At 43.1% G+C, this 288,358-nt stretch overlaps 3 protein-coding genes and 1 pseudogene across 7 annotated transcripts; all 4 read right to left on the minus strand.

The window, feature by feature from the left end:
- Positions 1-25,960: 25,960 nt before the first annotated feature.
- Positions 25,961-217,449, minus strand: LHFPL6 (LHFPL tetraspan subfamily member 6). Of its 2 annotated transcripts, none has more exons than XM_084768646.1 (4): positions 217,318-217,449; positions 213,534-214,103; positions 52,424-52,522; positions 25,961-27,117 (listed from the first exon to the last, which is right to left on the minus strand). In XM_084768646.1, the coding sequence occupies exons 2-4, from the start codon at positions 213,916-213,918 to the stop codon at positions 26,999-27,001; spliced, it is 603 nt and encodes a 200-aa protein (XP_084624772.1). In that variant the 5' UTR covers positions 213,919-214,103; positions 217,318-217,449; the 3' UTR covers positions 25,961-26,998. The 2 variants fall into 2 exon arrangements, with proteins under 2 accessions (XP_084624772.1, XP_084624771.1); XM_084768645.1 differs by lacking the exon at positions 217,318-217,449 and adding an exon at positions 215,394-215,797.
- A 14,277-nt stretch (positions 217,450-231,726) lies between these two features.
- On the minus strand, positions 231,727-273,638 carry LOC311590411 (rho GTPase-activating protein 20-like). Of its 3 annotated transcripts, XM_084769355.1 has the most exons (16): positions 273,497-273,638; positions 270,633-270,765; positions 267,688-267,764; positions 255,152-255,331; positions 251,359-251,511; positions 249,641-249,682; positions 248,976-249,057; positions 246,183-246,260; positions 242,187-242,250; positions 239,135-239,317; positions 237,302-237,480; positions 236,665-236,826; positions 234,405-234,514; positions 233,832-234,021; positions 232,459-232,585; positions 231,727-231,975 (listed from the first exon to the last, which is right to left on the minus strand). In XM_084769355.1, the coding sequence occupies exons 4-16, from the start codon at positions 255,292-255,294 to the stop codon at positions 231,896-231,898; spliced, it is 1,593 nt and encodes a 530-aa protein (XP_084625481.1). In that variant the 5' UTR covers positions 255,295-255,331; positions 267,688-267,764; positions 270,633-270,765; positions 273,497-273,638; the 3' UTR covers positions 231,727-231,895. The 3 variants fall into 3 exon arrangements, with proteins under 3 accessions (XP_084625481.1, XP_084625480.1, XP_084625482.1); XM_084769354.1 differs by lacking the exon at positions 270,633-270,765; XM_084769356.1 differs by lacking the exons at positions 267,688-267,764; positions 270,633-270,765; positions 273,497-273,638 and adding an exon at positions 258,193-258,286.
- LOC311590301 (putative ribosomal protein uL13-like) lies at positions 266,071-273,522 on the minus strand (annotated as a pseudogene). Its single transcript has 2 exons — positions 273,497-273,522; positions 266,071-266,841 (listed from the first exon to the last, which is right to left on the minus strand). The product of its transcript is annotated as a putative ribosomal protein uL13-like (transcript).
- Positions 273,639-278,689: 5,051 nt separating the features above from the next.
- On the minus strand, positions 278,690-279,835 carry LOC311590415 (LHFPL tetraspan subfamily member 6 protein-like). The gene has a single exon (XM_084769360.1). It carries the CDS (start codon positions 279,265-279,267, stop codon positions 278,875-278,877), a length of 393 nt encoding a protein of 130 aa, XP_084625486.1. The 5' UTR covers positions 279,268-279,835; the 3' UTR covers positions 278,690-278,874.
- Positions 279,836-288,358: the final 8,523 nt, after the last annotated feature.

A 288,358-nucleotide genomic window follows, 5' to 3' on the forward strand; every position in this document is an offset into this window, starting at 1 on the left:
TAGTTCTTGGGGTTATGCCTCACTGAGGCACACTCATTGTGGGTTTGCTAACTGGTGGGCCACATTCCATGAGTTCTAGAGCTGTTTTGCTGTTCCTCTTGACCACATCCCAACAGACTTCTTTTTAAATTTGTATCTCCTCGATCTCCTTCAGTTGTCCCATTGCCCTAGCTAAGACTTCAAGAACTATATTGAATAAGTTCAATGGGCAACCTTGTCTTACCCTGATTATAATGGAATTCCTTTGAGTTTCTCTCCATTTAATTTGATGTTGTAGAGCACTTATTGTTATGTCAGTCAACTATGTTCGTTTGTTTATTTGTTTCATGGAAGATTAATCCTGTAGTTTCTTTTATGTATACTTTCATATAAGAGTACTGCACCAGTCATCTGAGGTGTCTAATTAGTGAAGCCATCACCATGGACCCACACTGCTGGGCTCACAGATGAACATATTTCTTTCTGCTCTATAGGAAAGCTAATCTCCTTTGTCTAGCACTAAATGCTAGCACTCCAGGGATGGCACTGTGGCTTAGACTCCAAATACCAAGTGACAAATCATACTTAAAGACATCGATTTCCTTTACTGGAAAGTTTTATGACCTTCTGCGTGTGCTTCATCTTTACTGTGTGTTTGCTTATTGAATTATGCCCATGATTATTTTTCTTGCTGAATTATCTCATTAAAAAAATCCTCAACAAGGTACCACTTCATTCCCAATCTTGTGTATTCCTATGCAGAGCACATGGGTACCAAGCTTTCAGCAATAAGGGTGGGGGAGGGGGAGCTACTGAGAATAGAACTGTAGATTTTAAAAGTGCAGATGGACCATTGACTCTATCCTGTGGGAAGAAGAAGGATGCTAATCTTCAGGGTTTAATCTGAGGTTCTGGACCGCTCCAGATCTTCCACCCTTTTGTTAGACCTGAGATTTTTCCTCTGGTACCTAGTGCTTGAGTTGATCTCCACATTAGCTGAGTGTCCACTTAGCAAATGCTAAGGGACAGAGATGTTATCAAAGGGGAGGAGCTGTGAGGAGAGTCTAGTGGAAATTTGAGGACTGGGGACCCCAGGGAGTTTACATCAGTGGAGACTGGAGCAGCAAGCTCTGACATGTCCAGCAGAAGCTATGAGGTTTCCTGGTAGTTTCCAAGGCCTTGGTGAGAATGCCCAGCACCTATGCCCAGGAACACTGGCATTGCTGTGATTATATAGGCAGATGGGACTCTGGCTGCCTAGAGAGACCAAGCATGATTAACCTCGGAGAAATGGGGCTCTGATGTGATGCATGCTTTTGGGTATCCTTGCTTTGCTCTTCCTCCATCTACACCTCCCCATGGGGGAAATTCCAAGGCACCCAGGTATACTATGGTTCTCTACCACATCCCCAGCTATCTGGGAATATAGAAATCCCCACTGGGAATTCTAAAGGCACATGTCACTCTCAGACCAGCAAAAGGAAAGCTCACCGTTAGTCTTCAGTTGTCACGCAGTGGCTATTTGAAGGGCTGGAGGAGGGTGGTTTGGAGGAAGCTTGGAAATGGGGGCTGAGGTGCGTCACACTGGCCATGTCATGTTGCCATAATGGATAGCACTGAGGGTGGGAAGACCTCAGCTCTAATCCTGTGTACTATGGAAAACTGTCCATCTGTTGACATCTGTCTTCTCAGACGTCATGGCACACTGGATAGGAGATAACTCCACAGACTTCCAAAACGGCTTTATGTGTTAGTGGGTACAGAGAAAAAAAAGGAAAAGAAAGAAAGAAGGAAAATCATTATTATAAAACCCACTAGCCTTTAATGAGTGCCAATCTTTGTGTTAAGACTTTTTGCATAGTTTATTTCATTTACTTAACGGATATATAAGAAATAGGATTGTTGCAGTTTTACAGATAAAGAAATCAAGACTGAGAAGAAAGAGTTAAGTAACATGTCCTGTTAATACAGATCGTAAGGGGAGACTGGGGATTTTGATCTAAAGTCAGTGCACTCTACCACCATGTTGTCTCCCCATCCTTGCAGATGCAAATTTTGGTCCTCGGAAATGGAAATGAAAATATCTGAATCCCTAAAAAGAGGAAAAGAAATAAGCAGGAGCTATTAAAAGAAAAAAAAAATAGCTTAGAAATGGGAGGGACAAAACAGAAGTCAGGTCTTTTATGTGGCTCAGAAATGAAGCATTCAGCTGCTTGTACAGCTACCTCACAAACAACTACACCACGGAGTTGAAAGAGGGTCAATATTTAAGACACCCATGAGCTGTTAGCTGTGAATGACTTAGTTCCAATGAGGTGTTATCACTTTCTTTTCTCTTTATAACCTAAATATAGTTTATCTGTGAGCCGCCCTAGTGATAGCTCCTCTACATAGCCTTGATAGCTGGGCTTGATCCTTCTATGTCATCTCCAGCTCCTGCAGATGCTGCCGCCGAGCATCTGAATTATAGCAATCCGATAAATCAAGGCATCCAGGCACAAAAGTCTGGCTGAGAGTTTCTGAAGAAAACCAGTTTAAGCAGAGATGATTCTAATATCTGTTATCTACAGAGCTATATTTAAAAACGAATGAGGTGTTTTGTTCTCTTGGAGCTGCTAGTTTGATGACAAGAGACAGACTGAAAAATAAAACTCCTCTTTCCAGCCACCGCCAAGCAATGGGCATCTTTCAGGACAGCTGGCGCAAACACCACAAGACTAGGGGTAAGAGGACGCCCTAACACCTGAAGTGGAAGTCTGAGTTGGGATGGCCTGCTGTCAGCACTGAGACTGGCCTCCACCATATACACACAGCAATAAGAAGTCATACACCCTGAGATGGGATGTGGGGAACTTTTCCTAGGGTTCTGAGTGTTGTACTCATGAAACAAGGGTCATTGATGCAGCCAACAACGCATCTAATAACGAGCTGGTCCACACCAATGCCCTGGTGAAGAACCACATTGTGCTTGCTGACAGCACACCACACTCACTACGGAAATAGTCCCACTACGCATTGCCCCTGGCCTGCAAGAAGGGGGCTACGCTGACTCCTGAGGAGGAAGAGGTCTTAAACAAACAAAAAAAATGATCAAAGAAAATTCAAAAGAAATATGATGAAAGGAAAAAGAATGCCCAAATTAGCAATCTTCTGGGGGAGCAGTTCCAGTAGCTTCTTGCCTATATTGCCTCCAGACCAGGCCAGTGTGACAGAGTAGGTGGCCATGTGCTAGAAGGCAAAGACCTAGAGTTCCATCTGAGGACGATCAAAGCCTTAGAAAGGCAAATAGGCCATCAATCACAGCTCATGTAATAAAGGTGTTTACCATTCTATATTAGAAGGCAAGCAAGCAAAGAAGGAAGGAAGGAAGGAAAAATTAAATTAAATTAAAAAAATAAAGCCATGCCTGTCTCCTTCCAGAGACAAAGGACAAAGGTGCTGGGCTGCCAGAGCCTTGCACCCACAGTCAGATTTCTAGGCAAAAACTTTATTCTTCCCTCATGGACCAGGTTGACCAGCACTCCCTTTCCTAGTTGTTGCCAAAAGATAAAATCATAGACTGTCATTAAAGGAAAACATTTTATCTTTCAGAATAAGAAATAGAAAGCACAGACATCCTGTAGATCTAAACAAAGTGGGCTGGCTGTTGGCACCGCCCTACTCACAATCAAGATGGCTGTTGTGTCTCCCCATGCCACTTGATCCTTCTTAGTAGAGACACTATAGAAGCATCTTGCTATCACTACTGTTTCCATGTTGGCTGTGCTAATTCCAACCTTGACCAGCACTTTTTTCTACATCCTTGCCAACCTTATGACTTGTCTCTTTTATCAAAACACTCTTAGCATGGGGAAGGTGGGATCTCATGGTAATTTCCTTCTTTGTGGCAGTTCTATTTGTAGTTTGTCTTTCGAGAGATACTTTTTCAGGTCATTTTCTGTATTTAAATCAAGCAGTTTGCTTCATTTTATTAAGTTGTTTGAGCTTCTTTTGTATTTTGCATACTAGCCCCTTGTCAGATGAATGGCTCATAGATATTTTCTCTCATTTTGTAGGTTTTTGTTTGCTCTACATAAGATTTTGTTTTGACTTGGAGTTTATTTGTTCTTTTGTTTTGTTTTGTTTTGTTTTTTTTCACTTGTACCTTTACTGCTTGTGTTTGGAGTCAGATCCAAAAATATTTTCACCTAGACCAATGCCAGGAATCTTTTTCCCTATGCCTTTTAATGACAATTTTTTAAAAAAAATTTACATTATTTTGCTTTATGTGAGTGTTTTTGCCTTAATGTACTTAAGTGCACCTCATGCTTGCCTGGGTACACAAAGGCTAGAAGAAGGTCTCAGATCACCTGGACGTGGAATTTCAGATGGTTGTGAGCCATCAGCCACAGATCCCATGTCCTCTGCAAGAGTAGTAAGTACTCTTAAGTATGGAGCCATCTCTCCTGTCCAGCCCTGTAATGACAATATAGTCTTGATGGAACTCAGAGAATCAGAAAGAGATTAGCACAAACCCTTTATCAAATGGAACACTGGACATGACATGTCATAAACAGCAAGAGTTGCATGATGAATGCCGATGCCGAGGACATAAACTTCACAAGCAGATGGAATCGCAGGCTATTTGGCTTTTATTCTAGGCTACACTTGCTTTTCCTATTCATGGTTTTTGTTTTCGAATAAAGTGACTCATAGAGGCTTCTAGATAGCTCAGGATGGTGGCTAGCCATGTTAGAAAGGCCAGCTCTGGGAACACAGAATGGTAGAGCTTTGAACCACGTAACCCCCTAGAAGGAGATGCGCAAGCGGAAACTGAATTCATTTGACCAACGACTCAGTCAATATGTCCAGTGATGGAATCCCAGCAAGAACTCACCCTGAGGCTCGGCTGAACCTGGAGAACACACAAATGCTGAAGGGGAGAGATGTGGGCCAGCTTCGTGAGGAGGGAGTAGGAGCTGGGCATTCCACACTGGCTGCCCTAGATCTTGCCTTCTGTGCCTCTTATTTTAGATGGCTCTGATTTATATTTCTTATAACAAAATATGGTGTAAACTGTAACACATGGTGTTTTTCTGATTTCTGTGTGTTGTTCTAGTTATTTACCAATGTCCAGGACTCATATCACAAGAGCATCTCAGTATTAGGCTAGTCAGTCAGAGGTGCAGATGGCCATGGGTCATAGCTATGATCAGAAGTAAATGAAATCCTTTTTTTTTTTTTTGTAAAAAAAAGATGTTTTCATTTTCTTAGATATTTATATGGGTGTTTTGCTTACTTGTACATCTGTGCACCACATATGTATAGTGCTGAGACAGCCAGAAGAAGGCGTTAGATCCCCTGGGCCTGGAGTTATAGACAGTTGTGAACTGTCATGTGGATGCTGGGAACCAAACCCAGCTCTTCTAGCTGAGCCGCCAATACTTTTAACCTCTGAGCCATCTCTCCAGCCCTGTAAATGCAATCTTGTTGGGCTCCATGCTTCCAACCTGCATGACTAACTGGGGTTGGTCAGTGTCAGAACTGAACTGTAGAATTACCACACAGACTAATCTTGATACTTGTATATTATGTGCACTGAGATAAAGGGCTTTGGTGACACTTGGATGTATTCAGCGTAGAAATTTTAATTTGGAAAAAAAGAAATAATAGCAGATGTGGCTCAGTCAGTAAAGCTCTCAGAGGAAGGATAGCATGCAAGCAAGAGGACCTGAATTCAGATTTCTAGAAGTCATTTAAAAAAAAAAAACAAACAGGCAGATATGGTAATCCTAACATTGGGAAGGCAGAAATAAAAATGCACTAGAGTTTACTTTCAGACAGCATAGCTGAATTGACAGTCATATATAGACAGACAGACAGCAATAGAGGCACAAACAGTGGAAGATACCTCCACACACACATGAACAAGTACATGTGCATAACCACACACAGACACGCATGTGCACGTGACACATGCATGCACGCACACACACTCACACATACACATACACACATGGCAAAATTTGAGTTTGAGGATGATGTTGTCTTGCAATAGACTGGAAAATCAGTGTTGACGTTATCAGCAATGAAGTGTGAGCTGAGGGCCCCAGGAGTAAAGCTCACTGTCCAGCCCAGCAAGCACTTATCTCAAGGGCAGCAGTTGGCATCAGTAAATGATGGCTCATCTTAATCTGCTGGTGATGGTGATGTCTGCAAACAGGCCAAAAGCACAAATCCATTCAAAGCTAAAATTATCAAACTAGATTAGCATGGCATGTTCAACCACTGATTACATGACACTTGTCCAAGTGCGGTGGCTCAGCACTGTGCAAAGGTGCTGATGGACTAAGTTTTCAGAATTTAACTATCTCCCAGAAGTATATAAAAGGCTTCCCTTTACAGAGAAATTAGTAAAAGTTCTGAGTTGGATATATTTTAAAATTACCTCCACAGGGTACAGTGGAAATGGAAAAATAAAAGGCTTCTAGAATAGTCTGTGATAAGAAACCTCAAGCTATTCTATCAAAGGCTCATGCCCTGGTGACCCTCTACTTAGATTTGACAGATCCCCCAGAGGCATCTTCTATGGGGACTCACCGCAATAATGCCACAGCCTGGCTTTGTCCTTTGAGTTAGTGATAATTACCTATGGCATACATCTCCTCAGCTTCTGGTTTCTAGTTTACTAAAAATCACGAGTAAGAGGTGAAACATAGTGGCCGCTAAGGCTGACCTGTGGCTAATGGTGTTCCCGTCAAGCTGGTTATAATAACTTGTAAAATACTGTATTTAACTGATTTGTATTTATTGCTTTAAAATCATCCAGAATTTGTTTGTTGCCAGTAGCAATGGTCTTCCTTTTGTATTTACAAAAACTGACAGTCTGTTTGCTGGATGCCAATTAACTTAGCTTCAAATGTCAAAATTGTAATTCTTCGTTGCCTAAGACTTGGCCAAGGGCAACATAAGGCCAAGTGGATGATCTCCAGAAAAAGTTAATTGGTATGAATTATAAAAACAAAATAAAAATAACCATTTTATATTCCTGGACACTTCTTCAAGAGTAAATAGTGAGTGGAAAATATTTAATCTAATTACTAAATGTTGATATGAAACCTTCAGCATTTGAGTCATGAGTCTCTCCATCACTCAACTCCTATTTTAGTTCTAGTTGACCAGACTCAGGTGGACATGGGAAAAAGATGGTATCTCTTGCTCCCTTTAGCCTCTGGACTAAGGCTATAATTTCACCTCTCCCAGAACAGGCCACTAGCACCATCTGTCCTTCACAGAATCATATTGTTAAAAAAACTCTGTTCTGAGTAGATGTGGCAGTTGGAGCCACTGTGCCTTTCCCCAGCTTCCTCTAACAGGATGAGAGCTCAGGTCTGAGTGCTGTAAGCTAAGGACTGATGGTCTCCACTAGGGCCTGCTCAGAGGGAACAATTTCTATACCATGAGGCTAGCCAGCAAAGCAAGAACATACCGTCTTGCTGGCTGTACTAACAGAGCAGTTGTAAGGCCTGGTGAGCAATGGAGTGTTGCCCCATTCCTCACTCTGGTACAGAAGCTCTGAGGTCCCTTTTCATAGCAAAATATGCTTGATAAGAATGAGGAACTCCATGGTCTGTCTGAACATGAAGTAGTTCCTAGCTACAGGTATTGCCAAAAGCAATGACGATGTCGTGGACCAGTAACTGAGAAGGCATTGGTAGCTCCGTGCTTGCAGAGCAGACAATCCAACAGATGAACAGAAACAATCAATGCCAGGGTCAGCCAAGAACAGCCCTGATGTAATGAAAAGAAAAGTTACCCCCGGAGGTCTGCAAGGCTGTGTGTGAGTACTCCTGGCCGTACCCACTCAGGAGCAATTAAGGCAGGTTTGCGAAGAGTCAGTCTATCAGCAAAGGCATCTAAGCCTTATGGAGCAAAAGGCTTAACATGACTTCTGATAAAACTCTACTTTAAAGGTAACTTCAAGTAGGTTGTCTCAGTGTACCCGGAGTGTGTATGAGTAAGCAACAGTGTGGCACATCAAGAGCTGCTAGAAAGAGCTAAGATCTAGGTCTAGATGAGTGTTGAATGCATCTGCAAGTTCCCATAAATTTGAGACTGCTCTACACACACTCAAGGAGTTGGTGCAAGATCAGGTTGAGGGGTGGCTGGGAAAGGCTTCCTTGTGGGCTTTGACAAAGAGCAGCTTTGGGAATACCCAGAGGTGATCCCTAGGAGGCAGAGCAGCAGGTGTAAAGGAAAGAAAATGTGAGCAAGACATCAGAGGCAGTATGCCCCACAGACTTAGAAGTGTCACAAGATCAATACTGCGATACTATGTTAGCTAAGATGTCCAGTATTTAATAAAAGTGAGCAGACAGGCAAGAAATAAAAATATGTAACTCATGTATAGGGAAAACAGCAAAAAATATTTCTGAATAGAACAAAATATGTCAAAGCAGCTACCAAATATGGTCCAAGGACTGAAGGGAATCATATTGAAAGAATTAAAAGGAGGTCTAATAATGAGGGTTCAATAAAGAATCTTATACAGATATGCTAGTGGTCAGTTTATGTGCTGACATGACTAGGCTATGTCACCCAGACAGCTTAAAGTAGCATCAACCCTGATGTCTTTTGAAGAAAATCACTACTTGGAACAGGACAGTGAAGAAGGCCTCCCTCCTAGTATGGATGAGCATCACCCTTCCCGTGGAGAACTGACAGAATGGAGAGGCAGAGGAAGCCCCCTTGCCTTTTCCTCCTCCAGACATTGGCACCCGTGGCTCCCAAGCCTTTGGTCTAAGACCAGAAGTCTCCTAGCTCTCCTGGACCGCCTGTCATAGGGCTTCTCAGCTCCTGTGATCCAAGTCTTTCCATATGTATAGATCCATATACATTTGGTTTTTCCAGGGTTCCTGAACACACACACACACACACACACACACAGACATACACACACACACACACACACACACACACACACACACACACACCGGTACATGCACATGGTACATGCACACACTCCAGAGCAGCCATTTGTTCAGAAAGAATGAAATGGAAATTCTAATACTGAAAAGCACAAAGCTGGAGAAACTGTTCAGTGGTTAAGAGCATTTCTTGCTCTTGCAGAATACCTGGGTTTGGCTCCTAGCACTTACATGGCAGCTCACAACTATTTATAAATCCAGTCCCAGGGGATTCAATGTTCTCTTGTGGCATCTGGCATCTGGCAGCAGCAGGCATGCACATATTATATATGTGTGTGTGTGTGTGTGTGTGTGTGTGTGTGTGTGTGTGTGTGTGTGTGTACATGTATAGGCAAAATATTTATACACATAAAGACAAATCTTTTTTTTTAAAGTACAGGTTTAGGGATCTGAGATTCATTCGTGAAGTTTTGCCTGGTACACACGAGGCTCTTGATTCTATTTCTAGTACCATATTCTGACATGGCTATACATACATATACACAAAGAGACAGCAAAATGAAATATTTACTTTAAGAGTTCAATAATATATATGAGTTGGGAGAATGAGCCATCAAATTTGGAGAGAAAGCAACAGAAGTAATCGACTCAGAAGAAAAGCAAGGCCAGGAGGAGGAGGAGGATGGGGAGGGGGAGGAGGAGGAGGAGGAGGGGAACAATGGCGATCAGGAGAAGAAAAAAACAGCTTCACTGATAATGTGGGTTACTGTTAAACACACTAACACAAGAATGGTGATGATTCCAGGAGAGGAGAAAACAAGAGGAGGAGGGGCTGGATAAGGCCCTCGCTGGAGAGGAATGCACAGACTCACTCCTAGGCATGGCAGCGCTGCTGGCCAGCTCACTCCATCCTGCTCCACCCCTGCCATGGGCGGCTCCCCTGTCCTGGCACAGGATCTTTGCTCTTTGCCTTTGCACTCCCCCTGCATTGCTTTTGGGTGTCCCCTCTCTCTCTTCACATCCATCCCGAAATATCTTTCCATTTTTATTACTGAGAAAGAGATTTTTCAAGTAATATCAATATATGTTAACAATGTAGGACCTCATCTTAAGTGACATTTCACTTAGGTTTTTTGGAGGGAAAAGGCATCACAACTGACTAACCAGTTCTGTGTTTAACAGAGTTAAAGTTGGGCAGTAAGTGTGCTGATGTAACTTGAGACTCAAGTGTCCCGCCCTAGCTCAATTCAGCCTTGGGTCTTGGGAAACTCTTTCCTATGGTTCCTAAAAATCACATTCTAAGATCTTTGGCCTACTTCTGTGTGTGTGCCCCTGCACACATGTATGATTGTAAAAAAGTCTGTCAAGCGTTTGATTCAATAACTTTTTTCTTTAACAAGAACAAATATCAAAACATTGCTCTACAGAGCTTTCCATCAGAGTCACAACAGAAGAGTTGCTCCCTCTACTTCTCAGACACTGAATAGGCATCTGTGGTGAGAGCCCATCTTGTGGACATGGCTATATCCACACCAGGACTTGGCCAGAGATCTCTTGTTTGTGGTGTAGTGTGTCTGCTTAGTAGCATGGTTAGTTGGATCTCTCCTTTGTTCTGCAGTGTGTCTGTCCAGACAGCATGGTTGGTTGGCTCTTGTCATTTCAAAAGAAGATGCTAAAGAAGAGGAAAAAAGAGGGAAAGGAGCAGGGATAGAACTGTTGGGAAGGGGACGGGGGTGAAGGAGAAAGGGGAGGGAAGTTGAGTGTAGCATGTTTCAAAAGGCATAGCAGGATCAAGCCTGGCAATAGCCATCTTTGCTTTGAGCCCAGAAACAATGAGGACTCCTAGGTTATGCTGAATGTGGGTTTTCCACATTCTAGAACATTCTATTAGTGTGACTACAGTGGGGGCATCTGGTATACATGGTTACTGGACAGTGTGAAGGGGTTCTCTTCCTATTTCCTGTACATCTGGTCCTGTTGCTGCTCATGTGGGCAGGCTCCGTCCTTCCAGCCCTTGACTGGACACCCTTAAGTCGAGTCTATTGCATGTACACCTGGAAGATGCAATTTAAAGAAAAAATGATACAGAAGGAAGATGGGTGTTACACAGTCATTCATTAGATGACAGTATAAGATGTAGAGACTTTCAGTACCTGTGACAGCACAGGTCCAGAATTCCCTAGGCCTTAGAATGTTCTCCACAGAAGCCAGGCACATCAGAAGAAGAATGCACAACAGCAGGGACAACCAAGTCAGACTCAGATGAAGCCTCTTAAGGTAAAGTGGTTCTTATGATTGGGATCTATTTCAGTGTAACAGCACATACTTGTTCCTGAAGTTCTGCATCTAGTCCCCCTGTGCTGACCACTCTCCTCCTTGCCAAGAAAGGTGTTCTTGTAGAAACCTCAAGTCATAACAGAACATTAGAACCATTGTTAAACCATTGAGTGAGAATAATATTATCTGCCTGTTGGCAGTGAGGAAAGAAAAACCTTGGTGGTGGTGGTGTTCTTATATCAGTCAGGGGTAGAGCATATGGCAGTCCTTTGCTCATCCTAGCTTGATGCCTAGCTTGATGGCCAAAGTGGTCTTATGCCTAGGATTTATAAAAATCAAATAAAATCAAATCCAGGCAGCACAGAAAGAAGACAGAGACCTGTGGACTGCCATGCCACCCACGGACCTGCCCTCCAGTGCAAAGCACAGGTGGCTCATAGATAGCTGCTCGCTGATGTGCCACACAGAGTGGATGGAGGACATCACCCCAGGGGGCCTGCCAGCCATGTGGCCAGCCTGCAGATGGAACCACAGCAACGTGCAAGTATGTGGGGGTCAGTAGGAAAAGAAAGCGAAGTGGACCAGCTTGAGCATCATGAAGAAAGATGGAGCTGGAGGGTGGAGAGGAATAGCCTGTTGTGAGTGGCCAGCCTTGCCACCCGAGGCCATGACAGGGTGCCAGCCTGAGCCACCACCGAGGGCCATGTAGGAGTCCATCGCTACCCAGTGGCGGGGGTTGGCTTCGATGTTGGTGGCTCCTATTACCACTATAGAACATAGGGATGTCCATGGGCAGGGCAGCTGCTGGGGATCACCAGGATGTCCAGGGACTGCGCAGAACTGATCCTGCCCCTCACTGGATGCAGAACACTGGAGAGCTGGCCCCATCTCTCACTGCTGGCAGCACTTGGGAGAGTCGGCCCTGTACCTCCCCCGGGCAGAACAGTGGAGCTGGCCCTGATGGCAGGGGTATGATTGAGCCATGCCTAAGGGTATATGTATGAGAAAGCTGACCCCATCACTCATCTGACATGACATGGGGCGGCACAGGCGCAGAGGTGATGCCTGCCACACACACACATACACACTGCCCTTTTACCACCTTCAGTATTATAGAAAGCTGTTCACAGGGTCGTGAGCTTGGAAGAGCTGTCCCTCCCTGCCCCTCACCAGCTGTAGTACTTGGGAGAGAGGGCCCTGCACCTCTCCTGAGTAGCACAGTAGAGCTATCCCTGGAAGAGGGGCCACAGGTGAGCCAGCTCCAAGGACAAGAGTATGGGAGAGTTGCTTTTCTACTTGTCTGTCTTGAGGTGATGTAGATATGAGGGTGATTCCTTCCTTTTCTCCCCTCACCACCTGCAATAGACTGGAGAGCTGGCCCTGGGGTCATGAGAGCAAGAGAGCTAACCCTGCTCCCTCACTGGCTAGCACTCAGAAGAGTGGGTCCTGTATTTTGCCTGGGCAACACACTAAGGTTGGCCCTGATGGTGAAGGCACAGGTGAGCTATCACCAAGGATATGAGAGCAGGAGAGCTGTCCCAGCCCCTCATGGGCTGTAGCACTTGGGAGAGTGCGCCCTGTCTGTGCCTTCACTGGGCAGCACAGTGGATCTGGTTCTGGAGGTGTGGGTGCTGGTAAGCCAGCTCCTAGAGCATGAGAGCAGGAGAGCTGGCCCTGCCTCCTGCTGATGGTAGCATTGGGTGGCCTACTCAGAGCGGTGCTGGAGATGTGGATCTACCCTGGTGGTGTGGATAAGGAAGAGATAGTGGGCTGACCATCTCTGCTACCATGCATGCTCAGATCCAGGCCTCTGAGATGGCCTGCCTCAACATCTATACCAGCTATGAATGGTTGGGATGTGTGAAAGGGCCAGTCCTGCTGTTCCAAAGCTGGAGAATCTTCATGACAGAGTGCAACAACAGAATAACCAGGAGGAGTCACAAAGAAGTTTCCATATTTATGGCATTACAGAAGCCAGAGTTCTTGAACTAGAACAATGACTCATTGCAATAAACATTTCAAGTGAAGGTGTGTAGACAGAGGCATATACTCTGGGCCACGCTGTGGTATACTGCAGCTTCAAGGATGAGATTACTTTTTTTTAGGTGGGGAGTGGTGGCACATGCCTTTAATACCAGCACGCGGGAGGCAGAGGCAGGTGAATTGCTGTGAATTAGAGGCTAGCTTGGTCTACAAAGTGAGTCCAGGACAGCCAAGGCTACCCAGAGAAACCTTGTCTCGAAAAACAAAAAACAAAAAAGACAGAGAGAGAGAGAGAGAGAGAGGAGAGAGAGAAGAGAGAGGAGAGAGAGAGAGGAGAGAGAGAGAGAGAGAGAGAGAGAGAGAGAGAGAGAGAGAGAGAGAGAGAGAGAGAGAGAGAGAGAGAGAGAGGGTTTTTTTTTTTTTAATTCTTTGTCTTGTTAGTTTGCTTGTGTGTTTTATATTTTGGAGGGGTTGCCAGGGCAAAGGGTGGATGTGAGGGGGTGGAGAGATAAGTGGGACTGGGATGCATCGTGTGAAACTCTCAAAGATTCAATAATAAAAAGAATCTTATCATTCAATGAACATTCGGTCTGTGCCATGTATTGTGTAGAGGGAGTCCTTTGGGTAAGGGCTGTCATTTCCTAATAGATGGAGATGAGTTACCAGGGGGCAGGCTTTGTCCAGGCAGGTGTGGGTCTCCACCCCAAGCCTGCGTTTCACTGGCAAATGCAGTTACTACTCAGCAGCTTTAAACACCAAGCTAAAATAGAGTTTCAAGCCAAACAAGAACAAAAGAACGATTTCAGCTAAAAAGAACCCAAACAAGCCAAACGACAGAAACAGAAGAGGTCAAAGCTGTCTTGTACAGTTCACTGAGAGACCAAGTAGGGTCAGAGAGGAGCAGTCTACAGAGATGGCACGCAGAGCCAGCCCTAACCTGGCACCATGTCCCAAACCACAAAGGAACAGACAGACCAGACATATTTGCAGGCCCTGCCCAACATGTAGGAGGCAGATCAGGCACGCGGTTTTGTATTATTATTTTGCATATGTGATTCAAACTATCTACTAAAACCATCATTTTATTCTCAGATCCTCTGGCTTGCTCCAAGAAAATCCAAATGGAGAGAGTGGAGATTTGTGTCAGGAATTCCCGGGAACTCCTGGCCTCGGCCCTCAGCCCCACAGTGCTTGTCATCAACCGTGTACATGAGCTATCATTGCCACTCCGTTAACCTCTGAAGCTTGGCCCACATCTCCTGTATATTTTATCACCATCTTCGTACGAATCATATACTTAGAACGAACACTTCTCTGCCATTCTTTCCTGCCACAGCTGCATTGCAAAGCTGGGGAAAATGCTCAAATACTGAAAGATGCTGACTTCAACTCTCTCATAGTCATCACTGACTTGCTACCCTCTCTGAAAATACATTTAGCTAATTGGTTTTTAGGTAAAATTTTGGAAATTTTCAATTTCTTTTTTTTTTTTAATTATATGAAAGCAGAACTCATTTGAATCCTTAAGGACTCTGAGCAGCCTCACTCAATTTGCTCTCATAAGTTCTGTTCCTCTGAGAATCCTTAATTCTCCTAAGAATATGAGATCCTGCAGAAAACTGGAGAGTAAATAGGTCTGAACTACTTCCCAGAAGCCTCCAGAATATACCTGATAAGGTGGATATCAAGTGTGTGTGTGTGTGTGTGTGTGTGTGTGTGTGTGTGTGTGTGTGTGATGCTCATTTCTGCTCCTAATCCAAGCTCTTCTCACCCTACATCTCCACCATGAAGAAAACTGACCTTTTACATTTCATGCCATAGCTCCATACTAACATTGTGAGCAACACCCGCAAAATAGTATTAATTTTCCAGAGTTGCCAACTGAGTAATGTTTCATTCTTTTCATTTGAAAATAGATTTATAAGAAAAGCTATCTTGTAAATCTGAGATTTCCTAGAGAAGTTTTGTGTCAGAACACTGCAGGAATATTTGCATATTAAATGTCTTGGAGGAGCATGGCCTTTGAATTACTGCCCTGGAAGGCAAGAACAGGATCTTCTTTAAAGTTGTTCTCTGATCTTTATACATGTGTCTTTTTGTGTGCACATGTGCTCAGATACACGCAGCACACACGCCATGCACACGTGTGCATGTGCGCGCGCGCGCACACACACACAGAGACAGAGACAGAGAGACAGAGACAGATGGTAAATTTGTTCGTGAATAGAGATGAAAGAGGGAAATTGAGTTCTGTATGCTCCTTAAAGAAATAAAAAGGAAATAACTGCCTGTTTATTTTTAAAGCTATATTTGTATTTTACTTTATGTGTTTATATGTGTGTCTGAATGTATGCCACATGCATTCAGTGCCCAGGGAAGCTAGAAGGACACACTGAATCGCATGAAGCTGGTATTATAGATGGTTGTGAGGCTTCATGTGGGTGCTGGGAACTGAGTGCAGGCCCTCTGCAAGAGTGCTTTCAACACCTTAGTGACGTCTGCAACCTCAACTACCTGCCTTCTATTCTGTCCCTTGCAAATGACAGTCCACCGATAAGTAAATTGCCTCTTCCATTGCCTCTAAGACACTGGAATACAATTATAAAGGGCAACCAATCCTTGCGATTTACGCAAACCTATTTATAGTTTGGGTTTGCTGGAACAGAGAGGGTAAAGACACATAGCACTTTGTAGCATATCCCACACGAAATTGGTTTGCAGTACTGTTTTCCAATTTGGCTTTGTGGGCAGCATCCTCTTGTTGCTGTTTGAAAGGCTTTCCCATGCCACCTTGACCCCTGCTACACTATCCTTAGAAGACTGAAAAGGGGGCCAAAGGAAGGCTTTCTAGACAGGATGTGCAGTTTTCTGTCTTTGTTCTTGTCCCACACGTTGTTTTTACTATACAAAGGCTATTAGGAGCCATCAGATAAGGGGGATTTAGGATTTAAGGTTCAAAGGAGATGAAGCATATATCTTCTCTGTGTATCTGATTTGAGTAATCGGGATGCTGTGTCATTGGCTAAAGAATAACATTCCAGTGTCTAACCCAGCTGAGAAGACTAGCAGCCTGTGTTGCAATAGGAAACAACATGCATGCACGAGGCTGAAGTCCTTCAGCTATAAAACAGACAATAATTCACTCAGGAACGTAGCACATGCTGAGCATTGAGACATGGGCAGCACAAAATAAAGGAGACGGGACCCAAGACCCAAGAATGGAAATAGAGATTTGACATTTTAGCACTCGTGGTGACTTGGTTCAAGGCAGAACACATCAGGAAGCCACAACAGCTGAGGTGAGGAGGCAGGCATGTTTCTAAGCACTGGGCCTTAGTTCAAAGGCTGAGATGTGATCTATGTTTTTAAGGTCTTTAAGCTGTGACCTCAATCACACATGGAGTCTAGTAGGACCCACAGGGTAGAGAAAGATGGCCCAGTCAGGAAGAAGGGGGGCGGTGCATGTGTACAAAGAACAAAAGGTCATGGCAACTAAAGGAAGATAAAAGAGGATGGCCAAGAGCTAAGACGTGTACAGACCAGCCAGGAGAGACAGCCATGTCACTGATGATGACAATACTGATGCAGCCACTTTTCAGCAATGTAGGGCAAGAGGAGAAGAAAATAGGCAGGAAGATGAGTCTGGACCATGTAGAGAAGGAATATAGCTTCAAGGGATACAAAAGGTGATGTGTAAATACATATAGGTATGGATACATTCTGGTGTTGTATACACAGCTACATGCAAACACAGGCCAGTCTGTGTCATCTTCACTTTAGAGGTGGAAATGTCACGTTCAATATGTGCTCATCAGATGAAACTGCTCCAACAAATGACTTTGAATACCAACAACAAATCTTTGCTGGTTGGTTGACTGACAATAAAAAAACCGTCAGCAAGAGTATTTCGTTGGTAACGTAAGTGACTTTCAAGATTAATGAGTTGACTCTGGTCCATCATGCAGACACTTCTGGGACCGTGTGAATGGAGTTCTGAGAGTCTGCTAAGCCAGGGGCCTCTCACGTCTAGGAGTCATAGTCAAGCCTAGACTCATCGGCTTTGCATTCTACTTCACAGAGAAGTTGAATTCCCATGAGCTGAATGCTACTGGGTTTTTTTTTCATCCTGACCACAGTTTCCCCTCCCTCCTGTCTTCCCAATCCTTCCCCTCGCCTGCCTCCACCTCTCCTCTGCTCAACCCATCCATCCACTCCATCTCTATTTCTCTTCAGAAAAGAACAAGGTCTCCCATGGATATCAATCAAGTATGGCATATCAAGTTGTAGTAAGACTAGGCACCTCCCCTGGTATTGCCTAGGCTGGACAAGGCAACCCAGTATGAGGAAAAGGGTCCCCAAAGCAGGCAACACAGACAGGCCCCTGCACCCATTGTTAGGAGTCCTGCAGGAAGACCAAGCTACACCACTGTAACATATATGCAGAGAGTCTGGGTCAGTCTCGTGCAGGCTCCCTTGTTGTCAATTCAGTCTCTATGAGCCTAGGTTAATTGATTCTGTAGGGTTTTGTTTTGTTTTGTTTTTGTGGTATCTTGTCCTCTCTTTCTCCTACTTCCTCCCCTTCTTCAGAATTCCCTGCACTCTGCCTAATGTTTAGCAGAAGAATTGGGTCTGTGCATCTGTTTCCATCAGGTGCTGCATCAAGCCTCTCTGATGACAACTGAGCTAGTCTATGAGTATAGCAGGATGTCATTAGAAATCATTTCATTGACCTCCTCCCTCCCCGGAGTTGAATTTGGCTCCATCCTAGGTCTATCTGAGTCAAGTACTACTGCTCTTCAGCACTGCTTTCACTTTGAATGCCTTCCAAAGGCCTAAGCTCACAGAAATGGAACTGACCATGGGGCAGCCATTATAGCTACTTGCAAATAATTGACTGTGCACAGGGCAGAATCAGGTTCAAGACTTCCTTTTATTGTAACATCCCATGCAGTGGTGCATTTGCGAAGTGGGGGGATGCTTGCGACTTTTACCTTATCTCAACATCCTAGAAGCAGGCGGCAGCAGGTCCAACAGGAACCTGAAGCTAAGATTGGTCCAAGTTCAGATCAGTTATAAGTAATTGCATTAAAGTAGTGCAAGAATATGAGAGGCAGAGCAGTGCCAAGGACGACAGATTTCCAGCATTAGTAACTTCTTCCACAGAACAGGCAGAGAGAAATTGGAGACACCTGGTTTAGGCAGAATACTATAGATTGGGTTTGAGTGAAGCTGTATGTGAGTTTATGAAGTCTAGATACTACGTTTGTGCTGTGGGAGGCTACTGGGGTAATCTTTCGTACACTGTGTGGAGGGTGTCTCTGTATATTTAGTTGTTGACTGGGAAAACCAGCAGAGAGCTGAGTACTGTCCGGACTTTGGTGTTGTTATTCTTATGGGTCAGCACCTACATCATGTTTTCTAAACACTCTTCCTCCCTCATCTTTTGATTGGCTTAATGTGTAGGAAGGAAAGGAAAGGTGGAACTTCCAGCTGAGAGTGGGTTTCTGGGAGAAAAAAATGAGCTGTGGGAGAATTCTCCAGTGTGGCACAGGAAGGAAGAGTTGCCAGGACTGAGTGAGACAGAGAGACAATGGGCCATGTGGCAGGACATAGGCCAGGATTAGTCAGGTTATGGTAGCTGAGAGACTGCCTATCTATAGTGCCTAAGCTTTTATAAATAAGACGACATGTGTTATTTTAAGAGCTGGTGGATCCAGAAAGTCCCATTAAAAAGGTTTTGGTAAATGAGGTCATTAAGCCATGGATTTAATTTGTGAGATTACCTAGGTAGCCAGTGATGTAGAAAGGCCCTAAAAATATGTGACACTTAAGTGCTGGGTACTGGAGCTCACAGGTCAATGATGAGTTTGCTAGCAGGCCTCAGCCTTAGACAAAGGACTACAGGCAAGTAAAAAGTAGCCTTTCCCAGGGAAGAGCACATTCATTGGTTACCAAGTGGTCTGCTCTGAAAGTATATATGCAAGTAATGTTATAGAGACCAAGCAGGTTATGTATTTTGGAATACACATATTCATACATATATATAACAACAAAAGAAAAAAATGCAGTGAAGATTTTACATAATTTAAGGTCTAACAGCAAAGTTCCTTTTCAGGTAAGAAGCTGCCTTTATTGGGGACACTTGATGTGCAAACTGAGGTGGAGAACCTCTGAGCTGTGCTTCAGGGAATCCCTGAGTGGTTAAATGGGGGTCATAGGACCACTGTGCATGAGATAGGAGTAATGGTGCTCAGTAATCCAAGCAAAGAGGACAGAGTAGTTAACTCAATGTCACAGTAAGGGGGCAGGAAGGGATTTAGTCTGTTCATTTATGCTTGTTCAGGGTGTTACATCATAACAGAAGTAGCTGAGGGAGTCACTGAAAAAAAAAATTCCCCCAAGAATTTACATAAAATTTACATAAAATGGCAGGCTGGCTTTGAACTCAAGTTGTGTTTATTTTTATAGATGTGGCAGAATAAGCATAATTATCACATTTAACCAAGTTAGACGTTTTAAATTATCCTATTGCATAATTTTAGAATAATAAGAGTAAATGTTTTTATTAATAAATTTTATTTTTAATTTCACACATGTATATAATGCATTCCATTACCTCAACTCTTCCACCCTCTTTCACCTTCCTCCCACCCTTGTCAACTCTTTTCTCCTCCCTACAAGTCCCCTGTATGTTTCATGTTTGTTTTGTTTTGGCCACTGAGTTTAACCAATGTAGTCCCTATAACCATGGATGCGGAACTATCTACTGGGGGTTGGTGGACTCACCAATGGGCTCATAATTGAAGACAGTGACTCCCACACCCTAACATCCATTAATCCCCAATAGTTCCCCAAGGAGGGTAACTCACAAGCACTGGCCCCATCTGTGACTAACTGTTGTCCAGGCTTGTGCAAGCCCAGTATGGATAACTGTGGCTATGACTTCATGATTATGATGCTATAGGATGCCCCAAGGATAGCGTTGTACAGCGTGTCTCCCTGTCATCTGGCTCTTATGTTCTTTCTCCACCTCTGCTGTCTAAGAAACAAGAAACAACGTTCCTTATTTCATAGAGGTGGTGGTGTGGTCCTGTTCAGTGCTGAGCACTCAGTTATCACTCTCAGAACCTTGAACAACTACAAATTTATTGCAAAGAGAAGCTTCAGTAACGAAGGCTGAAAGTAGCCGTTGTCTATGGCTATAAACATAACTATTTAGAAAGCAATTTGGTACCATATCAAATTAGCAAAACCACATTAGCTCCATCCCACCCACAGATCTGTAATCTTGTTTGCTGATGAGAACTACACAGCAAGACTCTATTGCTGAAGATAATACACACTTAGTTGTAGGACATAAGGAATGAAGCTGGGACTGACCTGGAAACTTCTTCCCTGCTGGTCAATGTACATAGTGCCAAAAAGTGATATGCAGGCTGCTGAGGGAAAAGGGCATTAATGGCCTTATATGTCTGTGAGCTATGAGCACTGTGATGATGACCTGCTAGGCATGATGTGCCCATGTGAACAATGGGGTTTTCACCAGGCTTGTTATCGTTATTAGTTATGAATGTCCTCTGTGGAGTAGAGCACAAATCCAATTAGAGAGCAGCTGGTTACTTCCATAACAGTGGTGCCACCACTGCACACGTGGGTGCAGATTGCCTAGCATGCCATCATTGCAGTTCTCAAAGTTTTCAGTTGTGTAAGATTGCCAATGCCTTTCCCTCTCGGCAGCAGCACCTGTTTGCATTGTGTATGATAGTCAGGAGGCAGGAAGCTTCCAGGCCATTTCCAGCTTTCTTTCTTATGTCCTACAACCAAGTGTATGGTTTCTTCAGCAATAGAGTCTTACTGCAGAATTCTGTTGGCCAACCAAGAGGGATAATCACAGCCTGTGTTGGTTTGGGGGCCTATGGGAACTTTCTGGCCAATAACTCAAAGGCAAGTTATTTCACAGGCCTATATTATACTTGGAGCCATGTACCCTTCTTTACTGTTCGTCAAAGTAGGTCAAAGAAACAATAAAATATTGGCAGTAATAAAAATCAATGTGTAGATTGTGCTTATCATGTGCTAAGAGCCACAAAGAGTTCTCTTTAGAGTGTTTTATATTGCCTTTTCTTAAAACTTTATTAGGAAAATAAGACTAGACCCTGACCTGGTGGCCTGGGCCTGTAATTCTAGGTAATAAAAAGGGTTGAGGGAGGAGAATTGCCAGTTCAAAGCTACCCTAAGCAACTTAGTGAGACTCCGTTTTAAAAAATAAATGTGAAGGCTAGCACATAGCTCTGTGGTAGAGTGCTTTCTTAGTATGTGTAATCTTTAGTACTAGAAAAGAAAGAAGAGTATGGGGAACAAGGAAGGAAGGAAGGAAGGAAGGAAGGAGGGAGGGAAGGAAGGAATTACTATTCCAAATCTTCAAATGAAGAAATCATTATTAAGAAACATATCCAAGCTTGCAGGCTGGTAAACAAGGCAGTGGAGACTCAGATTCAACCGTCCTGAGGCTGAAGCCCTCACCAGTATGAGTTCATGGCTGGTTATCGCCCTAACATACTCTACCGATGTCTTTATTTTGACATTGGCCTCAATATAGTGTTTGTTAGTAGATCAGCTTGGAAGCTAATCACTTAATAACTTGCCTCAAGCAAATTAGTATAACTCACTTCAGATAAACAGAGAAAAACAGTCTGTTATAAAAATCCATCCCAGTAAAGCTTATGTCTACACGTACTACAAGATAAACATGTATTACAAATATTATTAGTACTAATTATTATTATTGACATCCTGGTCTAATGCATTCTCTTTTTTAAAAATCTATTTTTATTTATGTTTAGTAGTATTTTGCATGTATGTATGTATGTATGTATGTATGTATGTATGTATGTATGTATATATGTATGTATACCATGAGCATGAAGTGGCCCATGGAAGCTAGAAGAAGGTGTTGGATCCCTTGGAGTTAGCGCTAGAGGGGGTTGTGAGCTGCCATGTGGGTACTGGGAACCAAACCTGGGCAACAAGTGACCTTGAAAGGTACTGCTTAAACAGTCTCTTTAGCTTTCACTCACTCCTATCCCCCACATCAATGTCCATAATTCCATAATTATTCTGTAATGGACGGCCAACTCATTGCTGTCCTGTCACTTTCCTAAGGACTCTTCTGACGCAATCGCTTGCTTTCTCTTTAGCAAATAAAGTAATGCAACATAACTCCCCAACACTCTCTCCACGATAACTTCTTCGGTGTTTCTGTCCCATAAAATCCTCTTCCCTGTCACTAGTGTGTGATCACACCTTCTTTCAGAAGTCCTCTACAGTCCCCATTGGTCCTTCGTGGCTTTTGTTATGTGCTGCTGTCCCTTAAGGCTTCCCAGTCACAGGAATCCCGCGCGTCTCCCCAGCTTCAGGCCTTGGCCTCTAGCTGCTCCCCAGGCCTCTGCACCCGCTACCTAGCAGGTGTCACACCAAGTCCTTGAGCACCTGCTCCCATCCTCTCTTGCTCTTTCCCCTGCCCCTTGTCCCCAGCCATCTATTGAAAACACGCAGGTTGTTCACACCTCTTCCCCCTCCACTTCACACCATTCTGCTGCTCCCAAGGATCAGTCTTGAACTTTATTTCCCACAGCAGAGGGCATAGAGTATTTCCAGCTCTTCTTCCTCCTCCTCCTCTTTCCGCTCCCCTAATGCACCATTACTGCAGCCATTCTAGAGAGTTCTTAGGCCTTGTAAACTTTAAGCAGCCTCCACCTCTCTTCCTCATTAGGGTTCAACTAACACACAATGAAGGGCATATTTCACGAGAACAAATTCATAGACTTTGGCAAGCACGTGTACCCTCCCAAGCGATGTATACGGGGTATTTCTGTCATCACAGGGAATTTCCCACGTCCTTAGTGCTTGATGCCCTATCCTCACTCCCAGAGAGGGTAGTAACAGTTGTCATCTTTTGTGTTTGCTTGTTTTATTTTTTTTATTTTTATTTATGTGTGTGTGTGTGTGTGTGTGTGTGTGTGTGTGTGTGTGTGTGTGTATCTGTTTGTCTGTCTGTCTGTCTGTCATTACCTGCGGAGGCCAGAAAAAGGTCAGATCACATGACATTAGAGTTATAGGCAATGCTGGGTCCTGGAACTCCAGTCCTCTGCAAGATTAACACGCGCTCTTAACCACTAAGCCATCTCACTGGCTCCTGCTTGCTTATCATTTTATGACAAGAGCTCATCTGTCTCAGGTTGGTCTTGAACTTGCTATGGAGCTGAAGTGAGCCTTAAGTTCTTGTTCTCCTGCAACTATGTTCCGAAAGCTGAGATTATAAGGTGTCACTATACTTATTCCTTTACCACTGTTGTCATTGCTTATCTTTCCAAAAATGTTTCGCAGTTTTGCAGTTTTATTTTGATCATTTTTCACAGTATCACCCCCGCCCCACACCCACCTCAGATCACATCCACCTCCCCCTACCCTCCCCCATTCCTGATGAGCCCTTCTTCCTCCTTCCTCCCAGCTAGCCTCCTCTTGCTTTCCTGTTCTGTTTGAACATGGGACCCAGTTAGTTTAATTTGGGTTGTTTGAATGACTGAGGGTCTCCCCCTCCCCCAGCTGCTGTTGTAATTTCTGTCAACATATGACTTTGTGTGTCCGCTGTCTGGTTCCATCATAATGTCTGTGAGATGGGAAGAGATTGATCTATATTTGTATATAGTCATTTTGTGGTCATTGGGCTTTCTAGTTTAGTTTTGTTTCATTTTAAGAGTACCAATACCCAGAAGGGTATATGTTGCTATGGTTAACAGAGTAGAAATTTGCCTATTGTCTTTTAGCTATGAATCCACATGGCCCACAATAGTTAGACTTGTCAATATTTTTTATGTTAATTATTTTTTATTAATTTATTCTTGTTACATCTCAATGGTTATCCCATCCCTTGTATCCTCCCATTCTTCCCTCCCTCCCATATTCCCCTTATTCCCCTCCCCTATGACTGTTCCTGAGGGGGATTTCCTCCCCCTGTCAATATTTTTACTTGTTACTCACCTAGTATGATGTGATTTTATTGTGGTACTCTGAGTCCATTTTCTTGTCATCCAATTTTGCTGAATATTTTTTGAATCTTTAGAAATAACTTATTCAAATTTTTGCTCATCTTAAAATATTGAATTTAAGAATCTTTCATCTGCAATAGTTTTAAATGTATTCTGTGTAAAAGGTTTTGTCAAACATGTAGCTTTCCCTGTTTTTGCTTCAGTCTCTCATTTTCTTTACGCTGGTTTATGAAGATGAGAATATATATATATATATATATATATATATATATATATATATATATATATGATGTTTGTGTGCTAGAGAGTGAGAAAGATACTGGTGACTGAACTTTCAGGATAGTGTGTGTTAGAGTTTGAAATACAGGTTGTGCAGGCACACTAGGCAAGTACTGCACTACTGAGCTAGCATGTCACAGCCTGTGAATTCTTTTTTGTTAGGTTTATTTTATTCATTATTACGATTGTGAATGTGAGTGCAGGCATGCATGCGCCACAGCAAGTATATAGAGGCCTGAGGGCAACTTCCTGGAGCTGATTCTCTTTCATGGCTTCTAGGAATCAAACTCAAATTGCCTGGCTTGTGTGGCAATTGCTTTACCTGCTGGGCCATCTCACTAGTATTTTAGATGGGCTGTGACACTGCCTAAATGGCCCCTCCGTTGGAGGGGTGGTTATTGTGGATAAAGAGAAAATATCCAGAGGCATCTGGAAGAGTCCCAAGCAGAGAGAGAGAGAGAGATAAAGAAAAAACAGAGTGGACATGGCCACGCCTAGAGAAGGGTGTGGAAAGATCATATGGTTTATAAGAAGGAGGAGCAGCTAGGAGCTGCGGAAGGGCCAGGGCAGGGTGGACTTTGAACTATATTACACTATGCAGGTTAAGTTGACAAATGTATGTGTACTGCAGAAAATAGTTCCATGCATATATAGCAAGAATGTTCAATCTCTAAGTATGATGTGTATGTAATTTTAAAACTGAATGGATTTTTTTCCCCCTGAAAATCAAGCCAAGCTAAAGTTTATTCAGAGAGGACCATTTAATTAAAGTTTAAGGGAAAAACCCCTGGGTGGCAAGCTGTAAACTTTGGCAGCTGTCTGGAGGAGAGAAGCAGAAAAGCACGCCGTTTGAGTTAAGGCTGCATGGAGGTCAGCCACGTGGTGGACCAGCATCCCATGGGGCGGGCAGTTGTTAAGGAGATGCCGCAATATCTAATGCTCAACTCAGGGGTTCATCCATTATCTGGCACACAGCGTTTGCTCTTGAAAGAGCTGGTTCTGTTAGGGAGACACTGAGGGATTGAAATCTTTCTCTCAGATCAAGGCTTACTGCTGGAGGCCAGAGGAGGTGCCAGCTGCTGCTCAAGTGGCAAAGATCCTTGGGTGAAGAGTAGGGTGAACTGCCCCAGCAGTCAAGTGCAGAAGACACCCAACACCCCGTGGAAAAGGGGACGGCAGCATGCTTGTGGTGGTCCATCTTGAAGTTGTAGGTCATGTCTCTATTCCCAAGTTCATGCCTAACAGTCCTGAAACTCTCCTAAGAGTCTGTTATGATTGAAGTAAAAATGAGCAAAGAATCTAAGCTAAAAGGAGACCTTTCTGTGCACGCTGTGTTCTTAAGGCTTGGCTTGATAATTAGCGAAGGGACTAATGAGAGGCCTTAGAGGGAAAAAAAATCAGATTAATGGAGCTGCCCACCATGGTAGACAAGCTTAAGAAGTTAAACAAATCTGGTAAAGTGAATTAAAACTCGATGACTCGGTGAGCTATTGATCAAAGAGAATTTATTCACAGAGCTTTTCAAATACAAACAAAATAGTACTTTTTTTTTTCCCTTTACAAAATGAATATTGAAATTATTGTGGTATAGCACAGTAGAATAATGTGAACAAAGAAAACAAGATCCAGGAAATGGAGAGAGACCTCTTTCCCCCCCTCAATATTTGCAACTGAATTCTCACCTACAGTGGACAAAAGCTGTCCTGTCTCTTCATAAGGGTATTATAGCAGAAGCTACTCAGATCGCTACAGCGTGTCTTTGAATAACATTGAAATATGAAGGCTTACCCCTGAAGATCTGCATAAACACTAAAGATACGCTGCGGGCATAAAGAGTTTATGTGGCATATCAAAAATACTGATGATAGAGTGGCATATTGGTCCATGGACTAGGCTTAATGTATGCTTTTATAAAGTGATGATGCTGTACTGGTGAATATTAAAAAAAAAAAAAAAGAAACAGGAGCAACAGTACACAGCTGACCCCCTGTGCAGTGGCGTGATGAGGTGTGCGGGGTGGTGTGTGCGTATGACATGTGCATATGACCTGTGCATGTGTGTGCACGTGCTTATGTGCTTTCAGGCTCAGTCCTCATCTACAGGGAATGTCTGCAGGGTACCTAACCTGCTTCCTAAGATAAGACTGTTTTTACTAGCCCTTTTGACTCCCGTAGTCTCCACCTTTTTGAAGGGGGACAAAATGAGACCCTCGTTTGCATATATAGGTTGCTGAGTATATGATATACATTAACATACTCTGTGGAATAGGAACAGCAATGTCCAGCAATGTTTTTAGCCTTTGGTCCACTTTCCTCCTTCATCCCATATTCTCCATGCTTTGGACAATTTCCCCACCACCCTCCCTTCCTACAGAATGTTCCAGATTCAATCGAATTCCATTCTATTAACATTGTTCTGGGGGAGAACCACTATTCCACCTTTGCGAAGGTAGCTGGATGCTTTGGCCCCCTTTCAGTCCTCCTCCGCCGTCCGTCCTCTCCTCCGCTTGCTCCCGATGGCCTGGTCTCAGTAGGGGTAGTGCTTTTGCTTCTTGCCCGAGAAGCAAGCCAGCCACGTGCACAGCAGCATGGCGACTGCCGCCCCCGCCCCGGTGCAGTAGTAGGCCCAGCCGATCTCACACTTTCCTAAGGGCAGAGGGAGGAGAGAAAAGCAGACAAGGGTGAGGATGGCTTTGAGGGGGGTTGTTTATGTCTTCCACGGGGTGCGCTTTGAAATACCCACGTGAAACAACACGGAGGCCTCCCTCACAGAGAACGATACTGGGAGAATGAAGGATGACGTGAGGATTTCCACAGGTCTGTGGGTCTGAGCCTCTGAAGACTCTTTATTCCCTGCCGGGCATGCCCACACCCATGACTGCAGCAAAGGAGGAGTAACAACGGCAAGGGCAGGAGATGAGATGGTGTCGGGTCTCTCGTGGCCCCTTTAACCCAGACTTGCATGCGTACTAAGGTGTGGCAGGCAACATTCCCACTACAGGAACCGTCCTCCTGAGAAGGGGACCCATTTGAAGGATAACACGGAAGTGGTCATGGTGACATATGTGGGATGTGTCAAATGACCTGCACACTGTCATCTAAACTGGAGAACAAGACTTCCCACATGTCCTGGGGCTGAAACCCACTTTCAACTCAATGTCCATTTAAACGTGAACACTGCGACCAGGGCCCAAACAGGTCCTAATTACCCAGAGTCGTAATGACATACTTGAAACTCATTATTCTTTTTTCCCACATGCCCACTGGGTTGGTTCTTCTAACAGTACTGGGAGGTGGGATGATGTTGACAAGGAGACTGGAAATTCATGAACTTGACAGCATCCTTCAAGCTCATGTAATTATTCAGAAATGGAGGCAGGGTGCAGGCCAGCACAAGAAAAACAAAAAGTCTCTAACCCTAAATAGCCTATCTGCTTTGGTGGAGTGGGTCTCCATGTTTGTGAACTCTGGTAAGGGTGTCCTCTGTTTGGAAACAGTCTCTGTACATAGCCCAGGCTGTTACTCAACTCACAACCTTTCTGCCTCAGTCTCCATGGTGTGGGCTTAGAGACATGAATTACCATGGGTGGCCATTTTGTTTTGTGGTGACATGTGAGTTTTTCCTTCAGTATGGACAGGACATGGGCCCTCTGTCTCTTCCATTGATGGTTGTCCTTTCTGTGCTTAATTCTAGTTAGTCTTGTTTATACCTTTTTTCCCTTTCTGGGTTTTTTTTTGGGGGGGGTATAGGGTGGGGAGTGGAGGGCATTGGACCCCAGAGCATGTTTGGCAAGTACCTTTCACTGAGTTGCATATTTGAACCTAACCTTTTTCTCATCTCCCAACAACAGGCAGTTTCCTCCTACTTATTTATGTATTTATGTATTTATTATGTATACATTGTTTTGCCTGCATGTACCCCTGCATGCCAGAAGAGGGCACCAGATCTCACTATAGATGCTTGTGAGCCACCATGTGGTTGCTGGGAATTGAATTCAGGACCTCAGGAAGAGCAGGTGGTGCCCTTAACCTTTGAGCCATCTCTCCAGCCCTCTTCCTCTTTTTTATTCTTGCTTACATATTACATTAGGCACCAACACACTTGGATCTAGTGGGATTGAACATGCATCCACGGAGAACACCACGCCCCTTTTTTCCAAGTTAGTCATTTTGCCTTATTCATTTGTAAATGATGATGATGATGATGATGATAAAGATGATAAATCTCACTACTAAAAATACAAAGACTATTAAAACTGTCAGGCCACCCAATTGTCTCAACTAGACATTTACAATTGGTGTCTAACTTGCCCCATGTACAGACCCAGTTGTGTGAGGTTCTGGCTTACGTTAGCACTGCTGGTAGAGGTATGGTAAAGAACCAGGCCAAAGAGCTCTCTCTAGAATGGAACTTTCCAGAAGTGGGAGTGATCTTTGTTCCCTCCCGAACCTCTACCCACAGTTCTTGACCCACCACAGACACCCAGGAAATCACTGCTATGTGAGGAGCAAGGTGAAAGGAAAACAGGAAGGAAGGAAGCAAAGCAGGCAGCCAGGCAGCCAGGCTTCAGAAGAGAGAGAGTGAGTCTGGGATTTTATTTTAAGAGTAACTCTAGTCCTGTTTTGGCACTGAACTTTAAAGGGATTTTTTTTTTCCAACCCAAGCATGCACTTCTGCCTCCCACAGGCTGTGCCGCATTTAACAGGATAATAGATTCAGAAGGATCACATCTCCCGCTTGGGGCAGGTCCCCAGGCACAGTGACCTCCCTTAATAATGGTCAACTGGATAAACGTTTTTCAAGGGTGACAGAATCCCTGCTTCATGACCGCATTTGCTGACAACCACGGGCTGTGAGTCTTGGGAACCATTGCCACTGTGAAGTATTCGTTAGCCCTATTAAATAACTCTAGGGGGGAGAATTAAGAGGCAGCTAAGAGTATCCAGTGGCTTAGAACATTTCAAAGAGTCAGCAAAAAGTGTGTGGCCTCTCTGCTCCACACAGGACTCATAATGTGGAAGGCAACCCATCGCTCATTATTAGCAGGTATTGACCTACGCGCAGTCCTGTGACCTCATGAGGAAGGTTGAGTCTATTAATTATCACACACGTTCTCAAGAAGGAGTAGCTGGCCGGGCTCGTTATTTGAGAATGTGCCTGTGGCTGTAGGAACCTCTATTAAGGATGATAAAAGTAACAACCAAAGGGCGACTATCACAGAGCCAGGGTGAGAGGGTATCACTCTGTTTCCTGTAGAGGAGTCAGTGAGTTTCAACTCCAGGAGCCTTTAACTGGTGGGGAGCTACAGCTGATGGCATCTTGCTTCCCTCAGTCCTTTGGGCCCCCTTTCTGGCTCTGGGCACTAGTCACCAGCATCTGTTTGTATTTGACCCCTAACAGTCTAACAGACCTCTAACACTCCAACTCTCCTCCCTCCAAGGGTCCATGAGAGACAAGACGACCTCCCTCCGCTCTGACAGCTGCAGTTGCCTTTGGCATGGTAGTAATCAATGGGGAGCTCAGGACTGGTTGCCAAGGGCCACCCTGGTGACTTCTTACCCCTACAGGGACAATTCTGCAGTGTGAGGAATCATCTAGAGCACCTGAGAGTTCAGGCTGGGCCTTACATCAATCTGTACCCCTGTTCTTTGTTTAGTCCTTCATCACCTTAATGTCTTCCTTCCTCCCTGCCTTCTCCTCGGCACATTTCCTGTGTGTGTTCATGTGTACGGGTCTATGCATATGCGTGTGCATATGAGAGCCAGAGGTCAACTTTTGGTGGGTATTTTTCAGGAGCTGTCCATCTTGCTTGTTGAGGCAGGTTCTCACGGTGGCATGGCGCTCACTGAGTAGGCATGGCAGGTTAGTCAGCAAGCGCCAGGGATCTGCATGGTTCCACCAGAGCAGGCCCTTCAGGTGGGTTCTGGTCCTGTTGTGCACACTGTGATCGCTCGTGTGAGCATGAGCAATGCTGCCTCAGTCCTTTTCCAAGCCCACTTGGGCACATTTCCTTCACTTTCATCGGAAGGTCTGCTCTGATGAACTAGATCCAAGACAACAGTGGTCAAACCAGGCTTTTCTTGCCTGACTTTATGAGAGAGCCTGTGGTGCGTCTTCAGTTGTCAAAGGCTTACCCACCCTACTCACCGTGCACCTGCTCATGCAAGCCTTGCTAGCTCTGACAGACTAAAGATAGAGGAAAGACAGAGATAACCAGGGTCAGGATGGAGGTGAATGCAGTATCTACATCACATCAGCCCTCCTGAGGCAAACCCCATGTTCTATTTTGGCCCTGTGTACTTATAGCTTAACCATCGCTGTGTCTTAAAACACAAGTCAACGCAGGAGACCAGGTACATGAAAGCTGGGTGGAAACTAAATAAAGGTTCTCGACATGTTTGAGGAAGTAAGAAAATATGTTCCCTGACTAATTACACCTGCCATGCAAGCTTTGTAATTAAAATTCAGCAATTGGTTAGGAGCCAGTATGAAAAACTGAGGTTTAGTCTGCTTTAAAAGAAAAATATCCCATTATTTCAGACACAAAGAATTTCACTTACTACCTCACAAAATAGGTAACCACTGACTCAAAGGTGGTTTAATGATCTTTTTTTTTTTTGTAGAATTTTTATTAAATAAAAATACAGGCAGCCCATGAAACTAGCCTCAAATACACACATATGTACACACTCAGGCATATACACATACATGTTTATATGCAAATACATGCACACGTTTGTGAATACTATATGGACACGTCTGCACATATATATGTGCATGAAAGCATATGTTCTTAAACACAGTTTGAAAAGCAAAGGATAGCTCTATCACTCTGGTAATAAGTCCTTTAGAAATGCTTACTTGATCCCCTGATTCATATTTTAAAAAAAGGTGTGTGTGTGTGTGTGTGTGTGTGTGTGTGTGTATGTACAGCTCACTCACATGCATGTAGTACTAAGGAGGCCAGAAGAGGGTGGCTGATGCCCTGGAGTGAAAGTTATAGGCAGTTGTGAGCTGCAAGTGCTCTTAACCACTGCACTCCATTCCAGGCGGGGGTTCTTGAGCCCTTCCTCTGTAGCACTTGTCTCTCCCTCTCCCCCCTCCTTTTTTTCATGTTTCTTCCCTTCTTACTTTCATCAATCCATTCATTGATCTAGCAAATATTTATTCAATGATGACTGTTTCCAGTTGGGTGCTGGGGACTTGGTTGACTGAGGTGAATCCAATCTCTGCTCCTAAAGAGATGGTTGGCTGGTCACGAGGAGAGGCATTAACTAGTACTCACATGCTTGTAAGCATCATATGTGCTTTGAAAAGCACCCCAGGATGCTGAGGCAGCAAATCTGGAGAGACCTTCAGAGCATGGCCAAAGAGTTGAAGGAATGGCTTGATTCAGAAGTGATATCGAGTCAGGACCCTGGCAGATGAGGAAAGGCACAGCAAGCACAGTTGCGGGAGGCCAGAGACAGTATTTGATGAAGGAAGCTGTCGCAGAGAAACAGAGATAGAGCTGGATCTTGCACACACCTTGCTCAGCATGAGCTATGAATGCTCAATTTTGACTGTACCGCTGGGGGTGAGTAAGAGGGATGCCTCTCACAGGTGGAGAGCTTGGCTCTGAGAGCCCTCCTCTGAAGTTTACTTCTGCTGTGAGAGAGACATATTAGGAATTCTACACTCACAAATAATCCTGATTCACCAGTGCTCTTTTGGAAACTGTTCCAGGGGCTGGAAATAACATGGTGTATGCCACTATGTGTTCTCCTGAAGCCTGTTTTTCTCTCACTGTTCACATCAGTTATGTTGTTTTAAAATATTCCTTACATAGGAAATATGGTCAGCTTGTCAAAGTAGCCTCAAAAGTATACAAAAGTACACATAAGTATGCACATGCAGGTATATACAGACACAAATGCATACACACACACACACACACATATGCAAGCATACACCTCTATTTGGAGAGGCAGGAAACAGTCCGTATCACCCTCAGGTGTCAAGACTTAGGCCAACCTGAGAATCAGTCACGAATTTCCTCAGTAGTCTTCACTTCTCGACTCTTTCTCATGCTCACAGGCTAGACATAAAAGGGCTTTTTCTCAGTTTTTGGTTTTCGGGTTTTGTTGTCATCTCCTCATAAAAAGATGAGTGCACTCGTGCACAATCCCGAGCTGTGAGGAAGTAGATCTGCTGGTCATAGACTTGACAAGGAAGCCCAGACTTCTTCAGAGGAAAAGGAAATCTACTCTGGACACGATTTCACATTTAAAACCCAACTCACAGTACTAGTAACACAGAACTTATAGCCAGATTTTACAGTTGCAGAGGACTGTCTTCCGGGATACATTAGACCATTAGCAAACAGGACGTCTTTAAATTTCTATGTTTTAAATAGCAGGATATGCTATGGGTTGTAATGGAACTAAATTAAGCCAGGAAATAGGGGCCATTCTCTCTTGGCCTCCGCACCCTCCCCATGTCAGGGCAATAAATGCTTGTTATTATAACACAAACAGAAAGCATTTTACCAGAGGGCAGGTTTGGTCTGTGATCTTTCAGGAAATTAGAGAAGCAAATCTGTTTAAACTTTCCCTTTTGCTCTCTGTGATGCTCCATCAAACAGGACTCAGGGCCTGCCTGCTTGGCAAATTGCTGCTTTCAACAATGGGGAATACTATTCTTGACAGATAAAATAGAGGTTAATGGGACAGAAAGCAGCACACCACAGCCACCTGCCAAGTCCACAGACAAAGGCTCCCTGGCAGCATTCCAGGGCAGCTCCAGCCGGGGACAGAGTGAAGCGAGGTGTGGCTAGCTTCTGAGCGTGGTGCTTCAGTTTAGTTTTATTGTGCAGCTTTTGGAAGTAATAAGAGCCAGGAGAGCTAAGAGGAGCCTGGTTCAGATCCACCTCACTGGAGCTCTCCTGATCTCCTCGTCTTCGACCTTGTAATATAATCTCCACCATTTCATGGATCAGCTCAGTTCATGTTTCATACTCTAGATGAGATTGCCTTGGCCTGTTTCCTTCTGTATTCTGGTGCTCAATACAATGCCTGGACCCCGAAGGCAATCGATACCCATTTGTGCCACGAGGGGCTATCAGACACTAGGCCAGGGCTGCAAGTAGAACGTCCACATTTATAATTGTGTAATAGCTGTCAGCGCAAGACTGCAAACCCGGAGCTGAACAGGGAAACCACTTCATTTACTTCTTTTTATCTGAGATTCTTTGAGACAATTAGAGGCGCAAACCCATTTGTACTTTCTCAACATGACTCTCACCTCTCAGATGAGGATTTCCAGTTCCCGAGAAGATGAGTCTCTTATTCTGTATCTTTAGTAAGTGTCAAACTTGATCAGGAACTTGGGTCAAACTAATCATGGAACTGTCTCTTGTGCCCAGACACTGTCTCAGGAAGGCCCAGATGACTCTACTCCTCTTGTGAAATGCTCCTGTTTTGTTAGAACTTATATGCCATAGGGAAAAATGTTACATTTTCTCTTACCTATTGATTCCTTTCCAGTTGTTGTAGAAGAGTCTCCCCTTGCCCACTTTGAATGTTTTGGTGATTTAGCACCTGATCACTGAGCCAGTCACACCACAATGGGCACTCTCTTGGCAACCTGACATAGAGAGGTACTGTACTAGTTTTTCTGGGGGAAACACAGGCAAATATCTCTTCACCCCAAGTAGAGCACCAGTGATGGACCTTACCCAAGTCTGGGTTGGGGGAACCAACACGTTTAATTAGGCTGATTTTCAGGAGCAGGATCACATGTGAGGGATTGCAGGAACATGAGTGACTCCCCCAAAGTTTCACTGGAGCAAGAGTGACCTCCTGAAAGCTCGTAGACTGTGCCCTTCCCTTTGAGTTAATTTTCCGTCTCTTCTCAAGAAGAGAAGAATCCAGGATAGAAACCACAACTATGTTAAAGATTCCACAAAGTAGACTGCCTGATTCACGTTTCAGGCTTGCGGAGGGCTGAGAAGGATTGATGCTGGTGGGGGTTGGGATGTTCCGCGAACATTATCTTGAGCTATCTTTAGCTCACTCAACAGCCACCCATGATCGACCTCTGTGTCCGACCTAAATCCTTGTGACAGTCGACTGAAGCATTACATTAACAGACTGCTAGCTTCCAACAACCCAAAAGCTAAGACCTTGGTCAGACAGCTTCTGAGGCTGGTCCAAGAGACCACCCTGTTGCTCTAACCAGTTTGATTATGTGTCCCCAAGTTTTTGAAAAGTGCCTTGATTTATAACTATTTCTCTGACAGCTTCATGAAAATGTTACCAGGTTGGGGTATGGTATCTGCGTTGAGCTAAATCCTTATTTCTAGGTCACACAGCTGGAGGGCACATGGGCACAGGTGGCAGGAGTCTCAGAGGAGGGTCAAATGGCCCTTCCCATCCCCTCCTGTGAAGGACTGTCAGTATGGCCCTGGCTTGCTGGGGAATTTATCCGGTAATAGCTCTGGTTAAGATGGCAATCCTGTGTGGTGCACGTTCCCCAAGAGCATGCCAGGTCTAACGCTGGTTTGCTGGGGGAACTCAGAAAGCTAATGTTCCTTGCATGAAAGCAAGGACATACTCCAAACTCACTGCCCTTAGCCCATCCTGACTTGGATCCCGATTTGATGAAGTCATGGGGAGTGTCCCAATTCCACACCAGGGCTGCCACTTGCTATGGAAGCACAAGAGTATCCTACTCTTACCTTGAGACATGGTGCAGGGCTGGCATCAGGGCCAGCAGGGTTTGTTAAACACAGAACAAAGCAGGAAAACTCAGGTCACCCTGGACGACCTGCCATCTATCTGCTATGGCTCATGCTCCCTTTGCTTACTCTTGTGTCCCCGTTGGTTACTGTTAATGAAGGCCTCAGGGTGGCAGCATGGAGAAGTAGTGGAATCTTAGCAGCAAAAGTTCTTATGGGAGGTCCCTAGGTTATTGGAGAACCTAGAAGGGACACGGTGGCCCAGTCTCTTGTTCTATGTTCTACTTTAAGATGTGATTATTCTGCACTGTACATGCTCTCTCCAAACCAGCGGGGTCACCCAGACTTGCACTCCCAAAGAGGTGACCTGCTTAAACCTTTTTTTCTTTTTCTTTTCTCCTCTTCCCCCTCCTGTTTTGTTTTGTTTTGGTGTGTGTGTGTGTGTGTGTGTAAAGCTAGCTCTTCCGGTATTTTGTTTTCCCAATGAAAACTTGACTGACATACTGCTCTAGACCCCCCCCCCCCCCCCGCCACCTCTCCATCCTTGCTGTGCCATCTTGCACTCTGTAGTGGGAACATGAGCTCCAGGCATCCTTGCTTGTTTCTCTGTCCTTACAGGGTCGCTGCCAACCGTCCGGCATGTCAGGACTTTATGAGATGGCCGTGCCAAAGCACAGCATCTTTTCACTGTGATAATTTGAAAGTCAGCATACTAATATATAAAGGTAAAGTTTGGGTAGAGAAGAAGCAGGCATTTCTCGCTTTATTCTTTTTTTGCTGTACGAAGAACAAAGGCGAGAAAGTAAAGGATCAATGAAAAGAGAAAAAAAAAAAACTATGGAGTTACATACCACACACAGACAGGTCTTTCTCTCCTTCAGTAAAGGTCTTTATGCTGCTTCATAGCAGATGACGCCCTCATTGTTGGCAAGTGTGTTAAGACCACTTATGTGCACTGCTTATAGAATAATCTCAAAATCAGAATTAAGCAAATTTCAATAAGAAAATGAGCTATAGATGTATATAGACATATATACACAAAATAGGGAGGGTCATGCTTGCAGGTCTATGGAGAAAGAAATTAGCAAATGATGTCGCTGGGGTCAGCCCCTCACTGAAGTCCTGCCACACAATGTCAGACTTGAGCTCGGCTCCCTGGACACATGTAAAAGCAGAGCATAGCACTGTGTGTTTGTAACCCCAGGCTTGGTTGGTGTCAGAGAGTAGACAGATCACTATAGCTCACTGCCCAGCATATATATGTGCACGTGTGTGCGCACACACATGTGCACACATGCACACATGTGCATGCACAACACATTAATAAACAAGAATGTTATGCAAAATGAAAAACCGACATAATAACCGCTCCCTCTCCAAAGCAGGGTGTGAAATTCAGGGACTTGTGCCTGCTGCCAAACTATTCTACAATTAAGCAACAACTATAGTCCACAGAGCATTTCTTTATCAATATCTGAATCAAATATTGAACTTCCCTTATATCCCACTTGCATGTGCGGCCAGCGTTGGAGAGTGACCACGGGGCAGCCCTGTTGTTCAGGCACTCTGACTGGACTCTAAGGGAGTCACCACTAACTACAGCCATCTGAGCAAACAGCCTACAAATTCAACCACTGAAGACAAAGAAGACATTCTAGCCTTGGTCCTGCACTCTGGTTATAAAGTGACAGGTAAATCAGACCTGTATGCAGGCTCACAGAGCCCAGGGAGGAGGGAACAGAGTGTCAATACAGCCCCTGGGGGTTCAGGTGGCCCATTTTCCTCACGAAATGCCTCTAGTCAGGCAAGATGAAGTAGGCTTATACCCCATGTGGGAAACGGCTTTCTGTAAAATGAAAGGAGTTTTTCCTAGCTGATATATTTGAAAGACAAGGAACCCATGAGCCCCACAGAGAATGACTAGAGGGCTTTTATGTGCAACCAAAGTGGTCCCCAGGCAGCGGCAGCAAATGCTTCAGGCAAGGCAGGAAGGCAGGAGGGATGAAGGTGGGTGTTGGGAAAGGATTAAACCTGAATATAACAGAGCCTCCTTTAAATTCAAGATCTACCCAGAACCAGGGCAACTGTCCTCTGTCTGTCTGACCTTTGACCTACCCAGAACCAGGGTAACCCTCCTCTGCTTGTCTGACCTTTGTCTTTCTTCTCTTACCTTGGCCACCGAGGGAGCATAGCCAAGCCACCGACGTTAGCACTGAAAGGGTTTTTGTAAAGGAAGACACAGGTCAAGATTGATAATCTTATCCTGAAAAGGGCCAGACTGTAAAATTTTTAGTTTAAAGGCAACCACAGGTACCAGATAAGTCAGGGTGCATTGCTGCCTGCCCTTGAGATCTCAATTACAGAAGCACGTGGAATACATTGCCAGCCCTGGCTCTAGGCCACCTCCTGTGTTTTCATGAAGGGGTGGTTGTCCGGGACACTAGTGACTTACCCAGATCACTTGAAACTGTTCTCCTCAGCATGTCCCTAGTCTGCTGGATTTGTTTGTAACATATACTACCCTAGTGTCACTGCCAACCGCACCCAAACATTTAATCTTGACTATTATTTTACCTATACAGTATATTCAGCCTGTACCTACATGCTGTATCAGACTACTGCTTCTTGTCTATAAGAAACTATCCCACAGAGGCAATCTAAGGGAGGGAGGGATTCACCTGGGCTCCAGGGTTCAGGAGCTTTCAGCCCATTGGGTAGGGAAGGTGTGGCCAAGCAGTTCCTTGGCATACTGAGCCTATGGCAGAGGCCTCAAGGGGGACAGAACAGCAAGGTAAGAGGGCTAAACTAGAACGGGGGGTGGGGGGGGCTGTACTTTCAAAGGTTGCCTTCAGCAAAACTTCCCATGGTAGCCTGGCAGGTTGCACCCCCAAAATGTCCCTTACCCCTCTCAAAAGAGCACACCATCTAAGAATGTGTATGTCCCCAACCCATGAGCATACGCGGGGGCGGGGGGCGGGACATTTAACAGAACCATAACACCGACCTCCATTTAAAAAGGATTTATTTTTATTTTTATTTTGTGTGTGTGTGTGGGTGTTTTGCCTGATGTATATTTGTGCATTATGTGCAGTGACTGTGGAGGACAGATGAGGACTTTGGATCCCCCGGAATTCGACTTACAGATGTATGTAAGCCACCACATGGGTGCTGAGAACTGAACCTGGGTCCTCTGCAAGAGCAGTAGGTGTTCTTAACATCTCAGTCATCTCATTAGCCCTGGGTGCTTTCATTCTTTAAAGTAATTTGACGTGGGCAAAGCAAATAAGTATAAAATTATGGGGGGAATAAGCCAGCATTATCTTTTATCGTCAAACTAGGACATCTGGGCATAGCGTCAGACTTTGGTAGTTACTGATTTTTTTGAAACACGGATTTGACTTAACTGAAAATCAAGGTGCTCTTTGCCCGCAATGAACATGTATGCTCACCGTTCCTGGTCTTTATGCCCCGGAGAGTGTACTAGCAGGGTTATGTACATAGGAGCTGTGGTTTCTCCTCTTCTCTGAGGGGCGCTTGGCCACCAGCCCACCGAGGCAAGAGGAACAGAAGACGAGGTGCGGGCTTGGAAGGCTGTAAGTATTACAGAGACGGAACACTCTGGGAATCACTTCGGGAGCTAGTTCAACTTTAATCAGGAAAACAAAACAAAAAAAAAACAAAAAAAACCCCCAAAAAACAAAAAAACCCCAAACAAACCAAAGGCTATATAGCCTTTGGGGAGTGGGAAAGGAGCTTCCAGAATAGATGTACATAATTGGTTGAAACTAGGCACTTTAAAGATGTTTGTTTTGCATTTGGCAGCATGCTTCTATCATATGAATGGAAACACAGTACCTAATTATCCTATAGGTGCGGGGAGGGGAGAGCTCGCAGGGAGCTGTGTCAAGGCCCATACAACAAATGTGGTTAGAGGCATCTCTGTCTGAAGACACTATCCAGATGGAGTCAGGCAGAGAGCCAGAGGCCCTGCTGGGGAGAGGGAGCTCAGAATGGTTATCTGGACTAGAAGGACTTCAACCTCAAACAGCAGGGTCCTTCCAACAGGAGCAGGTATTTATAAGTCATCTGGAGATGGAATAGAATATACAGAAAAAATATAGGGAATATATGAAAAAGCTACACCATTTTCAATAAGGCATTTGAACATTCTCTGAGACTGGTGTCTGCAAGGAGTCTTGTGACCCCTTTGAATGCTCAAGAGGACTATGTGTACTTCATGGCAACATAAGTTGCTTCTTAAGCTTACTTACAGATTAATGGGTGTGGTGGTGAGGGCCACAGGCAGGAGTGCAGCTGCTCTTAAAGAAGCCACGCTGAAAGGTTGGCACCCAGTATGGACGCTAACTCCTCCTTAGTTGAGTGAATGCAAGTTCCTGGAACAAAAGCTGTTGCTGCGAAGACTGATTGATGAACTAATTAGAACTGTAGTGCTGTGGAAAGGTTGGAGTGTCACAGGACCATAGGCTAATTATCTTATCTTGGGCTATCTTCAGTTCCCTCAATAGCCGTTCCTTGCTACCTCTGTGTTGGAACCAACGTCCATTGACTAGCAGACAAAACCCTTTTGGAATCTATTAATTTAGCAGATGACTAACTTCTACCAACTCAAAAGAATGTTATCAGATAGCATCTGAGGTCTGGAGGAGAGCTTCCCCCATCTTGCTTTCACTACTGCTCTGATGTACCCATGACTATATTTTAAAATTTCCTTATAATGTTTTATAGCTATTTAAACAAACAAACAAAACTCCATGAAACTGCTTCCATGTGGGTGTGTTGAACCTGGGGTGACTTATCTGTGTATTTTCCAGGCCTTGGTCACTCAAATTTAGCTCTACAATGAACTCATTTCCTTTGACATGACAGCTGTGTTTTTCTGTTGACAGCTGCACAATTGGAATCCCCCTCCTGGGCCTTCCCAGCTGACATACTTCTAGCTGCCGGCCCTGAGGCCACGTGCACTTAGGGAAGAACTTCATACAGCTGGTTTGGAGGAGGAATTCAGGCTCTGAGTAAAGGTGCTATGACTGTCCCCACCCTTCCTTCTGGGAAGCAATATCAGCAGTCACCACGCCCAGCTGTGGTGCCATGTATGCTCTGGCTCAGCTAATTTATGAAAACCTGGGCTCTTGGCTAAGGAGATAGTCACGTATGTATGACAGGTAAACCAAGAAACAAAAGGAACCGGGTATGGTGGCGCACACCTTTAATCCCAGCACTTGGGAGGCAGAGGCAGGCAGATCACTGTGAGTTCAAGGCCAGTTTGGTCTACAAAGTGAGTCCTAGACAGGCAAGGCTACACAGAGAAACCCTGTCTCAAAAAACCAAACCAAACCAACAAACCAAACCACCACCACCAACAACAACAAGAAACAAAAGGAGCAGGGAAGACAGAATAGAATGGACCCAGGAACTGGGGGACTAGGTGATGCTGTAGGCATGGCTGCGTAGAACAATGCAACTCATCTCATCCAATGTCGCGGTCTCCCCAGATTTCCTCTTTACAACACCCCTAGTTGTCTTTCTTTGTGTCAGATTGATCCAGAGTCCTTCCTTCCACATGTTACATTGAATAGGGGTTCTACATCCCTCCATTCCGCCATACCTGTAAAGCATTCAGAACCACCAGAGAGGAATTAAAGATGCTTTGCCTACCCAACACTCTCTCGTACACGTGTCAAAGAGCCCCAAACACCCCCAGTTCCTTTAAAAATACACTGAAGCCAGCATGAGTGGAATGGCTCCCACAGTGCTCTGCGGGACACATCAGACACATCTATTAATACACATCCTTTCGCTATTCGGATGAACTGCAGCTTTGCCTTTGTCAGTGGCTAGCTGGGTACCTGCCAGCACATGCACTATTAATCTTTGCCCCTTAACGCTGAAGCCAACCTTAAAAAAGCTTTACCAGAGATAGCTGCCGTTCAGGTGTCACTGGTTGTGGGAACAGAGGTGGCCTTTGTGTTCACACTGTGAACAGACACAGAAGCCCATCTGCAAGTGAGAATGGCTAAAACAAGTAAGGATTCCTTCAGTTTACTGCCACAATGACCCTAAAGATGGTCCTTTAGTCTTTGTCCTGGGCTGCTGTTTATAAAGGCAGAAGCTTCCCGGGGAATGCTGCTCTTTGATTTCCGGATCGCCCCAAAGAAAGAGGAGAAACCCCAAGTCTGTCTCCCAGTGCTGTTGCTTGGTGAGCTCCACAGCAGTTTTGCAACAAGTCTGAGTGTAGAGAGGCAGCATTCAACTGTGATGGTCTCCTACTCAGTTTGTCACTGTCACATTTCCGCTGAACACCCAGCCGAGTCTGCATGTCTCTGTAGGCACTGAGCTATGGGAGCCTAGTGGCTGCAGGCTGGGATTTGATGCTGGCTGGCTGCCCCAGTCTAGGAGTCTTTCCTCTTTCCTAGACAATCTCACCATGCTTGGGAGGCGAATCAAGGGAATATAGTTAAACCAAATTCAGTCAGGCCCAAACCTTGTGATTCCTTTTGGTAAATTCCAATAACCACTGTAAAATATGACAGATGGTGAGTGGTTAGCCGCTCTTTTACAAAAACTTATTTCCAAGATATAAATAAAGCAAGCCTCAGACCAAATCCCACTGCAGATACACTTATTTAACAAATAGTCATCAGAAGGCAGGTGTGACGCAAATCATCAAGGCATGGTGGCATATGACTGTAATACCAGTTTTTGGAAGGCAGGAAGATAACATGTTCAAAGCCAGCCTGAGCTATGCAGTGAGACCTTGAATCAAAGCAAACTGAAGGCAACAAAGATACAACAAGTGGCTCATCCACTGCTCAAGATGGCTCTTTGTGTTCAGATCACCAATGTGAGTGAAAGAACAGCCACTGGCAAGCACCGCAGGGGTCAAGCAGAAATGTGTTCCCCTCGGCAACATACACTCATACATCCTTCAAGACAAGGACTAAAACAGACCCTTTAAGAACGATCAAGTGGTGCCAGGTGGTGGTGGTGGTGCGCATCTTTAATACCGGGACTCGGGAGGTATAGGCAAGAGGATCTCTGCAAATTCGTGGCCAACCTAGTCTACAGAGTAAATTCCATTGATCTGAAGCTTAGGAGATGGCGGCAGAGCCAGGCAAGATAATGCACGCCTTTAATCTCAACACTCGGGAGGCAGAGGCTGAAATATGTGGCCACATGAGGGACATTTATCATTCAAAACACCACAGCAGACATCTTTGAGACAGTAGTCTAGAGTAAAGGACCTCAACTCGCAAATCAGGAGAAACATGGAAACATGGCGATACACATGGGGCTACGTCCAAGCAGGGCAAATACAATTTGATCAGATCTTAGGAGACATCACTGGGAAAACAGGTTACATTTTCCATAGATGTGACTTAAAAATCAGAACTATACATGAGACATATTTGCACAATGCATATTGTAAATAAGGGCGTTTTCCTCAGATGATTCCTTGCAATCACTTTCACAGATAATGAACCAGGTCAAAGGGTCTTTATAGCTTCCAGTCTACTGGGGAGTCTACTGGGGAGACCTGAGGCTCCTGGGGAGTCTAAGTCTAGAGCTCAGGTCATGACAATTTCCAAGGTCAGATAGCCAATGTTGTCTGCCAGAAGTGCTAAATCTTCAGGTATCAAAAATGTCTTTGAACAAACTGTGATGTTATGAATACCCTCTGGAAAATAAATGCATGAATAAATACATCGTAACATGTAAGAAGCACATGAAACTTCAGTAGTTCTCCGAAACCTATGTAAACAGACAACTCAAGGGGCCACAGTTTAGAGACCTCAAGCTGAACTCCATCAAACCTTCCTGTAGCACTGAACTCATTTGCAGTGCCATGGATTCAAATATCTAATTCACCCAAATGAGTGCATTCATACACAATGAATAAATAAATGTAAAATATAACATTTTTAAAGATATGGAGCACACAGGAACAGAAAACCAGGTGTTATTGCCATAAAACATGATTCTAAAATCACTATGAAGATATGATTAGAAATGACAGAATAAGGGCACAATAAACAGCAATAAATAAAGATGACATTTTGGCATAGCACAGCCACAACAAAGCCAGAAAGAAGGGTGAAGTTCCTTTAAGCCTTTGATATTTCGTTTCAACGGTCCATTCTTTCTTGCTACTTGAAAAGGCTCAAGTTCTCAGAAATACCCCTCTCCTCAAGACCAGTTCAATTTAAGTGCTTTCTGGACAAACTAATATCCAAGCAAAGACAGGTGGCACTGACCAGTTCCCTCCATTTTTGGAAGTGCTTTCTACGGCGTCTAAAAGCGGCACACCACTAACAGGCACGGTAACAAATAAATCTTCTAGAGTCAGCAGAGTCCCAGCACCTGGTTGGCAACTGGGCCTCAAGAAAATCTTACTTCACAGAGGTTTAGTGATGGCACATCTCTGTGGGTTTGAAGATAGCCTGGTTTACAAAAGATAGCCAGGGCTACACAGAGAAACCCTGTCTCAAAAAAAAAAAAAAAAAAAAAACAAGCAACAACACTTTTTTCTGCATTGGCTGATTTCATTGCCAGAAATTGCTGTAAGGAACTGAATGCGGCTTTGAAAGGGTGGCAGCCTTCCATCCCAGGAAGTCTGCAGGAGTAAAAGAATTTAACCTTTCAGAACCTATTGTCTGGGTCTTTAAACTAGACTCTGACTTTGGCTGCTTTCTGAGTAGTGACTAAGCCTGAGTTCCTCAGGGAGCCATGCCTTTATTCCTACCTGGGTGTAAGGTCCCAAAATCTATAGAAACAGGGTGCAAGCCGTTTTTCCATAGTTGTCAAAAATCAGCACTCAGGTGTCCCCACCTTCCGGTTCCCTCGCTGCTTTTTCTTCCCGGTTCTCTTTCCTTCTCTGAGCAGACACAGGGCACATAGGTGAGGATCATGTCTGCCTGTGTGTGGCACAGTGTGCTGCCTTGAATGCATGTGCATGTCTGCAGTTCCAGGTGAGACAAGCTTGCAAAGGTATGTTTAGGGAACCAGACAGAACTACACATATAACTGCACAGAATGTAACAACTTTTCTTTCTAGAGGAACTAGGTGAATTTTTCTAGCTGTTAGCTTGAAGTGCAAATACCCATTCTGTAATAACCATAGGAACCACTGGAATAGGCAGGTTGAACGAATGTTCCAGAAATGGATCTGTTGTTTTTCCTTTTTCTGGGGTATATGCATAAATGTGGGATACATGCAGACAGTATAAACAACTAGAGAGCTGGTGGGAGGTTTTATTTGTTTGTTTGTTTTGCCTTGGCAGTGCCTGAGTGCTTTTTCCAGTCAGGTATCACCGGCCGAATTGGGCTTCCATGTCCAGTAGAAGTTTCTCTGTATCATTTAGACCTAGGTTCCTGAATTCTCCAAGGTTCCTTGGCGTACACAGTTCAGGGGTCAGCTCAGCTCCCAGTAGCTGCCTGACTCGCTCTAACATCCGCCGCTACTGGGGTCTTGGGTGAGAGAACCCAGGCCCATAGAGAAACTCCTAGATCACATCCAGTAACTTGGTCGTAAGTTTCAAAAGTTTGGAACAGGTCAGCTGACTAGCCAAGCACACATGAATGACAGTACCTACAGAGGCCAGAAGGGGGCACCAGATGGCGCAGAGCTAGAGTTGCAGGCAGGTGCTGACAATCAAACTCCAATAGTCTGCAAGAGCATCACACGCCTTTAGCCACTGGCCCATCTCTCCAGCCTTCCTGGCTGGAATCCTGATGTGTATTCACATCTTATAGCCTCATTCAGTAGCGTCACAGATAGCTGTCTCATTAACGGGACCATGCATTCACTTTAAGCATTGGGTATAAGGAGTCTCCTGCTAAACCAAGGGATGGAAAACGAATTCTGCCAGAGACAAGAAAAACCAACAACACAACAAAACAAAACAAAAAAGAAAAGAAAAGAACAACCAGTACCCAACTCCAGCATGACAGTCAGAGGCAAGATCTGCCTGCACACTGAGCAGCCAGGACATACACACAAGACACAGGAGACTTGTAAAAATAGCCAAAATGATACGTGTCATATTAAATATCACACAGGCCAAGCAGAGGTGTTTCTATCATTGTCTCTACTAATGGAGGCTTCTGTGTGTCAGCCGTAAGACAGGTCATCGGCTTGAAAAGCACCATGAGTGCCAGGCTTGGAAAAAAACCCCAAACTGTAAAAAAGTAAGAGAGGATTAGGGGAGAGGAGGAGGAGGAACAGTTTTCCTCCTCATCTTTACCCAACTGTCCTTCATATAACTTACAAATCAAGCGTGCTTAGATCTAAAGATGGGATGGATGACTCAGGGGCCGACAGCTAAAGGAGAGAGATTTAGAGTTACGTGGTCATCCTTTAAATGGCAGCAGGAGGGATTTTTTTTTTTTTTAATTTCTTGGTTTGGAAAGGCAAAGAAAGATTCTCATCTTTTCAGCCTGGGATGCCTGAGTTTAGTCTATGGTGCTGTTCGAAAGAAACCAGCAGCACAATCTCCAGGAGAGAGAACACGGTGGCCTCTTAATCAAATTAAATAGCAAAATGAAAGCAGTAATTACTCAAATGTACTTGGCAAATTAGCAAGACAAATTAATTGAAACGCTACTTTTGATCGTAGGGATATAATTAGAAAAATCTTCGATGGGTGAAGATATCTCTGAGGCATGAATTAAATCAATTGGACAACCCGATTATGGAGACCACATGTTTAATATGTGAAAGGGGGAACACTGAAGATTGACTGACAAATATACATTAAAAATGGCTTCAAGCATGGCAAATCTCTGGCAGGTTTTCCTTCTATGCCAGGGGGCTCTGTTGGGCTCTGTTGGGCTCCAGACAATCCCTATCACCCATCACCTACACTCTTATTCTTTCAACAGATAGTGGAGACAATCACCACACAGCACAAACCACCACTGTCACAAACACGGGCTCTACACAGATGGAATAAAAGCTGCTGCCCCACAGAGGAAGACAACGGTGACTTTTCTCCTCTTAGTGTCGTTGGCAACTTACAAATCTCCATGAGAAGACGATTCAGACAAACTACCCCCAGTAGTAGTTCAAGGCCGGCCCAACTTGATAGGGAGCGGGCAGGAAGGAGGGGGAGGGGCAGGGAGAATTATCGTGTTACTGGAGAGCAGCTTGTCCTTATTGTTTGCCATAAACTAGGATGCTCAGAGCTACAGGTGCCAAAACACATCTGCCATGAGGAGGATGAGCCTCAGGACAAAGCCAACCGATAGATGGTGTTCTAGTCAGGGTTTCTACTACTGTGATGAACTACCAGGACCAAAAAGCAAGGTGGAGAGGAAAGGGTTTATTCTGCTTACACTTCTGGATCACGGTCTATCACTGCAGGAAGCCATGACAGGAACTCAAGCAGGGGCTGGAGCCTGGAGGCAGGAGCTGATGTAGAGGCCATTGGAAGGGTGCTGTTTACTGGCTTGCTTCATATGTCTTGCTCAGCCTGCTTTCTTATAGAACTCAAAACCACCAGCCCAGGGATGGCTCCACCCACCATGGGCTGGGTTCTCCCAATAGATGGTTAATTGAGAAAATGCCTTACAGCTGGATCTCACAGAGGTATTTCCTCAAGTGAGGCTCCTTCCTCTCTGATGACTTGAGCTTGTGTCAAGCTGACACACAAAACCAGCCAGTACAGATGGCAAATGGTGGCAGGCGTTCTGCAGGTAGTTCTTTTCAAATGTGGACCCCATACTACATGTCTGAGACTGGGTCTAATTAAGTTTGCACCTTAGCTCTAGCCTTGTCCTAAATCATCTGAAATGTCCTCTTTGTTTTAGTCCATTTCAATCAGACTTTTGTTATCCAAACATAAAAGCATCCTAACTCACAAACATGTATGATCAGTATTTAAAATACCAGTGAGAGGGGGATGGAGAAATGTCCAAGCAGTTAAGTTCTTGCAGAAGAGCTGGATTTAGTTCCCAGCACCCACAAGGCTCCTAGGGGCTCTAACTCTGGTTCTAGGTCATGAGGTCTATATGGGCATGTATACATGCAATTAAAACATGTATATACGTTAAAATATGTATAAAAACACCTCTGAAAAAGTAGTAAAATTTCTGAGACATGGGAACCAAGCATCTATTTTTTCAACAAGCCCAGTTTGGATTCGTACGTCAAAGACTGATAACTACTGTCAAGGCAGAGGCAAGACTGATGAAGATGCAGACACTCCTTGTTCAGCCTGTTGGGACTCTTAATTCTGTTCTTAAATGAGTAAAACCATAAATACACCCTTCTTCCTCATGAAGCAGTGTCATTCAAAGGTCAGCATTGTTACACTGTCTTGTTTGTCCAAGCAGCTACTATTGTAAAACTGGTTCAAAGCTCTGTACTTAATATGAAAATACTTGACGAGTAAGTGATAGGGGAAAAAAAATGGCATGCAAAGAACAAAACACCACTGACATCAACAAACAACCTTCTTCTTTGTTTCTAAGAAACGGAGACATGTCCACGTAGATCCCTCCCACAGTGCATTGCGGCCACAAAAGTAAACTCAGGGAAACCCTTCCTGCCTGTTAAAATGTTTCCTCTGGGAGGTTCTTGCTAATCTCTCATCTAATGAGGTCACTTTGTATCTTGCACCCATGGCTTATATTTGAGAATAAACCTTGCACAACCAGAAAAGATAAAGATAAAGAAGGCGCCTTTCTGGCCCAATCTACTCACCTCCCTGCAGCCCATCCTTCCGTACACCCTCACACCCACCCACACGCTATCTGTACCCACTGGGAACTTAGGCAGCCTTGAGGGTTGAGCTATGATACCCTCAGGGAAGGTCTTGAGGTTTTATTGGTAGGTCACGACATCAGGCTGCTTACAGCAACAAGTAAGAAAAGGAAAGCACACAGTGCCCAGTAGGGAAATGAGCGACTGTGTGAGTGATGTCTGAAGGCCCAAGGGAAGGCGGGCTTCACAGGCGATGTTGCCTGCCTCTGCTCCTCTCTGTTGCTTACTCTGGATAGGGCAGGGGTGGGGGTGGGGCTAGGGCGGCACCAATGGAAGGGCAGCATGGTTTTGGTTCTTCTCTTAAAGGCCTATGACCCTTTCTTCAAATGTCTCTCGGAACATCTCCAGCATCACTAGCTCCACAATGGACATGCCAGTGTGAGGGATGGTGTGAGCCACGATGGATCTGCAGTGCTTGCCACCTGGTTTTCCTCCACTGCCCAACACGGCATTTACACAACACAGTAGGGAAACCAAATAGGGCTCTGCAGTTGAGTGTCTTCTACTGTCCCAAGAACAGGATGAGCTGCCGGGAGGCTGTAAGGATCAGTGAGTGAGTACACCTTTCTGAAAGGAACAATTTTCTACCATGTTACAGGTCCGTTGTATGAGATCAGACATCATCTTCCTATAGCCCACCTGTCTGCTCTTGTAAATGAATTCTAACTAGATTATAGCTGATTGTCTACATTCTTTCATGTTCCACTGGCGGAGTTGAGTAGTTGTGACATATAATTTCCATGTTGAGAACATTACTATCCGGCTCTGACAGAAATGCTTGCCAACCTCTCGCTTAATTTACCAGCTGGAGAAGAGCAGGTTCAGCAAGCCAGCCACCACGCCCACTGTAATGCCACGCTCTTCCTGGCTAACGTGCTTCAGATGGCTTCATTTTATCACACCTGTTGGCGTGGTAAACGGATTGCTCACAGTCTGATTACAGTCTATCATAGGAAAGCGGTCAGAGCGCAGGAGCCCGAGGACGTTGGTCACATGTCATGCATAGTCAGGAAAGAGAGCAATGAATGCATGCATGCCGATATCCACCTTCCTTTCTCTAATCTCACAGAGTTTAGAGTACCCTGACCAGGAAGCAGTGCCACACCCAAGTTGGCAGGTCTTCCCACCTCAACTGATGTAATCAAGATAACCCAGCACTTGTCCAGAGGCCAACCTAACCTAGGCAACCACTCGCTCAGACTCTCTTGCCAGGTGATTCTGATTCTGGTATGTGTTGAACTGACAATTAAAACTGTCATATATATATATATATATATATATATATATATATATATATATATATACACATACATACATACAGTCTCTGAAGTAAGTCATGACCTTGTTTATTCCATTCTGATGCCATCTCCCCAGCTCCCTGTGAAGGGCCAGGTGAATCTCAAGCTCCACTATCCTTTGGGAGAAAGCCGTGACCATTGTCTCCACCAGTAGGAGTAGACATAAACTCAGCTCAGGTTCTCCTCAGTGGCAGGAGCAGGGGGTGACTATGGCATTCAGCATGTCCTGCTGAATGTAGGCCCCAGAGTGTTCTCTGTGGACAGTGTCACCCCTGAACTCATACTGGGTGCACCTGCCTTGTCCTAGGGGCCTTGTCAAGTTAGCTCCATGGCTTGGGACTTCACTAAAGCACCAAAGCCCAGCCTGATCGGTGTTCAGAGTGAGGCTGACAGTTTCCTAAGGGACGTAAGCATGGGCAGTTATGTGCGACAGGTCTAATAATGGTTCTCTACTTCTCTTCTTAGGTCTTTAGAAAGAAAAAAATGAGAGACCTCAAAATAGAACCTGAAAAACAACCCAAAAAGCAAAAATCATTTACTCAGGGCATTCCATTTTAATCTTTAAGCAATGTCAATTTCTTTGCCCCTCATCATCCATTCTAAGTGAAACATAAAAACGAGTGGGCAGAAATGAAATCATACTAGTCTCTTGAACTGCTAATGTGGTTTTAGTAGCATAAAATAAATAAATAAGGGCTGGAGAGATGGCTCAGAGCTTGAGAGCACTGGCTGCTCTTCCAGAGGAGCTGGGTTCTGTTTCCAGCACACACATGGCAGCTCACAGCCACCTGCAACTCCAGCTCCAGAGGATCTGATGCCCTCTTCTGGCCTCTGAGAGCACTGTAGGCCCACTGGCACAGACATGCATGGAGGCAACACACACACACACACACACACACACAGAGAGAGAGAGAGAGAGAGAGAGAGAGAGAGAGAGAGAGAGAGAGAGAGAGAGAGAGAGAGAGAGAGAGTAAATATTGAAAATATATGGCAAATAAAAAAGAAAGCATAAAGAGGCATGTCCTAATTCAACATTCAATTTTTTTGATGGGCAGTGCTGAAAAAACAGAGACTACTGGGGTCCAGCAAGTCTCGTTACACTCTGCTAATTAACAATGTACCACAGCAACAGGTCAGTGGACACCAGGATTCTGGTCAAGTTGGGACGTGTGTTAAACAGCTAGGAATGCTTCAAACTCCAGAGAAAGGAAAAGCTAAACATATTAAAATATTTCCCCTGGATACGGGATGCACTTAAAACAAAGAGTAAAGAAGCTGTGGAGTCCCCTTTGTGCCATTTTTTCCCCTACTTTTTCTACGTGGATGGTAATTACAAAAGTCATCCAAACTCAGGCAAGCTTGTACTGGAAGCAGAGAGAGGAGATCATAGGGAGCTGCCTGCCTTATTCATGCACATTAGGAGCACACTGCTGTCGCTGTCTACTGAGAGAGCCAGTGTTCTCCTGAGGACAACAAGGTGATTGGCATCCAGAAAGCCAAATAAAAACCACTTCATTTTTCAGGCTTTCACTTCTCTTTACTTTTTCCTCACTATTCTTTTATTTTCCTTAAATGGTGTTTGGCTATGTAGCTCATTATGTCAACAGGAAAAGATAGTCATCAACACTGTAACATAAAACAATTCAAAAATAGTGATTTAGAATACAATAAAAAAGCCATGAAGCCAATTTTTTCTTCTTGGAACCGAATGCCTTAAGTGAGCGGCAGATGTTTAAGACAGTAGATTGCATATGGCAAGGATGACCCGACCTGCAGAAGCTCAGCCTCCGGTGCGCATGGAAGAGGAAGCAGGCTGGCTGCCCTTGGCACAGTCACAGCTGCCCAGCTGCCCCAAATAAGGCACCTTGGGCTTTGGGAGAACAGCAGATGCAGGAAAGACACTCTGATCTGCATGAGCCCTTCTGCCAGAAGCAGGCCATGAAACCTAAGAAGACTGTGGACTCCCTCTAAGCAGGGCAGAAGAGCCACAGTGTCTGTACCTGAAGGGTATCTCTGCCTCTTCAGCACAGGGACCACTGAGGGAGGCAAACATACAGCCTTGCTATTACTATTGGCTCCCACCCCACACCGACCTGTCCAATCCCAGCTGTCCATGACTACCTAGGTACTCATTAAACCTGGAAAGGAAGCCATGGGCTTAGCATCTACACAATGTCTTTATCTTCTTACAAAGATCTGCATGTCCTGTAACACTTAGTTTAATCTACCGTTTGCTATAGGGGCCTGAGTGGGGTGAGGAGACCATTCATATTCATCAAACACTTCATTAGAACATACCTTAAAGCAGTAGAAAGTGAAATGAACTTAGTTATTTTCCCAACTGAAGAGAAACCAGGGGTTGTTAAATCAGCGTGAGTTCACTGACAAGAGTAAAACAGTCCCATTTACCACAAACTAAAATCGTGTGGACTATGTAGGATGCGCGCCATAAGAAATCACGGAGGCTGCAGGGCACGTAGCATGCACTCAGCTACAGGTAGGAAGCTTCTGAACTTTTTCATTAAGCACGCAGACAAGCAAAGCCACGGAGGGCCCTGAATCCGCACACAGGATCCCACATGTTCCATCGTACCTGAGGAGTGACTTCCTGCCGCTCCTGCTTCTGGAGTCTCTGATGACCTTTCCTCCCCTCTCTTCCCCTCTGCTCTGCTGTACCTCTTGCCTCCTGGGAGCTTGCACCTACTGCTGGTAACTCACACATGTTATGGTGCCCAGGACCCTGCTGCCGCTCTGGTCCCCCCCTTTCACGAAGCGCTCCACATCCCGGAGAGAAACTGCTTTGCCTTCCTTATCATTTCCTTGATTGTTTTGTTTGCCTGCGAAGTCCCTGGAGATGTTTTCAGCATGTATAATGAGTGATAAATATGTAATTTTGAACAAACAGAGGATATAAAAGCTCTGGCAATCTGGGCAATTTCTTTGATTCGGCAATACAAATCATAGCATAGGGTATCAATGACTCTTCATTAAGCAAATAGGTCAGTGTATGAATGTAAGTGTGTGTGTGCGCGCGCGCGCGCGCGTGTGTGTGTGTGTGTGTGTGTGTGTGTGTGTGTATGCCAAACACAGCCCCAGATGGCCCAGGGCGCCTTCCTTCCAGATAAGGCCTTTTTCTAAGGATAACAAGAACTCACCCAAGTCAAACTGGCCAGAGATGTAGCCACAAGTCTGCCGGACTTCCTCGCTGTCCCAGCCCAAGGGGTAGAGGGCACAGCCAGCACCAACCAACAAGCCTAGGAAGAGGAAAAACAAACAAACAAACAAAGCCTTTACAAATCAAAGTTTACAACGTGACAAGGCCACAGCACCTGCCCCTCGAGAATACCGCATCACATTTCTTTAAACAACTCAAGTCACTTCAATTCCAAGAACAATATTGGGTCTGCTTAAAATAAGAACAAAACCAGTAACAAACAGTTTGTTTACAACTTTGCCATAGTAAGAGCACCAAAAGCCTCAGGAGTCCTGTCAGGAAGTAAAATCAGAGGTTCTTTTCATGACATTTGCAAAAAGCCAACCAATCCCATTAATCCCATGGAGAACTGACTCAAGAGCAGCAATGTTACCCCATTATCCATTGGAGTTTCTGACTTTAAAAAAAAAAAAAAAAGAATCAACACAGAACGTGGCAGTGTTGTGAATTGCCAGGGGTAGAAGAAACAGAGACTTTTTCAGAATCATGTCAGCTCAGCTCTTCTTGAGCATGTGACCTGTCTGTCCTTGCTCTGCTGAGGCTCACCCAACATCCACACAGCTCGGGAATATCCTACGAGGTGGACACACGGAAGTCTAGCGCTTCACAGACACGTAACACCGAAATGTTGGAGAAAGTGGCTTTGTTTTAAAGGAAGCCAAGTTATAAAACAGCAGGCTGTGCTAACTGCTTTCCGAGAGTCTTTCATTTTGGGTATGGGTTTGCAAGAGCCTGAAAGAGATGTAAATTCTCACCACTGGACTTTGTAAGCTAATCTGACAGTGAAATCTGGCCACACTGGTCAGTAGGCATTATCACCAGGCACAACACAGATATGCTGAGACGGTAGCGCCAATGCACAGTTGTGTGATGGGCAAAAATGAGAGTTATGGGATACTACGTGAGCAGCCCCACCTGGGAACACCCTTTTATACAGTAACGTGGATGAGACATGTCGTAACACTGACACACTGAACCCTTTCTGTCTCTCTGACCATGCTCTGCTCTGCTCTGCATCCCAGTGAATAAATCATCTGTTTCTCTAGTCTCCATCCAGGGCAGAACTGTTTGTGCCTGTCCCCTCCCCCACCACCTCCCACCTACCACCAATACTGTGCTAAGCCATGAAGACAGACACCCCCCACAATGTAACATGGAGCATCACCCACAACACAGTAAGGCAAGGTTTTGCCCTACTGGTCAGCTTCCTTCCGCCTTTTCCCATTGGGGAAATATTTCCCAAGCTAGCTTTCTCCACCATTAGGTAAAAAGATAATTAATGAGGATGTCAAAGTTTGTACAAATTGAATCCACTCATATTTAATAAGCAATATGAGAGCATGATATGAAACTTAGTTTTAATAAGTAATGCCCATTTTTTTGAGATTTTTGTAAATTTTAAAGGATAACAATACAGAAATGTTTGGGTTAGAATTTGTTCTAGTGTCAAATTAAAAAATAAAAAATGTTACCACGTAAGCCATCTGTAGCTCCTTGCCTAATTTGGAAAGAAATATTCTAATATACTAATGGTGGAGTCTTGGTCCTGTGGTTTGCTAGCTGGACTTGGGCCCTGAACAAAGAGGAGCTGATGCGCGCTTAGCTATGTATGTGTATCATCCTGCATATGTGGGAGGGAGACCAGCCATTTTCCCAAAGAACAAAGCACTTGGGAATCAGTTTCTTTGCAAAATCCTGGCGTGCCTTTGTGAACCACGAACCGCAGACTTGTGTAAATCAGCCATCACTTGTACACGGGAAACTCACACTGCTTTTGTGTGTGAATTTTAAGCAAACTTCCCTTCACTGGGCCACATCCCAGCCCTATGCATGAACTTCAGAAAACAACTCCAAGCATATGCTCCCATTTAGAAAGCAGTTGTTCTACGGAGTTCACTAGCTCATGTGGATGTTTATGGTAATATTCATGCAGGCTGTGCTTTGTCATCTGTTACTACAGTCTGCCTAAGGGAAGGATAATGTAGACTGTAAAGGTCTGGAGGAATGTTTCTAGAAGACTGGGTAAGCTGGTGGCACAAGTGTTAGGATCTGGAGGTGAGCACTGATGGTCAGTAAATGTCTGCACTGGCCGGGGAGAACCAAGAACCGTCAAGAACGCAACTCTGCCTCACAGCAAAGGACCCTGGCAAGTCCATCAAGCACTCAGCTTTATTTGGATTTCAAAACATGGCAGCAGTATCAGACTGAAGACTCAGAAAACTTTAGGTCATATCAGGCTATACTTCTCTCCCATTCAGTGGAAACATTATTGAATTTGGGGTCATAACCTTTGTCCCAAGTCAGATCTACTCATCCATTCCCAATGAGTAAAAGGCCAAATTAGGGCCAGGCGTGGTGGCGCACGCCTTTAATATCAGCACTCTGGAGGCAGAGGCAGGTGGATTTCTGTGAGTTTGAGGCCAGCCTGGTCTAACAAACTGAGTCCAGGGCAGCCAGGGCTGCTACACAGAGAGACCCTGTCTCAGAAAAAAAAATTAATTAATTAAGTTTTTAAAAATAAAAAAATAAATAGAAGGCCAAATAGTGGAAAGCAGAGAAACGAGATTTATTCAATGTGCTCACACCGGAACAGGGAGAAAGAGATCCCTCCAGTCTTAGAGGTCCTAAGGAGAGGCTGAAGTTTAAATAGAGTGCTAAGGAATATGCCTATCTAAGCAGACCCAGTCAAGGTGTGGTCCTGCCTACAGTTGACTCACCCTTTCTGTCTCGTCCTGTAAGGTGGGCCTGACAAGTTGTGAGAACTCTGTGGAATCTCTTTCTGAGAGACAAGTTCCCACTCTGGTGGGGCCTTTCCCACCATCAGATTCCTGGAGAAATTCCCATTTCTTTGCGGTCTGCCGTTCCTATAATCTGATAAACTGAGAGCCTCTTTAGAATGGTGCTGCAGACTTCTGCTCTAGAGGGAAGAACAAACTTCAGAAGGGTATGGGGCTCCCTGGACTTGCAAGCAGGGTCTGGTGTTGCTCTGAAATAAAGTCACCCCAACTCTTCTGCCTCCTTTCAGGTAAGGCCAGTGGGTAGGAACTCTAAAATCTGTTCTTTAAACTGTCCTGTTGGCAAGAGCTCCATGTCACAGTGCCTCAGTGAGACGCCTTCCTGTGGGGACCTAGAAGGTGAGAAGATAAGGATAACCGCGTGCTTACCCCTGGCAGGTGTGGACAGATGCAAGCCTTTTCTGCAGGCGGCTACGGACTTGAGATTTGGGGGAAGGGCTTCTAAGCCTTGGCTTTACATCAAGGCACTACCACATCAGGTTTGTTTGATCCCCGACCCTTTGGTTTCTGGAATTCTTCAAATCTTCTTCTCTGACCTTTACTTTCCTAGACCTTCCAACGGGCCTGCAAACCTTCAAGTCCGTGGGCTTCCTTCTAAAGTTCCCTAGTATGGTCGAGTCCCGTGGCTGCTCCTCACTCACTCACAGGAGATACGTGATACAAATGTTTTATAGTCTCTCATACTGCTCAAACATTATGCATATGTTCAACTAAGCATCACCTTGAGTAAGGTTTGGGCTCATTTTTAAAGCTCTGGGGAAGGGCAGACAGTGATAGATAGCTCTGTGGGGAGCTCTTAGGTCAGGGTTATTTAAAGTGCTGATTGACCTCTCTCGGAGGATGGGTTTCTGAGCAGATGCTTCAAATGTCAACCAGCTGCCCTTAAGGTGTGGACTGCAGTTAAGCAGCATTTAATGGTCTCTGCAGAATGTACCACATTGTAAAATAAAAGTGGCTAAATGGGACAGTGAGAGCGTCTTGTAATGAGAGAGACCTGCCACCACCCAGCTCTACTGCAGGAACCTCAGAATGTTCAGTCAAAGCACAGCTTGAGAGCCCCGACTCTTGTCCCTGTGGACAGTAGACACTACCTAATGCTGAAATGGGGGCCGCAGTTGAAGCATTTGCTCAAGTGCTACCTCAGCGACTCCACAGGTTTTGAAAGTTCTGGCTGCTTAATTTGGACACCCGGAAAACAGCTCCATAGCACCCCTTGCTTACAAAACTTAATATTACTTATAGAGATTTTTCACTACTATATTTATAGACCTTGTTACCATCCGGGATTGATTTTAAATAAGTTCCTTTGCCACCACATCAAAAAAAGAAATCATGAAAAGAAAAAAAGCTTCATTATCACATGTTCGGGGCGGAGGGGGGGGGGTGGGAAACTGTGTAGTCAGGAGGGAAAGTGAGAAGGGGCAAGGTGAGAGAGGGCAGCTGCCTTTGGGAAGTGCTAAGGGAGGTGAGATGCTGGGAAAGATGGGAGGCAGGCCCACTTGGGCTTAAGGAGGAATCTATTTTTGCAGTCCCAGAGGACTCTGCGACTTTTAAGAGGTCACAAGCAAGTCACAAATTATAAAATTAGATGAATCTTTTCTTTTCACCTATCCTCCTCGCTGCACTCAGCTGAGGCAAGGGGGCAACACAGCGAGAATAGGGTCATTTTGTAGATTGCAGAGAGATGCCGCCTCCCAAAAAAAGGAATAAAAAACAAGAAAAAAAAAAAAAACCTAGGTGACTCAATAATTCTTTACTTTAACAAATTCATCTGAATAATATGTTGGCTATTAGGCTATTCCACCCTGAGTATCTAGGGCTTGAGGTGCACTCTGTTCAAGGACAATTAAAATATTTTAAGAGCCACGTTGGTGGACTGACCTTTCAAAGGAAGCCAATGCTAATGGAAAAAAAGACCTTTGATAAATGCAAAGATGCAGACACTCGAGAGTGGTGCTGGCTAAAGTTAAAAGGAAGTCTACTTTCGGGACTGGAGAGGTGGTGCAGTGGTTAATGCTTTTGTTGCTCTAGCAGAGGACCCGGGTTTGGTTCCCAGCACCTACATGGTAGCTCACAATCATCTGCAAATCCAGTTCTGGACTCTAATACTCTCCCCTGGCCTCTATGGGCATTATAGACATATGTATGCAAAGCAGTCATTCATGTGCAATAAAAAAATAACTTAAAATAATGAAAATTTTACGAGTCTACCCTTTGGCTCAGTGAGCTCTTCAGGGTGGACACTTCATCTGTCCACAAACTCCCACTGTAGAGTTTCTGGTACTTGGTTTAGTGTCCACAAAAGTCTAGCACTGTCTGCCATACACTAATTATTTCATAGAATTTGATTCTGAAGTCTGAACTCAGTGAAGAGTTCAGCGGTTCAAGAGCGAACCTGGGGCTGGGAATTTTCCCTGCTGCAGAATTCTTTTATTCAGACTCAGCACTGAGCACTTGGCCGGGGGTATTAACATAACAATCCAGCTCCTGCCAAGAAGGCAAAACAAACCTCTAGTCAGCCACTGCCAATTACTCTCCCCAGGTGGGAAGAACTAGTCCTCAAGTTAAACTCATAAAGCCTTTATTATTTTTTTTTCCAGGCTACTCCTGAAAGTTTTTATGTGCTCTCATTTCTTTTCCATGACTATTGAGCCATTCTTTTTTTTTTCCAGCATTTTTTTTTAATAGTGTGACTTTTCCCACCCATCGCCCCTTCAGTGGTCACACCCGCCTTTCCCATCAATTCATCTTTTATGTTTTTTGGATACTTTCATCTGTTTTCCAGCCCCTTTATCTCCCTTTCTGTGGCAAGCGCTGAGGGAAAGTGGTTTCTTTACTGTTCTCATAAAGGCTGCTCAAGCTTGTAGCCAGCTATCTGGACTATCCTTTGGAAGGGGTTGGCAAACTTCCATCTCTTAAGTCTCCACATGCTAATGTGTGTAGGAGATGCTCTCTGATTCCACACCAGATAAGGACCCCTTTACAAAACGTAACAGAATAAAAGGCGCAGAGAGGGAGCGCTGGCAAGCTCTAGTGTTCTCACTCTTCAGACGCCAAACGTGCAGCGAAAGGCAAACTGTATAGGAAGTGGGGGGTGTTGGTTAGGCTCCTGTGAGCCATGGCCTCAGAGTGCTTAGCAGACGCTGAGGCACAAGCATGTAAGAAGCTTGCGCAAGAAGAGAGAACTCAGGTTACCCGCAGGGCTCTGAGGTCACAGTCCAGGGCTCTTCCCTCTTCTCAATGCTTGGACATAAGTCCACTCACACAGCATGAAGTCAAACCAGGGACATGTTGCCTTGGGTCTATCATCTTCTACCCTGAGTCGCTCTAACTCCCAATGTCTCACCTACTGCTGACTAGCCTTGGAGTCCTGGAGACCCGTGACTATTGCATTATTGCATCGACCACTGGGGTCTTTACGCCTTGAGATTTGCATTTTTCTGAAAGACGGATTCTTTCTGACAGAGCTACTTTTGTTATTGAATTTGGGGGGGGGGGGAGTCACACTCCATGACCTTAGCCAAGTTTGGTTACCACTGGGCCTTAATAAGCCAATCAAAAGACCCAACTTAATAGTGGAAAGAAGAAAAAGGAGACTTAGTCAATGTGGCCACATTGGGAAGAGAGGAAGAGAGATCCTGGGATACCCCCGAAGTCCATTTTTGGGGTCCTGAGGTGAGACTAAGGTTTAAATAGAGGGCTAAGCATATGCATATCTAAGAGGTCAAGGCATGGTCCCATCCACCACTGACCCACCACTATCTGGGCTTCAGTCTCATCCTTAAGGTGGTCTGACAAATTGTTAGAACCCCATGGAATCTCTTTCTGAGAGAAAAATTCCTCCTCTCCCTTTCGCTTCTCCCAGCATCAGATTCCTGGAGAAATTCCCATTTCTTTGGGGTCTGTGGTTTCAATAGTCTGATGGTAAGGACTAAGAGACCCAAGTGTCATCTCAGCCAGGCTGGTCACCCTTGCACTCCTTAGGGTGTTGCTCAGACTCCATCATGAAGTTGTTTAGGTCTAGAACTGGCAGCATTCAGCCTCCCCATGCTGCCCTGCCCAGCAGGGAGCTTCGGGTTTCACTTGTCCCAGGAGCTCCTGCATACACTAAGGTTTATTTAAGGTTGTATATTGCATTACAGTTATTTCTGCTTTATAACTCATGTGTTTGTGATTACTTCCATTCAAAGCACTCATTTATATTATTTGTTAAATATCAAGTCATTGCAGCTTTATTATTTGGCACTTCCAGAAGCCTTTGGAAATTATGTAACAATTCATAATTAATAAATAATAAGAGACATATGGTTGCCTGCATTTAATACAAAAGCTTATCAAAGTAGACCTGGACTTCTAAATGTGCTGCTGTGTTTCCAGGAGACACATCTAATGTTCTGAGTATTGAGCCAGTGCTCCAAACCTCAATCTCCTCGAGGCCCCAAAGAGCCGAGTGTTCTCTGTCCCACCCTTTGAATCTACATGCAATAGCCCATGTCCCTTAGCCAGCAAGTGGCCGGCAATCAAAGAAAAGCAACAGGCCCCTTGAAACCTGTCAACTCCTGCTTTGTTGGGTCGCAATGACCCCAGTGTAATGAGCTCTAGGACACAGAGAGTCTCTGTCCAGAAAGTGTACCTGCAGGCATTGCAGTGAGCAGCAGGCTTTGTCACCACAAGCAACACTTGGGCACTGTAATAGAAAGTAAAATGTGGTCATTTCTGCACTGACACCAATGTTGCATCAAATCACAGACAGACTTTTTTGTTTACTCATCTTGCAGATGACTTTGCGTTTTCTTGATTAACATGTTTTTCAAAATCGTCCATCAACCCTCATTTCTCCCTTTCCCAGCTCATGTGACAGAAGACACAAAAGACAGATACAGTGTGCTAGGCACCAGGATGCCTTCTTAGCTCACAGAGAGAACTCACAAGCTAACTTCAGCCATGAGTGGCTTGTCATTTTTTTTTCTCTTTCCAGATTCCCAGGCAATCACTGGTACAAAGCATAATAATAATAATAATGGTTGTTTCTGATGATGAAGTTTGGGTGGGGACAGTTGTCAGGTGAGTGAAGGCTTCATCTTCCCAGCCCCAGGCTCCAAGCGCCTCAGCTCCATCAGCCACTTCTCCGGGATCTGCAAAATGAGCAAAGAGCTTCTCCCTGGACCTCTGACCTCTGCAAGGATTGACAGAGATGGCGTTTGTAAAGAAGGGGCATAGTCTTCGATCTCAAGAGTCAGTGAATGGTCTTAATGGGAAGCCTTAACTTTGCATGCAGAAGAGGATGGGGGCGTGTCTTCATACCCACTGGCGGGGTGTTGATCATGTCCTTGTCTGTCAACAAACATTCTCTTCTTAGAAGGAAAAACAGGGAGGTCCCTAGCAGGAGTGTTTCTACAACTTGAGCACTCAGCATTTGCTCTCAAAGTCACATCAGCCACACATGCCTCAGTGCAAATGAGGCACCTGGGGCATGACAGCCCTTCTGTGGGGGGGGGGCAGAAGATGAAACTCTGATGCTTCTGCCTTCTGCTTATTTCCTATTTTTCTTGCGATTGTTTTACTTCTATATGAGTCAAGTAAAGCCAGAACTGATGCGGCAGAGCAGATGGAGCCACCTAAGCACCGCCTACCACAGAGATGAATGACCAGAAGGTTTACAGGGATGTGCAGGTGGGGCACAGCTGTTTCTTGACACATCTGGTTCATGGCCGTCACTGTAAGGCTCCTGGACAATGCTCACCATGCTCAATGCTGCACCTGCACCTCTGAGACAAGGGAGACAGTGTTTCCACTGACCCAGTGGTGTCCCACAACTGTGTTGGGAGTCAAAGCAAAGTCACAGTAGTTTCCAATTTCCTGTATAGAATAGTATTATACATGAGATCAGTATTTGGGGACTGAGGATGCTTGGTAAGATGCAGCTTCTGGTTTGCTGCTCTGGAATAGCTCCTGATGAGGCTGAAATTGATGGCTAGGACCCACATGGAGCAGCAGTGGCCTTTTAAGGTACTCTTTGCCAGGTTTGAATCTGATGCCACCCTAGTTAGCTATGCGGCCTCCCTGAGCTCAGCTCTTCAGGCACAATTAGACCTAATAATCTCTCTTTCAGTATGGTACCTAAATCTGCAGCATTGCTGTTAGAAATAAACTAAAGGCTTAAAACTGTCTTGCTTGGAGCTAGGCATGCAATAGTGGCTCAGTATGAACAGTGTATTGTAGGTAATTATGTCAATGGTGCTAACAACTATGCTGCCACTGGAGAAGCACGAGTGCTTCAGCCACTACCTGTCCATTTCAGATTTTTCATCAGTGCCTACTGGTGCTTGTGAGTTTAGAGTGAACACACAAGCAAAAATATAATCCCATCAAAAGCAGAAATATTTTATTGCCTGTTCATGTCTTCGTGATTAATACAATTTCTAGAGCCAATCACACATCTATGGCTAGGAATTATTACATCCCCACCTAACATGGTATTATAATGCGCCAACCCATAGAAGAGTTGAAAGAAATACACAGCAAATATCTGCTCACCTACCACAGTGGATCTAAGATTGATAGGTTTTCAGAATTTGTTTATCATCTACCTACCAACTTCCCATTTCTCTATGGATCTGGAAATCTGTCCTTTTGGGGGTCGGGTGGGGTAAGAGTATTTGTTATGGTAGGCATCAAGCCTCAACTAATAGAATTCTTGTCATGTCTCATACACACCCATCTGGCATCATGCAAGAAGTTTGTCATTACCCATATACTGCCATCTGTCCTTTGGCCCAGAAGGCACTGAAACTGGGACCCATCAACTTTGGGAAATGATTTATGCACAAACCTCAAGAAAGGACAACTTCTCACCCTTTTTCATTTCCCAAATGACTATCCTGCATACTAAAATAGAAACATCTTGCTTTGGCTTTCTGACCCAGAAATACCAACGGGAGTTCACGAGACACTTCAGAAAGCCCAGAATGACAGCAGAGCTGGCTTTTAAGTACATGTATTCTCCCTTAAAGGTCCCTGTGTGGCTTTGTGCAAAATGAACTGTTCTTAAAATGATTGTAAAAAAACTCAACCATCATAATTGGGCATGCAAATTAAAAAAAAAAAAAAAACAGGGCTAGGCTCCAACAATTCCCTTTCAGAAATTAAACAAAAACAAAATCTGAACTCTTAAGGGCACTGCAGACTCTGGGCTCATTCTCCCTTTGCTTGGAAAATGCACTGCTGATTCCAACAGTGCTCCAGTCAGTGTGTGCCCAGCCACAGAAAAATTTTCCAGTGTAAAACTGTTAGGACAGGGGCTTTGGAGCCTGACAACCTCGTATTCAAATTATTTGGCCTGGTGCTTACTAGATACTGGCAAACATTAACTTGAGCTCCAGATTTTTCTTCATAAAATGGATGTACCAATGCCTCCTATAGTTATTGTAAGGGCTAGATAAAAACATGTCTAAGGCCCCAGCACAGTGTAAGGCATACATCTCCCATCTCATGAAATTCTGACAAAGTGAGGGTGATGCTAAGAACATTTATTTTTATTTGTAGGATGGTGGTTATATGAAAGGGATGTGTGTGTATTACGTTCACGGTATATCATTTTATAAGACGGGTTTGCAAAATGCTGAGATTCAAGGGCAGATAACACCATGTGTCTTGTCTAGCAGGCAGCATCACTCAGCATTGGGAAGCAGAACGCCCTCCCCGGCCTCCCAGACATCCAGATCTTTGCTTTGATTCCTGATGAACAACCACTTCGGTTTCCTTCACCCGGCCCCCCCTCCCCCACTCTGAGCGTGGGAGCAGCCTCAGTCAGGTCTGATGCACTGATCACAAATCTTCCCAGGATCTCTGGGCTAACTGACACCAGGGACCTCAGTGGTGAGATCAAGGGCCAATCAGTTCCTGGACTGTCTCTGGAGAACAGGTCTTGTGACATTGCCTCTTTCAAGAATGGGTGCAAATCTAGGAGTTAGTTGTGTCTCGTTTAAATGGAGATGGGCATAAGAGCCAGAAGCTCTGATTCCAAACAGACCGCACAAAGTACCTTCCTTGTCTTGACAATACAGAGGACCCAGTGGGATTGAAGCAACTAAGTTACATGGGAAGAAAATAGAGAAGAATGCCTGCATTGGGCCTTATGAGGCCGCAATAAGCATTACTTCATTAATTATTACTCAGGATAAATGAAGAAGGGGCCTGGCCAGATTTTACTTCAGCTTTGGGGCCTGAGGGTGAGGGGTGTGGCCAAGATCTGGATTAGATCTATCAATCCCTTAAACCTCAAGATTACTCTCAAGGCCATTGTGACTGTGGCTACCTGGACAACTTGCTGCTGGTGTGACACTGGAGAGATGTATACAATTGCATAGCACATAATAGATGCCTCATGGCTGGTGGCCCATTATGTTTGCACAGGGCACGGGAGATAGAGCATCTCTCAGAACAGGCCCATGGGGAGAGGACCAACCAGTGGAGGAAAACATGTCCCTTCCCAGGATTGTTTATTTTCAGTGATAGTGACTGAACCCTGGGCCTGGTACGTGCCACACAGTGTTTTACCAATGTCCCCTCTCCAGTCTTGATATCCTAACAGCATGAATAGAGACAGCAGAGAGCTGAGCAGAGGAATCCACTAAAGGAATGCCATGTTCCAGAGATAATCACTCGAGTTTTCTGGTGGATTCCACTGTAGGAGCTTATTTCAGTTTTGATTGTTTCATTACATTGTGGAGCCCCAAAAACAAAACTCACACCTCACTAACAACTTGAACTCACACATCAAGTGCTAAAATCTTATTATTTAGCTTTCAGGTTTTGATCAGGTTCATTTTGTCCACCAAGAATTAAAAGGCAGGAGGAAAAATAAACACCAAAAAACCTCAGACGCAGCAGGTGGAAACAGCAAACAGACTTTATTACATTAATATCCATTACTTTGTAGGATATGTAAGACATTTATAACAGGTTTCACTTTTTTTGTTTTTGTTTGTTTGTTTTTCAAGACAGGGTTTCTCTGTGTAACCCTGGCTGTCCTTGAACTCACTGGCCTTGAATTCACAGAGATTGCCTGTCTCTGGAAAACGGTGTACACCAACACGCCCAGCTCAACGAAAATTTCAAATTAAAATATACAATTGTCACTAATTATTTTTACTTATAAACTACCCTTTTCACCAATGAAATATTAGAAAATCTGAACATCTTGTAATATTATTGGTGTGCACTGTAAGGCACACAGGTGAGCAACACAATCAAGTACTCTAAGTTCTCTCTCTCTCTCTCTCTCTCTCTCTCTCTCTCTCTCTCTCTCTCTCTCTCTCTCTCTCTCTCTCTCTCTCCCCTTCTACTCTATGGGACTTCAGAAAGTAAGAACCTCATCTGTTTTCCTCCGGTTCTTTAAAAATGTCATCAATTCACTAAAACACAGCACAGCCACTGTTCAGGTAGTAAACTGTCTCTACCATTTTTTCATTTTGGAAGCTGCTAACCTGCACTCAAGTCTCTCATGGGTTTGAACAGATAGTTTAGTCTTTCAATTAAGCTTAGTAGGTTAGGGGTTAGATGTTTTTAGATCAAGATAGATGTTTTAAATTAATAGAGATGAGATATGATAGATATTAATATCCATTCAGAAATTAGACCCAACAAGATAGGAAAGATGTTTACTTCAAGTTTGTCAAATACAAATAGCCAAATCACTATGAATGTAACATTCATATAATTCCTGATTTTCTTATGGTTCTTCCTGCTGTATATAGTTTATTTTACTCACGTGTAATCATATAAATGCATATGTTAAAAAGAAACATAATAAAAGTATTTTTAAAATATTTCTTTTGTTTTATAGGTATGAGTATTTGTCTACATGCATATTATATGCACGACTTGCATACCTGATACCTTTGGAGACCAGAAAGGGGTGGCAGATCCCCTGAAAATGGAGTTGCAGATGGTTGTGAGTCACCATGTGGGGGCTGAGAACTGAACTTAGGTCCTCTGCAAGAGCAGCAAGTGCTCTTAGCTGCTGAGCCATCTTTCCAGGCCCAGAATCAATAGCCTAAAGATCTAAATATCTAAATATGAATTTTGCACAGACAAAAACATGAATACCAGATACTGACTCAAAGTTCAAAACACTACACACACACACACACACACACACACACACACACACACACACACACATACATATGTATGTGTGTGTGTGTGTGTGTGTATATATATATATATATATATATATATGAGCTAAAAGGAATCCTCAAAATGACCTAATGGTTCTTTTTCAAATTTGCCATCAAAATAGTCCTAAAGAAAAAGAGCATGGGCCATTTATTTTTCTTATATCTATTGGAAAATCATTGTGGAAATATCTTTCTTATGGCACAGAAAATCCTGCTTTTTTGTTTTTTTTTTTTGTTTGTTTGTTTACTATGTAAAGCTATTTTTCTCCAAATGCTAAATTTGATACCCCAGTGAAATATTTTGGGTTCAGTCTGTGCCTTCTTGAGTCTGGGCACCACACCCACATCTCCATAAGTATATATGTCACTTGGTGTTAGCAGGAGGAAGCTAAGCTGCAGCTTGAAGAGATTAAATGACAGGCTCAAGTTGCTGGTAGTAAAAAAAATCAAAACAAACAATAGCAACAACAACAACAACAAAACATCAGAAGCAGAACGAACTCAAATTCTTTGTCCAAAGCTTGTGTTTTGGTAAATGCCACAATGTCTCAGAGAAAAGACGCAAGTACCTGATATGACTGTCATAGACTGTATCATATTTAAAGAGGTTTAGAATCACACACGGCTACCCTAAAAAAAGACCCTGACTTCTTCGTGCACACACTAGCTGGTCAGCCAGCATCCCACTACAAGGTTGCAAAGAGAAGATTCTCCCAAGTGTGGCAAGACGGCTCAGCCTAGGCTCGCCCCAGTGTACCCACTATCCTCAATGGCAAATCCCCGGCTTATTTAGGACCAGACAGCCGCACCTGAGAGAGATGCGCCTTCCTCTGAGTAGTACCCAGCATCTGCTAATCAAAGGCTGTCAAGTGAGATGTGTACTACACAGGGCTTCATGGGAGGCATAAAAAGAGAGATTGCAACAGCGTGTTTATCTCTCTTTCACTGCTGTTTCTGGCAGTGATATTACAGGCAGGCAGGCTGAGTCAAAACAATTTTCTAAAAATATGGATCAGCCGAGACCACTTAAAGCCTTGTTTCAAGGAATTATTGTTAGGATTCTCCCTGGGGGTCTTCTGTGGATTCCTGCCCAGGCCTTCATCCTCCAGCATCGAAGAATATGAGTGATACCCTTTTCCTTTTTTTTCCTACTTCCCTGGGACTGATAAGTGAGTTTGCATTTTTGTCCCAGGAACTTGGGCAGGGTCCTTTAAGGCTTTGTCACTGGAGGAGTATGACGAGAAGCCCCACTGAGGAGGAGCTGGTTTGCTGGCAGACCTGCCTGCTGCCACCCAGCAAACAGGATGCCCGAAACTCACCTCGTTCTTTCTAGCCTGAGAGGAATGTTAGAAGGTCGCGATCAGGGATGCACCTCAATGACAGAGTGCTTGCTTAGCACCTGTGAGGCCCTGGGTTCAATCCTCAACTCTCAATCTGGGGTTCTCTTCTTCCCTAGAGAAAGGAACCCTGGGCAACAAGGACAGACTTCTATAGCTTCATGCTGTTCTATTGAGAGGACTGAAAAGTACTCAGTGGTTGAAATGAACAGGGAGACCTGGATGGGTGGATGAAAGCAAACGGTTGCTGTAGGTGTCATTTGTTAAGATGACGTCACACTGGAGAGAGAGACACAGGTCCTTACTACAGTACGAACAAGGTGTTTACATTAAAGCAGCCACGTGGTAAGACAGAGATAGAGAAAGATGCCTGTATAAGGTGGGGGAGCTTAGAGTCATGCCTGCAGAGGAAGCAAGAGCAAGCTCCTCTCTACACTCCTCAGAAGCGTACGCCTCATCCAGCACCTTTTTTTTTTTCTCTTCAGATTTTGAGGGTGTTCATTTCCACTGTTTTAGGCCACACAGCTGATAATCCCGATTTACAGAAGCCTTGGAAAAACTTAAGCACTTTCTTGAAGATCAAACTTGTCCACCATTGCTTAATATGCTTTGCTCTTAGACCAAAAGTTGATATGCAGTAAATTGAAAGATGAAAACGAGAAATTCATTTTCTAAGTTTACTAAATCCTGTTCCTCAAATTCACCTCCCCGCTCAAACCCTTAAGCAAACACCTGCAGCAAGGGGGGTGCACGTGGAAGCTCTGCTTTCTCTAAACACAGTTCAAAGAGGTGGGCTCTTCTCAAATGGCCCAGAGCAGCGTAAATCTTACTACTGGGTCAAAGAGGGAAGGGCAAGCTGAGATGTTCACCTTGATAAGCTGGAGGCAGTGTAATTTACACGAGATGCTGCTAACCGTGCACGCCTGGCGTGAGATGCAAACAGCACAGTCATAATTCATAGTTAAATGGCCCTTTTCCCCAAAGAGCTTGAGGAAATTTACAGACTTTGACTTAATGAATCCTTGCAAGCCATCCATGGTGAAGGGGAAGTCGGGTCACACATCCCTGCTCCTTCTGGCACCTCAAGGTTTGGCCGTTGGCTGCCCTCCCCTTTATTCTTGCTCTCAGGATTGCTGAGTTTCTCCCTTCCCAGTACACGCGTACATTTGTGAAGTTGGTATCCGCATGTCCATTGAACTATTCCTGAGAGCTCCTGGTTGGCTGAAGAAAATTGTCTCCATCTATTATTCTGAAGGATGCTATCCTTCAATATGGAAGGACACATGGAAAAAGGATGTAACGTACAAAATTTATCTTCTACATGTTAATTACAGGTTAAAATGACATTTTAAAATATATTGGGTTGCCAAATGCTGCTAAAATTAGTCTTACTTTTCTCACATTTTTTAAATAGAGGAGCTAGAGAGAATTTTAAATATCATATGTGGCCTACAAGAATTCTATTGACAAAGCAGATAAGCACCAGGATTAGCTTGTCTATGGTGCAGAGGAGCTTGAAAATGCTGACTCATGAAAAGCAACCTCAAATTTGATCTGCAGGGAAGGCAAAAGGATCCTTCGGCAACAAAAGCAGAGGCCCACTTGGAAGGAAAGGGCATTAGAAAAAATATCTCTGCTACCGAGAGCTCCATATAGGTGTAGCCAGCACCCAAAGCTGCAATATCAAAAAGAAATAAAACACAGAGCTCAAAATCCTTTCCTTGCCTTTTGAACTGCCTGTGAGAAAGCAGCTCACAGCCAGCGGAGGTTAGGACTGCGACTCCCACAGCACTCAAATCCTCACTTTGATTTTCCTCTTGATCAAAGATGGGACCTCGGTAATGAAAACCACCGAGCCAAAGGCCCCAGGAAGGAATTCCCCCAGCAAGATATACAAAGGCCCGGAGATATAGAAAGATAATTTAATAACCATGTCAAGAATTTTCAGACTAGCATTTAAATCTGGAGATATTGAGCGATAAGGATAAACAGCAGTCAACACGTTGTGTGAGAAACAGCACAAGCAGCTTTTCCTACATGGCAAGTCAAGTCGCCAGGGAGCTAGACAATGAGGGCACTGGCCAGGCTTGCCTAGGAACATCCAACCAGTCCCTCCCTCTCCTCCCCCATGTCTTTATCTGTCTATATAAAATAGACAGAAAGGGAAATCAATCTCCATCACCTGAGAATGTTATCCCTGCTTCCTTTCAAATCTTTCCAAGCTCAGAGATACCCATTACTTCCTTGGGACAAAGTCTGGTATTTAAACACCCTCCGAATAGTCTATGTGATACTGCGCATGGAGATGAGTCCTCAGGCTATCACAGTATGAAGGACACCACGACAGGTTAAGAAGGTCACAGCCAGAGACACACTCCAGAGCAGCTACAGCAAGCCCCTCTCTGTCTACATTATCCATCACGAGCAGGAAGTGGGCCAACAGCAAATAAACATCACCAATGAGGTTTTATTGGTGAAAGCCATGTGTTGTTAGCTAGCATGATAATTACAAAGCCAGGATCTCATTGAGTGGCATTTGCAACATGCAAAATATATGCATGAACAAACTGCTGGAAATCCGCCTCCATCATTTGAGGGTGTAAAGATCCAGCAAGGCCTGTGTCCTATATACTCCTTGGAAAAATGGTGTTTGTGCTTAATCCCCTGTTGGATCTGGGCCCAGCCATGGGTTTGGGATGATTTCTGGTTTTCATTGCCAAGTAGAAGACTTGGACTCCTGCCTGGCGAATGCTCTGCTTTGGCCTCAACTGAACCTCTTATGAGACAAGGTTGCTGTACCTCCACATGCAGACAGCTGATGCCTTTCCATAACTAGATGAGACACTGAACGGCCGGCCTGCGCTTGCTTTGGTACGGGCTGCTTTGCATATGCCTGTGATAGAATTTGCTTGAAATGTGAATGTTTTAAGACCTGGTGGCCAGCTGGTCACAGAGTGGCTTTCTCTCAACCTCTTTACATTTTGTAAGGTGACTCTCCAGTGTCTCAGGCCAGTGACCCACAGCTCTGTTTTCCATGCTGATACAACCAAACCTTCATCCTCTACATGGTACACTCCTTTCGACTCTCAAGGGACTGTCGCATCCACTGTGTATTATTCGCCAGGCCACTCCAGATTCACTCTTGAGGGGTCAGGCCACAGAACCAGCTCTTAGACCCCACTGAACCTCTGAATCCCCGAGTTTCTGAAAGCCCACTCTCCAAGGCATGCTCGATACAAATTCAGTTAGAACATCTGGGGGTGGGAGTCAAGCATGACGATGTTTAAAAATGATTTCCTAGGGGGCCAACAAGATGGCTCAGTGGGTAAAAATGATTGCTGACAAGGCTGACAGCTCCTCAAGTTTGGTACTGAAAACTACATGGTGGAAGAGAACCGACTGCTGTAAGTTGTCTCTGACTTCAACACATGTGCAATGGTATGGGGGCACACATGTGTGGGCCACACAGACACATACACACCCAGGAATGAATGAATGAATGAATGAATGAATGAATAACTGCCAACATTTTTTAAAAACTTCCTGATTCCATTGTGCAATGAAGTCCAGGTGCACCAACTTCATTGCAGTGAAAACTTCACAAATCACTCCCTCTCCCTATAACTTAGGGGTCTCTGTGCCCGCAGAAGTCCAAAGAGGGCATCATTTGTAACTAGGATGGCTCTGAGCTGCCAAATAGGTGCTGCGAAAGTGAACTCTGGTCCTCTGCAAGAGTAGAGAGTATTCTTAACTGTCTCACTGGACCCCCCCATCTCTCAAAATTTAATTTCACTCGCACTAAGTCTTCCTGAACTTTACACAGTATTTGCCTAAGTCGGTGGCCTTTTGTTTTCCCGAGTCAGCAAAGCATATTCACCTACACGTGTAAATAAATGGCTCCAGTTTTAAGTTGTCACCTTTGCTTTCTCTCCAGCATTTGGGATGCTGTTTAAACAATCAACCAGATGAAGCGCAGCACGGCTTGGAGAGACAGAGCCAAGCACTAGAAACTATTTGCTCTCTTCCTGTCCTTACCTTCTACTCAATTCCCTCCCATGGCAACATTTTCTGGCCTGTGTGTCCTATCAACCGTGCGTCCATCGGGCGTGGCTAGAAAGCTTCAGAGCATCGACCCAGGTTCGGGGGAAGGGCTCGTAAGCATACCTGCCGATGTGAAGAGGCAGACACACCAACACACAGCCCAAAGGAAGCTCTCAGGCACAGCTGTCCCCTAACACAAACAGGTGCAGCAAACTAAGGCCACATAGACAAAGAATAAATAAATTCTAGGGGGCTGCCGGGTGTAAGAAGGTAGGAGGTAAAGGCACTAATGAAGGACACACAGGATTTGTCTGAGTTGTTGGAGGCCAGCAATGCCCTTTCCTCCCACTTAATGGCTGGGCTCACACAACTGAAGCAAAGGAAGGAATTTGTCCATCTGATTTTTTTTGCCAATGGGTGACATTAAAGCAGCCTCGTGGGTGTGACTGACATGGATTTATTACCCTGTGAGGTAACCGAGTGAATGGAGCTACAATAAGTGATTCACGCTGCATTTTCTTGACTCGGTCCAGCTCAGCTCTATGCCTTCGAAAGCATGATGGCCTTTCCCAGCCAGGGCTTGAGGCTGTCTGGTTGGATGTCTTTCCTTTTCAGTCAACAAAGCACCCTCCGAGGAAGAATTGTGCTGGGGAAGAATGGCAATATGGGTTTTTGTTCACAGTGAAACTTTCAACTTGAGAGTTGTTCTCAAATGAAGTTTCACATCCTAACTTATAAAATTCTTATTATCCTCGTTTGCAATTTAGCAAGTTACCAGCGATTCCCTTGTGGAGATCCCTGTTCAACAACAGCTGGCTGCTAACGTTTCTAAATGTTACCAAATCCTTCAAACATTTTAAACTGTGTTGACCCTTGCTGTTTCACTTCCTAATCTCCTCAGTTGCTTCAATTCAAACAAACCCTATTATAAAAATAACTAATTGGTATAAATGCAGCAAATGAAAGGTTAAAAATCATCAGTCTTAGGCTCTCAAATGCTTCCACATTGCTTGTAAATTTAATAAGATTTCAACTTCTAATGCAGTGTGCATATGATCAAAGTATATTATAATACATATGAAAATATAATAAGGAAATTCATTATTTTGGATAATTAATGAATGCTATAAAAACTCTCAATAAGCTTACTTAAAATTTTAAAAATGCATTTATTGAAGAGGCTGGGATCTGGCAGCACCGCTGATAATGGTGGGGGTAAAGTGAGAATCAGGTCAGTCCCCACATCAAAATAAACAAGTATCTTTTTAATTCAATTAAAAATGCTGTGTCTGAATAAAAGAGTCAGATGCCCATTTAAAATTTAATCATGGCACTCAGTGAAGATACTCAAAACTTAAGATGCCATGGAAATTAATTTATATAAAAGTATTTGATCAAATAGAATGCTTTCTCTTAAGTATTGTGACTTTAATCTTACACTGTGATGGAAGCGAATGAATCACCTTAAAAGTACTTGTGATGGTGCCGACAAGTGACTGAGGTTGTTGTCTGCTGGGGAAGGCTGGCCACCAACTGTAGACCTTAGCATAGAGGCAAATTCAGAGATTACAAGTGCTTCTCACTATTGCCATCAGCGCCATGTGTACCCCTGCCTGAGTCCCTAGGTCAACACAGGTCCTGGGATTCCACATGGGGTGGTATTGATCCACAGGCTGCCAGACCAACTTGCTTCCAGTAGCAGAATTTGGCTCTGAGCTGGTTCTCTTCACTGCTTCAGTTGCATTCATTTGCATGGATTTGGGGGTACATACCACCATTGGGTCCCACAGATTCCCCTCTCTCCCTTTCCTAAGCTCTCAATGCCTGAGAAAGGACTCCTGGAAGAGCTGATGCTTCCTGACCATGGCTCGCCACTAACCCTTTGTCCTGGCCACACGCCTGCATGATGTTCGCCCTGAAGGTGGCAGAGGCATTTACCAACAGCAAGCAGTTTTCCATTTTGCAGATTTTCAGCTACAACTATCTCACTAACTTTCATAACCTCCAGGTAAAGTGCTAAGAGAACCAAAAGCCACATAGCTCAGAAACTGAAAACGGGAAGACTTGGGCCATATCATCAAAACGTGATATTTGCTAAAGAAAATGTCTTTAGAAAGGATCCACCTGCAACTGAAAAAAAAAAAAAAAGATCTAGGGCACAAACAGGAGGAAGATGTAATGAGCTCTTGGAAGCAAGCTCCACTACATAATAAATGCTTGTTTAAAAGCTGCTTCTTTTTTCACGTCCACCAAGGAACTCCACACACAATACAGAGTGCATCTATTTTGGCCCATGTTTCATAATAAAACCTAATGCAAGGTGGATCAAGTTTTACTATAGGAACTTGTTACAAAGTTGATTTATTTATTGAACAATTACTGGCTGTTAAATAACAAGGCATTTCTCAGCATCACATAAATGGCATATTCCCTGGGGAACAAACAAAGAGTCTTTGTGTTCTGAGGACTTCAGGTAGCCAGCACCTGTCTGGGACACAGGGTCATGGTGCTCAGCACTCTATTGCCCTCTCTCTTTACAGTAGAATAGCCTAAGAGGTATTACAGGAGGAATTCACTGATCTTAAGTAAAAGCGATAAAGACACACATCCATAATGACACCACAAATAGTTGAATAAAGAATTCAATTATGGTAAGAAAATAGCCATGTTTAAGATGGACATATTAATGGGCCTGAGTACATAAATTACAATTGCTACTTTGTTTGTGACAACATCTTGGTGGTCTAACTTACTAGGCATTAGCTAAGTGTACTAAAGCTGACAGAAGCCTTGCCCTAGACTGTGGGGCTGGAAGGCAGGAGTTATTCTCTAGTAATGAAGATATCCTTTTACTTCCAAATTAAAAGCAATGTCACAAAGTTCCCGCTGTAATCACTTTAATTAAGCACAATTCATTCGATCCTTAAACAGACCTTCCAAGATTGCTGCATGCACACAGCCAATTATAAATATCCAGAGACATTCCCCCCGCTCTCATTACAGGGAACGAAAACACTAATAAATAATTCATCTCCTCGCAGTCTGCACCCATTCTATTTTGGGTCTGGTGCTTTCCTCTATTTTCACCAAGCACCACAATATACATCTCTTTCTTTTCTCAGAAAAGGGGGAGGGGAAGCTGGGGGAGATGGCTCCGTGGTTAAGTGCCCTTGCTGCTCTTGCAGAGGACCCACCCGGGTTCAATTCCTGGCACCCACTACCCAGTTGTGAACCACCTTGTGGGTGCTGGGATACCATGCAGTTATCTCTCCAGCCCCCACCCAGAGAAAGTTTTAATAGTAATTGGAATGATCAAGGGGTTTGTATTCCTAGTACTTTTAACTGGCCAGGTTGGTGACCTATGAGAAATTGAGAAACTTCCTCTTCCTTCTCTCTGTTCTATTCAAGGCAAGCAGAATGTCTTACGGAAAAAAGAGCATGCTGGTCGCTGTGCATGGTGGGGATTCAGCTACCTTAGAGTTCAAACTGAAGTGTACTGTGACAGGTGGCATGTCTCGGGGGACTCACGCATGTCCTCAGGCCAAGCTGGACTTTAATGACTCATCTAACTGCTCACAGTGGTGACTCTATGTTTCCTGCCATAACTATTGAATTATTAGATAAAACTTACTGTCCATAGCTTCACATAACAAGAAGACAGCATTTACAACTGCTACCTGGTTAGTAGGAAAGAAATGGTATAGGTAAAGGAGGAGAGAAATTAACTCAAAATAATTTGCTCCTTCCAGTTTCACCCCTCTTCCAGAAAAAAAGAATAACTCAAAAACATCCGAGATATTCCACTGGGTTCTAGAGAGCTTATTATCTTTGTTCCAGGCACAGTAATTCTGCGCCAGCTCTTGCTTAGCATGATATGCCTGAGGAAATGTTTAAAAAGAAAGTTTTAATTTAAGCTAAAAGTTCTTAAAAGAGGAGATAGCCCCTACAAATACTTCCCAGGCACCAGGTTACACGAATAACATTTATGTGTTGGAATTTTCTGTCTGGGTTATACATCACATTTTGGATAACAAGGACATCATCTGAAAGGGGAAAAAAAAAAGCATCGTAACCGATTTAAGGGGAGGAGGTGTAAGAGAGCCAAGAACAAAACCTCTTTCACAACAGCTCAAAAATCCAGAAGCCAAATTTATTCATTCATTTGGCTTTCAGTAGGCAACGGCTTTGTCCTTGCAGTATTATGCAAGCTCACTTAAAAAACGAGCAGGACACAGAGGACTGAAAATTCTATTCCTATTGCCATGGTGAAAACTGGCCAGCTATGACAGCAACCCCTCCGCCCACTCCCCACACAAGTAGGGTGGTCTCCCGTATTCTTTTGTAATCCCATCACTGAACTTGAAAACAATATTAAAGTTAGACATGATCCCTGTGTCTAGGATCTAAAAGGAAACAAAACAACAACAACAACAACAAAACTTGGTACTTCAAATATCAATTCAGGAACTTGAAAGCAGATCATAAGAGGAGAGAATAGATCTTAAGGCGTGTGTGTGTGTGTGTGTGTGTGTGTGTGTGTGTGTGTGTGTGTGTGTGACAGAACACATGCATTTGACATGAAAGCAGAAGAGGGCACAAGAGGGGAGAAGGGAGCAGGACAAAGGTGGAAGAAAGGGGCATGGGAGAGGGCAGTGGATGAGGGGAATCAAATTAGAGCAAAGGATCAAAACACTTTGTATGATAACTTAAAAAAGAAATACTTTAAAAACCCAAATATTATTTCATGGAAACAGGCCCTCTTTCTCTCCATCCAATCAATAAGGATACAAAACTAACAAAAGATCATATAGACAGATAGGAATTTTCCAGGACTCCACCCCACCAGACACAATACTCAGGCTCACAATAGAGATTTCCCATATCCTGGGAAGGGTCTGTTTCTTGCAGCAGAATCTAAGGAGAAAGCTTTCCAGCAAAACTACCCAAAGGAACCCCCACTGGCGCAATCAATCAGTCTTCTGAGGCTTCAACAGGCTTTCCATAGCAAAGCCTACGAGATGTTAACATTTCGTTACTTCCTTTTCTTCTCTCTCTCTTTTTAAAAGATGTATTTATTAATTACGTATACAGTGTTTTGCCTGCATGTACACCTTCATGCCAGAAGAGGACAACAGATTTCATTATAGATGGTTATGAGGGCACCATGTGGTTGCTGCGGATTGAACTCAAGACCTTTGGAAGAACAGCCAGTGCTCTTAACCTCTGAGCCATCTCTCCAGCTTCCATTACTTCCTTTCCTAAGTGCTGTTAAAATTAGGAAATCGCCGTGGCTTTACAGGGGAAGGAACACATCGGCGTAAAACTGCAACTTAGGGATGGCTCAGGCCAATGGCTTGCTTTCCATTCAACGTTCTACATTATGAGAAATTACATATCAAACCATCATACGGGGAACCATCCGAGGTTTGCATCTCGGCCCAGAGATATCTAAAGGGAGCATTAGATTCACTGCGTCAGCATGGCAGGAGGATGCATATGCATACGTGGTCTGGCTACCTCCTGGGATGGGTAGCTATTCTAAGTAAAACAGAACTTCAGCTGCTCCTAGGCAGGGTTCCATGAGAAAGCCACATCCTAAATGGCTACTGCAGATTCGCTGTAGTTATTTTTATCTCCACACAACCCGGGAAATGTCTATAATTGGAGAAATGGAATAAGAAGCATGAGCTCTCGCAAGATCATTTTTTTAAAAAAATGCTAGATATATGTGCATTAACTAGAATCTAAAGACGTTCTTTATTCTTCTGCAATGCATGGGAGCAATCTGGAGGAATCTTAGTGAGCTCTGGAGGGCGTCCCCTTGGAAACAATTCCTGAAATTGATTCTAAAGTAGTGATGTGCTCAGACATGATTCATCGGACTTCAGTCACCAGATCGCATCCCTAGGGTGGAGTGATGTCCTGCCCCTGCTGTGAGACTCGGAGTGACTGCAGAACAGAGAGCTTAGATGTCTGTCTACAGGTCCCAAAAAAGGTTCTGTGACCACTGGGGCTGTGAACTAGTAAATGGGTGGAATAGGTTCCTATGTTCTAGTAGCTCTTGTTTTTCTCAAAAATAGTAGAAGCAAAATTCAATGTAATCTTCAAAGATGCGTACCAAAGTGATGCTTCCCGGCCTTCTCCAGTCTGATGTGGGTAGTGACTGGCATTTAGCCCAATGACGCAAGAGGAGCTGCCATTTACATGGTGGCAGGGACATTTACCCTGTGAGCCATCTCACTTCCTCCAGACTAGGTTTTGTGTACTGCTTTAGATTCTTGGCTCCCCCTGGATCCATTACGTCATTGCTTTCCTTTTTTTTTTTTTTTTTTCCTTTTGGGAATCCCAATGACACTTCAATGATGACTAAAAGTAGAAAATGTTGAACACTTAGTATGTGTGTCAAGAACTGTCCTTAGAGCTTTATACTTTAATTCATTTTTACCATTAAAACAACCCCAAGGCAGGTGCCACATTGTCCCCATTTAAAGAGATAAGGTAACTTAAGAACAAGGCTAAATGTTTACCAAAAGTTATACAAAGTATAGGAAGTCGCCTATTGGGATCCTGAAGCCAATGTAGCACTGGTGCACACTCTGGCATCTGCATCAGTGTGCCGACCACCTGTCACAGAGCAGTCAGTGAGGAATAGACTTGACCTTGCCCCGGGAGTTTACAGATTACATGTACTACAAAGTGATACTGTGTGCGCCAGCCACAAGGTGAGACAAAATCCTGTGGACTTAAAGAAAAAAAAAAAAGGACAAAATGCTAACTAACAAAAGATGCTGAACAGGTTAGGCACAATAAACAGCATTTGTTAATCATTTTAATTCAACTGAGCATTCTTTTATTGAGAACTGTTTTATGCCAACTCTTCAGAAACTCTGCAGCCGAATAATCACTACAAAACGTAACCACAGAGCCACAGACTCGGGAAAATATTCCTACTGCCTTTAAAGTAGGAAAATACATTTGAACATTCATAAATTATGTTTCTATTTAAACTTCAAACAGGAGCTGCATGTCTCAAAGAGAGCATATTTCAAATGAGCTTTTCCCGCTGTCTCTCTGGTTGGTAAATGAACATGTGTTTGCCTTGCAATCTAGCATGCGCACTGACATGTGTACCCAGAAAGGCAGAGCTCAGAGTGTTCATAAGTCAGATGCATGTGTGACCTTTACTCAGATTAAAAAGATGCCATGGCCAGTGCCCGGCAGCCATCTTCTGTTCCTTTTGATCAGGACCCCTTCCCCAGGGTGACCATCTTTCTGACACCTGCCTGTCTTTGTTCTTACACAGGTAAGGCAGAAACTACTCATTTTTCTGTTTTACCATTATAGGTCATTTCACCAAAATATGTGTTAGCGAGCGGCCCACCATGCTGAGCTTACTTTCATTGTCTCACGGCATTCTTTTGTAGGAATATGCCAGGATCCATCAGAGTTTAGGCACGGTTCAGTGGCAGCTTAACCTAGGGACTGCTCTTGCCATTTTCCACAAAGCTGTTTTTCAAACACTGCACTGAGCTACATCAGAAAGAATCCTTGTGGTGGATTTTGGCTAGAAGATGGGCTAACCAGGCTCTGCTTTTGCACAATGCTAGATGAGTCTCCCAGGGATCTCTTCAGGGTCGCCTGTCACTTGTCTTCCTGTTTCTGGTTCACATGAATGAGTCTCAGATATGACGCTTTGAGTTCCAGTTGCTGTGGTCTCATTTTGACCACTTATGCCAAAACGTTCTGTGACCGTCTTGGTTAGGGGAGCTTTGGAGGAAGGGCCATCCTGCCAGCTATCAGTTTTAATCCCTGCCCTACCACTTAACTGCACATTAATGGTTAAGGTCTCCATACCCACTGGCATTTAGACACTTGAGAGTATTAGAAAGATTGAAGGAAATTAAACTTAGAGAAAATTAGCATCTTAACTTATTTAAAGACGTAAATAATTCACCAGAACCAGGCCAAATCAATGTCTTTGTGAAGCTACGGGGCCTTGTGAAAAAATTCATGGGCCAAGTGTGGTCTTTGTCCTTGCGAACACAATTCAGAGCACCCCTCCTCGGCTGAGTCTAGCGGCCCCTTTCCTAACCTGAATGTAGCAGATGGCCAGTGCATTTGGTGGAGACCGCATTCCTTATCCTTAGGGCCTGGCCAGCCTGGCCTGCTTTAACTTGCGTTGGGTGTTTTTTTTTTGTAATAGAACCCATGGTGGAAACATCTGGAAAAATACCATGACTGAGTTGGTGGGATGAAAGAGCTAAGTGAAATAGCCAATTTTGAATGGTTAGAGATGGACACAGTAGACACTGAGGGATGTGAGTGTGCACCCATCCCTCTGGGTTCAGGAGTATTTGCCTATCCAGATATTGCTTCACCAGATAGTGGAAAGAAAAACAGATGAGCACTGTTGAGGAGAAATAAAGAGGATGTACACACATCTATGCACATACCTGGAACCTTACATGTGCTTTCGACATGTTAACAGTGTGAGCCTTTCAGGGGTCCCTTCTGTGTCATATGGTAGTGTCTATGGGGGCTACGAGGATTCAAATGGAAGAAATCTCCACTAACAAGACCGTAGTGTTTTTAGGTAGCAAACAAAGGCAGAGTATGAGCACGTAGGAATTGCAGCAGGGGCAGTAAATCAAGTGTGAACTGGAGCTCTCACTGGGACTCGGAGGGAGAACCGTGAGTGTCTGTGGGAGATAAGCGGAGAAGGCTCTAGGATTCGGACAAAGGTCACACCATCAAATAACAGCCAGGAGAGCTGGTGTATTCCTTGTGTTCTTCGAGTTTTGCCAGGGTCTAGAACAACACTTGGTACAGTGTCGATGCCTGGCACCTGTTGGTTGGAGAAAACTACGTAATATTCAGGGCCTTCACCATCTGGTTTACGGAGTGCCACCGTGATCCTGACAACTTAATTTTAAAAAGTAGAAAATACAAGGACCCCCTTCTTTCCCCATGCAGACTCTTAAATGTTTGGGCAATAAGACCACGTGTTTGTGGCTGGAGGAAAAACAGAAGCACATTTACCTACTTGATGCATGAATGCATTATTTAGTTCTAAAAGAAAAGATAAAGTGCTGGCTCCGTTTTACAGTTTACATGAACATAAATCAAACGTAGGGAAGTTATAAAGTCATTGCACGCTTTTTAAAACTTTCATAGCTCTGCCAGAAGAGGTGGAAGAAATAATTTATACGTGGCTTACAACTCAGATTCTCCTCCTAGAGGAGTTTGCTAGGCCTAATACTCGCTTTCTCTCATCTCCTTGTCTGGGAGAGGCGTTTGTGGATGTGTCACAGGCGTTCGGTGATGAGTATGCTTTATATGATTGTGCAAGGATGCTTTCTTCAGCCTTGTGAATGCAGCTTTGTTTTAAAGGCCCCTGCTGCGAAATGAAGGCTCTGACAAGTTTAGAAATGCTCACTGGCAGATAGGGGTGTCACACGAAACAGAGCTAGAAGAAGCCAGCGTGCTTTTATTACGTGTGTCGTTAACACCTCTTTTCTCCAGCAAGCCATCTATGCGGCCACATGCTCCACCTGGGACAGGTCTCCACATACTGACTAACCACTTAGGCTTCTGGCCTCAGGTTCTGTCAGCAGATGTGGCGCAAAAGCCTTGAGAAGCCCTCAATGCCTTACCCATGTGCTATGGACTGACCAGGCCGAATGCTATCGTGGCGCTTCTCAACACCAAATGAGGCCAAGACCGGCCAGACACCTCCACTCCTCAAAGCTGGAAAGGGAAACCAAAGTGGGAGTTTTTAAGTTTTCTTTTTGAAGATGCATTTTTTTTTCTCACTTTCCTCTTCGGTGTAACTAACAGCTCCTGACTCCCCTCCCCTTCAAAGGGGTGAAGAGAGGGAAAAAGAAGTCACATCCAACTACCAGCCTTCCTTCAGCAAAATTCTCACCCAAATGGAAAAGTTCATTAGCTGAATAAACGGTTCTGCTCAAGCCTCATCTTTATTCCTCCCTCCCTGCCCTACCCCCTCCTTTCTTTCTAACCTTTTGGGGGTAGAATTAAGTCTTTGTGACAATGAGCATATCCAGCAACTCTCACGCAGCCAGGCCTAGCTCTCGGGGCCCCGGCGGGGCTGACTTTGTGGGCTGCATTCCAATTAGTAAGGTGGTGGCAAGGAAACCTTCCAACCAGGCCCCGCGTCTTGCATGCAAGTTTACATGCAAACACACCCAGGAAATGAAGAATAAAGAGGCACAGGACTGGAAGTCATGGAGTCAAGATCTGGGGCATTCTGGGGAGACAGACACTTGTTTGTGGCCCTTTGGCCTTTCCCGACAGCAAAGCTATAGCAAGAGAATGTACCAGAAGAATGACACTTGGCAGCGTTGTGAGATGATCTCAAACTCCTCACGCACACACACCCCTTCTCACTCCCACCCTGCCTTAGAACAACAAAAGCATGCGTGAATGACCGAATGAGTGAGAGAACAGAAGGCACAATCCCCCTTTGGCTACAACCAATCATGTATAGAGTTTTTATGGGACTTGAAAACATCGCTGTGAGTTCGAGGCCAGCCTGGTCTACAAAGCGAGTCTAGGAAAGCCAAGGCTACACAGAGAAACCTTGTTTCAAAAAACCAAAACCAACCAACCAAACAAAAAAAGGTGCGAAGATATTATTTAAATATTCACTTAAAAGTTTATACATGGAAATATACAGAGACATCGTAGTAGATTCAGAGCTAAATAACTAGTTGGATAAGTAATAGCCTCTGATATGTACAAGAATATTTTAAGGAAAAGAGAATAAAACTCCACCTATTTTCTTAGGGTACTACCGAATTATTATCTGAGTAGTAACAGGCCACTTTTCCACTAAAATCTCCCCCTCCTTTTTAAGAGAACTGTGTTCATTTTACATTTTATTTAGAACTCTCTTATAACTCATGTGGCAGCCGGGAGGGTAGAAACCACTAAAAGCAAGGAAGAAGCCTTTTCAATCTGTGTGGCGGCCGTCGTTAGGTTGAATCCCTCACAGCTCCAAGCAGCGCTGTGTCCTCCACAGTCACACAGGTGAAATGCTTGGTTTGGTGACAGCAAGAGCTCCATATCGCCTGAGCTTTGCCATTTTTGCCTGAAGGCTGCAGAGATGCTCAGTGGTTAAGAGCACAGGACACCCTAGCCAAGGACTGGGGTTTGGTTCCCAGCGCCCACACACTCACAACTGCCTGAAAGTCAAGGAAATAAACACAGTCTTTAAAGCCCATAAGTGATCCTTCATTTTGTGGAGTAGACAGAGGTGTGGTAGTCTTCTAAAATTAACTAAAATACTTCAATTTCTACTAAAACCTACTATACTTTTGGTTATGGAAAATAGTTCCTAATCTCCTCTAAATAGCACTCTTCGATTCAATTTTTAATTATTGTGATTTCTGCACATGCTCATTCCCAACAAAAACATACTGTCCATAAAATATTTTCCTATTTTCCCACAAGGGTCTTTTCCTAAATTAAGTCTTAACAATTTAGGTTAGTGCATAGTATTTTTTTTTCTAGAAATATTTAAAGAGTCCAAGTAAAAACATAGAAAGTAATACTTTCCAGTAATGTGACCAAAGGCACTAGAGGATTTTAGAGATGACACGGCTTCGGAGCCTCATGTCCCAGGAAGGATCTGCTTGGCAGCCCGACCTTCATGTCTCGCGCAGGCCCTGTTAGTCAGCCTCCCTCTCTGGACCCAATATGTGAGATAATTAGCCTATGAGGGAAAGGTTGTGTGGCTGGAATCCACAACCTGGGCTTCGTTGCCAGAGGCAAGGCTTATTGTGGAGGGAACAAGTGAGGGAGTGAAACTGCATGCCAGCTCTGAGCAAGAGAAAGACTGAGCACTTGCAGTCTCCCTCTAGAGAGCCCTCTAGTTATCTGAAGACTTCACATTATGCCCCATTGCTCTCCCAGTAATGTCAACCCAGGGAACAAGTCTTTCACACATAGGTCTGTGGAGCTAATGGAGACCCAGTTACAGTAGACGTCCCTGAACTCTGGTCATCTGGGGTCAGTGGCCACCACCATTCTCTCACCATTATTTTCTAACTGGAGCACACAGAAGCCACAGAAATACTTATTTCCCAAAGACCCTAGAATTCTAGTTACTATGTCGATTTCAACGTACAGAGTGTAACTCTGACTGTCCAAGTAGTCTGTACTTCAATTTGAACTTCTTAAGCAGCTTTGACTGGGAAACCACCGAGCCTCTGAGTCTTCCTTTTAGAGGTAGCCATCAATATTGCCAGCCTTATGGCGAGGGCAGAAGACAGACGTTTCAACTAAAGATGGGGTAGAGTGGTGACCACTAGATGCCAGGCCAATCAGCAATGGAGATAAATGGAGTTAGATGAGGGGGTTTCTAAAATCAGTCAAGTATAAGGAATTCCTCTGGTTTCCTGTGTGAGAGTTAAGTACTGGCTGTAACAGCCTGTGACACATTTCACAATCACTACAAGAATATGACAATTCCCAGCACACAGGAAGACTTACTGTCAGAGGAGACGGTAGTGGTAGTAATTTTTACCTTGCCTTGACCAATGTAAATTGGATATTTATATTCAATTATCATACCATATCCAATCCACATGGAAATATTACGCCTCAATAAAGATTCTAAGCCAAGGAATTGTTCTCCTCACCTGCCAGAGATCACCATAGCAACTGTAACAGCAAAGTCGCTAGTTATCCCAACTGAGTTTCTCAGGATGGGTTTGTGGGAACCAAGGTTGAGGGAGCCTTGGTGACATTCAGGTGCAGAATCAACACCCCAAGACTCTAAGCAAGGAAGGAACTTATTCTCCTAAAGCCTTTGGAAGAAGGTTCGAGAAACTTGAATGGAATGTACTTCTCTCAGAATGTGAGAGACCCCTGGGAGAGATGAGCAGGTCAGGCAAGGGGGAGGACCTTCTGTGGAAGGCAGTGCAAACCACAGGCATGACACACTACTGCAATTTCTCTCATCTTTGCTTGCCCTGTACTGTTTTTTCTCAGTTTGCTTTCTTAGCCAGGAAATTATTTGTCCTGGGAAGATTTCTTCCTCTAGTTGGGGTTCACAAACAGCAATATCATGCGACATTTTTATTTTTATCCCAAACTGGGAAATAGTGTTATGATGCAATTGAAAAGGCACTGGGCTTCATCATTTCTGGTTTGCCAAGGGGGTCATTTTTGTTTCGGGTGCTTGCACTATCTAATAACTGTCTATCAGACCAGACAGACAGACAGACAGACAGACAGACAGACAGACAGACAGAGAGGCAGGCAGGCAGACAAATTATGGAAGCATAAGTGTGTTTGCCCAATATTCTGTTTGTCCCCTAACGGCAAGATATCAATCACAAAGAAAGATTAAAACACTAAAATTAAAACTTCAGCTCCCCAAATTTCTCAGTTTGGGGAGCATTAGGCTAAAAAGTAAATTTCAAAATACAGCACTTACTGCTAGATCATGATATTTACTTAGTTTAAACTCCTCAGCTATAAACATACTTCCTTTAAAATACTTTACAAAATACAAATACCAATTTAATTTTGGGGAAGATTACTAAATATGGAATCCCATACCTTTAAACCATGGGCTCACAGTACACTAATTACACATACTGTGGTGAAATAGACTCTAGCATAATAACCATGCCTGTATAGTGAAATAATTTAAAGACCATTTTCAATATCATTTAAACTTCATTGACAGTATGTTGTTTTACAAAGCACAAAATCAGACGTTTCACCCTAAAAAGCCATCATTCGCAAATGAAAAGAGTCATGTGGCAAGCTTTTCTGTTGACAGAATGGAAGACTGACCACCACTGTACACAATGAGGTCATTAATGGAAACCTTCGGCTGTCATTTTGTTCTACTAAGGGGCAGTCCTACAAACAGCACACACTTCCAAAGATCTGGTGAAGGTGGGAAATGGCTTCAGACTGAGATAGTCTGAAGGCTGACTATACACATAAACCCTCTTATATAGCAAGCACATTTGAATTCTTGTAACCTGGTAAAACATACACATGGAAAGGTAACCAGGGGGCTGGAAACAGAGAAGAACATGGCGGACCACCCACTGGTCTGGTGCAGTGAAGCAAAGACTGGGCTGAGCACAGATGACTGGCTTCAAGTTGTTGCTGTCACCTTCTTATGACGGTCATTTGAATCATCCTACTGTAACCCCACCTCGTGACACTTTTAGCTGATATTTTCAGAGATAATTAGGGCTTGGCAATTGGTAGGCAAATACCTGGATACAGGTTTTAAGGGAGGCTTTGCTCTGTGATACTTTCCTATGCAAGTAGGAGCAAATGGCATGGGACAGTCAGCTTCCCCTACAAGCTTTGCACTAAAATACATTCTCTCATCTGAACTTCTCCCTCAGCAATTTACTTGGGGCCAGGAGCTTCATTATCAGGTGAAGGGTGACAGTGGTCTGAGCTGCAATAGGGGACAGTAAGCCAGTGAACCTCCTCTGTACCAGCTGCCTAGAAACCAACATCTGCAAATAAATATAAGGTAGAGCAAATTCTAAGAGACCACACATTAACAGCTTACCCAAACTGTAGTTTCCTCTGAAGTAGCTCATGCATTAAGATGAAAACACAACTGGAATTATGAGAAATGACACAATAAGATGAAAGTTTTTCAAAGTAGTTTAAACTTCAGTGACTATTAGAAAAGTTAGATTTCTTCTTTACAGTCAGGATCATTATTGATGAGAATGAAGGGTTTTTCGTGTTTTGTTTTGTCCTGTATTTTTAGTGGTGTGGTGTGTGTGTGTGTGTGTGTGTGTGTGTGTGTGTGTGTGTGTGTGTTGCATGTAATTGTTAGTGTGAACCTGTGCATGTGCATGCACATGACACATGTGTGTGTTTGTATATGGAGGCTGGAAGTAACTTCCAGTGTCTTCCCTTGCCCCTTCTCTGCCTTTACTTTCAGAGACAGGGTATTTTACCAACCAGCTTGCTAACGGGCTTCAGGGACCCACCTGTCTCAGTTACTCTCCCACAGAATTGAGGCTATAGGTGCTCATCACCATGCAAGGCTGTTATAGGTGCTGGGGATCCGAACTCAGGTCTTTATGCTTGCATGCAGACACTTTAGTGACTGAGCAAAGCCCTCATTTGACTTTTCACGCCAGGCTCTTGCTATCTAGCTCTGGCGGTCTGCTGCTCTGTAGCCCAGCTTAGCCCAGACTCCTTCCTTCCTCTGCCTCCCAAGTGCTGCAAGAGAGGCATGTGCCACCATGGCCAGGAAGAATAAAATTTTAGGAAAGCATAAGTAAATGAAAAATTTGAAAATGGTAAGCACTAAGGATAAAAAAAATAATAATAATCAAATAGTAATCAGGAGTCTACAGTGACTTGGGTCTCACCTTGGTGACTGTAATGTAGGTGACGAAGTCCCATCCACACTGTATGGATGTGGAACACAAGGCTGGTGAGTAAGGCACACTGGAAAATGGGTACAGCTAGTTTGTCACCTGCTATGTGACACTTTGCAAGCACATAACTAAGAAGCAAGGGAGTGTCCAGTTTCATATCATGGAGATTTTTATGATCTAAAACACGAAGCTAAAATGTGTTGTTACAATTTTTGAGGCTAACGAAGAAAGCTGGGTATAACTTCGGAGATTTGGAACCTGAATGATTATCGTCATCTTGGAGGGCATTGCACATTCCCAGACTACTCTGAGAACTAAGAAGTAATCTCTCAGCTGATTTGCATCCTGGAACCGCAGTTTTGGTTTGCACTCCTGAGTTGTTTTTGGCAGACTTACTGGGTAGGAATGACCCTCGGCAAAGCACACGGCTTCATAGCATGTAACCCGGCAGCTTTAGGCAGACACCCACCCATGGAACCGAGGCTACAAGCAAGATAATGAGCACGTTGGTCACATTACCAAGCTTCTCTGTGCCAACTTGTAGCTCATCTCTCTCCCTGCCAGAATCCCTTCCTCTGTTTCCCTACCTTTCTTCCTGCACTCACCCCCTTACCCTGCCCACCCCTCTCCCCCCATGGACAAACACTGATTTGTTTCCAATCATTATACACTAGTTTGTGTTTTAGAGTTGAGAAAGTGTGAATGAAACAATGTTGTACATAACCTTAGCCCTGCGAAGCACAATTATCCAGAGACTCCCTGATATTGCATATATTAGTAATTCATCCATTACGTTATTGGGTAAGAGACTGAGATATGGATATGCCAAAATTGGTTCATACATTGACCTGCTGATAACATGTTTCTAGGTTTTAGCTATTATGAGCAAAGTTATAACAAATATTTATATATAAATGTATATATGGATACATAGTTTCTTTATTATAGGAATATGCCTAAAAGTAGTTGCATTGTACTTAACTTCTGAAGTTATTTCCAAACTGTTTTCAAAGGGCTTGGCCACTTGTAGGAATAGACTCTAACAAGATTTTCTAAAACTCATAAAATGCCCCCCTCCACACAAAAAAAGGGCAGTGGAAGGAAGAAATTAGATATAAAATTTCAAGTAAATACAGTGGTTTTCAGAGTAAGGTTTGGGAGAAACATACTTTGGGAATTGCAATTTTTACCACACTGACACTGCTGAGTAGCCAAGCACCTTGCTATTTATGAAATGATACACAAGTGATGTCCTCCTCCATGCCCGCTAGAACCAAAGGAAATGCCAGTATCTCTTAGGAAAATCGTTCATGGGTGCTAGTGAGATGGCTCAGCAGTTAGGAGCACTGCCTGATCTTCCAAAGGTCCTGAGTCCAATTTTCGGCAACCACGTGGTGGCTCATGACCATTTATAAAGGGATCTGATGTCTTTTCCTGACATATAGGTATTTTTTTCTACAAAGAAAAATATTCATGATGTAAACAAACAAAAATGATCATTATTGGTATCAAGCCTAAAATGTGTAGGCTTTAAACTTTTTGATCAAACAAGAAGCCTAATTTTCAAAACTTTTCTGATGAGATAGCTGTGCCGTGGGCTTTGGCTATCTTCCTGTTTTCTCTCTGTCCTGTTTTCCCCCACAAAACATCTTTCTCAGTTGAAGAACAAGTGTCAGTGTGTTGTTGTTCATACCTGAGCATCTGATAAGTGTTTTCTCTATGGTGAGCACAGTTCTAACAATTGTTTATTGCCAAAAATAAAATATGAATTTTCAAGCAAAAAACCCAAGATTTTTCTATAGTATGCTTGGCCACTAATCTGAACTGAGAGACTGGTAAGAAAAGATAATTAGTGGTGTTAATAAATGTATTTTGTGTTACAAAGTGATATGTATCAATATTGGGAAATTCTATACCACTCTGCAAATCAACATTTTTCCAAGTGCCTAATATGTGACATTGTAAAGCCACAGATGGGTAAAGGCTCCTCCTGATGGCGAGCTGGAGTGGTGGGCTTGACTCGCGTCTGACCACAGCTAAAGGAAAAGAGCAGTCCGTGGGTTCCTCACCAGCCACGCTTTAAAAGGCAACCACTTGTCGAATTGTTCAGAGGAATCATGAAAGAGCTAAATTATTTGAAAATGCTATTAAAATGCTGCTATCTTTCACAACTGCAGGTTGTGTGATCAAAACAATTCTTTGCAATAAACTAAATGTACAAAAGATATGGAAATGTAAATGTCCTTTCTTAAACTAGATGGATGTCAGGGAAATCATGATTGCAAAAATTATAAAGTAATGTTGCTCTTAACTCTGTGTGGGAGAACAGATTTATAAGATATATTAAGTTTAATATTATTAAGTTAAACTTTTAGAATTGCCATAATACATTTGATCTATTTTTAACCAGAATATTATGTAATGCATAATTGTGCAGTGGAAAAGGATCTGGTCAGCTAGTCAATATTCAGATTAATTCAAATTGTTAATTTTATGTAAAACCACCTTTTACAGAGTAATATTTGAGTTGCTGAAGGCTGGGTACAGGAATTTCTACCAATAGTGTACGCACACAGAGATGTGCACGTGGACACAATGCATGTAGCCCTTTGTCTCATATTAATACATACAAGAAGATAGTAATGTCGTACAAATACATCAAAATAGAAGACAATGATTTAGTGTCAGCAAGGCCACTACATAGTGCCAGTGGGTTATCCCAGCAAGGTAGTTTAGCCTGATGACTCACATGAAATTAATCCTCAGAACCACTGTAGAGATGGGGGAGAAAATTGACTCCATAAACTTGTCCTGGATTGCCACACACATGCACATGCGCATGCAAACATGTGTACAGACACACATGCCGTGGCATGCACACACACCCACATACAGCTACACCCAGAAACAATTTTTAAGAGGCAAGATGATGGCACGGTCTTCCTTTAGATGCCAGTCAGCTCCTCACTGGAGCAGCCTAATGCACAAGGGAACCACGGTTGCAGAGGTGGAAAGTAAGCAGGAATCGAACAACACGGATGGGCTCTGACTTGCACGGCTCCTCTAGCTGCTGCCGTGGCTCTGAATTCTTAACCTGCCAGGGCCAGAGACAAATGCAGAGTCTCTAAGATGGCCAGGTTTAGAAAGACCTGGTAGCTTGTGGGTGGCAGGTCATTACATCAGACCCCTTTCACTTCAGAGAGCAGAGACTTGCAGTGACAAGAAGAGTCGCTACCCCTGGCCAGTGTCCCTATCAGTGTCACCAGCTAGAGACCCACAAAATTCCTAATGTATTATCCTGGCTTACACGACATTTCCTTAGAAGAAAGGACCCATTGTATAGGGAAGGGAATGCAAGAATGAACAGGATGTAGAAGTGGCTAGTTTAAAAGTATAAAGGTATAAAAAAGTATAAATAGTATAAAAGATTTATATCACCCTAAACTAACCATCAGGAATGAGCTAAGATGCCAGGAAAAGGACGTTACCTGTCAGGTGACTGGGGTACTGCCCTTCATGGTGTGATGGCACAGAAAAGTGAGATATTAGACAGATAGATGGATGATAGACAGATGGATGATAAAACGATAGGACATAAATAAAATAATATTAAACTTTTGTCACTTTTTATTTAAAGTAAGGAGGCTATACCATACACAAGTCAGAGTTCTTTGAAGTCGTCAACAGTTTCTAACCATACAAAACAGTCTTGGACACAAACTGTTTGGAAAACAGAGATACACAAGAACTTTATGTAGCTAAATATTCTGAGAAATATTTCCAGAAATATCTTTAAAAAATATCTCTTAGAAAAAAAAGACCGAAGAGAGATGTCTAATGTTCACAGGATCTGCAGAGTTGTGAAGTTATAAGTAATTTTATTCTTGGCATTTTGTTACAGTTTTATGAAATGAGCACAGATTGTGTAAATCAACAAATGATCATCGGAAGTGAGTCAGTCAAACGTGGTAATTGCCTTGGTGGCAGGAAGAGACCGTTACTTACTGTCCGCTTCCTCCTTAGCTGATTCTTGCCTTTCTTTTCTCCCTGCAGGAGCTCCTCAACATGCCCAACTCCACTCCACGATCCCTGCTTCCGGGCCAAGGGCTCCGAACCTCACCTGAGGTAAGAAGGTGTTGGCTCTCTCCAAGTACTTAGCAATTATTTACCAAAGCATGGCAACATGCTGCTTTAAGAAACCACATCTGGGGCTGGGTGCACATCAAATTAAGTTGATTGTAACCATATCCTGAGCGTGCCTGGGTTTTCGGCAGCCACACTGCACAGCAGCAATAGCTGGGAAGTGTTGCCGCATGGAGAGTGTGGGAATAGAATCACTTGTATTCTGGGTACGCACAGACAGTGACCACCCAGATCTAAGCCATCGGAGCCCAACAGACCTGGGGTAAAATCCACAGCCTACATGCCCGTGTGCAATAGAACATCTCTAAATCACCATTTCCTCAACCTGGCATAATGCCACCCTTGACTCAACATATCATTTAAGAACCGAAGAACTCATTGTATTTACTTCTGTAATGATTGGCTCAGTTCTGGAAGGGAATGCCACCTGTCTCCCCCTGTGGTCACGCCCAGGCTTGCATCCGCAGAATCCCCTGTAGTCACGCCCAGGCCTGCATCCTCAGTGCCCCCCCCCCAACAAGGTTCACACCCACAGCCTGCATCCTCAGTGCCCCTCCCCCACCAGGTTCACACCCAGGCCTGCATCCACAGACTCCCCATGTTGACACATTCTCAGCTCCATGGTCACACCTGAATCTGAATCCTCAATTTCCTCTGTGCTCACACCCAGACCGGCATCCCCAGGCCCATGTTCCTCTCTGTTTAGATTACTAACAATTTTTAGTGTCTTCATTTGCCTCCTTGCATTGATAGTTTACAAATCTCGGTTTGTAGACCGCACGCAACAATGTGAAGAACATGTAACTGAGCTTCCACAGTGTGTGGAGAGGACGTAGAGGCAGGCATCAAGGAAGAGCTATTGGAAAGTAACTAATCTTACAAACTTAAGAACTCGGGATGAGTTCCTGACTCAATACTAAATTTGACCTGAACAGAATTACAGGGAGAGCACAGTCCTCCTAGTGAACAGATTTTCAATAAACTTTTGTTAATAAATATTTTTTAGGAATCCCCGCTAAGTAGAGGATTTCAAATGCCGAACATTCTGAATAAGTGCTCAGGGGCTTGTGAGCACACAGAGTGCTTGCTGTTTATAATTTATTTAGCAGCCCTTTTCAAGTAATTATTCAAGTGTCCGTTAAGCAGCTATTGAGTGTGGCCCACACACTAGCAGCAGCATACAGCAGACCAAAATCAGGAGTAGGTGTGGAAGAACAACCTTCTGCAAATGTCAACTCAGAATATTTCAGGTAGATGTGCCACCTTAGAGGTCATTGAAGTTTGCTTGAAATGGAAATAAAAATACATCTTCAAAGATGGCAAAGAACTACAGAAAGGCTTTCAATTTTGCTCCCCACTCCCATGGCACTTTAAGTGTAACAGATGGATCTTCATAATTAGCACTACATTTGCATTTTTCTCTCCACAAGACGAGCTAATAATTTTAGAAGGAGAATTTAAAAGCATCATCCCATCATATTTTTATTGATCTTATTTATAATTTGTATGCTGGGCCTTTTTTTTATGATGCCTATTACTTCCATGACTTTCTGAGGAGAGGGAAAAACTTTAAAAAATGAGACAGTTGGCAGTGTCACTTAGGGAGACCTGTGTGAAAGTGACTTTAAGAACCAACTGGATGGCCCCATAACATGGAAGACATATGGACACTCAGATACATCTCAAGGCCCCCCGGGACAATATCCTTCAATCTAATAGGTCCACTTGTTCTCGGTGTACATATCTGTGGGGTTCTCATCGTCTCCTAGTGCCAGGTGAGTCCCAATCCTCAGAAGCATTGAGTTTAAGTGTGTCCTTAAGTAAATGAAATCACCCACCAAATTGCCCTCTCCTGCTGTGTGGATGGAGGAAGCAGCTACAAGACACAGAGCTTGGAGAGCCAAGCAGAGAGCATTGACAGAACACATGGGACACCTGCATGGTGAGGACAGGGGACACCTGCATGCTGAGGACAGGGGACACCTGCATGCTGAGCATAGGGGACACCTGCATGCTGAGGACAGGGGACACCTGCATGGTGAGGACAGGGGACACCTGCATGCTGAGGACAGGGGACACCTGCATGGTGAGGACAGGGGACACCTGCATGGTGAGGACAGGGGACACCTGCATGCTGAGGACAGGGGACACCTGCATGCTGAGCACAGGGGACACCTGCATGCTGAGCACAGGGGACACCTGCATGCTGAGCACGAGGGTCCTCTGCATGCTGAGCAGGGGGACCAGCCCACAGAGCTGCTCCGGTAGACACAAAGATCTCCTCCATCCTGGGTTAGACACGTACCTTCATTCTCCTCAGCCCGCACAATGTCCCGTGAGCTGTTAACATCCTCATTTGGCAGGTAGACACTAAGACTTAGCCAGGGCAATGCTTTTCTTAGAGTCTTCCTCTAATAAAGTGGCAAGGCCAGAATCTTCAGTTAAGTTCTATCCACCTGCAAACTTCCTCAACCTTGGAAGTGTGCCATTTTGGCAGTGATTTTTTTGGGGGTGTGGGGTGGGGGTGTGAGTGTGGGTGGGGTTTGGTAATGGTTTTTCTTTAATTCACCCACATTCTGTTCTATTTCATCGGGAACATAACATTACATTACAAGTTACCTGAGTTGGGAGCGAGCGTCCATCAATGGCTGTCTACAGAGAGAGGTACCTCTTGACCTTGGGCTCTCTGGTGCTGACTTCTGACTGCTTGTTAATTAACTACAGACTAATCAGAGCCAGAGCCCTTTAAGCTACAGTCTGCATTGGCCCTTGAGCCACCCACAGTTACTAGGCACTGGCTTGAACGTGCCCTGCCTTGAGCACAGAGATGCAGGTTTCCTGCATTGTAAGCCACAGTCACACAAACACACAGTCTCTTTCTCTCCTCTTTTCTTTCTGTTTCTTCTTTTCTGCTTCAAAATTAGCAGCTTACAGAGCATAGGAAACACAATGACTCAGATGCCATGCATAATTTTTTTTTCCCGCTGTAATAGGGCTTACAACTTGTTCCATCGGGGTGTGGGGTGTGTGTGGAAGTAATTGATTGTACCTAGGGATATTTTTAAGAATCTGGTCTTTAAAAAAAAAATGACCCTCAAACAACTGACCTTCCACCAGACTTATTTAGCTCCTGGAATTATTGAGACAGACAGCATCCCGTGTACGATAATGAGTGTCCTGAGTGGGAACCACACACCCACCCATAATAACTAGTATGGTCAAACTTGTATGCCTAATTGGGGGCCCAGACTTCAGGGCTCTTCAACAACATGTGGAGGCTGTTCTCCACACTAGGCTCAGCATCATCCGCTCGGCTCTCATTCCAGCTGAGTGATTCAAGGTCTGAGCTCTCGAAGTCAGAAGAAGAAAGAAGTGAGAAGAGGGAGTTTCTGTCCCTCACAGTGAATGGTGCTTTGGACATTGCTCTTCTCACCCTTTATGAACTACTTACAATTTTCAGTAGGATGGAAAATAAGAAACATAAAGAAAAGGGGGCACATGAGGGGCGGGTCTGAGATAAAACTATCCATCTGAGAGGGAAGCTGTCTTAAGACACAGGATGTCCTAAGGGAAGTGAAACTCTTCATCTTACAGGGAAATTCCTTAATTCAGGAGTTAAACAACTCAAAAGCTTCAGGCATTCCTTGAAGCCGACAAAAATCACCCTCCCCAAGCCTAAATCAGCAGGAAGGACTGCCAACTCACTCTTGCCCAGCTGCCTAGAAGAGGCTCAGACTCATTTCACTGTCTGGAAAAGGGGGTGGAAAGAGACCATCTGAGCTACCTGAAAGATACTCTCCAACTTGGCCGCAGATCCAGGGCTCCAGATTTTGTGAGCTGTCACCTATGCTGGGGTCGATTTTGGTGAAGCATCTGTCTTTGAGTCATTTCTGCTCAAGTAAGTAATCCCACATATTCCTGTGCGTATCCTCAATAGAGCTTATTGGCTCATTAAGTTGGGCTTCAGTGGGATCCTTACTTTGGTCTGTCATAGGTTCCCTAACTGGGGTGAGCAGATGTTTGTTCACATGTCCAAAGAATAGAGCTGCATAACAGGAAGTGGAGCTAGGGAGAACAGAAGCTATTCTTTCATTCCTTCTCCCTCAAATGGTACCACCTCACATTGTTTCCTATATTGATCCTAATTTCTTAAATCAAAATACCCGTACCACCTTATTCCAAATCTCTCTTCACTGTAGCCAGGCGCCAAAGTACAGCAGTCACACATCAGAGTTGTGACAGCTGTCTCCACTTATCCAAAAAGGTGGAGAGCATAGATCTCAACAGCTACAGAATTTCAGCAAGTACATACTTTGTGGGCTGTATTTAATTTAGAAGCTTGACTCTTTATGGAAAAAAATAATATTCTCCAAATCTCATTACGCAAAGCTGTTATTCAGGGCACATGTTAAGTTAAACAGGCTGGCCTGTGGGTATTCCATCCTGAATATCATACAGAATCATATTTAGTTCTAAGTAAATACATTTTTGAAGCTCTACCCACTCCTCTTGTGGGTTGTGTGCATTTACTCATGGAGTGGATGGATAAGGATGTGTGGAAAACAGAAGCCCAGACTTCGAGAGGGAAGAAATGATGCTATTTAAAGACTCTGGCTCATTAGATGTTTTCTATAATTATGAAAAGCAAGACCAGGCATTAGACACAGTTGAAATTATTGTTCTTCTCAGTATCTCTGCTTTCATTTTCTATAAACAAAGTACAAGTGTATAAAATTACTATGATTATGACTGGTGGGAGCTAAGATTTAAGACGTAAAAGGGGGCCGGCTGTGGCATGCATCTGCCATCCCAGCTGCTTGGGAGACTCACTGGGGGATTTTGAATTTGAGGCCAGTGTGGCAAAATGGATAGACCTTACTTCAGAAAAATTAAACAAACAGATAAATAAGAGAAAGTCTTGCTAAGATGTGGTGATAATTATATTTGTTATAATTTTAAATTGTTTTAGCCTTCATTCATAAGAGGGCACTAAATCCAGAAAGGTAAAATATTTTGTTTTTAGATATTAATCCAACAAGATTTTTACAAATATTAAAAATGCCTATAACAGAAATGACTTACTAGAAAAGCATAATGAATTCTTCAGTGTGTTTTTTGCAAGGCATAAAGAAATTAAGAGTAATTTGTTGTTGTTGTTGGGAAAGAACTAACAGTATTAAATTTTCAGAGAAAGAATGAGAGGGAGAAATTTGGCTAAGAAGCTTGCAACACTTTGAGGGGACAGACACATGTGGGAAACTGATCCTAGTGGGGGGCAAAGCTCCTTAAACTGACTGAATCAAGCATGTATACAAACGAACCCATGCTCTTAGTCTTCGGTTTTCACAGAATCAAGGGAGGTCTATGGCACACAGATTTTAAGTGCACTTCATATCCATCTTTAATGTGCACTGACCAAACTAGAAGCTGACTAGACCAAATGCCCCACGATGTTACCTTACAATATTTTATGACAGTTGCGATGACATGTCTACTAAATCCAAATGTGCTTGAACTGCATGTTAATGGGAGGCCAAAAAAAAAAATCCACTCAATTCTAAGTCAGGGATATTACACGTTTTAGTTATGGTTATAAAAATTTAAAGTTACAACCTTTTTATTAATGTGAAACAGGCCAGAGTATAAATGGCTATACTATTAATAATGACTGGAAAGTAGTGTTGAAAGGGAAAAATATTGAGGCCAAAGTCACTTTTCTATAATTACATAGAAATGTTGATTTATAACTTTACTTTTCAAATATTTTGACATGAAAAATTGTTAACATTCACCTCAAAATTTGTCCACAAATAAGGCTAGATTTATGCAGCACACTGCTCTGCCTTTGATTTATACAATGACATTTTCAAAGGATTAGATATATAACGAAACAACTTATCTAAGCAGTGAATATTTTATTAAGGCAACAGTGGATTCTATATAGGAAATTAATTGGAATTATACTTACCTAAAATTAATAACACTGCCTAACTTAATCACCCAGTGACCCAAGGTCAATGGTTAAAATGTTCTGACATTAAAAAAAGAAATAGAAGGAATTTCAAACGAAAATAGAATAATTCAGAGTCTCCATCCAAACTGGCCACTTTGGGCTCTGTATTCTAAGGTCTCGCTTACAAATATCTATGCACCAGTCTCATACATTTGGGACACAACTTAGAATCAGCAGCTGGCGATGACACTGAAGCAAGAAGTGAAGGCCTTTAGTAATGTCTTGGAGGAAACATCAAAGTTAGATGCTATTTTCTTTTATGCTTTATCTAAAAATGTTGACTAGAAGCCATGAGAAAATGGGGCTAGGGCTTGACATAGATTCTATAAGGAAAAACACCAATGGGTGGCGATAGTAGAGAAGGTAGAAAACGCATTAAGCTGAACAAGAACTTAAGAGTACAGTGATCAAGGAGACAGCATTAAGACTCAACACAGTACAAAAGATCCCAGGAGGACAAGTACATTAGATCCTGGGGGAGAACTAATGTCTATTCTTAAAAATATATACATTTTTACTGTGTGTGTCTGTGTATGTGTGTGAGGGAGTTAGGGGAGAGAGAGAGGGAGAGGGAGAGAGAGAGAGAGAGAGAGAGAGAGAATATATATACAGGTATGTGCCACAGAATACATGTAGAGGCCAAAGGACAACTTGCAGGAGTTGGTTCTTTTCTTCCACCACATGTGCTCTGGGGAATGAAAATCAACTCATCAGATTTGCCAGCAAGTACCTATATCAGCTGAGCTCTCTCCCTGGCCCCTGAGACCCATTCTAATATTAGATTCAGTCTCTTCACTGCAGTCAGTTTCTTAAGTTATGAATTTGTTTTATTTCAGAAACTCGTCCATTTGAAACGGTCGAGAGTTTTCTTAAGTGTGATGGCCAATCTCCATTGTCAACTTGATTGAGTTTAGAACCACTCAGGAGACACATTTTTGGGTTTGGCTGGGAGTGTTTTACACAGAGGCTGGTATCAATCTACAGCCAGGATCTCAGGCTAAACTGAAGGGGCAGATGGGAAAAGCCTGATGAGTATCCATGCTCATCTGTTTCCTGACTGTGGATGTGCTGTAGTCAGCCACCTCATGGTAATACTGTTGTTCTCTCAGCACTGCAATAGACAGTCGCCCTCAAAGCTCAAAAGTAACTGGAATAAATTCTTCCTCCTTAAGATGCCTTTGGCCAGCAATGGGGAAAGTTACAAGTATAATATTGGTGTGTGTGTGTGTGTGTGTGTGTGTGTGTGTGTGTGTGTGTGTGTGTGTGTGTGTGCATGTGAGCATCTTGTATATATAGATGAATGCAAACATCCTTAACATATCTACATTTCTAGCTATAGTGAGGTGCTTAGAGTCAAAGCATCCAAAGGTCATTTTGTCTGCGCTCAGGAGTTTTTCTAGAACACTCAGTGGGGTTCAGTGGTGGCTTCTGGATCTCAACCGAGAAGAGCTGGATTTTGTTAGGTTTAAGCTAAGTGGATATCATTTCTGTTGGTTCAATCAACCAAATATTAGCCTTTATATATGGCTGTAGCTAATCTTATATACTTCAATCTTATATACTTTATGGGCCATCTCATGACTTGTATATTTTGTTATATTATGTTTTATTATACCCAATTATAAAAATTAGATTAGACTACAAGCATGTAATAACTGGTAATGGGGACTCAGACCTAGCATGAAAAATACGATTAATGTTCTAATGGAAACCAGAGTGAGAAAAAACATGCTGACATTTGAAAGGGAATATATTAAGACCATCAACCCTACGAACTCACTGTGGAATGTCTGTTCCCAATCCACAAAAACACTGTGCAGTATTTACTCCTAGTTTTCATGAGATGACAGGATGTGGAAACGAGTTGCTGCCTCACAGTCTCTCAGGAAGTGTGCAGCAAAGCTGAAGTGGGAACCAAGTGTTTCCTTCTGGGCATGAGATCCACTTAGTCAATTTGTTCAGCAAGGGGCAAGAGGTGGCTAAGTAAGTTTGTGAGTCAGTGGAAGAAATTACTAACTGTTGTATTTCTTGCGAAATAAAGCTTAATCTGTTGGTTTTTTCCCATGGTGACTAAGAATTCTGGGAGATTAGCAATGGACAAAAGGAACATTATGACTTCTTTGTAAGTAAATGTCTTTCCTAGGCGAGTGTGTGGTTCGGCTGGAGAAGATCAGAACTTTTATTGATAATCTTTTCGAGGAAACAAGGGGTCAGTATGGAGCCTTTTACAAGGCCTCGCTAAAGGGAGAAAACAGCTCACAGAAAGACACCACCAGATGTGCACAGTATCTTGCACGTACTGAAAGAAATGGCTTTGCGCGCCCTTGTGCACCACCAGTCAGAAGATGAACGAGGCAAACTTTAGAGGCTGTTTACTACCAACCCTTATATTAGAACCATTTTGAATTCAAGTTATTAGCACATGCCTTGACTGCTAACGGGTTCTGCCCAGTAACCCTCACAAAGTAAGGGTAAGCCGGGGGCGGGTGGGGGTGGGCTCATTTTCCTATTTTATCAGCTAACAAACATCCTTCACCAACATTCCAAAGGACTAAAATATATTCAGACCATTTCTGGTAATTACTGGGAGGAAGATCCCATCTTGGGGTGGTAATAAAGCCATAGAGAACAGAAATGGAAGGCTGCAGCAGGAACCAGTGGATTTGTGCACTGCTGTTTAGAGAAGCAGTGCTTAGGAAACGCTCTTGACAAGGGCCGTGGGCTGAGTGAACGTAGACCTCATGGAGCTCTGAGAGGATCCTGGCTCATAAAGGAACCAAATGTTTCTACAGAGAATGCATTATATACAGCTTTACCAAGTTGAAAAGAGAAGAACATATGACAGCTTAAAGGAGGTTAGCAGAATGACACCAGCTGGTCCCATCCATACTGAGCTACAGAGAGCCAGGAGGTGACTCATAGGACACCTGAGGTTTAATCCATGCAAACCTCCCAGGAAAAGAAAGACAGCACAGAAACCTGCCTGAAAAACCATCACCAGCCCTTCCAGGTCATGGAGTACTCACAGAACTTCACAAATGAGGCTTGCCCATCAAAGAGACACTTTCCTCACAGGACACCAGCTCAGCCGGGTTTTGATGGGATAGCCCAGTCAGAACGGCAGCCTTTGGCTTAGACAAGAAAAAGGAAGTCACACCCTTTAGACAACTGTCACTCTCGGAACAATGTCCTTAGACCCCGAAGATGAGCAGTGGGGCAGTGAGCCTGTACTCTGTTGGTTGGATCTCATCTGTTACAGTGTGGGGGGTGACAGAGGACAGAGCACACACTCTGATAGGGACCTAATTACAATAATACCAGATGATGCACATATCACATACATCCATCCTGCCTGTCTCCTTCAGGCACTGGGATTCGAATACCACAGACACACTTCAATCCCAAGGAAGCAGTGTTAGGACTGGTAGCCAACAGGCAAACAGAGAGTTCAAAGCAGACTTATGCATTAAGTGTATTGATTAGGACAAATACTTAGTAACCGCCAATCTGTCCTATTTTAGGATGCTCATGCCTTGCCTAGCTAGCCTGTTCTCCATTCTACTTGTCAATCCTTGGCTTTCTCCATCTTGGTTCTTTCTCTGGAGAGGGTGAAATCATCGCTACTCTACAAAAAGGTAACACATGTGTGTCGCAGAGGCAGCCTGCAGAAAACGGAGATGCTGGGAGCCAGACTCTACCTGGAACCCTGACCTTTGCAGGCCTTTTATGGAGCACAGACTGCTGACTTCACTCAACTATGTTTAGCAGGCAGAGAAACATATAGGGCTTTTTATTATTTTAGCCTTACCCTGGGAGTTGAGTCATTTTTCCATTGGGGAGGTACAGGGGGGGGAATCCATTTTCACAGACTTTTCTTGAAAAACAACATCCAAGAAAGCATAGTGATTCTGGCTTTAACAAGATTACTTTGTTCAAATAAACTATCTAAGCAGCTTATCATTCAATATGCATGCAGAAAAACATAGGCAAATTAAAGAAGATTAATTAGGCCACATCAATTTTAGGTTTATGCAGTGTTTGTAGTTTTATTGTAAATAAGCCTGAAATATAGCATGAATCACATTTAAATTCATGCCTTTCATCTTAAAAAATAGAGCCCTTCATCTTAAAAAGCAAACAGATTTTATGTATCATTTTTTATAGTGCTCAATTGAAAAAAATCCTATGGTAATTATATTTGATTTCCAGTAAACTGTTTGAAATTGGGAAGACAAGTTACCTCTGCTTCAGACTAAAAACTGTATTTGAAGAAGTAAGAATTAGGGCAACACATTAGGCAATGGAATCTGTTTCTAACTCATTGGTAATTACCTTACTTGAGGTGAGTTCCTGCCCTCTGCCAAGCACTTTCATTCACTCACCCCAAAACTGCAGAACACAGACTGCTAAAACACATTTACGATGACCAAGGACCCATTGAGTAAACCATGAAATGACTGAAGAAGAAAATTCAACTTCCCACTGATCTACCAGACCATCAGCTGGGAGGAAACCGGAGGCCCAGTTCAAGGTCAGGCCTAGGAGTTTTCGGGGTTGATATATGTTGCCTGGTTGTAATTCACTCTGGTTCTTTTTCTTTGTCCTCCAAACCAACTGCAGTTGGTTTTGTAATTATTTACTGTCCTGAATGGCCTAGCCTCCTCACATACTTAGTTATGGCTTTAAAAAAAAATGTTTAATTTGAGAAACCAAAGGACATTTCATCTCACACCACCACCATAACTTTAAAATGTATTATTGTAGTTTGTGTGTAGTTTGTGTGTACCTGTGTGAGATGTATGCACACTTGCGTGAGGGTACACACCCCTGTGCATGTGGGTGGAGCCCAGATGATTGTTGCATCCTGCTCTATCACTGTTGACTTGATTCTTTTGAGATGGCATCTCTTGATGAACCTGGAGCCAAACTGGCAGCCACCAGGTCTCTGTGACCTTCTCTACCCCTCCCGGTGCTGGAGCTACAGGCATGTGCACAGTCACGAACAGCTTTTCACGTGGGTGGAGAACCGAACTCAGCTCCTCTGCTCGTGTGGCTTGCTCTTGCCTACGCAGCCCTCTCCCCATTCCTCATTATAACGTCCTAATGTATCTTATAATTATCCTGTCTCCGTAGGTCAGGCTGAGAACCTAGCAAAATGAAACTGCTAGGATTAGTGAGGCCTGTACCTAGTATGTCAAGGTGGGAACTCTTATTTCTTTTCTCAGCAACATTTCCTTAAACACTGAAACCAAGAGGCTGCAGAGATGGCTCAGTGGTTACAAGCACTTGCTGCTCTTGTAGTAGGCCCAGGCTCAGTTCCCAGCATGCCTATGGTGGGTTGTGCTACTTATAACTCCAATTCCAGAATGTCCAACACCCTCTTCTGGCCCTCAGCTGAGGGCGCTGCAATCACATGGTGCACATGCATACATAGAGGCAAAACATCCACATACATAAAATAAATCTTTTAAAAATAGAAATAACAGTAGTCAAGGGCTACCCAAGTAAGAGTCGGTTTTACTTAAAGTGTAACACTCAAATCCCTTCTGAAATTCTATTTAACATTACTAAATAATACTTCAACAACTGGCATTTGTAGACAGAATGAATGTATAATTAATTATACATGTTCATTCCCCTGGTTTCCTAGTGATACTCTTTTAAAAGACAGACCATTTTCACCCAATAGGTCATAATGTTCATAATTGCTGGCATTTTAATTCATTTGGAAAAATTAATGCTGTAGTATTTTTATACAGTGTTCTTTGATTTTTCCCCCCTCTTTATTTTAACTTTAAAGAGTTTGCTAATAAGAGTCAAGAGGTTTTCTGTTGTTTCATGTCTAAGCCATTTAATAAAATTTACTGAGCACCCAGCATGCCCGGTGCAGGCCCCCTGGGGTGGCTGCAAATGTCAGCAGCAGCAGTCACCATTCCCCAGAGCTGCAATCTGAGTTAGTCGTGGAAGAATGCAGGATGCAAGAGTGCCCACAGCACACTCTGAATTAACTCAACATGCAAAAACACACTCTGCTCCCCCAAAAGTGTGTGGCTGTAGTTTCAAAGATCATTGATAATTATCAGATTAAAAACTATTTATATTGTCTTACAACACATTATCTTTGTTATTTGTTTTGTTTTGTTTTCCAGGAGTTTTGTTATTTCTAGAGAAAGAAGGCATGTTTAACCCAGCAGCTAGGATGCCTGTCCAGAAGCTGGGGAAGAAAGATGGCTTACAGGAACAATGGCCTGGTTTTATGTCACTGGGGGAAAAGCTTTGAAGTCCTCTGTTACCTTTTGAGGCTGCTGCAATACATTTATTAAATGTTAGGAAGTGACAGTGTGAGAGACATGAGAAAGAACAGCTTTCCGAAACACACTCAGAGCATTCCATAAATGAACAGAACACACCCAGAAAGCAAAGAAAATGTAGAAATGTCATTACATCTCTGATGAGCAGCCCCGTCGTATGTAAAAATACCCCTGCTGGGCCCTGACACCCATGTCATCATGCCCTGAGCACTCAAAACAAGACACAAAAACAATTCTTAGAGAGCTGCCTTCAAGGTGGAAGGTTATGAAAGCCACAGTGTCTCTAGCACTTTGACAATGCAAGAAGAGGCCAGTGACAAGCAAGTGATGGACACACGACACACTTCTTGAGGGCAAATGGCCTACTTGACATATCTGGAGTCACATATAGACATGTGACAACTTCCTAAAGGGATTATTAATAACCCTCAGCAAACATTCCTGGGTGACTTACAGAATGAAGAGAATGGAGGTTCTTTTAGAGAACCAGAAGATTCCTACTTACATATTTCATCCCATTCCCAGCTCTGTAGAAGGCCAACATCACAAAGCAAAAGCACATGCTCACTTTGATAAGCTGGGGGGAAGTGAAGGCATCAAGAGCTATTTCCTTTCCTGAATACATCTAACTGCATTAGCATATTCATGAAACCACCAGCCCCAGAATCCTGGACAAGCCCAAGTATCTCAGGGTTTTATTGCTGTGAAGAGACGTCATGGCCATGACAACTCTTATAAAGGACAGCGTTTAATTGGGGCTGGCTTACAGTTTCAGAAGCTTGGTCCGTTATCATTCTTGGCAGGAAGCATGGCAGCATACAGGCTGACATGATGCTGGAGAAGGAGCTGAGAGTTCTACATCTCAATACACAGGCAGCAGAAGGAGACTGTGTACCATACTGGGCACAGCTTGAGCATATATGAGATCTCAAGGCCCCACCTACACAGTGATGCACTTTCCCCAACAAGGCCACACCCCCTAGGAGTGCCACTCTCTATGGGCCAACCATTCAGGCACATGAGTCTATGGGGCGGGGCAAACCTATCTGAAACACCACATGAGGGATGTAAAGGTTTGAAAGAGTGTTGGTGTTTTCAACTTCTCAATATCTCAGAAGTAAACTTAGAAGTAACAGCAAACCTAAGAGCTTCTTTCAGAGACAGAGAGAAAGGGAACTTACACTGCTCATGTTTTGAGACTATCACAAAGAGTGGAGACTCAAAGGTAAGAGGCCTCAGGCATCAATAAACACACAAAAATTTTTATTCTTTCTTAAGTCTGATGGGGCTGAAGACTATAAGTTTAGTCTTACAATTAATCTTAGTTGCTTAGAGGTTAACATGTTTTTAGGTCTAGATAAATGTTTTAAGTTGATAATGATGAGATATGATAGATAATGATTTACATTCAGAATTTTAGATGGACCAAGATAGGAAAGATGATTTTTCAAGGCTGCCAAATGCAAATAGCCAAAACATTAAGAATGTAACATATATATAATTCCTGATTGTTTCCTGGTTCTTCTTGCTGTAGGTAGTTTATTGTATATATGTATAATAATATAAATGTATATATAACTTTTTTAAAAAGGAAAAAATTTAAAATAAAACATTAACAAATTAATCTCAGCACTATATAATTGGGACAACATATGACTTTGTGGGTTTTTCCACCAGCACATGACAATTCAGTACTTTGCTGTTGCTGTGTTTTTGATGAGATGTCAAGATAATCCTTTGGAAGACAGGACAGACATCTCAATAAATGGGGAGGGACCAACCACAAAGAAAACAAACAAAATGACCTCATACTATGTTAAAAATGTATTCTAAGTAAGAATGAAAGTATAATAAAAATACTTGTGTTGTTTGGTTAGACATGGATTGCTTAAATACAAACTATAAAAGAAAGAATTGTTAAAATTAGGCTTAACCCAAATGAAGAAGTTTGTTATTTGAAAACAGCTGGGAAAACAGAGGCACAAGCAGCAGACATGAGAAAATATTTGCAGCATTATGTCTCAGATTTAGATTAAATCCCCAAATATATACAGAAGTCTTTTAATTCATAGACTTAGAAAGAAGTTCTACCTTGCCAGTTAGGAAGAAGATGTCAGAGCCACTACCACACAGATACAGGCAGATTATATTTAAAAAATACTTGGCAGTAGTAGGTTCTGGGAAGAATATGGGTTGTACAGCACTCTCAGACATTTCTGGTAAGGATTATATGCAAAATTATAAGCATATTTCAGAAACTGGTATGGTAAATTCTTATAAAATTAAAGGTACAATCCAGAGAGTTTATCCTTAGCAATTAACTCAAGGAAAGTTAAAGCTTACATTTGCATGAAAGAAAAAACACAAGACAAGATGCATGCCAAGGAGAAAACACTCAAGTCGGCCTTCTAAGGTGACGAAGGTGCTCTATATGTTAAACAGTTGCACACGGTAGCACATTTCATCAAATCACCATAAGGTGTATCACATTGCGCTGGATAATACTTTCCCACAATTCAAAGTTTAGTTTGATAAAGACTCCTCTTTCTCCACTGCCTGTGGGTGTAGAAAACAATAGAAGGGGCCGAGGGATGGTTGAGTGCTTCAGAGCACTGGCTGATCTTCCAGAGGACTCGGGTTTAATTCCCAGCACCCACGTGGCAGCTCACAACTTTCTGGAACTCCAGTTCTAGAAGATCCAATACCCTCACACAGACATACATGCAAGCAAAGCAGCAATGCATACGAATGACAAGAGATACTAAATAAATATATGCAATAGGAAAGTACTGCAGAATAACAGCTAAGACAGACGACCTTCCACCCCCCAGGAAGATGATCCAGGGGCCTTTATTTTATAGAAAAATGTTTACAGAGAGAAAAACTAAAACCAACCATTCTAGCCACTGCTGTGCATGCTCAACTGAATAACGGAGGAACAGCTGAGTCCTGTCACAGACTCCTGACAGTCTGCATCGGTAGTCCTGGGAGACGGAAAAAGCAGGAGGGGGCAGGATGGAAGAAAGACATCAACAGAAGAAAGGGAAAGAGTGGTGCCAACCAGAAAAAAAAAAACCAGACTCTGTAATCTGTAGAAAAATGCAGGAAAAGAGGTTAGGAAGACTGAACAGTGTGCGTGGAAATGGTGAAAGAAAAAGCAGGGATGTGAGAAAAGGTTAAGAGGGCCAGGGAGAAAGAAAGCAAGTAGAATTGAAAGCCAAGATGAGCCAACAGAGAGAAAAGAAACAGAGAGAAAAACAGACCGAAATGTAAGAGGGTTGAGAAGTCTATGTTTGGAGGCAAATGTGAGCTATGAAAATGCCTGCAGATTATTTCCCTGTAAAATTAGAATAAGGAAATACCAAAGAAATAATGTGAGGAATTTCTTCTCAGATGTTTTCAGTACATATTTTTTCCATCTATGAAGTGTAGCCTTTGGAGGATTTTTAACTCAGCTTAAATCATACTTTTCTTCCCAGGATTTCACATTTTAATAATTTTTAAAAATTATATAAATGATGCCGAGCTAAAAATATAGAAACAGCAGAGGGAGATGGATGGCGGTGCCTGCCTCTGCTCTCTAGTCCTGGCTATGTTAGGACTGACTGTGAGACGGGCTCCCACTCGGGTCTGTACTAACAGGATACAGTTTGCCACTTCATTTATTTCACTTCCCTATTTTGCCTCATGCTTTCCTATTTACTTTCCTTCCCTTAATTCTCTTCTCCTTGTCTTCTGGTTCGCTTTCTCCTTCCCCATCCCGTTTCTTTGTCCCAACAAATTATGTGTGCGCTGGCTAGGCTGAGTGCTCGGCTGCTGCCAAGGACACAAAACCACAGGCCATTCAGTGCTGCTCAGGACTTGCTGGAGGCCAGCTAGAGCGTCCCATGCTTTGAGGTAAGAGAGAAGCAAGTATTGAACATTCTGTTCTAAGTATTAATCCTTCCAGAGATTAAAAAAAAAAAGCATGCTTTTCTTTCCTATGGGAACTTCAGCCTTTTGTATACAACATTTTTCTAGTCACACACTTTTATTTATCTCTACATGTCCTAAATGTCATGCCTTCCATTTCAGTTTGGAGTTTTAAATTCATCCTGACAAGAAAGCCTGGGGGTCCTTTTGTACTTGAGGCTGTAAATACAATCATGGGAATTTAAGGGCAACCATTCCTGACATCAACAGAAGACGCACAGACCTAACTCTAGACACCTTCAGAAAAACACGCTCCGCTCTGGTAACAATGTGATGTGCAAGAAATCACTTAAAGAAGGCTTGAAAATATCCTAGCTGGTGTTAGCACCACAGCACTCCTTTCAACTCTCTTAAGACTCCTATCATGAGAAGGAGCATGAAGTGATATTGTTTCAACATAGTAAATACTATACCTTTATAAACCTTCATCCCTTCTCTTAACTTTATGCTATCCAACTCATCCCTTGAGGATCTTTGGAAATTTCTATTTTATCCCATGGCCAATGGATCTTTGCCAGTTAGCAAGTATTCAATGAAAACTTAAAAAAAAAAAAAAGAATGTGTAAACAGTCACATGATACACCTACAGAAGCTACCAAGCTTAAGAAATAGCAAAGCTCTTTGCACAACTTGAGGCTCAGGGACTCGAGGCTGTTTAGCTAAAGTGAGATCATGGAAAGTTCTCTGATGGAATGCAAAAGAAGCTCCAGTCTTTCTCTTGAGTTCTATCTATCCCATCAGTCTGCACTCAGTTTCAAGAGGAGGCACTGCAGTGGGATAAACAGAAAATAGCATGAGAAGCCACTGACCTAAGACTCAGTCTCTCTCAGTGGTTCCTAATTATAAATAGTAACTGGGTTCTCTCAAATCACTTGGTGCAGAGCCTGAGGTAGCATTGTGGGCATTGTGGGGAACTAATAAAAGGTACTTGGTTACAGTGCAATTGTGACAACTGGCACTTTGAGTGGTAGGGTTCCTGAATGATGTGATGTGATTTCATAATCCACAGCCTATCTGCAGAACCTAATCGCTGTCACAAGTCCCTATCCCTGATGGGCCTGGTGGTGAGTGCCTGCAACCCTCTCACTGGTGAATATGAGGCAGGATTGAAAGAATGATGCCACCATAGGCTACATAATGAGTTTCTGTGTCAAAGCAACAATATAACGACATCACTCTGTCTTAAGCAAGGTTTTTCTTATGCTGTGACATCATTGTGGACAGTTTCCATTCTATGCAGAGACAGCCTGCCTACTGGTTTGAACTCATAGTAGGAAGAAAAAAGATTGAGGGCAGTTTAAATATATATATATAAAACCCCAGTTGACGCGTAAGAGAAAGGGAGAGAAGGATGTTAGGATTTAGAAGTGCCTTGGTGGGTTGGAGCCAAGGTGTGTCACAAAGAGATCATATCATGCAACAGGTCTCACACAAGGATTTACTGGGGGAGGGGGGAGTTAAGAGCCATCTTGGACTGAGGACATGAGAGAGAGAGAGAGACAGAGACAGAGAGACAGAGAGACAGAGAGAAAGAGACAGAGAGAGACAGAAAGACAGGCGGACAGACAGACAGACACACACATACACATGCACGTGCGCATACACACACACACACACACACACACAGAGAGAGAGAGAGAGAGAGAGAGAGAGAGAGAGAGAGAGAGAGAGAGAGAGAGGATAGAAATAAAGAAACAGAGACAGAGCTGAGATGTTGGGAGGGATCTTTTAGAGGGAGCTTGTGTTGCACAGGAAGATACACAACTCATAGGGACAATGGAAATGTGTCATCAATGGCAGTGGCGGGTGACAATGTGTCTGGTCTTTCAAGGGCAGACAGGTAGAGTTCCTGATATCTAACAAGAGGGATATCTACTGGGTGTGTATGGTGGTGTAGTGCCAATACATTACACTAAGAGATGGTGATTTGTTTGTTTGTTTGTTTGTTTTTCCAGACAGGGTCTCTCCTGTATAGCCCTGGTTGTCCTGGAACTCACTCTGTAGACCAGGCTGGCCTTGAACTCAGAGATCATCCTGCCTTTCCATCTCGGGTGCTGGGATTACAGGCGTGTGCCACCACCACCTGGCAACTTGGGTCCCTGGAAGTGTTGCTCTCAGGAAGAATTAGTATACTGGAGTCAGGAGACCAGTGAGAGAAGGCTAACAAAAGAGCCTGGCTGCCGTCTACACCCCCACCCTAAGCTTCTTCAGGTGTTCCCTCTTTGTGATACCTCCTACCACCAGACCCTCCACTGAGGCCAAGTGAATAAAGCGATGGGTCTTGGACTTCTGATCTCCAAAACTGAGCTTCCTTTATATAAGTCACAGCCTGAGGCACTGTGTTACAGTAATGGGGTGAGGGGACTTGGGGGGTGGGTGGGCCCAAGTGTGGGAATCTAACAGCCAGAAAAAACAAGATTTAAATCTACTTAGAAACTTGCTACTGGAGCATTTGCCCTATTTGAATCTCATCTCTTCACACACCTGCATGTGCCCTTTCCTAAGCTCACTACAAGCACTTGCCAGGAGTTCATTATCATCTTGCTCTCTGTGGATGAGAGAGGACCCTCAGCGGCTGATCCCTTTTTCCTCTTTCTTTTTCTCTTCAGAAAGCCTGGGGATTTGAGATGGCAGTATCTTAACACCATCTCTGCAGTGAGAAGATGCGGCCCAACCTTCAGATAGACATCTCTAAGGGTTTATTTCTCCACACTGTGAAGCTAGGCCCTGGGCTTCCCAAGCACCATTTCCTTAGCAGGATTGCTTTTAGACGATGTGTTTTATTTCATGTGTGTACTACTACATGTCACATATTGAGTCCTTGGGAATGTTTAGCAGATTCCAAATGTTTGGCTTTTGATCTCAGCCACATAGTTGTCAGATGTTTTAATGTCACTTCCCTCTGTAAACATTCCATCCTAGGACTTTTAGGGAAAGTGAACAAGCCTTTATTAGGCAACAAATAAATGTGATACACTATGCTATGCGCTTTTCATTGTGGCCTCTGTGAAATGGAGAGTAGACATGGCTGCCAATAGTTTATATATTAAGATACAAATCCTGATGAGCCACAGGGTAGCACTGTAGATGCAGTCTTTCTCCACGTCACCCATAAGGCAGTAAAAAAACAACAACAACAACAAACAAACAAACCAGCTTTCATTATTATTGTCAACTCATAGTGATAGACTACAAAGAGGGATGGGCAGCAAAGATTCTGGTGGTGACAACAGCCCATGGTCCATCCACACACACTCAATGCAGTCCACCCTTTGATCTGCCCAGTATGAATCTAACCAGGAAATTACAACCCTGCCTGACCCCAGTCTTCTCTAACATCATGCCTATAACCATTTCTCAGCTATAAAATCACCTTTCTCACTGAGAATTCACATAGTTTCAAACTGGGTCGGAAGCAGGCGCATCTGAGGTACAGAGATAAAATTAGCAGACATTACTCAGTGGCCGGCTCGGTAGAGTACTTACGGTAATAAGAGCAGTCAACACAGTGGAAGCATACCTTGTATAAAATGTTCTCATCTCTCCAAATGTCCATACTAACACACACACACACACACACACACACACACACACACACACACACACACACACACACACAAACACTGCATACCCACATTTGTTGTATAGAGAGAAAGGTCATGATTCAAGTGAACTTACCCCTCTAAGTTAATGGTCAAGGTAGTCTATAGTAAATCAAGTCCCCTGTGGTATAGAGGCTCCCTGCTGTCAGATAAATGTCTGAATATTTCTGCTAGGAATTTTCAACCAAGCAAGTTAGGATAGAGAAGGAAGGGGTAAGGAGGTGTGGCTCCTCACAGTTCTTTGCTGTAGGGACTCTCTTGCGGCAGTTGGTGTGTTCAGGATCAGTTGCGCTCTATGCAGGCTACATGTAAATGAACAAATCCTGCTTATGAATTGTAGATATGGCACTTGGTGTTTAATCTGATCCTCCTAACCGTTAAGCTACATGCTCTCCGGATAAGCAAACTGGAGATAGCATCATCTGCGGATGCTAATTAAATACAAAGGCCTTCATTTTGACACGGAGGAAACATGCTCATGTTGGTATTGGCAAGGCTCTGCCAGAAGTGGTGTGTGTAGCTCACCTACTACATACACTGCACACACTCCACAGAGTAAAACCTGCCAGGAACCAAGCAGGTACCCAGAAAGGTGAGTTTTCAAGTCAGTCTGGGAACTGCACTTCCTTTTACAAAGCTCAAAGATGAGACAGATGACAAATTAAGTCTCCAGATCAACCCAGAAACACCAATGAGAAAAGATGACTTTCAGCAAACTAGAAGGGCTATTTTAGTGCCAGTTAGGTCGTCCAGTGGTAACTCTGATATAGATATATCAGTGAATTGACAAGTTGATGCTGGGAAATGGATTCATATAAAACCACAAAAGTTAATTGCCATTCCACATTTGCCCTACCTACAGAGATAAAAATAGCTATCTGGAGATGATGCTAAGTGAAACTCAAGGTAAACCCATAATCATGATGGTTGCTAAGGCTGGCAAATATTGAATTTAGAGTGATCTATAGACATTGGCTATGTGAGAGAATTTATTCAGAAAACACGGATTAAGATTAAGCTGTTCTCTGAGATTCCATCTTACACCCATCAGAATGGCTAAGATCAATAACTCAACTGACACCTCATGCTGGCGAGGGTGTGGAGAAAGAGGAACACTCCTGCATTGCTGGTGGGAATGCAAACTAGTACAACCACTTTGGAAAGCTATCTGGTGCTTTCTCAGAAAAATGGGAATAGGGCTTCCTCAAGACCCAGCTATTCCACTCCTTGGAATATACCCAGAGGATGTACTACCACACAACAGGGACATATGCTCAACCATGTTCATAGCTGCCTTATTCATAATAGCCAGAACTTGGAAACAACCTACGTGTCCCTCAACAGAAGAATGGATAAAGAAACTGTGGTACATTTACACTATGGAATACTACTCAGCTATTAAAAACAAGGAATTTCCAAAATTTGTGGACAAATGGATTGAACTAGAAATTGTCATAATGAGTGAGTTCACGCAGAAGCAAAAAGAGCTAAATGGTATATACTCACTTATATCGAGACACTAGCCCAAGGTGTACGTCCCCATGAAAAACTGTACCTACCAGAATAATGGGTAAGAGGGGAGGACATCCTATTGAAACTTTAGGTGTGAGAAGCCTGGGAGAAAGAGGAAATGGAAGGATCCAGTGGGTCCTGGAAAACTACAGGCGAGTCTGGGCCCTGGGGTCCTCCGCAAACTGTGGCAACAGCCAAGGAAAAAATAGGCAGTAAAAACCTTGAACCCCTACCCGGACTAGCCGATGGACATTCTCCACTGTTGAGTGGAGAAAAAGATCTAACTCTCACACAAACTCTGGTGCCCCATATTTGATCATGTCCCTTGGATGGAGATGCCTGGTGGCACTCAGAGGAAAGATAATAGGTCACCAAGGAGAGACTTGATACCGTATGAGCATATTCAGGGGGAGGAGATCCCCCTCAGACACAGACATAGGGGAGGGGAGTAGGGGGGGGAAGTGGGAGGAAGGGAGGGATGGGAGGATACATGGGATGGGCTAACAACTGAGATGTAATATGTATAAATTAATAAAAATGTAATAAAAAAAAAAGATTAAGCTGTTCTAATACACACACACACACACACACACACACACACACACACACACACACATAGTTTATATATGCCCAATCTGAATTTCTTTTATTCCGTGAAGCCTATTAATTAATAAAGGTGAAGCTACACATAATTTTTATTATTAAAACATTTGACAAAACCAATATAAATAAATTTAAGTGGCAGGAAAAATATATATCTTCTGCCAGATCTCACATCTTTTTTGCAGTTTATGTTTCTGTGTATAGATGTTTTGCCTGCATGAATGTCTGTGTACATGGATGTACACATGCCTGGTGCCCCTGGAAGCCAGAAGGTGTAGCCAGGTCCCCTAGGACTGGAGTTACAGACAGCTCTAAGTTGCCATGGGGGTGCTAGGACTTGAACTCAGATCCTCTGAAAGAGCAGCCAGTGATCATAACCACTGAGCCATCTCTCCAGCCCCTAGACCTCATGTCTTAATTTGAGGTTTGACTATCTGGACAATATGAAAATAAAGTATGTGGATCTAGCTCAGAAAACTTGTTTCTGTCCTTAATGACATACATGCAGGAAAACATGTCCTTTACTGATATCTCAGCTAATTAGCCCTCTCTAAAGTCTCAGACTCACACATCAAAGGAGTCCTTCACACCTTTGCATGTATATTTTACCTAGGAATTGCTGTCTTGAAATGGGCACTTATCTGCTAATGAGAAACAAAGAGTCAATGATCTTCAGGGATGGCTGCTGTCAAACACCATAAATCAAAGACCACTATTGATTAACTAATTTGAGCAGGAAAAACAGACTTTGTTGCTAGGGCAATAACAGAAGGGTTGAAAATGTGATCACCCAAGAGATTTCTTGTTCTCACAGGATTTCCCTGAAACCAGAAATACACAGAGAAAAAAAAAAATCGCCACTGTGTTACTAACTATAGCTATAAAAGAATAATTCTCTGCAAAATTATTCTCCTAAAAAATGTTTTTACCAATGCCAATTTTCAAGGGCACCTGAGAGAAGCAGTCACATCCCCACCTGTCATTAAGAAGACATTCAGGGACCAGCGTTCACACAGCACGCAGGCTAGAGCTATGCTATGCCTGTGGGGTCCGGCTGACTCCTTCACTTAGCAGCTCCTCAGCGTTTTCAAACCTTCACATTTCCACTCCCCCAATTAGCTCAACAAAATGTCTTGCGAGTCGTACATCATCGCCCACCACCAAACTGCTGCCTGCAGCCTGGCCTCCCGATTCTAAGGGGAGAAGTGGAAGGCGGGGCGTAGGATGCAACTGGAGAGCTTCCCTGGGAAAGGACAAACTGGAAAATGGCCCAATAATTCTTCTCTGGAAACATCTGAGGTTTCCATCTATAGGGAAGGACAGCGATAAGAAGACGCCAAGTCTGTCCCCCACATTGGCTGCCCGGTGCGGGATTTCCACGTGGCTTTGGAGGGCAGAAACGGCCCCCATTGTAAACACCTCAGTTTTGAATCGACAGTAAGGAGGAAAAGAGGGCGTGTTTGGAGCATTCCTCAGGTGGCTCAGAAGATCCCGTCAGCTCGCTGTAGGACCTTGTGACCTCATGCCAAGTGTCTTGCTACTGGGTTGAGTGCTCATGGTCTTTCCTGGAGCACTCGGGAAGTGCTCCCTTTTGAAGGCCACCCTTTGAGCAGGGCTAACTCTATTTGATGGGGGAAAGCCCACTTCTCTGCGTTCTTCAGCTCCGTAACTACTATGAAGAACAGAGACGTGGAGACACAGTTTAATGACCTTTAAAATGCACAGCTGGGTTTCTAAAATCCTCCTAATATTTGGCCACTGAGTTATCCCAGGAAGAGAAAAGTGTGACAGTTTGGGCTTCGCATTGCAGGCAGAGGAGTGATCCGCTCCATCCCATCTCTAATTGACATCAGTGTAAGTTATGTTGAAAAATACTGGTTGATTCCTGGACAGAGGCAAAGAAGTGATGGGTATGGGATAAAACCATGCATGTTCCTGTCATGCTTTGATAATTTTCTGCCCAAGAGTGAGCTGAATGAGAATAGAGGGACCGGTCTTATCTTCCATGCATCAGTGACCTGGCAGACCATCTGATGCAGAACACTTTCTTGGGGAAGGGAGAGAGGGTGGGGTAGGGGTGGGTCAGGGAGGGGAGACTGGCTGAAATGACATTTCTTGACATTTTGGTCGTGGATACCACACCTCCATGATGCTCTTCATCTTTGGCCATGTTCCAAAAGTAACATCATGGCTTGTGCTCCAAAGTCCATCAGGGCTATTTGTCATCAGAAGGAAATTACCTGAAAATAGTTTCCTGATCAGAACCATGCGACTGCCTTTCTCCTGTCATTACCGATCACTCACGGCTTCCCTAATGTGGTACAGTCCTCAGAGGAAGCTGCGCTGAATAGCTTTTCCCTCATCAAAAATTCAAGCCTGGTTTCACAAGGGAGGCAAAGCCATTACCAGATTGCGTGTTTCCCATTTACATGGGTGGAAAGGTGCTAAAACGTAAGAAAGAGTCTGTAACAGGCTCGGATTCCGACATTCCGTCAAGGAAGCGCCTGTGCACGCACTGTTCTCCAGACAAGGACTATTTAGCCAACTTTATACACCTCAGATGGCCCTGCCTGTTGATATGCCAGGAGAGAAGCTCTCTCCACAAGATTTTAACTTTTAAGTTTCTACAGTAAGACCTTTCCTTTTTTTACTTAATTCATTTGTTTTCATTTATGTGTATTGTTGTGTTTGTTGGTCTATTTATACTCCAATTGCTCTTGGAGACCAGAGGAGGGCATCGCATGCCCTGGAGCTGGACTGACAGGCAGCATGTGAGCCTCCATGTGGGCTCTGAGAACCAAACCCAGCTCGTCTGCAAGAGGCACCAATGCGCCTACCTGCCCAGCCAGCTGCAAGACATTTTTAAACTCATTAATAGAAGAGCTAGCCTCAGAGTTCTGCCAGGTGGACTGGCTTGCCCTTTCCTCTCGCCCCTCTCATGCCCTCCACGTTACACACTGTCTTGATGGACAGTTTGGAAGGTCATGTTCCAAATACTCCTGAGATTTGGGGCCTTGTGGAAACCCAGCTCATGGTTTCTTTGTCACAGGGAGTCACTGATTACTGCTGTCCCTCTTGCTTCACCCAGCTCATGGTCCTTTGGTACCTTCCTTCCTTTTCTTCATTGGTTTTTCACTAATAAGAAGCATGGGCCCTATGACATTCTCAGAGAGTGCCTTCCTGAGAGTGAGCTTCGCATTGCTGCTCTGCTCAAGAGACAACGCTTCGCTTGCTTGCTGTCTGTGAGCCAAGCAAGTGGAAGGCATAGTCAAGGCCAACACTAAGCCACGAAAAGTCACCAGAAATGCATTAGATAATACCTAATGTAGATCAAATAGCCTTATAGAATGAACTCTTGGTGAACATTTGTGGAGTTTGACCAGGTACGCTCTATCTGTCCCCTCGCCAAAGTAAAGCATGGCATTAAAGGGTGATTAAGTAATCTCAGAGTATGTGCTGAATGTCTTTGTAACTCAGAGGCTAACCCTGGCTCCATATTGAATTCGATCTCACCTAAGGCTACATTGTGAGACCCTGTCTCAAAAACAGATGAAAACTGCATACATAAATAAGATATACAGAGTCAAACTAGGTTAGCTACAATGAAGAAGCCCTTTTGTAAAACACTTGTTAGACTAAATAAGATACCTCTCTTTTAATACCTGTCTTCTATCAGCTACACTACCGTATACTGGGCATGCTCAAAAGAGTGGGGGAAGTGGCTGCAGAGGTGGCTCAGTTGGTACAGTGCTTGCCGCACAGCCTCAGGACCTGAGCACCACCCCTGGAACCTGTGTGAACAGTGGGGCAGGACACGGCATCTGTGATCCCAGGGCTGGGAGGCAGAGTCTAAGGAGCGAATCCCCTATAGATTATTGAACAGATAGTCTAGACAAAGCTTCAGGTGCAGTGGAGACCTGTCCCAAAACACTAAGATAGAGAGCCCTTGAGGAAGATACTCAAAATTAACCTCTGTGTACAAAAGCCCCAGCACACATAGGTTCGAGTGCACACACACACACACACACACACACACACACACACACACACACACATATTTATGCACATACCCCAATATAGAAAATAACAAAAAATTAAAGATATGCAAAGGAATACCATCCACTATGTTTAATTTGTTAATAAAGTTCTTGTCAAAGTTAGACTAATGAGTTGCCCTTTCATTTTAGTAATATTAACAATTTATCCTCAGTTTATATTTTATGTTTTCATGCAGTGCATCACTTTTATATGCGGTAATTAAGCATCAGTTGTAAAGATCTAAATTAACAAGGAAACTTCTCCGTGACAAACACAGACTTTGAAAAAAAAAATCCTAATCAATCAAAATGAAATTCTCTTTGTTTTTGGGATATAGTAGATTGCAATTTATCCGCACACACTTGCTCCTAACCTACCAAGCAGAGGAACTGGCACTCCCACAAATTGATTGTGCATGATATATGGACCCATTATTCACAATAAATGGCTAATCTTATAGATAAACATGTCAAGCTATGGAGAAGATTCTTCCTGCATCCACAAACTTAGTAAACTTGAAAGTTAACCCTAACAGGACTTTGAATGGCTCTTTAAGAGAAAAAGCAAAACCACTGACTTCAAAACAAGCTTAGTAGTGGCCCAGATTTTAGGTGATGCTATTAGCGAATGTGCCACACCCACCCAGTGTCCAGAGTCACATCACCAAGCCGAGCTCTACTCTAGTGGCTGTAGCTGCAAGCTGCAGAGTTAAATGCAAGGACTCTTGCTGAAGGATGTAGGGACCAGTCAGAGAGAACCAAGAAACTCTACTCCCACCAAGCAGTTATGGCAGACATAGAAGCCCCGTACTAAAGGGTTACCCAGACCATCTGAAACAAGAAGGTTTTCTGGAGGACTTGATGCCTTGTGGTAAATTTCCAGTGACTGAAGGATGCAGGCAAGTTTGGCCACAAGGGGACATGAATGAATTTCTATCCTTCGCACCTTTCTGCCTTGAACACAGCTGAAGTTGGCCGTCTTCTCTGTCTTGCCTGCCACTGATCTGTTTTAGGCCCTCAGCGTTTCCCCCTGGAAACCCCTAGGGACTGTGAAGACTTGATGCCTTCTGAGGGGAGATTGGAGGCCTTGCTCGCTCTTTGATGAGAGATTCCCACCCCCTACAGCTGAACAGCCCTTTAACCAAACACAGCTCATCCAGGAAGTCCCGAGAGATTGGCGGCCATATAGGTCCCCTTGTTTCGGATTCTCTCTTCAAGCCTCTGCCTCCCAAGCTCACCTCTAACTCTTAACATACAGCACTTTCAGATCTATGGGCTGCTGAGCCGGCTTAGTGTTACAGATTGTCACTTATGCACGTACAGTTACTGTGTGTGCCGAAACAACAGGAGCCACGGCGCTCAGCAAGGAGAGACACTAACCAAGGTACTTGTGCTTATTTTTGTGGCATTAGACTTTATTCTTGAAACACAAACCTTTCAGCTGATCTCACCATGACTGTCATTCCTATTCATTGGCATCCTTCCTCATCCAAAGTTAAGGTCAATGGAAAGGGGACTGACCAGTATTTCAACACCACCCTACCACCAAATCATTCTCAATTTCTCTTCCCACAGTGGTGGAGATGGAGTTTGCAAAATGCACTTCCTCCAGACAAGCTAGAACAGGGGATGAGAAAGACTCCATACAGGGAAGAGAGGCTCTAAAGACGACATAGCCAGGGCATGACAGAGCATTGCGTGACAAGAACCTTGGACTGGCCGGCCTTCTGGCTCTCGAGTCACCTTCTTTCATCTTCTCTCTCTAGGTCTGGCCTTGTGGTTTATAAGCACACCTTCGCCCTGTGAGTCTGTGCCCCCTTTTCTAGAGACTCGGTCATTGGCATAGGACATAGAATCAGACAGTGACAACTAAGAGCATCAGGTTCTTTTAAAAGCTTTCCCTTCCTCAGCGATGAGCATCTTCGTAATGTCCGCTTCTCACTCCCACAACTGTGATAGGTCCAGACACAGACAATGTGCCACTTCCTGGCCCTCTTGGTGTTGTCACTGATACACAATCTGAGCTTTGACATCTGATAAACAGAATGCAGCTTCTGTGTGGTTTGTTTCCTGAGGATACACCATGCTTGCAGTGAGAGCTGAGATGTGTCCTTCCTCTCAGTGAACACAGAAGTGTTCTTCCATTCTCCATCAACGGCAGCCCAACACCCCAGCATTAGCTACCCCGTGGTAGTTCTGCTTTGTGTGGTGACCACTGTGCACTCACTTGGACAGCTGGAGCAAAGCCACAGCATGTCTCCGAGAAAACTCGGAAGCTGCAGGGATACAGATGTGTGTCCTGGGCTGACAGGTGGTGGCAGGGCGGGGGCGGGGGTGCAGATATTCCCACAGAGCTCTCCTCTCAAGCAAGTTCTAAGATGGCCTAGGTTCTCTTTGTATCCATGATCCATGATGCAAAGGGCTTGATGCCACACCCCTATCCCACTTGAATAGGATCTCTTGCTCTCTCTCAAACACATCAAACACACAGGCGCACACACACACACACACACACACACACACACATACACACACACACCATGTTATCACCCATCTAATATTCCAGGCTCAGATGTGTGCTGCAACCTTGTAGGTAATCACTGAGTTCACCAGTGGGAGAATGCATGCCAAGCATAGCGCACACTTCAGGTGAGGAGTGGGTATTCTTGTTTTTCCAGAAAGCTACTCAAATGTGCTTTACCTTCTTTAGTGATAAATATGTCCTGTTGGATATTCTTCATTACCAACTTGGCTGGACCTAGAGTCACCAAGGAGATGCTTCCCTGGACATGTCTGTGAGGGTGTCTGGAGAGGTTTACTGGGAAGGACCCAACACAAATGTGGGTGGCATCATCTCATGGGCTGGAGTCCAAGATGGAAGAGAAAAGATACAAAAGAGAAACTGAGGCGCTGCTTGCTAACAGTGGACACAGTGTAGCCAGCTGCCTCATACTCCTGCTGCCTCATGTTCCTGCTGCCCCATGGTCCCGCTGCCTCGCACCCCAGCCGACTCGCACCCCAGCCGACTCCCACTCCTGCTGACATGACTTATCTTTACTGGACGGACTGTATTTTCTCACGCTGTGAGTGAAAAATAAACCCCTTTCTTCTCTGAGTTGCTTTTATCAAGCATTTTGCCACAGCAACAAGAAACAAATAACTAATGGGATGCTCAATTTCGGTTATTTCATTAGGTTACTGAGCCAGACTGTCCAGCACACTGACACTTTATTTCCACTGGCACAGTCCCCCTTGACTCTACTTGCCAATATCCTGCTTGAATCACTTTTTAAAGGACCTGCTATAGCAGACCCACATTCAACAATGAAGTAACTTTTCTGTAGATATTGGTAGAAACTACAAAAGAAAAACAAAACAAAACAACAAACCAAAACCAAAACCAAACCAAACCAAAACAAAACAAAACCTGGGTTCTTTAAAATGCATGAGTGCCAGACACTAGTCCAGTAAGAGTGAAAAAGGTTTGCCAAAAGCACATTTTGAATGGCTGAGTGGCCCAAGTAAGAGCAGCCCTAGAGAGCCGTTCTGAACAAGAACCTTTCCACAGCTTGTAAACATCTGCAGGCAACCTCGTGGCTTGTGGCTGAACTTACACAAGGACCCTCCTGGGCCCCCATGTCCCCCCCAACCACCCTCCCCAGGGACAGAATTAAAATCAACAGTCAAGTGTGGAATGTAGCGTCTTAGGAAGGGGCGATATTTAAATCAATTTAAAACGAAATGCAATGATCACCCATATGTTGGGGGGCTCCTTTTGTGCTTTCTGTATGACTACAGGGGACATGAAGTCTGATTTCCTTTTTGTTTACTCCTGCAGGAAAATAGACAAACAAGGAAAACCTTCCCAGAACTAGATGGTCATCTAGTAAGTTTCTAGTTACACCAAGTGTCCTCAATATACTAGAGAACATCAGCTATGCAAACACTCAGCCACTGAGTCCAGGGCAATGGCAGGTGCTTTTATCTCCAGAGTAGGATTGTAATTGTAACCCCAGGAGAATTCTACCTTAAAGCCTCTGCTTAGAGGTGTGTTGTGGAGGTGTGCCTCCTTTGAGACACAGTAGGGAACGCTCTATACCTTGCGGTCTGTGGAAATGAAATACAAAAAGGGTTATGTTGTATTGCTTTAGAAAGAAAGGAACCATAGGCCTGTGGTAAGAATCCAGCTTTCCTATTTTGTGGGTCTGCTTAAACGACAACACAACTTATTTTCCAGATCCATTAAGAATCTTTCTCGTCTCACTGCCTTTGATCTGACACAACATCACTTATCGCATGAGAAGAAACTTGGCCTGGTGAATAGGTCTCAGCTCTTTTATAACTGGATTTGCCTTCTCGCTCATAATTGAAAAGGCAACATTATCCCTTTCCTTCTAATTGCTTAAGAAGCTGACTCTCTTTTTTAATACAGAAAACAATACTTTCTTACTTTCTTTCTAACCCTGCTAGAATCAAACTATGAAGGCATCGTGACCTTTTTAAAGGTTTTCTTAGGTAAATTGAATACCATGCAACACAAAGGCTAAGTTGGCCCTGGGTGGGGAAAAAAACCCACCCATTGAGCTGTTTAACACGAGGCCTTGAGATAAGTACTGGTCAGAAGAAGCTGCAAACCCATGTCTCTGCTTACAAGGAGCTGTGGATGAGGGGCAGGGGAGGTAGATGCTACAAACAGCAGTGCATTTCTCCTGATGACAGCTTACAAACATCAGGTGGGAAGGAGACAGGGAGAGCCTGCAGGGAGCAGATGAGGGCTTCCTCCATGTCCACGGTAGATCTGATCCTTCAAAGAAGGAATTCGCTTTACAGCTCTGCTACTTCCCACATCTTGCATCGGACTTATTAAAAAATACAGCCCCATGTTGCTTCGTGGGAGACTCATAGATGCTATATCTCAGATGTGACCCAGAAATCTGGGCTTTCTGTCTGATCTTGTTCCAAATGGCCCCAGGACTCTCTTCGGAGAGCTACACAGCAGATGGGATGGGTGGTAGGGGAGGGGGTGACATATCAGGCAGAAAGAACCATCTGTGAAATGAGAAGTAGGACATGCAGGCATAGAATGTCTGGGAAACCTCAGTGAAGAAGTCAGCAGCCTCAACAGGGACCTGGTCATGGGTGCCTTCCTCGCCCCATGCAGGAGCTTGAATGTGTTCCTGAGCAATGTATGGTTAGGTGATAAATAAAATCACATGTGTCTAATAACCTTTTAACATTCGTTTTTGCTGATCTACAAAGACATGAAAATTGAGGCACGCATGGTGGCATATGCCTATAACCCCAGCATTCAGGAGGCTGAGGCAGATGGACCACAGTTTGCAGCCCAGCCTAAACTACATAGAAAAATAGCAAGATTCTATCTCAAAGCAAAACAAACAGACAAACAAACAAACAAAAAACCAAACAAACAAAAAAAACACCCAAGCAATCAATATAAAACCAGAAAAGAAACTACCATAAGTATGTGCATATCAACGGGGCCTCCATATGATGGTTCGATACAAGTATGAATCCTTTAATGATTATTAGGTCAAGGCAAAACACATCTATAGTCTCAGACAACTATAGGGTGAAAACATTCAAATTCTAATCTTTTGTAATGTAGATTATTACTATCTGTGTTGCCCAGGTGTGCAGCCACACACTACCACCAGCCACTCCCGACTGTAGCTTGGTTGCAGTAGAGCAGCCTTTTCCCTTACATCCCAGCCTCTGCTCTCCTCAGCCCTTGTTGACAGTGTTCGCACACTGTAGGAAAAGAAGCTTTTATAGGTGCCAAATAGGAGATCTGATCTTTCTGCAACTGGCTTGTGTCGCTTAACATAGTGATCTGCAGGTGCACCCACACTGTCACAGATGGCAGGCATTCCATTCATTTTAGGGCCGGATGGTGTCCCATAGTGTGCATACACCACACTGTCTTTACTCATCCATCTATTGATAGTTTTCCAGATGTTAAGTGTTGACTTCATTTGGTTCCTGTTATTGTGATAGAACCTTGACCAAAAGCAACGTAGGGGAGAGAAGGGCTTATTTCATCTTACACTTCCGGGGCGACAGTCATCAGTAATGGGAACCAAGGCAGGAACTGAAGGCAGGAACTTAGAATGCGGAACTGAAGCTGAGGTCACGGAGGAATGCTTCTTACTTGTTCCCTCTAGCTTGCTCAGCCTGCTTTCCTACGCAGTTCAGGCCCACCTGCCCAGAGATGGCACTGCTCGCCGCGAACTGGACCCTCCCACATTAATCACCAATCGAGAAGATTCCCTCACACTCATGTCCACAAGCCGACCTAAGGAGGCAGTTTCCCAGTTGCGGTTCTGTTTTCCAGGTGATTCTAGTTTTTGCCAGGTCAACAAAAACCAATGAATAATGTGTAATAGCAAGTGGAGGGTCAATCCTAATAAAAGTGATTAAGTTTTTGGACTGTCGTCTTGTTTTGAGAGCAGGTATTAATGTCAGAATATAATGAGTTAATGCGGTGCCATGATGGCAGCTGTCTGATCACAGACAACCAAGATGGCCCCTAAATGCAGCAGACACCATCTATTCACCACATACAGGACTTTTCAAGACAACCCCCACTTTCTGTCGGCACCATGATGTGTTTGCCAGCACAGCCCTGCAGCCCAGGAGAAATGGCTGCTGAAGATCTCCATTGACATCATAGGAAAAGAGCCTCAATGCTCAGAGAACAAATGAGGCCACAGCAGTCACCAGGAAAGTGTTGCATTATCACCGCCCTGCATGCTACACCACCAGAGAGAACAGACAACACCATGTAAGGAACAACAACATGAGGAATGGAGCATTGATTGTACTCCCTTTGGTCTCAGAATGGAGCAGGTGACTCATAGAAAGAGGCTCGTGGCCCAGGAAATGAAAAATAATACAGAAAATAGCTATGTCTTTACACGTGTATGGTACCAGCAGTGATTTGTTTTGTTTTGTTTTCCTTTGTTTGTTTCATGTCATCTTTCAGCCAGGCATGGTGATGCACACCTGTAATCCCAGCACTCGGGAGATTGAGGCAGGCAGAACTCTGTGAGTTCAAGGCCAGCCTGGTCTACAAAGTGAATCCAAGACAGTCAAGGCTACACAGAGAAACCCTGTCTCAAAAACCAAAATAATAATGATGATGATGATGATGACAATTTTTATATAAATGGAGTATCTATTGTTTGTATTAATTATCTGTGACAAAATACATGATTAATACTGTTTGTAGCCTAAAGGATGTATTTTATTTTGGGTATCTATATTGTCTGTGTTTCTGGCTCCATTGTACAAATGTCAACCTCACTGACTCAAGCGGCCCTTAAACCTTTTTTCTGACTGTGTCTGTGAGTGTGTTTCCAGATGAGAGAATCATTTAAGTCACTGGAGTTGGAGCAGAAGACCCTCGCAATATGAGCAAGTTTTCTACAATCCTGGACAGAGAAAGAAGAATTCTCTCTCTCTCGCTTTCTGACTGACAGCTGGAACAGGAGTCTGTTGCTGCTCGTGGACTTGGATCCACACCACAGCTCCCCTGGACCTCAGGCTCCTGAGAGCAGGAGACTGGGGCTAGAACTATGCTCATCTTCTTGGGTCTCCAGCTTGCACATGAGGGACTGTGGGACTTCTTAGCCCCACTGCATGAGGCAGTTCTTCCTAGATGTACCAGAGGCCCAATAGATAGTGTGTCTATGTGCATTAATAAATGATAAACAGATATATGACAGACTATATATATATGTATATTATATATAGATAGTAATCCAATAACTTGAATTATTATTGAATTTTATTTCATTGTTATAACACATTCTTTCTTCAGATGTTTGTAGTATGAACATATAGTCATATTTTTTAAAAACAAATACAGTTTATTGAATAAAACTTACAGTCACACTGGAAATACATCTGAAAACAGAAAATAGCAATGTTTCACAAGAGGCTTATTTGAACACCCACTAAAAGGTGGAAGGATTTTTGTGGCATAATCTCTGCCTTTTCCCAGTTCTTAAGCTGTCAAATGTGCGGTCCTTGCTTGCCTGCTTCTCTCTTGGGGTTGCGTTAGAAGAAAAGCATTGAGAAACTGAGCAATTGTTACCTTAGAGTCCAACCAGAAAATTAAACTTTCTGTGTCCCCACTCAGTTGTAACATTAAAATGCTTACACACACGCATGCACACACACACACATGCACGCACGCATGCACTAGGTCAACATTACTCCAAACCCCTGTTTCTCTGGTTACTTTTTATTTTTTAATAAGAAAAAAAAATAGCATGTTCCTCATCCAATTCTGCCTCAGGCAAATGCATTTGACAATATCACGGTATAGATTCCATTTCCTTTAATTTTCTTTTTTTAAAAAGATGAATACTGGTGCAGTTTTCCTCTTTGGCTTCAGAATCCAAGTGGACCCAATTTAAGAGTTTACAGAAGCATCAAAAATCAATGAGCAGAGAAAGATGGAGACGCCAATGTAAAAAGCTATTGACTGAGAAGCGGGAAGTGGCTAAAATATCCACCCAGCACATACTTGGGTCTTGTACCACAAAGGGAGAAACATGAGACTGACCACGCCTAGTTTTCCCTATAATATTATATGGCAGATTTCAGGTGTTTAAGATAGCTTAAGCCTTACCTTCCAGATTACTGGCTGGGTCACAAGAAACACCACTGGCATTTTTAGTTGAATGACCAGGGTTTTTTGTTTTTTTTTTTTTCTTTTTCATTTCAAAATATCCATTAGGAGGAAGGTCAATACAAAAGTGCTTCTACGAGCATACTATTTATTTATACTTATTAATTGTGGGAGTCTGTCTGCCATATGATTTTAGAGTCATCTTTATGCCTACAATCTTCTTTCTTCCATCCAAGCCCTTTCACCAAGCTGCAGATCCATATAGCCTGTTGCCTCCTAAGCATTTCATATACAAAACAACATGGCCAGGAGGGACTTTTGATTCCCATTTTACATATTCTTTATGTGGATGCAGTCAACATAGTCCAGCTCCACCACGGACACACCGGCTTCCACTGTAAATTACTTGTTATAAATTATAGTTCCTAGTTGATGTCTCTTGTTTGCTGTGACGAGAAAATTTAGTCAGAGGAACTCTGTCGGATCATAACATAATTTTTTTCAGTGACTCCTCATTTATAAGCAGTATAGATGCTATTAGGGAAATCAAGTATGCATAGAAAATAAAGACCCTCTCCACCTCTCCCTTTTCCTCTCTGTGTCTTTCTCCTCCCCTCATGGACAAGATGATGTATATTTCTTTTTGAATCCCTTTTCATCAATGCAGACTTTCTTTAACAGAAATAAGAATTCAAGCAGGAGGTTGGAGTCAGTTGTGAGTGCTTTAAATACTGATTGTTTTCAGCCTGGACCTAATCAACATTTACAACCAGCAGGGTTATCTTTCATTATACGCAGAGGGTCTTACTTGGGGAGAGGGGTGAATATCAAACTGAAGAGGTCATTGCCTCTGTGTGCTAGGCACGCTCCCTCCTAGAGAGATTCACATTCGTCTGACCACCTTCCACGGCCACGGCCCTCAAAATGACAGATGGACTTTCTCCCTCCCCTTGTTTAGCCAGAAGGCACTGACTGATATTTACAATGACAAACAAATGACGAACCGTGGCCACTCGCATTTGCAGACAAGTCACCATTATCCACTTAGAAACCTCTAGCATTCCTCGTGGCCTGTTTCCCATTCCAGGAAGGTTTATACTCATGCCTTGTGCGCTTTCCTCTCATTTGTCAGTGACTACTGTAGAATACAAACCATGTTTGATATCAGATTAAGAAAAACACGAAGGACGATAAATCACCGAGAGAAAGATTATGCTGCATACAAAACACAGACGTTCTTAGGTGTACCCCCACGCTCTTCACTATCCGTATCACCGTTCTCCAACAGTGCCTCTGGGGCATTTTAATACCTTCCAGAAATTTCATTTGTAAGTCAGATTCAAAGAATAAGGTTCAGGCATTTTTAATGTATTCTAGATTTACTTAATTCCAAAAGGATTCAATGGGAATCTTTCCTTTTCCCATCCCACAGCCAAGTTTTAGTCATTGCACGAGTTACTGCTGGCACCACAGGTCAGTGGGGCAGACTAGACAGAAGATTAAAAACATGCTCATTTGCTGTTTGCTAGATTTTGGGTAAATGAAAGATGAGAATAGACAACAGATTAAGGAAGATGTCTTGGTGCCTTTTCTATAAAGAACCTTGAAATTTCAAATGTTTATGTATTCCTTTGCTTCTGCTATGGCATAAACATGAGCTAGCCAACATACACGTAGCTATGAAAATAAGGACATTTTTAGGAAACAACGGGAAGGAGTTAGAATTAAAGTAAAAGAAATTATGTATGAAAAAAAGGAAATTATGGATGAGTCCAAAATTTAAAATCTAGAAATTGTAATGAAGGGAACTGATTTGGCTTTGATGGTCCATAGCATTTATACGTAACAGCAGGTCTGTCAATCAGAACTAACTTATTGTTAAAATGATGCCCATCAATGATGATGGTGGTGGTGGTAGTGGTGCTGATGGAGGTGATACTGTCATTTGCTAATTCCTTAGAAAGGTCTAGGCTTTGTGAAATACATTACAATGTGTCTAATTCCTGCAACAACCTAGTACCCTTCCTGTTTTACTGTGAAGAAAACCTGCGCTCATCAGGGATAAGTAAACTGCTCATGGCTGCAAGGACAACTGAGCCAACAAGGGCTGGAACCAATACTGGCAGACCCCCCACCTTACTCACATAACTTTGTCAATGCCTGGTACACATTCTCCAGGTCTTATTCTCTTAGTGAGACCGGTAGGCTGTTTCCAGGAGTAAGTGCAGGACTTCCACGTCTTTATGCCGCGCCACTGCCTCTGGTGGAGTGCTCAGTAAACACTATCAGCAGTCTCCATTTGGGTAGAGAATTCCCACCTGCTATAGTGCTTTCCTACCTGAGCCACAGCATGCCTACCTGAGGCAAGACAGTTCGCTAAAGAGAACAGAGCATCTGCTGTCAACAGTATAGATCGGATCAGCTAAAGGCATTTCAAGCCTATGCTATTGTGTTTAAACAGGAGGTAGATATATAAGCCCATCCCCGGTACTGTCAACAGACATTTCAGAGGCAGAGAGAGGCTATTTCCAGCCAGTAATGGGCACTGGGATAGGGGCGTAAACCACACCAAACCTGAGAGGCTTACTAACTATTCCTGCCAACTGCAGTCAGGGTGTCTTGATTCCTCTTGATAGAGAGTTGCCAACAAGAGAGGCATTGCAATCTGTCACCACAGAGAAAAGGTACAGTCTTACCAGCATGAAAAACAGGGGCCACTCTGAGCCCCATTGACAGAATTAAAACAAAATTATAACATATTAAGGCAACTGATGTCAAGAGGTAGCAGTGCCAATCCGTGCTGGATACTCAGTCTCAATCATTCCCAATGAGGGGTAGCCCTAAATAAATGCCTGAAATCATGCCTTTGTTTGTTTCTTAAAATCTACAAAAATACTATGTGAATGTCCTTAATTCATTCAATTGTACTTAATGAGCACACGACAGAGAATAGAGGACAATTCTGCTGTCTTTTGAGGCACCGATATCTGACGCTGTGGTAAAGCTCAATTCATGGAATAGAAATAAGGTGCTCATTAGCATAGGGAATGTGAGGCCTGCATACAGATAAATGGGCCAGCAGCCAAGCCAGAAGTACTGTTTTTCTTGTCCTCTTCAGAAGAGCACTAGAGAAGGACTAGGTCACTAGTTCTCAAAATCTGGGAGATGACTCAGCAGTTAAGAGCACTGGCTATTCTTGCAGAGGACCTGGGTTCAGTTCCCAGCACCCACACGGCGGCTCAACCTCTTGTAACTACAGTCCCTGGGGATCCAATGACCTCTTCTAATCCCTAAAAGCACAAGGCATGCATGAGGTACATAGTCATACAAACAGGTACACACTCATCCATACAAAATAAAATAAATACATCTAAAGACGGAAAAGCACAAAGGACCATTCTCCCATCTTTAGTATGCCGAGTGGTGCTTTTGGCCTGGGGTGCTCCCATTTGTCTCTGACTGCAATGTTGTCTCCCTAAGGATCTTGAGCAAAGCACCTCACCTCCCTGCATTTTCATATGTCCGGCTATGAAATAAGAAAGATAACAACAGTAAGGTCTTACACCTACAAACCTTGCTGGAGTATTTTATGCATTACTCACATTGTCTCAGCACGTGCTTCTAAGTTTTAGAAGCATTTGATTACAGTTAGCAAAGAACCACTGTGATGTAATCCATATGGCTCACAGAATTATAGCAGGGACTGTGCATGATAAAGGACATTCAGGTTACTTTGTGGGGAAGGCCTTAGGTAACATTAAAAGAAACACATTACTTACTTGATTTCTCTGTATAATCTAGTGAAGAAGAGGGAAAAATTCCAGTTTCAAAAATTGCATCCAGTACATTGGTGGAGTGCACACACCTCCTGGCTCCTGTGTTGGAACCTCTCTCCCAAAGGTGTGGTAACTTGGCAGAAGATCAGCATAAGATTTCTACTAAGAAGTGGGCTAAGGATCCAGGGAAGCAAAGCTCACAGAAGCTCGGTTCCCCTTCCAATACATCCCAATGCTACAAGCAGGCGCTGTCCAGGGACACGGCTCTGCCAGACCGTGGCCTGTCCATTCTCCTCCTTTCTCCGTTTGCTCCACCTCTGCGCAGTGTCAGAGGCTTTCATCTCCAGCCTCCTGTCACAACAGACCTGCCTGCTAAGTCTTCAGCCCTGTTGTACCCTGCAGCTGTTGCACTCTGTACCTGTTGATCTGGGGTCTGTAGACTCTAGAACCACTAGAAATAAATGTTTATAGTAATTTTATCTCAGGGGCCAGTTTAGTTGGAGCCATAGGTATCTAAGAAGCACCCTTAGCAGCTCTGATGTCAGCTCTGAGGATGGGATGGTTAACTGGTAAGGTGACTCTACTCTGTGCGCCAGTGTCTGCTTCTTTGCTCAGACTGCCCTTTACAGCGCCTTCCTCTCTCATTCTCCACCGTCTCCACTCCTTTCCTTCTGTCAGAGATGCAGATGTTTGGATGACTTTAGCCTAGACAACCTCTCCCGGCCGAATGGATAGAATCTTAACTACAAGCCAGCGGTACAACTGAGCCCTTTTTCATTCACACAATACATAGTTGACTGCAATGCACTTCGTGTTGGCATTTGTCCCTTTAGACTAAGCTTCTAGGGACCAAGCCATGGCTCTCATTACCCGAGACAAAGCTGGTCCTCTCACTTCCCTGGCCATGAAGTGAATAGTGCTGGTTCATTTTGAGCATCCTTTGATATTGATCACAGCTCAAGCTCCAAACAAGGCTTCATGCCCACTTCTTGGATGCCACACATGTGGGTTTGTAGGCACAATTTGCATTCCATGTTCTTTATTATGCAACTGGATAGTATGGACAAGAGGGTCCACAATAGAGACGTGTGGGGTTTTCTAGGGTTTTTTTTTTCTCCTCTCCTTGCTGAGTTTTTCCATCTCTTCCCAGTATCAAAGGCTTGCATATCTCAAGGCTCCCATCATAACAGACTTGCCTGCAAATTGGTCAGTCCTATTGTAATCTTTGTTGCACCGCATTCCGCAGTATCTCATTGAGAGGTTGTTCAATGCCTACATCAGAACTGGCACACAAAGATCATTGTTAGAACCTGAGTTCTGGCCATGGACCGGTCTAAGATTTTTGAGGTAAAGCCCCTGGGAAATTCCTTTGCAAAGCTGACAGTTTCCTCTCTTTCTAGAACTGAGAAGTCTTTTTGATACAGCACTAGCCTGGAGGTCAGGTGGCCCTAGAGCAAGCAGGATACTTCGCGGTGTGTGAAGCAGTGTTTCTTCACAGTGTTTTCATGGTCTGTTGGTGCATAGAGCTTTCATAGAGGTCAGAGCAATGAAGGCGTGTGCAGCAGCTCTCAGACATCTGGCCAATGCCGAGCTTGCTATACAGCTTTCAGACATGGAGGAGAAGTTTAGAGACCCACAGCATCAATAGTCCATGTAGACAGTAGAAGGCTATAGACATGAAATCAAAAGCAAGCTCCATTCAAACCAAACGTCAACTTCTGTCTCTTCACCTATGGCTGGAAACCCAGGGAGAAGAACCATCAGGCAACTACAACAAAGAAAAGTGGGAGGACCCAAGAGTGACAGGGTGCCCCTTCTACTTTTCCTTCTTCACTGATTCTGACTTGGGTCAAAACTGGACAAAAATAACACTGAGTAACACAAATAAGCCCTATGAGACGGTTCCCAACGAGGGACAATCCTACTTTTCCTTGGGACAAAAGCAATACTAGGAGGAGCATCTCTTTGTTAGTGTTAGCTGCCAACATGACAGAAGCTCCCATCACCCTGAGAGATTGGCCTCTCTGGCTCACCTGTAAGGGATTATCTTGATGGTAAATGCAGAAAGGCTCAGCGTGACTGTGGGTGGGCACAGAACAGAGAGGAGCTAAGCAGCAGCAGCAGCAGCAGCAGCAGCAGCAGCAGCAGCAGCAGCAGCAGCGTGCTTCCATTCTGCTTTCTGCTTGTAGATACAAAGGCACCAGCTGCACGTGGCACCTGCTATCTTGACCTCCTCGCTACAACGGACTGTACCTTGAAATGTGTGTGAAAATAAATCCTTCCTTCCTTAAGCTGCCGCCATCAGGGTACTTTGCCACAGAAACAGGAAAAGTTACGGGGATGGTCTAGCTCCACCCTGGAAAGCAATCGTGCTGGGCACAATGGACGGCTGCCGGCTGGTTGCTGGAGTGTCCTGGGAACAAGTCAGTCACTGCTATGGCCTGTAGTTACAGCTGCATCTGTGGCCATGTAGTTAACTGCGCAGCTAAGCAGCTGCCATAAAACTGTGGCTCTGATTGCTCTTCGAGCTGGTAACATGGAACAACTAAAACAACACCACAAAGTCTCAAGGAAACCCCGCCTTTAATCTGAAAGGCAAAGCTGACGAAGGCAGAGGCTAAGGCTACAGCTCTTCTCTATCCACCATTCCTTACTTGGCTTGGGCCTTTTCTCTTGTTAATGTTAATTTTCTTCCATATTTAATGGACTCTGATTTTTCCTGGAAGTCCTCCTGAAAGATCAGTATTGTATCCCAGTTCTTCCAATCATTACCAGACAGGTGGGCAAAATAATAGCCCTCTAAAATGGACAATCAACTCCAAGCCCACTGGACCGAGGATGACTCTGCCATGCAGTGCACTCAAGCAGTGCAATAAAAATAAAGATAATGAGCACGGCACGCCTCTAGATTTAGTCAGCAATGACTTGTGAGTCCCAGCACAATGTGTATAAACTAGGCCAGGGTGTTACAGCATAGCACAGAAACAGGATGTGCAAGACAAGTAAAACACAACCTGCTGGGCAATAATACCTGTAGTTGTTACAGATTTGAGGTCATCAGCAGAAGGAAGGGAATGGTGACTTCTGACTGGAAAACAAAGAATAACTGGTGACATAGGTGGCATTTGAAGTGATTTCTAGTATGGCATGGCCTTCGTTAGTTTTGTTGTTGCTGTCATTTGTTTTTGTTTTGTTTTGTTTTGTTTTGTTTTTGTCAATTTGACACAAGCTAGAGTTATCTCTGGGGAGGCCTCTCAACTGAGAAAATGCCTCCAACAGGTCACCCGTACGCCAATCTGCGAGGGCATATTTTAAAATTTCTAATTGAAACTGGACATCCCAGACCACTGCAGGCAGTGCTACCCCTGTGCAAGTGGCTGAGACGGCAGGCGGAGCAAGCCAAGAGGAGCAAGCTAGCAGAGTAAGGGATATTTCCTGATGGTCTCGGCTTTGGTTCCTGCCTCCAGGTTTTTGTCTTAAGTTCCTGCTCTGATTTACTTCCGTGACAGAGTGTGACCTCGGAGTCGTAAGGTAACATAAACCCTGCCCCCGGCAAGTTGCTTTGGTAATAATGTTTTATCACAGCAATAGAAGCCCTAACTGAGACCGGCATTGAGGGGAGACGACGTTCTGATTAGCAAGGTTAGCAAGAAACAGCAGAAGATTTGGAGATGGGAGATGATGGCAACTTCTGGAATCCATAGATGGGTGGAGCCTAAAGGGGAGGCCGAGTGTGGCTCACAGAGAGCTCCAAGCCTTCCTAGGAAGGCTGCACTTGCTTTGGCTAGTGGGAAAACCAACCCCTACTTCCCAGTTGTCACGCTCTAGGTTTACCATGGTTGTATCAGTAGCGTCTGTCTAGTGAGGACGCACAACATCAGTTGCACCTCTAGGAAGATGACAGTAAGCCTAAGAAGGTCTTGATGAGGACGTGGGCTGGGGGTAGCAGAGAGACGTGTCTGATCCTACAGTAGGTGTGTGCAGTGCAGTGAGAAGCCACAGTCACTTTGGGATATGCAGCACTTATGGGTCCAGGATAACAGGGCAGCTGTATTTTCAATTATAGTTCATTTTAATTAATTCTTCTTTAAATAGCAACATGCAGCTACTGGCAACTGTACTGGAAGCACAGTTCTCAGGTGATAAATATTGCTGTAGATAAGATATCAGGTAAACCAAAGGAAATACCATTAGAGTCTTTAAATCAGCGAAGGTGTTCATTTATACTACTTTTGGCGATTTCTCAAAGACGTTGGCATGAGCCAAGTGTCAGTTAAAATATATTAAGCTGTGGCCTTTGGTGGGAAAAACAGGAGTAGTTCTCATTCATTCTTCTAAATGAATATCCCTAATACAGTGACTCGGTGAGCTCTAGGTCCTCAATGAACATCCACGAACAAGTAAATGACTGAGTTAGTACAAGAATACACGGTGAACATGCAACCAGTCCTTCCCAAGAGATGCCAGAATCACTACTCTTGAGAATATAAACAAAACAGCCCGAAGGACCAGCATTCACCTCTCTTGGTAACACACAGGTGGTGCTGTTTGTCCTCCAGAAACACTACACGGTTCAGATATAGTGGAACTTTAAGGCTTTTAGGCTTTTGATTGTATGCATTTGGGAAATAATTTTCTAATTATAAATGCAGTATATAGTTCTTACAGAAACTTGGAATGTATATATTAAGAGTTACTTGATCTCCTCCTTCCTCCTTTCCCCTCTCCCTCCTCTCCTCTCTTCCCTTTACTATCTTTCATTTTTAGAGACAATGGTTGATTGTGGCCTAAGGTGGCCTCAAACTTAACACTCCTCTTGCCTCAAGCCTCTGAGTGCTGGGATGACAAGCCCTCACACTCATTTGAGGCTTACCCACACTACTTTAACCAAATAAGCCATATGTTCTTAATATATCTTCTAAAAACTGTACATATTATTCTTCAAAAAGGTAAATTATCATATTGTTAGCAATCTCAATAGTCTTCTAAAATAATTTCAATAGCTACAAATGTCATATCATGCAATTCTGCCATAAATTATACAAGCCTGCCGCTACCACTGCTCATGTGTTTTCCCAATGCTCTAAAATGTCATTTGGCTACTTATATCAGATGACTTAAAATCCTTAACAGCCTAGACTTGAAAATTCCACTCCTAGGAATCTATTGTAATGGAATAATCTCCAGTGGACAATAAAGTATGGTTGATAACAGTCAGAAAGCTAAAGACAAAACACCAAACAAAAAAATAGCAAGTTACATCACAAGACATTACACCACATGTAAAACATCTTAACAGGAAGTTCAAAATGAGATAGGAAACACTCATAAAGCTACGACATACATAGACTCAAATTAGGTAGTATTAAAAGGAACAGGTTTTAGAATTTACTGATTTTTATTTTATGTGTGGGTGTTTTGCCTGCATGTGTGTATGTGCACCATGCATGTGCAGTATCCAAGGAGGCCAGAAGAGGGTGTCAGATCTAGAACTGGGGTTACAGATGGTTGTGAGCTGTGTGTGTGTGTGTGTGTTGAAAGCTCACCTATGTCCTCTGCAAGAGCAGGTAGTACTCATAACTGCTGGGCATCTCTCCATTCCCCCCCCCCCTTATTAAAAGGCTTATAATCATCAATTTTAAGTCCAAACTTAAGCATAAGCTGAGGGCAGGGACTTAGAAAAACAGCAAAATCTGGCTAACACTCGCCCTTATGGAAGAAACTGTAACCTTGTTTCTGCCTCTAATCTTTCCACATATTGAAAGTTTGTTCAAAGATGCAGGTTTCTGTTAGTGAATTGCTCTTAACTAGTTGAATGTTCTGGTCAAGATTGCTGGGAACTGGAGGAAGACAGCATGTTCCACGGTGGCGTCCTGTAGCTTCTGACAGCTCAAGCCACTATGGACAGTTTCTCCCTGACCCTGGAGAGAACAGCAAGCAAGATGGACTTTCTGGTAAAAGTGTTAATTACCATAAAAACATTCTGCTTCCTGATAACATTTTTGAACAAAACTTGTGTTTATTTATTTTTTCTCCTCTCCTTTCTCCCTCGCACCCCTCCCCACATCACACTCTCCTGCCCCTAAGGAGCACCCTTTGGACAAGCTTGCTCTCTAAGCAAAGAGAAACTTCACCATGGGGATCTGGAACACACTTCACAATTCCATCCCCTTCCTGAGAAGGTTCATGGACTTGGGGACCTAACTTGAGACCTTAGGCAACAAATGAGTACCTTAACTTCAATGGGTTCACATTCAGAAAGAAAGTAAGATCCTTTTGTCACTATGTCTAAGTCTTGGTCCGTGTGTGTGTGTGTGTGTGTGAGAGAGAGAGAGAGAGAGAGAGAGAGAGAGAGAGAGAGAGAGAGAGAGAGAGAGAGAGAGAGAAGAGAGAGAGAGAGAGCTAATTGGCCCCTGGAGCCCCAGCTGTACCTGGAAGGCTATGGCTGGCATGTGCACATTAGCGCTGCCTCCTTGACAGTGCACATCATTTGGTTCATTTCCTCATTCTCCACCCTGCATTCCCGCTGTAGATGAGGAGAAAGTTCACCTCACTGTTGAAGGATTCAGAGATGAGCGTCCCACAGTCAGCTTCCAGGCCTGACTCCTCTGTTCCTCCCCATCATTTCCACACACCCTCTCTGTGCTGTTGACCTTGCTCTGACTATTATTTATATGATCAGATTATAGTCCATACCTCGGTTTTATGCAAATGACTTTGGTTCAGAGTGAAAAAAGACATCTAAGTAACATTATGGTTTCTAAAACTCCAGAGAGGGCGAGTGAGATGGGTGACTCAACATGTAAACTACTTGCCTGCCCAGCCTGATGACTTGAGCTGGAGTGCCCAGGACCCACAGGGTGGAAGGAGAAAACTGACTCCGACAAAGAATTCTGCGACCTCTACATGCACACATGCACACATACTAACATCCTAAATACAAAAAAGAAAAGTAATTTTAAAAATCCAGAGAAATATCTTTCTATATAGCAACAGTTCAATAGCCATAGACTCATTAGTATATTTAATTGGAATTGAGTTCAACAGTTATTTATGACTTGATTTCAATAAAATGTGCTACACTTAACTGCACGTCCATACTCAGGGGAGGACAGAACAAAGCTGTGCCAAAATAAATGTTTCCCTGACTGAGATTATGCGTGTTCCATTTCTAATTAATTAAATAGTTCAGAATTCTCCATTTATATTGACAGATTGCTGTGCTGTTGGTCCCATAAGCTGGTAGCGGGAAAAGCCGTTTACTCATGTGCATTCAAGCTACGTGCAGCAGCCACACGACTGCCCTTCATATGTCAGGCTTGGCACCTAGTTATAACATGAAGTGCCTGCACCCCGCTCCGCCTGAAGCACTCCCTGCTCTCCACAGCTATGTCTGCTGGCAGAAGAGAGTAATGGAAACAAGAGGACGCAATCAGTCTAGAAAACCAGGCCTTCTGAAACAGATGTGTACCACACAAGAAAAAGTCTGTTGTCCAAGGACACGTAGTGTGGTCCACCTTGAGGCGCTGTAGCGTGCCCCATATATCTCAGCCTAATGGGCCCATTCAGATTTCAGGACACCTGTCTTCAAGAATCTCTTTCCTAGTTACAGTTCCAATGTACAACTTCCTTCACCACGGCGCATGGATTCCACCTACTAGGAGTCAGTGAGTCTAGTCAATCAAGTACGGGCTTTATCTTGAAATTCATTTGATAATACCTGTCATTGGCATTGCGCTTTAGATTTCTGGAATCATTCACTGAGTGACCGTAGTAGATTGATGACTTGCGCGGGAAAGCATTGTACCCACTTTATGGGGGGGGGGGGGAGACCTGTGTTGCCATGGGAAAGAAGAAATTTAGTCAATCTACATGCATGTGTCTTCTTCCTATGACTACACTTGCCAAGACATAAATAGAGTCATCTCTCCACAGCTGGAGGAGGGACTGGCTCCAGATTTCCCAGATCCCAAGTCCTGGAAACCTAAATCCCTCGCATGATGCTGTACTGCTTGCATAGAACCTATGTATATCCCACGTGCTTTAAATCATCTCTAGATAAGCTAATAATAGTTGATACAGTGTATATGCCATGTAAACCATCGTTAAACTACCTGTTGCTTTAGGAGTAATGACACAGTGTTTATATATGTTCAACAGTTTGGAAGGAGAAGGAATATCTTTGCAGTTGGTTGAAGCCAGTAACCCATTGTCTGCGGACACGGAAGGGGCCAGCTGTACTGCTGGAATCACTATTTATAAAATAGCTACCGCCTGTCAGATACGTAGCCTAAGGCTGAGACTATGAGAAGCTGAGGATAGAACCCAGTGAGGGGGAGGGGGAGGGGGAGAGGGAGGGGGAGTCACTTGCTAGGCCATGCTTCTGGGAAGCCGATGTTGGGACCAACAGTTCTGTGGGGCGGCTTCAGGCGTTAGACCTGGGATTCATCAAGCTCAAGTGACAACAAGGTGACTTTGCGGTACACGTCACCTCTCTGGGCTTTAAGTCAGATCAAAAACTAAGATGAGCTACGGGACATAAAGGTCTGGTTGGAACTAATGACACCTCTTTGGAAAGAGATTAGGAAAGAAAGAAAAAGAGAACCCAGCCAACTCCATCCCTTTTGTCTTATGACAGCTGGGACTGACATCATAAATACCATTAAGTTACTTCTCAGAGTTGTAGCCTCTGGGGATCAGGTGCATTCGAAAACTGGTGAGGACCCATCTTCTGACCCTGTCCTCAAATGTAGAAGAAGCAAAGCATTCTCCTGGGGCCTCTTTTATTAGCATGAACCTCTGTGATTAGCGAAGCCTCTGCTTTCAGGACCTAACCGCCCAGCAGCCTTTCAACCACCTGAGGGCCCAGATTCCAACACTGCAATGCACAATCTTCAGGAGGCCAATTTAATGAAACGCGATGTGCTAAGAGCCCGAAGAAGGCCCTTCAACACTTCAAACATACGTGTCGACTCTCACATTTACACTTCCCCAAATCAAAAAGGGATCAGGCGTCCAGCTACCAGCAAAAAGAGTTTTTCTGGAGTAGATGGACCAGGTCAAGAATCTCATCAGAAGAGAGCTACAGAGAACAGCACATGTGCGGGAGTGGCTAGACCAGAAATCGTCGCCTCAGGATGGCAGGCAATCTGTCACGAGAGAAAGGTCTAATTACATCCCATTTGAGAAAATGCCCGCTCCACTGACCACGGGAAAAATCCAGGGGTCGCCGGTGCCAGAGACATTTCCAATGACCAGCTGGGAGGAAAGAGCCATCATTACTCTCCACAAAACCCTGGGTGTTGCCCAGTTGCCAGAGAAGAGACCGGCTCTGGCAGCCTCCCTGATGCGCAGGCTGCAGGTGGCTCCGTGAAACCTCTGCTCTAAAATCTCAGTTTCATGCTATCCAGAGAGCGGAAGCCCACTCCGGTGCTGAGTGCTGGCTGTGCACTGGATGGAGCCAGAAAAAGAAAATTCAGCCATGACCGTCACGAGCGGAACAGATTCAGGGACAAATCTCTTTGCGCTCCATCTTTCAGAATCTTCAGATGGGCTTTAAGCCCCACTTACTGCAGTTGCCACAAGCATCAAAACAGGGCACGGAGTAAGACTTTACGGTAATGTTCAGCAAAAAGTGAAAGAAAAAAGGGGGCGATCGCAAAACCACCAGGGTTTTAGTTAGCAGCTCTGACTCTGAACCGGGAGGTCAAGGCGGCGAGAGAAGTCTGAAAGAGCCTTGTCCTCCCCACAGGATTTCCGGCTTTGCCATCTCCAACATGGTTCAGGAAAGGAATGAGGAAAGTTCTGAAAGGTCTGACCGACCATAAGCATAGGATCAGGAGAGAAAGCTCCTTAGGACAAAGAATGCATAAAAAACAAACAAACAAACCCACTTTGGGGGAGCTGGAGCAATGGCTCAGTAGTGAAAGGCATTTGGTATTCTTACAGAAGAGAGGTTTGGTTCCTAACACCCACACGGTGTTTCACAACCATTGGTAACTCCAGTCCCAGGGGACTGGACACCCATTTCTGGACTCCATAGCTAGCATCCACGCAGGCAAAATATACCCCCCCCCAGAATAAAAATAAACAAAATCGTTCCTTAAAAAGTATCAAAACCCACATTTCATTTGAGCAATAAGATGTTCGTTGTTTTTTTTTTTCTCTCTGCACCACCCTGGGGAAAATCAACTTGTCACTAATGAATTTGTAGTGTTTGTAATGTTTCAATCAGTGAGAAGCCTTCTTGCTTTGATTTCATATTTAATCTCCTGGATTATGACAGCAATCCCAAAGACAGGGGCAGGCGTACAGAGCTGTTTAACTTGGGGCTTATTTCCTGTATACTCTTTAGTGTTGAGAGTGCCAGAGATGACAGTAATAGCATTATCTGATTTGATTTGAGTGGCAATCTTTTCAATTTAATAACTCTGATGTCAGCTTCTCTTGTCGTGTTGCCAGGTCTAATTCCCACTTCTACTGTGATTAATACTCTAATGAAGACGCTGTCTGATTTTAGTGCTAGCACACACTCCTGAGACAGTGCAGCTTGTCTCAGCTGTAACTGGAGCCTCTGCAGCAAACACCATGATAACCACCCCCACCCAAAACATCTGTCAATCATGCGGCTCTGTGTGGCACACTTAGCACTTTAGTTCAAATTTCTTTCTTTTTCTTTCTTTCTTTCTTTCTTCCTTCCTTCCTTCCCTTTCTTCCTTCCTCTTTCTTTCTTTCTTTCTTTCTTTCTTTCTTTCTTTCTTTCTTTGCACTCAAGAGATTCCCAGCTATTCCATAAGAGGTAAATGTCTGATTCCTAATTAAGATCTCTAAAACACAAGTGTTTTGTACAAGATCAGTCAGTCAATGCCCAACTCAGAATCAACTGGAAGCTCACTGGTTTCCTGGTCAGCACAAACAGGAAGCTTGTATTGGCTTGGTGTGCTGAGTGAAGCCTAGCTAACAAGAGTTAAGATTGACCCTGCCCACTAAAGTGTTTTCAGTGAGCTACATATTTTTAAACTACATATAGAGTAGCAGGGGTGTCAGCTTATTTCAAAAATTGAAATCAATCAGTAGAAAAGAAAAAGCCAAATAAACAGAGCATGCTGGGAAGTACAAAATAGCTCTGCAATTCAAGTTGATAACAACACTGGGAAAAAGCATGGGAATGCGCAGACATCTACAAAAAGGTACAAGAAGTCTCTGTGCTAAGAACTCAGGGACGAAGGAGTCATGAGTGAATCCCACATTTCTGGCCACTGATTATAGCTACGGTTTTTCTTATGCCTCCTGCCATGACTGTGGGGTCCCAGTCTACCTTGCCGTGGCTTCGACAGCAGCAACTAACCACTCTCACGTACTCTGATTAGGAGCTGCTTGCTTCATGCAGTGCCATGAGAGGTCATTGGGATTATTTTTATTTTTATTTATTTTTACAATGTGGTCAAGGTTGGGTGTCCTCTGAGAGTCATTGGGATTATTTTTTACAATGTGGTCAAAGTTGGGCGACCTGTAAGTCAGTTCTCACTTCTGAGACAAAACACCAGGCACAACCAACTTCAGAGGTGGAAAGAGCCCCTGGCCCTGTCAGAGTCTTTAGTCCAGTTCTGGGGAAGTTGTGAGGTGACATCAAGTATCAGCCCTAGGGATACAGGAAGGAGCCATGGCAAGATATAGCCACCCCAAGAACACTCCCGCAGTTTCTTCCCAACTTGGCTTCCTGTTCTACCACTTCCCAATAATGGCATCATTTTATGAGTCTATCAAGTGATAAGTCTGTTGACTAGGCAAGAGCCCTTGGAAGCTAATCCTCTCTCAGCTACAGGAGACATGTCATAATGACACCCTGCTGGACTCCTTCATCACTCCGCTCTGGGTCACAGCGGCTTCCTCAGGGCCTTCCTTCCTGAGTCCCTGTCTCCCTTCATGATCATCCCAGAGGACACACTTGACATTCTCCCATCTTAGCCCCCTTCCTAAGAATCAAGTTCCAGGCTACTGTCAGCGCATGGCCACTCCCATCCCAACCCTGAGATATCATTGGTCCTTCACCCCCACCCTTCTTCAGACTGGATGAAGACCAGGTCTATCCTGGTCTTAATACATTGTTGGAGCTACTGAGGACTCAGAGTAGGCCCAGAGCTTCCAGAATTAGTGCCTCAGGAGTGCTGCCTCCCTGAACAGGGGCTGGCACAGAGATGGTAAGAAATGACCTTGCTTGAGGTCCCAGATCCAGCTGGCCCAAAGCCAATCTACATGTAGTCTTCCATGACATGAGCCAATAGGTTCTTTCTTTGTTCACCAACTTTGAATTGGGTTTCTGTCACTCGCAGCTAAATAATCACAGCTGATAAAGTTGAGTGCCTTTCTGATATGCCAATCTTACTAAAGGAACATTTGTCCGGTTCCAGACGATAGCAGGCTTTTATGCAAAATCCAAAATCACCCTTTTTTTCTTCCTAAACTCCTTGTCTTCCAATTTGCTCCTTTGAGTTTCAGACAGAGCAATGGCTCCCTGGCCTGAGCCTTCCAACCATGCCCTGGCACGTTTCCTCAGACTTCCTTTCTGAGTAAAGGCCCCTTTGTGGCTCCCGGTGCTTCTAACTCACCGTGGTTCTCCATTCTGGCTCCTGTCAGCACATGCTCATTTGCTGTATTTCTTGATGGGTCCTTGCTGACAGATGAATACAAGTGCAGCATCCACTGGTAAACAGGAGTTTCCTAGGGAAAGGCCCCTGCACTGCAAAGCAAGTGTTCTTCAACCTTCTGAGATGTGTGCTTCTGTTTTGAATAACTGGGAAGGGTCTGTGCCGATCTTAATATTATCAGAAACTTTAAAAACAAGGACTCTGATTAAAATCAAGCCTAATGCTTAGTGAAATATTGAATATGTCTTTAAACTTGGAGTAATTCGGATTATGGTTCCTCAGATCAGTGCTTCTCAAACTTGAGAGTGTATCAGAGTCACTCAGAAAGTTTGGGAAAATGCAGATGTCTAGGCTACACCCCCAGCATGGTTTTTCAGCATATCTAGAGTAGGACTAGAGAATTAGTTTCCAGCACATTCCAAGTAAATGCTCGTGCTCACATTATCGTGTTAGCAATCCTTTTTTTTCTTTCTACTTTAACTGTCCTCTTAAAATATTTGAGGTCAAGATCCCAAATGGCACCCTGAGCTCTGTGACTGTGAGAAACTATGACAGAAATCTCTAGACACATAGAAGAGGTTGCCATGCCAGTTCTACTCCGTTATTAGGTATCCTTGAGTAGGCTGGGGTGGAGAGGGCCTCGTTCCAAGACCCGTCACTTATCTAGCTTACAGTAGACACTGGGTTTTACCTCAACTTCCAGCACCAAGAAGAAAAGCCAAAGTTTTTAAACAGTTTGCATTTCCTCATGTGAAACATGAGGCAGCAACAGGACCTAAGTCATTTGTGAAGGATAGAAGTCAACTGCTCCTTGAAAGACAACATGCAGTAAGTAAGTGTCCCCTTAATTCCCCTTGAGAATGGAGGCAGTGCTGTTGTTTCTGTTGACACAGGGAATCCAGGTCAGAAGCACCACTAGTTATCATTGCTTCTGAGTCTAAATGCAGGGCTCTTTTAGCCACAGCACCTCCTGTGTGCACCTGCCACAGCATCTCCTGTGTGCACACTCCACAGCACCTCCTGTGTGCACCTGCCACAGCATCTCCTGTGTGCGCAAGCTTTTCCTTATGGTGAGAGACTCACTCTAACATCCGTTTCTGTGCTATTCCCTGTGTTCTGCTACAAGGCTCAAAATCCTTAACTTCTAGGGAATGAGAATGTTTTTCCTTATCTTAAAGAATCTTTTTTCCCCTTTCTGCTTCCTAAATTCAATTAAAATCAACATTCAGAAAGCTTGCACATTAAAAGAAACTAAGTTCTGGGTCTCAAGCAGTCTCATTCTGTCTCCCCTATTCTTAAAAGTTGGCCTACAAACCATATTGACGTTTCCTGTAGGACAGTGAGTGTGTGTGGCATTTTATGACCTGGAGGGCAGGAGAAAGAGAAGGAGAAATATAAGAGAGTAGAAAGAGGAGGAAGAAAAAGGAAGAGGAGGAAGAGGAAGAAGAGGAAGAGGAGGAGGGGAAGAGATTCACTAGTTTCCCTCTCCACTTACCCCAACTACAGGCCTCATACCTTGATGTTGGCCATAGAAATGTTGAGAAGGTGTCACCAGTGTGTTCAAAACCTTGACAAGGGGCTAGGGATGGAAGCAGGATGCTAGGAGCCAGAGCCAAGAGCCAAGCAATTAACATTTTTTCCATGCCTCACTATAATTAGCCAGATCAAAGGGGACCTGGGTTTATGGAGTTCATCAGGCACAGTGGCTCTCAGAACCAACAACAGACTGCCCAGTAGGCCTGCAAGACACCTAACTGTTCACAGGCAGAGCTGACTTTCAGATCAATTACTCTCCTGGGGATCTTTTCTAGATTGTTCCTACTATAAAGTGGAACCCTTTCTCACTCACTTACTTGAATCCTATTCCTCATGTTTCCTGTGCAATGGGCATACTGTTCAGAGGCAGCTGCCTTTTGAGGGGGGCATTACGGCTCCAGGTCAAGTGACTGTAACTACTCTGTCAGGAGTAGCTCTTCTGCCTAGAGGAGAAACTGAAGGTTTCTTGGGTCTTGATAGGCTCAGGGAAGCCTTTCTAGTTTTCTTACCCATCGCTTGCTGTTGCATATGGTGTACTTCACACTGAACAGCTTGGTGAAGAAATCCCCTCATTCCTAAGATGTCACCCTAGAAACCCACTGGAGGTGTGGCAGCAATGTGTCATCTCATTTACAACATTAGGTGGTATAGTTAGAAGATTTGCTGCTGACAGTGGGGAGTGATAGGGCAAGAGTGTGGATGGAGGCACTTTTGTACCCCACATCGTGAAGAGGAATCTGCACACCCATGTTATCAACAGAGCAGTGTGTGTGCACTGAAGATGCCTTGCTTCTTCTGAGAACACTCTACTCCAGATGGCCCCTGGAGGCCGCCCTCAGCAGATAGGAAATAGATACAGTGTTTAAAGACATTCCTGAGCCTAAATGTACAGAGAAGAAGGCAGCAGTGAAAGAGATAGGAACAAAAGAGGCTCAGACAACACTGGACTCAGAAATGTGGCTGACCATCTGACCAAAGGGACCGAGCTCTGGAATGGCTAACTAACTCTCTCCCCCACCCACCCTCTCCAATCCTGCTAGCTGTAGAACAAAAGGTCTCTCTCTCTCTCTCTCTCTCTCTCTTCCCCACCTCCTCTCTCCATGTGAACTCACTGGGTTCTCAGGTCACTGAATAAAGTACAACTTAAAGATTCAATTCCTAAGGGATAAAAAGTAGGTTCTGGGGTTAAAAGCACTTATAGCTTTTGCAGAGGACCTAGGTTCAGTTCTCAGGACCCACACAGTGCTTCACAGCCATCTGCAACCCCAGTTCCAGGAGATCTGAGGTCCTCTTCTGGCCCCGTGGGTACTGCATGCAAATGGTGTGTAAGCAGACATACAGGCAAACAATCACATACATAAAATAAAAATAAATACATCTCAAAATAACAACAAAGATCCAACCCCTACGTCTATTCATCAGTGTTTGTGACAGGTACCATGCATGAACTCCTGTGTTCTAGGTACATGCCTTGATCAATACCTTGTGACTAGGAAGTAGCAGCAATCGAACTCACATTTTTCAAAATTTCCTAATTATAAAAGAATAGCCAGTGCTCCTAACTGCTAAGCTAGCTCCCCAGCCCCCCCTCCCTCCCATAACATAGCTTTTTAGCAGATTAATGTAAAAAGTATCCTCTAAAAGTCCTTGAAGAGATTCTGGGTCAGGAGGTCTGGCATCATCTGTCATCCAAGCTGCTAAGGAGAGTGAAACAGAAGGACTGCTTGTTCTAGCCTAACCTGGGCTACAGGGTGAGCTTAAGACTGACTTGGGCAACTTAGTAGGATCCTGTTTCAAAACAGAAGGTATCATGCAGCTCAGGGGTGGAACACTTGCCTGCCATAGATGAAGCCTTAGACGTACAACCAGGAAGGGAAAGGGGAAGGGAGGGAGGGGAGAAGGGAAGGGAAGGGAAGGGAAGGGGGAAGGAGGTCCTTTGAGAGGCTAATAGTAATACATGATAGACCATACCAAAATAAGAACGATGACAAAGTGATACAACTGGATGTTTTGATTTCCCATTCTGTAGGGAAAGACTAGCTTTGGTGAGCACAGCAATAAAGATGGGAGTCTAGAACCTAAAGGCATCACCTTTCACCAGGACTCCTGACATGTTTCAATTATATCCACTAAGCTATAGCAAAGAATGTTTTAAAGTGCAGCTTAATCACCACGTTTTGCGAATTTGCCTTTCAGCACTGTTATATGGGAAGGATGGGTTTTATTTTGGGTGAGTAAATTCAGACCAGCAGGAGTCTATCCAGAACCCATCATTACCAATGCGTTGGCCTTTGAGATCTGAAATCATCTATCTTCTTTAGTCTTAGCTCGGCTGTGTGGTTTACAAACTCCGTCTGTCAGCATCTCCTCAGGGTAGCAGCACACGGCAGCTTCTGTAGCAGTCACAGCACACTGCACAGCTGAGAGAACAGAGATTCCCCTGCTTACCGCTCTGAAGCCCGGAAGTCAAAGGTCAGAAGGTGGGTGGGTTAGTTTCTTCTGTGCCTGACTCTGTGGCCTGCGCAGTCTCCTCCATGTTTTCACACAGACCTCCATGACATTTCAAGTCCTGATCTCTGTCTCCTCCCCTGTGAGCAACAGTCATACTACCTTAGAGGCCACTCGATGTCACCATGCTGTTCAGGACTACCTCCAGATATAGTTATGTCCTGAGATAGTGGAGGTCAGTTCTTCAGCATATGAATACGGGGATACAGTCTTTAATGCTCACATTGCTAATTTTAGTATTGAAGACTTATTTGGAAATAACCCTAGCCCGTTACATATGTAGCTGCTATCATCTATGTAGACAAAAAGCTAAGAGAAAAACACACAATTTCCTAACACATGTATGGCCTTCTTTGAACAAGCAGGAGTGAACTCGCCAATTACAGAGGTGAACTCATTAAGTTGATGGCAACTAAATCTTTAGCTGCCGTTTTCAGTGAGAATAAAATAACGTATTTCTTCCTCCATGCTCAGCTTTCCCTCTGGTGTCTTGGTTTTGATCAGTTTGCCCAGACTTGCCTTTCCTTCCTTCACATTTTCCTCTGGGTGCCGGTGCAAATTAAAATACGAGGGGAGAGAGGGTTCCATCAGGCAGTGTAGCAGGGGGTACCTAGTCAGACAAACGGTTTAACCAGCCCTGGGATGACATTGGCAGGAAACCATTGCCAGGAACCGCTGCTATTGCCACATCTGACGGGCAGAGTCTTCTATGAATTCAAGTGGGGAGGAGAATTTCCATGGAATTCAGAGTATGATTCGTGTCAGGCCTCTGCCAGGTTATTCTCTGAGCGAGCTTACTACATGCAAGAAGGAAGACAGACGCCTCGAGATTTAGACAGAAAATTTGAGAGGCGTGAGGAGCAGCTCATGGTATAGCAGAGAGAAGTGAACTGCCTGAAAAGGCGGGGGCTGGGGGGAGGGAGAGGGGCTTGGGGGAGGGGGTGGTTTCCTCGCAGGTAACAGGTTTTTATCCTGGGGCTCCATAGCGTCCAATTCCATCAAATGTTGAAAGGCTTCCCCCAAAAGGACAAACTTTCTCAGTAACAGAATTGAGCAGATGCTCTTAGCGGCTGCACCTCTGTTCAGCACCTCTGCCAGGCTCTTAACAAAAGGTGAGAGCCCCAGTGGCGCTCCAGCCACGGCAAACATCGTGATTTAAGGCAGGAGCCCCAGGATCAGAGGGCAGCAGCAGCAGCAGCAGCAGGAGTGAGAAGAGAAGAGAAAACATTTATCAAAGTTGAGTTCCATCTGATTTCATGCACCGCTGAGCAGTGGAAACCAAAATCACCCACCTTTCTCCCAGAGCCAGGCCCAGCTGAGGCGCTCCGCAGTGAAGAAACACCTCACAGCAAGTCATTTATTTCATTTCATTTCTTTTTTTTTTTTTTTTTTTTTTTTGCTTATCACCCTGAAATTAATAGGGGCCTCTGCTGTTCAGCATCTTAATCAACAGGACTCCATCATTCTGCCAGACCCTTAAGCAGGAAGCCCAGGGGATGAAAGCAGAAGTGGGGGAGGGGCGGATGGTATGGGTGAAGGGAGGCAGAGCAAGGAGGGATGGGGCAGGGCGGGGGGGGGGGGGGGGGGCGGGGGAGAAAGGTGTGGAAAAATAATATGAGACCTTACATATTATCTGAAGCTGAGGCAGGCGTGTAATTATAAAGCTAGCTTTTCTCTCACTTGACAGCACAAGAAAAGGGGGTGAGGAAAGGCTTCTAAATGAAACATGACATTCCCTTATTAAAGTCTGATTTAGATTTTAAATGGCTTAGTGCTTGGCGCCTACTTCTTTGCTCTGGGCTAGCCAAGAAGCACATGTCTAATGGAAACAGAAACTGCATTTTTTTTTTTTGGAACAATGCATGCACTTTTCAAATAATTTTCTTTATAGACATTTTTTTTTTATGCTCGGAAGAGATTTTCTTTAATTATTCAACCGACAGTGGTCTACGTTTTGGTAAATATGAACATATTCAACACATATGGTATGCTTTGTGTTTAAAAATAACACGGGGCATAATATGTGCAATGTATTAAGAATTTACTGGCTGGTTTTGCTTCACTTCCTTGCTGTTGGGGGTAGCCCACGGAAACTGCCTGTCCTTACAAGCAATGCTCGGTGGCCCATATTAAATTGCACCATTGCATGCTGGGACCTGCAGACTCCAAACCAAATGGGAGCTACTGTGCATTTCTTTTCCATTTAGAAGCCTGGCAAGCTTTGCTTCCTTCTATCTCTTAGAAAAGCCTCGCGTCCCCAGCCTACAGTCCACTTTAACGTGCACCTCAAAAGCCTCCAGACATTTCTCCTCAGGGATGGGGAATGCATACAGCTCTGGCAGTTCCTGTCTCCTTGTGAGGTATCATCAATAACAACCGAAGTGATAGCATTTAGGTGATTGTTGAGGATTCAGTACAATGAGCAATAATAAACGTAACAATGCCTCTAGGTAAAGTGGATAGAAGTAACTTCATCCTTAAAAAGACAGAGCTGATCTCTGAGACGTTACAGAGTTTACCAGCAAGTATGTGATAGATCATCGGTCTCCACCCAGGTCTCTGAATTCAAACTGAGATCTTTCCTTCCACCCTTGTTCCTTTTTTTCCTCTTCAGCTGTTTTCCCTCACTTCCTTCTCTCTTGTTAGGAAGAAAATTAAAGACTAGTTTTGTCTGAACTTTAGTGAAAGTCTAGAACCAATATTTTTACAGACCAAGTTTTCCCTGGATCAAGAATTAACTTTGTATCTTTCTGTCTCTCTTTGGTTTTCAGAAAGGGCTCACTATGTAGCACAGGCTAGCCTCGATCTCCTGATCCTCCTGCCTTACCCTCAAATACTGGGATGCCAGCTAGAGCCTTGCATTGTGGAATATAAACAAGTACAGAGTGTCCTTAGGAAACACCCTTGATAACAGCAACAATATGCAGTCCTTCCCATCAGTCATTCATATTTTCAGAATTTTCTGGAAGCTGTACTTCTCACCATCACAATCAGTGTCTAGAGCTGCTTTTAGCAATTACTAGTAAGGAGTCTCCCGAAGATGGCACCTGTTAGCACCGTGGCTTTCTGATTCTGAGATTCTGAGATTTCTAATTTGAAGATTTTTGTAAGCAATTAAATCCTAAATACTTACTTATGGTTTCAAAGTCCCTCACGGTGCTTAAAAACACCCATGCGTGCCTGCGTGCATGTGTTTTTGTACTTGTGAGCATGTGCGTGTGCACGTTTCCAGGTTCTCTGGAAGAGCAGCCATCAGTGGTCTTCACTATGGAGGCATCTGTCCAGCCCATGCTCACAGTCTTAAAGATGATTATCTTTATGATGCGTGTACATCACCTACACAGCTGTATGCAGAATCTGTGTCTTCCTGTGTCCACAAAGGTGGACCTCTCAGAGTATGTAAAACACATAATAATGTCATCTTTCTTTGCCGCCAGTTGCAAAATGCCTAAGTCAAGCCTCTATTTTAGCATTTTGCTCCGCACACTTGTTTTGGAAAATATTCTTATCTTTAGATTACTATTCAGTTCTCAGGGGGCCTGGCATGTGTGGAATCTGGCAGAAGAGGAGATAGGATTCCAGGCTGACCCTCCCAGCTTTATTCTACAGATTATTCCCTGCCTTTTCTGGGTGGGGTGGCAGCAGTGTCGTAAAGGGCTGGGCTGCAGTCCACCTTAGTCTCTCATTTCTCTAGTACTGGCTGCCAGAGAGACCACCTGTGTCAAGACTTAGTACCAAGAAGACCCAAGCATTTGCAGAGAGCACCCTCAGCACCTGCCGACCCTGTAGCCTGTTCATTCCTCACCCCAGGTCCCACTCTCTGGGAGTGTCTAAAAGTGTTTTCCCAATGCAACAAGCAACCTTTATTAATAGGCTATTAAGCCGTTTGTTAAAAGAGTTGCTCAAGATGGGCATGTGGCTGAGCTGATACAAGATTTGCTTTGCAAACATGAGGATGTGAGTTCCAGCTCCAGAAACTGCTTTGGAAAGCCAGGCATGGTGGTGCCCGCCTTTGATCCCAGAGCAGAGGAGGCAGAGACAGACAGAGTCCTAAAGATTTGCTGCCTTCTAGATGAACTCACATAGCAAGCCCCAGGCCAGAAAAGAGACCCTTGTCTCAAAAAGTGATACGGATGACTCCTGAGGGACAGCAGCCTGGGTGGACCTCAATACATACATACACAGGCACACAGAACTGTTGGGCTGTCCAAGAAGAGCGCTGTCCGTTGTCTTAGTCACATGTTCTGTTGCTGTGATAAAATAGCAGGTGGATCTCTGTGAGTTCGAGGCCAGCCTGGTCTACAAAGGGAGTCCAGGACAGCCAAGGCTAACACAGAGAAACCCTGTCTTGAAAAAAAAAAAAAAAAAAAAAAAAAAAGATAAAATAGCCGAGAAACATGGGTATTTCCCTCATCGTTCTATGGCTGTCTTCATTGCTATGGGCCTGAGATGAAACTGAAGTTCACAGTAGGAAGCATATGACAGGCTGCTGAGCTCATGGTGAGCAGGAAGTAACTAGCCAAACAGGAAAGAATCTGGAAAAAGGTATATCCTTCAAAGACACCTGCAGCGGATAGAGTCCCTCCAGTCAGGCCCCACCCACTAGCAGCCCATTTGGTATGAAATCATTGGTGGAGTTAGGACCCACGTAATCCAGTTGCTTCTTTATGGCTGGATCTATTAGCCGGAGACCATGCCTTCAGCACACGAAGCATAACTTGTTTCTTATAGCATCCCATGGACCTTTGCTCTCAGCCTCAGTTTTATCAGTCCTTATTGCGGATGCACCATGTCATTATTGCTTCTGGCTTGCGTTTTTATACTGTGTCTTCCCATGTCCACTGTATTCTAATTTCTTTCTCAAGATAATATCCCATAATACAAAGCTAGACTGTTCTGAGTGTGTGTGTGTGTGTGTGTGTGTGTGTGTGTGTGTGTGTGTGGTATGTGTGTGTATGTATTTGTGTGTGTGTATGTGTTTGTGTGTGTGTGTTTGTGTGTGTGTGTGTGTGTTCACATCGAGTGTATAGCAAAAATAAGCTATAGGAAAATAAGAAAACAAGGGAAGTGAGTTCACACTGGGAAGTCGAAGCAGGGGGTGGCCGGAAGCTTATGAGTCTGTGGCCAGCCTACCATAAACAATGAGTTCTAGACCAGTCATACTCCAGGCTTGTGACTGCATAAGTAGAGAGACAGAGACGACAGAGACAGAGAGGCAGAGAGACAGAGATGGAGAGAAAGAGAAGAAAAACAGTGTAGACAACTTGTGTCTCCTGGCTAATCATGATGAATGTTAGAAGTCAGATTCTCTAAGCAAAAATAAAAGGTGGCACGGAGGGCAGCACTTAGAGCTTGATTCACTGAGGGACAGCCACCTCCTTTGCCATTCTAAAGACAGCTTTAAAAAAAAGTTTGCAGCCCACCTTGAACTTTACAGCCAGCTATTTGAAATCCAACAATTACTGACATTTATTGTATCCATCTCATCAAAAGCTGAGTGAGGGGGTAGAGGAAAGTTTGACACAGGTTTCAGAAGACCCACTTCCCGAACATCCTGTCTCGGGCGGGGATAATTTAAAATACTCGAAGTGATGCAACAGTATTCTCCCCTTCATATGTGAACTGCATACATTATTTTGAAGCCCCTTGACACTCTAGCTTTTTGTGTTCTTTTCTTAGTTCCCTGGCTAGGAAGGAGCCAGAAGGGTGGAGATGAAAAACCACAGTTGGCAAAGCTCTAACTACAAAGGCTATTTCTGAAAGCTCAGAAGGAAGAAGGCCCTAACCTTTCCCTGTACCTGCAGGTCAGAAGGACAAGGCCTGGGAGTCCATTTTCTCAGACTGTCGTTTCATGCTGTTGTGAGGAAGGTACCCTCAAATCCACATGGTCCCCACGGCATCCTGTGTGCATCTCCCCTGAGAAGCAGGTTATTACTCCCACTTAGTCACCAAGGAAAACTGCAGCCATCTCAAGGAGAACATCAGGCTGTGTGTGAAAATGAGATTTAGCCGAGAAATGTCAGCCCTACACCCTGCCTTGTGCAGCTCCTCATCATACAGGCAAGGTTAACTGGGTGCCCCGCGATGGGGAAAGGAAGGAAAGCACCTGCCACCCTCAAGAGCACTCGAGAAGCAGGCCTATGGATGAGGTGGTAAGTTGCAGAATTAAAATGTAAATGCATTTCTGAGCTTGCACGGGAGGGGGAAAATACATTCCCAAAGCTGAAGAGGTCAGCCAAGGACTGATGTAAACTTCTTAATTCCAATCCTCTGAAGTCCTGAGGAAAATAACAAGGTGTTGAAGATCAGAAACTGCGATTGCCCATGTAATGTCACATGGTAGAAAACATCCCAACAGACCCATAAGGGCACTTGAGCTCTCTAGGCATTTACAGGAATAGATCAAATCGATAAATAGTGACCAACTCAAGCCTACACACTTCTTCAGAACGGTCTGCTCCCCTCCTGCGCGTCTGTGCCTCTTTGATCCTGATGAGACTCAAATCCCCTTTAAATGGGCCAACTGCATGTCTGACAGCTCTGCCCACTCGACCTGGTGAAGAGTCTTTCTGTTTTACAATTACTGGTATTTCTGTCCAAGTGTCATCCCTGTTGCTTCTGCTCCCATAGTGTAGCCTTCATGGAGCAGCGTGCCCCCAAACTTCTGCAACCAACTGCTTCAAGTTTGTTATTTTTCTACCAAGGATTGAGATTTTTTTTTTTTGCCCCTTTCAGAAATGCTAAGAAAAAGCCCAAGGCATACAAAGCCATAAATCAGCACCAGGAAACAAGGTCATGCATTTTACAGCGTATGATCCAAACACACGCGGTGCCAGACCAACCTTTAGTCACTCAAACTGACATAAAATGTGTCTGGGTTGACACTTTACTTTTCCCGTTTGCCCTTCTGGCAAGATAAAGGCTGCCCCTTTCTCCTTCCTGGGGATTTCTCTTTCGAGCAATGCTCACTAAATGCTTTGCCTTTGTTTTGATAATCTTTTTAAGGCATTGTTTTAAATCATCTCCTGGCTCTTCCACCAGCCCACAAAGCAGTCCTGCCCCTCTGCTGAGTGAGGTGACTAATTGGCTCAGTGGCATTAACATTGCCAGCTTGGTCCCAGCCACACTATAAGTGGGTGATGAGGAAGGAAGAGAAGATAACTTAAAATTAAAAGGATTATTCACTAAAAGGGAAAACCAAGAAGGGAAACAGTTTCGCTAGGGTGGGGAAAACTAAAACTATACCTTGGGTTTGCTTTAAGATTATTTCATTCCTCAGAAGTTAGCTAATTACAGCATACCTGTCAGTATGTCCATGGCACGTAACTTAATTTCATCAAGTAAATTACAACCGAGACATTTTCTATGTGTTTTGCATTCTCGCAAATTCTAGAATGTTCAAGGCCAAGAGGGTTAATTACAGGGTCCAGTTGTCTAATCCTTCTGGAATCATCTCATAGCTAGATTCCTGTAAGCTTCATGTTTGTGTCTTTATAGACAATGCCCTCCCCTGGCATCAACAAAACAGCTATGCCATGCTTCCAGCAGGCTCTAGGAAATGAATGCAGAATATTTGTGTCCTGGCAGACCTCATGCCCCAGGAATGAAGTAGTTCACTTGTAGGCCTTCCCACTTTCTACCACGCCAGCTTCGGATACCAGACAGTGTATGACTTATCATTTAACTCCAGGCAAAGGGCCCACGCAGCTCCTTGTTGATTTAGCTAGCAGGGGTTAACAAATCCCTGGAGACCCCCCTTCCGGCACACCAGAGATTATCATAATTGATCTTTATATGTTTCTCATTTTCCAGATAAAAGGTATTTCATGAGCCCACGGATTTCCCATAAATCCCACTGGGTGGTGAGAGTCCTTAAACAGCCAGTTCACAGGCTGAGCAACAAGGATGAAGAGGTGCTAATTAATAGGCAGATGAATGTGTAACGCACGGATCAACAGGGACTAAAAGGGAACTCATCTGAGCTAACACATTAACACGCCGGACGACCTTGGCCAAGGCACTTGACCTCGGGAAGCCTCAATTCGCTGCACAGTAAAATTGGATAAAAGGAAAACCTTGATGAAAATTGGATGTTGAATTTAATTGACTGTGATGAGCCTGCCTAAGTAATTTAAAATCCCAAAGACAATAGTCAAAACACAAAGCCAGCATCCAAAGTGCCAGCCCAGGAGGGAGCCCTACCGACTCCGCTGACCAACACAGCACAGGACGCCTCTCACATCAGCCTATCATGTTACTTTGAGGCATAGCACAGGATGGTTATTTTTGTCTTTCATGTTGGAAAGAAGAATATGCGTGGAGTTTCAGAAGATTGGGTTGTGTGTTTTTTTTTTTTAAAGTTTTCATCTCTCAACACAGTTCCCAAAGAATACATTTTCTGGAAGTGGACTTAAAGGAACCCTACATGGTGTTAAAGGGAAAGCCTTGCCAACTGCTCAAAAAGCTCCAAAGACAAACACTGTAGACAGTAGGGGGGTAATGAGAACATTTACACTTCTAAGTTATATCATTAGTTCCTACCTACCCAGGACTGTTTGAAATGCAATTTGCTGATTGGAAAGGAAACAATGAAGTACAAAGAGACTGTTAAAGAGCACGCATGGCATATACTAATGTTCTGAGCAGGTTAGATTTTTCAGGGGGTCAAGTGGAACACATACTTCCCACACCCCTGGTTTTATAAATAGATACGTGACCCTGGCCTCCTTTCTTTTTTATCTAAAGTCTGAGATTACCTCAAGTCCTCTGGGCATCCTCTTTTATTAGGATCACTAGACCAAAGCCCCCAAGTATATGTATCTACAGCCAGACAATTCCCCCTTACATTCTTGATAGGACTCTGCATTCCCCTCCATTACAGGTTGTCTGGGGTACCTTCAGGTCGCACTAGTACCTGGTCCAGGAGTCCGAGTTAAAGCGTTCTTTGCTGTGGGTGGTCCAGGCAGCGGGAGTGTGTGGTCACCATATCCACACTTCCAGCCTCCTCTGTCTTTACCTTCTGCATTGCCAAGGCTGTTTTATTCTCTCCAACTTCAAATGCTGGAACAGCCTATTGGCTGGAATTCCAGTCTCTGTGGCACCCATCCTTTCTTCCTACGCATCCACCCCAACCCCAAACAATCTTCCGAAAGGGAAAATCTCCCAGCATCCTTCCCTCCTTCGGTGGTTTTTCCAGTATCAGAATAAAGTTTAAATGCTTTAGAGTCATGGAATTCCAATCCCTCCATGTTTTACATCACTCAGTAAATTCTCTTTTATGCTTTTGGACTTCAAGTGCACTGAAGTTTCCCAAGTATTCAGTAATTAGTACTTTTTCAAGATACTAAAGTATGGAAATGTTGGTATTTTAGGTCTTGACTTGTTTTCTGAAACACACACACACACACACACACACACACACACACACATACACATGCACAAAGATCTAAGATACCTTTTCGAAAAACTTTCAACAATCTATATGGTCAGCCAACACATGTTTTGAATGTAAAATGGAAGCTTTTTAGCTGAAATAGTCCTTGTAGAAATACTTTGGAATAGTGAAAGAGTCTATATAATATAATTTTCTGTTTCATTAGCTTAATATTTTCTACATATTTTTCTAAAATTTTCTCACAGCTCACAGTGGACTAACCAGTAGCAAATCTCAGGCCTGGCAGTACCTTTTTGGGATACCTGTTTCTTGTTCCCATCCTCTTGCGATAGTCTCTCAGCTTTTGGATGCATTCAAACTAACTGGAGACAGAGATTTTTTTTTTTTTAATTCAGATGTTCAGAAACTTCACCTGTGTCCTAGCTAAAGCTGGACAGCGGGAAGTCACATCTCATCTGAGACAACATGTCCAGAATGGAAGCAAACCAGCAGAGTTGAAGCTTGTCAAAGTCAGAATGAGAACCAATCAATAAACCAGATAGTAAGCAAAGAGACTGCTTAGAAAGTCAGAGCCGAAATATAGAAGACTTAAGTTATCTAAATAATCCCGCAAAGTTCATTCATTAGGCTCTTTCTTCATGCTGTCCAGACTAGCCAAGCTTTACATAAATGAAGACTCTGTTTATACAAGCTAAGAACAATGCAAAAGTAAGCATATCATAATGTTGGCCGTTAAGAGGATGCTGGGTCTGGAGCTCAGACTGACTTTCTATGCTGCTCCTGTAAATCTTCCCACAATACATGCAGCTTTAGGCATTACGCTGCCCATGATACGATTGAGTCAGGTGGTTCTAAAAGATCCATTCATAAGTTTGAGTTCTATCCTGGCAATAGTCAATTGTTAGCCAATATAACATAGAATGCAAAGGTGCCTGACTGTGTGTCATTATGTCATTGCCCTAACAATATTTCTATGTACCCTAGGGCCAAAGGTTAATGGCATAAGAACTCAAAAGCATAAGCAGGGGATTATCCATCAGCGCCTCAGAAGCACTTCCTGGTCACTGAAAAGTAAAACAGCTACCTCAAGCCAAAATACTACTGATCACCATGTCCACTCAACAAGCAAAGGCGGTTAGCGCTCCCTTCAGTCCCGTCATGACTTCCTCAGCCAGAGTCAAGTCAGCTTTTCCTCTTCCAGTGACAGTTAATGAGACAAGTCAAAAGAGTCTCCAACTCTGCGTTCTATGTATATTGAGACTTTGGTCAGTAAGGGCCAAATGGCAGATAACTAGTCCTCAAAGCATTTTAAACAGCTAACAGAAGCCAGCTCCAACTCCCGCCAAAGAGTAACAAAACCAGCCCGATCATAAAAACCATTTTAACAAAAACAAACCTCTGAAAACCAGCAACGTTCTACCAAAATGAGAAATAGTATCACTAAAATGAGGCTTTCTATGCTGGTGCCTCAAAACCAGAAATAATAAACACGTCTGCAGAAGCATGACACATGATACTGTAAATACACAAAATTGACTGGACTAATTCAAATATAAACTCCCTCGGGAAATTGGATAAGGGCAGAAATTCTACCACAAATCCTCTTTTAAAGAGTTGCTAATTATATGACCTTAGCTTGACTTTTGAACACATCAGCTTTTCAATAAGGCTAGTAGAGACTATTTCTTCAAATTACTGATGGGTTATTTAGCATCAAAGTCTTACCATAGTCTGAGGGTGGGGAGATTTTCCAGGGGTGACTAGTGACTCCTCCTTTTCATCTTGCCCTCAAGACTGCAGGTGAGCTCAAATATCAATTACACTGAGGAATTTCCTCATTTCATAACTTTAATAACACGATGCCATCTGAGCACTAATATATACGTGTGTGTATGTATTCTAAACCATATATACAATTTATATATTGTTAGTGTATACATACATACACACACGTGTGTGTGTGTGCATGTGCATTGTAAGACTTAATAAGTTATGTGAGAACTGTGTACACAAAGCTGAGAATGGAAATTCTGATCTCTTTTTACTCTTTTGTGACCATTAGGTGAGCCCATGTATAATACCACCTTTTGTAATAGCACTAGATGTTAACATCTAGGTTTCTGAAGGATAAAGAAAATGCTTCTGAAAAGAAAAAAAGAAAGAAAGGAAAAGAAAAGAAAAAGAAAGAAAGAAAGAAGAAAATAGTTCTGGCTGGTTTTGTTTTTGTTTTTTAACAAAGAGCAGAACATAATTTTAACTAAGAAGGGACTCCAGGTGCATCATGCATAGCATCCTTTGGGGCCATGACAGACAAGATGGCTGCATGATCTGAGAGGAAACACCCATGATCAAATTCTGTACAGTCCTGCACTGCGTCTACATACATAACAGCCTCTGCAGTTTATGTTTTATGTCTCCCTGAAGGCCCACATGTTTATGGCTTAGTTTCTAAGTGGCACTACTGTGGACGATAGGAGCTTTAACAGGTAGTGCCTACTGGGAGGTCTCAGTGTTACTGGAGGGCTTGTCCTTAAAGAGGATTGTGGAACCCTCCCCTTCCTCCTTTTCTCTTTCCTGGTCATGAGGTGGGTTTTGCTCCACTACAGGGATTCACCAGGAAGACCTGCTTCATCACAGGCTCCAAATCCCTGATTCCACCCAGTTGTAGACTGGCACCTCTGAACCCTGAGCCACAAATAAGCCTCTCCCTTTATAAGTTGATTGACTAGGGTATTCTGTTATCGTGATACAAAGCCTCCACGCTATTGCTTTCTTCTCTTACCAGCTATCTTGCCTTCTTCATAGGACTGAGGTGCCTGTCGCCTTTCAGACAGACCATTTAGGTACATCAGAGGCAAAAGCCCTTGCTCTCAGCTTCAATCAATACTTCTTCTAAGTTTGAAGTAAAGATAACCTATTTTTAAATTGCATCACTATCCAGGGCTATCTGGCACAATATCTGTGTGATCCTTTCATCCTGAATTGAGTTTTAGCAAGGAGGACTTCAGAGTGCCCTAAAATATCAAAGGAACACCCAACTAAGTTGCACCCCTGGCCTGCAGTCCTCTATACATGTGTTTCATGGTCATTCTGTGTAGTGAAAAGGAAAGAAGGAGCTAAAAATGAGGCTTTTGTGCCTCTACAATATCTGAAGATCCTCCTGCTTCATTATGGGGCTCCTGGCATTTGGCCAATGGCAGATCCAGAGCTTTCCATGCCAGAGAGAAGACTCATACAATTTGTCGTGTGTCCTATATATGCTTTTTGCTTCTTTATCGACAATATTTCCAGGAACCTTTTCCCCAGATTATAAAGAGTCTTTGTCTATCAGTGATATACCTTCCAGTGCCAAATGCAGAGTGGCTGAAAGAGCCTTGGTGACTGGTTGGTTGGCTGGTAACTTCATCGTTTCAAAAGATGAAAGAAAACAAAAGAAACCTTGTGATTTGAGATTTAATTCCAATGAACCAACTAGTATAATGAATCAATGAAGGAAAGGCAATGGGATCCCCCCCCCAAAAAGTAGGTGGTCACTATTCTCTTATACACCTTCCTTTATTGTTCTTGACCATTATATTGGCTTTCTAATTGCTTTCCTCATAACTACCAATCCATCCCAACCCTCCATATGTATGTGTATACATATACACACTCACGTATACATACACTCTCACATACATATACTCACATACTCACCCATATATACATACACACATATATGCACACTTACACTCATCCACACACATTACATACATACTCATAGACATACATATACACACACTTTCATGCTCACACACACTCACACACACTCATACTCACATACACACATACATATACTCACACTCACATACACCTTCACACATACACAGACATACACACACACACACTCACATACTCATATATACATACACACATATATGCACACTTACACACATTGACACACACATTACACACATGCTCATAGACACACACATACACACACTTTCATGCTTACACACACTCACATACACCCACTCACATACATACACATTCACAATACACAGAAATACACATACACACACACACTCACACATACACTCACACACAAACTCTTACTCACATATGCCTGCACACATACACACACTCTCATACACTCACACCCACATACATATTCACACATACACACACTCACACACAAATTCTTACACACATAAACACACACACACATATATACACACACACACATACACACACACACATATATATATATGTATATACACACACCACATATATACAAACACTTGCACATACAGACACTCATAGTTTACCACAAATTGGCCACCACTGTGCCTGAGAAAACCTTGTATACCAACACTGTACTAAATGTGCTGAATAGAGAACAGTGGCCTGGAGACAAAGCCAGCATGACTAGGTGACTCTCCTGTGTTCCTGCTCCTGTCCTGATAAACAGTTTTTGTTAATAAATTATAACAGATACATAATAAGTATTTCCTATGTATTGGGGAATGCAAATCTGTAAATACAGTGACAAACAAAAAAAAAACACGATAAAAATCAGCCTGAAAGACTGGGTTGTGATGCACATAATTTGGATACTAGATGACTAGGTATCTGGCATAAGCAACCATAAAATATAGGATGAAGGAAATTCAATTTTAGGAGAGGGTTGCAATAAAATAAAGACTTACTGTGACTCTTAACAAATCCATGACAGTGGACAATTTATATAATTATTTGAGGATTTTATTTGCTCCCCTATTTACTCTTATATTTTACAACCAATACATCTAAATGTATCTGCTCTGCAGAAATGACCCGGTCTCGGGTAATCAGTCTGTGTTACTTTGACAAGGGCTTAGGAAACTGGACACTAGGTAGAAGTCAACAGTGTCACAAGGCAACTGCAATAGACACGAAGAACCACATTACAAGAAGATTGGCCCAACCCCACTCCATTGGTTATTGACTTCACAGTGCGGCTGTGTTATGGAGAACATTCTAGAGTGATTTAAAAATCACATGCTAAATGCCTTAGTGAGGAATTTGAGGTCTGTAATTTACTTTTGTACCATTTTACGCTATCGTTTGTGTGTATTCTGGACACACTAATGCAGCACCCATTTACTTTACAGAAGATGAAATATGAGTAAAAGTTCTAGATTTGAGGCTGGGATTTAAATGAGTTAGGAGAGTGTGGCAGAGGAGAGATTTTTCTTTTCTGTAAAAATTGTTTTGTTTCTTGACTCAGGGTTTCGCTCTATAGACCTGGCTGGTTGGGGACTCCATATTCAGACCTGGAAAGCTTCAAACCTCTCATGACCCCCCCCACACCCCCCATTTCAGCCTACCGAGTGCTGTGATTCCAGCCCTGAGCCACTAGTCCTCACTTTAAACAGGGCTCAAATGAAGCAGAGAGGACCAGAGAGGGAAGGAAGGAAAGAGAAGAGCAGAGGGGGAAGATGAAGTGGGCCAGAGAAAGAGGACTAGAGGAGAAGGAAATAGAAAGGAAAGGCAAATTACCATATCTTAGCACTGACAAGGAAGGAAAGTTGAAACAGTCGTATAATGGAAGGACAGGAGAAGATGGCATAACTACAAGCAAAAAAATAAGTCAATGACGTGATAGTTGAAACACAGCAGGCTGTACTCTTCTGATGCAAAGAAACTAATAAGCATCCAGAAGACTAAATGGAAGCTTTGCTATGGGCAGGATGAGGTTACAGGATGTAGGAATGCCACTGCGCTCTTTTAAAAAAATGAAATATACACCACAAAACAATATGGAGAAGTTTGTTATATGACCATGAAGCGGGCAAAGGAAGGAGGGATATGAGGGGGGGGGAGGGGGGAGGGATGGAGGGAGGGAGGGAGGGAGAGAGAGAGAGAGAGAGAGAGAGAGAGAGAGAGAGAGAGAGAGAGAGAGAGAAGTAAAAGAAGAAGAGAGAAACAAGAGGCCACTGCTCTCTTAATAGATCCAAGTGACCCTTGCTGTGTGGGACTTGGTCTATCACCAGATCCACAGGTACACCATCCTTCTCATTGGAGAGACGGCACTTTCATCACACACACACAATCTCCACATATGTTAAAAAAATATCTCTGGATGCTTTGAAACAACACCAGATACAAGGCAAGTGCCACATGGAAGGGGTCCGTCTGCTTAAGGAACAGTGACAAGGGAAAGAGGGCTCATGTTAAGAGCAGAAAGAATATTTTCTGATTAATTTTGATGTGCAGTTAATTGAATCTAATGATATAGAACCTGGATACAGTGAGGGTAGACTATATTCAACAAATATTAAGAAGGTATGAGAGAGAGGGAGAGAGAGAGAGAGAGAGAGAAAGAGAATGGGAGGGAGACAAGAGGATATATTGAGAAAGCATGGATTTTCCTTGTAACAATCATGATTTAATTAAAGTTTTTTCTTTTTGAAATTATATTATTATTATTATGATGATGATGATGATTATTATGAGGAGGAGGAGGAGGAGGAGGAGTAAAGATGCATCTGGGATTGGGGGTTGGGAGAGACTGAAAATCATATTTGTTTACACATCTTTTGAGTTTCACTGCAGTTTTATATTACACAGTTCCTAGGAACTGGCACTATTTGGGACTGGTACCACTGCCTGGCTCAATAAAGGTACAAACACTTGATTGAATCCCCTGGGACACTTGGCACGTAATCTATTTTGATCTGTGGAAGGTATGTTATGAAAAAAAAGAAAAAAAGAGGAAGCTGCCTGGGCTTATATTAAACTCCTGTGTCTTTCTAGCTAAAAGCCCTCTGGAGGATAAATAAGTATCTGCCATGCACAGTTCCCTTCTCCACATCCATGTGCAGGGTGGACTTAGTGGGACAAGAGACAGACACATCTGCTATTGTGGCACAAGAGACAGACACATCTGCTACCGTGGTGCACAGAGGCCATTAGCGCAATGAGCCTTAATACAATTCAGTATAGAAACAGCTAGCTGCTTTTGTATAAGGAAGTTGAAAGGATACAAAAATTGCATCCACTTAGGGTTTCTAAGTCTCAGCTATACGGGATGATTCAAATGCAAAACCAGAAAAGGAAATAAACCTTGAGGAGGTTGCCTGCCAGGAGGACACCTGTGCCAGGATGCTGAGGAAATAAGAAACATAAAAAGCTCAAATGGTGCGAGTGAAGAGAACGTGGCTGGCAGGAAGGAATATATATTTGAGGACCTCACCCTCATAGCGATGCTTGCGGCATTTCAGGTCTACACAAAGGAACCATGAGGTCTATACAAAGAAACCATGGAGGAGCAAGCAGGAGAGAGGGAAGTGCTATGCCTGCCCGCTTCCCAGCTTTCAAGGAGCCCTGTGAGTGACATGCTTTTGTCTTTGGCTTTCAGGTCTTTTTAGCTGTGAATCATAATTCTGACTCTAGGTCCGGCTCAGTCATTTTCATGACAAGCTCTAATCACAGGCTTGGGGATGGGGTCACTACCTGAGAAAAGTTATTTTCTGTTTTTCTTAACATTCAGATTCCAATGAATGACACTGTAACACAATTCTCTTCTCACTTAAAATTTATATTGAACAGATAATGGCATAACTAATTTCCATAAGAATGTCCTTCATCATAGCATTGTATTCTTGGAAGGATTTTATCCAGTGCAGCAATAGATGGCTCTGTATTTAATATTATCTTTAGTCTGCATGTCAGCCTTAATAAATTCATTGTTAGTTGCTCACTTGAGACAAAGCACTCAATGGTTAACTTAAAGCCATAAAGTCCCTAGTCCCCAGGAAAGGACAGAAACTGGTAAATATTACTTAAGGACCTCCATAGACTTGGATCTTTCTCACATCCTTTGACACAGAAAAACACCCCCTAAAAATTGCTTCTCTCTCTCTCTCTCTCTCTCTCTCTCTCTCTCTCTCTCTCTCTCTCTCTCTCTCTCTCTCTCTCTCCTCCCTCTCCCTCTCCCTCTCCCTCTCCCTCTCCCTCTCCCTCTCCCTCTCCCTCTGTATTTTGTGTGAACACATGTGTGTGTGTGTGTGTGTGTGTGTGTGTGTGTGTGTGTATGAATACATGTGCATGCACATGAAGTCCAGAGCAAGACACTGCTGACCTGCCCTATTTGTCTCCATGTTATTCACTTAAAGTTGGGCGTCTCACTGCAGCTAGACCTAGGCTGGTGGCCTGCAAGCCCAGCGATCCCCGGCTCTACCCCCATGACAGTGCTGGGGTTACAGGTTACATGTACACATGTGACCTTGCCTGGCTTTTTAATGTGAGTGCAAGGATCCAAACTCAGGTCATCATGCTTATGAGACAAGTGGTCTTGACCGCTGAGCATTCTCTCCAGCCCATTTTGCTTTACTTTTAAGCTAATTTATTAGGAAATGTCCATAGCTGTGTGGCAGAAACTATTGCGTTCAAGGGGGCATTTATGATAATCAATGCAGCAAGCATAATTGTCATAGAAACACTCATGGCTACAGATTCATCACAACAGTCCTCCCTCCTACCTAACAGCTGGAGGATACAGGGACAAAGTATTACACCATAGGTACTAACCTTTGAGAAAGTCAGTATTCTAGACTAGACCAAATCTTGCCAATTGAAATGAAAACCTTCAATCCTCCTTACTAAAATGGATTCATATCATCTGTGTTGTGGCTGAGAAATAAAAAAACATGCATAACCATCTCTCAAATGGGAGAGTAAATCTACCAAAACATAACCTGAACAAGTAGAAAATGTCCTGCATTGACTAATGGCAGGTCAAGAGTTTATTCATCATTATAAAGCCAGGCCCCTAGGACAGAGATCAGCATGCAAAGATTAACATGTAGTGATGAATTCCAGTTCATCTGAGATGGACTGAAATGCACTTTAAATGAGCAGTATTTATAGCAAACGTGGCTACTGATGAAGATGCAAGTAACACAGATACACATCAGAGCGGCTGGAAGGGAGAGTACGGTTTGATACTTCAACAACAACGAAACCAAAAGCTGAAGTATAAATAGCATAAATATCATTGTTCAGAAATGTTCGGGGCCATGCCCACCATAACAGTTGCTTTAAAATATCACAATTGCAACCCATAATAAAGTTAAATAAGTTGGGGGCAGGGGACATGGCTCAGTCAGTAAAGTGATTGTTGCACAAACATGAGGACCTAAGTTCTGATTCTGCACACCCACCTAACTTGCCTGGCCTGGTGACACTCACTTGTACTACAGCACAAGGCAATGGAGACAAGAGGCTCCCTGGAGCTTCCTGGCCAGGTAGTCTAGACAACCAGTGGGTTCTACGTCCAGTGAGAAACCCTGCCTCTAAAAGGAAGGTGGACAGCAATAGAAGAAGCCAGAAGGCTGAGGACACAAGAGTGGATAAGTGGGCCTTGCCATGATGACATGGGAGCCGGTAAGCCAGCTCTGCCCTGAATACACAGGAGTGAGAAGTGGGCCCTGCCCTGATGACAGGGGAGAGGGAGATCAGGCCCTGCCCTGAGGACACAGGAGCAGGACAGCTGGCCCTGCCCTGAGGACATAGGAGCAGGACAGCTGGCCCTGCCCTGAGGACATAGGAGCAGGACAGCTGGCCCTGCCCTGAGGACATAGGAGCAGGACAGCTGGCCCTGCCCCGAGGACATGGGAGTGGGAGAGCCAGCCCTGCCCTGAGGACAAGGGAGCAAGCCTTGATCTAGGACTCAGAATGGACCTTACCCCAACATCTACTCCATGTATGACCTGCTGGAACACATGAAGGGGCTGGACCTGCAGATTCAAAGATTAAGAATCTCCTTGACACATGGCAACAACAGGATATCTGACAGCAGTCCCAGTGAGGATCCGGTAACAATAATGTAGGCCTCAAGCCAGACACATGACTCGTAGCAATGAACATTTGAAAGTAAACATATGTGGACAAAAGGCTACACTGCATGATACATTACAGCTTCTGGGACAAGATTTTTTGTGTTTGTTTGTTTGTTTGTTTTATTTTACTAGGGCAGAGAAGAGCGATTTTGGTGCATGATGTGTAAATCATAGACAGTCAATAAAAGTAATAAATAAATAAATAAATAAAACAAAAAGAAGCCAGCAGGGATCAATTTCTGCCTTTCACATGCACACATGTGTATGTTCACCTACACACACATAGATACACACACAAACACAAACTATACCCTAAAAGTAATAAGTCAATATTTTTTTTTAAAAGTAAATAAATTGGCAGCTAATCCAATGAAAGTGGAGAAAATCGCCAGTGTTTCCATCCAGGACTCTTTCTGCCAGCCCAGCACTCTGGTGCGTTGCTCAGTACGCAGCGGACAGTCCAGGTGAATGCTGGTGTGCTGAGTCCACAAGACAAGATTAGAGCCTAGAACCGTAGCTCTCAGGAAGCCAGCCAGCCATTCCTTCTGCCCAGCTCACTTTACCTTCAGAGACATCAATCCAGCATCAAAGCAGTAATTGATGCCATTGAAATTACAGCGATCTTGACCTGAATGTGTAATTTGCAGGCTTTAAGTGACTCCTCTGGCCGAACCAGAAATGTTGGAATGTGCCCTCAAGACTCGAACAGCAGATCCTGAGAGGCCCGTTCAGCTAAATTCACTTCTAAAGTATATATTTAATCAAATTTCAAAATGATGTATTTGGTTTGTTCAAAAATCCATTACATTTTAACTACAAGTTTTTGCCCATTCTTAGTAAGTATTAACACTTAAAAGTTTCACCGATTTTTATACAAAAATGCTAACTATCTACAACTTTCCTTCTAGTTTGATAACAGCTTGTTTTCCTCTTTTTCATCGGTCTTAAAAATGGTTTTGTATTTAAGAGTGACACTCTGGGGCTTGTGTGCTTCTTTGTGTCCCCAACTGTCCCCTGACTATCGAGCGCATCTCCATTCCCAGCAACGCCTTTAATTGCCTGAGATGGTTTGACTACAAAAAGTCACCTGTTTAATCTAGATTGCGCTAAACCAAAGACTGTCAAGTTGATAGGTTCCTGTCTGCTTCTGAGCTGCTGACAACATGGCTGGACCAACTGTGTTCCACAACCCAGTGAAGCTTGGTTTACTCCTTTTCACAGATGAAAAGAGTAAATCACGGGGTTGTGTTTCTCTTTCTTCCTACAGCAGCCTCGTGCTGTGACCCATGGACCTGGCAGGGGTCACCCTCTGGGTCACACCAGGCTTCCCAGAACACAACCATTAAACACTCTTGGTCCCAGCAGACACGTGAGGTTTGAAGTCTTGCTCTGAACCCAAGGGCTTCCCGGTGTTGGTAGCAAACAAAGCCTCCTTTTGGTTCCGTGCTCCTCACTCTCCTGCATCTCTAGTTCTTTGCTTTCACAGCTGCATTTAAACTTTTTCAAAGAGAAACTCGGAAGAACACAAGTAAGCTTCCGCACTTCCCTTTAGTTCCATCATGGAAACTCCTCTGCATATGCCAGGCATTGGCTGAGTTGTCGAAAACAAAGATTTAATAATACCCAGCTATTTCTATCTCTGATTGCACCCTTAAATTATAGATTAATATTTTTTTCTATGAGAATCAAGGTCATAAAACTTAAACCAGGAAATGCTGTCTGACTGGTCTCCTGTTTGGTGCAGCTTTGCTGGTTTATGGTCTTGCTACTCACACAGGCGTGCATCTGCTTTCAAATGGGAGTCCGCTGTGAAAGGGGTAGATGCCACTTTGACTCGTGGTTCACAAGCCAGAATTCAAACAGATGGACTGCTCAGCCCACTCCCCACCCTCAGCCATGGAGTCTAGGCCAGCTCTGCTCAGCCCATTCCCCACCCTCAGCCATGGAGGCTAGGCCAGCTCTGCCTATCTGAATATACTCTAACCCCTGATCCCCTGGCCAGGCTAACTATGCTTCTTAACAGCCACAGTGGTTGCCAAACCTCACTTATAATCCCTCCCCCTGATCTACCTGAAAAGCACTAGACCTTTGGCTAGTGCACAAGCTGAGCAAGAAAGGGAAGTTAAAGTTCCTCTAATCAGGAGCTCAGACCTCAGAGGAGCAATGGTCATCACGGTCCCAGGGGCATGATGACGAGCGAGCACGAGGGACGGGCTGTGGCCATCCCACTGCCTCAGAGTCTAGCAACTAAAACAGTCCTGCATCCCCATGAGCCTCCACTGCACTTTACAAATGATAACAGGAACTTCCCCACCTTTCTCTGTAATATTAAAATTATTTCCATTTTAGGGAAAGGGACTGGCAAGATAAAACATAGCAGGAAATAGGATTTATGAGGTCCTTCCCGCTCATCTGGGCTACAATTCTTACACTTGTCACCCCTGTTGACAAGCTTAACATAAAACCAGAGTTTTTATTTTCAGGTCTTTAGATGGTCTTCCTGGAATGTCTTATAAATTTAGTTTTCACCTTTGGCAAGAATTAGCACAACACTGAATGAATAATAAGTTTATTTATTCTGTTGCTTAGATCTTTTTTTGGAATGGAAAAAAAAAAGTCCTGCCTGACCTGATTTTCAAAGAATTTACTCTATCTTGTCAAAAGAAAGAAAGGTAGCCAAGGCAATGAGGGGCAGCATCTCTATCAGCAGCTACAGGGCAACTTGTCTCTTAGCACCAAATCCACGGAAGTGGAGTGGCCAAGCAAAAGCACATGATACCCTTGTTGGGTACAGTGTCTACCCAACAGTACATTTTTCCAGGACCAATGCCTACTCAAGTCTATTTACCCATACCTACCCAAAGCCATATTTTATTGTTTTTAAATTATCTAGATTTTCTGTATGATCAGTAGGCCTGGCTAGCAATCAATTAAGACACAGACACTTGTTATATTTTAAAATAGCCTTAGTTAACCTGTGGCAGGGCACATGCACAACAATAATTAGTCATAAGTTTCTACTAGGCAAATAGTCCCAGAGGGAGGAAAAGACAAAAGTACTGACAGATAAAGACCTTGAATGTTCATATGACATGTAAGAGACACCTGTGGTAAGGCTCTCATTTAAAGTCTAATGAAAGAATAGAAGCAAAGAATAGACTATGTCAAGCTGGCCCAGTTGGGTACTGCCACCCCTACCACATAAACTCGAAAGCCGGGGTTTAAAGCCAAACAACTAGTGCACTGGCTAAGAACTGGAGTTGGGATTCCAACGAATCCCACTCTACTCACTTCTACATGCTTTGATGCACTGAACAGTTTTCTTGAAAGCAAATAGATAAATAGTCATCCACTCAAAGTATTTATGCTCAGGAGTCGGGTGGCGGGTGGCAGAATACTGCTTGAAATAAGCAACCACAACATGGCACAAAGAGGGGGGAAAAAAAGTAATAGCATAAAAGAAAGTTTTGCACAAAGTGACAGGAAGAACAAAATTGTATGAAAGAAGTAATTTTATGCTGAGGTTTTCCCAAAGATTAATCAAACCAAAGAAAGATAATTGAATGCTTTCTATGTGTTTCATCTACGTATGTTGGCGCTGTCCATAGAAGATGCTCAATAAGTAACTATTAAATACTAAATTAATTAATGGGACTTAACAGGTGAACAAAGCTTGGAGGTACTATAGAAGGCAGGTAGCCAGGCAAGCAAGCACACGTTGCTGTCTGATGAGCTGCATCCCATCTAGGAGCTATAGTCAGTGGGAGGGAAGTAGGAAGAAGGGTGCCTGGAGGTGAGGACACAGGCGAGCTGAGCATCACATGAATCTGTACTTAGGGGGATAAGCTTATTCCCTCCTGGGATGAGGAAACATTCTGGCATTGGAAAGTTCCCAGTGTGTGTGTGTGCCATCAAGATCAGCATCATCAAAAGGCACCAGCCACATTGCATTTCCAGTAAATAGCTTCCCCTGGAATGTGCCCAGTTGGCAGTCCTGAGAAGGAACATGGGATGCTACATACGTGTGGCTGAACCTGGAAAATGGCATCTGGAAAGAAGAAGGGATTCTCTGTGACATTACAGATTCCAACCACATACCGGCCAGAGACAAAGTCCCACCAGGCTGCTCAGCATCATGAGTACAGAGCTAGCTAGAGAAGGAAGTAGAAGCCCCGGCCGAGGCAAGCACCCCCACTTTCTATAGACAGAGGATCACCAGCTAAGCAAGCCCAGTAACAAGAATAGCAGGCACGGGTAACTAGGGGACAAGGAGCACACACTGAACCACTTCTGGTTTTTGCAGAAGCACTATTCCCAAGCCAGGACACAATGACTGCCACAACTAGTGAGCAAGCCACAGCTTCAATCTATGCTTGTGAGAAAAACATATTGACAGAACAGACACAAAAGAATGTGGATTACAGACTCTGCCTCAGAGACATGCTCTGAGTAAACAATGTCTTTCTAAATATGCTGTGGGCTATTTCTAACAGAAAAATGGGCAGAACTGGTAGATACAGGTTGGGGCTTGGGGCGGGGCACAGGTGAGGCTTAATGTACCCCATCGCTTCTGTGTAGATGGCTCGTCTTAGACTTGTTCCCATCTGGGCATATAATGTCTTTTAAAACAGTGAAAATCTTGGTCACACTCAGGAAAATGGGAGAGAGGATTATTTTTTTTAATATTTATTTATTTATTACTATGTATACAGTGCTCTGCCTGCATATATATTTGCAGGCCAGAGGAGAGCATCAGATCACATTATAGATGGTTGTAAGTCACCATGTGGTTGCTGGGAATTGAACTCAGGACCTCTGGAAGAGCAGTCAGTGTTCTTAACCGCTGAGCCATCTCTCCAGCCCCAATTATTTTAAATTAATAAAATGTACCTTGATGCCTTGTGGAGAGGCCAGGTAACTCAAGCCAAAACATTTTTCTGAGGTTGAAGCGTATGCACTTAGACCAATAAGCATACATAAAACAACACATTGAAGTCAAGAACTTAAGACCGCTGAACACTGCAGCAAAGGTTCCTTAATCCTCAACCAAGTTCCTGTTGAGAACTTCCATCCCTAAGAAACAGAGCTTGTGGTACCACGGCTTTGCAAATCTCCCCTCCACATTTCAACTATCATATAAGGAGCACAGGATATTCAACTAATGAACAAAATTACTCGTGCTAAAAAAAAAAAAAAAAAAAACAAGTAATTTTACCATTCAACCTTCAGTTACAAGTACACTCCCTCACAAGAGCTGAGTCCCGAGCTGGAGAAGGGGAACAGTTGTTATAGCGTACACCACAAGCAAGCAGCCCGGGTTGAACCCGAGTTCAAGACCCAGAACCCCAACTTCGAAAGGAAAAGAAAAGAAAAAGATGATGGGCACCTTAAAGCTGATGTCTACCACTCTCTCACACACAAGAAAGGAAGAAGAATCATGTGGCACAGGGTCAGTGTCATAGGGAAAACTTACCCTAGTGCCCTTTGTCAGTGTACCTCACACACAGCTGCCAGGAGCCATGTTGAAGCCAGGCCTGGCTTGGATACTTTCCGGCGTCCTCTGTACACTTCGACATTTTTATCTTCTACTCGTGGTTTGTGGTTCTAAAAAGTCACAAGCCAGATCTACTCAAAATATAATGCCAATGGTGTCGCTATGGATGATGGGAAGCCTGGAAGTTATCTGAACCATCTTCCCTTTGTGCTCAGCCCCTGGGTAGCCAGAAACTTCCTGACTGATGACCCTTCCTCCCTCCAGCCAGGCCCAAGCCACTTTGTTCTGATAAAGGAGCAGGGAAAAGAAATGATGCTGACCTTCCAGCTGCCCTGCTCAAAACCCCTCGGTGGCTTCCCAGGGGGTATTGCTTCACATCTAAATTCATCTCCCTCCACAGCTCAGCCCCAGCTGATCTTTTCCAATATAGCTGCTGCCACTGCTCAACAAATACCAGCAATGGTTTACTGACTTATTTTTGTTACAGTAGAATCTTTCCAAGAAAAAGCAGAAACATAACTCAAATCACATAAAAGAAATAAAAATACATCACCAGTACAATGTTATGTCATAATTAAAACCTGTGTCAACTCCTTTTAATAAAGCCCTTTGCTTTTTACTGGTGTACACTCCCTAGCATCAAAAGTGAAGGAAAATACAGTTGTTTTCTATATTTTAAAACAAAATGTGTACGATGTTGTCTTTAACAGGGAACCTGTAAATATGGTACGATTGTAACCCCTGAGCCATATGTAAGAACATCATTTGGTGTTCCAAAGAGAGTTCACAGCTAAATAACACTGGAATATGTCATGCACGGTTCTTTCCACTGAAAAGTGGAGTGTAGCTCGTCCTCAGTGAGTGCCTTGAAAAAAGAGTGGCTGAAGTCATTTGCCCCATGATTTTTTTTTCTCAAACCTACTATCTTCAAGTTACCCCCTCATTGTTTTTTGTAGAAGCACTCATACATATGAAAAGCAGTTTGGAAAATATGCTATAACTAACGCGATAATAGCCAGGCTCACCTTAAGCCATCGATATTTCTGAAACACAAAATTGAATAAATAAAAGGAGAAAATGTATTACAGTCTTGGACTGCAGGGTGCTTTTTGTAAAAAATAGCCATATTATGCTCAATCTTTGATTCCAGAAGCATTACGGGTATGGATGGCTTAGGTCCTACCAATATTTGGGCATTGGGTGGATTAATTAAGGTGCAGTCTTAGTTGCTGAAACAAAGATTTGCACCTTACCCCAACTGCAGGAGCTTCAGTGACAGGGGTAACATCCCAGCTCGGTGAGGTAACTCATCAACATGTGGCTTTCCTATTGAGCTCAAGGTAGCAGCTCCTGTTCCTGCCGTTACGTGTGTGTCCCCACAGTAGTTTTGCTACCACCTGAGATATGCTCTCCCTTAAGACACACACATGCCTGTAGGACTTCCACCTACATCTCATTAGGCCAAACGCGGTTACCTACCACTCATAGGTGCAAAGGAGGCAGAAAGATCTCCCTAGTCGGGAGACCGCAGAGTGGGAGCCGGGGGATGGGAGAGTGAGCTGAGAAAGCCAGAGGCTTCCCCACCACTGGAGGGTATTTTGGATGAGAGGTCTTTGGTGTGCTGTGCACGGGTTGAATCTGCCCTGTGTCTGCTGGGCCCTTGTGAATTCACACTGCCTTCCTGCATGTTCGTATGTGCCTCAGGGCAGTCATGAAGAAGGGACCCCATCCCCCACCCCTTCCGTCACTGCCACAGGCAATGACTATGGTGTCAGTGAGTTTCCACTGTCATGACATTCTTCATAGGTCTCAGTCCGTGGCTCTGCTCATGGTGAGGAGGGGAGGGAGGAGCAAAGGTGGTCACCACCACAGAGTGACCCGGAATCAGCGTGAGGGAGCAGCACAGGACTCTGTGCACAAGGACATGACCCACTGACCCATTTCCTGATACAATGGCCTCACGTCCGAAAGTTTCTTGGACCTTTCCAACTAGCGCTACCAGCTAGAAGTCAACTATTTGATATGGGAGCCTTGTGTGGTGGGGATTGGGGACACCTCTTATCTAACTGCTGACATATCCCTCCCGTTGCCAGCTGTCAAGTCTCCAATTTGGACAGGGCTGGCTGTGACAGCCATGATAATATGGGGTCAACACACTGAGTTGGGCTCACAACCTCAGTACAAAACACATATGTACCCTTGTTGTCCTGAGCCTAGTTAGAGCATTCAGAGATAGCAAAACCAGGTGGTTTTTTTTTTCTTCCTGAGAATAACCTTTGTACACAGGAAAATTAGATTCATGACACCAAAGAAATATGTTTTTTTTTTTTTTAGTAATGACAAGTAAAAGACAAGAGATAAGTACCTTAACACAAAGCTTACCTTGAGGCAAATTGGCAATGATCACAACTACTTATAAAAATTGCCAGTCTTCATTCTTTTCAGGAGCCTACAGCACAGATAGAAGTTGATCCTGTTCCAATAGCAAATCCATCTTTCATGTTCTTTAGGGTCAGGAAATTGGTGCTCTTGTTACTCCTGCCTCCACCAATAAGCTAGTGAAAGCCTACAGACTGCTTTGTATAGCTCCTGGTGCATACACACACACACACACACACACACACACACACACACACACACACACGTACACATGCACACACGCACACACCCACACACACAGGCACATGTCTGATTGTTAAGTTTGAATGTGGAGTGTCCCCGCCCTCCTCTTCCCCTACCCCCCAACAGGTGCATATGTCTAAATGCTTTGTCTTCCACTGAGAAAGGCTTTTTGTGGGATCTTTTGGATATGGGGGCCTAGCTAACAGACTTAGAACTCCTGTCCACATCCTGGTCTGCTAGGATGTGAGATGTTTCAGCCACACTCTTCTGCTGCCTTGAATCCTTGCCAGGACTCACCACACCCTGTCAAAGGAGGAGCCCAAATAAAGCCTTCCTCTCTTAAGTTTGCTTCTTTCACCAACTTAGTCACCACGAGGAGAAAAGTAACTGATGCACACTTTGCAAAACTGATAGTATTAAGTGTTCATGTGTGACTGTGTGGAGCTGAGTGACAGTGATAGAAAGCAGCTGAAGGAGACTCCTGGGATTGGTACTCAGGTAACATGTAAAAATTCCTTCTTGTAGCTGGGAAGGGTGGTGCATGCCTTTAATTCCAGCACTCAGGATGCAGAGGCAGGAGTTCAAGGCCAACCTGGTCTACAGAGTGAGTTTCAGGACAGCCAAAGTTACACAGAGGAACCCTGTCTCGAGAAACCCAAAGGGAAAAAAAAGATTAATTTTTGCATAGCTCTATAAATGTTAATATTTTAATATCTCAAAATATCTTTTAAAAAATATTTTACCTTACTTTATAGATTTTTTAAAATGTGTTTATGTTAGTGTATGTATGTATGTATGTATGTATGTATGTATGTATGTATGTATCTTCATTAGATGTATGTCTGGTACCTGCAGATCTTTGGGAACTGAAGTTACAGGTAGTTGTGAACTGCCTGATGTGGGTGCTGGAAACAGAACTCGGGCCTGCTGCAAGAGCAGCAAGTGCTCCTAGCCAGTAAGCCATCTCTCTAACCATCAAAAAATACCTTGCAAGTTAAACAGTCAAGATTTCAAATATGTGCATGGTAGGTCACCATTTGTTGAGAGATACTGGAAAGAAAGATATGTGTATATCCTATGTTGCTTATGAATATCCCCCATAAGTGAATGACAACCAAGAAAATGGCAAGAGCAGATGTCTTCAGGGCATCTGAGTAGGCTGCGAGTGATGTTCTTACTTTGTGTCATTAATACCACTATAAACAAACAGCACACACATGCATTCCCAGTGTAAGTTGGAAGTGATGATTTCGTGTTTCATATTATTACTGTATTATTTCCGCTTGAAATGTTACCCACTATACTTTCCTGTGGCTATCATAAATGGCATCATAAAAGATTAATTTGTTCTGCCATCATTCTAAAGGCTAGAAAAGCCCAAGGTTCGGGAGGACTGTGCAGAAGGTCATGGCTCTTGGGAAGGGCTCTCCTTTGTCTCTTCCGGCTTCCTGTAGCCCAGCTCTTCCCTGACTTTTAGCTACTGTGCAATCTCTCTTTCTCTCTCCTCCTCTTCTTCTTCTTCTCTCCCTCCATTCCTCCCTCTTTTTCTCTCCACCTCTGTCTCTCTCATGTCTCTTCTCTCTCTGTCTCTCTCTGTCTCTGTCTCTCTCTCTCTCTCTCTCTCTCTCTCTCTCTCTCTCTCTCTCTCTCCCTCATGGCATTTTTTCTGTATGTCTCTGTCCAAAATTCCCCATTGTTCCAGAGACCCCAGTACTATTAGATTAGGGCTCACCCTAATGATTCCCTCTTAGCTTGACTATATATAAGAGGCCATTTCTAGACAAGGCCATTCTCATAAATAGGTACCTGGAGGAAGGCTTCGGTATCTTTTTGGGAGACAGTTCAGTGCACAGCACTGCCATGATCACACCACTGCCCCTCAGACCCATGCATCTCCTTTCTCTGCCCCTTCATTTGGGTCTGAGCAAAATACAACAAGGGAGGTACAGGGGCGGTCTGGGTGTCCCTCATGACTACTTATATACCTTTAGAAATTTGGCTAGCATTATAAATAGTGAAAACTAATGTCTTATTAAAAGACATTTTGGTAAAAATTCATTTCTATGCACTTTTGTGGGAAATCAGACCATTCATATAAAGCACTAAGTGGGAATTGCTGATCGATGCCTGATGGGGCCACCTTATGAACTCAGAACTAGCACACACCCTCTGCTTTACTAGTGGCCAGTTTTCATCTGGTTGAGGTTGCACTACATACATATGTACTACATTCAATTTCACATCTAAGTTAAACAAGATAGAAATTTACCTGAAGATTTACTAAATACAGAAATGGTGTTCTTGTGCTGTGATTTTACCTGGTTTTGAGGGTCACAATCACCTGTTCTTGGTTACTAAATGAATACGCAATCAAGCGCTGGGCACAAGGGGCAGGAGGTCTCACAGAGACCATTAACAATCCAAATTTAAGAAACTCGTGTAATAAACGAGCAGAATAATCCTATTTAACTGTCTGTGAAGAGTACTTGATTGCAGACTTCAGTTCTGCGCTTGATGCTTTGTCAGGAGGAGGAAGGAGGTGGGGTAATGACGCCCCTCTGCCTTTGTATGTTACGTGTCTTTTCATCTTCCTGGCAGAAGATCTACTTGCCTGTCAGGTGACAGTCTTGTGCTTGCACGAGGCAGCTGCAAACTTCTATTATTATGGAAACATGTTTGCCTTGGAGCAAGTTCTTAAGCCTTAAGTGTGTCTCCCTTTGGCACTCTTAAGCTCTTGTGTTCGATACAATTACACAACCACGTGATGACTGTGCAGCTATGGAGACCATGACAGAAGAGAAGGAGGCATGATCCTGGTTATTTTCGTGGACAGTCATAGCTGTGGCAGCTATGGAGTTGAACCACCCCGATCTCCTTCAAGAGGGGCAGAGAGTCCACAGATAGTTGGATCACCTTCAACCCTCCTCTTCCAAGGCACTCAGCCAATGGCCGAGCACCACAGGTGTGTGAGAATCAGCCTCTCCCACCCACCTCAAGATTCTTCTAACAGGCGTTGCTTGTTCAGAGTCCCACTCAGCCTGGCTGAGACTTACACAGAACAGCAATGAACTCTGTGTTCCTGCTACCTCTCTTCCATTTTTGGTCACTACAGAGAGGGTAGAGCCGGGCTAGTTTGCAAATCTCTCTGTTTTCTTCCCCCTCCCCTCTTATCATTTCCAGCATTTTCTATCACTCATCTAAATCATGTGCATGTCTCATGAGCAGAACAGGGTCCCAACTCTACTTTGAGTGGTGAAATAGTCATGGACTCAGTTCTGGCTTCCCCTGTATTCCTACAACCTCATAGCCCAATCTTAGGCCACGCCCTATGAAATTCGAGCTGCTGTTTCAATTAACTATCTTCCTCCTTGTGGGGCGCTTTGGGCCTTTTAAAGTTTATGCACTCTCTACAGTGTCTTCCCCCATCTCATTCCAGATTTCTTCTTACTTGACAGGAATTCCTGCTTGAAAATGATGGGGCAGGTTAGGTCACAGGCAACTCTAATTTTTATGGTCCTAAATACATCAGACTTATCAAACACGTCTGTGTGGTTCTAGATAACTTGTAATCAAAACTAGACTTGGCTGCAAAACACAAGCTTTTAATGAAAAATGATAGAAATAAAGCAAATTAAAAAGCCTAGACCAACACAACAGAAGTCCGTTTTAACAGGTCACAGGTGTGAGCACTTGTTGTTTTTCTTTGCCTGGTATGTTTCGTGCCGAGGAAGACTGACTTTCTATAATCTTGTGTGAAAGAACTTCAGAGCTTTAACCCTGTATTCAAAGTTCTTACTTGTTAAAATTACTTAACTATAACTATTCACTTACAGTTTGTATTCTCTATATAAAATCTCAATAATCATATTTTTATTCTATTTCTTTGGGGTTTATGATTTTTAATTGTGTGCTTGCATTTCTATGGCATTCCTCTGCTTAAAAAGGAATACAAGAAATATAGTCCTGGCCAAACACAGTGGCACATTCTTAAACTCCAGGAAGGTGAGGAGCTGGGTCAGCCTGGGCTATATGTGAAGCCGGACTCCAAAGCAACACTGAGGACTAACTTAGCTGCAAAGTATTTCTTTCCACAGCTAGTCTTATTTCCACCAAGTGTCTCTGTGACCTTTTTAAAAACAATCTGTAATTAAATGAAACAAACATTAAGAAGAAAATGCAGCTCTTAAGAAGGTTTTCCAGGCAGGCACAGTGGTGCACTGCACTCGGGGTAATCTTAGCACTCATGGAGGCAGAGGCAGGCAGATCTCTGTGAGTTTGAGGCCAACCCGATCTACAAATCAAGTCCAAGACAGCCAAGGTCACACATAGAAACTCTGTCTCAGGGGGGAAAAAGTTCCCTTAGCTCATGGGTCACAAGTGCCAGGGACCTATGGCCTGGACCTCATCTGTGCATGACTCCCATGCCTTTCTGATAGGATAATGGCAATCTGAAACAAATCTCACTAAAAGCTGACAGTTATGTTTTGTGAAGCATATCAGGTGCATGGAAGGAGGTCCTCCCACCCTCTGTAAGGGAACAAGAAGAGACTAGGATCCCACAATCCCCTCTGAGAGTCTGTCTCCAATTACCTAGGTCCCTCCCACTAGGCTCCAGTTTGGTCACCACTTCCTGGTGGTGCAAAGCTGGAGACCATGCCTTCCATACACGGGCCCTTGGGGAGAAATGTCAGAGCTGAGCTACAGCAGCTAGATAGCTTATGATGGCAGCAAGTGGGAAGGTCAGCAGGTCTGTCACCTTACTTCAGCCCTGGAGCCAACACACTCTTCCATGTCTGCTAGACAATGGCTGATCAGAAAGTCAGGTGTTTTTGTCTTTGTTTTCTTTTCCTTTTCCTTCATAATATGCTCCTTGTGCCCTTGGCTTAGGAGAAGAATTTCAGGTTCCATGGGTTTTGAGTAAACCAGTCTCAGTCTGGAGGCTGCATAAGTGAACCAGTACCTCTTACCAAGCATAGACAAATATGATTAAAATATACTTGTCCCTGTATCTGGGTTCCTATAAATGAATTATCTTCAAGAATGACCCTCACAAACTCAGAGTGCTCTTCAAGATGACATTAGAAATATAAAACTTGGCATTAAATATTTAGACAGTTAATTAAGCTGCACCATTGGTTCAGACTGCCCAGTAAGGGTTCGCCTAACATCATAAGCTCCCGTCTACTCAACTCTGCTATTAAAACCAAAAGCAATAAACTTTTATAGGATATGGCACATTATGAAAGTTAAATAGACTTCATTTCTGAAGGAATTTCAATCAGATGATGAGTAAAAACTGAGACATGGGGCTGAAGAGATGGTCTGGTGGTTAAGAGCACTGGCTGTTCTCTCAGAGGATCTGGGTTCTGTTCCCAGCACTCACATGGTGCTCACAACGATCTGTATACAAACCCTCCTCTGGCCTCCTCAAACACTGCATGCCCAAAGTGCAGAGACATACATGCAGGCAACTATACATATAAAATAAAATATATATTGTTTAATCTGAGAGAAAAGCCGTGTTATATAGACCCACTATTAATAAAACGAAAGCCAAATCATGATTTAACTTGGTTTTTTTTTTTTTTAACCCACAGAGTTAAGATGGCCAATAAATTCTTTGGAAATAGAATATGAGGGTGGGGGGGATAGAATCCCTGCCAAGTTTCAAGGTCATAAAAGTAGATGAAACAGAACACAAACCCATACACTTAGAATTACATTTTTCATGTTGAGATTCATTGTAGATCAAATTGGGCAGTAAGTAAGAGACTTATGAGAAAGAATACTACATTATAAATTGCTCATTAATTCTATGTATTGCTTGAGGAGTCACTTAAATTGACAAATAAAAGAAAAATAATACCTTTCAGTCTTGTTTAAAAGATGTTTATATCAACTAATTTTTTAAAAACTACTTCCAAGGATCCCACCCACCCAGGACACAATGCAGACATTATTAGAAATAATACTATAGTTTTACACTAATTGGTAGCTTGAAACATATGTCAAGAGGAGGGGAGATTTATCTCCACCCCAACCTCTTAAAAGGCTTTTCTTTGGCAGGGAACGGTGCCTACGCTGCCAGCTACACCAGAGGCAGATGTGGGAGGGTTGTAAGTTCAAGGCCACCCTGGGGAACACAGTGAGATTTTCATCACAAAATTCAACAAAGGGGCTTTCAGCAAAAGGGTGCTTGCTTAGTATGAATATAAGAAACTGGGTTCAATTTTTCTTACTGAAAAAAAAAAGCTTGAGGGGGAATAGGGTCATTAAGAATATCTATAGTCTGCTTAATAGAAGTTTCACCCCATCGTGGGAGTTCTTGGGATTGCTAATTAGTATTGTTAGTACAAAATAGTTTTTACCATACCACAAAGCAAGCTTACATTAGGCAATACTTGTCTAAGAACATAAATCACCATGTTAATGAGGAAATAATGAAATTGCACTCTCCTCAACATATTTTCAATTGTCAAACCTCTGATTTTTTTTTTTTTTTTACACACAGAGTTTCTCTGTTTAGCCTTGGCTGCCCTGGACTTGCTGTGTAGACCAGGTTGGCCTCGAACTCACAGAGATCCACTTGCCTCTGCCTCCCAGAATGCCGGGATTCAAGGCGTGAGATTTCTGTTTCAAGCAGAGGTTGCAAGTGGAACAGAGCAGCTAAGATAAGTTGCCCACCCCACCCGGGAGAAGCCACCATATGGACATATCCTGTAGGAGGCGCAGAAGCCTGCCAGGCTTGGCAAAGGCTCACTCCTCCTACCATTTAGCAGGTTGTTTCCATCTCAGCCACCGTGGCACACACTTGGGACATCTCTCACAACTATGGTGTTCAAATCTCCGTGCTGCCCTCCCTGCCAGTGGCATTACATCACCTGTCCTCTTCAACCATACGCTGCAGCTGCTCCTAGGTCTCATGCCTCAGCTGAGAGCCTTAGTCTCCAGCTCCGCCACCCTAAAGCCTTCCTAGACCCTGAAGCCCTTACTTTTAACTTACCCTGGTATGTGAAGTGCCCCCTCGCTCTTACAAAGCTTCCTACAGTACCTGCTGGTGGCGTGGTCAAGTTATTTTCCCCATGTTTACTTCCTTTTCTGAGATGGGACTTGCTCTAGAGCAGGGGTGATGCTACTTATCTTTGTACCTCAGACCATCTGGCGTGTAGTAGATGCTCGTTCTAAGTGTGGACTGCCGGTTAGTATGGTGGCATGTGGTGCAGGGATGGTGAAAGTGGAAAGGAGGATTAGGAGACTCCTGGAGCTAGCAATATTCTTCACCAGAATAATAGTTATATAGTAGAAAGGTATTACACTATAAAAATATAGAAGAAATCAAAGAAATACCAATAGAAAATACACTAAGTAATACCAGGTGCTTTTCTATGAGACCCGACTGTGGTGCTTTTTGATGTTTTGAATGGACAATGTCTTTCTTCCCCATTTGGTAAGAATAAAATATCCAATTGAAAAATGAATACACACATAGAAACGTGCATGCACTCATGCGTGTGTGCACATACCCACATGCATGCACTGTATTGCATGTTGCCTGCCTCGCTAGTAGTTAAATGTGTTATGTTTTGCAGGAAGATGTATCTCTGTCTACCTGTCTACCCCACTGCCCATCATAGTGTTGTCATGTAAATATAATAAAATCCCTACTGGCAGCCGCTTGGGGATAGATGCACAATTTGGGGTGGGGTCGGGGAGGCTTTCCTGAGGAGACTGTGTCTACAGTTTGTTTTTCTTTCTCTTAGTCTATAATTTGGAGTCTACACTCATTTCTTCCTGCATCAGTGCAGTGGAAATTGGCCCTGAAGAGACAAAGATTGTTTTTAAAATCCTTCCCAATGATAGTTAAGCAAAATGAGCAATTCTCTTGGTAGCTGTGCAGATCTCCCTAGATGCCCATAGGTTCCAGGACACTCTTCAGATAGCCAGTCTTCATATGTCCCAATTCATTATATAAAATGCAAATATACATTTGCATATAACACACACATCTTCCTGTGTTCTTTAGAGCCTCTCTAGATTAATAGGATACTACCTCAAAATAAATGTTATATAAATTGTTGCTGTGTTGTTTTGCTTGGGGAATAATGACAAGGAAAGAAACCCATATATTCAGAATGGACACAATTTATTCTTCCCAAATGCAGTGTTGTTAATCTGCAGTTGGCTGAATTTACAAACGTGGAACCCAAAGATGTAGAGGGCTCTGCCCCGTAAGTAGTGTGAACTGGGAGCTCGGGGGCTGCTATGAATTTTAGTTCCAGCCTTGCATGACACCCCCAATCCCTCAGGTCTCAGAAATCTACAGCTATGTAATAGCCTAAAATAAAGGCTCTGAATGGGTCCTGTGCACTTCTGTACTTCTCTGGCAGCAGGTAGCATGAAGGCATGCCAATATCGTGATAAACATTTTCACACAGATGAGGAGGATGTCTAAGATTTCAAAGCGTTCTCATGGTCTATGAAAAGAGTTCGCTTATAGATTCTTAGCAATTACACTCTCCCACTTCCTTTATAGTACAAACACTTTGGAAAACTATCCAGAGTTCCATTTTCTGTATGCAAGGGAGCTATCCTTTCCGGCCGGAATACACTAATTATCATTATTGATAGAGGAAGGGAAAAAGAAAAATAATCATTATTTTGATTGAAATCTTGAAGCATGCCATAAACCTGTTACTAAAAGAGGGGGTGAAACTGATAACAAATAAAACCTGGGTGAAATGTGATTTGGCTGCTTCACAGGACGGAATTATTTTGCTGTCAGCTTTGACACATAGGCCTTACTACTGCAGAATCTTCTGTTGTTTTATAACCTTGTACACATGTAAGAAAAAAAATTAAATAATAGATACCTTCTATGCTCATCCAGTGCCCATTGACTATTTTCAGAGAGAAACTGGTGGTATATAGAAGATGAATTTAAAAAAAAACACACAACAACAGACAACTAGGGACTCACAAGACGGCTCTTCAGGCAAAGACACCTGCTTCCAAGCCTGACTTTGATCCCAGATACCACATCATTCCATTGGAGACAAAAAGAAGTCATAGGTCCCCCACAGCTGGACTTACGTGTACCTTTGAGCCACTCTCTAGATGCTGGGAACTAAACCCAGGTCTTTTGCAAGAGTAGCAAGTGTTTCTAACTACTGAGCCATCTCTCCAGAACACCCCCTAACGTCTTAATAAGTACGGCATTTATTGACAATTACATCTTCAATCTGAGAAGAAATAATCTTAAGAATTATGGTTTTAGGTTTATATGTTAGCTTGCAAACTGGATGCCTACCCCAGAAAGCTTATTGGTCAATGGACCATCTCAGTCACTGTAGAGGATTCCTAATACTTAGTTGCTCTTTGCATTTTGATAACTAAAGTGGTTTCAGTCTTCTCTTTAAGTTTTGAATAACGATGAGGTAATGTAGTAATATGCATTTCCAGTAACAATTATAAAGCTATTAACCAGGCCTGCCTCTGTTGATTACTGTTTATGAATAAAATAAATCCAGTTTACATATGCTTATTAAGTTAACAGTGGGTTTTGTATTCTTGAGAAGCAACAGAGATTAAGGGAAATGCTACACATTGAATTCTTTCCATTTTTTATGCTAAGTATGTGAAACTTTTATAAAAAAAATAGAATTTTTATCAGAAAAAAGTAAAATGCGTGAAAGATTTGCAAGAATAAAAATAGAGTTAAAATATTATGTGTCATTATTATTATTTAAATGTGAAATGTCTCCCATAGACTCGTGTGTCTGAATACTTGGGCCCCACCTGTTACATTGTTTTGAGATATTATAAATCTTTCAAAAGTTAAGATATGGTTGGTGGCAGTAGGCCACTAAGGAAAGGCCTTTAGGGGTTATAGTCTGTTTCTGACAAGAGTATTCCACTCTCCAGGTCAGATTTGTGATCATTAGAGAATATAAGTTCGTAATTATGTTTTTATTTACTAACATGATAGTTCTCCATGCCTATGAGTTTCTACTAAATAGTAATTCAGAATATCTTGACTACGTATCTTAATTATACATAAATAAACCTAGTGGAGTTGACCTTGATGTGTTGAGGACTAGAGGTCAACATCAGTTATATTTTATTGTTCTCGTTCTCTCATTACCTGGTTCACCTAGCTGGCCAGCAAGCCCCAGGGATGCTCCTGGCTCTGCCTCTCTCACACTGGCACACCCAAGTACCAGACATTGAACTAAGGTCCACATGCTTCCGTGGCAAGTACTTTACCAACTGACATCTTTCCAGGCTTCTAATTTTTATTAGTAACATAATTATTTCAACATCAGAAAGAAGTCATAAGAACACAAGGTTTGAATAACTGTGCAAGATACATGTGCATTCATATATTGGTAACTACATACATTCTTCTCATTTACAAGAGTTGTTTTTTTAATCAAAATTAATTAGATACTTGGACAGGCCCATCTTGACTTCAGCAGAACATCTTTAACACGTCCCTTGAAGCCTGTAGCAGAGGGAAAAGGCCAACACTAATAGGAGGAGAATCCATTATTATCTGAGAGGAACACACAGGACCACAGTCAAAGTCTCTGATTGCGACGGTAATTGGAAAACTGAATATTTTTCAAAAAGTATCTTTGTTCTTCATGGCACAGAAGCTATTGTCAGGCCATCCTTGTTACAAATGAGCAGCAGAGAGGATTGGGGCATGCACAGGATCAAAAGACGGGATGAAAGGGTCTGTAATTAATAATAATTGCTTCCCAAGTGTCTTCTTCATAAAGATTCCGCTTCACAAAGAACACACTCAAGTCCACCAGATAGGCTTAATATTTCCACTGTGGGTGGTCTTTCCTGAAAAAGCTATTCAAGGGTTCTGCATGGGGCAGCTAAACATGACTAATGAGACTGAAGTCAAGCCACTGAGACAAAGTAGACCTTGCCTGTACCACCAGAGCTTGTAAGGCACCAGCAACACAGCAAGTCAGCCTGGGCAGTTGGTGAAGCCTGTGCACTGAAGACCTCCACCCAGGGATGACTATGCCCGCACCTTTATTTCCACGCTCCAGCACTTGAATTCAATGGATGCCTTTTTGGAGATGATAGTCAAGAGCATCAGCAATGCTTTGAGACAATGCAGGATTGCTTAGACACCATCACTTGTCAGCACACTCGTCTACATAAAAGAGATTTTATTAATCCCCGTTAGTAAAGCTGAATGCAGATACATAACGCCTAAGAAACACGGAAAGAAACCCCGGAATGGTATTTCAATATATCTAACAAAAAGTAAGAGAAAACTAAGTAAATGTTTCAACAATTTTATGCCCGCCTTAGAACACCATTCATCTTAAATTTTCACTGGCAAGCAGATGAATGGAATTACTATAATATAATTTTTGAATTATTTTGATAATCGCCTAATAATTATAAGTCACTCTGGCAGACTGGTTATAGCAGTAACGTTACCCATACATAAAATGCAAACTTAACAGTTTCTCCCTGTGAACCTGAAACAGGCCGGTCACTTGCTTTGGCTAGGAGGGTGTCACGGGATAAATACCATCCCAGTGGAGAGGTTCAGGCTCCCAAGGCCAGTTTCAGATAGGGACCCTTGCTCTGTGACACTGAAAACAAGCCTGAACATGCCCTCTGTGTGGTAAGACCCAGCCTGAAGGAAAGACAGGTTAGTTGAGGTCAGCTCAGGCCAGCCGGCCAGCCACCAGGCTCTTTCCTAGCACAGGATAGACACAGGAGTGAAAGGTGATTCTAACCTGAGCAAGAGCTCATCAGAAGAACCACAGTGCCAATTCACAAACTCATAGACATAACTGCCATGACTGTTGTCTGAAGAATTTAAGTGGGGGATAGCTTATTATACACAACGTGGTAAAGGTTACAATCCCTGCCGGTCCCAAGTTACCCACCTTGAAATGCAGAACTTATCCTGTATCTTTCTTTTTCCCTCCTCTTGCACTGTCTGTCATCAGTATCACCATATGCTATGACTCGGGATTATTTGATATACTTCAGCCTCTCCTGTTCTTACTGGTACGGATCACTTCAGTCATAGCGTTCCATCCATCCTTTGTGCCCAGCAGAGCCTTTCACCAGTTGCCCTCTAAAGCACCCTTTCTCCTCATTCCTTGGCCTTTTTAGTTCATTCTTTAATCACTGCAGCAGTTTCCTGCTAAGTCAGAATCATTATTTTACGATAATGCATGTTAGGACATATCATCCCACAAGTACATGGTCAGGGACCTTAAAAGCCCCCAGAATCCAACAGGATGCTCTGACGTGCTTAGCAGGAATGCCAAGATGCTCCAATAGCTGATGCCAACGTTTTCTTCTTTCTGTTTGATGCTGCAGCCCTCTGTACTTCAGGCCTGTCAAACTGGAGTTACCACCAAAAGAATCCATGCTCTTTCATATCTCAGAGCTTTGAAATGTTGAGGTCCTCTTTCTTCCTCGGTTAATGAACTTGCAACCAACTGATTCAACTAAGAACTTTCCTGTACAGGCACGCATCCCTCATGGCCTTCCCATGCCCTTCTTTGCACCCTGGGCAGATTTGACCTTTCTTACTTTAACGCCATAACCACGCCTCCATTCTGATAAGCTCTTCATTGAAGCTTGATCTCTATTTAGTCAGGGTTCTAGGAGGTTGTAAATCCATTGGCCACACAGCTCTCGAATCTCTGTGCCCTTCATACACACAGTGAGAGTTTCATATGCTACATTTAATATTTCTTTTATTATTAATGTTATTAAATATAATATTAATTTGATAAATTAATAATCTTGGTTTCTCAAAGGGGAGATGATGTGATCAGAAGAAATCTAGTTTGACCAAAAGCACACCAAGATCTGGGGCAAATGCACATGTATGACCAAGATCAAGATGGCAGTACAGCACAAAATAAAACTACTTGTGGCTCTTTCTCACTCCAGGGTCACAATATAGCAGCAGATGTTCCACTCCTCATCCAAAGACTGTCAACAACAACTATGCTAATTTCAATTACAATCAAGACATTCCAGAAGCGTCTTTCTACTCTCACCCATGTCTGTCTGTCACGTTTGGCAGAATTAGGTACGTAAGTGATGTTTATGCATACAGCGAAACTTTGTAAAAAAGAACTTTTTTTTTTTTAATTTAAAAAGCGGTTTTCACATTTTTCTCTGAAGAGAAGAAAATGACACATTAGTAGCAGGGCTTGTAAAATAGCTACTTTCAAGTACAAACAATTATATCCAGCAAGGAATTTCATAGCTTGTGATGGTGTTCCTTGAGAAAGCAACTCAGTGGCCTTCAGAAAAGGTGCAGAATTTCTATAGCATCACCATTTCCTTACTCTGTAAGGTGATTGGCCAAGACTAACAAAACAAGAAGCTTCAGTGAATTTATTAAACATCAGTTTATTGAAGCATATGAGAATAAAAAACTTTTATGATGCTAATTTTGGTATTAAATTGTACATAGTATAATATTGTCTTGATAACAGTGGTCATCTTTATAAGTTTGAAAGGTTTTTTTAAAGGTTTATTTTATTTGTATAAATATTTGCCTGCACATATGTTTGTTCACCACATGCATACAGTGCTCATAAAAGCCAGACAAGGGCGTCATAGCTGTGAGCCACGAGGTGAGTGCTGGGACTTGAACTCGGGTACTTTGTAAGAATAATAAATGGTCTTGACCACTGAGACAACTCTCTAGCCCCAAAAGATTTTATTTCTAAGATCTATTTTATTTTATGTGCCTGAGAGTTTGCCTACATGTACGTCAGTGTACCACATGTGTGCAGTACCTATAGAGGCCAGAAGCTGGTGACAGTATTTATTACCTTCACTGTATTGATAAGAAAAATAAGGTCAGAAAGCTAATAACTTTTCTCAAGGCTACATAGCTATGTGTTAGCCTTTCTTGTGACAAATGCCCAGAAAAATCAACTGAAATCCAGAGAAGAAAGACTTCTTTGGGCTCATGGTTTCTGAGGCTTCAGTCTGTCCTCATAGAGTGAAACAGCCCATATCACAGTGACCAGGAAGCAGAGAAAGAGAAGAGCTCAGGCTAACCAGACTTTTCCCTTTTTCCTTTTCATTTCCCTTAGGCCCGGAGCCTGAGTGACTGTTCTGCTGCTCATATTCAGGTCAGAGCTTTCCCCACAGGTAATCCTGTCAGGAAATGTGTGCCCACACAGACACACCCATGGTATGCTTTCCTAATCTGTCTCAACCTAGCTGAGTTGAGAACCAAGATTTACTATGACAAACCATGGAAATGTTCAGACCTTGTCCCATGTGTCTCCCGAGACTACGGAGACCTAAACACTTACAAAGGGTGTTGACTACTTGCAAGCATTGGGCATCCAAGCCCAATCTACCTTGTGATGAACATTTCCCAATAGCTTTATACTCTGTGCACAATTCTTCTACTGAGCCTTGTGCCTCCTGGTTAACGAGTTAACATCTACATTGATTCTCAGACTCAGCCTTGCCAACAGAGCCAATTCTTGTTCATCTGGCTCTAAGGGAGCTCTCTAGTCTTTTCTTTCACCTTCTTCTTCTTCAGCTTTCCTTACTGCCTAGCTGCAGTTAGCTACACTCTACGTTGGGAGAACCAAAACACTTTGGGTTTTCTGCCTGAAAACCACAACTTCTCAGGGCCCAGTTTGCCCAAGTCTAGACAGTAGCTTGTTTTTGTCCCTCCTCCCCAGCACAAATAGCGCCAGCTTTCTCTTTCACCCTACTTTAATTTTAATCTTTATGAAAATTGGACCCAGCCTCATTCATGCTAAGCACATGCTTCCTGAGCATCACTCCAGCCCTCGCTGTTCCCTTGGAAGACCACCATAGCCCTTCCCAGCCTGAGCATCACTCCAGCCCTCGTTGTTCCCTTGGAAGACCACCATAGCCCTTCCCAGCCTGCATTACGGCTTGCTAACTGCTCCTTAGAGCCTTTATGCTCAAGCCATGCTCCATGGAACAGCAATATCAGAGTCTTCCAGGACTCTCAGCTCTCTCAAAACCTAGAACAGGAGATGTCACATGAATACAGTCTTATGGAGTGTTGTAGTCGATAGACTTTAACGAGACCCCCCTGCACAGTCTATGAAATCAGGATGAAAACAGTGAGATCTCGTTTATCTTCAAACTTAGCCCAGGAGGACTGGACAACGTGAACGCTCTGTGAGTCAAAGAGGAAACACTTCCATGGCTTCTCACAGCAGTCCTTCGAGCCAAGAATCAACATCTCTGTCACAGATGAGAAAACAGAGGCTGAAGACTGGAGGGAAGTTCCATAAAACTCAGTCAGTGGTTGGCTCCTTGTCATTTGCCCACAGGGTCCCCGTGCACTATAATGAGCACCTATGCATTTGCTCTTACAGTATTTACCTTAGCCTTAGGGTTACACCGGGCAGGGTGAGCAGTCAGTTGCTCTAACGTCCATAGACTCTTTCACTTGTGAGTTCATAAAACCTTATTGAGCTCCCACTATTAGCACAATGTTGTGTTCGGTATTAAACAATAAGAGCAGAATAAGCTAAATCAGTTCTCACTCTCAAGGGGATACCAAGCAATAAGGGGCAATCTTCACACACGGAAGGAAGTACTATGCCCGTGTGTGTGTGTGTGTGTGTGTGTGTGTGTTTGTGTGTGTGTTATGTACCCACAACAAGGAGGGAAATATGAGTAAATATACTTTACACAACCTGCTGTCTGTGCTGCCAAACTAAATCTGGTAAGGAAAGATAGAGAAAAAGACCCACCAGGGCCCTGTACAGTTTTCAATGCATCAAAGATTTATACACTCTTCCCATTACCATTAATGACTGTTATGAACGTAATTTGTCCCCACGCACCAAGGGGAGAATAAATTCCACACAGAGGGGAAATAGAGGGTATTCAAGGAAAAAAAGTATCTTACGCAGAAGGGTGACTGATGACTGATAATGACCACAATGGGGGTGAGAGTAATTTTTTAAAGTTCCTTATTATGAGTCATAAAAGACATAGGCCAATATGGGAGGCATACACACACACACACACACACACACACACACAGAGAGAGAGAGAGAGAGAGAGAGAGAGAGAGAGAGAGAGAGAGAGAGAGAGAGAGAGAATATGAATGAGAATTATCCAGCAAAGCAATATATTCTTGGTTGACTACAATGGATGAGTCCAGGGGGTTGATAAGCGACTTACATGGGTCAAAATTAGACGTTAGAGAACGAGATAAGAGGACACGTCAGCAGTATAGAGGCACTGTCCAGAGCATCACTGTGGCATCGTTTAATGTCTTCCTGGCTAATGAGGATAAAACAGGCAGGCAGGCGCAGCCATGGGGCTTGGACCATGATTCCTGCTGCCCTGGGAACAGCATTTCATGGAGTGATCAGGAGCTTTTGCTCCTCATCAGATCTTTATGAATTGGCTGTCGCGTCTCGGTATTTTATTATTCCTGTCAGGGTGGCAGATTATATTAATAATCCGAGGTCATAAAATACTGAGGCTCACTCAGGGAACTGAGAACAAAGTGAAGAATGAGGTCTGGCGTGATCCTTTTCTTTCCAGAACGTCTGCTTTTCCTGTTAGAGGAGGTTAGAAGATCACATTCCCAGGACCCTCTGTCATATGAATGAAGGAGCAGATAGATACTCGTCATGTGTTCCCCAAAGGCAGTCAAAATCCTGCAATGTGCACGTAAGACTCCTAGCACAAAAGGTGTGTAGAGACTGCTGCTAAAATGCACCAGCCTAGCTCTTGGAATCCTGGCTTTTACCCTAAAATTCAAGTTACACTGATATCATGCCCGGCCCATGGTAAACACCAGGCACATGGAAGCTGCCGCTATCACTCCAGTGGAGGGTTCCCACCACCACCAGCCACTGAACCTAGGAGTTTGTGAGCTGGTTTGCTCTGGAGAGATGGCTTTTCTGTGACAGATTTGGCCAGATGAGCATGCACATTTCTGAGGCTAGTTCCTCCTTCCAGTTAGTGTAGTCTGTGTGTAACAGCCAACGCCGTGGCCAATATTGAGTGCTCAGTGAGGAGCATTTAACAAAATGGGATGAACATTGCCATGCCTGAATGCAATGGCCTCTCAAATTCCTTCCCAATGCAAACGGTAAGGGAAAATATGAATATCAGACACTACACCAAACCCATCAGGAACAGCAAACACCTCTGTACCTGTGCACATCCATGCAAGGCTCATGCGATCCAAGACCCAAGAGCCAGAAAGAATGGTCTTTTCATCTGTTCATAAGACATCACATGTACTCCGGGTGAACTGTACACCACAAGGGACGGCTGTTGCCAAAGTCCCTTAACCTGTATGGTGATGTGACACAGTGCGAGGCTATGCAAATTGGAAGCATCAAGCTGTCTGCATATGAGTTGAGTTTGGACATGAGGACATGGAACACTGTTGGGAGGGTAAGTGTGCATGCTGAAACCCAGCTCCTTTCTGTTCATAAAGCGTCAAGAATGCTTCTCTCATCTCCAGGAACCACCTAACTCTCATCTGGGAGATGAGGCAGTGTACTAGTGTGAAAGAAAACGTAAAAATCTCCCAGGACACGAGTCCGTAAGGCCTGTCTGTATTCCTTATTATATCTTGATTTTGTGAGGCAAACATCCTTCCATGACAAGCAAAATGCCTTTTGAGCTCATCCGTGTCAGATGAGTGGCATTCCTAAAGCCTATGCGCCTTTCCTACATTCCAAGAGCATTCACAAAGTGGTCAGTGCTATGGAGCTCAGTGGGGGAGCACTTACCAAACAGGCCCAGGCTCTGAGTTACATCCTCAGCAAAGGGCTGCAAGGATGTAACCCATTTGCTTAGAATCAAGTCAAACTGTCTCCCAATGAGCTTGCTACCCAGCTCATCTCATAGGAAAAAAGAAGATAAACTGGGAAGGGTCGGGAAAGAGGTTAAAATTGCATTATAATATCAAAAGCCCAGTGCATATCAGAGAGAATACCAATTCTAAGCACAACAGACAAAAGAGAAAGGTTAGCATTTAACCATGTTCAAGCTCACGGCGGGCTACACATGACAATACAGTTGTTACTGCAAAACCAAGCTTCAGCTACAATTTTGGTGCTGAGGTTTTTATATTTAGGTGGTTGTTAAAATAAGATGGAATGCTGGCAAACTGCCACAGGGCAGAAAGCAAGCCACTGAATGAGGAGGAAGCCATGAGGGAAACACAGCAGAAAGGAGACTAGCAGTGTGCAGGGAACTGTGTGGGAGGCTGGGGTGAGAAGGACGGGGGGCTAGGAGAGCAGGGGGTAGTTAGCCCTCACTGCTGGGTACTTTCAGAAGGAACCTTTGCTTATTAGAAAAGTACGTTCCCCATGAAATTTAGTCCAAGTGTAAATTCCTGGTAGAGTGGCTTCAAGCCTATGAAGCTGGAAGCCATTCTTTAGAAATTTTAGGAATTGCTGGCACGAGGGCCATCCCTCTGGAGCTCACAGATTCCAGGGCATTGACTCACAGCCTTGGCTACCACCCTGAGCTGGGGGTGGGGGGTGGGGCAGGGGAAATGGGTTCCACCCTCTGTCCCTCTGATGAGCCAAGTAGCTGGGGGAAATCATAAGAAGAACAACAACATGATGAGAAAAGTAGCTGAGAAATAAAAGACACCAGATGAACAATGGGACCATTTTGTTTAGATTTTAACACACTTCCTTACCAATGATGCCCCAAGGTACAGCTGAAAGACAAATGCAAACGAAGGCAGAAATGACTCCTGGGAACTTGAGAGCCAATGCTTTATGACAAGCTGCTCCTCTTTAGTGAGAAGCACCATGCCTGTGGTGTTTGTCCATGATGGGAAGGCTGAAGGAAAAGGAGTGCGTCTTCAAAGGGAACTCTCACTCCATGTCTGAGAGGGAGGATATGGTACCTAGCCATACGGGAGCACAGAGGAGCCTAACACTGCTAATTTCCTAGCCTTTTTATTTTCTTGGTAACCAGGGTTTTTCTACTTTCTGAAACTCCAAGCATCGTTTTTGAAACATTACCATGTTTTTATACAGCAGATACAGGTTATGGTGGAGTGCGGAGTGTGTGGTCGGTGCCGTAGGTCACCTTCAGGTTACTGAGGTTGAGGTGACAGTAGACAAGAGTTGCTGGGAGGAGAGCTGAAGGAAAAGCTGGGTGGGACTGCTCCTGGCTGTTAGTTTAGACTTGTTATGGAAAAAAAAAGCCCGAGGTTTACAACCACAATTGTCTTTTAATATACCGAGGAGATGCTGGTTAAACACTTATCTTGGTTCCTTCCACATAGTGCCCGTGGAATGAGCACATGTTAACTGGTGTTGCTTTAGGCATCACATGAACAACAGTACAGCCATTGAGACACCAGATGATGTGTACTGGTGCACTGTACACGGGCTAGGAGGCTCCGATCTTCACCCCAGAACTAAAAATGCATGTTTTTAAACAATCTCCCTTAGAGACAAGCTTTTCAAGATAAGACATACATTTTTAATGTCCTACAAAGGGGCTGGTGAGATGGCTCAGTGGTTCAAAGCACTGGCTACTCTTCCACAGGACCAGAGTTCAGTTCCCAGCACCCACATGGTGGCTCACGACCATCTGTACCTCTGGTTCCGGGGATCTGACACCCTCTTCTGGCCTCCACAGATGCTCCACTTGTTGGTGAATACATACATGCAGATAAAACATCCATACACATAAGATAAAAATAAATCTTTAAATGCCCTATAAAATCTTAAATTATAAAAAAAAAGTGACCAAAGAAAACTATCAGTTTATCTCTCGCTCTCTGAAATCCAATATTTCACCAAAACTTTAAAGATTGCATTTTCTCCAATATATTCTCTTATTCCCTATTATTGAAATTGAAGTAGAGCAAAATAAACAAAGAGCCCAAATTCCAACCATAACTTGGGATTATTAAGGAAGACATAAGCAATCTTTTAGAGAGCCACAATAATATTCCTCAAAATTCAATATAAGTATTTTAGGCTTTATAGACCACATAAGGTCTATTTATTTCTTCATCCCCTCTTCTGCTGTCCTCTTACCCCCTCCCCCTCCTCTATCATCCTCCCCATCCCCCTTCCTTCTACTGTCTTCTCCTGACAAAACTTTAAAACATAAAAAATACAACATACAAAGTCTCTAGTAAGACAAAAACAGGCTTCCAGGCTGGGTTTGCTGAAAGGAGTCAACAAACTACACAACAGAGACCAAATTTTACCTGTAACCTGTTTTTTAAAATAAGGTTTTACTAGACACAACATCCACTTGTCCACAAACTGTCTACAGACGCTTTTCCATAGAGGAGAACACCTTCCACAGAGACAATGTGGCCCATGAAGCCCCAGGTATTGTTTAGTGACAGACTTTATTGGAAATGACACTGTCTGCTCTAGAGCAACAAAACTTCTTCATTCTTGTCATCCTCTCCATCACCCCCCTCCATCACCCTCCCCACCACCCCCTCCATCACCCTCCCCATCACCCCCTCCATCACCCTCCCCATCACCCCCTCCATCACCCTCCCCATCACCCCCTCCATCACCCTCCCCATCACCCCCTCCATCACCCTCCCCATCACCCCCTCCATCACCCTCCCCATAACCCCCTCCATCACCCTCCCCATCACCCCCTCCATCACCCTCCCCACCACCCCCTCCATCACCCTCCCCATCACCCCCTCCATCACCCTCCCCATCACCCCCCTCCATCACCCTCTCCATCACCCCCTCCATCACCCTCTCCATCACCCTCTCCATCACTCTCTCCATCACCCCCTCCATCACCCTCCCCATCATGCTCCCTATAACCCCCTCTCCATCACCCTCCCAATCACTCTTAACTACAGGAAGAATTTGAGCAAATGATCCCAGTTGCTTGACTGACAGAATTTTTTTTCTTCTGTTTTTGCCAATGTTACGTGTCATAAAAGTCAAAGCATGATAAATTTTATATATGAAACCAGTATGATGTATAGAATTTGTTTCTTAAAATGGGTGGCATGGCATATATTTTCATAGTTTGTACCAGCAGGGAATGGGAAATACTACCTTTATCAAATGCTTTATGAAAAGCTGCAATAGCCTGTTACAACCTGAAAGGAGGGTGCATAGTATAAACTTGGGGAGAAACACATCCGTCAGAGGAATGTGAGGTTTGAGTAGAGCTGTGTGGGCACAAGCACCTGCTTTACCCAGAACAATGGCCATGCTTCTGCTATGGGATGATTTCGATTTCAATCTATAAAAAGATATAAAACTAGGTACATAGAACAAAGTGCTCTGTGTGGCTCTCTCTATATATTTTTCTGTGTGTAGAGAGACAGATAGAGAATTAATATAACTAGCCAGACATTTAGGGCAAGAGTTCTTGATTAAACAGCCTCAATAAAATACACACACACACACACACACACACACACACACACACACACACACACACACACAAACACTGACTTCTCTTTGTGTCTCCAGCCTCAGAAGGGGTTGACTTAGCTCAGGCAGACAGATACTCCTCAGGGATTACCACAAATATGTAAAACCAAGCAAGTCTGTCCACAGTCATCATTATATTACATGAAGGCAGAGAGTCCAGGCTTCCAGGTGCTTTGGGTCCTTTGTGGGCCCCACTGAGGAGTCAGTACTTTTTATCAGAAGCAGCTTCCAAGTGCCTGTTACACTCACACACAAACCTAACCCAAGCACAAGGACGTGGAAAAGTTGCATTCTTCAGCTGGTCATCTTTCCCTCGACCCTGTTTGTGTTTCATCCTAGAAATTCAATGTGGAAAGTACTACAGGAGTGTTTCTCACCCTGTTTGTATTTCACATTCCTTCTGCATGACAAAAGTCAAATTTTCTTCCACCACCCATCTCAGGAGCTCCAGGCTGGGTCCAGTTTAGAGGGAGGCAGGCACTACCTCCAAGGGCAGACAAGTGATCCCTCATCCCCAAAGGCAGGGATGTTAGAAAGCTAACACACACAAATGGCTTTCTATTGAGCAATCACACTCTTCATTCATCCATCTGAGACGTAAGTAGCTAATCACTTTCATTGGGGTCTAGAATCATTTTCTATCTTGGTTTCTACTGTTACTTTAAATAAATTAATTAAATAAAAAAGTGAAGCGAATAAGAGCAAAATCCATGTGTCCTTCCTTGGTCATCTATAGAAATGTAGCCCTCAGTCCACTTCCTAGCATGGACAGAGGCTTAGTGTCTACAGAGAGATGGACAAAATTGCCAAACAGCAGAATTATGCTTCTTCTCTATACTACAAAATATTAACCCACAGATGCCTTTGTAAACCTGTTTGAATGGTAGTTAAAGTACTGATTGGGAGTTAACATGTACAAAGAGAGCTATTAGCAATGAACTCATGACAAAGAGCTTAGCAGGTATCAGTAAACATAGAACAAAGTGCCAGGTACTGTTTAGTGACAGACTCTTAATGGAAATGACATTGTCTGTTCTAGAGCAACAAAACTACTTCATTCTTACCATCCTCTCCATCACCCTCCCCATCACCCTCCCCATCACCCTCCCCATCACCCTCCCCATCACCCTCCCCATCACCCTCCCCATCACCCTCCCCATCACCCTCCCCATCACCCTCCCCATCACCCTCTCCATCACTCTCAACTACAGGAAGCTTTTGAGCAAATGATCCCAGTTACTTGCATATGTAAATGCAAACATTAAACCAGGGAGGAAAGACAAGAGGTGAATAAGGTATCCTAGCATGGGAAAGGCCTGAAGCTTAGCCTGTGCCCTACATAAGGAGCAAAATAGGAAGCCTCCACAGAAATACCAAAGAGATATCTAAAATTAGATGCAGAACAACTAAACTAATATAGAGTACGTAAGATATGGAGCAACCTATAGTTACTCATGTAGGGCTCAGAGTGCGGTACTATATATTTTTAAGTGTGTGTGCGCACATGCACATATTATAGAATCCACTTAGAAAACCAAGTCTATGAGACCTCATAGACCAGGGTAATAGGTGCATATGAACCAATGCAAAGCCCAGTTAGGCTTCTTCTATAGATATCTGCAAGAGGAAGCCCTGATCTGAGGCTCAGCCTTTATGTACTTAGTAAACAATATAATGTGTGTGCCACTTCTACACTTTCAGAGTATTGTCTCTGTTTTGGCAAAGCACACCACTACCCAGTTTTCTGCACAAAGTAGGATTGGCAACTTACTGGTGTTACATCTAAAATGCGCTGGCTGTCTGTCTCCTCCACTCTTCCCACTTGCCTGTCTTATCTTGTTTCCTGGGATCTTCCCCATGTGCTGGCCTTGGCCCTCTCACAGACAGCCACAACTTGGTTGAGTCTGATGCCTGAGCCATCAACATTCGGTGGGAAAGTCATCTTTCTCCAGTACAGGAGGTTTTCTGGGGACTTTATCAGTGCCTATTAGCATCTCTTCCTCCCATGTCAGGCACATAATATTTAAGCATTAAGGGCAAGAGACACTGGGCAAGAGGATCAGAGTTCACAGGAAGTAATAAACAGTGTTAAAGGTGAGACAATGCACTGGTCCAATGACCACAAATGTCTAAACATATTTTTTTAAAAACAGGTCTAAAACTAAGTGCATTGTATCAGTCTTTTAAATTTAATAAAAGCTATATATAATACTCTTGCTTGGAATTTTCTAAAAATATATGGTAAATAATTCTGAATATAATTTCCAAAAAGTTAACCATGATTCTTCATAATTAGTACAGATTAAAAATAGGAAACAGAGGCTCATTCTTGTTTAAATACTAAGGATATAAAATTGGAAAAATAAATTATTTTATAATTTAAATATAAGAATGTGTAAAAAGGTCCTAGATTTTATAAGAATGTATTTTTAATATAGATTCTTAAAAATAATTGTCTACAGAGTAGGGATGGTAACATATACCTTTAAGCTCAGCTCAGAATCTCAGCACTCAGAGAGCGAGGAGGCAGTCAGATCTCTTGAGTTTGAGGTCATCCTGGTCTAAATAGTGAGTTCCAGGACAGCCAAGGCTACACAGAGAGACCTTGTCTCAATGGCCCCCACCCTCAAAATATTTTATATTGAGTTTTTCTAAAATTAGAACATACTGGGAGAGTCTTAATTAAAATGTAGAACAAATAAAAATCATTTTAAGGGGCCAATAATCATCAAAATAGATTAATATTTATGAGTTAATATCTCCATCTGTTCTAGTTTCAATTCTATTGCTGCAATAGAACATCCTGATCAAAACCAAAACCAAACCAGACCAAACAAAAACAGTTTGGGGGAGGAAAGAGTTTATGTTTCCCTACAATTCTTGTTTACAGTCCGTCTTTGAGGGAAGTCACTGAAGAGGATAAATCACATCACATCAATGAGCTTGTTTCACTTTTTACAGTTCTAGCTTGCCGCAGGGAATGGTGACACCCACAGTAGGCTGGGTCCTTCTACGCCAGTTAATAATCAAGATAACCCCTCACAGACTACTAACTTGATCTAGATGATCCTTCACAAGACTTCTCTCCAAGGTGATTCTAGATTTGTCAGATTGATAGTTAAAATTCATCAGCACACCAGCACATCCCAGGGAAAGCAACCAGAGTTGTGATGGCAAAGTTTCTGCACTTGAAAATTAAAAACTTTATAAGCTCTTGTTTGATACGAGTCACAAATTTCTTGTCATTTAAATAAAATGGCAAGATATATTTGTTGTATTTTACACCAAAAAGAAAGAGTGGAAATAATCTTGCAGTCTAAGAGTTAGTCCTTTTGAAACTTTATAGGGAAAATGTATAAAATATAAGAAGTGAGGTGTGAGATATTCTTCTATTTATTTTATAAACCTAGATGTTTCCAGGCTTACACTAGATCTGTGACCACTAGCAGCAGAAAATTAAAGGGGAAAAATAGTTGATCAATATGGCCACAATGGGAAGAAGACACCGAATAAAAGGATTCAGTGACTCAACCCAAGTCAGTTTTTTTTGGGAAGTACAGGTTAGATAAGGCACAAGAGGTCATGTGAAGGTCAGGGAGCCTGTCACTGACCTCTCAGTTCTGCTCTGCCTTGCAAAGAGACCTGGTTGTTTATCAAAGTTATATAGAATCTTTTCCTGGAAAGCAAATGTCTCCTCTGGTTTGTACCTAAAGTTTTTGTTTTGTTTTGTTTTTTCTCTTTCCTCATTATAATATGTCAGGGAAATTGTTATCCTTTGAATCCATTACTAAAATAGTCTGATGGACTGAGGGAAGGGCATGGGTATCTTTTTAGACTATGTTGTCTCTAGCCTGAGAGGTTACAACTTTAGTCACAGCATCTTCCTGACTCACTGCTAAGTTTGTACGACCGACCAGGAATGAAAATGTCCAAGTGTCTAGGTTTGCATTTACTTTCATTTGAGTTCCAAAAGACCTACCTCTTAGAAGCAAGGGATATGAGGAGAGCAGCTGACTCAAAGACAAGAAGCAGTGAGAAACTGGTAACAATCTACTCTTTAGAAGGTCCAGATGCCTAGATGGAAGGATGACGGACCAGGTCGGGGTGGGCCGCTTCTGTGAGGAAGGTTCCCTTCTGTTGACATGCATCATTTGTGGGCAGCCTGGGGCAGGATGTTTGCTTCCCATGATGCCTAGCTTTTTTGTTTTGTACTCGGCACACTCTAGTGTTATATGGGAAGAAAGAACATCAGTTGAAAAAAAAATGCCTTCATCAGATTGGGCTGTAGGCAAGTGGGTGGAGCATTTTTTAAAATAATGGTTGATGAGGGAGGGTCCAGCCCATTGTGGGCGGTGCCAGCTCTGGGCCAATGGTCCTGGGTGGTTTAAGGAAGCATGCCAAGCTAGTAATAAGGAGCAAGCCAGTCAGCAACATTTGTCCATGGTTTCTGCTTTAATTCCTGTCTCCAGGTTCTTGCCCTAATTTCCTTTCATGAGGGACTATGATTAGAACATATTAGCCAAATAAGATATTTCCTCCCCAAGTTGCTTTTGAGCCATGATGTTTTATCACAGCAATGGAAAGCAAACTAAAACAGTTAACTGATTTTGACATTGACATCCAGAGGCCAAAAGATCATCAGTGTGACAGGCACATGAACAAGTCTATTTACCCCAAGTCTGTGGAGATCAGAGTGGCCAACATTTACTGGCTATTCAAGTATATGTACTGTGAGAGGAGTCCTGAAAAAGACATCTCCCCTCCTGCTTTATTGCAATGCAATTTCTTGTGTAAACTAAACCTCCCACTGGGGATTTCCTCAACAGGAAGCTCTCTTTCCTGGCCTTGGGACCAGAGACACTGACTATCTCATTTCAGATGTATTCTTAAATTTCCAAAACTCAGCTCACTCCGCACTGCTCTGATTTATAAGCATTTTACCAGAGTCCGTGCAGACTAGGGCTCAGGTGATGACTTACCCATGCAGTACAGCAAAAGTTTGTTTTGTAAAAAATCCCTGGGCTGTAGATGAGAGCAGGCTGCTTACATTGGTTACGAGGCTTTAGATGCTGTGCTTACTGACGCAAGGCACACATCAAAAAGAGCAAATTGGGCAATAGTTCTGACTTGTGCCATGGCAGGTCGGAGCATAAGCACGCATTCTCCCTATTTCAGAAGAAGACTATGCAGAAGGCTTTCTTACCACTGCCTACGCAGTAATGAAAGGAATGATGGCGCATCCTCATGTCAAAGACACAGGGTTAGTGAGACAGAGCAGGAAAAAGAGTGCTTGATGTGCAAAATCAGGACCTAAGCTCAGATGTCCAGCAACCACCGGAAAAGCTAGAAAGGTGCTGCCTGAAATCCAGCACCATGGGGAGCAGACAGAAAAGAAGGATCTCACGGGCCTTGCTGGCTGCAGACCAAGCTCCAAGTTCAATCAATAGAATGGAGGTCAATAGAGTAGGGTACCCAGTCTTCCTCTGGCCTCTTTATATACTTCCAGACACACCAGACACACACCCACACACACACACACACACACACACACACACACACACACTGCTAATTTGAACCACTGTCTCCTTTCTACATTACAGAACAGTGGAATGGTGTCCAACCTGCGTAGACACACAGGCTCACTTTTAGTTTTTAAGTTTCCTCTGTTGCCCTTTAACTTGGAGGCCTCTGTATTCATTTTGACTGTTCTGCAACTTGTGTCACCTGCCCCATGTTAAAGATACAAAAGTCACTATTCAGTCGCTCTTATGTTTTAACTAATAGAATGAAGGTGATTTTTTTTCTCTTGTCCTTTATATCACACAGGGTGGCTCTAAGCTTGTGTGGCCAAGGCTAACCTCAAACTCCTTCTGTTACCACAGCATCCAGAGTGCTCAGGGGCATCAATCAATCAGTAATGAAATCTCAGTAAGTTAGATATGCCACAGGTATAAGAAAATTCAGTTTGACAGGACATAATCATAAGCCAGAGTCAACAGACAAAAGAAAAGAAGGAAAAATAATGATATGTAAGTACTAAGAGGACCTGTAAAACTTGAACAAAAGGTACACAGAGCCGTTAGGAAAGATGATTTTCTAAGCTAGCAAAAGTACACAATTTAGCTTGCCCTCCTGACATATCCAATTGCCAGCTGTTCCCTATGCCCCCATCCACAGAGATACAGCAAGCTACCTCAAGCAAAACGGAAGCAGGAAACACTTGAGGGTTTCAGGGAATCTCCTTGTAAACTTGGAAATGTTCGTATTGGAGAGAGGAAAGTGAAGTGCTTCACAAAGCAAGTGAAAGAGCGAGTGGATGTGCAAGGCACACACATTCAGGATCCCATCTGTTTCCCACACAGAAGCTCCCAGGCAATGCAATGAGCTACAAGTTCTTCCATGAAATGCCTTTTGGTCAGCCAGGTGCAGCGGCACATGCTTTTACTCTCGGCATTCTGGAGGCAGAGGCAGGTGGATCTCTGTGAGTTTGTGCCCTGCATGGTCTACATATCAAATTCCAGACCAGTCAAGACTACATAGTGAGACCCTGCCTCAAAATCAATCAATTCATCAATATGTGTTTTAGTCACCCTCCAAAGGTGATCCCAATTTAAAATGCAGCAACTGAGGTATTTGCCAGTGGTAAATACTTCCAAGATTTACCACTTCAGTTTGCTTGGAGGAAGTCAGCTGTATCACTCCATCTGTGAGAGCCAGGGAACCCACAGGCATTTAGGAAGATCAGGATCAATTGATGAGCTTACGGGACACTTCCAACAACCCAGCACTAACTCTTGGATTGGCTAATATTTTCACATAGAAATGCTGGGTACCACAGAGGTAAGAACTCTTTGGCAGCCTGATGGAAAATATGCATCCCATGAAGGCTAAGTAAAGAGAAGACTTCTGAAATACACACCCTGGCAATCTTTCCTCTTTCCCTTTCAGAGAAGGAATAACCAAGTTGGTTTTTGTATGAAGTCAATGTCTAAGTCAATCATTTTAGAGTAAGGCAAAGCATCTTCCCTGTTAGATAACCTGGATAACATCATCATCACGAGCAATAGCTCTGGACTGTTACAAAGGAACAATTACACCATTGACTACGTCATGGGGGCTGTTGGTAGGAATGCATACAAAATGACAATAGAAAAAAAGATCACCTTCCAATATAGAGTGTGGATGAGAAAATCTTGCCTAAACACGCCTTTATTTTCATCATTGAGCCAATGGAGCGCAAAAGAGGAAACGCCATAGACTCTGTCTGGTGCAATGAGGTACCAGGGTGTTAGACACAAAAGCTTAGAGAAAGGAGGGAACTCAACAGTACAATACAGAGAACATGGGCCGAGTGTGTCGCCACCTCTGAATTTGTATCCGATTCCAATGAAACCTGGATGGAAAGTTTTCCTGAACAGTTGCATGAGAGGCAGCAATCCAATGTGTAGAAAACTGTTGCTGAGATTGCAGCAGGATCATGTGACAGTCATACTTGGGGCACAGAGCTCTCACCACCAACTCCACCAGCGAAAGCTGCTGATAGACACCATGGGGGCTCTGGCAGTGGGGCTCCATAGCAGCTGTGCAGGGGTGATGCTGTGAAAAGTCAGATCTCACAGGGGGTCCTGAAAGATGAGCAGAGCTGGCTCTCTGAGGAAAGGAAAAGGGAAGGACCAGTGCTCTCTAAAGTATGGAGATAGGGCTCTGACTGAAGGCACAGGAAACCCTAAGGATTCAACTTAGCCAAAGTGGCAGGTACAAGGCAGCCATGGCTGCAGCCATCACCAATAGGGCCCTGGGCACATCACAGGATGGCTTTGTCTTATGGGGCAACTGAGAAAGGGCCATAGTCTGCCAAGATTATTCTCTCAGAGACGTGAGGAGAGACAAAAAGGAATAAAACCACCACAGAGGTGGCCCAGGCAGAAGGCTCACTCTGTACCACCACAGTGTTAACAACACTGGGGACAATGTCTAATACAACATGGCTTTATAGTAAATGGGCATGGAAGCCATGACGAAGGCAGCATAATTTAGTTGCATATAATTTGCATATCACATGAAGTAACTGCCTCCAAGTATATTCAAGACAAAATTTCGTTTCCAGGATTCATTCTCTGGTCTCAAAATGACTCATTTTTACAGAGAATTCTCATGACCCTTCTCTGAGGTCAACCTCAAAGTAATATTATCTTTCTCTTACATGGTGCTAATTACAGTTTTAAAAGAATATATATATATATCTTTATTTTTCAGTTCCCCCAAGGATCAGAAATGAAAGCTCTCAAACTCCCTGAGTTGAGCTCTAATCTTCACGTCACTGCAATCCACGCCTGTGAATACCATTACAAGCATCACTCTGTGAAGACAGAGACAGTCGAACTCTATAACTGTGCTGAAGCTTTCAGTTTGCAGAAGAATCGTAGCAGGTTCTTGCAAGAAAGAGTCTAGCAGTCACAGCAGTGAGTTTACAAACTCCTCAGGATGAAACCCTGAATTGCACAGGCTTCTTCTAGTCCGCACATCACAGTTGCAAGCACAAAGTCCCTGGAGCAGCTCAAGATGAAGTGAGAAAACATGTGGGAAACAGTTCAGTGCAAGCTCTACTTGCCATGCTAAAAGTATGGCATGGTGATTATGAATTCCTCAAGAGTGCAAACAAGTTGTTTGCAACCTGGGATGGGGGTGTGCTTGAAAAGAGATGGGGAGTGAAAGGAAATGTGTCTTGCTAAGGGTGTGGCTCAGAGGTAAAGCCTCTGCCCAGCAGGTACAAAGCCCTGAGTTCTACCATCCACGAGCAAGCAGTATCTCTCAGATGAAACAGATACGACAGGAAAGCATGACCATGAGTGAGCATGGACAACACTGTGCAGATGCAAAACAGACCACAGCATAGTTGTGTGGACAATGAGAACATCTACAGACACCCACAGAGCATTCTAGATGGTGGACAATAGAGGGCAAGAACACTGAGTTAAAGGATGGATTTTCAGACTTGGGCAGATGACTTGTGCTTGACACACAAGCCTGTGGACCCACATAACAGCCAAATGGCTATGGTGAGCCCATATAATCCCGGTATGTGGAAGGCAGGGGCAGGGAATCAGAGCAGGATAAGCCCCAGTTCATTGAGAGACCTACCTGAACATATATGGTAGAGAGTGATCAAAAAAAGATAGCCAATACACACACACACACACAAAGAGAGAGAGAGAGAGAGAGAGAGAGAGAGAGAGAGAGAGAGAGAGAGAGAGAGAGAGGAGCTTTTATATCTTTAATTAAAAAATAAATCACTTGAGAAAAATACTAATACTTCACAAACCAACAGGAGAGCTACAGTGTGGAGCAATCTTCAACCAACAACAGATGACAATATAGTCTGTTTTCCTCCCTTCTTTCTTTCATTCGTTTCCATTCCCTCCCTCCCCCCCCCCCCTTCTCAGTGCTGTGGAGCCTTGCCTTGTTCTCCCCCTGTGGAGTGCTCTTAGACAGCCAGTGTTGCTGCTTTCCCTCTAACAGGAATGCAGTAGCTCACAGCAGAAGTCAGGAGCATTTTTTAATGGCCTATCAGTAATAGACATAGTTTATCAGGAGCCTACTTTATCAAGCCTGATGGTAAATATACTTAAAAGTCACACACACAAAAAAAATCTAATGACTTAGCATTTCTTAAATACTAACTGAACAATCGGAGGTGGGGGTAGAGACACCAGGTGGATGACTGCGTCCTAGCTAATCAGTTTCCACAGGAAGCCCTGGACAATGATCAGTTCCTTATGGACTGCTACCCCGAGAAAAAAATACTATTATTTCATTTTACTTAGTAGATCAAGGAGGCTTCATTTTAGAATCCAACTCAGAAAATCCCGGAATACCTCACATGGAGTAAGCATCAGCCTGCACATAGGCTGTCGGTGATGCTGCAAAAACAACCCGCCAAACACAACACACCTAGGAAGCTCAGCAGCAAAAGCGCAGAGAAAGGTAGACATTTCTTTTGTGCAATGTCAACTGCTTCAGATTCAGATCTCAGGTTCTTCCCTAACTCGACTGGAACACTTCTATGGCGAGGCCACTGCACACAGAGCACAATTGTCTGAAATTACAGCGAAGCCAGATGCGAATCAAAAGGTGCCACGCACAGGGAAGAAGAAGTCACTGCTGTGTCATTTAATGAAACCCACTGTGCACTGAGGCCATGGGCAGCCAAATTGAATTTTAAATGGCTCCTACAAGAGGCTATAATCAGGATCACCACCAGTGGAGCTGAGATGAATGAACTGATTTTTTTCCACCAGGGGATCAAAATAGAACACCATATTTATGCATGAGACAAAAAAAAAAAAAAAAGCCTACAAAAAGTTAAGGTGCTCACCTTTCACCTTTCTGCCTTTTGTTCAGTACTTGGACAGGTCTAGATGCTGTCTTCCCCATGGAGGTCTTTTGTTAATGTACATTATGCAAAAGGATTTTTATCCCACCTTGATTTCCATTTCACTTTACTCCAGAGAGTAAAAACTCCTCCTGCCCAGTGAAGCCTTCCCTGTGCTCCTGAACCACCACATAATAACTGCCAAGCAGCTGGCCTTCCCCAGGGGAAGCTTAACATCCACCATGAAGTCAGGTGCAGCTAGCCAGCTTGCCTTTCAGCCAGCACAGCCACACGGTAAGAGAGAGCATGGAATGGGAAAGCTCTGCCTTTTTGAGAGTATATGAAGAAATATCTTCTCACATGAAGTTTCAAAACCGTTTTTATAATTCTGTCTTTTCTAGTCTTGATCATTCTTATGGGCTCCGTGTTCAATGTTGGCAACTTCCTGTTTGACCTCAGGCCTTGAAATGCTACGAGAATTTGAAGGACGAAATGTCCAGAGCTGAGATGACTGTCTTGCTGTCCAAATCTGTAGACATCTTCCTCCGCTTGAATGACTGTGTCCTTCCAGGTGTCACTTAGACTTGAAACCTGAGTGGCCATTGCTGCTTTACCTAGCAATGACAACCAGTTGCCAGCATCCCCCCACACTCTCTCCCCCCCTTCCCCTCTCTCCATCTCTTCCTCCCTCCCTCCCCCCACCTTCCTCTTCGTCTCAAACACTTTCCAGACTCCAGCACAGAATCAACAGTACAGAGTCCCATAATCCAGTGAGAGGTCTTACTGGAGGATTTGAGGGAAGGGAAGGGAAGACAGAGACAACCCTCTTCCAAAGGCACAGAGAGGATGGATACTCAATGGCCATGAGGATTCTGTAGAACACTTCACAAAGTGAGAATGTGACCAGCAGAAAATCATTCCAGAGCTCCTAAGGTATATACCCTTGCCTGGCCCCTGCCCCCCAACTGCCCCAGTAATACTGAATATTTAGAATAAAGGATTCAAGGTCTAAAGCTAAGTTTGGGAGGGCACACCATGCGTTGACCTTTTTGTCATATCTATGCGTACAGACCTTTGCGTAGGTATGCAGGCAAAGAGTCGTGGGGAGATATAATAGAAGCTTCTTAGCCCTTTCATCACAGTTGTTTGCACAGTTTCTGATACTAGAGTTTGGACATCTTGACAACAGATGCTAACATCAACATTCAACACAAGGCTAGCATATGCCATTCTGGAAAAAAAAACTTCCAAAAAAGCCCATATTATATTGAGTATGGAAGAGAGAGCAAATTATTATCACAGCTCTCTCAAGCATTTTGCTGGACTCCAGAAATAAGGTCTTATTTTAACATTTGACTTTGTTCTTTCCCTTCCTGGGACTCTATGTGAGAATGACATTTGCAATTTAATTTTTTCCAATCAGAAGTATAATATCTTTTTTTTTCTCAGATTGACTGTAACTTGGAGGATAGAGTGCAAAACGAAAACAGTTATATCCCCCTAATCAAATGCAGAAAGACAGACAGACAGACAGACAGTTACATTAAAAATAAGAGACTAGGGTAATGTCTCAGTCAGAAAGGCATCTGCCTCAAAAACAGAGAACTATTATATTGGCCATGTATATTTGTGAAAAATTGCTGCATAATACAGCTCCTAGGTTTCTGCCAGACTCATAAGCTGAGTCCAACAGAGAAAATATTCACCTAGAGGCAAGAGAGATGAACAAGAGGTTAAAAGCATTTGTTGGTCTTACCAAGGACCAGGATTGGCTCCTGGCAGCCACGGGGCAGCTCTCAACCCTCTGGAAACTCCAGTTCCAGAAGATCTGATACATTTTACAGCATCTGAAATCACTGCACACATATGGCCCACAGGCACACATACAAACAACACACCTCTCTCTCTCTCTCTCTCTCTCTCTCTCTCTCTCTCTCTCTCTCTCTCTCTCTCTCTCTCTCTCTCTCTCTCCACCCCCCCATGCACTCATGCATGCATGTACACAAAGACCACATGGACACAGACAAAGCGCTGGTACATATAAAATAAAACAAATAAAACTTCAGTGTTCACCTGTGTTAAGAGATTCACTGTTCATCATGCTCAGGAACTCTATCTTCAAAATAAAACATGAGATAGCTTGTAAAAAGATTTCTCTTTATGTGTATATGTGTGCATCTGCATGTATATGCACATGTGTGTGCTGCCCTCAGAGGCAGGAGGGAGAACTAGCTCTTCAGGAGCCGGAGTTACAGGTAGTTGTAACCCACCCAGTGCTGAGGCTGAGAACCAAGCTTGGGTCCTCTGCAAGACTATCAAATGTTCTTAACTTGTGAACCATCTTTCCAGGTCCAAAAGGGAGCATTTAATTAGCACTTTAATCGGATAGTGATAGCACTTGTTGCTTAATCAATTTTTAAAAATGGGAATATCTTTGTTATTACTCTTTTGGTGTTGTTATTACTCTTTTGGTGTTCTCATCCATAAAAACAGTGAGTTACTTGCTTAATTAAGGTGAAATGAAATTGTACCACGGATTTCTCCATGGTGTTGGACCCAGAAGAGCTAGAGGGGCACACAGTAGTCCAGTCTGTGCTCCTGAAGACTTCCTGTACGCCTCAGCACACAAAGGCTCTGTAAAGATCTGTTGTCATGGAATCTGATCATTTTCATAACTAGCCACTTTGAGCTCTTCTTGTCCCTGCTAATGAGATTAGTCCTGTTAGCACATCTCAGTACACACAGAAATGAATGTTCCTGGACCCTTCTTAGGAGGAGACTTGAAGAGCAACAAGGTCAGTCCTGAAGGCATCACGAGTGAACATTGTGGACCGCTGTAGCTGTTTTCTGATTTTAATGCACACTTACAGAGCCACCGTGCTTAAGTTGGAAGGTTCAAGTCCCGATGGTAGAGAGTGATACCGCCATGTAGTGCGTGGACTTTGTGCATCTTCTGATTCCATACAGAAACCATGTAAGGGTCTCAGTTGTCTTTCCTGAGCTCTTTCCAGCAAGTGGCTATTAATTCACATTCCTCATCGGGTTCCCTCTGCGACAAAGCAGCCCGTATACCCTTGAAGCTAACCAACCCATTATTGACTCCAGCCTCTATAGTCTCTAGCTATGGATAGATTAGCTGGTGGCAACAGGGGAATAGGTGAAAAAGCACATGACTCTCTACTCTGAAAAACTACAGAGGAACTGAGGCAGGTCAGACATCTCAGCAATCTAAGAGAGAATGGCTGGGAGGCTGCTGACATGGTCAGCCCTGTGCCATGCATAACCCTGTATACTTCTTACAAATTACTGTAGTTATTATTATTTCAGAGCTGCAATGTTAGAAAGAAAAAGCAACATTGGTTACTCAGACTGGGCATAGGGTTGGCGTGCCGACGAGTACAATTCCCCAGACAAAAAACCAGGAGCCTAAGGACACCACCAGAATATGAGGCTACATCACATGATCTCAAGGTGAAGGACTCAAGCCCAGCTCTGGAAATATCATCTTTCTCAAAGTTTAGCATTGAAATAACAGTTGGTTCTCCTTTGCTACATAGTTGCATGCATTAAGATAACCACTGCCTAAGGCACGCAGGATAGTACAGGGAAGAAGGCGCTCTGCGAGTAACAGGTCTGTCTCCACAGCACTGATTCTAATGATCTTCTCCTCAAATCTTATTCTCCCTAAATAACAAGTCTGACGGCTTCATCTAAGATTGACACCTGCATAATCTACACCGAGACCCACACAGTGTGACATACACAGAGAGGAGCATGAGGGTTCCAGTGCGCAGCAGCACTGGCTTGTTGTCCAAGGGTTCTGTGCGCCAATCAGGCCTGTCATCCTGGGGGAAGCTTGGTAACCTGTCCCACCTGGCTTGGCCTTGCCATGCTGAACTCTGTCTGGCGCAGAGCTCTGGATGCTCCACAGGGGGAAGCTCACTGGTAGTGTATCTAGGCCTCTCACTGAACTAAAAGAAAAAAATGCTACATTGAGTCCCTACATGAGAAGCTTGGAAGCTTCATAGGAAAGTAACAAAACAATGGGAAAAGTCCTTGATCAAAGCTCAGAAAAGCACTTCAGGTAGAAAATAAGCCTGCCATCAATGGCTACATGAAAGACGCCATTCAAGACATCGCTAGGTGTAAATACATAAACATAGGTGTCAGGTGTTTTATGAATGAACAGCTAATGTGTCATCATTCCTGCACATAGAAAGCTAGACCTTGGAGCAGGCAGGCTCTGGCACACACTGTCAGTATCACATCACACAGTGTGTCTGCCTGCTCCCACCATAGCAGAGTCTGCATCTCCAGCTCAGGCTCATCCCTGTGTAGCATCAGTACACGCGGTTGTGATGCAAGGCTTCTGCACATGTGTTGAAGACCAGGAAGCTGATCACTAATCAGAGCTGGTTCCTCTCGTGCCCTCCGGACCTAACCATTACAAAGGTGGACATGGTGGTACAGGTTAGCCAGGGGCTGCCTGGACACGTCCCAGTGAACACTTCCTTACTGGAGACCCAGACCCATTGTATGACAACTACGGAGTCTAAAATGTGGGCTTGTTTTTAGTTCTCCTCCTATAAAATCTTGTTTCTGGTATAGGAAAATGATAAATGAAGGGAAGTTTTATGTAACATGGATGTTATAAATATATTATGAAATGCCTATCATATATTTAAAAATAATTCCAGAAAAAGGTGACAAGAACAAGGCCAATGGAACCAACACGTGCCCAACAAATAGCAAACAGCAAAGGAGAGGACCTTTTATGGCTGGATTGCGGAAGGTTCTATGTAGTCACAGCACAACTACCTTTAATCCCTGGAAGCCAATCATTTACCATTGTAATATATAAATGTTTTTCATAGAGCAGCATTTTAAATGGCCCTCAGAATTAGCACAGTGTTATCACCTAGAAACTTGTCAGGAATGCAAATATCAGGCCCCCTATAAACTCCTGTGTGTGTGTGTGTGTGTGTGTGTGCGCGCGCGCGCGCGCGCGCGTGCGTGGGCATGCGCGAGTGTGGGCGTGCATATTTGTGATTGAGAGATATAGAGTGAGAAAGGGAGGGAGAGAGTGTATGTGTGTGTATGTATAGTATATGACTGATGAGAGAGTGTGTGTGAATATGAAAGAGTGTGTATGAGAAAAAGACTGTGTGTGTGAGTGTGTGTGTGTGTGTGTGTGTGTGTGTGTGTGTGTGTGTGCATGCACGATTGCTATCCAATTAAAGACATGGAGCTGGGGTTGTAGTTTAGTGATAGAGCACTTACCCAGCATGCGTGTGCCCCAGAAGACAGAAGGTATAGACTGACTGACTGAAAATTCTCTCTCTCTCTCTCTCTCTCTCTCTCTCTCTCTCTCTCTCTCTCTCTCTCTCCTCTTTAATGGCTACAGTGTTTGGAAGAATATAATTTCATATTGTACAAAGACAGAAGTCAGACATCTATTTTTTAAGAGCACTCTAAGAATAACCCATGCATACCAATATTTTTATTATACATATTTTCAAAGCCTTTCTACAGGCCTTTTAAAAACTCAAGAAGAGTAAAAATCCAAAGCTCACTATTTTTAACTTATGGTATACGCATGCCTTCTAATAAAGACAACAACAATAAAGTTCACCTACAAGTTACCTTGGGGACAGGGGTGTACACTGGTCTCTTGAAATATTCCTAAGACAGAAGGTATTCATACAGAAGTCCCATCTGATGTTGCTCTACTGGCTGAAAGGAGACATTTTAACCTTTGATCAGCCATCACAAGATACTCAAATTCAAGGTTGACACTCTGTCCTTTACCAATGTTCCAAAATCCTGCAGGGGTGACACTGCCCGATGTCACACCATATGGGCAGACTCCAGACCCAGCAGGCAGGGGGAAGCAGGATGCCTCTGTATCTTGCCATTCCTCTGCTTCCTGTTGTTTTTGGAACAACCCTCACTTTAGCTAAACATAACCCTTCTGAGTGATTCATTTTTAGTAAGAGAGTCTGCCTCCCGGCAGAGCCGCCTGAATGCTCTTGCAGCCTGACAGTAGCCTCCAGACTCTCAGAACTCGCTGATTTGGCATCTTCTGGTCTTTCAAAATGCTCACCCACTATGTGAAGAATCAAATAATAGAAAACTACAAACAATACAACTTTTGTGAATTAAGAAAAGCCCAACTATGTCGTGAATAACTAGAGAAAATCTTCCCAAGGCATTTTGTGTTGTCGTCTGTTCTCCTATTAACTGTTGATGACTGGTGACAGAGTGACAAAATCTTTCTCCATGCCCCAACTTATTTTTCACCTCTAAATTCACTATTATCTGTGGTAATGGGCACTTAAGATATAGAATTTTTAATAACTCTCTTAGGTTTTAATAGAATTATTTCTGCATGACCTAAGAAACATGCACAGGAAGTAAGATAATGCCAACTGTTGGAGACTAGTGAAACAGATAAGATCACTTACTGCATAAGCGTGAGAGCCTGGGTTCAAGCCCCTAGCACACATGTGACATGCCAGGTTTTGTTGTAAATGTAAGCAAAACCACCACACTGCTGGGCTAATGGGCTGCTGGTCTACCCAGACTCAGTGAAAGTCTGTGTCAAGGGAGTAAGTTTGAGATGGATACAGCAAGACACCTGACATCCGTCTCTGGCCCTTGCATGCACCTACAGATGTACACAAACTACACTGGGACAGTAGCACACACCAGAAAGACACCAGGAAGGAAGGAAGGGAGGGAGGGAGGGAGGGAGGGGGGCAGGGAAGGAGGCAGAGAGGGAGGGAAAGAGCAAGGGAGAGAGAGAGGAAGGGCCAACCATATCAATGATGTCTACTGACACTTAATGTCAGTAACTCTTACCAAGCAACTGGCCGTGAAACATATATACAAAGAAAAGCATGGAGATGTATATGTGTGTACATATATTTTAATATGTACATGTATATAGAGACTTATGCTTTTCTTTGTTTATATCTATGTGTAATGTATACGTATACCTTTCTCAAGTGTGTGTCCCCTTGGGTATTCTGTAAAGAGAAGATTTAGCTCGATATATTTCATAAAAATCTACACATAGCTTAGAGAGGAAGGGGAAGTCTCCTGGGTCTCAGATTCGCTTCCTGTTGCTTTCCTTCATTACACGTTTAAAGATAATCAATAAAAGCTGATTTCTCTTTGTAAGCATTTTCCTATTCTGCCAGAAATAATAGCGGTGTCTGCTTTCAAATGAAAAACAATGGAATGTAATATTTACCATAAGAAGAAAAAATGGAACTGCCTGAGCACTTTTCCTGAGCCAAGTAAAACAACAGCAAGCTCAGTTTATTCTTAAAGAAAAAGATCCATCTCAATAGTCCCAGCACTGGTTCTGCTCTAAAAGTCTGGGCATCAACAAGTTTGCAAACACCACGCTTACATTTCCACTCTGTGACATCTGTCTTTCCTAAGAGTTTTACTACATTTCTCTGTAAATATATGTATTAAAGCCGTGCTGAATGTAGAAGCAGGCTGGAGAGACTTTCAGGCCCCCAAAGCACCCCCACTCCCTTACCCCCCAGGCACTGTCTAAGATGCAAAACCCCAGTAAAGCTAATTCCAGATAAGAAGGCAAAGGACTGCACATAAATCTAAGTCTGGCGTGGAAACCCAAAGCTGCTTTGCTACACCCATTTTCAGCATGCTTTTTTACAAAGTTTTATGATAAATAATCTGAAGTAAGGCACTGGAGCTTTCTGATCTGTACCAGACACTTCACAATGGCCATTTGAATGGCCTTCCCTTCTGGAGTCCTCATGGAAGGCTACAAGAAAAATATCAAGTGGGAGGATCATAGACTCTCCCTTTGTTATGAAGTTACACATGCAATTTTTGCAGGTTCCCCAAGCTTCCTGTTTCCCTTCAGTCTGTGCAATCTAGGCAGGCTGTCATATTTCACCAGGGCATATTGTAAATCAGACAAGTTCAGCCAGTCAGCTGGAAGGATGGAGGTTAAAAAAAAAAAGCCCAGTGGAAAATATATAAAGTGTAATTAGAACCATATGAGCAGAGATAGTGAAGCAATACTTGCTGGAAAAGTACCAAGTGGAGATCAGACCTGGCCTGGTGTCACTGAGGCTCTCCAGTCCATTTGGGACAGCACACATCACTCTTTAAACGTTGTATTCTTTTCTTTCCTCCCCAGAAAAAGTGCCCAGAGAGGTTTAAGGTCTCACACCATAATCAGCCTAGAGTTATATTTATAACCCACTGAAAAACATAGTTGCCAAGATGAAAGTACTCATCTAAACCTTAGTTGGAAAAGTAGTGTAAAGCTAGTAGGGGTCACCATTATATCCTCCAGGATCTTACAGGCTTATCCTGATCACAACATTGAATCAAACACCTTTTGCATTTTTCTATGAACTCTTGGCCTCCTAAAGAACTCAAGTGTCTATCTAGCAATGCAAAGACAATCCATGGGTCTACTGTTGGGCAAAAGAGCAAGGTAATACAAAATACAAACTATCTGCCTAGTCCATAGATTACAAACATCCCATACATGCTTGTCTCACATAGGTGGTACACAGCAGGCCAAGGATGTATATCCAAGGATGAACCAGCATGAAGAACCCTGACACTGTAAAAAGTCTTGGACTTTGCTGGGTGTATTAGATAGCCATTTTATATCTATTTCTCCTCATATTCCAAATGTCAATTACAATTGCACCAATGGACCACTGAAAGAGAATTTTCAATACAGCTTTAGGATTCTATGGAAACAACCCAAGTATAGCAAAGTCACTTACCCCCAAGAAACTGTATTCCTCCAGCCACTCTTCCTACTGTCCTGGAGATGAGATCCGACACACAGCAACCCATAAGGGCAGTGAGAGCCACAAGGAGGAGCAGGCCACAGCCCAGGCCTGTCACTATGGTACAGATCCTCCACTCTGTGCTGGGGATGCCCTGGAAGGAGGCATAGCGCCCGCATTCCTCCACCATCACCATCATCTGCCGACTCTCATCATGCACTGGATAGGAGCACCTCCGGAAAGTGCCAAAGGACACGGGTTTGCCCAGCTGAGATCCCCAGAGCCAGTAAGGCATGAAGAAGCCCACACAGGAGGTGGCAGCACAAAGGAAGGAGAGCAAAGCCCAGATCACTCCAGTACAAGTCAGGCTGGATGCCATCTTTCACCAGGGGATGCAATGAGGACTCAAAGTGATTGTCCTGAAGGTGGGAATGAAGGCGGGTGGTCACTAGACACTCCCAGGGAATCCACAGTTCTTCAAGGAGGAGGCAGCTAAGCGCTGTTACAAATCTTCAGTCTTACAATGTATCAACCTCTCATTCTTTGTAGTAATGATGGTGGCCCCTGGTAAAACAGAACAGGAAACAGTGGGAGTTAAGGCTGCCTAGCTTATTTATGTATGCCCACAGAAGCTCTACAATGTGCAGTTAAGACACTTCAAGCTTCCTTCAATGTTTCCGAAGCAGTAAGGACTAACTCTCTCCATACCCATCTCTATACGAGTTATGCCAAACTAGCTCAAGCTTTTCCATAGCTTTATCTCCTATAAAATGCCCCCGAGTTACCTCTCACAGCTATTTACTTAAAGAAACGGACTGCTTCTATGTGCTAAGTCCGTGAGTTCATTTCACCTACTCACACACTCAATGCAATGTAGCATTTTTACTTGTGGTTGACATAATTCAGGATAATGAAATAAAACGGGCCCTACTGTAGTTTATTTGGCTTGCAAGCTCCCACTTGGTTTCTAGTAATCTCTCTGCATCTCTTGGTGGGCGTGCCAACCAAGCTAATGATGCTGGTAACTTCTTACAGTTTCAGAGTATTGTAAACTTCCCTGAAGTCACTCATCACCCAGGGATAGGCATTGGATAGAAGCAGGGTGGACAATACTGAGAAGTCCCTCACCCTTAACCTTCTTTGGCACAAGCAACCCACTTGTGTTCAACGCCTATTTTGACTCACTGGCTTCAGTGACTTCACCTGCTGACTTTTTCACCTGTGTTCAACTCTAACCATTAGAGAGGGCACTCACACTTTTCCAATATGCAGTGTCAAATGTGAGCTCTTCAAAGGGTTCCACTTGGCCTGGGCTTGCTTACCTGGCCACACTCTCCACAAAGAACGCAAAAGTACACCCACCCTCAGGTTCCCTCTGCAACCTGCATCCACACTCCAGCTTCAGAGCCTACAGCAAACTCTTGTTGCCTCAGCTTTACCTTCAGTTCGGGATTCTACCCAGAAGGCGCTCCCTCTGGCTACACTTTTGAAAATCTTGTCAGCTGTGGGCAAAAGCTGAAATTGAGTTGGTTGGGGGTGCCCCACAAAGGTGGGGGTAGGAGGAAGGAGGGCCTCTTTCTCAGCTAGAGTGAGGTGCCCTAGTCCAGATCAACCAAAGCCACAATCCTCCCACCAAACTGCTCAGCACATCCACCTCTCTGGGAGCCACACACATTCCCACACAATGATCTCTGGATGCAAAGCAGCACAGGGAAGTTCTTGCAGCTGGCTCTGAGAAGGGACAGATAAGGGATGGGAAGGCAGCACCCCCCTGAGGCCAGCAAGCCCACAGCTGAAGCATGCTGCTCAGAAAGTCAGGGTACAGGGCACAGGACCGCGGGGCTCACTACTTACCGGGCCTGGAGGTGGCCACCTTCCCTCCCAAGTCCCGGGCGCAGCGTAACTTGCTGTCTTTCGCTGGCCAGGAAGACTGTCCTAGGCTTCAACACAGTCCCGACAGAGATCGCTACGACTCTGGAGAGCCAGGGTGGAGGGTCAGGAGGACCCGCCCTGAGAGCCTGTGGGCTGTGGCCCTGAGGCCCAGGGATGCCGGCTCCAGCTTTGGCAGGCAAGGCAGGCGCCGCCTCCTCCCCGCCCTCTGCTTCCAGCTGTCCCCTCCCCTCTTTCCCGCTGTGCAGTCCTGGAAGCGCAAGAGTGGGGGCGGCAGACAGACTGAGAATTCAGGGAGAAAGTTGCAGCTTTCTCCACAGCTTCCCAGGGGCGCCAAGGCTACACCCGACCCCTGTTTGCTTTTCTGGGTCAGGCATTGGGGTCTGGAGCTGCAATCTTCGCGCATCCTTTATGAGGACTCTGGTGGGAAGTAGCCTCCGCGATGGCTACAGTGGTGTCTGTGATCTCTAAAGGGCTCCTGAGACCTGGCCACTTCTTTGGAGGACAGAGACCATGACTGGTGTAGCCTCAGGAATGGGAAGGCGCATGCTATGCGAGGCTGCTGGATTCAGTGAAAGCAAGGCAAGCAAGAAGGCAGGTGGCTCCTGCAGCCAGCCTCTCCCAAGGGCTGAAAACCTTGGGAACCTCTTTCAAGACATTTCTCTTCCTCTTCTTTTTCACCCTGTTTCCTCACCCCCTTCCCTCCTCCTCTGCCCCCTCACCTCTTCTCTTTGCTCCGCCTCCTTTCTCCCTCCCTCAAGGAGGGGGTCCTTTCTCTCACCCCCTCCACTCCCCAACCCTTGGTCAATCCTAAAGTCTACTAGACTTTTGGGTTTCCCCTCTGGAAATCAGCTCGTTTGATTTTTCAGTGACTTGCCCAGGTTCTGACTTGCCATCAGCATTTAAACCTTGTGAAGATGGAACTGAGTCCTCTTGGTGACTGGCTGAGCACCCTACCCCACCCCCAGCCTTCACTGAGGACAGTTCTTTTTAGAAAGCTGCCACCTGGGAAAGACAACTTTTGAAATACTTTCCCATATCCAGTTTTTTTTTCCTATGATGTGCCTTTTCAAAGCAGTTGGAAGTCATAAAATGGATAGAAATATATTTCACAATAAAAGTTCAAGAGCACAATTTAATTAGCAGCATCAGCTGGAGACAGGTTGTTTCGAGATCATTTGAACATTTTTAACAGATTTCCAAGCCCTTTCCTTGTAAGAGGATGCTATGGGTGATGGGCCTCCCAGAAAAGCAGTGCAGTCCACCTTAAGCAGTGCAATCCACCTTAAGCTCACTACAATACTCATGAGAAGGGGAGGGAAGAGTTCCAGGGAGATACTTGGGAGAGTCTGGAGATGTTTATGATGAGCATGACCCAAGCCTGGGAAGGCCCTACTGGCAGCTGGTCCATAAAAGCCAGGATTCAGCTCAGTAAGTACACAAGGCACACCTGGAATAATGTAGCTTGAAGTGTGACCAGGCCAAGACTAGGAAGGCATGGTTCCAAATGTCCCCTGTTTCAAGCTCACTGGTGAATCCCAGGTATAGAGGTTTAGATTTGGAGTTTTCCTTTGTTAATTTAGGTTTTACTTTGTCTTGTGCAAATCAGAAGTTCCTGGGCTGGGCGGCCATATAATAACAAGTCTGACTCCTTGATAAGTACTACTGCTTCGCTATCGCCGATCTCATATCTGTGTAATGTGGAGGTACCAGATGCCAGCATAGACAAAATGACACAGTGGCAGCCGGGCTCACCCACACGCATGCATTCACTCACACACTGCGCACTAGAGAACTGTCCTAGGACACTTTCTCCAGCTTAGGGGAAGGAGCCTTATGTTCACAGTGACACAGATTGTCAAGGAGGCATTAGTAGTGATCACCTCACCTGCAGAGTCGTTCATTACTGTGTGTCAGGACACCAGGCTTATGAATAGATGGCTTGATCTAATTCTCAAAAAAAGGAAGGAAAAAGCCATGAAGGTGATTAGTATTTTACAAAGAAACAGGTGATTTCCCTAGAAGCATATAGCGAAAATATGGGCTCATTTATAAATCACATGATCTGTGTTCTAGTAAGGAATATAAATGTTGTCAGAGAGGTTTGGCTGATATAAAGAGAAGAAACGAAGATGTCAGACCCTTTGCATCCCATTGGAACAGAGTATAAGTTATGTGTGGAATCTTTGTACTGTCCCTCCTGGGACTCAGCATCCCAACTCAAACGAGTCTGTTACCTCACTGTAACACAGAGCTTGAAGCCAATTACATTTAGTGTTTCTGACCTCGGACAGCCAGTGTGATGACAACATGGGGGCACTCCTGCCTTGGAGGAGGGCTTTGGGGTCATCTAAACTTGTCCAAGTGCATGACTTCACAGATGCGGTGACAGGCTCTGAATCCCTCCAATACCTCACTTGAAGCAGGGGCCCAGAATCACAACTCCTATTCCTGTTCCAGCCACCATATAATTATTTTCCCAAGCTATAAAATCTTCTGAACTCCCCTCTAGGTTCTCGCATGGGTACTTTACAAGCACATGCATTGTAATATCTTTTTTTTTTTTAACCTTTGCGTTTGATTTACATCTTCCAAGGCTCTTTAAGTTACTTCCCAGCCAGAAGTTCCCACACAGCAGCTGCTGCTGGACCTCCTGTTCCAGGCATAGGAGCAGAATGCCGGCCACTCAGCCTCCTGAGTCCTGAATGAGATCATGAAGGAATGGAAGACTGCAGGCAAACGAAAGACCGCAGGCGTTCATGGCAACACATTCACGTGGCTACTCACTATTAACTCCAACCCAAATCCCTTCAGTCAATGGCTGCTTTTTCCTGTGTTCCTTAAACATAGTGGTGGTTACTGACTCCCCTGTAGCATTGAATCTACTAAGGAGGCCTTGGGAAAAGGGATTCTTTGCTTAAGCATGGAAGGTTGAGAGAACATTTCTCTTACCACCCTGTCTGTCTTTGCTCAGGTTCTTAAACATGAAATGTTTGGCATTACAGCAACTATATTGTATCCATTAGGATGGGAAGGCCACAGAGACACGACCCCAAACCCTCACTCTTTCAGTTCTTTACCTCCCTTTGACTTTTCTTTCTGTTGGAGTCATGGGCATGTGACACCATGCCCAGACCCTTGTGAATATTTTAAGTAAACAACAAAGCATTGATATGAGTGTTTCCTTATAATAACTGTATCTCTACTTAAACACTATAGATTCTACATATGCTCAATGCCAAGAATACACTAGTCAAGTTGGTGCTGTGATGCTTGGCAGGGTGGGTAGAGCAGACCCTCAATAACTGAACAGGAACAGAAGAATTAATGAATACATCAACATCACGTGATTGCTATGCTTGCCCTAATGCAAACAGAACTTCCTTGAAACAAAGAAGGTGTGCTGTGGGAAGTTCCTGGTGCAGCTGTGAACAGGGGGAACAGACTCAGTGCTTTGGGCCACTGGGGAGGGGAGGAAGAGATTTCTCTAGTGAAAATCTGTTGGAATCACCATTCCCGAGAGGTTCACCTTCACTTCCTGCTTCCTCTTCCCTGCCTTTCTCTCTCAAGGAAGCTGCAAAAGCTGAAATCTCCATTCCCAGCCTGCACTTAGGGTCGAGAGGCCACATCACTTTTCTGAGAAGTAGTGATGGGGCCAACACATGCTCTCTTTTCTGGGCCAGAATCGGATATGATGGCATCTAATCCCACAGCACCCATGTTTAAGTCATGTGATGAGAGGTAGGATGACAACATTCAACATGGTGAGAATGAGGATGCAGGATAAAGAAAGGACTCTCGGTGACGTCAGTAGACCTGTGTAATTCATCTGACTCTCTGGCACACTTCAATATGAATTTTCCTGGCTAACCACTGTTCCTATTTTCTTTGAGTCAAGCAGTTGGCATTACAACAAAGTGAGTTAGACAGAACATTAAGACAGACAGAGGATGGAGCAGTGTATGGAGCCACGCACTCTCAAGAAAATGGTGAAGGGAAAGGTAGGTAGCCATTGTCCACAGCTTTCACTGGAAACACAAGCTTTTCTCAGAGCATGGCAGTAGAAACAGGACTAGCCTCAAACCAGCTTATAAAAACCAGACCTGCAAACAATGCAGAGAGGGTGGTTTTCACTATTGTAAAAGTATCTGACACAAAAAGTTTCCCTTGAGGTGCAGACGTAAGACTGTAGGTAGCAAAGAAAACTGTAGCCATGAGAGGTGCTGACAGGACCAGGGAAGAGAGGCTTCCATGGCTACTTGCTGCTACAGTGCCCATCAGCTCTTCATCAGTCAGAAAGCAAACCCATGTTCCTGAAAGGTGCTGTGGATCAGCCCTCAGACGCTCCCCAGCTGCGCATCTGCAGCCACAGTCTACAGCACTGTGGCAGTGAACTGCCCATTCCCCTCTTTCTGTCTCCCAGGTTACATCTTGAGACTGATGTGAAAAGCATCTGCGATGGTATCTTACTCCATTTTGTCAGTCTTACATACAGGGAACAAGGTTCCTGGCCTCTGTTTGAAGTCATGTGAGCAACGTGACACCTTTATCACAGCATTACAAACCGGGGTAGCCCTTCCACTTCCTGCGGGTTTCCTTTAACATTTTTGTTGACTCAAGACACCATACTCCACAGGAGTTGTATTTGCCTGGTTCTGTACAGTTTCGAAACATAGCAATGTGTCTGACTCTGTTCGCTGGAACACTCGTGGGAATTACATGTGTGTGCTACCTCTGACCTGTTCCCAGTGGTGCTGTCCATATTATTCATTTAAAGTTTGCAAATTACCTTGGAAATGTAAAAATGTCATGTCATTTCTATATATTATTCCTTTATACATTGAGGTAGCACACATATATTAAATCAATAATTCATTCAAAGGTATAAAACATGAGGTGTTAAATCACATTTAATACAATAAGGGCTTCACATTGAGCCATCAAAGTGGGAAATGACCACAATAGGAATTTTAGCTTCATGGCCAGTATGTTCTGTACATAGTGAGGTTTTTATGAACCAGGGTTCTTATGCTACTTTAACATTATTATTCTTTTATTTTTCACTATCATCTCGGGAGTTGTGTAGGTTTTGTTTGGTTTTTATAAAGAGTTGTGGTTTGTGATGACAATTGACAGCAGAGAAGAGCTGGTGTTATATTCTGTGTAGCTTTATGGCAGTGAGTTGTTAAACATCCTTGGCTGGCTTTCAACTCACAGCACTTCTCCTGCCTCTGACTCACATGTGCCAAGGTAACAGGAATATACCATCATTTCCTGAATTAAATTTTATGCAAAATAGTATAACCTATCATCCAGTTATAATTTCTGAGAATTTTGAAAACTTATTTCTTCCCATTAGGACAATAAAGGACATTGTGTGGACCAATATGGTAATCGACTGATGTAACAGAATGGAGTTACAGTTGAAGTCTGATACTATAATTTCCCAAAGGAAATGCTGTCCTATTTTAGCTGTAGTGAAATGGAAGACTTCTCCCCAGCTCTCTGGTTTCCTACAAACTCTGGCCCCTGCACTCAAGCCTGTCACCTGGACAGACTGAAGAGTCAGGAGAGGCAGTGTACCTGGTGGCTCCCCCACACCAGCTGGAAACTGTGATCGGAGGAGACCTGCTCTGCTCACACTGCAGAGACCAAGAAGAGGCCATGCCTGCTGTACTCAGGGTTCAGGTCAAAGATGTGCCTGCCCCTCATAGAGTGAAGGGCCTGGAATAGTGAGAGTCCAGCAGTGAGATGGAAAACACTCTGGGCTCTACCTGGGACTTCATTTCCTCTCAATTTGTTCACATTTCTGATCGAAGATTACTATTTGCTGTCCCCCTTCAGAGGCCCACTGGCAGTGATGACAAATGAATGTTAGCATATCCATTTAACTATTACTGTTTGGTGACCACTTTGCGGGGAGCTCCAGAGCAGGGCCAGTAAAACACAGAGAAAACAAGGAACCAATTTTCCAACTTGACATTGAACCGAATGCCAAAGATTGTACCTTAAATGCTACACTTGGTTGACTTGCCGACTGGACTGAAGGAGTGAATGGAAATGGAAAGGCATGTGGCTGGTTGTGTCTCTGCAGATCAATATCTCTGCATGGTAAAAGCTAAAGAGTGCAGCCAGGGTGACAACAGCAGAAGATGCAAGGATGAAAATAGAGTGAGGAACAGGATATAGCATCAACTGTATCAGCAGGGAGACACCAGGACTGGCAAGAGGAACCTCCCTCCCTTCCTCCCTTCCTCCCTGCCTCCCTCCCCCCTTCTTCCTTCCCTCCCTTCCTTCCTCCCTCCCTTCCTCCCTCCTTCTCTTCCCAGCCCCCCCTTGTGCTCTCTCTCTCTCTCTCTCTCTCTCTCTCTTTCTCTCTCTCTCTCTCTCTCTCTCTCTCTCTCTCTCTCTCTCTCTCTCTCTCTCACACACACACACACACACACAGACAGAGAGAGAGAAAGAGAGAGGGGGGGGGAGAACAGATACAAAGGAAAGGGACAAGAAAACAAAGGGCCTGAAAGGGACCCACAATTTCTTTTTCTACCTAAATATATTTGGGACCCATCATAGGATCCAAAGACCTAACTTTAAGAACATGTATCTGAACCCCATGCCTTTATTGGGAGGCTTATTCCTTTTTTGAGAGAAGTACCTACTTGCTATTTGTCTCCTGGAGAAAGCCCTCACTGGGCTGTGAGTCTCAGATTTATCCCACCCTGACTCACCCTGACTCCAAAATGGGAAAATTGTCCTTGATCATGGGACCACAGGAGCCAGTCACTTTAGAAAGTGACAAGGGAGACATTCACCCTTCATAACTTCACTAAAACTCCCTCAAAAGGAAACTATAGAACCTCCCTGCAGAATGCCCCCTGTTGTCACCTAGCTGGGGAGCCCTGTCTGCTGTCTTTGTGAACAGCCAGGTTTATGTCCCCAGAATCCTCTTTATCTTGTGTCTCTTGGCCAGGCTGCCCCCGGGATCTGAGACTCAGATCTATACTCTGGGCATTTTCAGCTTTCCCCATTTTTATCAGTATTGGTCACTCTCATCCTTGGGGCAGAAGGGCATGGACAAAGGGACCATAAAAGCCTATTTCCCTGCCACATCTCAAATAAAGAAATAGTCACATGATGAAAGATTTGAATGTGCCTTTCTCAAACATTAACTGACTGCACACCAAGTTTCTTTTTCCAAACAAAATAGAGGCTGGGGAGATGGTTCAGTGGTTAAGAGCAGTGGCTGCTCTTTCAGAGGACATAGGTTCCATTCCCAGCACCCATATGGTGGCTCAACCATCTATAACTCCAGTCCCAGGAGGTCTGATGCTTGTGATGCACAGACATCCATGCAAGGAAAACACCCTCGACATTAATTAATTAACTGTGATATAAAGTAAACTTGTTATAAATATATCATTAGACTCTGGTCTGGGCTAGAAAAATAAATGGCTTAGTAGGTGTTGTGCTGACTGTGCAAGCATGAGGACCTAAGTTCAGTTCCCGAGTGCCCAGTCTTAAAGACAGAGCCACAGGATAGGGCTCAGAGCTGCGTGCAGTCAGGGAGCTTGCTGGAGCTTGCTGGCTGCAGCCCAGACCCAATAATGAACTCCGGATGAAGTGGGAATCCCTGTCTGAAAAAGTCAGAGATGTAGAAAAAGACACTTAGAATTGCTGTCTCTCTGCACACACTCTACATTCACACACACACACACACACACACACACACACACACACACACACACACCACAGACATCACTATATTCTGAAGGACACTTCTTTAAAGGCAGCACCTTGTCATCTAGTTAGCATTCATCTCATCTCATCTTAGATACCTTGAGCATATTATTAAAAATAGGAATTCCACACAATGCCATTTTAGACAAAATGCATACATCTATGCTTTCCCAAAAGATTCAGAACTAAAATTTTAGTTTAGTTCTGTAGCCAAAATGCACAATGTTTGGGGGGAAAACTATCATATCGGAGTCAAAATGCAGGGTCTGGGCCTTATGCTGAGAGAGACTCAGAAGTCAGTTGTGATTTCTTCCATCCTTTCTTCCTTCCTTATTCCTTCCTTATTCCTTCCTTCCTTCCTTTCTCTCTTATTTACTTTCTTTCTTGCTTACTTTCTTATTTACTTACTTTCTCTATTTCTTCCTTCCTTCCTTTCTTAATTTACTTACTTATCTACTTACTTACTTATATTCTGGTCAGCACTTTTACCTGTGTGCCATCACTTGCTTGAAAGATGGTCCAGTCCATTTTGTTTTTCTTAGTGCTGAGGGATTGAATGCTGGACCTGGGACTGCACTGAGTTTCCTGGATTGACTTTGCTTGTTTCTTGATTCTAGACGCCCCCTAGTGTCCAAAGTGCAGCAAAGGCGAATTGTCTTCCATAGTCTTTAGGCTGTAGCTAAACTGACTTCTGGTGAGAATTGACCAGCTTCCCAATGCCCCTCTACCCGGAACACTTTAACCTGAGAGCATGTGTGGTTTAGTATAGATGTGTTGGCAATACCAATAAACCAGAGTCTCAAACACCTTCTCTGATATAAATGCGTTCTTTTGCAGAAAGGGTCTCTCTGTGTGGCCCTGACTGTCCCAGACCATACTATGTAGACCAGGCTGGCCTTGAACTCAAGAGAGCTACCTAATGCTGCCTCAAGAATGCTGAGATTAAAAGTGTGTGTCACCACACAGGGCTTACAAATGCAATCTTATTATTTGTGCACTTTTGTTTTTTCCAAGGTTGCCAGGCTATTCTTTCAGAAATGTAATTCTCAACCAGAAAGCACACATATTGTGCTGGCTGAAAATTGTTACATTAATTTGTACCAGCTGCTGTGTTGATTATTTGAATAGGGATATCTCAGAAAAGAATTACAACACATGGGGGGCGCTGAATGCCTTGATTTGAAGGTTTCAATCTGGTGACACGGAAGGGACAGTGGGCAGCATCTACAGCTAGAGTGATGCTTTCTAACTTGCATCCTTAAGTGTAAAGAAAAAAAGAGGAAGGCACACACATGCAAACTCACACACACATGCGCAGACACACACACACACACACACAGAGACAGAGAGAGAGAGAGAGAGAGAGAGAGAGAGAGAGAGAGATCTTTGTGAGATGGAAAGAAGGCAGGAAAACACTTAGTTCTGTGCTTGATTTAGCTGTCAAATTGCTGCCTGACCTTGGAAAAATAACACTGTAAAATGAGGAATCTTCAAACACATCAGGATGGCACTCTGAGATCCTTTGGACTGTAATAACAAAATCCAAGAACTCTAGAGATGGCTTACCCACAACAGAAATGTCCTTCTCATAGTTTTGGTGGGTGTGGAGTTCTTCAGAACACTCCATCTCTACTGAAGCCAGCTTCCTGGTCATAGACAGACACCACCTTACCTCTCTCCAGTTGACCTTATCTGACTGAGGAGAGTTTCTCCCCTCTCCCCCTCCTCTCTGTCTCTCTCTATCTGCTATTTCTCTATCTTTCTCTTCTCTCTCTCTCTCTCTCTCTCTCTCTCTCTCTCTCTCTCTCTCTCTCTGTGTGTGTGTGTGTGTGTGTGTGTACAAAGGATAGAGAAGGCAGGGGAGCTCTCTGACCTTTTTGTTTTCTTTTTAAAAAGCCCTAATTATGCCTGGCCTGATGTCTCACACCTTTAATTCCAGCACTTGGGAGGTGGAGGCAGCCAGATTGCTGAGAGTTCCAGGATAGCTTGTTGTAATAAGCGAGTCCAACTTGGTGAAGGAATGTATTCGAATTGGGGTACACGATAGGAGAATGAGCAAGGGGTTCCTTACAGGAAGACGGGTGATTCAAAAACAGCTGCATCACTGAAAAGCAGGTCCCAGAACAGTTAGCAGCTGTGAAAGCTGTGACCCAGCAGCAGCAGCAGCACCTGTTGCTCTGCACAACCTGCAGGAATTACTCTATAGTTCGCAGAGCAGCATCTCTCCCCCAGCGTTTGTTCACTCCTTCTATAGCTGGACAGGGAAGGGCCTTGCACATATTGCAAGCTTTGACCTCCCCAGACAGGGAGCATTCTGTCCCCACACACCTCACCTCACCCATGCGCAGGGAATATTTCACATTGGAGGAATCTTGTTTAACACAACCTGACACATTATTTCCCCATGGACTAACTTTTCCTCCATGTCTCATTCCTCCATTACATAAATAAAAAATAACAACATGTTTATATTTAAGGCCATAACCATAAAGGCATTTAGTTAAAGTACTCACCACTCAGGACTAGGAAATAAAACAATCTTTTTCTCAGTGTTTCTTCAAGTTCTGAATTGAGACCATGCCTATTAATGCTTTTCTGCTAGACAGTTTCTGCTGAATACTAACAGAATGTTAGAGCTTGCGCAGCAAAAGGCAATCCAGCACATTCAAACCTCCCTTTAAAGAATGTTATTGGGGGCTGGACAATGGGCTGGAGGTTAAGAGCAGTTGGTGCTGTTATGAAGGACCCAGGTTCAGTTCCCAGCACCCACATGGTGATTCAAAACCATCTGTAACTCAGGGTACCCAGCGCCCTCTTCTGACCTCCCAGGTAACAGGAACACTCATGGTACACACACATGCAGGCAGGCAAAATACTCATGCACATAAAATCATACAAATTCATCTAACAGAATGAGTTTGAATACAATAGACAGTGGTAAAAGCCGTGGAGGGAACAAGGTAGTGGAGGAGTGCAGGGAGAGATGAGGGTGGATAGCAGACCTGGGGAGAGCAGCGGGTGGGGTGGGGAAGACAGAGGGCTTGCAGGGAAAAGAGAAAGGGTGGGTGGACGCATGTCTGTGACAAGTGGGAGACCTTAGTCACGGTAGGCTTTGGGAGGATATAAGGGGCCTCTAGCTGAGGCTCCTAGTGGCAGGGGCCATGGAGACTGAAGAGGACACCCTCTAACCTGACAAGACTCCTAGTAGAGGAAGGGGAACACCAACCCGCCCACAAAAACTTTGACCCCGAAATTACCCTGTCTACAAGATGTGCAAGTACTGAGGAAATGTCCAACCAATGCCTGGCCCAACCTGAGACCCACCCACCCCACTGGAAGACAGCCAACCCCTGACACTGTTAACAATGCTCTGCTGTGGTTGGAGAATGGAGCCCAGCAGAGCTGGGCACTCAGAGGCTCCACACAGCAGTGGATTGAACTAGATGCCAAGACTCACAGCTAAACCTTGGGCAATGCGTAGGCAGTCTTGTGGAGAAGTGGGGGGAAGGAGAAAAGGACCTGGAGGTGACAGAAACTCAAGAAGACCAACAGAGCCAACTAACCAGGGTCCCGAGGGGCTGTGGTGTCTGACGCACCAACCAAGGACCATGCATGGACTGGACCTCGGTCCTCCATATAGATGTAGCTGATGGACACAGCTCAGGATTCATGTGGGTCCTTTCCTAAGTGGATGAGGTCTGTCTCTAACATGGACTCTGTTGCCTGCTTTTTGATCCCTTCCCCCTGGGGGGACTGCCTGGCCAGGCCACTGGGAAAGAAGACAACCTCAGGGCTGATGTGACTTGATGAGTGGGGCAGGTGAGGACGGGGAGGGGTTCCCCTTTTCTGAGGAATAGGACAGGGGGATAGAGGAAAAGGGAGGGAGGGGGCATTGGGAGGAGAGAAGGGAGAGGACACTACCAGGATGTAAAGTGAATAAATATTAAATAGAATTATTTTTTATTTTTAAATTTTTTAAAATCATTTTTTTAAAAAAGATTTATTTATTATTATGTATAGAGTGCTCTGCCTGCATATACAACCCACAGGGCAGAAGAGGGCACCAGATCTCATTATAGATGGCAGTAAGCCACAATGTGTTTGCGTGAATTGAACTCAAGACCTCTCGAAAAGCAGTCAGTGCTCTTAACCACTGAGCCATCTCTCCAGCCCCTAGAATTATTATTTAAAACCTTATGTATCAGTCTAAGAAATATCAGGCAAGATTGATTTACCAGGTGCTTACTAAGATCATGGCCTAAAACACAACTTGGCATAAACTTAAATCCATTTTTTTTAACTGAAAATTTTTTTCATTTTTTTTTTTCATATTACAGTGTAACCATTATAGATGATAGAAAGGTATAAGAAAGCACAGTGAATTCGGGCCCCCACAGTGGTATTGGCCTGGTTTTGGTCTAGCAAGATGTAACATCCACTCTTTGGCTTTCTGATTTTAGGTAAGTTGTTTATGATAATATTTACCCATAGCATCATTTTAAATACTAACTGAGGTAATGTGTGTAAAACGTTCAGCACATAGTATTATTCAATAAGTGACAGGTGATATTTAGTCAGACTTCTACTACATTAGAATCACCTGGCAACAAGTGACACAACACATCCAACCGATGTAATCTATCCTTATAAGGTGCATTGCTGCATAGAATTAGTGATCAACCACTCAGCTATTGTTTTCCATGATTTATTTTGTAAATTACAATACTCATTGATCTTGTGTGTGCATATATGTGTGTGCATGTGAAACATGACATGCAACCTGTGTGTGGAGAGCAGAGAAGAACTCGCAGGAGTCAGTTCCATCCATCCTCTGCGTCCTGGGGAACCACACTTAGGCAGTGAGATTGGAAACAAGTGCTTCTCCAGGCTGAGGCATCTCACTGGCCTGCCATGGTTTAAGAGAGACACAGTCAGCTGGGGGAGGGAGCTCCATCCATAGAGTTCACAGAGAGTCCCGGATTTCATTCCCAGAACCACGCAGAGCAGGCCTAATGGAGCATACCTGTCACCCCAGCCCAAAGGAAGCGAAGACAGGTGGACAGTGTAGTCAGAAGTCCAAGGACGCCTGGGAAGTTAGGGACGCATGTTTGCCATGAGCTCATGAAATCTGAGCGTGAAGGCTTCAGAAGGCTGTTCTCTCCTGTGGATTTTCTTTCCCCCACACTATCTCTGAATTCAGTTTGTCAACCCAGTTCAGCAGCCACCTAAAGAATCACCTCTGTGGAGAGGACATTCTAGTGGGATTCTAGATGAGAGAATCATGGGAGAAAGGCAAAGTAGAAGGACCCAGAGGGTCCTAGAAGCCTACAAGTAGAACATTATGATAGGCAGATTTGGGCATAGGGGTCCCGCTCAAACTAAGGCACCAGCCAAGGACAATACAGGCGGTAAACCTTAAACCCCTACCCAGATCTAGCCAATGGACGGAACACTCTCCACAGTAGAGTGGAGAGTGGGATATTACTTTCTCACATACTCTGGTGCCTCACCTTTGACCATGTCCCCTGGAGGGGGAGACCTGATGGCACTCAGAGGAAGGACAGCAGGTTACCAAGAAGAGACTTGATACCCTATGAACATATAGAGGGGGAGGTAATCCCCCTCAGGAACAGTCATAGGGGAGGGGAATAAGGGGAAAATGGGAGGGAGGGAAGAACGGGAGGATACAAGGGAAGGGATAACCATTGAGATGTAACAAGAATAAATTAATAAAAAAAAAAAAATCACCTCTGTAATGTGAGGACCAGGTGGTCACTGAAGTGACCTAGGAAGGGAAAAGCCCACTCATATGACCCCACAATCCTTAGGAAATGGCCTGAGGTCACAAACATAATACCTCTCACCTATTTTTATTAATTATAATAACTTTTCTTGAAAATGATTACTGGGTCAGATACAAAGTAGTCTGCAAAAATGCCAATGTTCTTCAAATCTTTGTTTTAATTTTAGGTTTTATTATTCAAAAACTGACAGAGCTCACACACTGACAGTAATCAGATCCAGGACCATGACTCAGCGACCTTCTGTGTAGTTAGAGAAGCCATTCAGGACAGAAGCTGTGAAGCTTCACACTATATTTTGTAATTTCAGTCTCAAATATATTTTATGCACGTACCATTATATTGTCTGCCTCTGCTATTTCAAGATTAGAGACAGATCTGAATGTAAATAGGTGGAAGCCGCTAAAACAATACTAACTTTGAAATTGGTACAGAAACCCACACACCCATTTCTTGTTGATCAGGTTTGAGAAACTGAATGCTATTTTTTCTTTCTTTCTCCTTCTCCTTCTTTTTTCTTCTTTCTTCTTTCTTCTTTCTTTTTTCTTCTTTCCTTCTTCTTCTTCTTCTTCTTCTTCTTCTTCTTCTTCTTCTTCTTCTTCTTCTTTCCCTTCTTCTTCTCCTTCTCCTCCTTCTCTGCCTCCTCCTCCTTCTTCTTTTTTGGTTTTCCAAGTCAGGGTTTCTCTGTTTTAGCCTTGCCTGTCCTGGAGTAGCTTTGTAGATCAGGCTGGCCTCGAACTCAGAGTGCTCAGCCTGCCTCTACCTCACCAGTGCTGGCGCTAAAGGTATGTGTGACCACGCCCAGCTTATTTACTTATAAAAGAAACCATTCCTGGAAGGAGAAGAAAATGGATAAGGAACATTCCACTCATCAGGATTCAAAGGTAAAGAGAGGCAATCTCTACTTCTCAACAGCGACACCTGCTGGTGCCTCATGGGTACAGTTTGGCACTTCCAGGAGCCTCTCTGATCAGTGTTGCTGGAATGAGCTTGAACACCAGGTCTTACTTGCTCTATTCTTGCAGATTTAGAGGTTACATTTCTCATTATTACAAAAATATAAGAAAAATATAAGAAAATAGAAGGAAGAGACCTCAATTCCATCAACTTTACTTCCATTATTTGATGTTTAAAAACATACTAAATTCCCTGACAGAAGAATTCCAGTTCATATATGTAGGTTTATCCCTCCACCCTGACACAGGAATGCCTAGTCCTGTCTGCTCTCTATTCTTCCTCGTGGGGTGACTGTGTTACTCTGGTCCTTGAAGGTGGGCTGGATGGAGTGACTCATAGCAACACCGGTGAACAAAAAGGGCAACCAATGAACTGCAGTGGAGAAATACACAGATATGACCAACCCTAGGTGAGTAGGTGAACATAACCAAGGATGTTATTTATGTACATACCAGGTAACCTTGATGCCCTACAGTTACCCCAAACCAAGGTGAGCCACAGTAGATCAATGAAGACTGGGGCCAATTTACTAAATCCCTAAAAAATCTGCACTTGCCAACCCGGATTTCAGAAGTGAAAAAAGTCAGAGATTTGCTGTGCTGGCTAGTTTTATGTCAACCTGGAATAAGCAAGAGTCATGGGAGAGGAGGGAGCCTTAAGGAAGTGACTCCATAAGATCAGGCTCAGGTCATGCCAATAGGGCATTTTCTTCAATAGTGATTGATGGGGGAGGGGGAGGGCCCAGCCCATTGTTGATGGTGCAATCCCTCAGCTGGTGAACCTGGGTTCTAGAAGAAAGCAGGCTGAGCAAACCATGGGAGGAGCCAGGAAGCTGTCCATGGCTTAAAGAAGCTAATAGTTCTCTGAGCCATCCTTAGTTGCCTGTAGTTATTTGTCTAAAGGGGAGAAGGGAGAAATTGAGGCTGTTGATTGATAGTACTTATCTGGATTCCATTTGACCTGAGAGCTGGATTTCTGGAGCTGAAAAGAATCCTTAGCCGAGAACATGATCTGATGCCAGGGCTTTCTCACAGGCCGGGGACAAGTTCTTAGACAGGCTTGTTGCATGTGGCAGGAGATCCTAGTGGCTGGCAAGCAGCATGGGTTGATCATAGAATTTAAGGAAAGCAGATCTGCTGTGAGACGGTGGAGAAAGATCCCGCGAGATTACTTTCCTGTACTGGGCCACCAGCTTTGTGATCCAATAAGATACCAGGCAATAGATTATATGATGGTTATTATATGAGCATGGGGAGAGAAGGAAAGGGGGAGGGGGACCCCAGAGAGAGACTGAGACAGAGAGACAGAGGAAGAGAGAGAAGGAGAGGGAAAGGGTGGAAGAGAGGTGAGAGGGGGAGGCCCTGAAGAGCATTTGGCCTTTATATAGCCTGGGTAGGGTCACGGGAATAATATTCTAGAGTACCTTTTCACATCAATAGAAAAAACCTAAAAATGTAAAAATTAAAAGTGTTGCAGTAATGTCCAGCAGTGATTTTATGGTATACCTTAGTGATTCTTTGCCACTGTACTGTTTTGTGGATAGAATCTGGAGGAATTTAGAAAGATAAATCACCAGCTTTCATTTGTTAAGCAGAACTTAATATGCCATTCTGATGTGTAATCAGAAGAACAGATTAATAAAGAGGTTCTCTTGATCTGCCACATGAATGCAGGTCCCTGAGAAACTTAGAGAAGACTGCCTAAGGACATTTTCCAAAGACTACGGAGAATCACCAACAAGACACATTCAAGCCTAAGCAATCATATTATTCAACAACAAAATGTTTAATATACAACATAGGATAAATGAGTGAAAATATTTGTAAATAATAAAGTAATACACAAAAACATAAGGAATATGCTAAGATGAAGGAAGGGAAGGATGCAGGCAAATGGAATTCTGGGTATTCAATTATCAGTTACTAAGAATATGAAGGGTAGGAAGACAGCTTGGCTCCTGGACAAGCGGCCTCAGTCCTCCTCTTCCATCAGGCCACTACGTAGAACATATTCTTGAAACATACTTGATAACAATGGTGTTGTGTTGTTCACTGCCAAATAAAACATAAAATACCATCTTGGTACGAACATTCTCAGATGATAGGTTCACCTCAATTCCCATAGAATTAGTTTTTCAGAGTTTTCCCTCAACTCTACACAGTGTTTTTTCAGGACAGCCAGGGCTGCTACACAGAGAAACCCTGAGTTGTAAAAAAGAGTTGACATTCTTATATATAGTATTATAAAAATACAGGAGTCAGAATATCAAGGTACCTGACATTTCTCCATATATCCTTAATTATTTAATTAATCCCAGTCCTGGGGTTTACTTCTTACATAAAATCTGGACCACAGGGAGGGGGCAATGAAAATTTAGAGGTGTTTTCTAACAGTAGGAGAACACCTACAGCACAGTGAAGTCTCCATTCACAATGGAGTGATTACACTCCCCAAAGCTCTTTGTTATCAGCGATAGTTTCAACATCAAAGGATTCTAACGTTTAAGCTGTGATAATAGAACATCACTACCATACCGTCATGAATAGGCGAAGAATTGAACTTTTTAGAAGGGCCAGCGAATGAGGTTTCATAGAAAACCATAGTTTTTTCTTCACCAAATATTCTTGGAGTGTTTTCCACTAAAAATTTTACCAATGATACCTGTGGCAAAAAAAAAAAGAGGGGGGGGAACTCTGTTATTCTGCATGGCTGTACATCACATTTGATATATGAGTCTTGCGTCCTAGTGTAAAATTCTAAGTCAGCTGTTAGATGATAGAGGGGAATTTTTCTGTTAGAAATGTAAAAGTTGATTTTGAGATCAGGTGTTAAAATGTGATCATCACAGGGCAATCTTATATAAGAGGATGGTTTCCAGCTTCCCATTGTGTGTGCTAGTATAGACTGTCAACGTGAGTAACTTTAGTTCCATTTGTCACCCAAATGGATGAGCATGTTTCTAAGGATGCTTACAGAAAGTCCCACCCAAGAGGGAACCTGGGCACCTCTGAATGTGGCCTCATCCTATTGAAAGTTCCCATTTTATACTAAAAGGAGGTGATGGACAAAGCCAACTGAGCAGTGGCATTCATGGGTCTCTCATTCTCACTGCAGATGCAGCGTGATCAGCCTGATGCTCAGGTTCATTCTATTGGGAGGTATTTGAAGTAAGGCTTCTTCGGAGGGAACTGGATAATTGTGGGTCTGTAATGGCAGGTTCTTTGGAACCCTACTTTTTTCTCTCGTTCTGTCATTCTACACAATCAAAGAACAAGATTTTCTGAGGTAGGCTTTCTTACAGTGTTCTCATTACAGGTTCAAGAACAATTCATTAAATAAATAACACATCAGAAAACCAAGTACTGAGAGTCAGAAGAACCATTTGATCTCTTTTCTCTGTAAATTTTGAAATTCTATGATGATATTTGAAAGGTGCCTACCATAGAAAAGTATATGAAAGAATTCTCATTAGCAACAAGGGGCCGAGGATCTATTTAATCACACTAACCGGGCCTCTAACAACTATGTCTGTTCAAAGCAATCCATATTGCCTTGGCTTAGATGGAGAAACCACCTTAGAAAGAAGTAGAAGTTCACACATTCCTCAGTGATGACATCAGCATTGAGTCTTGATAGCTGAACCCAGCAGCCATCTTTTCTCATCCTTTCACAACATTTGCTCTCATTGGTTAGCTTAATGATAGACTACTCCACATCACAATGGCCAGAGGACTGAGCTCAGCACCCACTGCAGTTCTACCTACTTAACACGCACCAAGGATTCTTCTCCTCCAGAAAAACACAGTGTAGGGGTGACTTCTATCAAAAACCAGAACAGACTCCCAGGAAAACATGTGTTCTTTCTTCTTGTAAAACTTGTTTCCCCTAGACATAAAAGTCTCATTACCTTCTTGGTCATATCCTTTCCTAATCCCGAGTTGGAGGAACTTGGCATCCATAGTAAACTTGGTGCTAAACAAACAGCTAAATTATCAGCAGTCATGTGGTTTTGTTCCGAATTTCTCTCAATTTTGTATAACATTCTGAAAAGCTGTTTCAGGAAAATGGCATTCACTTGCGGCAGTTTCTCTATAAGTCTGAAGACAGAGACAAATAATATGAAAACATTAAGTTTTACTCAGTAATTTGTAAAAATAAAGAAGGAGGACAGAGGAATTGTATCTCATTCGTTGTTTTCTGAGAGTAAAATGAGAGTAGGAATGCCCTTGAACGATTTCCCCAAAGTTAGAAAAAAGAGACAAGTTTATTTGGTATATAAATGCTGAGATTGTAAGCATGGGCCACTGTGACTCCCCACGTCATCTTCTCCTTGTGAAATGTCTTCCATGTATGTGAGCCAGTGAAATCTCTTGTTCTCAGTCAATATTGTTAGTACATAACTGTGTGGTATGCAACCTAATGTGTCTAAGCAAACATTATGCCTACTTTTTATGTTGTTCAGTCAGCTAGTAGGCATTACCTCTGCACAGCCATCAACTTCTCCTCTTCATTGCCTTTCCCAATGGCATCAATCCATTCCTCGTATAATTTGCATGACAACAAGCTACCTCTTATGTTTTGTAGAAACTCCTAATAAACATAGAAAGTAAATATTTTGTAGAAAAGTAAAAAATCACAGAAATTATTCAAACTACTTTACAGTATAAAATTCAGTTTACTCTGAAATGTCCTCCTATGTCCCACCCTCTCTCCTAGCTAGAACCGTGACTGTCATGTAGGCCCATTAAGTTCGTCCATCAAAAAGAGAAACTGAAGAGCAAGTTTTCAGTAGAGCCGGGATTGCAGACAAATCTCTTGGCTCACAGGGCCTCTATTGGCCACCTGAGCCAACTAGAGCACAAGAGATAATAGCTCAGTTCAAATTCGATTTTTTATTTTTATTTTTTAAAGATATATTTATTTATTATTATGTTTACAGTGCTCTGCCTGTATGTACATCTGCAGGCAGAGGAGGACATCAGATCACATTACAAATGGTTGTGAGCCACCATGTGATTGTTGGGAATTGAACTCATGACCTCTGGAAGAGCAGACTGTGCTCTTAACAACTGAGCTATCTCTCCAGGCCCCAAGTCCTATTTTTAAATGGCCCAAACATACACATTATGGTAATTTCTACAGGTCAAGGATTTTTACTTCTATCATTAATGGTTCTGAATCAAGTGATCTAACTGCATGGACCCATGTGCTCATAAGTAAAGGCTGAGTGAGCCTAGACTTACTCTCTTGTGTATATTCTTTGAGAGAAAATGGTTCTAGTGACATCCTGCCAGTAATGGAGGAAATGGAATGTGTATCTTTGTATAGTGACTGTAAACTACATATCAGAAAGCTGGATATGTGACACTTTGTGATCCAAAGGTGAGCATAGAGGTCCCAATTCGCTTCTAAATATTTAAGCTAATGCAGACAATGTAGCTGTTATCCACCCATCAAAGAAGATTCTCTTTGCAATGGATGGAAACTATTACAGAAACCCACAGCTGTTTAAAGCACAGGGGACAAAAGTCCCTGTGGTTCCTAGGCCCAGTGGATACATATACATGGTAACTCTTAAATGTTGGGCTCAGGAAACATTAGTTAAGAGTCAGAAAGATTTTAGAGCAGAAGATCAGGAAATCTGCCTTGAGAATGGGTCTCCTAGACATGATGGGAAGGCTTCACTCATGAGGTTTCAACAGTATGGTTGCTTAAGCAATACCTGACCAAAATCATCACCCAAATTAGTAACACTAACTTGGAATGAGGAAATGTCATGAAGCCAAACTTCTACACAAAGGTGTCCATACACATAAATATTAATGAAAATGATAAAATTAAGTCTTTCCCAGAAATCAATTCCCAATTGTTAATGTAATACCAAGTGGTTTGCTCAGAATTAGTATATATACTACTAACCATAAGTGGACTCATCAGGATTTATATGTATCCATATAATAATAATAATAATAATAATAATAATAATAATAATAATAATAATAAAGAAAGAAAATGGGCCATTCACTTGAGAAGTGGGAGATTGAAGAAAAACAACCTTAAAGCAAGGAAAAGGAAGACTCGACTGCTCTAATAGAAATTTGATCTTAATAATAAGGTAAAAAAAATCACTTTATGGAGTGGACGGGATGTCTCAGTGATTAAGAATACCTAGGTGCTTCACAGTCACAGTCACGAGCACCTGCATCTGGATTTCAATGTTGTGTGTGTGTGTGTGTGTGTGTGTGTGTGTGTGTGTGTGTGTGTGTGTGAGAGAGAGAGAGAGAGAGGGGGGGGGGGGAGAGAGAGAGAGAGAGAGGGAGAATGATATTTCATTGGGATGTGTAGCAATGATATATGTGAAGGAAACACTTGCCTCTCAGAAACAGACTAGAGAGTGAGAATGAAGAACAGTGGTAGCAAAATGCACATGACGAGGCATGTAGACCCGATAACACTCACATGCATGTAAGAAATTACCCGCCACACATTATTATTATTATTTTGAAATGATTTATGTCTCTTGTGTCCTCATGCATCCCCTCAGGAGGATGAAACATAGTTACCTTACTGTTTTTTAAGGCTAGCTTATGCTTGAGTCTCATTCCTTATGTTGTAAACATCAGAGGAGCCCTTTAGCTGACCTGATGTCTATCATCTGTATCTCCTGGCATTCAAGGGAATGGAAACTACTCACAGATTCAGAGCAATCCTGAGTGTGATGGCGCAAGGACTCTCCCTACCTTTAGGACCGATGCTGTCACATGAATGTCTTCACAGTTTAACTTTACGTCTTCTCCACGCTCCAGTTTTTCCTTTAGGATTTGTACTGATGCCATGGTAGATGATGTTGTAAAAATGCCCTCAGTGTTTGGCCCCTTCTCTCTCAGGATGTGGAGCATGTCCTGAGAGGAAGAAAGGGAAGTGCTCGTCACCCCATCTACAGCACAGAGCACTGTTTGCGTCTTGAGAGCCAGACCAATGGTGCAGGGCAGGATGAAGAGCGCACTGAACTGGCTTTGCCTCTATCTTTTGTTGTGCTCGCACCAGCCCAAAGTTGGCCCTGAAACCTCAGGCAACTGTTCATTTTATCAGGGTTTCCACTCTAGTAAAGTGATTAACCTGTTCTCAGTTCCTGGCTTCTGGTGAGCAGCCCTCTCTTGGTGAGTAGCCCTCTCTTGGTGAGTAGCCCTCTCTTGGTAAGTAGCCTGCTCCTAGTGAGTAGCCCTCTCTTGGTGAGTAGCCCTCTCTTGCCTTCCTCCTCGTAAGCCAATGATTTGATGCACAATTGTTTCTCCACTTGGTGACAGAATTGAAGGGGGTATTTAAGCTGCAGATTTTGAACCTAGGACAGCGAGAGAAGAACCAGGTGAGACCTACCATAATTACTGGGGGCAGATTGCCATCCTCACAAACATCAGTGAGATCTCTGGCAAAGAGATTCTTTGTCTTAGCAACTGGCAGGGCTGTGCATACTTCATCCTGGTGGGGCACAGACTCCTTGTGGAACAACGAAGTTATGAAATGACATCTTTTCTTAGCTGTTTTTTCTTCCACATCTAAAGTGCAGAAGAGATTATTACATGGAGTAGTGTAACACATATTTTTTTTCTTAACAGAATTCCAATTGCATAATACGCCTGTTGTAATGGACACGTACAAAGAGGGAATCATTTGTAATATATTTCCCCACATTCTAAAATCGGTTCATCATTCTGTAGTGTGTGGACATTCTTCTCTATACTCCACCCTGTCACTAATCTTAGAGACATGATCTGAGTTTTGTCCAAATGGAATTCTCAGAAGACGATGCTGGCTAACCACCACACTGCATCATGAGGTCGTTGACACCCAGCTGAATAAACTTCCTGAGTTATAAATACAGTCAGCTGCCTCAGGGGTCACATCCTGTGTCAAAGCCACCCTCACAGGTATTCACATTAAGTGGTTTTCCATTGTGCTCAAATGTCACAGTGTATCTCCTCCTATTCTTAGTTGTCTTGCTGAGTCTAATTTCCTTCCTCATGAGCCTGTGTCCTTCATGAGAAAGTGGTCATGACTACTTTTGTCGTTCAGACTCTGGACCCTGGCTCCCATAGTGCATATGAAATGACCCTCCATGCACTATTATCATTTGGAACTATATGTCCCATGTATCCCACGAGGAAGATGAAAGATACCTAGTTGCATTATTGTTTATTATAGCTAGTTTATACTTGAGTCGTCGTTATTCCTTGTTATGAACTTCAGAGGATCCTTTTAGCTTAGAGATGAGATCAAATTTTCCTTTGCTCTTCTAAGACTGCTTTTAGAACATAAGACCAAATTAAAATATTAAATAAGTCACTTACAACAAATGCATTAAAAGTAAACTACAGCATCCTATAACAAAATATAAAATCGACTTTCTCAGTGTAGAACATACTGGTTGGCTGTCTAATACAAAATAATCCGGCCTGAAAACACTAGTAATATTATACAGACTGAATAAGGATGTATGAATCGGTACACTTGTGTGTTTATACATGTATATATGTCACTTTAAAAAAACAAGAAATTAAAAGGAATCAAGGCAGATATATGGGTATTTTTAGAGAAAGAAGAATAAAGGAGAAGAGAATGAAAGTATAGTATAATTTGAAAAAATATGTACACTAATTCAAAGGTCGCAAAACATAAATATTAGTTCCATTTCTAATTAGCTTCATTTCTAATGTGATTCGGGTCTAAAAGACACACATGAATATGCTTCTTTTGTTAGCTGAAATGAGATTAGAGACTGGACTAGGAACCCATCAAGCCCAGAACCGACCAACTTTAATTCCATACGTATAACTTTCTCTGTGTAGCTGTCATTACAGGTTTGTCTAAGTGCAGTTCATTTTCTGTTGTGATCATGAAATCACGGAATGGGGAACATAGGAAGATGCAGATCTTAGAAATCACATTCTAATGGGACAAAAATGTGTGCACACACAAGTATGTGTACACAGTGACTTGGCATTCCAGCTGAGGGTGACTTTCTCCCTGAATGAATGAAACATTCTCCCTACACAAACTGAGCTCTCTTAAGCCTTGCCTGCGCCATATTGTTTTGTTTTTGTTTTCTACAGCACCCTTTCTCCAAGTAACACAACACACTATGCATAGGTATGTTATGCAGAATAGAAGCAGGAACTGAGACAGGCACTTGAAGGAAGGTCAGGGACTTACTGCTCTGCTGATGGCGTCCTGCAGAGTCTCTGGGCTTTAGGATGAATCGCTCCTGGTCATTTGAGCTGCGATGTCTCCCAGGCAGCCCAAGCAGGGTTGGAAAATCAGTCAAGTTTCCTGATTCCCGTCTAGTGAAGTTATTTCCAATGTTTCTCACAACAATATCATATGGAATATCATGTCCTGTGAGAAGAGAGTGTGAATAGGAATTGAAATTCATGATAACAAGTGTGAGCAAACCTGCCAGTGTGATTCACCTGCACTGCCCTATTTTATTTCTCCCTGTGCTTCTGGGCCAGTAGCCTGCACACCCTAGAGCATCAGGGCTCTCCTGCGCTGCACTGCTAAGATGAGCATGTGTAACTGAGAACTCATAAATGTTGAGAAGAAACTTTTCAACTTGTCATATTTTTCTGTAGAACATAGGCCCCTCAGTGCACTGTGTGTGTGTGTGTGTAGGGGGTGCTTTTGCTGTACTCCTCTCACAGTTCTAAGGCCTGCCATTTTTATCCTTGATACAAACAAGATTTTTATACATTAATTCATTTAAATATTCTCCAGGCCAATATATATATATATGTATATATATATGTATATATATATGTATATATATATACATATATATATACATATATATATATACATATATAGACGTTTCTATGGTTGGTGGCTCTCACACTCTTTAAGCCTATCAACCATGTCCAGCACTGCTCTATACACTATTCTCTCCCTCATGATGACAGCCACATTTATAAACATTCCATTTGCAATCACAGGAGAAGACAGGGTTCTCAGGAGCAGTGAAGTGGAATGGCTTCTCCTTCCTCCCATGGCTGTTCTTCCTGACAATGGTCAGGTTGATGCTGTGTGGTGCACGGCACACATTAAGCCTCTTGGACACTCAGCAGTTGCTTAACACTCTAGTTTGGGGAATGATCCTGGCACAGTGAGGCCTGAGAATGAGGCAGATGAAATTGGTATGTGATGGGCAACTTCGTTCAGAGAATCAGAGAGTGTATCTCTGAGGGGTCAAGAGTCCACCTGAGTAAAGCACAGGATCTCAAGGAGAAGCTGCGTGTGGCACAACATGGTTTTCTATAGAGGCATATCAGTAACAGCAGTTGAAGAAAACTCAGTCTTACTTGCTGCACCTGTGAGGGGCACTACAAGGCATCCAAAGAACAATTCAGTGTTTTTTGAGGAAACTGAGGTCACAAGACTTTTTTCTTGTTTTCTTGTAGTTTTCTCAAAAGCATTCAGAAGTCCATTCCCACTACCCCAACCTTGGGCTGTGTTCTGACAAGCAGTGACTGTGGGCTAGAACTACAAGGGAAAACGTTGGAATTAGTGTCCAGATGTTTGATTTTCTCTCCCATGTTTGAAGCTATTTCTCCTCTAGAGAAACACTACAGAGTACGTGCTGTGGTGTGGCAATAGTGTCCTGGATGTAGGGAACCTTGCCCTTATCCAAATCTGATTAATGTGCAATGTGAATGAACTCTTGCTTTGCCTTTCCTTTAATCCAGATAGAATGTCTATCTGAGTTACAGGAACAAGAGTTTCAGAAACATCTAAATCAAAGTACTCCCGAAGCATCCAAGGGATCAATATGGAAAAATCTAGACATGAAGATCCATATTTAAGTATATCCTATGGCTTGAAATACACATTCAAAAGGAATGCCGAGAAATTAGCAACCATATTGAGCTCTTCGGATTTCTGAAGCATCCATGATGTACGGAGCTCTTCCAAACTTTAGGATTAAAATATGACATATTTCACTAAATCGATTTTTGAACGATCTCCCTCATTTGCCTTTTCACTGACTTAGAATTGCAATTGTGTCCATCTTATACAAAGCAAAACTACCAGGTGGGGTTGGCTCATGCCTGTGTTGTCAGCGTTTGATCATCACAGTGAGGAGTGAGAGTGCCTCCCCTACCTGGGCTCAGTACTCTCTGCCATCTAAAACAGAACAACAGCAGCCAATGACCAAATGTTGGGCAGATGATGCCCTGGGTATTACCTAAGATACTAAAATCCTGAAAATAAATATTATAGAAAATTATAGTAGCCTAGCGTCAGTCTACTGTGAACAATCAGGAGTGCCCTGCACATTGTCTTTAGGAAACACGAGAAAGGCTTGAACAACAAGAATGTGATCTCTCATCTCCAACAGACATAGTCACTGTCCCTTGTCTGAGGGTCACTATATGTCTTAGAATTTCACATTTCACTACCTTTAAAAAGTCATCCTCGCAAGCACACTTTGTGGTCTCACATTTCTTAGCCAAAGGCTTATAATATTTCTATGACTATTGCCTATTTGTCAATAATCTGGTGAAATTTTTCAGGAAACTGCAGCTAAAGGAACAGGAGCTGGTTGAGTCAGGAAGTCTCCAGAAATCTGAGGAAGATCTCTCATTCAATGGGAGACAATACTGGTAATAGGGAGATGTGAACTGAGTATTTTTATATGGATTTCTGATTTTCACTACAGAGTAGGAGCATTGGAATATTTTTAGAATTGTTACATTTTAATTTTAGATGTATTTATGTGTGTAAGGGTTTTTCTCATATGCATGTCTATACTGTGTTGCTGCTAGTGCCAAACAGGGTCAGAATATAGAATCAAATCCCCTGTGAAGTGATAGATGCCTGTGAGCTACCATGAAGGTTATGGGAACCACTGAGACACCTTTCTACCTAATAGGATTTTCTTTAATGTTCAACAAATGAATATTTTCAAAAATATTCTACAGAAACAATATACACAGGGTATTGTTCTGCTTGTCTTTTTAGAAAAATTCTATTTTCAAATGGAAAAGCACAGGAAAATACCAGTTAATATTTCAACAGACCTCCGACTGTTGCAAAAAGAGATCTTATCATGTGTCTGAAAGTCCTGTTAAATTGTTGTTAATTATGAATTAAATGAGTGAAATAATGTTTAAGTTACTTTGTTTTTAATGTGTTTAAGTTTAGGCCTAAGTAATGAAAACATTTATACAACACAGGAATCAGCCCATCTTTAGACTTTCCTCTTACTTACCTTGGAGTGGTCGGGGGGCTTCTCCATGGCCAGGACAGAACCACAGCTGGTAATCTTGAATATTCTGGGAGGTAAAAATAACCAACCATCACAGATAATCCAGCAGTGCGTTTTTGATGTGTCTTCTCATTACCTTTCCTTACCTTCTGCTCTCACCACAGGTTTGAGTCTTCAGGGCTGATTTCAGGAGAAAACCCTTGGGTGCTTGCCTCTCATCTCTGATGGAGCCTAGATATACTGATCCATAGTTGGATCTGAATGGCTGTAGGCTAAGAATTTGCATTCACTCATCATCACTAAACAAGAAAATTGTTACTAGAAGATCTCTTACGTCTGTCTCTCCAGACTGTGTGTGGAATATTGAGCTTCAACTTGACATCAGCACACAACCTAGTACCCAGTCATACACCCATTGTTACTATGATGCCTTTGGCAAAATGACATTTGAAAGATATGGCAGCTTCAGCAAAGTGTAGGAAAAGACAAAAAACTCAGAGATGATATGGGAGTGCCTCGCAGTAAAAACCACTGGCTTTCATTCAGAGATGCTCAGTTTGTGGAGAGGAGGGACATATGTCTAACCTGGAAAATAGTCGAGATGCTGGAAACAAGTTCCACAATGTAATTATTGCACAGAGCGGTATGAATCCACTTGAGATAATCATCTAAGTAGAATATTCTGTTGACATATTTATCACCATAAAGCAGTGGATAGAGAGAAAATATTCTCTAATTTGAGTTATCACTAATTATACTGCATTATTGATTACTGATTAGAAATCATGACAGAGGGCATTAGCTGCTACCTGGATAAGGCCAATGGGAAATCTGAGCAGCTCTGGGCTTGCATCTTTCTCTGCCCGCCCTCTGCTTACCAGCCTGTCCAATCTGGGACACAGAAATCTAACAAGCAAAGGTGAATCAGGCCCGGACCACAACCCACTTTAGCATCCAGCTTAAGAGGGCCTGTGGGTCACCTGAACAGATTGGGGATTGGATCTCTCTCTGCCTGCTGCTTGCTGGCCTGACCCATCTGGGTCACATAAAATAAACCAACAGAGGTGAGTTGGGCTTCAGCCACAACACACATTATCTGCCTTGGTATCAAGGAGTCCTGAGGGCACCCAAGCAGCTTTTGGTTTGATGCTCTCTCAGCCTACTCTGCTACTGACTGACCTAACAGGGGCACAGACAGGGAACCCAGTAGAGCTGAGCTGGGTGCAGGATCCAGCACCCATTGTCCATCATCATGAAGAAGGCTCAAGGGAGCTCTACTAAAGAGCTTCAGCATGGAGCTCTCTCTGCCAGCTCCTGGCCTGCCTCACCCACCTGGGACACACACAGACAGTGAAGCATACGAACAAGGGACAGGCCTGCTAACACCAGAGATGACCAGAGGGCTGGAGGCCAGGGATGCTGCCACAGCAAGGCCTGGAGATAGGAACACCCAAGAAACACAAAGAGATTTTAAACCTGAGGTGGTAAAAATGATAGAAGCCTCAAAAGAGGAAAATAAAATTACTTAATGAATTACAGGAAAATATCTTCAAACAGATGAAGAAATTGAATACATCCTATAAAGAATTACAGGAAAATTCAATCAAATGGGTGAAAGAAATGAAATGAATAAAACCATTCCAGACCTAAAGAGGGAGCTAGAAGCAACAAAGAGAACACAGTTGAGGCCATCTCAGCACTGGAAAACCTAGACAAGACAACAGGAAGAGCAGACACAGGTAACAGCAACAGAATACAAGAGACAGAAGAGAGACTCTCAAGAAGAGAAAATACAGTGGACATCATCAATACATCAGAAAAAGAAACATTAACACTAAAAAGTTTCTGACACAAAACTCCTAAGATATCTGGAACACTGTAAAAAGACCAAAGGTAAGAATAACAGGAATAGATGGAACTAGAAAGGATCCTACTGAGTGAGTTAACCCAGACCCAGAAAGACAGGCATGGTGTATACTCTCTTTCTTATAAGCGGATACTAGCCAAATAATACAGGAGAATCACAGGACAATACACAGACCTGCCAGGGGCCAAAGGTCTGTGCCTAATTGCCATAGCCCAGCTCTTGGCCTGCTACCTTGAGAAACAGGATGTTGAGATAAGACCACCAGATGGGTTACAGGAAATTATTTGGGACACCTGGTGCCTTGGGACAGCCTGCAGTTAAACTGCCATGACAACCCACTCACGTAGACCTCATTTCCTCATTGCATACCCTTTATAAACTATCATGTGAAAAATAAAGTTTGAGAGCTTGATTAGAACCCAGACTTGGTCTCCTTCTTCATGTCTCCTGCCCCCTCACCTCATCCGCCCCCTCCACAGGTACCTGTTGAAGACCCTGCAGGCCCGGGCACAGACCCAAGAAACTAAATAACAAGGAAGATGCTAGGGAGGATGCTTAATTCTCATTCAAAAGGCAAGCAGAATAGACCCTGGAAGCAGTTGAAGAGAAGGAACAGGAAGGGAGCCTACCAGAGAGGTTCTCTGAAAGGCTGCACCCAGCAGGAGGTCTAAGCAGATGCTCAAACACACAACCAAACTGTGGGGTTGAGCACGGGATGTTGAGGAATAGAGGCACCTGGAGGTTGTCAGGAGATCAGAAGAGCCAACAAATCTGGGCAAAGGAGAGGGGTGCTGCAGAGACAGATACACCAACCAAAGACCATGCATAGTGTGGGCCTAGACCCTTTGCTCAGATATAGTAGACAGGCAGCACAGGTTCCTTTGGGTCTTATAATATGGGGCATAGGGAGCACTTCTCACATGGACTCTGGCCCGTCGCATGTGGATTGCTTAAATCTGCAAAGCAGCCTTGCCAGGCCCCAGAGGAAGAGAATACAGGCAGTCAGATGAGACTTGATAGGCTGGGGTCAGATGCTAGGGGAGGACAGCTCCCCTTCTGAGGACTAGGAGAGAGAGTGGGAGGGTATGACGGAAGGAGGGTGGGCTACAATGGGAATGTAGCATGCACAAATTAAATATAAACATTTAAAAGAGGAAAACCATTACAGTGCCCCATAGAATTCCTAAGTATTGAAACTAACAGAAATACACACTCACACAGAAACCCACACCATCACCCACATCCACACACACATACAGAGTGAGAGAGAGACAGAGACACATAGGGAGAAAGAAACACACACACACAGGCACACGCACAGAGTGAGAGAAAGGGAAACAGGGAAACACAAAGACACATGGGGAGAAACACAGAAACACACACACACTGACAGAAGAGAGACAGGAGGGGTGGGAGGGAGGGAGGGAGAGAGAGAGAGAGAGAGAGAGAGAGAGAGAGAGAGAGAGAGAGATACAAGCTCACTCCAGAAGGTGGTAGAAAATGACATATACACACACAGAGAAACATACTCAGAGAAGGGACATAATTACACAGAGATATTCATGCATGTTTTCAAAAAAGAAGACAGATATACAGTGATATGTACGCAGAGAGAAAACAGAATATAGAGAGAAATACAAAGAGGCACATTTATTCAAGATTTCAAAACACACACACCTATACCCACACACACAGAGAAGTGAAAATAAGAAGGAATGAGGGGAAGGAAGGAATTATTTCGTAAATGGGAAGTTCAACATAATTAAGAAAGAAAAAAATGTGTTTCTCTAAGTTTGGCATCATTTAAACCACGTTTGTGAATATGACCAAATAATCTCATTTATTTAACACAATAAATGATCTCTGTCTGGTGAGACTAAAAGTATAGCTCAATGCCATTGGGCTCCGAGTTTTATTTCATATGAATCTTAGACAAGAACTTAAGAAACATGTCCCTCTACAGACTATCATCATAGCTTAGATGTCTTCAGTTCCAAAAGGAGATTTTGAAATATGATTTATACATATCATAATCAAGTATCATCTGTATACAGTTATATGCACATCTGCACATGTGAGGAACTCAAAAGCAAACCTCAGTTTTAACTTGCAGTAGTTTGAAAGTGACTTACTGGCATTTCTACCATTGGGACCAGCTTCTCCATAATATCATTCACTGTGTCGCCATTTGTTGCTGTTAAATCCAATGGCTATAAAAAGTACAGAGAAAGAATGTTACAAAATAACTTAAAACCACATGATTATATAAGTATAGTCCAATCATTACTTATAACCTACAATCTGTACTGACAACTCTAATGGACACTGAATACCTTCATTTCTTCCCTTTATATAACATAACACTGGAAGACTGCCAGTCTAACATAGTTATCTTAAAATTAAGTACTTGGGTAAAGGGCACTCAAACATCGCAGGTAACAGGTTGTGTGTATGATAAAAGGAAACTCAGGAGCCATGGGGGCTGGAACTCAGCATCCTGGTTCTTCTTCCACTATGGTACCAATGGGGGTAGCTGGGTCGGGAGGTGGTAAAAGGAGACCAGAGCCCTTCGCTTCCCCCTTCCCCACTGTACTTTCTTGGTTTTATAGCTCTTTTCAGCACAGTTCTAGGAAAATCAGAAGTTGCTGCACTTTCTCTTATTTGTAAAAAAACAATGTGAATGAGCATTTTGTCCATATTGGACTTTGTAAGTGATTGATATAATGTGTTGAAATCGGTTGCAGCGATAGATTGAGGAATCCAAAATAAACATTTTAGATATGAAGCCCCACACAACATTAACTTAAAATTTCAATATTTTATATATTTGTGACTGAAGTTAATCGAGACAGGAAAAAAGACTGAGACAGACAGAAAGAGAGAGAGACAGAGGGAGGACATGAAGGCATGTTAGGGTTCAGGGATCATCTTGGGGGTAAGGCAAGTGAGTTGGCAGTGGATTTGTATACTTGTATAAAATCATCAAAGATCATTTCAAAAATCATCTGCTAAAAATATAGAAAATCTGAAGGATCATTGTTGAATTCTAAGAATTTGGTAAGAAAGACAGAAAAAATAGGAGGAAAAAAGTCCTAAAGTAAGAATAGCTAAAAAAAAATTCCTAATTTGTCTATAGAGAAAAATTACAGATTTAGTTTAAGTGTAATGAAATGCACAGGTGACTGAAAGAATTGTCAGACTTCAAACGGCCGAACTATAAACAGAAAAATCATGGAAAGGCATCAAATAAGTTGAAAATATATGTATGAAGGATCATTGCTGACTACTCACTGGAGAAATAAATGTGATGGAGAATATTTAAGTCCTAAGATGTTATAAGAATGGTCTATGTTCTGGGAATATCTCTTCATGAACAAACGGGAAATAAACACAGTATCACATGAGGAAAAGCTGAAAAAGTACCTATTTTCAAGTGTTTGCACTACTCAAAAGGCTATCAAAATGATTACAGTATAAAATATAAAACCAATAGAATTGTGGGTGAAAATCAGTAGAAATGTTTATTTTCAAGGAATTGAATCTAACTCACAATGGTGTTCCAAGACATTGGGAAGATTGCTCACGTACAGTACTGAGCCTTCCGCACAGCTGAAATCATGCAAGCAGAGGCCAGACAGCATTTCCCTGCAGACTGTCTGCTCTTCTCTGCTCTGAAGACAGACAGAGCTGGTTCAGCAAAGTTAGGGAGAGTGTTCTCATGATTTATGGTACTGGCTAGAAATCACTTTTATACCACACTTTTCTCTTTAATTACTGTTATGTAGAACCTAGACCTGGTATGAAGAACAAATTGCTTTGGAGATCTAAAGTATCTTCATAATGTTTATAGTTACTCTAGTGCAATTTCAGCAGGGGCATGTTAGAGTACTGACTTTAAGTGTGTTTTGTACCCATTAGCATTGATAAAGTCAGGATCATGGGGACCTTTAAAGCTACATTCCTGTCTTAGAGTAGGAAAGTTCTTCAGTGCTCTGCATTCTACAGAAGAGTTAAATTGCTTATCTTCACTGAATCTAGTAGTGGAAGTGAATAATAATATAAGGCTTAGAAGGACAGACAACTATTTTTAATACATATGGGTATAACCTGATGATAGAAAAATTGTACAGTATGTGTGAGGTCATGAGTTCTATCATAAGCACTGTACACACTGATAATGCCCCTCCCTAAACACACATACAAGCACACACACAAGCATATACACACACACATGTTAAGTTTATAAAGGCAATGATTTAAAAACACAAGTTAGATGGAAAGATATCCTTATGCCTAAGAGATTCACATAGAATGTGGATAAGGAGCCATGATGACATAGCTGGGCTTCACAATAAGGTGTGAGAGTGCACGGAAGAGAATGAGGAAGACTAGAGGGCAGATTAAATAGGGAAAGTACACCAGACAGCTAAATATGTAGAGAGAGTGTAATTCTTGACAATGTTTTACTTATAATTAGCTTATGTACTCTTCTATGATTAGAATTACTTCAGATTACATGGAATATTTTAAAACATAATCTACACTGGAAACAACACAGAAGTCTCTAAGTAATAGGGACTGAGGAAAAACAGTTTAATTCTATTAGAAATATTGGATTGAAAATGTTAAGTTGTTGACACAAAGTGCCTCAACTTTCAGTCATTGAATGAAAATATTTCCTCTTTCTTGGCACTGTAGCTAAGCTAAACATGAAACCTTGTTTCATGTTTCTTTCTACATATCACATGTAAAAGACATATGTGTGCACGGCATACACATATATCATTTCCACACACTACTGCCTAAATTCTCATCCTCTCTTCTCCACCCTCTTCTTATAGCTCCATGTTCCACTACTTTACAAACTGCCTGTCTGTCTCCTAGTCATGAACCTGGAATGCCATTTCCTGTATAATATCACATACGCTGTCACAGCTTGCATCATCTTCGGTGAATATCTGCAGGGAAATTGATTCACTTCTGTTCTTCTTGGTGTCTTTAATGCATCTGATCAAATGCAATAAAAACACAATACAGTAAAATTAATTTGCTAGTAGGATGTTTCAAGCTAATTATTGTTAACATTTTATCAAAATCATCTTAGCTTTAACAACAAGACTGTCAGTTCAGCACAATGCATTATTAGATTAGGGAATATTCAGAAATGTTTCAGAAACAAAGACATGGCCAGGCAATATATTACACACTGACCTAGGAAGCATAGACCAGGCTTCAGAATGTTTTGTCTGCAGGGGAAAGGGGAACCTGCTTGACTTCAAAGTAGGAAGCCTCAGATGGCTTGAGCATACATGGTAGAGTAACCTCTACTGAGTGGAATTTAAAATAAGTCTGGGGAAGACTGCTCACTCCAATATACAGAAGAGATGCTGAAGGGCATAGTATGCAGAACTTCCTCAGAATTAAACAAAGTATGCATATTAACAGGAGAATTTAAAGCAGTGGCCAGGATACCTCTAATCAACACTGCATATAGAGACAAACTATCAAATACATTTTTATAGAAGAAATAGAGCATAGAATGCCATTGTTACATCACTAAGGAATTAAAGTATGAACACAAGTAAAATACCTTTTGAGCCAATAGTGCCACTGACTTTTCCGTTCTGTGGAACTGCAATGTAAAAAGTTGAAACAAAAAGTAATAGTAAGAATCTTGAAAAATACTAAGATATGTAATATGATTCCTCATACAGATATTATAAGGCAATTGCTGTACATGAGGGTGCCAGTGTAGGTGGCATTCTCCACATTACTGGGCTGCTGATTGGCCCATTATTTAACAGGAAATCATATATGATGGAAAGTGAGCTTTAGTGTGGGTGTTGGTTGGGAAATAAAAGCCTTGACCACAACTATGTAATGAAAGCTGTGTGACCATGGCTGGGCCAACAATGGCTCCAAGCTTTAGTTTCCAGTGTCTAAGGATAAAGTTTACAGTGTCCTATAAGATTGAGCTGCTGTTCTACTACTCACTGCTCACCCACTTTACATTCTGCCTGAAACCATTTTTATCAGAAGGGGGAATTATGCTTGTGGCCTCCAACCTGCACATGTACATAGACAACACATCTAATATCACCAAATTACAAGGGGACATAGTAGAAAACATCAATGGAACTTGGTGATATGCATTGTGAAAATGCCTGACACATACTTAATTGAATGTGAATTAGTCTTAATGTGACTTCCAAACATCACAGAAAAAAATGTTGTCATGAAACACTTCATACATCCTGAAGTACTTTCTCACATATTCAGCATTGGAGAAAGAACAGGCATTAACATAATCTTCAGAGACATTATCAAAGAAAAAGTAAATACCCAGAGAACTCAAAGACGATCTTCTTCCTCAAGCCTATGGAAATGCTTTTCGAGCTAAAGAGCAAAGTGACAGAGCCCAGAATGTGTAATCAACTTGCCAGCCCGTGTGTTAGTCCAGTCAACTCTGTTATGAGGCTAGAACATCGAATAGAAGATGCGGAAAGTCTAACATGGAGGGTTGCATGGGATGAACTCTTCATGTGGAAAAGAAATATGATTTTGGGGTACGCTTGCATAGACTAGAAGCTCTATGGTATACAGTCCCTGTGATCCTCACCTTTGTACTCTAGGTATTATTCCCAGAACACCATGATAGCATCATCTCACTAAAGATAAGTGTGAGTTTGACATTTACCTGCACATCACAAAGCAACTGTGACTCTGATGGTCTAAACGCACTGGTCCTCATCTGTTGACTACAGACACCAGTGGTATTCTGCTGCACAGACTTTCAAGAATGTGAGCAATTCATGAGTAACAACTGTTGTTGATACAATTACACACTATTTTATTAGGAAATTAACTTGGAGTGTAGGAGGTAGTTTTAAAAGTCAATTATACTGCACAACATCATTGCTGAGAGATCACTCTGTGCACTTTCAGACACAGATGATATTGGGGAGAAGAACGTGGAGAGTGGGGTAAGGCAATGATCTTTATAGACCATAATGCACTTCATTTCTACCCCAAGAATCTCATGCAGTCCTGATGAACATCACAGACCAATGTCTAAGGAAACCACGTAGATGTAGAAATGTGTGTGGTAAAAATATATACAATCTTGGCCATCATAGGAGAAAAACAGTTGGGTTGGCAGAATGCAGACAATGAGACTAAAATAAATGCTGAGTTTATAAATATCCCGGTTAACTGATTTCTTTTCCTTGTGAGTTAGACAGCATTAAACTGACCCCCAGTGTCCACAGCCAGCCTTTTTTGAACACAGTTCCAAGGAGTAGGTCTTACCCAAAATTGGCCACAAAATTTCCTGAGGGCCAGAACAGGTGAATGGACTTGCTAGTAGGGGTCTTATCTAGTCCACCTGTGTCCACATGGTGGTCATCCAGACATAAGCGACTCAGAGGAATGAAGTGTTTTATTTTAAACTTTCTCTTACGCCTAGAAACAGAATCAAGTATCTCTGTTAGTTTGCCTTTCATTGTAGTTGATTTTCCTTGGAGGAAGAGCCAGTTCTTCCTGCCTCAGAGCAGAGGAGGACTCGCCCATCTCTAGGATCCTGGCACCGCTCACAGCTCATGCCGTGATAGTTGCACCTCAACAAACCATGTGTTGAAGGAAGTTCTTGGGTACACACTTTTCAATGGTCACAAATAGCAATTGACTGTTCTCTCTGTGACTGGTAGCTGTTTAGACTAACTATACTATGGATTTTAAAGGAATATCACTTTTAGAAGGCCATGTGTTTCAAATTTTCCGACTCTATTTTGCTGAGTACTAACCTTGCTTTGTTTATTCCATAATTTCCATACCAAGAAAATAAAAGAAAGTTTTATGTATTTTTTAAGTTTATTTTTAATGTATGCACTTTACATCCCGATTGTGGCCCCTCCCTCATCTCCTTCCAGTCCTACCCTCCCTTCCTTTTCCAATTTCCCCATTTTCCCCTTCCCCTAGTCCTCAGCAAGGGGGAGCCCTCCTCCCCTACCCTCTGACCCCAGCCTATCAAGTCTCATCAGGACTTTCTGCATCCTCTTCTACTGTGGGTTGGCATGGATGCCCCACCTGGAGCAGGCAAGCACTGTGTGGGCAGCAGGGTCCATTTCAGAGGCAGCTCCTGCTCCTCATAGAATGAGGCTCACATGGAGACTGTATTGCCTACTGACTGCATCTGAGCAGGGGCTCTAGTTCCTCGTCATGGATGGTTCTTAGTTGGTGCATCAGTCTCTGTAGGTCCCCTGGGCCCAGATTTGTTGGCTCTGTTGTTCTCCTTGTGGAGCTCCTGTCCCTTTCCTATTCCCCCACTCTTCCCTAAGTCTCCCTGAGCTCTGCCTCAAAGTTTGGCTATACCACTGCTGGGCATATGCCCAAAAGAACTCCACCATACAACAAGGACATTTGCTCAACTATGTTCATAGCAGCTTTATTCTTAATAGCCAGAATCTGGAAACAACCTAAATGTCTCTCAACCGAAGAAAAGCTAAATAGACTGGAGGACATTTACACAGTGGAATACTACTCAGCTATTAAAAACAAAGAAATCATGAAACTTGCAGACAAATGGATGCAACTAGAAAAGATCATCCTGAGAGAGGTAACCCAGGCCCAGAAAGACAGACATGGTATATACTCACTTATAAACGGATATTAGCCATATAATACACATATAATATAATCCACTGATCTAAAGAAACTAAATAAAAAGGAGGAGCCAAGAGAGGATGCTTAATTCTCATCAGAACTAGAATAGACACTGGAAGTGCTTGAAGAGAGGGAACAGGATGGGAGCTTCCCATAGAGGCCCTCTGCAAGACGCCACCAGCAGGGGGTCTAAGCAAATGCTGAGACTCACAGCCAAACTTTGGGACATGGTTTATTTTTTAATTAAATGCATTTCATAATGTTTCCAAAATAAATAATAGGGAAATGTTACTGGGTGAGGTGGCACACGTCTGTAATCCCAGCACTCGGGAAGCAGAGGCAGGCAGATCTCTGTGAGTTCAAGGACAGCCTGGCCTACAAAGTGAGTCCAAGACAGGCAAGGCTGCACAGAGAAACCCTGTCTCTAAAAACAAACAAACAAACAAACAAACAAACAACCAAGAGAAATGTTATCTGCCTTAATATTCACATTGCATATACGCATATATATGAATCCAAATTCAGAAGAAATGCTTAAACCTCTAGCTTCTAATTACAATATTTCTGATAAGAGATAATCTGCCTTGACAATGGAAATAATGACAATCATCTCTTACAACCCTGATGACCCTGTTTCCATAATACAAAGGACAATCTCAAAATAGCTCCAGTTGCTATTGTAACACAACAGAAGGGGAAGAATTTTATAGACTTTGAGAAAACCAACTGTTTTAGTTACATTTATTTGTTTGTTTTTGTTGTTGTTGTTTTGTAGGGGTTGTTTTGTTTTTTGAGACAGGGTTCCTCTGTGTAGTCTTGACTGTCCTTGAATCATTCTGTACACCAGGCTGGCCTCAAACTCACTGAGATATGACTGCCCCTGCCTCCTGAGTGCTGGCCTTAAAGACTTGGGCCACCACCACCCGGCTGGCTTCCTTTATTCTCAAAAATCAAACGGAAATTCAGTTTCCCAATTACTTTCCCAACTACACTATATGGTAAATGCTCAGTGTTTTAAGTTTAAAATGAGCTGATTACGATATTTTAAAATAAAGTGTGAGGTTCTCCAATCTGGACCAAAGAGGAGCTGAAGAGAAAGACAAGAAAAATGGACAGACGGACAGACAGCCAAACCATTCACTTATTTAGGCCTGTATAGGTCAGACACTAAGTCACCATTTTCTAGGCTGGGAGCTGAGAGTGACTGATCAGAGGAAATGCACCCAGTTGGTTTTTATCACAATGTGTGAGTTGGATCTTAAGGAATATTATTTACCAATGACCAGAAAGTGTATGCCCAACAGTGAACAGACTGTTTTTTTTTTATGTCTGTCCTACAATCTATTCATTTATGTACTTACAAGAACACCCTCAAAACAGTTACTTGATAAGGTCAGTATCAATTTCCTTCCTTTCAGAATAATATCAAGACAACGATCATGGCCCTGGAAATTCTATGTGATGTGGTCCCAGACGACACTTCCTTGGTTCCATGTGACAATACAACCCTGCATAAGGCTTCAATCACACCAGGTTTCTCTAGCCTCTGCAGGATCACCAAGCAGGACTTACTTGGTACCAATCCTGTCCTCTGCTTAGTGTAGGGATGGTATCTGCTTCTCACCTCTTCACATTAATTTGGAAGTTATGAGCTCAGAGATGCTTACATATGTGGCCCCTTCTGAGTACCCATTATAAATGGATATTTACCTCTTGGGTTTGAAGTCTGTCTGTAAACAGAGGAACCCTGTTTCTCATGTTTTTAATATTTTATTTTGAGAAAATGTTTCATTGTGTGGACTACAAGATCCACAAGCAGATTACTCACACAGACGCTTCAGGATAGTGACCCTGATGGTCTGTGTTCCCACTCCTGCCTTCTTTTCAAGTTTGTAGCTAGATTTTCACCAGAATCTAACAGCAGAATAGAAGCATAAGTAGCACATGTTAAGAAATTTGACTAAAACCTTTGTAAAAAAAATAGTGAAAGTCTGCACAGATCAAAATCCATTAAGAAGTTTGTGATACTAAGGAATTTTGAGAATAAGAGAAATACTCCTCCCATAGAAAGAGCAAACCACTTGGTCATCTAATACCTAATGGACAGTCCTGAAAAAATACATATACAAGAAACATTATCCTAGCTGAGTAGATTGTATATATGTAGTTAAGGATACATGTATATTTATATCCACACACACACATATATGTCCCTGAATGTGCATGTGTGTATGTACCAACAATTAAAAAATAAGCAGCCATGATCTTACAAGAGAACAAGGAAAGGAATGTGAGAAGATATGGAATAGGAAAAAGAGGGGGGAGAGAGTGAAGGGTAATTATATTTTTAAAAAAACCCAAAAACCTACTTATTTTTGTAAGTTAAAGCCTAATCAAAGTGTAGGCTCTCATAGTAAGCAGGCATGATGCACATACTCACAGGTTATTAGACACAATCAAAACATCATTAAACAAAGAGAAGAAGCGCTTTTTCCTTGTCCAGCCATTTCTGACTTCCACTGGACCGAGACATATCAAACGTCGATGTTTTTCTTGCTTGGCGAACTCCTCAATGAATTCCATCTCTCAAAATAAGGATTCTCCTGGTAAGGGTCTCCTCCTAGAGAACAGGATATTCAGTGGGTAAGTTCTATAACCGATGTTCATACTAAATTTCAAAGGGTGTGTGGGGTTAAAACACAGGCTCAGTTCACAAAGCATGATTCTGTTGACTTCTAGGCAGATTTAAAATGTAACAGAAAAGGAGAGGTCACTCAAGAAGGGAAGGACTGGGACCAGACTGAAGAAGTAGACTGTTTTCAGACAGTATCGACGTGATGGTCATGGGAAGGGTTTCAGGAAGGGCATCTGGTGTGGTCAGGATCCCTGGTTCTCAACCTTCCAAATGTTTAACACTAATAGTTTCTCATGCTGTGCTGACACCCAATCAGAGAGTTATTTCATTGCTACTTCATAACTCTAATTTTTATTCTGTTCTGAATCTTATTATAAGTACGGTAGGCAGATATTTGATATGCCACCGCTAAAGGGGTCATGACACACAAATTGAGAACCACTGGTCTAAAGTAAGAGAAGTGGTGAGTGAAGTAATTCTGCTTCAATTAAAATCATTTTTAAAAATTTAGTAATAAAGAATATCTATTTTTCTAATGGGGTTTACGAATATTATTCATTATATAAAATAAAATCAGGAAATATACTACAAGGCACGATATTGAAGAGAAGAAGAAATACATACTAGATGGATTCACAAAAAAGCACAAATCAATGTCAAACATGAAATGAAGGCCTTTTTAAAATATGGCGCTTTTAAAAAAAGTGACTTTTAAACATTCCTAACTGCAATAATATGTGTGCAATAACAGGAGGAATGCTTGTGCCAAACATTATGAAATCTACATTTATCTTCAAATATTCTAAATTCCTAATTCTTTTAACTTATCAAAGGTTGACTTGAAAAAGACAACGTGTAGATATCATTAATCCTGTGAGTCTAAGAGTCGAAAAGATGTAAGCATTGTAGATTTTAAAGGGTAATGTACTTTACTGTGATACAGTCAGAAAGTTGTAAGCACAAGGAAGTCAGACAGCATTCAAGTCTATAGAGAAGGGTTCATGTGAATTAGTATATAGGAGGATACATGGGTTTTTCAGTTTATACAGCACAGCCTACAGATACAAAGAACTGTGACTAAAACAACCTGGAAGATACTCTGCAAATCTCATAATTAAATATGCAGGATACCGTGCACACATAATAATCATGGAGAGTCATGGAAAATTGCAATGCCTATGTCTTCAAATAGGTTGAATTTTGGTGATAGTAATAAATTGTACCTTCTGGATACTGTGTAGCTTATTATGTAATTTTACAGTAGTAATTAAGATAGCAAAACTCTACCAAACTGTAAAGTCCTTTATGAAGATTTTCTGCTGAATAATTCTTCTTTCAAAGGACTGATACATTGGGATACAATAAAAAAAAATATAGCAATACATTTATGTATTGGCATTGAAATGCTATAACTAAACCTACCCATTACTCTGTAAGCAAACATAAATAGATATGAAAAATAATCAGGTTTTCCCAATGAGTTAAACTAGATAGGTCTTGGGTAGCACATATACCCAGAGATGACAGTCTTTGTCCAGCTCAAGATGGAGTGGAGAAAGATTTATTGCAGCTAGAAACAAATGAACAAACGAACAAACAAACAAACAAACAAACAAAAAACAGTCCTAATCAAGAATGTGTGAACTAATTCTTGTCCAGCAAGAGAATCCATTTCTCTTGCCTCTGGGAAAAGGACAGATGCCACCCACTGACCTGTGGCTCCTGATATCCTGATTAGGATAGCAACACTCATGCTGGCCTCAGTTAGCTGAAGGGAAAGTAAAATTACTTGTTCTACATCACAAGGTCCCTGCTTGGATTTCAGTCAGTTCCCAAACAAGCCCATCTCCTCCACATTATGCTAGCACCTAGAATGTTGGAGAACCACTATCCCTTTGTGAAGGCAGTTTTTTTCTTTACCCCAGCTCTCTCCACTTCTCTCTCCTGGCATTCTCCTTTCTCTACTAAACAGCTTTATCATACTAAGTCTTTTTTCCACTTTGTTCTGAAATCTACTAGATGACTCTGAACAGTTTTCTTCTCTGATCCATAGTAAATTCTTCCCTGTAATCATCGAGTGGCCTCGGTTTTTTTAAAAAAAAATTTCTTCCAGTGCCCAGCTCATACAATTGAATATTTAAAATACATATTTTCCTATGTGACTATTTACTCTGCCCAAAACTTACACTACATTGTTCGAGGATTTGTACAGGAACACCACAAATTTTCATAAGAAGGCACTGAAGAATCAGCCCTGTGAATCAGTGTGAGAGAGACACAGCAGCCTATGGTTGTCATTACATACATCAAGTAACAATAGAAAGGTATTTTTAAAGAATAGTACCAACTCAGTTTCATGATAAACAACATTGAAAATGAATGAACATGTTTGGAAAATTCTTGTCTAATCTGAATCAATGTTGAAATATTGAGAATTAGGTTCCAAAGAACAGAATATATATTTGAAACAATACCAATGTACTGAAAACAAGAGTGTTCTGGAGATTTTGCAGTTGACATCTGACCAGTTTCCAACAAACCCTTGTGGTCATGATGGACTCCATAATTAGATGCAACAGGAAATAATTCTCTCTCAGAACTTGGGAAAATATTTTTTTTTTTACCATATACAGACACCATTCTCCTGTAGAGCGTAAAACACACCTCCATGACATGGTAACCTTGTTTACTCGGGGGAATGGTTCTAAATGCTGCTAACATGAGTGACTTTTCATGAAGCCACTGCTGAGTTAAGACTTAGGTCACAGGATCTGGAGGAATCAGGACAGAACCCTTCCTGGCACCATCAGCCTATCATGAGAATCATAATAGTCATGTAAAAATACCTTTACAGTGGAGCCTGGAATGGAGAACCACTCAACGGCCGTCCAATTCTCCCTCTCTTTCCTGCCACTAAACACCACGGCTGCCTACAGCAGTCTGCAGACCAACCACTGAAGTCTGAACATTCTGTAGTTGTCAAGTGAGAGGGCACTGTGATGTCAAGATGGCAAAGCTCATGACATCACTGACTAAGTGGCCCAGCATTTCATTTCCTTTCACACTTTTGGCTTTCAAAAATATTATTGAAACATATGAGTTTTTAAGGAATAACAGATTTTCACAATCATAAATAAATATATGTATGTATATTGGATATATGTCATATATAAGATGGATGATAGATAGATGACAGATAGATAATAAGTAGACAGACAGAAAAATATAGATGTTAGATAGATAACTACAATAATATGCACATGACAATAAGAGGAATTCTTGTGTACAACATTGTGGAATTTATAATCATTCTCAAAGATTCTCAATTCCTAATTTTTTATACTATTAAAAGTCCTTGGGTAAATAGGCAGCAAAAGCCACTACCACTGTGAACCTTAGAGTCTAACAGATGAAAAAAAAATCATAGAACACTTTAAAGATAAACATGCTTTACTGAGATAGAATCAGAAAGCTTCCTGAACAGAAAAATCAGACAGCTTTGAAGAGTACAAAAAAGGACACACACACACACACACACACACACACACACACACACACACACACACACACACCACACACACACACACATATATACACTAATGTTTATATAGTAAAGCCTAGTGATATGAAAATTGTGGCTGAAACATCTGAGAAATACTCTGTAAATCTCATAATTTCATATGTTGTATACTTTGGACACAAAGTGATCATTGACAGATCTTTTTTGTTTTGTTTTCGTTGAGTCAGGGTTTCTCTGTGATAGCCTTGCCTGTCCTAGACTCACTTTGTAGACCAGCCTGGCCTGCAAATTACAGAGGTCCACCTGCCTCTGCCTCCCTAGTGCTGACAGTAAAGGTGTACACCACTACCACCCGGTGACAGATAATTTAAAATTAGAATGTCTATGTCTTTAAAATGATTGAATTCTGGTGACAGTAATAAATTATGCCTTCTGGTAACTTTATACTTTAACTGATATGGGTTATGTTACAGTATTAATTAAGTAAGAAAACTCTTCCAAACTGAAAATTTCTTCATAAAGATATCCTGCTGAATAATTCTCACTTCAAATGACTGGTGCACTGAAGTGTGGTAAATAAAAGCAAATCAAAAATAAATGTATGTATTTTAATTCCAAAACTACACTTATTTTGTTTACAACCAAATAGATGTAAAGAAAATTATCAGGTTTCCCTAATAATTTTAACCTGTGATGAGCCAGGGAGGGCGTATTTTCAGAAACCCCCGACCTGGACCTTCTCAAAATGGAGTATAGAAGGATTTCTGGGGATTAAAAAGAAGGAAACAAACAACAGCCTTCATCACAAATGTGTAAAATAGTTCTTCTCCAAAAAAAGAATCCTTTCCTTGGGCTCTGACAGAGGGACACATGGCTCTGCATTGACCTGTGGCAATTATCAGAATATTAACACCCATGCTAGTTCTCACTTGGAAAGACTTCTTTATTATGATTAGATTTCAAAGGAGTGGACAGTTTTATGCAGGCTTATCAAGGAGGAAAGCAACCAATAGCTTTACACACATGTTACTATTAACTACAACAATAACTAACATGACAAGATGTTCCTAAGGGTTTCACGGGGGCACCTCATCTTGGTGAAACTAACAGCTTTATAAAATTGGATTTAAAGTCAATTCCACAGAATGGAAATCATATCTGCTACTAGAAATCTAGCCAATTACCCAGGAATAATAAATTCATAGATCTTAGAGGGGAACTTACTACCTCTATTTAATAAACAAGCATAATTATTAGCTGACTACTAAGATAGATAGATAGATAGATAGATAGATAGATAGATAGATAGATGTAGGCACTTATATGTACAGATAAGTGTAACCCTCCTCCCATCAAAAAGAAAACGTCATTAAAACAAGACAATTGGTTAAAATATAATAACAGCATTTTCTGTGGCACCTAGGCCCAACATATACATTTTCTACACAATTGCAGCCAATTAGACTCGGGAGAAAACACAGAAAGAGGGCAAGAAACATAGGCAAGACAGAGAACTAAAAATCTACTGTGAGTTCGTGTCTCCTAGGAGTAGTAAAGAAGCTTTATGTGTGTTGATTCAGCAATATGGATGCCTAAACAAACAATATCAACTGACATTCTAATGCGGAAGGTGGAAAATTCCTAGAACTCTTTCTCCAACAAATATAGGCATCTAAGAAATGAAGAAAGAGGAAATACTAGTCTTCCCAAGGCATTGCCACCAAATTTATTATCTAAATCCAATGATAACCTCTGAAATGTACATAAAATCAACATAGCAGTTTCATAATCAAACATAGCAGTTTCTATTTATATAGTTATGTATTTAAGTAGTAACTACCAAAAAAAAAACCATGAATTTGAGAGGGAGTGAGGAAGGGATAGATAGAAGAAAGGATATGGAAAAAATAATGATCCAATTATAATTATATATAATAAACCTATATAATTATATATCAGAGAGAAAATTATAATTCTATGCCCTGAAAGCATGGAAAGTGGCATAGTAGGATCTAGAACTAGGAGTATTATGACTCTTTTAAACAGGGCTTGATAAAAGTGGATTTCAAAACAATTTTCATGTGTAAAAGGTAAAAAGATGACTACGGGGTAGAAAGGCAATCTGTGACATGAGTTATTACTTTTTAAAGATTAGTAAAAATCTCACTCTGAGTGGGAAATAGTATGGACAGAGGAAATGGTTGAAGAGAGGTTACAGGGTAGGAGAGTGAGTATGGAGAAAAATGAAGGTGGAGAGCAGACATGGGGAAGAGGGGACAGGAGGACAGAGGGCGTGCAGATAGAAGAGAAAGGCGGCTGGGCCATCTCTGAGACAGACTGCAGACCTACAACAGGGTAGGCTTCTGGGAGGATATGGGGGTGACTCTAGCTGAGAATCCTAGTAGCAGGGGTCCTGCAGACTGAAGAGGCCACCCTCTTAACTAATAGGGCCTCCTAGTGGAGGGAGGTGAACACCAACCCATGCACAAACACTTAGACCCAAAATTTACCTTACCTACACAATGTGCAGGGATAAAGATAGGTCAGAGACTGAGGGAATGTCCAAGCAATGCCTGGTCCTCTGTGAGACTCACTTCATGGGAGAGAGCCAGCTGCTGACACTATTAATGATGCTCCGCTATGCTTGTAGGTGGGAGCCTGGAATAGCTGTCCTCTGAGAGGCTCCAACCCAGCAGTGGATCACAACAGATGCTGAGAGCAGAGCCAAACATTGGGCAGAGCACATGAAGTCTTGGAGAAGAAAGAGAGGAAGAGCAGAAGGACTCAGAGGGGACAAGAGCTCCACAAGACCAACTAAGCCAACTAACCTGGGCCCAGGGGAGCACACAGAGGCTGATGCACCAACGAAGGACCATGCATGCATCTGACCTAGGCTCCCTACACAGATGTAGCCGGTGGGTAGCTGCAAAGGGCAGACCTGGGGGAATGGTGCCCTTGGCAACACAGAGGACGGTGAGCATTCAATATATTATGTGGAACGCTTACACTTTTTGACTTTTGGTTTGCTTTGATCTGATTATGATTAGGATTTGGTCTGCTTTGATTTGATTTGATTAGGACTGTGCTCTGGCTTTTTCTTGTTGAGTTAAGAAGCATTTAGCTATTTTTTATTTTACAGGATGCAATAGTTGAAAGATTTTAACTTGTGGAGACTTTGGAGCTTTCAAGAGACAATGTTCTGGAGTTTCAACTTTGTAAGTGACTTGTATATCTTAAAAGGACGACTTTCAAAGTGTTTTATTTTGTAAAGACTTGAGGAAAGGCCCACAAGGTTCAATTCTACACAAAGAATGAGAGGAACCACTTGTGTTGGCAGGTTAATATATCTGAAGAAAGGCCAAGAGGAGACCTTGGTGAGGGGACAGCCTCAGTCTGTGGAGATCCCAGAACATTGGAGAAACCATGGTCAGGAGAAGAGCATCGAGGGCAGCAGTAGCTGTGCTTAGAGCTGCCTGAGCCTGGAGCTAAACTATGTGCTGGGAATGCGAAGCAGAGGAAATGGAGCTGCTTGGGAATTTTGGAGACGCAGAGACTCAGAGTGGCGGATGTCAGGTACTAAGATTTGGTTTGGTTTAGTATTATTATGACTGTGACATTGCTTTACCTGAAGTTAGAACGTACGCATTATTTTTGCGTGAGTTTGCAGTTGAGAGACTTTGAATGTACAAAGGGACATTGGATGCTTAAACATAACTTGGACTTATAAAGTCCTGAAATTGATAAAGACTGTGGAACACAGTGTTATACTCTTTCTAGTATACTATTAAGACACTAACATGACATTTTGATGAACAAGAACAAAGTCATGGTTTATTAAAAGATATTTGTGTGTCAAATTGACGCCAGATCAATTGTGCTACATCTGTTTTGTTTCTTGTTTTGGTTTGCTTGTTTGTTTGGTTGGTTTGGTTTTGGCACTATGACACAAACTAAAACATGTCTGGTAAGAGGGAATGTCTGGGATAATGCCGTCATTAGACTGGCTTTTAGGCAACTCTGGAGGGCATACATTTAGATTGACAGTGGATATGGGAGGGTCCAGATCAGTGTAGTGGTGTCAACTTCAGACAGTTGGTCCTGGAATTTATAAAATGTAGACTGAACCAGCCACAGGTCATATGCCAGTAAGCAGCATTCTTCCATAATATCTGTATCAGTTCCTGCCTCCAAGTTTCTTGCTTTTGAGCTCATGCCCTGACTTTCCTTCATGCTGGCCTGTAACCATCAGCTGACATACAGCCTTTAATCCCCAAGTAGTTTTTGGTCAGAGTGATTTATCATATAGAAACATAGAAAGGCAAACATGAAGTTGGTTTCAACTTGTATATAAGGACTAGTTCATATATTCATAAATATTGTAAAAGAAAGATTTTTACTTTCTAGTCAGCTATGAGCTATAGCATTTTATTCTAACTTTTCCATGTTATTTATTGAAGGCACTTCATAGACATTCCTGTAAGTTTGATCAGGATTCTATAACTTTATATGACTGGAAGTTACATAGATGAAATTAAAAGATGCTTTGGTAAGACTGAGTCCTTTCTTTAGGATAGGATACTACGTGAGCATCAGTGTCTTACAGAAAAATGGGCAACTATATCCAACTACCACCATTGCTTTAGGGAAAGATCAAGAGATTTTAGTCAATGATGTGGAAAAAATACGTGCTTCTTTAAACACTCATTTAAAATTGTTCTATTATTTAGCTTGGATGTTGCAACATGTGTGTATATTTACTAGCTTTTATGAGTTTGGAATTTGAGGTGTATTGTATTGCATTTTCTTATGAAAATATCAGCCTTCTCATTTGCAAATATTGTCTTTAAGAATATTTCAGCCTTATTTATCATTTGTATATATTGTGTTTAAGAATATTCCAGCCTTATTTATTATTTGCAAATGTTGTTTAACTTACGTGGGAAAATCCTGCCATGTCTGAATGCACAAGTCAGAATTTGTGGCTTCCTTCTTTTACATTTTAGCATATCTTTGTAATGAATATTTCGTGATTTGAGGTTTTTAGGTTTAATTATGTTGGTGACAACAAGATCCTCTGCTTGTATAAAACACCCAATAACAAAAATTCTACAGAATTTTGAGTTTTTGTCTGTATGATACATGAGATCATTATACACTTTCTTCAGGGAATGACCCTGGGAGAGTTAGGCCTAAAAATTCAGCAGACAAATGCTGCATGCAATAGGCAACCTCATTCAGAGTATCAGACAGGGTACACTCTGAGGGCTAAGAAAGGTCACATGAGTGAAGTGCACAATCACAAGGAGAAGCTGCATGTGGCAAAACATGATTTTCCATAGAGGCATATGAATAATAGCAGTAGAAGCAAACTCACTCCTGTTTCCTAGACCTCAGAGAGACAAGAAAAAACTCCACCAATTCAAAGAACAATTCAGTGCTTTTGAGGAAACTGAGGTCACAAGACTTTAGCCTTGTTTACTTGAAATTTTCTCACAAACATTTCTGAATTCCCTTCCCACACGTGTATTCTTGGAATGTGTTCCTGAAAACCAGTGACTGTGGGCCAGACCACGTCTCCAAGTGCCTGGGTGGGTTGATACACTGTAGGGGCCGCTCCTTCTCTGAGAAAAAGGAGAAGGGAAATAGGGGAAAGTGGGTGTGAGGGTGGGACTGGGATGTGGGGAGCAAGGGACTGGGATCAGGCTGTAAAAAAGTTAAAATTAATAAATAAATGGAAAACATTCCTTTCAAGAAGCAAAAAGACCATGTGGTTTCATCTCATGCCTGCATTTTCAGTACTCATTTGGTTATGACTTGAGTTTTGAGAGTCCCTTACCTGCCTGGGTTCAATAGCAATACCCTGTGCCATTGTAAAAAAAAAAAATCAAATGTGTGGTGGATTATGCCCTGGGTATTACCCAGTGAACAAAAACATGAAAATAAATATTGTAGAAAAATAATAGTAGTCCAGTTTCAGTTTACTTCGAATACTCAAGAATGTCCCCAGATTGCTTTTAGGAAACATGAAAAAGACTTGAACAACAAGAATATGATCTCTTTTCTCCAACAGACATTGTTTCTGTCGCTTGTCTGAGGGCCATTGTATGTCTTAGAACTTCACATTTTCAGTACCTGTAAAAGGTCAGCCTTGCAAGCACTCTTGGTCTTCTCATGTTTATAATTCGTATCCATTTGCATCTGATGATTCTATCACTATTACCTATTTATCAATAAACTGGTGAAAGACACCAGAAAATTGCAGCAAAAGCAGTAGCAGCTTATTCAGTCAGGAAGTTTCCAGAAATCTGAACAGGATCTCTCACTCAATCGGGAAAAATACTGGTAATAGGGAGATGTCACTTGAGTATTTTTACACAGATTTACAGAAATGGCTAGATTTCCAATTATCATTCCAAAACAGAGGCTATATAGCTTGGAGCATCCAGAAAAAATTAAAGATGTTACATGTCCATTTTAGACTTACTTTTGTATGTAAGTGTTTTGCTCACATGTATTCTGTGTACCATGTGACCTGAGCAGCTCAGAAGAGAGAATCAAATCCCCTGTAATCTATAGATGCCTCTGAGCTACCATGTGGGTTCTGAAGGATGCTGAGACACCTCTCTAGCTAGTAGGGTTTCTTCCTTCCTTCCTTCCTTCCTTCCTTCCTTCCTTCCTTCCTTTCTTCCTTCCTTTCTTCTCTTTTTAACAGTCAAATACTTTACTATCACACAGAACCCTCCAGCTGTAGGGATGGAGTAAATATAGCCCATGTGTTTGGCCATGTCATCAAGCCCAGGTGTGTGGCCCCCATGCTCACAGATGCAGAATATGTCATAGGGGCAGATGGACAGGACAGCCCAGCTACTCTTTTTCATTTTAAACACTGAAGCCCAAGTCAATCCAATGTAATAAAACTCAACAAGAGCTATCTAAATGGATACTCTACCCACAGGAGCAGTGCCTAAGGAACCCGTGGGGGAATGCCTTGAGTGGATGCAGCAGTTGTCAATAAAGCTTTCTTTAGCCAATCGGCTGGGCAGAAGAACAGGGAGTGGAAGGCGGGGCTTCCTGGAGAGCAGGAGGAGCCAGGAGTTGACAGTTGAATATGGACAATTAACAGGGAGTTGGTGGAGAAAAGCTGCCCAAAGCCCATCAGATTGGCAAGTGCTTGGGATATAGTAGGTAATGAGGACACAGAAACAGATTAGTGTAGTTTTAGGTTACTAGTAGAATAGTAGCAGTTTGGATTCTGCCCAGGGTAATCCCTGCAGCTTTGAGTTACATTTCAGTCTCTTTGTGTCAGTTACTGGCTTCCTAGGCCATACAGATACAAAATAACTGCAACAGGCACCTTTTGTCCCCCTCCCACACATACACACTTCTCTTGAGGGCTGTGGAGGAAGTGCAAGCCAGGCAGGCAGGAGGCACAAACAGTCTTTACTGGGCTCTCACCAGGAGTCTCTTGGTCTTGAGAACCTTTGTGAACCTGCTGATCTTCTCCACTGTCTTTTCTGCCTGCTTCCCTAGCCTCAAGAGCTGCTGCAGCTTCTGATAGTGGGTCTTGGCCTTTTCCTTCCGTTTCTCTTCCAGAGTGGCTGGTGCTGACTGGGACTGCCACAGGATCTCATGAGCGAGAGGACCCAGGTAAGCAACCTTTCTGGTAGGCTTCAGCCACACACCCTCGAGGGCAGCAGAGACCACCATCTGCTTTTCTTGTCATAGGGTGGAGGGATCTCATCTCACACCTTGAGTCATTCCAGGGCAGCCTGGCCTCTCTTGGTCTTGTGCCTCCCACTGTGCTCTAAAAAGTGCAGCTCAGAAGAGATAAGGACCTGAAGAGGGGTTGGTGTTCTTCAGTATCCAGAGAAAGGTCAAATACTTTAACTTGTTTCTGTAGAAATTTCCAGATATGCTGACGCTCTCACAGCATAGAACTACCACTATTTTCGATTTGGAGTTATAATTAATTGTACTTTATTGTTGAATTTTGTATTTAATTGTTAAAAAACCATGTCAGTGCCCCCACAGAATTCATAGGTACTAAAGCTGGAAGAAATACTCACGCAGGCAGACATGCACACCACCTTCATACATACACACACAGAGTGAGAGAGAAAGACAGAGACAGACAGAAAGAAAAACAGAGATAGAGAGACCGACTGCTGGAGAAAGAGATCATACACAGTCACAGAAGATGATAGAAAGGGACATATACACGTACAGAGATACACACCCAGAGAGACATAATTACACAGGATACACATGCATGCTAAAAAACAGAAAGACAAAGAAATACACAAATAAGTATGCAGAGAGAAAGAACAGAGACACATTTATTAAAGATTAAAAAACACATAGAGCTACACCTACACAGAGAAATGAAAAAGGAAAGAATGGGAGAGGAGAAGGAATTATATACCATATAGGATGTACAATATAATTTAAAAGAAAAGAAAGAAAAACCTTATTCCCTCTAAGACTGACATCCTTTAAATCAGGTATATGCATGTGACCAAGTAATCTCAATTATTTATTATGATGAAGTTTATTATTAGTGAGGCTCAAAGTATAATTCAATGCCATTGGGCTGTATGTTTCATTTCAACTGAACCTTGGACAAAAATTCAAGAAAAATATTACTCTAAAGACTTATTATATCTTAGATGCTTTAGTTCCAAAGGGAGGAGATTGTACTATATGATTTGTAAATTCGTCATGAACAAATATCCTCTGCATATATTTATATGCATATCTGCACTTTTGTGGAAATTAAGAACAGCACTCGATGTTAACTGGAAGTAGTTTGAACGTAACTTACATGCATTCCTATCATCAGTACCACTTTTTCCATGATGTCACTCACTGTATCCATGTTTGTTGCTTTAAATACAGCACCTATAAAAAGTACAGAAGAAATGCAATAAAATAACTTAAAAGTACATGATTAAACAATCAGTTACTGTCTAATCATTACTTATAATCTACACTCTGTAATGACACTTCTAATGTAGAATGACTACCTTGGTTTCTTCTCTTTATATAACCTCTCTGGAAGACTGTCAGTCTGACATAATTATCTTAAAAGTAAGTGTTTGGGTAAAGGGTACTCAAACAGGACAGGTAAGAGCTTGTGTGTAATATAAGGAGACTAAGGAGCCATGAGTGCTCGAATTCGGCATTCTGAGTTCTCTTTCACTATGGCAGCAGGCATGGGTGGTTAAAAAGAGAGTAGAACCGTTTCCTTCCTCCCCTGCTGTACTCCCATCATTTTACAGCTTTACTGTCATGCACAGCATGTGCACACTTCTACGGAAAATGGATAAGAACTGGCTGCACTTTTTTGGTCATAAAAAAACAATATGAATGAGCACTTTCTCCATATTGGGCTTCATATATAGATGGTATACAGTGTTGAAATCTATCGTGGTGAGATGTCTAGGAATCCAAAAATAAATATTTTAGATATGAAACCCCATCTCTTAATACTATTGAGAATTATAGTCTTAGCGTTCTATTGTCTTTGACATTTAGAATCTGCTCCTGGGACCCATGAAGACAATACTAAGAAAATAGAATAAAATCAGTTGACAGGAATCTTAGTTGATACCACTGATTTACTGGAATTCCAAGATATCACCATGGAATATGACAATGGGGAGATAGGTTTATTTTTATGTGGACAGTTTCTATAGTATCAGATTATCTGGAATAATCTTTGTAATACTTTAGAAAACATTCCCTAAAGAAGAAAGACAGCACAAGTCCCCTCCACTTATCCATAACAGCAACATTGAAGCAAAGCCAACAAAAACTACTACATAACCCATACATTTCACCAAAATTTTATTTATCATCTTTTACATGTTAGGTATAACCTACCTCCTTGGAAGAGAGAGAGAGAGAGAGAGAGAGAGAGAGAGAGAGAGAGAGAGAGAGAGAGAGAAAGGTGGGGGGAGGGAGAGAGACAGAGAGAGAGAGAGGGAGAGAGACAAAGAGAGACAGAGACAGAGACAGAGACAGAGAGACAGAGACAGAGAGACAGAGACAGAGAGACAGAGACAGAGAGACAGAGAGAGTGAGTCTGTGAGTGTGTGTGTGTGTGTGTGTGTGTGTGTGTGTGTGTGTGTGTGTGTGTTTAGTGCTGATTGATCCCAGACCATACCATAACATACTAAGCAAATTGAATTTTATGAACAAGGACATCTTACCCTTAGAGATGTTATATCTTACTAACTATAGGCTGAGAATGATGCAAAAGCATCTCAGAATCTGAAAGAAGAGCTCTGACCTGGTGGTGTTAATGGAAATAGGAAAGAACCAATGTGTGCTTTTGCTCAGGTTGTGTCCATCATCTTTACAGTAAGAAAGCTCAGGGCTCTCAACACAGACATGATGAAAGAAACTAGATAACTCCAGTAAGTTTTCCTCTTACCTCAGCCTAGGCACTTTGATATAAACACACTACACATATGTGTAGGAATGCACACAACACACACACACAACGAGAGTAATAATTTTTCAGATAAGTAAATCTCATATTTTGTTGAATATATAAAAATTTCTGTTTAGTTTCAAAACAAGGAAGTATTTTTATAAAAAAACCCATACATGATAGGGTAGTAATATTTTAATTCACATTGTTGTAAGATATTGTGTTTTCAAAAGATTTGGAACATAAATTTTCCATAAAGGAAAAAAATAAAGCAAGGAAAGGGGTGAGTGATATAATTCTGTCTCAAATAAAATCATTTTAAAAACTTTAATATAAAGAATATCCATTTCTTTTGAGAATGAGGTTTACCAACTTTATTCATAACTTAAAAATAAATGCTGCAAGACATCATATTGGAGAGAAGAAAAATATTCACACACTAGAGGGATCCACAAAAAAAAGGTTGACGTCCAACATTAAATGAAGACAACAGTAGGAGACTCCTAAAAATTAGCTATTGGAGTAGCACCATGGAAGCCACGGTTTAACTAAGTGCAAAAGTATGTGTGCAACACCAGGAGGAATACTTGTGCAAAACATTGTGAAATGTATAGTTATTCCCATATATTAATTCCTAATACATTAGCCCATCCTAGGTCACTTAAACATGCAGCATAGGAGATTTTTAAAGAGCTAAGTATTTTCCTGAGATAGAGTCAGAGAGCCGCAAGCACAGGAAAGTTAGACAGCTTCGAAGTCTATAGAAGAAGGCATTCATATATAGTAAGGTTTATATAGTATATAAAACTCATAATTAAATATGTAATATACCTTAAGCACATAATAGTCATGGATAGATCATGCAAATTTAGAATGCCTGTCTTTAATGTGATTGAAATTTTGTCATAGATATAAGTTGGGCCTTCTGAAAACTATGTAGTTTCATTAATATATGGAGTTACTCTGAACTAATTATGAGAGCAAAACTCTATCAACAATTAAGTTCCTCATAAGCATTTTTCTGCAGAATAATTCTTTCAAATGACTGATATATTACAGTGTAGTAAAATATATTGAAATATACATCTATGTATTCATATGCTATAAGTAAGCCCATCCATTATTTTAGGAGTATACATAAACAGATGTGAAGAAAATAATCAGGTTTTCCTTATGTTTTCAATTAGTTGGTTCTTAGAGAGCACATATATCTATATAAAGAAATAACAACCTTTGTTCACCTCAAGATCGAGTACAGAAGCATTTATGGTGGTTAGAAACAAAACAAAACAAAACAAAGCAAAAGCAAAAGCAAAAAAGGCAGCATTCACCATGAATTTGTGAGGTTATAAGTGTCCATCTAGAAAAGGCATTCCCTATGTCTCTGACAAAAGGAGCATGCTGCACTCTCTTGACCTTTGGCTCATATCAAGGTATCAACACCCATGCTGGCCTTCAGGGTAACTAGGAGAGAAGTAAAAGCACTTGTTACACGTCTCAAAACCCCTCCCTACACTTTTGTCCATTCCCAACATTCGATCTCCTTCTGTACTCTGCTAACTCCCAAAATGTTTTCTAACTCCTCTCTACCTCTTTATGAAGGAACAGTTCGTCTCTCTTCCCTGGAGATCTCCATTTTTCTCTTCTAACAGTCTATTTTCTCTCCTAGACAACCTTGGTCACACGAAGTCTGGTTTTTTGTTTGTTTGTTTCTTTCTTTCTTTCCTTTGTTCTGGACTCTTTCAGATGCCTTTGAACATTTTTTGTCTCAAGTCTGTATATTTTTTAAGTGAATATTCCTCTGCCCAAAACATGTTACATCTTTCAAGGAATATGTATAGAGACACCACAGCTTTTACCTAGGAAGCACTAAAGAAAGATCTCTGTGACTCAAAGTGTCGAAGAGAGACAATAGCCAAAGGTTGTCAGCACACACATAAAACCCTAACGCAGAGGTGCTTGCTCCAGGGCAAGTGCAATGTGGTGGACTACTCATCAGTAGGATATGCTAATTCTTGACTGTCTGCAATGGGGTGAGGATGGCAACATCTGCTGAATGGAAAAGTACTTGATTCCTTTTAGTAGAGAAGGAAAACAGAGGGCAACATCCAACTTCCTGGGAGCCTGCTACATGTCAGTGGCGGACTAGTCGTTTTGAAATGTTTTTATTTATAAAGGTTAATTTTGGTAAGTGTGACTTAAGACATGTTTTGTAAATCACACCTTTAGCATGATTATTATTTGTTTTGTTATTACCTCACAGGTGTGGTCAGATGTGGTATCTATTGGGTAATTTGCAATGCCAAACCAAAGCACATCTGACATATGAGGAAGTCAACTTCCAACAGAAGGGCTTCAACTCTGTCTTTGTGATGAATCCTTTAGTTTGTCAGACTGTTATCTACCATGGCTCTTATCCTCAGGTAAGTTTCCAGAGTTGAAGGAAACGGTCTTCATCAGTTTATCTTAAGGAAGGAAAGCATCTCTAGAGGGATGCTGAGTGTGGAGGAGGCTATAACCCTCTTTATCTTGAAGATGGGTCCAATGACAACCACAGATTCGTGATGCAAATTTCCTTTTTGTCCAGAGTCAATCTTTTCCCTTAGGGCCCTGTGTCATTTGTTTGCTAATGTTCTGAATATTTTAGCTTCATCTGGTCCCTTTCTATGAATGAGAGATAGCATGTTCTGTAAGGGACAAAGACAAGCTTCTGTCATTACAGATGCACATGGCTGAAAAATGAAAGTGGCTCTAATTGTGCAGCAGAGCAATAGCAATTATGGGTCAAGAGGCACAACTGGAAAGGATAAAGGTTTTGTATTTTTTCTTTTCTTTTTTACCTTCTGAATATATTTTCTCCCCTAATCCATTCTTCCTAATTTGAAACATTGTGGTTTTGTTGGTATCGAATAATTCTCAGCATTGAATTCCACTTTTGCTCTCAAAATACTTTTGGTGAATGGCCCTCTCTCATGTTTTCCTTCTCCTCTATGAACACCCTTCCCAAGAATCCCAGTTACTATTGGGATGTTTCTCTTTCAGTGACACAAATGCTATTATTAATTCTTGTCTGCCATGGGCTCTTATGAAATTTAAAACGTATGATGTCAAAAAAGTTTTTGTCCCATTACACCTCCTATGCCAGAGATTTGCATTCCCTTCTTCTGCAACTTATTTTCAATTCTCAATGTGAAAACATGCATCAAAGTCATGAACCAAAGGACACTTTCACTCCCCTACATGGTTTCACTATGTAAAACTGACTGCCTTACACAGATTTACCCAGGGTTTTCTCTTTTGTATTTCTTTCTTTCTTTTTTATTTTATTTTATTTTATTTTATTTTTTGTGGTTTTTCAGGACAGGGTTTCTCTGTATAGCCTTGGCTGTCTTGGATTCGCTTTAGACACCAGGCTGGTCTCCCACAGTGATCCACCTACCTCTGCCTCCCAAGTACTGAGATTAAAGGCATACACCACTACACCCACTTGGTTTTCTCTATTTTCAAGGTTGTAATGATTACAGTCATGAGGACCAGAAAACTCTCCTGTAACATACTCATGTTATGGGCAGCAATTAACAAGTATCCAACAAGATAGTTCTGTTCAAATTCAGGATAGTGCTAAAATGGATGCTGGGAAGGAAAGATATATTTTTTCCTATGGCAATTTAGTAACTTATTTAAAGTTGTTCAAGCCATATTAGGTAGCTTTGAAATATATTCTACTAGGATGAAAGGATTAATGTATAGCAAAGACCAATGCTTACACCTAATTCCCTGATAATAAAACAAAGCTCTCTAGCAATTTTAATTATAAGGTTGAATTATCTCAGAGGCAATGCTATTAAGGAAGCCTACAGAGTAATATGCAGTCATAAAGGAGGCTGGAGAATTGAGGGTTGGCACTCAGAGGGGACTAAATTTCATATACCCCTATATCCTCCAACAAGATGTTGGATTTGGGTCTTTGCTGAAATCCATGGGAAAATGAGTATACCATACTTTTAAAATTTTTTTCTTGAATGATATCACTCAAATTCATTGGGAGTTATTTCTGGGAGAGACTATGTTAAAAGGCTCTCATACTCATGGCAAGGCTCTCTAAACATTCCTATTGGATGAAATAATTCATTTAGAGCACAAGTTCCACAGGAGTTATATGGACAGGACAGCTCCAGATGCAACAGTAACTCACCGGTATAACAGCAGGCAGATTGCCATCCTCATAAATGCTCATGAAGGACTTTCCTAATAGGAGTCCCTCCATGGGTGCCAGGGCAAAGGTATAATTTTCATCAAGTTCTTCCTTGTTTGCTGCTATTGATGTTATGGAAACATCCCCCCTTGGCTCATATAGGAGCCATATGCAATCAATGATTTGTAAAAGATATTTTGTCAGATTCCTCAGCATCTAAGAAATAAGGAAAGACATTGTAAATTATAATTGAACTCATTTAACCCCCGAGAGCACTTTTCATTAAATAGAATGCAGGCCTTCTGCATCATCACGAATAAACAGGAAATAATTAATCAATATTATAACATTTCTAATAATGAGATTGCATTGTGAGTCACTTGATATCTAGTTGTATGTGACAGAAACTTTTAAGTATAATCAGTAAATTCTGGTTTTTACCTTGAAAGCTATGCATAAAGGTATTAGAATCAAGCACTGATAATGTATCATCTCTTAGTCCCCCAGTGTGTGACTTTCTGACCAAACAGCCACGGGCAACTGTAAATAACAATAGTATCTGCACTTCATAACACTACTAACCTGACAGCATTTCTATGACAGCCCTTGGCTTTTCCCCATGAACTATGAGCTCAAATCTGAGATTATAGACTCTACTTCTTCCCTGTGGGTATATTATGCTATATTAAGACTTGCAAGAGGGACAGAAATGGTGGCGCATGCATTTAGTCCCAGCTCTTAGGAGTCAATTCTTAGACAATGTCTGTGAGTTTGAGGTCAGTCTGGTCTACAAAGAGTTTCAGGACAGCCAGGCCTGCTACACAGAGAAACCCTGATTAGCCCAATTATATTGACATTTTTATATATAGTATTATGAAAATACAGGTGTCAGTATACCAAGGTAACTGGCATTTCCCATATATCCTTAACTACTTAATTAATCCCATTCCTGGAATTTACTTCTTATATAAACGCTGGACCACTGGGAAGGGGGAATGGAAATTTAGAGTAGTTTCTAACAATAGGAGAAGACCTACAGTGAAGTTTCCCTTCACAACAGCTTTAGTACATTCCCCATTGCTCCTTGTTATCAGTAATATTTTCAACACTAATGATTCTAACTTTTAAGCTACGATGATAGAGCATCACTACTCATCTGCCATGCCCTCATGATTAGCTCAAGAGTTGGACTTCTGGGAAACGCCTTACTTCCTGTGAGGCAGTCATCTCACTGGGACAGCTATTTCTGAATGTTGTTTTTCTGTTATCTCACCATTGTCAGACTGATTTTTCAGGGAACCTGAAGCTCTCTTTCCACAATGGCAAAACAATAAGATCTCATACTAAAATCTTTGCCAAATAGTTGTGGCAAGTTTTGAACTAGAAATTTTACCAGAGAAATATGTGACAAAACCAAAAGTCTCTGTTATTTTGCAAGGTGGTAAATCACCTTTGATATATGAGTCTTGGATGCTAAAAATATTTCCTCAAAGTTAGAAGGAAAAAGAGAAATGTAATTGGTAGGTAAGTGCTGAGATTACAAGCATAAGCTACTATGATTCTCCAAGTTGCCTTTTCTTTTAAATATGTCTTCCGTGTGTGAGCAATTGAAATCTTTTCTTCTCAGCCAACATTGTTAGTATATAATTGTGTGATATGTAATCTAGTGTGTCTAAGCAAACATTGTGTCTATTTGGTTGCTGTTGTTCAGTCAGGTGGTAGGCATTACCTCTGCGTAGCAGCCAATTTTGCCTCTTTATTCCCTGCTCAGGGACACCAAGCCACTTCTCATGTACCCTGGACGTCAGCTGACCTCCTTTCAACAAATCCTTGACAGTTTCCACACACATGTAGTTGGTACAGGTATCACAGATTAAACTTTCCAGAAATGCCCCAAGCTATTTTTATGATTACACTTCTGTAATTACTCAATAATTCCAATACTTTTAGAGCTGATCCGTGTACCAGGGATGGTTTGAAGTACTTGGGGTAGACTAGTGAAGAAACTGTACCAGTCATGACCTTCTATAGTATAAATACATAATAGATGCATAAAATCTACGCTGGCCTTTTCCATTGTTCATCATATTTTTTAGGAATGAATTGCAGTGTTTGAAAATAGAAAACTCTTCCAGCTGTGGCTGGCTCATGTAGTCTGGGAGGGAACACTGCCTGATGTCACTGAACGTATATGTTTCTCACAGCATGACTAGCCTCTGAGGATTTCTGGGCCAAAGTATGACAGGGAAAATAGCTGTTGAGCTACTCACTGCACATGCACAGCTCAATAGTAAGTTCTAGGTAGTCCTGACACCATGCTTATTAGTATTTTAGGATAACTACTGAGAATGTGGCATGGTATGATGAAGGAAAATTTAGAGTTTGTTAATATGTGTTCCTACATAATCCAATCAGTCAGTGGTCACCTCACATAGGCAATACCCGGGTATCTTATTCACCTATTATATGGGTAGCTAGGTCTGCGGTAAGCTGTCATGTGACCTGCTCCTTTTGGGGAGCATAACTATAGGTATTTTGATTTCAGTCCCACCAGCCCCATCATCTCAGCTCATTGCTGATGTAAAAGAATCTCTATACAAGGTCAGATTGAACATAAATTAGGTTTATGATCAGCATACCCTGTTGCTTTACTAATCAGCAAAAAGTGCCCAATCACAAGCCCAGCTGCCCCCAACTGCCAGTCACTCCTCGGATTCCTTGGGTGGGGCTATTCATAACTTCACCATTGAGACTACATCTGCCAAAAGCATTTGCAACAGGGCCTTTTGTCAAGAAACATCCTGGACAGGATGCCAAACTCAGAAAGCCCTACTACCCCTACTGTCTTCTACAAGTTCTGCCCTTAGCATTTAACATTTAGTTGTAAGATTCATCTAGAGCTATGATATAAAACAATAATAACTGTAGCATGCTAACAAGGCAGGCAGCAAGATGCTCCCCCTCTGAAACTATAGCTACTAAAGAAAAGTTTGGTCTGCTTTACTATATGTTTGTTTCTGACTGGGTTTCAATATATAAATACACTATGTTCTGTATATCTTGGTTATAAACTACTGGGTATGGATAGTACACCTAAATGTTAAATGCTAACAGCAGAACACAACTGCTCCCTGTAGGTTCCAGTTTTTACAATTAGTTATTTTCTAATATTCCTAGTAAAAGAAGGTGAAATATTTATATATAAACTGTGGACAAACTAGACACCTAAACATTTATTGTCTTATGTTGCTAAAAATGAGATGAGGTCAGTCCCTTTCATGTTTTTTTCCACAGAAACAGCCTCTCATCTTCTGTGCCGGATGGCCACACTGTCTCTGCCCATGGTGCCATAAAAACCACAGGAGACAACTGTCTAGGTGGTGGACTGATCAGTCATCAGGTCTCTGATCACATTAATGGCTAAGCTAAGGGTTGCCTGACAGCAGGAAGACAATTAGATCCACTGTTAATTCATTAATCAATTCACTAGCAAGCTAAAACTACTAGATCTTTTATTAAAAGGCCTTACTTGCCTTACTCACAGGCTTCATGTTAAAAGATAAAAAGATTGAATGTTCCCAGTAATCAAGTGCCTGCATCTGCTGGTGAATAACTGGATAGAAAAAAAAAACCATAAAGTTTATGTAAGCTCTTAAGATATAAAAGTTTAATTATAAAGCCCTAAGAAAATGTCTGAGGATCTAAAAAAGGTGTTTTGGGGTTGGTCAATGCAAGTTGTGAAGAAAAGCTTCTAAGAAATTGTTTGAAGGTCTGAAAAGGTATTTAACGGTCTGAGAAAATGTTTAAAAGTTGGTAAATATAAATGAAGAAAACTGGAGGGTCTAAAATATTAAAACATATAAAAGTTTAACATTGATGAATAGTGTGTGATAAGCAGGTGGACAGTGGCTACTTATTATTCTGTCTCAGCACAAGGTTTTAATTTCCCTTTGGTTGTCTTCTGTATATAGACTTGTGTTTCCCATTACTTGGTGTCAAAGGCATGAATCTACTCCTCTTATGGTACAGACTCCTGTTAACTGCTTCTTCTAAAATATAGACCTCACTACAAAGATAATATTAATATACTTGCTTTGTAAGCTAAAATTCATTTAAGCTTCAGGAAATCCAAAATTCATAAGATCCACCTGCCACAGTTCAAATGAAGTCCAGATAAGTATACCTACCTCTTTCTGGAAATGGGAATTTTGCCTGTCTTGGGATTCTCCACCTTCTCGAATCACTAAGAAATTTTAATTTTGGCCCTAGTCTGTATTTGTCTCAGCTGATTTTTCACTTGGCTGTCAGACTCCTTCCAGGGATCACCTGTGACTGCAAACTGCTGAGCTCTGGACTTCCTGAAAGCGGATATTAACCAGTCCAGCTGATGTGATTGCTCCCTGTCTTTCAACTAGATCACTAATCAGATGCTTCTGATAAATACCCCCATTGCCTGCCCTTTGACAGTATTTCAGCCTTCCTGGGTCCGTAAGAACAACGCCCTAATGTCAGCAGGAAGAAGTTACAGAAGAGAACAATGCCGTCCATTGCCCCACCTAACAGGATGAAATGCTATGTCAAAAAGGGCTCCCTGACATAAGGGACAAATAGGCCCTTAATCTTGTATGACCATAAACTAGGATTATGTTTAAAGAGAAAGTCTACGGCCTAGCTGTTCCCAGAAGTTCCCCAAATACAATCCCAGCTGCACCCAACTATCAGGCACATTTTCAAGGTCATCTAGAACTTCTGGCCTGGTGTTACTGAGGCTCTCCAGTCCATTTGGGACAGCACACATCACTCTTTAAATGATGTATTCTTTTCTTTCCTCCCCAGAAAAAGTGCCCAGAGAAGTTTAAGATCTCACACCATAATCAGCCTAGAGTTATATTTGTAACCCACTGAAAAACATAGTTGCCAAGATGAAAGTACTCATCTAAACCTTAGTTGGAAAAGTAATGTAAAGCTAATAGGGGTCACCGTTATATCCTCCAGGATCTTACAGGCTTATCCTGATCACAACATTGAATCAAACACCTTTTGCATTTTTCTATGAACTCTTGGCCTCCTAAAGAACTCAAGTGTCTAGCAAGGCAAAGACAATCCATGGGTCTATCCATAGATTACAGACGTCCCATACATGCTTGTCTCACATAGGTGGTACACAGCAGGCCAAGGATGTATATACCCAGGATGGACCAGCATGAAGAACCCTGACACTGTAAAAAGTCTTGGACTTTGCTGGGTGCATTAGATAGCCATTATGTCTATTTCTCCTCGTATTCCAAATGTCAGTTACAATTGCACCAATGGACCACTGAAAGAGAATTTTCAATACAGCTTTAGGATTCTATGGAAACAACCCAAGTTTAGCAAAGTCACTTACCTCCAAGAAACTGTATTCCTCCAGCCACTCTTCCTACTGTCCTGGAGGTAAGATCTGACACACAGCAACCCATAAGGGCAGTGAGAGCCACAAGGAGGAGCAGGCCACAGCCCAGGCCTGTCACTATGGTACAGATTCTCCACTCTGTGCTGGGGATGCCCTGGAAGGAGGCATAGCGCCCACATTCCTCCACCATAACCATCATCTGCCGACTCTCATCATGCACCGGATAGGAGCATCTCCTGAAAGTGCCAAAGGACACAGGTTTGCCCAGCTGAGATCCCCAGAGCCAGTAAGGCATGAAGAAGCCCACACAGGAGGTGGCAGCACAAAGGAAGGAGAGCAAAGCCCAGATCACTCCAGTACAAATAAGGCTGGATGCCATCTTTCACCAGGCGATGCGATGAGGACTCAATGTGATTGTCCTGAGGTGGAAATGAAGGCCGGTGGTCACTAGACACTCCCAGGGAATCCACAGTTCTTCAAGGAGGACTCAGCTACGCGCTGTTACAAATCTTCAGTCTTATAATGTGTCAACCTCTCATTCTTTGTAGTAATGATGGTGGCCCCTGGTAAAACAGAAGAGGAAACAGTGGGAGTTAAGGCTGCCTAGCTTATTTATGTATGCCCACAGAAGCTCTACAATGTGCAGTTAAGAAAGCTTCCTTCAATGTTTCCAAAGTGGTAAGGACTAACTCTCTCCATACCCATCTATATACAAGTTATGCCAAACTAGCCCAAGCTTTTCCATAGCTTTATCTCCTATAAAATGCCCCCGAGTTACCTCTGACAGCTATTTACTTAAAGAAACAGATGGCTTCTGTGTGCTAAGCCCGTGAGTTCATTTCACCTACTCACACACTCAATGCAATGTAGCATTTTTACTAGTGGTTGGGATAATTCAGGATAATGAAATAAAACGGGCTCTACTGTAGTTTATTTGGCTTGCAAGTTCCCACTTAGTTCCTAGTAATCTCTCTGCATGTCTTCGTGGGCATGCCAACCAAGCTAATGATGCTGGTAACTTCTTACAGTTTCAGAGTATTGTAAACTTCACTGGTCACCCATCAACCAGGGATAGGCATTGGATAGAAGCAGGGTCGACAACACTGAGAAGTCCCTCACCCTTAACCTTCTGTGGCACAAGCAACCCACTTGTGTTCAACGCCTATTTTGACTCACTGGCTTCAGTGACTTCACCTGCTGGCTTTTTCACCTGTGTTCAACTCTAACCATTAGAGAGGGCACTCACACTTTTCCAATACTCAGTGTCAAATGTGAGCTCTTCAAAGGGTTCCACTTGGCCTGGGCTTGCTTACCTGGCCACACTCTCCACAAAGGATGCAAAAGTACACCCACCCTCAGGTTCCCTCTGCAACCTGCATCCACACTCCAGCTTCAGAGCCTACAGCAAACTCTTGTTGCCTCAGCTTTGCTTGCCTTCAGTTCTGGATTCTACCCAGAAGGAGCTCCCTCTGGCTACAGTTTTGAACATCTTGTCAGCTGTGAGCAAATGCTGAAGTTGAGTTGGTCTGGGGGGTGACCAGCAAACTTGGGGGTAAGAGGAAGGGGCCCCTCTTTCTCAGCTAGAGTGAGGTGCCCTAGTCCAGATCAATCAGAGCCACAATCCTCCCACCAAACTGCTCAGCACATCCACCTCTCTGGGAGCCACACACATTCCCACACAATGATCTCTGGATGCAAAGCAGCACAGGGAAGTTCTTGCAGCTGGCTCTGAGAAGGGACAGATAAGGGATGGGAAGGCAGCACCCCCCTGAGGCCAGCAAGCCCACAGCTGAAGCATGCTGCTCAGAAAGTCAGGGTACAGGGCACAGGACCGCGGGGCTCACTACTTACCAGGCCTGAAGGTGGCCACCTGCCCTCCCAAGTCCCTGGTGCAGCACAACTTGCTGTCTTTTGTTGGCTAGGGCAGCGTGGCCAGGAAGACTGTCCTAGGCTTCAACGCAGTCCCGACAGAGATTGCTGCGACTCTGGAGAACCAGGGTGGAGGATCAGGAGGAACCAGTCTGAGAGCCTGTGGGCTGTGACCCTGAGGCCCAGGGATGCCAGCTCCAGCTTTGGCAGGCAAGGCAGGCACCGCCTCCTCCCCGCCCTCAGCTTCCAGCTGTCCCCTCCCCTCTTTCCCTCTGTGCAGTCCTGGATGCGCAATTGTGGGGGCCACAGACAGACTGAGAATTCAGGGAGAAAGTTGCAGCTTTCTCCACAGCTTCCCAGGGGGCGCCAAGGCTACAACCGACCCCTGTTTGCTTTTCTGGGTCAGGCATTGGGGTCTGGAGCTGCAATCTTCGCGCATCCTTTATGAGGACTCTGGTGGGAAGTAGACTCCGCGGTGGCTACAGTGGTGTCTGTGATCTCTAAAGGGCTCCTGAGACCTGGCCACTTTGGAGGACAGAGACCATGACTGGTGTGGCCTCAGGAATGGGAAGGCGCATGCTATGCGAGGCTGCTGGATTCAGTGAAAGCAAGGCAAGCAAGAAGGCAGGTGGCTCCTGCAGCCAGCCTCTCCCAAGGGCTGAAAACCTTGGGAACCTCTTTCAAGATATTTCTCTTCCTCTTCTTTTTCACCCTGCTTCCTCACCCCCTTCCCTCCTCCTCTGCTCCCTCCCCTCTTCTCTTTGCTCCGCCTCCTTTCTCCCTCCCTCCCTCAAGGAGGGGGCCCTTTCTCTCACCCCCTCTACTCCCCAACCCTTGGTCAATCCTAAAGTCTACTAGACTTTTGGGTTTCCTTTCTGGAAATCAGCTCCTTTGATTTTTCAGTGACTTGCCCAGGTTCTGACTTGCCATCAGCATTTAAACCTTGTGAAGATGGAACTGAGTCCTCTTGGTGACTGGCTGAGCACCCTACCCCACCCCCAACCTTCACTGAGGACAGTTCTTTTTAGAAAGCTGCCATCTGGGAAAGGCAACTTTTGAAATACTTTACCATATCCAGGTTTTTTTTTTCTATGATGTGCCTTTTCAAAGCATTTGGAAGTCATAAAATGGATAGAAATATATTTCACAATAAAAGTTCAAGAGCACAATTTAATTAGCAGCATCAGCTGGAGACAAGTTGTTTTGAGAGCGTTTTGAACATTTTTAACAGATTTCCAAGCCCTTCCCTTGTAAGAGGATGCTATGGGTGATGGGCCTCCCAGAAAAGCAGTGTAGTCCACCTTAAGCTCATTACAATACTCATGAGAAGTTGAGGGAAGAGTTCCAGAGAGACACTTAGTAGAGTCTGGAGATGTTTGTGATGAGCATGACCCAGGCCTGGGAAGGCCCTCCTGGCAGCTGGTCCATAAAAGCCAGGGTTCTGTTCAGTATGTATACAAGGCACACCTGGAATAATGTAGCTTGAAGTGTGACCAGGCCAAGAGTAGGAAGGCATGGTTCCAAATGATCCCCTGTTTCAAGCTCACTGGTGAATCCCAGGTATAGAGGTTTAGATTTGGAGTTTTCCTTTGTTAATTTAGGTTTTACTTTGTCTTGTGCAAATCGGAACTTCCTGGGCTTGGCGGCCATATAATAACAAGTCTGACTCCTCGATAAGTACTACTGCTTGGCTATCACTGCTCTCATATCTGTGTAATGTGGAGGTAGCAGATGCCAGCATAGGCAAAATTACACAGTGGCAGCAGGGCTCACCCACACGCATGCATTCACTCACACACTGCGCACTAGAGAACTGTCCTAGGACACTTTCTCCAGCTTAGGTGAAGGAGCCTTATGTTCACAGTGACACAAATTGTGAAGGAGGCATTAATAGTGATCCCCTCACCTGCAGAGTCGTTCATTACTGTGTGTCAGGACACCAGGCTTATGAATAGATGGCTTGATCTAATTCTCAATAAAAGGAAGGAAAAAGCCATGAAGGTGATTAGTATTTTACAAAGAAACAGGTGATTTCCCCAGAAGCATATGGTTAAAATATGGGCTTATTTATAAATCACATGATCTGTGTTCTAGTGAGCAATATAAATGTTGTCAGAGAGGTTTGGCTGATATAAAGAGAAGAAATGAAGATGTCAGACCCTTTGGATCCCATTGGAACAGAGTATAAGTTATGTGTGGAATCTTTGTGCTGTCCCTCCTGGGACTCAGCATCCCAACTCAAATGAGTCTGTTACCTCACTGTAACACAGAGCTTGAAGCCAATTACACTTAGTGTTTCTGACCCTCAGACTGCCAGTGTGATGACAACATGGGGGCACTCCTGCCTGGAGGAGGACTTTGGGGTCATCTAAACTTGTCCAAGTGCATGACTTCACAGATGCGGTGACAGGCTCTGAATCCCTCCAATACCTCACTTGAAGCAGGGGCCCAGAATCACAACTCCTATTCCTGTTCCATCCACCGTATAATTATTTTCCCAAGCTATAAAATCTTCTGAACTCCCCTCTAGGTTCTCGCATGGGTACTTTACAAGCACATGCATTGTAATATCTTTTTTTTTTTAACCTTTGCGTTTGATTTACATCTTCCAAGGCTCTATAAGTTACTTCCCAGGCAGAAGTTCCCACACAGCAGCTGCTGCTGGACCTCCTGTTCCAGGCCCAGGAGCAGAATGATGGCTACTCGGCCTCCTGAGTCCTGAATGAGATCATGAAGGAATGGAAGACTGCAGGCAAACGAAAGACCGCAGGCGTTCATGGCAACACATTCACGTGGCTACCCAATATTAACTCCAACCCAAATCCCTTCAGTCAATGGCTGCTTTTTCCTGTGTCCCTTAAACATAGTGGTGGTTACTGACTCCCCTGTAGCATTGATTCTCCTAAGGAGACCTTGGGAAAAGGGATTCTTTGCTCAAGCATGGAAGGTTGAGAGAACAATTCTCTTACCACCCTGTCTGTCTTTGCTCGGGTTCTTAAACATGAAATGTTTGGCATTACAGCAACTATATTGTATCCATTAGGATGGGAAGGCCACAGAGACGCGACCCCAAACCCTCACTCTATCAGCTCTTCACCTCCCTTTGAATTTTCTTTCTGTTGGAGTCATGGGCATGTGACACCATGCCCAGACTCTTGTGAATATTTTAAGTAAACAATAAAGCATTGATATGAGTGTTTCCTTATAATAACTGTATCTCTACTTAAGCACTATAGATTCTACATATGCTCAATGCCAAAAATACATTAGTCAACTTGGTGCTGTGATGCTTGGCAGGGTGGGTAGAGCAGACCCTCAATAACTGAACAGGAACAGAAGAATTAATGAATAAATCAACATCACGTGATTGCTATACTTGCCCTAATGCAAGCAGAACTTCCTTGAAACAAAGAAGGTGTACTGTGGGAAGTTCCTGGTGCAGCTGTGAACAGGGGGAACAGACTCAGTGCTTCGGGCCACTGGGGAGGGGAGAAAGAGATTTCTCTAGTGAAAATCTGTTGGAATCACCGTTCCCAGGAGGTTCACCTTCACTTCCTGCTTCCTCTTCTCTGCCTTTCTCTCTCAAGGAAGCTGCAAAAGCTGAAATCTCCATTCCCAGCCTGCACTTAGGGTCGAGAGGCCACATCACTTTTCTGAGAAGTAGTGATGGGGCCAACACATGCTCTCTTTTCTGGGCCAGAATCGGATATGATGGCATCTAATCCCACAGCACCCATGTTTCAGTCATGTGATGAGAGGTAGGATGACAACATTCAACATGGTGAGAATGAGGACGCAGGATAAAGAAAGGACTCTCGGTGACGTCAGTAGACCTGTGTAATTCATCTGACTCTCTGGCACACTTCAATATGAATTTTCCTGGCTAACCACTGTTCCTATTTTCTTTGAGTCAAGCAGTTGGCATTACAACAAAGTGAGTTAGACAGAGCACCAAGACAGACAGAGGATGGAGCAGTGTAGGGAGACACGCACTCTCAAGCAAATGGTGAAGGGAATGGTAGGTAGTCATTGTACACAGCTTTCACTGGAAACACAAGCTTTTCTCAGAGCATGGCAATAGAAACAGGACTAGCCTCAAACCAGCTTATAAAAACCAGACCTGCAAACAATGCAGAGAGGGAGGTTCTCACTATTGTAAAAGTATCTGACACAAAAAGTTTCCCTTGAGGTGCAGACATAAGACTGTAGGTAGCAAAGAAAACTGTAGCCATGAGAGGTGCTGACAGGACCAGGGAAGAGAGGTGTCCATGGCTACTTGCTGCTACAGTGCCCATCAGCTCTTCATCAGTCAGAAAGCACACCCATGTTCCTGAAAGGTGCTGTGGATCAGCCCTCAGACGCTCCCCAGCTGCGCATCTGCAGCCACAGTCTGCAGCACTGAGGCAGTGAACTGCCCATTCCCCTCTTTCTGTCTCCCAGGTTCCATCTTGAGACTGATGTGAAAAGCATCTGCGATGGTATCTTACTCCATTTTGTCAGTCTTACATACAGGGAACAAGGTTCCTGGCCTCTGTTTGAAGTCATGTGAGCAACGTGACACCTTTATCACAGCTTTACAAACCGGGGTAGCCCTTCCACTTCCTGCGGATTTCCTTTAACATTTTTGTTGACTCAAGACACCATACTCCTCAGGAGTTGTATTTGCCCGGTTCTGTACAGTTTCGAAACATAGCAATTTGTCTGACTCTGTTCGCTGGAACACTCGTGGGAATTACATGTGTGTGCTGCCTCTGACCTGTTCCCAGTGGTGCTGTCCATATTATTCATTTAAAGTTTGCAAATTACCTTGGAAATGTAAAAATGTCATGTCATTTCTATATATTATTCCTTTATACATTGAGGTAGCACACATATATTAAATCAATAATTTATTCAAAGGTATAAAACATGAGGTGTTAAATTACAGTTAATACAATAAGGGCTTCACATTGAGCCATCAAAGTGGGAAATGACCACAATATGAATTTTAGCTTCATGGCCAGTATGTGCTGTACATAGTGAGGTTTTTATGAACCAGGGTTCTTATGCTACTTTAACATTATTATTCTTTTATTTTTCACTATCATTTTGGGTGTTGTGTAGGTTTTGTTTGGTTTTTATAAAGAGATGTGGTTTGTGATGACAATTGACAGCAGAGAAGAGCTGTTGTTATATTCTGTGTGGCTTTATGTCAGTGAGTTGTTAAACATCCTTGGCTAGCTTTCAACTCACAGCACTTCTCCTGCCTCTGACTCACATGTGCCAAGGTAACAGGAATAGACCATCATTTCCTGAATTAAATTTTATGCAAAATAGTATAACCTATCACCCAGTTATAATTTCTGAGCATTTTGAAAACTTATTTCTTCCCATTAGGACAATAAAGGACATTGTGTGGACCAATATGGTAATCGACTGATGTAAAAGAATGGAGTTACAGTTGAAGTCTGATACTATAATTTCCCAAAGGAAATGCTGTCCTATTTTCGCTGTAGTGAAATGGAAGACTTCTCCCCAGCTCTCTGGTTTCCTACAAACTCTGGCCCCTGCACTCAAGCCTGTCACCTGGACAGACTGAAGAGTCAGGAGAGGCAGTGTACCTGGTGGCTCCCCCACACCAGCTGGAGACTCTGACCCCAGAAGACCTGCTCTGCTCACACTGCAGAGACCAAGAAGAGGCCATGCCTGCTGTGCTCAGGGTTCAGGTCAAAGACGTGTCTGCCCCTCACAGAGTGAAGGGCCTGGAATAGTGAGAGTCCAGCAGTGAGATGGAAAACACTCTGGGCTCTACCTGGGACTTCATTTCCTCTCAATTTGTTCACATTTCTGATGGAAGATTACTATTTGCTGTCCCCCTTCAGAGGCCCAGTGGCAGTGATGACAAATGAATGTTAGCATGTCCATTTAACTATTACTGTTTGGTGACCACTTTGCTGGGAGCTCCAGAGCAGGGCCAGTAAAACACAGAGAAAACAAGGAACCAATTTTCCAACTTGACATTGAACCGAACTGCCAAAGATTGTATCTTAAATGCTACACTTGGTTGACTTGCCGACTAGACTGAGGGAGTGAATGGAAATGGAAGGGCATGTGGCTGGTTGTGTCTCTGCAGATCAATATCTCTGCATGGTAAAAGGTAAAGAGTGCAGCCAAAGTGACAACAGCAGAAGATGCAAGGATGAAAATAGAGTGAGGAACAGGATATAGCATCAACTGTATCAGCAGGGAGACACCAGGACTGGCAAGAGGAACCTCCCTCCCTTCCTCCCTCCTTCCCTTCCCAGCCCCCCCCCTTGTTCTCGCTCTCTCTCTCTCTCTCTCTCTCTCTCTCTCTCTCTCTCTCTCTCTCTCTCTCTCTCTCTTCTCTTACACACACACACACACACACACACACAGAGAGACAGAGAGAGAGAGAGAGAGAAAGAGAGAGAGGGGGGGGGGGAGAGAACAGATACAAATGAAAGGGACAAGAAAACAAAGGGCCTGAAAGGGACCCACAATATTTCTACCTAAATATATTTGGGACCCATCATAGGATCCAAAGACCTAACTTTAAGAACATGTATCTGAACCCCATGCCTTTATTGGGAGGCTTATTCCTTTTTTGAGAGAAGTACCTACTTGCTATTTGTCTCCTGGAGAAAGCCCTCACTGGGCTGTGAGTCTCAGATTTATCCCACCCTGACTCACCCTGACTCCAAAATGGGAAAATTGTCCTTGATCATGGGACCACAGGAGCCAGTCACTTCAGAAAATGACAAGGGAGACATTCACACGTCATAACTTCACTAAAACTCCCTCAAAAGGAACTATAGAACCTCCCTGCAGAATGCCCCCTGTTGTCACCTAGCTGGGGAGCCCTGTCCGCTGCCTTTGTGAACAGCCAGGTTTATGTCCCCAGAATCTTCTTTATCTTGTGTCTCTTGACCAGGCTGCCCCTGGGATCTGAGACTCAGATCTATACTCTGGGCATTTTCAGCTTTCCCCATTTTCATCAGTATTGGTCACTCTCATCCTTGGGGCAGAAGGGCATGGACAAAGGGACCATAAAAGCCTATTTCCCTGTCACATCTCAAATAAATAAATAGTCACATGATGAAAGATTTGAACGTTCCTTTCTCAAACATTAACTGACTGTACACCAAGTTTCTTTTTCCAAACAAAATAGAGGCTGGGGAGATGGTTCAGTGGTTAAGAGCAGTGGCTGCTCTTTCAGATGACATAGGTTCCATTCCCAGCACCCATATGGTGGCTCAACCATCTATAACTCCAGTCCCAGGAGGTCTGATGCTTGTGATGCACAGACATCCATGCAAGGAAAACACCCTCGACATTAATTAATTAACTGTGATATAAAGTAAACTTGTTATAAATACATCATTAGACTCTGGTCTGGGCTAGAAAAATAAATGGCTTAGTAGGTGTTGTGCTGACTGTGCAAGCATGAGGACCTAAGTTCAGTTCCCGAGTGCCCAGTCTTAAAGACAGAGCCACACGATAGGGCTCAGAGCTGCATGCAGTCAGGGAGCTTGCTGGAGCTTGCGGGCTGCAGCCCAGACCCAACAATGAACTCCGGATGGAGTGGGAAGCCCTGTCTGAAA

This window comes from Acomys minous (assembly GCF_964271855.1).
Source record: "Acomys minous genome assembly, chromosome: 19".
Taxonomy (NCBI): domain Eukaryota; kingdom Metazoa; phylum Chordata; class Mammalia; order Rodentia; family Muridae; genus Acomys; species Acomys minous.

Bases quoted from the DNA above. Each gene is read 5' to 3' on its own strand.
- LHFPL6 (XM_084768646.1), bottom strand. From the start codon at position 213,918: ATGGCATCCAGCCTGACTTGTACTGGAGTGATCTGGGCTTTGCTCTCC. The intron at 52,523-213,533 runs GTAAGTGACTTT...TCCTCTTCCTAG, and splicing joins AGGAATACAGTTTCTTGGGG to GCTTGTTGGTTGGTGCTGGC. The intron at 27,118-52,423 runs GTGAGTTCTTGT...CTCTGCCCTTAG, and splicing joins CTCTGGCCAGTTTGACTTGG to GAAAGTGTGAGATCGGCTGG.
- LOC311590411 (XM_084769354.1), bottom strand. From the start codon at position 255,294: ATGGAATTCATTGAGGAGTTCGCCAAGCAAGAAAAACATCGACGTTTG. The intron at 249,058-249,640 runs GTATTTTACTTG...GCATTTGATCAG, and splicing joins TGGCACTATTGGCTCAAAAG to ATGCATTAAAGACACCAAGA. The intron at 232,586-233,831 runs GTAATGAGACTT...TTTTTGCCACAG, and splicing joins GAAAGGATATGACCAAGAAG to GTATCATTGGTAAAATTTTT.
- LOC311590415 (XM_084769360.1), bottom strand. From the start codon at position 279,267: ATGGCATCCAGCCTTATTTGTACTGGAGTGATCTGGGCTTTGCTCTCC.